At 42.3% G+C, this 279,504-nt stretch overlaps 33 protein-coding genes and 1 long non-coding RNA gene across 50 annotated transcripts in view; 17 read left to right on the plus strand and 17 right to left on the minus strand.

Annotated features, from left to right (window-relative positions):
- The window catches only part of Dfd (homeotic protein deformed), a 9,612-nt gene extending 1,567 nt beyond the window's left edge, over positions 1–8,045 (plus strand). Inside the window, exons 4-5 of the mRNA XM_017175255.3 lie at positions 6,640–7,019; positions 7,192–8,045. Coding sequence (XP_017030744.2) covers positions 6,640–7,019; positions 7,192–7,527 — 716 coding nt within the window. The 3' untranslated portion in view covers positions 7,528–8,045. The remainder of the gene's footprint in view (positions 1–6,639; positions 7,020–7,191) is intronic.
- A 22,395-nt stretch (positions 8,046–30,440) lies between these two features.
- On the minus strand, positions 30,441–32,482 carry Ama (Amalgam). Its single transcript, XM_017175172.2, has 2 exons — positions 32,200–32,482; positions 30,441–31,724 (listed from the first exon to the last, which is right to left on the minus strand). The coding sequence occupies exon 2, from the start codon at positions 31,714–31,716 to the stop codon at positions 30,715–30,717; it is 1,002 nt and encodes a 333-aa protein (XP_017030661.1). The 5' UTR covers positions 31,717–31,724; positions 32,200–32,482; the 3' UTR covers positions 30,441–30,714.
- A 4,154-nt stretch (positions 32,483–36,636) lies between these two features.
- bcd (bicoid) lies at positions 36,637–39,564 on the plus strand. The gene is made up of 4 exons (XM_017175260.3): positions 36,637–36,940; positions 37,199–37,274; positions 37,333–38,330; positions 38,419–39,564. The coding sequence occupies exons 1-4, from the start codon at positions 36,779–36,781 to the stop codon at positions 38,710–38,712; spliced, it is 1,530 nt and encodes a 509-aa protein (XP_017030749.1). The 5' UTR covers positions 36,637–36,778; the 3' UTR covers positions 38,713–39,564.
- Positions 39,565–41,422: 1,858 nt separating this feature from the next.
- Positions 41,423–42,559, plus strand: zen (zerknullt). Its single transcript, XM_017175179.2, has 2 exons — positions 41,423–41,509; positions 41,573–42,559. Exons 1-2 carry the CDS (start codon positions 41,423–41,425, stop codon positions 42,557–42,559), a joined length of 1,074 nt encoding a protein of 357 aa, XP_017030668.1.
- Positions 42,560–46,918: 4,359 nt separating this feature from the next.
- On the plus strand, positions 46,919–47,810 carry LOC108080467 (tetratricopeptide repeat protein 12). The gene is made up of 4 exons (XM_017175204.1): positions 46,919–47,022; positions 47,075–47,350; positions 47,405–47,527; positions 47,603–47,810. Exons 1-4 carry the CDS (start codon positions 46,919–46,921, stop codon positions 47,808–47,810), a joined length of 711 nt encoding a protein of 236 aa, XP_017030693.1.
- A 3,277-nt stretch (positions 47,811–51,087) lies between these two features.
- On the plus strand, positions 51,088–51,936 carry zen2 (zerknullt-related). Its single transcript, XM_017175253.3, has 2 exons — positions 51,088–51,147; positions 51,211–51,936. The coding sequence occupies exons 1-2, from the start codon at positions 51,088–51,090 to the stop codon at positions 51,934–51,936; spliced, it is 786 nt and encodes a 261-aa protein (XP_017030742.1).
- A 2,692-nt stretch (positions 51,937–54,628) lies between these two features.
- On the plus strand, positions 54,629–84,476 carry pb (homeobox proposcipedia). The gene is made up of 8 exons (XM_017175252.3): positions 54,629–55,172; positions 65,220–65,234; positions 81,155–81,312; positions 81,533–81,647; positions 82,130–82,261; positions 82,318–82,490; positions 82,567–83,336; positions 83,611–84,476. The coding sequence occupies exons 1-8, from the start codon at positions 54,629–54,631 to the stop codon at positions 84,110–84,112; spliced, it is 2,409 nt and encodes an 802-aa protein (XP_017030741.1). The 3' UTR covers positions 84,113–84,476.
- Positions 84,477–89,019: 4,543 nt separating this feature from the next.
- Positions 89,020–89,912, minus strand: LOC108080449 (larval cuticle protein A3A-like). The gene is made up of 2 exons (XM_017175185.3): positions 89,858–89,912; positions 89,020–89,774 (listed from the first exon to the last, which is right to left on the minus strand). The coding sequence occupies exons 1-2, from the start codon at positions 89,867–89,869 to the stop codon at positions 89,055–89,057; spliced, it is 732 nt and encodes a 243-aa protein (XP_017030674.1). The 5' UTR covers positions 89,870–89,912; the 3' UTR covers positions 89,020–89,054.
- Positions 89,913–91,425: 1,513 nt separating this feature from the next.
- On the plus strand, positions 91,426–95,890 carry Ccp84Ac. The gene is made up of 4 exons (XM_017175153.3): positions 91,426–91,539; positions 91,689–92,333; positions 94,972–95,085; positions 95,160–95,890. Exons 1-4 carry the CDS (start codon positions 91,528–91,530, stop codon positions 95,829–95,831), a joined length of 1,443 nt encoding a protein of 480 aa, XP_017030642.3. The 5' UTR covers positions 91,426–91,527; the 3' UTR covers positions 95,832–95,890.
- A 1,716-nt stretch (positions 95,891–97,606) lies between these two features.
- Ccp84Ad lies at positions 97,607–98,401 on the minus strand. Its single transcript, XM_017175188.2, has 2 exons — positions 98,350–98,401; positions 97,607–98,287 (listed from the first exon to the last, which is right to left on the minus strand). The coding sequence occupies exons 1-2, from the start codon at positions 98,359–98,361 to the stop codon at positions 97,649–97,651; spliced, it is 651 nt and encodes a 216-aa protein (XP_017030677.1). The 5' UTR covers positions 98,362–98,401; the 3' UTR covers positions 97,607–97,648.
- A 739-nt stretch (positions 98,402–99,140) lies between these two features.
- On the plus strand, positions 99,141–100,049 carry Ccp84Ae. The gene is made up of 2 exons (XM_017175152.2): positions 99,141–99,240; positions 99,367–100,049. The coding sequence occupies exons 1-2, from the start codon at positions 99,229–99,231 to the stop codon at positions 100,021–100,023; spliced, it is 669 nt and encodes a 222-aa protein (XP_017030641.1). The 5' UTR covers positions 99,141–99,228; the 3' UTR covers positions 100,024–100,049.
- Positions 100,050–100,692: 643 nt separating this feature from the next.
- On the plus strand, positions 100,693–101,305 carry Ccp84Af. Its single transcript, XM_017175193.2, has 2 exons — positions 100,693–100,765; positions 100,827–101,305. The coding sequence occupies exons 1-2, from the start codon at positions 100,754–100,756 to the stop codon at positions 101,280–101,282; spliced, it is 468 nt and encodes a 155-aa protein (XP_017030682.1). The 5' UTR covers positions 100,693–100,753; the 3' UTR covers positions 101,283–101,305.
- A 1,967-nt stretch (positions 101,306–103,272) lies between these two features.
- On the minus strand, positions 103,273–104,252 carry Ccp84Ag. Its single transcript, XM_017175192.2, has 2 exons — positions 104,190–104,252; positions 103,273–103,907 (listed from the first exon to the last, which is right to left on the minus strand). Exons 1-2 carry the CDS (start codon positions 104,199–104,201, stop codon positions 103,326–103,328), a joined length of 594 nt encoding a protein of 197 aa, XP_017030681.1. The 5' UTR covers positions 104,202–104,252; the 3' UTR covers positions 103,273–103,325.
- An 888-nt stretch (positions 104,253–105,140) lies between these two features.
- Positions 105,141–127,722, minus strand: Edg84A (Ecdysone-dependent gene 84A). 2 transcript variants are annotated; one of them, XM_070287121.1, is made up of 4 exons: positions 127,593–127,722; positions 115,489–115,915; positions 114,709–114,919; positions 105,141–105,737 (listed from the first exon to the last, which is right to left on the minus strand). In XM_070287121.1, exons 3-4 carry the CDS (start codon positions 114,826–114,828, stop codon positions 105,174–105,176), a joined length of 684 nt encoding a protein of 227 aa, XP_070143222.1. In that variant the 5' UTR covers positions 114,829–114,919; positions 115,489–115,915; positions 127,593–127,722; the 3' UTR covers positions 105,141–105,173. The 2 variants fall into 2 exon arrangements, with proteins under 2 accessions (XP_070143222.1, XP_017030678.1); XM_017175189.3 differs by lacking the exons at positions 114,709–114,919; positions 115,489–115,915; positions 127,593–127,722 and adding an exon at positions 105,800–106,146.
- On the plus strand, positions 112,517–130,754 carry lab (labial). 2 transcript variants are annotated; one of them, XM_017175254.2, is made up of 3 exons: positions 112,517–113,952; positions 127,616–128,043; positions 129,872–130,754. In XM_017175254.2, the coding sequence occupies exons 1-3, from the start codon at positions 112,713–112,715 to the stop codon at positions 130,133–130,135; spliced, it is 1,932 nt and encodes a 643-aa protein (XP_017030743.1). In that variant the 5' UTR covers positions 112,517–112,712; the 3' UTR covers positions 130,136–130,754. The 2 variants fall into 2 exon arrangements, with proteins under 2 accessions (XP_017030743.1, XP_070143221.1); XM_070287120.1 differs by lacking the exon at positions 112,517–113,952 and adding an exon at positions 120,107–120,143.
- Positions 128,300–129,293, minus strand: LOC121501862 (transcriptional repressor CTCFL-like). The gene is made up of 2 exons (XM_041774370.2): positions 129,116–129,293; positions 128,300–129,055 (listed from the first exon to the last, which is right to left on the minus strand). The coding sequence occupies exons 1-2, from the start codon at positions 129,230–129,232 to the stop codon at positions 128,300–128,302; spliced, it is 873 nt and encodes a 290-aa protein (XP_041630304.1). The 5' UTR covers positions 129,233–129,293.
- Positions 130,755–131,688: 934 nt separating the features above from the next.
- agt (O-6-alkylguanine-DNA alkyltransferase) lies at positions 131,689–132,384 on the plus strand. The gene has a single exon (XM_017175167.3). The coding sequence runs from the start codon at positions 131,787–131,789 to the stop codon at positions 132,351–132,353; it is 567 nt and encodes a 188-aa protein (XP_017030656.1). The 5' UTR covers positions 131,689–131,786; the 3' UTR covers positions 132,354–132,384.
- Positions 132,350–133,382, minus strand: twr (signal peptidase complex catalytic subunit SEC11 homolog C twr). 2 transcript variants are annotated; one of them, XM_017175170.3, is made up of 5 exons: positions 133,202–133,382; positions 132,877–133,136; positions 132,644–132,821; positions 132,509–132,578; positions 132,350–132,446 (listed from the first exon to the last, which is right to left on the minus strand). In XM_017175170.3, the coding sequence occupies exons 1-4, from the start codon at positions 133,268–133,270 to the stop codon at positions 132,528–132,530; spliced, it is 558 nt and encodes a 185-aa protein (XP_017030659.1). In that variant the 5' UTR covers positions 133,271–133,382; the 3' UTR covers positions 132,350–132,446; positions 132,509–132,527. The 2 variants fall into 2 exon arrangements, with proteins under 2 accessions (XP_017030659.1, XP_017030658.1); XM_017175169.3 differs by having other exon boundaries at positions 132,350–132,578; positions 133,202–133,381.
- Positions 133,383–134,062: 680 nt separating this feature from the next.
- On the plus strand, positions 134,063–135,346 carry LOC108080472 (probable peptidyl-tRNA hydrolase 2). Its single transcript, XM_017175217.3, has 2 exons — positions 134,063–134,338; positions 134,705–135,346. The coding sequence occupies exons 1-2, from the start codon at positions 134,153–134,155 to the stop codon at positions 135,074–135,076; spliced, it is 558 nt and encodes a 185-aa protein (XP_017030706.1). The 5' UTR covers positions 134,063–134,152; the 3' UTR covers positions 135,077–135,346.
- Positions 135,347–135,446: 100 nt separating this feature from the next.
- Positions 135,447–144,463, minus strand: Taf1 (TATA-box binding protein associated factor 1). 8 transcript variants are annotated; one of them, XM_017175208.3, is made up of 17 exons: positions 144,180–144,463; positions 143,807–144,123; positions 143,586–143,723; positions 143,321–143,532; positions 142,637–143,265; positions 142,194–142,574; positions 141,419–142,136; positions 141,084–141,356; positions 140,798–141,019; positions 138,846–140,733; positions 138,646–138,788; positions 138,259–138,586; positions 137,368–137,466; positions 137,051–137,071; positions 136,816–137,001; positions 136,390–136,485; positions 135,447–136,259 (listed from the first exon to the last, which is right to left on the minus strand). In XM_017175208.3, exons 1-17 carry the CDS (start codon positions 144,377–144,379, stop codon positions 135,625–135,627), a joined length of 6,486 nt encoding a protein of 2,161 aa, XP_017030697.1. In that variant the 5' UTR covers positions 144,380–144,463; the 3' UTR covers positions 135,447–135,624. The 8 variants fall into 8 exon arrangements, with proteins under 8 accessions (XP_017030697.1, XP_017030701.1, XP_017030698.1 ...); XM_017175212.3 differs by lacking the exon at positions 137,368–137,466; XM_017175209.3 differs by lacking the exon at positions 137,051–137,071.
- Positions 144,464–144,936: 473 nt separating this feature from the next.
- Positions 144,937–145,578, minus strand: LOC108080466 (uncharacterized). Its single transcript, XM_017175203.3, has 2 exons — positions 145,450–145,578; positions 144,937–145,382 (listed from the first exon to the last, which is right to left on the minus strand). The coding sequence occupies exons 1-2, from the start codon at positions 145,527–145,529 to the stop codon at positions 145,052–145,054; spliced, it is 411 nt and encodes a 136-aa protein (XP_017030692.2). The 5' UTR covers positions 145,530–145,578; the 3' UTR covers positions 144,937–145,051.
- A 538-nt stretch (positions 145,579–146,116) lies between these two features.
- On the minus strand, positions 146,117–147,620 carry LOC108080418 (terminal uridylyltransferase Tailor-like). 2 transcript variants are annotated; one of them, XM_017175151.3, is made up of 6 exons: positions 147,532–147,620; positions 147,223–147,423; positions 146,870–147,112; positions 146,643–146,804; positions 146,386–146,584; positions 146,117–146,321 (listed from the first exon to the last, which is right to left on the minus strand). In XM_017175151.3, the coding sequence occupies exons 1-6, from the start codon at positions 147,539–147,541 to the stop codon at positions 146,171–146,173; spliced, it is 966 nt and encodes a 321-aa protein (XP_017030640.1). In that variant the 5' UTR covers positions 147,542–147,620; the 3' UTR covers positions 146,117–146,170. The 2 variants fall into 2 exon arrangements, with proteins under 2 accessions (XP_017030640.1, XP_070143027.1); XM_070286926.1 differs by lacking the exon at positions 146,117–146,321 and having other exon boundaries at positions 146,430–146,586.
- A 378-nt stretch (positions 147,621–147,998) lies between these two features.
- On the minus strand, positions 147,999–150,345 carry LOC121501920 (terminal uridylyltransferase Tailor-like). Its single transcript, XM_041774527.2, has 6 exons — positions 150,203–150,345; positions 149,908–150,108; positions 149,559–149,801; positions 148,502–148,663; positions 148,244–148,442; positions 147,999–148,188 (listed from the first exon to the last, which is right to left on the minus strand). Exons 1-6 carry the CDS (start codon positions 150,210–150,212, stop codon positions 148,038–148,040), a joined length of 966 nt encoding a protein of 321 aa, XP_041630461.2. The 5' UTR covers positions 150,213–150,345; the 3' UTR covers positions 147,999–148,037.
- Positions 150,346–150,466: 121 nt separating this feature from the next.
- On the minus strand, positions 150,467–152,031 carry LOC108080417 (terminal uridylyltransferase Tailor-like). Its single transcript, XM_017175150.3, has 6 exons — positions 151,918–152,031; positions 151,619–151,819; positions 151,278–151,520; positions 151,051–151,212; positions 150,793–150,991; positions 150,467–150,737 (listed from the first exon to the last, which is right to left on the minus strand). Exons 1-6 carry the CDS (start codon positions 151,925–151,927, stop codon positions 150,581–150,583), a joined length of 972 nt encoding a protein of 323 aa, XP_017030639.1. The 5' UTR covers positions 151,928–152,031; the 3' UTR covers positions 150,467–150,580.
- A 398-nt stretch (positions 152,032–152,429) lies between these two features.
- On the plus strand, positions 152,430–154,034 carry Ass (argininosuccinate synthase). The gene is made up of 3 exons (XM_017175175.3): positions 152,430–152,670; positions 152,726–152,971; positions 153,150–154,034. Exons 1-3 carry the CDS (start codon positions 152,500–152,502, stop codon positions 153,990–153,992), a joined length of 1,260 nt encoding a protein of 419 aa, XP_017030664.1. The 5' UTR covers positions 152,430–152,499; the 3' UTR covers positions 153,993–154,034.
- A 105-nt stretch (positions 154,035–154,139) lies between these two features.
- LOC108080441 (Golgi-associated plant pathogenesis-related protein 1) lies at positions 154,140–155,221 on the minus strand. The gene is made up of 5 exons (XM_017175177.3): positions 155,068–155,221; positions 154,878–155,012; positions 154,607–154,827; positions 154,392–154,502; positions 154,140–154,337 (listed from the first exon to the last, which is right to left on the minus strand). The coding sequence occupies exons 1-5, from the start codon at positions 155,113–155,115 to the stop codon at positions 154,265–154,267; spliced, it is 588 nt and encodes a 195-aa protein (XP_017030666.1). The 5' UTR covers positions 155,116–155,221; the 3' UTR covers positions 154,140–154,264.
- Positions 155,222–164,614: 9,393 nt separating this feature from the next.
- Positions 164,615–165,518, minus strand: sunz (sungrazer). Its single transcript, XM_017175195.3, has 3 exons — positions 165,054–165,518; positions 164,893–165,000; positions 164,615–164,840 (listed from the first exon to the last, which is right to left on the minus strand). Exons 1-3 carry the CDS (start codon positions 165,405–165,407, stop codon positions 164,640–164,642), a joined length of 663 nt encoding a protein of 220 aa, XP_017030684.1. The 5' UTR covers positions 165,408–165,518; the 3' UTR covers positions 164,615–164,639.
- Positions 165,519–166,364: 846 nt separating this feature from the next.
- On the plus strand, positions 166,365–167,460 carry LOC108080453 (calaxin-like). 2 transcript variants are annotated; one of them, XM_017175190.3, is made up of 4 exons: positions 166,365–166,483; positions 166,537–166,931; positions 166,988–167,095; positions 167,153–167,460. In XM_017175190.3, the coding sequence occupies exons 2-4, from the start codon at positions 166,572–166,574 to the stop codon at positions 167,351–167,353; spliced, it is 669 nt and encodes a 222-aa protein (XP_017030679.1). In that variant the 5' UTR covers positions 166,365–166,483; positions 166,537–166,571; the 3' UTR covers positions 167,354–167,460. The 2 variants fall into 2 exon arrangements, with proteins under 2 accessions (XP_017030679.1, XP_041633470.1); XM_041777536.2 differs by having other exon boundaries at positions 166,422–166,931.
- Positions 167,461–184,529: 17,069 nt separating this feature from the next.
- Positions 184,530–185,135, plus strand: LOC108080463 (uncharacterized; the record flags this gene model as incomplete). The annotated part of the gene is made up of 3 exons (XM_017175201.1): positions 184,530–184,697; positions 184,758–184,925; positions 184,980–185,135. Coding segments are annotated over 3 exons (492 nt in total), but the record flags the coding sequence as incomplete, so codon positions are not given.
- Positions 185,136–195,660: 10,525 nt separating this feature from the next.
- On the minus strand, positions 195,661–196,581 carry LOC108080457 (Golgi-associated plant pathogenesis-related protein 1). Its single transcript, XM_017175194.3, has 4 exons — positions 196,422–196,581; positions 196,223–196,357; positions 195,864–196,171; positions 195,661–195,809 (listed from the first exon to the last, which is right to left on the minus strand). The coding sequence occupies exons 1-4, from the start codon at positions 196,461–196,463 to the stop codon at positions 195,725–195,727; spliced, it is 570 nt and encodes a 189-aa protein (XP_017030683.1). The 5' UTR covers positions 196,464–196,581; the 3' UTR covers positions 195,661–195,724.
- A 3,748-nt stretch (positions 196,582–200,329) lies between these two features.
- Positions 200,330–268,671, plus strand: dpr11 (defective proboscis extension response 11). Of its 4 annotated transcripts, none has more exons than XM_070287191.1 (8): positions 200,330–200,835; positions 230,839–231,575; positions 252,153–252,439; positions 255,838–255,908; positions 259,783–259,943; positions 264,800–265,008; positions 265,682–265,787; positions 265,955–268,671. In XM_070287191.1, the coding sequence occupies exons 2-8, from the start codon at positions 231,455–231,457 to the stop codon at positions 266,068–266,070; spliced, it is 1,071 nt and encodes a 356-aa protein (XP_070143292.1). In that variant the 5' UTR covers positions 200,330–200,835; positions 230,839–231,454; the 3' UTR covers positions 266,071–268,671. The 4 variants fall into 4 exon arrangements, with proteins under 4 accessions (XP_070143292.1, XP_070143293.1, XP_070143294.1 ...); XM_017175236.3 differs by lacking the exon at positions 200,330–200,835 and adding an exon at positions 208,537–208,659; XM_070287192.1 differs by lacking the exons at positions 265,682–265,787; positions 265,955–268,671 and having other exon boundaries at positions 259,783–260,050; positions 264,800–264,975.
- LOC108080484 (uncharacterized) lies at positions 211,289–212,727 on the minus strand. The gene is made up of 2 exons (XM_017175238.3): positions 212,640–212,727; positions 211,289–212,510 (listed from the first exon to the last, which is right to left on the minus strand). Exons 1-2 carry the CDS (start codon positions 212,645–212,647, stop codon positions 211,562–211,564), a joined length of 957 nt encoding a protein of 318 aa, XP_017030727.1. The 5' UTR covers positions 212,648–212,727; the 3' UTR covers positions 211,289–211,561.
- Positions 237,411–239,124, plus strand: LOC108080482 (dynein regulatory complex protein 10). Of its 2 annotated transcripts, none has more exons than XM_017175235.3 (4): positions 237,411–237,713; positions 237,810–238,434; positions 238,499–238,648; positions 238,710–239,124. In XM_017175235.3, the coding sequence occupies exons 2-4, from the start codon at positions 237,875–237,877 to the stop codon at positions 239,020–239,022; spliced, it is 1,023 nt and encodes a 340-aa protein (XP_017030724.1). In that variant the 5' UTR covers positions 237,411–237,713; positions 237,810–237,874; the 3' UTR covers positions 239,023–239,124. The 2 variants fall into 2 exon arrangements, with proteins under 2 accessions (XP_017030724.1, XP_017030723.1); XM_017175234.3 differs by having other exon boundaries at positions 237,412–237,713; positions 237,837–238,434.
- On the minus strand, positions 248,344–249,149 carry LOC108080485 (uncharacterized). Its single transcript, XR_001770913.3, has 2 exons — positions 249,018–249,149; positions 248,344–248,951 (listed from the first exon to the last, which is right to left on the minus strand). It is a non-coding gene; the product is annotated as an uncharacterized lncRNA (long non-coding RNA).
- Positions 268,672–279,504: the final 10,833 nt, after the last annotated feature.

The following is a 279,504-nucleotide window of genomic DNA, read 5'->3' on the forward strand; positions in this document are numbered from 1 at the left end:
AAATTTGCATTCATGGAAACCCATTGAGTGATATGACTCACTCACATTCAATCCACAGACGCCAAGAGCTCTGAATATGGTACCTCATTATGGTCAACACAAAAACCGAATGCAACACCAAGTATAATCGTAGATGGGGAACAGGTTTCCACTCGCCTCCATTCACCAGAACCCGAGACCGCCTGAATGGGCTCCGTTGGGCTGAGTTGACAGTTCGATGTGGCCCGGCACAGATAATTACCCTTAATTGTCGCGTCCAAAACGGGGAATTCATTCAGCCATGTGTCGAGTGTGTTACCAACAATATCCAGCGACCAACTGGCGATTGTCGTCGCTTATTGTTTTAATAATACCGAATTGGGGATGCCTTCGGGCGGCAAGTAGGTGACGAATGCATTTACCAGAGGATCGGGAGGAGGCCAGTCTAGGAGGACACTCCATTGATAGATTGCTTTTTAATTAGCACAGCGTCGTAGTACTCCAGTTCGAGCATAACCTTGACCCAAATGGGCAATTATAATGTTTCGCTTAACGCCACACCGACTGGCTCATTGTCAAATGCCTCATCGGATCATTGCGTTTCCCAGTGCCCACTCCAGATTTTAGTCCCGCTAGGAATTTGACTTTACACCGAGAAAAAAAGAACTGAGGATCAAAAATATAAATGATTTGAGAACATACCTTAAACACGAATTTGAAAATTAGATTTCGAAGTACAAAAGTATGTACTCCATCATAAAAGTATTATATATTGTACTCTAAATATTTTACCATAAAATTAATATTTTTTGGAGTGCTTTCATCAAAATTCAAACTCGAAAAAAATTTCGAAGTAGCTCGCCGGACGGTTGGACAGACTGGCAGCCGATCGCTCAGGGGCATATTTGACACAGTCGCAAGGTATGGGACTCCGACTCCGACTCCGACTCCGTCGCCGCCGGGCGAATACTCCGACTGAGTGACGGATGGTCCGTGTCATTTGATGTTAATGTTGTGACATTTATCATGACCGCACGACCACGAGAACAAGACGAAACCTGATTATCGCCAGTGCATCATCTCAGCCTCCGTCTTGGAATCAGTCTCAGGTCTCGTTGCCCCAAAACCCGTCCCCTCTACCTCATCGGTGTCATGTTGTTCCCTTTACAAATGACTTACACTTGCCCGAAACTAAGGCCCGAAACTATGCCTGCGATGTGGCGTGTGGTCTCTTGCTTAATTTATTTTGTTGTTGTTTATTTTTTTTTTTGCCCTACGGCAGACCTAAAACTTGTTCAAAACTTTGGCTCAGCCGGAATAAAAGAGTCCGAGTTAGGTGTGAAACGAATTTCGGAGAGCAATTTTGTGGATTATTTAATAGTTGCCATTAAAAGTGTTGAAAGGCAATGAAAAGTAAATGAAATAAGGGTTTTTATTGAGAGTTTAGCTGCAAGGGAGTGAAACTATTAATGAGGTGTGTTTATGATAAGGAAATAAATTTGATAAATACGTGTTTACAGAAATCTTCCTACTGAATAATAATACAATTGCCTAATAAGAAGACTTTATTCAGCACTATCATAAGGTTTTATTTGATACAAATGAATGATATTAAATTGATTATTAAACTATCAAATGATAGTTAGCTGGGCCTAAAATTGTTACATTTTTCTTTTACAGTATTTTACTTAAGAATTAAGATCTAAAATGTGACAACTATAATTTATTTGACTTTGAAACCATCTTGTTATTTTATAAACTATAAAAACCTTAGTTAATTGACGAAGGAATATTCCCTTAATTAAAACCTTACCAAAAAATTATTTCTAATATTATTTAAACACAATTCTTTTTTCCCTCTAAATGTTGAATTACAAACTATTAAACAATTAATGTTTTAAATATCAAAAATTAAATGTATTATCTCCAAGGAATTTTTCCAATATTCCAATTTTATTGATCAACATTTGTGCCACATGCTAATGCGAAAAACTTAACTCAAATAAATTCTGTGGGAAATCTCGACTGAGAAATATTGATTTCATGCACGACGGCGACTCAAGATGAGGCGGCTAAAACCCGTACAAGTTTCATGTTTATACAAGGAGATACACACAGCTATATAGTATAGCCGATGCCGCTTTCAATGAACAGTGAAACGTGAACAGCCTTGTAACTGAATTTCAATGGCAAGTCCACGATTAAGTTTCCACCATGAGGCTGAGTTTTGGCCCGAGAGTCACAGTTACCCGATGACTTGCGGAAAAGCCTCGGCTCAGCGGCGAAAAAAGTGCAAGCCTCAGATACAGATACAGATACAGATATACGAGGCTCCGACGGCTCAGATGCTGTAAAAACTCAGCTGGAATTGCGCCTTTTGCCAAAGTGCAAAGCGGTGGGCCTGGGGGTGGTAAGCGGTGCCGGAATCAGGGGAGTAATCACCGGCGGCCGAAGGCATGACAATGATGAAAATGACGCAGTAAAAATTAAGAAGTTCGCCTTTATGACAGATGGGGCACGAACAGCTGAGGCTGACTCTCAGCTGGACTCTTCGCAAACATAATTAGAGGTCTATCTCTCCCTGCCTCTCTTTCTCACTCTTATTGCCGTCTCTGTTTTGGTTTGGCAATTTACGCCAATAAAGTTCTCTGGAGCTGTGCAAATTATTGAAATTGGCTTTAATTAGCGGAGCTTTTATTGCCGCTGCCACACTCTGCCCATTGTCCAGCCCAGCCAGGCGGGTATATAGAAATATATAAAATATATACACAATTTGGTGGGGTTTGTTCAGCGCGTTCTTTTCTCGAAAGCAACGAATCTTCAAGGTCGCTCTACGCGTTCTCCATTGTTCGCCGCTGGTCTTTAAGTCGTGAGCTTCTTAGCAGCTCCGTCTTTCTTCTGGCACTCTGCACTTCGGGTTCGGTTTCGCTTGATTTTACGGCTCCATTCTATTTCCATTTCGTTGGCATAACAAAACGATTCCGTCTTGGGACAAGTGCTGACTTTGCGGCTTAGTTGAATAACACTGTTGATGGTCATTCGATTGGCTTCTTTTCTGCCAAGTGCCAGAATCGAAAGTGAAGCGAATGCTGTTTAAAATGTGTAAACAAAAGCTCACAAATTACGTCAAGATATTATTAAACAAAAGAACTTAAAAAGTGAAAAGAATACATTTTAGTTATTGCATTATTTAACGAAAAACTTTGACACTGATTTAAACATTTAATTTAAATAATTTACTTTGGATTCCACGTTTTATTTTATTTTTTGTTCGTCTCCAAAGCTCAGATATTTAAATTCAAATAAATACCCCAAAAGAATAGGATACTATAATTAGTTTTGCATACAGGTGTTCCTAGGAAACTGTTTTCTTACTTAACTCCTTAAACCGTACTCAAATTAACATATTTTTCCATTTAGTTGTGCACTTGGCTGAAAGCCATTGAAAAGCGCCCAAAGTATTTGCGTTTAAATTAACAAAATTCGAGTTGGAGAACAATTCTCATTCTCCCACAGCGCGGCAACCAGTTCAAGTGCTGCGGGTACTTTACTTTGGCTACATTGTACATACATATGTAAGCACGTTATATATGTATATATATAAATTCGGGTATATATAGGAGGGTTTGGGTGTTCTGCCCGTACATGTGTAAGTAGCATGAGCTCATGTTTATTTTTATTATTTGCCTGCCACAAATTGCAAGTCACTTGACAAGCTGCTGATGCAGCTCCCGCTGTTGTTGAAATGTTGACTTGCCTTTTTTCTTGCCATGAGCTCACACACTTTAATACAACAAAATAAAGTTGAAAACACACTCTGAGCTCCGCGTAAAGTCTTAAACTTAGAACCCAGCTGGATAACGCGGCGTATGCGCAATCTCCGCTCGGGCATTCATTAGTGCAGACCGAAAATTAATTTCTAGCCATTTGTTAGCTGCATTCGAAATGCGATTTCCTCTAATAGGTGAACAGGTTTTATTCGTCTCTGTGATTTAGCTCCATTGTGCCCACCATAAATGCCTTTGATGAATGTTTATATAAATGAATTATGACAGCCGTTAAATATTTTTCGTTGATTTCTTTCTATATTTCATTACAATTGCTGTTGTTGTGTCTTTTCGGGTTGGCACGAGTCAAATTTCTTTTTCGGATTAACCACAGATATTTACACACTCTCCGCTGATCCCCCGTGGCAATTAATCATTTAGATTCGGACTTCTTCTTGCCTCGAATGCAAAATGAACAGAGTTTGGGGAACCGAAGCCCGGAAGTTGTCTGGTGGCCACCGCACCTCAAAATCGGGTTAGCTTAAGCCCAAAGCCCGCAAATGAGGCCGCCAGACAACAACAGGGAGATTATGAAATAATGCCTGACATAGTTTTTATTCGCTCTCTCGCTCGACTCGCTGGCTGGCTGAATGAATTTGTAGAGTCACAAATGCATGATAAATCATATGAAATTTTTGGATGGGACAAACATGCCGACAGCCAACAACAGTTTCCACCATGAGTCAGGCTTCAGGGGAAAAAACGAGCTGGATATCTCGGGGACGAGGAAACGGGGCAGCTGCTGCCTACGCACAAGGTCCAACCGTGGGCGCCAGTTTTCGAGGCCAATGCAGCCAGTTTCCCCTTTGTCTCCAGGGTTCTCCGTTCACAGATCTTTAGCACATTTCCACCTAACACATCCCCTGGGAGGGAGAGAAGAGTCCGCCGGCTTGGCTGCTTGTGCAATCTTGATTTCCTTGGCCTTGTATGATTTGGCATTTTCATAAATTGGCTGCCATTCTCGCCGGTTTCAAAATGCAATTGGCACTCTTTTTCGTTTTTCTTCTTAAGCCATGACACCGCAGTTTCCTTTGGCTTGGAGTGAACTTCGCCTTCGCCTTTGCCTTTGCCGTTGCCATTGCCTCTGCCGGATTCTTCCTTCTTCTTCGCGGGGCTTGGCAGTTTCGTTGAAATGTTGAAATGAAATGATACGCACTTATTAAAAACGAATTAACGCAGCATGCCGCCAACGCCAACTTCGCTGCTGACGCAGCAGCTGACATTGGGATCGGTGTTATTTTCGTTATCTGCCTTGCTTCCTGCTCCTTTGGGGTTTTTGTAATTGATATTGCAGTTGTCTCGAATCATTTCGGTTCGGTTTTGTTTTAATTTTCGTTTCATGTTTTCGATTGTAGCTCCCAACACAAATCAGTAATTGATGGATTAGTGTTACGTGTAATTATTTAAGCGAAATTTTGTTGAATGATTATGAAGTGTTGAACATATGAGCCTGATATGGATGGTCCTAAAAAACTATTAAATTTAAACTGCAGCATGATTGCTCTATGAAAATATTACACAACCCTTTGCAGTAGGCGGTTCTGTCCATCAGCCTCACTTTTGTGCTCTTGTTATTTCTCAGCCAATGAAAACTTCTCACTCCCTTGCCCGATGACCATCAGAGTGTGCTTTTTCACCCCTGAATGTCCTTTTACTTTAAACTCCCCAAGGCACTGAGCTGTGAACACGGCTGGACCTGCCCCCCCAAACACCAGCAGATGAAGAATAAAAACTTGTCAGCAGCTCTTAAGCGCATCTGCTGTGATCCCTCCGGTTCCTCGACGATGAGCTGACCCATGTTAGTCCATTTCTATCCGATGGACCACCCAACCGAATTATATACATATATATATAACCCCCACTTCCCCCTTTTGGGGGCCTGTCAACGGTTGGCTGGACATGGATCATTAATCTAAGTTTCGGGCCGGGCCGAGCTGGGATTGAAATATTTCTATCAAATCGAAAGCTGTCTGTCACAGAGCAATGAAATTTTTATAAATGCACAACTCCCGGGCGGGAAGTGCGGAGGCAACTGTAACACTGATAGAAACATCAGCCGGGCTGGCGGCAAATTGAAATTGATGGAGCGTATATAAATTTTGATGTCCATCTCCGACTTTGGACAGACATCTCCTCCGGGTGGCAGGTGCGAGGCATTTATCTGGCGGCGATAAAAATTAAAGAAAACGGAGTAAGGAAGTGGAAGGGGATAGCGGAAGGATGCAACCCTCAGATGTGTTTTATTTTCCAGCGGGCCACACGAACTGCGGCCGCGTAATTTTTCGGGAGGCCCAAGGACAAGCCCTGACATCCTGGCCACGGCGCGCTATTTGATTTTGATTAATTATCCTGCGTCCAACTGACAGGGCTCTTTCATGTGCCCGCTGGCTAACACTCTGTTCCGCCCCCCCTCATTCTTGGGAATATCCCGAGCCCCCCCAACCCCGCGGCCTGACCAGTTCCAAGGTGAAAGCGAGAAAAACTTTTAAGGGTTGTCAACTTATCTGGGAGATTTATTGAGAACTTGGCCTGTTATGAAACGCAATTTGAAGTGTATTAATTGTGGTGCCCCACTGCCGCCATCCCTGCATATTGTTTTTACTCTCCGATCATTAATTATGCAAATCCTGGGGCTCTCTCGGCGACTTTTACACAGAAAGAAGTTTTAAGAACTCATTAAAGTTTAGAATACATTTCCAGGGATTTCAGTTTCAGTTTTCTGAATGTTTAATACTTGGAAAGATGGTGTCTTAATATCAATATTTCTAATTCTATAAGCTAATTTTATTGATTTACTAATAAATAAAATACTATCGTTTTTTTTTCTGTGCAGCAAACGGGTCGTATCAGCCAGGAATGGAGCCGAAACGCCAACGCACCGCCTACACGCGCCACCAGATCCTGGAGCTGGAGAAGGAGTTCCACTACAACCGCTACCTGACGCGGCGGCGGCGCATCGAGATTGCCCATACGCTGGTGCTGTCGGAGCGGCAGATCAAGATCTGGTTCCAGAATCGGCGGATGAAGTGGAAGAAGGACAACAAGCTGCCCAACACCAAGAACGTGCGCAAGAAGACGGTGGACGCCAACGGCAATCCAACACCGGTAGCCAAGAAGGCCACCAAGCGGGCCGCCTCCAAAAAGCAAACGCAGCAGTCGCAACAAGCGCAGCAGCAGCAAACGCAACAACAGCAGACTCCGGTGATGAATGAGGTGAGTGCTGTGCGATGAAAGTTTACAGGAACAGGCACTTAAGGTCCAGTTTCTTACCAAGACTCCTTGATAGCTTAAGCGATCGACACTTTTAAGTGTTCAAGGCGGTTCTTAATTAATATATATATACCTTAATTATATATTAAACTCTTATATAATTATCTCTCGATAGTGCATCCGTTCGGACAGCTTGGAGAGCATCGGTGACGTTAGTTCTTCGCTGGGAAATCCTCCATATATACCGGCAGCATCAGATTCGGCCAACAACTATGCGGGATCTCAGCAGCAGCTCCTCGGCAATAGCAACAACAATGGCAGCGGCAATAACAACAATAATAACAACAACAACAGCAACAACCTCAACAACAACAATAACAATCAAATGGGCCACACCAACCTGCATGGCCACCAACAACAACAGCAACAACAACAACAACAGCAGCAATCCGATCTCATGACCAATCTGCAGCTTCACATCAAACAGGATTATGATCTGACGGCCCTGTAGAATCAGCGGGGAAATCTGCAAGATGTCTTCAGCACTGTACATTAGCTATCCCTAACAATCTTTGTATAATTTTATTTCTCATTTCGGATCTACGACCTTGTACGCGGGACAAGGTTAAGGACAAATCGGAGTATACAGTGAACGTAGTTAGTTAGTCTAGTTAAGGATCGACCACTAGGTAAACGAACCCTCATCTTATAGTTATAGTTATAGATATAGATATAGTGTTGTATTCCCGATTCCCACAAATGTTGTATAGTATGAGTTGTACTTAAGCACCCTAAGATTCAGGTATAAGAGTTTGTATAAAGCCTAGAAAGATTCGTCATAGCTGGTAAGTGGCTTACACTTAGCTCTATATAAAATACATATAGAATGGCTTATTTGTATATTATAATTACCTTAAATATAATTACCGAGTGTAGTTGGCATTTGTTGTGCGTCTCTAGATGTATGTAAGTTCGTACGTATATTTTATGGATACAAATAAAACGGAAACATGAAGAGTATATCTGATATAAAGAGAATATATTGTTTATGGAAACCAAAATAAACAAAGGATTTAATTGAAGCAATACATATTTTTATTTGGGATTTTCCAATTAAGTTAAAAAGGGAGAAAACCTATTATGTAAATCTCAAATTTTATAGAAATCCTCAAACAATTCTGAGTTAGGAACTTCCCTTGATCGATTGCTCTCTTAACCCGCCTACTCATTCCAGTAGAAGACATGCACACTGGCGAGCTCGCCTATATAATAATCCGCTGATTCATCATCGCTCATTGTCAACTAATTAGGACAAATTTAAACATCATGGCCCAAACGCTGCTGGGTAGCCAAAGTCAGAATCGATTGGCGTCGAGTGTCCCGCCCCAGCTCCTTTTGTTGGGGGCTTTCGCACTAAAGAATTCAACGGGCCTTTGTTGGCAATCAGGTTGGACGGTGCAGGAGCGGTGATGTGGTCGCCAAATGCTAACAAGAGTTCTTAATTAAAAATCGATTCGCCAATGATTGATCGCAGCCCATTGGCACCTGTTGGCTTCTGGAAATATGTTCAACAAGAAATCATCTCCCGTGCTGGGATCCTCCGCAGCCAGAGTGTTTGCGATAAACTGGTCTTAGCTCACTTCCCTCGAATCGCGTCGGGCGAAGGAGGTCCTGTTGCGAATTTTAGCTGCTTGGTCAGGCGTGGCCTGCGTTGACAATGACCCGGGTTTACCGGCAGAGAGTGCCCAGCGACTCCGGGCCATAATCAATCTACCCCCGATCCGCGACACTGGATTGTCCGGCGGGTACATGGAAACACTCTTAGCGCTTAATTTATCATTGCGAAACGATCGGCTCCGCTCCTTGCGACGCGAGCCTGGGGTCCCGACTCGGAATCCAAAACTGGAAATTGCGCGCACTCGTCCCCAGCGATAAAGGGATTAAGACCTACTTATAGACCGGAACGACTCCAGAACTGGCCAAAAGAAAGGGAGAGATGGACACGAAGACGCTGACAAAGTCGCTGCAGTTGAAATTAGCAGCTCAAAGTGATTACGAGAGCATGAGCACGTGTTAGGGGAATAATTTAACACTTTGACAGGTCCTCGGAGAGTTTCAGACAGCGCAGGGAGCCGCGGATCCCTCGTAATTATGACCAACGGTAGCTTCACTTGTCAGATGCCCCTCCAAAAGGACCCACCACATACAGTCCAGCAGAGAAAGGGTTGCCTTGCTTGAATAATTTGATTCGACTTTGTTTAACATATATATAGGAATCTGTATTGTTGAAACAATAGGAGGATTTAGGAAAGAATTTGCTTCAAAAAAGAAGGAAAGACTTCTAAGTCTACTATATCAATAGGTTACGTTATTGATATTCTAGGAAATTTCGTTAATCCATTAAATCCCACAAAACGACCTCACACCTTCTCTGGTAACCACTAGAAGAGACCACAAATCCGGCAACCATTTGTTCTAAATGATTTTTAATAGACAAAACTCAGCGCAGCCATCCATCTGGCCATTTATATACCAGTCCCGGCCTCAAAGAGCCAATCCATCGCCTGGGCACTGGCGTGGCCAACATAATACATGGGTTAATGGTTACAAATTAGGCTGGATCGGTTGCAGGCAGCCAACACGCAAGTAGAGGAAAGTGGGAAGGGACTGGAGTAGGACCAACCGCAGGCTCCCAGAAGGAGGAGGAGGAGTGAACACACAGTTCTCTCCAAAAGAATAGCATTGATTTTTACCAATGGCATATACAAATATTTATTTAAATATTGAGTTATTTATGTTATAAAATTAGATAAAACAAATTAAATGTCTTAAATATATGATTAAATATATAGAAATATTAAATTACCTAAAAAAATATAATAAATAAATAATATATAATCTAAATACATGTTTTTCCCTGGCTCTACGTCACACTACTTTGACCACCACTGTGTGTGGAAGAAGGCTGAGCTGCCAATTTAATAAATGGCCACACATTAATTAAATCGAAAAGGAGAGGGCACATACACAGGAGAAGGGGCGGGGAGGACTGGACTGGAGTTGCGACTTGAGTGATGAGACTTGATTGATTCCTGCCGAGGGCCACACTTGAGGTGCATTGTTGCACATAATTGTGGCTCCGGCCTTGGCTGCACTTTGATTTATTTCTGCGGCCCGCTCTCCTTTGTCCCCTGGAATTTGTTTCCAATTCAAACTTAATGAGAATTGATGGCCCTTCAGCTTTTTCGTTGCCGCGTTGTTTGTTTTGGCTTCGGGCTGTTTTGCCATTAAATGGCCTACTAATTGGCAAGGTGAAAACAATTAGCTGACATTTCTGGGAACAGTCCCGGTTCGAGCCAGAACGGTAGCCGGCAAGGGCTCTACGAAAATGTCCTGCGGCATTCATCAAACGGCGTGTTGGAAGAAGTCAAACTGGAGGCCTCGAATATCCCGCATATTCCGTATATCCCAGCACGAAGGCAGCGGGTCCTTTTACCGTTCTAATCCCTTCACTTGTGCCGCCCGACGGCGCGTGGGCGTTTCCGTATGCAAAAAAGGTTTGCCGATGCAGCGAAATTAGCAACAGTAGACGCAGCTAATTGTTTCGCTTTGTTTCGTCCTTTTCTGCCTGCCAGGACCGCATGGGGACTACGGGTTTACTATATATATTAAAGGCCCTAGTCAAAGGGTTGAGACGGTGGGCCGGTCCGGCTCCCTTGACTTCTGTTGGGATAATCCGGGATGACAGAGGATGAGACTGGATTACCAGAGGGGAAAGGATTCCGCTTTGACCGGTAGACCGCTGCGAAAAGTCAAATGTTAAAGAAAACGAGCTGCTCGAAAACTATCTCAAAATATTGGGAAAACACAAAGGATTCCGGTAAACGGAAAATTGCATTGAAATTCATTGATAAGCGAGCAAAATTGCATGTGAGTTGAGTTAGCTTACTTTGTTATATATGAAACATTTCACAATATATCTTAATTTCAGAAATGAAATTATTACATATTTAAGAAAACTTATTTTAGGCAGAAATAAAATCAAATACTACTTGTATATACATATATGTATACATATATACATATCTTTAGGTACATATATAAAATTCGCCTGCATCCTAATGCTCATCCCATTTGTTTTTGCTATTCTTTTTGGATGCCGAGCGGCAAAAGTATCTGCGGTAATTGACATTCGATCATTAATCAAACTGCACAATGCAGCAGGCGTTTCTTTTCGTTTCATTTCATTTCGTTTCTTTGCGTTTGGTTTCCAATTTTATTCGCGTTCAGAGAGAGTGAAGCACTCGAATCGGTGGACAGTTTTTCTTTAGTATATATATATATTTTTTTTTTTTCTTTTTACAAATTTACAGTTTGAGGCAGCAGAACGGCCTTTAACACCTCTTTTGGAAAGGGCAGAGAGTAAGGATGAGAAGAGGGCACATTTTGTAGATTTTGTATCCCCATTTTGTACACTTAAAAATAAAAACCATTAATACTCAAATTATTTCTGAACATAGTTATAGTAAAATTGTTTTAATATCTTTAAGTATTTTGTAGCATGTCTTGTAAGCTTATCCATTACTATTTTTTTTAATATAATTAAATTTTCAGTTATATAGTTTAAAAGTTCATTTAAATTTTCACAATCCCAGTTACTTTACTTTATTAAAGCACAATCTTCAATATAATTCCATAATTCAGACAAAATCGTAAACTTTTTCTGCGCATGTATTATGGCTGCCATCTGAGGGCTTTGTTTTTGCCACTGACAGCTCCTTGACGTGGCCATGGCAGCTGGAGAAGGCCTGAAGGGTCCGCAAATCCTCATATATGATGTGTGCTCTCACCCTCATCCCTCACGTCCGCATCCCCATCCACTCGCACCTTCCACCCTCACCAACCGATTCGGCAGGACACCACCCCGGCGCCGGAGTGAAAGTTCCCCTGCACGCAGAAACCGAAAAGGATCCCAGATGAAAGTAGCAATTCCATCCATTTGCAATTCTTACCCTCGCCTTTGTGTTTGAGTGGGCCCCGCGACAGTGGCGTTTCTGATGAAATTTTATTCCGTTCACATAGCCGTCAATGTCATTTCTGCCGCTCGCTTAGACCTATGCCTTTTTTATGTCCTTTTTGTTGATTATTTCGTTGACATGCCGCTGTCTCGAACTCACGGAAAAAACAGATACTTGCGACATTATTTTTTCTGGCAAATATTGCGTTTGGATCTCGATTATAGTTGCGCCTCTGAAGCCAATTTAAAGAAATATTTATTATATATAATTTTTTTTAATTTATTTATTTCTAATAGGGTGTTTAATATTAATTTAAATAAATTTATTAATTTAAAGGCTTTAATACAGAACATTAATTTTAAATAGTTAAACCCATATTTCGGAGTATTTATTGCGGAGGCAATGCCAGCAGTCTCCCTCTGTTGGCTGTTTAAAATAGATTCCACAAGGTCCTGTTGATTTATCTTAGACACAAACCAGCGGACTTTACATGTAAAATATAAATTAAAAATAAAAAAATACAAAAAACTAATTTTTAAAAAAATTTTTATTTTATAAAAATATATACAAAAAAAAATGTTAAAATAAAATAAAATAAATTTGTTTATATAAGCCAGCAGGGCTAAATCTGTGTCGACCGTAAGGCATTAACTGCATAACTAGCAAACCAAGAACACGAAATGGTGTACAATTCCATAATGGATATTAATCAATAAATTATTCAAGAAATAAAAAACTATAAAATAAAACAAATTAAATATTTATCGCTTTGAAGTAGGTATACCCAACAAAGAGATTAATTAGAAACCCTTTGAATATGCAATAATAAAATAAATAAAAAAATTAAATTAAATAAAAATAAATTGGTTTATATAAGCCAGCAGCTAAATCAGATTTAAATTTTAGTAAATCTGTGTTGAAAAGGCTGTTATAAGGCATCAGTTGCAAACTAGCCAACCGGGAACACGAATACATCTACAACACAACAAATTAGTCAAGAAATAAAAAAACTATAAAATAAAACAGAATGATAAATAAACTATAATATAATATAATATAATATAAACTAATTGAAGTCAACATTCTTAACAAAGAGACTAATTAAGAAACACCTTGAGAATGGTATTGAAACAACACACAAGGAAATATGTCTAAATAAAAAAAAAAAAATAAAATAAAATAATAAAGCAACATATTAAATTAAAAATTAAATAAAAATCATTGCTTTCCCATTATTGGAAAATATGTTATTACTATACGCAACAATTGAATACAAAAAAGAAATATACAAAATAAAAATATACAAAACAAGACAAAAAAAAATTAATTCTGTTGTTTTCACTTCGGCGTCAGAACACAGAATGATGAAAAACTAGTTGAAGGTAATTTATATATATTTTAAACAGCTGCATAGTTGCTTTTTCCACAATCGATAACAAACGAAAGCTGTCAGCATTGTTGTCAAAATAATGTAAACAGTGGCAACAATGAAAACCTTTCAAAAAATAACAACTATTTCTTATTACTTTTCATTATAGATTTTATTTTCTTAAAACTTTCGTATTCTCTGGCGCTATATGAGTTTTTCTTTAAGAAGGTTTTGGAAAATAATCAGGCAAACCTGGAAGCTGTAAATCATCTGAAATGGCAGCTTAACATGGCTTTTCAGTAGTCTCTTACCTAGTTTCACATCTAATTTTCCACAAGTTGATACTTTTAAAATAATCTTTATAAATACCCTAATTCCCAGTTAAAACGGAATTACTTAGCCATGCTCAAATCTTCTTATTAATCATTTGAAAACCACTTCTTTTTTTCAGAATTAAAAGCACATATTTATTATGATAGTTTTTTTTTTAATTTTAAAATTTCACCAACAATTAAAATTCCAGAAAGGTGATAAAAACAATATAATGGCAAGTTCATAGGACCTGACCCAAATAATTAACCCACCAGCCGGTACTCTGGAAATGAAACTGAAACCGAGTCTGAACTTGGGCCATAAATCCCAGCATTCAGTTTATGTTAATCCAATAAATATTTTCGATCCCGTTCCTGCTGCTGCGGGTAATCAATTTTATTTGCGAAACAATTTGTATTTATTTGGCCGGCTATCGTCCTGGCTGGTGGACCTCCTCAGTGTTGGGATCTGCGCCTTTGTTGTTGCTGCTCCATCCTGCGACAAATTTAAAAGCTCAATTTGTCCATTTATGTCAACTTGTCACGCGAAGCAAAATAAAACGAATTAATAAAATAGACAGCAATGAAGCAGAGGAAGGAATGAAAGGAAGGAGTCAGAACAGAGCAGGCACTGAGAAAAAGGTAAGGGAAATCCTTTAACATCTCCTAAAATATAGTCTTAAAATGAATTTATTAATACATAACTAAAAATTCTTTTATTCTATTTAGCTTAACATAAGTAAGTTTGTTTTTATGATCAGTTGTTTGTACTTTTAAATTTCATTATATTTTTTTTATAAATTTAGCTTTTTATTTTCGTATTTAATCTTTTTTTGTTGCTGTGTATGGAAAGCGAGAAGGAAACTAAACGCGTAAAATATATTCAGCAATTGTTTGTCGCGCTGCTCGCCAGATACAAAGATACTTCAGCGCCAAGATACGGATACACCATCATTCATCGCTTATGTTCGCTGCTCCGCCCCCCTCAGCCAACCCTCTGGCTCCACTTTCCCATCTGAATTTTCCCCGACTGCTCCTGCCGTTGTCCTTCTCCTTCTTGGCATTGCAAACAAATGGCAAAAACTGTCGCTCATTCGCATAAATCCTGACGAATGATTTCAACGCGCTTGGTAAAATGGCTGTGGGTGGATCCAGGGGCGCCGAGAACTGGGAAGAGGAGCGGCAACGTGAGGAGGAGTGCCACAACAAAAGCAATTATATGTGCGAATCATTTTACGAGCTGCCTCGCCGGCTCATCCCGCCGCTCCAGCCACTCCAGCTCTCCCCCAAACGACAATGTGCGGAAAGCTGCAGCAGAAAATCCAACAAAGGCGAAAAAACAAAGGACATGGCAACGCGGGTAAAACAGCGAGCGACAACAAGCGAACAACAACAGTTCAAATGACAAAGAAATTGCCAACTCAATAAAAGCAACAAGAGCTGGCAAAAAAAAACAATCCGGCAAAACCATCCGCATTTTCCAAACCCACCCGCGCACAGCCCAGCCCAATCGTAAAAAGGAAAAACGCAGCGAAAATCAAACGATTGTCAATGCGAAAATAAATCGCATTCTTTCATTTTCGTTATTTTGCCAGCTCTCGAACCCTGGCATCCCTCCCCAAGGACAGCAGCTGCCATAAAACCAACTTTCGTCCCTGACATCCTTGATGAAACGTGAGGCATTTTTATATCGCTTTGTCTCTGGCTTTTGGCCAACTTGGTTCGATTTAGGTTTAAGCTTTAAAGGAACTTAGGACATCAGCAAATCAAAACTCAAATTATGAAAGCTACTTGGCTGATTTAAATGAGTTATATATATAATTATTAAGATGAAAGATTTTATATATATACTTGAATAAATTTAAATAAAATCATGAGGTACTTGGAACTCAATTGCCTGAGGAGCAAATGATATTAATGACTACATAATTTTAGGTTTCAATTCAATAACAAATAATTCTCAGTAAAATTTTGAATGCTTTAAATATTCATTTAATAGATTTTGCTTTTTTATATGCATAGAATTATAGCCTTGAAAATATAATCAAATTATTATTATTGGAAATATATATTGTCCTTGACTTTTGGCCAAACTTTCTTAAATCACTGGCATACTCAAAGTGTTAGTTTTAACAACATTTAACTCAAAAATATTATCTAGTTGGTTGGTTAATTAAGACACATAAAAATCCAGTCATTATCTGTGAAGCCAAACTGTCAATAAATTTAAATTTATAATTGGAAAACCTAACAACCACATTTATAAAACATATTACTATTAATTTTTTATACCATTGCTTTAATACCTGAAGCTTTCCTCTTTATTTAAGTTATTATCAAGGTAAAATTATGTGTGAAATTATTGGCTATATAATCAAGGACAATTTATGGGCTTATCCAAAAAAAGAATATATTATAAAGATCACATAATACCGCACTTTATTTAGATTTTCCAAAGCTTGTTATTTATTTAATATTTTGTACGTAAAAAACAACCATTTCCAGGCCACGTATATACATATGTTCGATCAAACTCGACCCCTCCCACGATCAAAACCCATTATGAAATGTGCAATTTCTCAGCCATTTTAAGTGCCTGACATTTACAGCTATGGTAAACCGAAAAAATCATCGGAAGGCATTGAAGTCAGTTGCCCAAACAAAGCGATGACAAATGGCATCAAAGCTCTCTGCCAAGAGTGCCAAAGGGAGGGGATGAGAATAAGGGCGAGAACAGAAACCAGATGAGTGCTAAGAAAGCCAAGTAAAGCAATAAGCTTTCAGCCAACTTGTCGCAGGTGACTTACCCAACTACTTAGCACATAAAACATCAACTCAACTATGACGGGGGGGTGGCGGGAGTGCTGAAGGGTGAGAGTACCTGCAAGTACCTGTGGACATCGAAGGCGAAACTGGTGGCGTTACTGGTGTCTGAGGAGGGCTGGCCCGGCAATTGGCGCTGCCTTTTAACGTTTATTAATAATTCAGGCCCACGTAAAAGTTGCGCTTCACTTAGCCAAACTCCCCCTGCGAAGTGCGAAGAAGTGCTGGAAAATCGTGGAAAATCAGAGGCAAAAATCACGACGCGACGCGCGGAGGGAGTGGAAAGTACACGCCATTGTCTGCAGATGTTTTGCAGGAAAGGCGAAGAAAATCGAAGAGAGCTGAGGTGGCAGCTTTCCCAGCTCGCCACGTTTTCCTACATAAATAATGATTTCGATGGGCCTGACGTTGTTCTTTTTTTCCCCACTCCTCCTCCCTCCATTTGCTTGTCCCCGTTGTTTGCTGGGTTATGATGACGTTTATAGGTGGGTCCTGGTCGTGGTCCTGCTGCTGATATTAAGTATACGCCGCATGGTGTTTGCCTTGTTTATGTCTGGTATTTGCTTTGGGTTTGATGTGTTTTCCTTGGCCTTTTCCTCCATTCTCCCCGGTTCTTTATGCCTGCGGTATAAATAGGAATCCAGAGATGCTGAAAGCTAATGTTGAATGTCTGCCAACCAGGAGGACATGTTTTCTCTACGGTGAAAAAAGAAAACATAAAGTGTTCATGGAGGATTTGAAAGGAGAGAAATACAATAATCTGTAGCTTATCGCGTAATATTTATAAATATTTACTTTGTTTTAAAAGTATCCATTGTTGATGAGCTGTTGTATCAAGTAAAGTTTATGTTTATTTGCAATAAAAAAGTAAAGGAGGAATAAAAAACATTGGTTGTTTCAAGAGGAAAGCATTTGGGTTAAAAATTAAGTGTAAATGGTCTTAGAATTGGTTTAAAATTAGTATATCATTACAAATTAAGTATGCTGTGTTCTTAAACTATTAAAAACAAACAAAGTACTGTTTTCCGAATTGAAATTAATGTATTTTTGGATTAGTTATGATAGATTTATAGTTTGATAGAATTGCAACCAGCAGGGGTATACAATCTTTGGCCGAAGTTAGCTACCTTCTTCTTTTAAATATTATTTTCACTTTATATAGTACTTCATTTATTTAATATTTTAAATAATAATCTTTGTTGGAACTTTCCTTTTTTGAATTAACTTCTAAGAACGAAGTCTTTTAATTAATTTACTTTTCGGATTAAACTTTTTGGATTTCCATTTCACTTTGAATATTTTCCCGCACTTGGTTTAACTTTTCTTCATTTTCACTTTCATAGTTGTTTCTTTCTACCCTGTGAGATACCTGTAGAGACGAGCTTCTGATAATCGAGGCAGCAGTCCGACATCGGACGCCATATAAACAAAAGCCCGGAACTACAGGGTAGGTCACGGGAGCGTTACTATTGAGGATCCCGGTCCGTGCGCGTGTCCGTGTGCCGATCCGGTGTAGCAGATAGCCGGAAGCAGCCATTCCCCGGTAAACAGGGAAAGAAGAACTGCCATAAATATGGCGGAGGAGAAAACTTTTGGCAGCATATCTGCCTTCGGGGCGTTGAGAAATTTACAGAGAAAAAAAGTCAAATAACAATTTGGAAAAACACGACAAACTTCGCCAGCAAAATGGTAGACAGCCAAGTGTACTTGAGCAAAAGTTGGTCGTTGCCGCTTTAGTTACAGTTCCGCACAGTTCGGGACGTGGACAGTCGAGCAGAAGTCCTGTTGGTCTGAAAGGACAAAACAAAACAAAACAAACCCAACCCCAGCCCACATCAACCCCTAATGCTCACCTTTGTCCACTGGCCGCAGCGCATTTAATATTTAAATTTGTTTGCATTCTTAACTGGGTCCAGGAAATCCGGGGCTCGCTGTCCCTCGCAGAAGGAGTTGAGGTCCGTTCGCATAAACTTTATAAGCAGAAATCATAATTCCAAATTCGTATCTGCTGGGCCCTAGCAATTTACGATTTCGTGTGCGCAAATGTGCAATTAAATGAAAATGAACTTGTTATTTATGTCTTCAGATCCAGGGCTGGCCAAAACTTCTGCCTGTCCCCGCCTCCTGGCCGCTTTTGGGGGGGATGCCACGCCCAGCTGCATTTTAGTTTCCATTTTAATCTGTAATTTACAGCAAAATTGCGTTTATTTATGAGGCCGGGCGTGGTGTGCATAATGCGCTTTGGCCGCACACACAATAACAATAACAGAACTATACATTTTCCGCTATCTGATGCATATTCCTCATAAAAACATATGTATTTGTGTTAATTATGTTCCTTTCTGCCGCTGCCTCTGGCCAGTTGGTGTATTAAAAGCAGGCAGCAAACTTGTTTGTTCGCTCGTGTCCGTCCCAACGCCATAAATAAATGGCTGGACAATGGCATGCCCTGGCAAAATTGTTTTCAGATTCGCAATTACATTATTATGTGGCCGTGAGCTCTACACGATAGTTAGTTTCATTAATTGCAACCTCAAAGCATAAATCACTGCGGGCTGAAACCAAAAACTTTATGAAGTCCCCAGTGAGATTTCAATTTCTGTCAAGTTTGGAGTCTTTATGAAACCAAGATGAAGGGTATTTAGGAGCAATGTTTAGAACTTATTCTTCTGCATTGATTTATAGTTTTCCTTTAATTAAAATTATTCTTCTTATCAAATATGTATCTAGAAGAAGGTATTTGAATCAAATGACACATTTTTATTAGGCCTGCAAAAACGTTTTTACGAGTCTTTATTTCATTAGCTCTTTTTTGTGCTTCCACCTGCTTGAAATGTATGTTTTCCTTAATTGAATCCCTTTATCGGGCCATGTATCTGCATCTGCAACTGCAGCCGCATCTGTATCTGTATCCCTATTCGCATCCGTCGCCGTATCTGTATCAGCTTGCCCTGCCAGTCTGCATTGCAGCCAAGAAGTCAGGGGACTTGGCCCAGTGTTGCCGTAAACTTTAATTAAATTAGTTCCACGATTTATCATGGCTTGGCAATCGCTTAAAATGCCCAACGAGCTTGGAATCCTTAACGGATCCTGGCAGGACCAAGGCCCAGTCCAGCTTACTCCTTGCCCTCATATTTCTTTCGTTTGTTTCTTTGGTTTTTTCGGTGCTGTTGCAGCCTTGTACAGGAATTAAAAGGTCCGCCGGATCGCATCCTTTATACACATTCCTTGTCGGTCCTCTTCTCTCTTTCTGTATCTCCCCTTCCTCTTCCGCCTTTCTGTCTTTTTTCCGACTGCAGCAGAAGGTCATTCGCTGTGAGTTATGGGCCAAGTGGTTCTGGCCACGTACCTCTCTAATGGGCGCATTTTGGCCACACCAAAAGAAAAGGGAAAATATGAACAGGGTCTACGGGGGACAAGCTGAAGAAGTTCTGAGCTTGGGGCCAATATTAATTAAATTAAAATGGTCAAGAAGCTTCACTCTAAAATAATTATGAAATTGTTTTACATGAATAGCTTGGAACTAGCCAAAAGTTGTACGGTTTTATAATCTACCTCAGTCAAGTTTAGGATTTGTTAAGACTTTACTATTTAATTATGTATTTATGATCTGAAAACGCTTAAAAATAATTGCACAGTCATATTTCATACAATCTTAAGATACATACAGCCTTAAGATTTCATATATAATTTTTAAACGCTTAAGAATTGATTTCTTCTAAGTAGTTTTCGTGACTTTTTTCCTATAAATCCTCTTAAATAAATATCCTAGTGTAGAAAATGCACACAAATGTTCTTCTCAAAACCCCCCATCTACATATATCCAAATGCCATGTCAGAACATAAAGTAGGGAGTGCAAACGTGCCGAAAAGAAGTACTTAATGAAAACCCCGACCGGGAAAACTCGTTTAAATTCGTATGAGGAACGCAGAGAGGCATAAGGAGCGCACGGAGCGAGCCAAAATAATTCTGTGCAGGGCCTGTGCCATTTGTTTTCAATTTGTGCGCTGCACTGAACACTCGCATTTGATGTTTGCCACTCCTCCAGGCTCCCCCCCTTCCTCCTGCCACTCTCTCTCTGATTTTCCGGCTGTGCTGCCCCGCTGTGCTTCCGTTAGCTCGCATTTTCACTTAGCCAAAAGCTTTTCCTTTTTTTGCTTTGGGCTTCCACAAGGAAAATGGCTTCATCGGAAGGCGACTGTAAAAATTCGCCATGAAACTCACGCTTTTGAGGTCTGCAAACGGACCTTGCGGGGCGATTCGCACCGAAAATGCACCGGATGCAAAAGTAATTTCAACAGCAGCGTGAGCTCAAGAGTTCTCAGGGAAAATCTCCCCAAGAAACCCCTCTAAAAGACCCCCTTGGAAACCACCATGTCAAGCTTTTATGTTGCTGAAATGTTTAAGGTCGCGCAGCAAAGTTCTCGTTGTAACGAGAATTCGCGCATAAATTTCGCTGAAGTCCAACAAGGCATAATTGCATGCCCAATTTGAGGCTGCACATTGCACGGGTAGGAGGACATTTTGCAGATAAAGATACAGCCCGCAGATAGGCAGATACAGATATGTGGCGCAGAGGCCGCATTTGCCAGATGCGACGTCTACATACTCAAATATGAATTAGCATAAATTCAGAAGGTAATTAAAATCTCCAACTCGGTGGGCCCCTTAACCCTCGGCCGCCGTTTTGGACACCAGCGACCCCATTAGCCATTATCTCGTGCGTGTGTGGGTGTGTGTGCTTGTGTGGAGTTTATGCAAGCGGCCATTTTGGAAAACGCACTGGAAAAATACAGAATCGACGGCAGAAATGGATGGAGTGGAGCACAAGCCGGAGTGCATTAAACAATTAATTAGTCGAGGGAATTGGGGAATTGTAATTGGTGCATATAAAAGCTACTTAAATGGATCGTTTCGCGGCATGATAAGATTACATTGTTGAAGCCACTGCACTTCAGGAAACGGGTTTTAAAAGTCTTTAAAACCTTTCTGTATGTAAGATACAAATTGTTTAAGATTTTACAAAGTTTTTTTTTTTTTTCCTATTATTTATTAAGGCATACGGGGAGTACTGTTTACCCCTTTGTGTTCTTAGTGTCTGTTAATTCAGCCCTAAAGCGGGCGCGCCGGCAACCTTATTGGTTAGCATTTTCATAATTACAAAATAGCATAAACATCACATTGTAGGTCGTCTGCTTCTGGCCCCAGGCGACCGAAAAATGAGGTCTCCAGGGTACCTCCTCCTCAGTCTTCTGGGGTTTATCCCTCTTGTTAGCCTATTGGCCAGCCAGTTTCGATGCTGCGCCAGTCTGTCATGGTAGCGACTTGAGTGCATGCTGATTTCTTTCTTCTTTACAAAGTGTTAGACTTAGTTAACTTAAGAATATGAGGAATATTTCTTAAATAACAAAACATATTCCCTTTAGAGTTATTCTTAAAATCATAAAGCATTGCCTTAAACCCAGGATATTGCTTTATTAAGTCTAAGGAAAATAGATTTCTGCCATTACCATTTATCAGCTCATATTTATATTTACAATTTTCCAAGGACACGCCCACAATCCGTTCCACTCTGATCTGCTAAACAAGCTGAGCACATAAAATACAAATGCGCCAACAGCAAATAAAACAAAGCAAGGAAAAGGATAAAAAAGCAACGCAAATTATATGCAAATTTTATGCGACTAGCCTCGGGTTAGACCAAAGTCAGACACAATCCGGCAGTGGGAAGAACCAAAAAAAATAAAAATAATATAAAGTGTGGGAGAAAGTGGAGCAGGAGGGCATCAAAAGTGGAAGGTCCAGACACACCTCCTTCCCACAGCTCTGAATCCTTGATACATAAATACGCAAATACAATAGCAGCGAAAATTTCAGGGGGGGAAAAGTAGAAAAAATGGTAAAGAATCGAATAAAATTCAGCGGTTGAATAGAGACAAAGAAGGAAAGGTAAATGTTTCACAGACGTGCTCCCATTTTCGCTTTCTTTTGTCCTTTGAGTTGTGAGGGAAATTTAGCTATGTTGAGATAAGTCTAGATTCTTGATAACCTAGAAGATTTTTTATTTAAATGTAAATATAACAATTTTAAAGAAAATTTAGGCTTTAAGAACCAACTTCTCTGCGAATTTATATATATATTTATGATGTATTATATTTTGATTGTTATTCATAATAATAAAGAGCTGAGTCAGATTAAAAAGTATTATCAAATGCCCAGTGACTCGATATCTTTTTATGTTTATGCAAAATCGATAATAGATTCTTGAGAAGCAAATACATATGTATAAACAAGCAAATAAATATTCACAATGAGAATAAAAACAAACAAAATCAAGCCAATAAATTATGTAGATAAACCAAACAAGTGTTGGCATATACACCAATTAATATATCATACAATTAACAACAATTAACATAGACTATAAAAACTAATAAGCCAAGGTAAACTTGTGAATTTTAAACAGAAACAAATAGGCCAGCACTTATGGGCATTGCACACTAATAAATTGTTTAGATAACCCAACTAAATGACAGAAAACAAGCCATAAATTTGAACCACTAAATAAATATAAAACTATTTGAATTGCAAATTCTAAAGAGAGTCCTGGAATTGTAAAGAAAATAAAATAGTATATACTAAACTGCCAATAGTTTCGAGTCTCGACTAATTTCCGGTGCACAGAGGTACAAGCAGAGTACAAGCCAGAACCAGATGCCAATTCGTTTGCAGGCTGGGGGCGGAATTAAGGACACTGGTCCTGGCCGGGGATCCTGCAGAGTAAAAGTTATAGGCGGCTGGCACTGCAGGGCTGAAAGGAGTGGCCGGGCAAGGCTCAGACACTGAATTCCACCCGCTCGCAAATACGCAATTGCAGATGCGACGATGATGCTGGCGATTGCGGCAGTTTATTTATACTCCACAGCCCACAGCGCACACGGCTCACGACCCACAGAAAGCGGCGCAGCCAGGGGATGGACGTTCCGGGGGCTTCGCCTGGATGGCAACATTTTAATGTAGCCCATGATGTTCGCCTCCGCCTCGGCCCGTGCCATGAATCTCATCTCCGGGTGGGCGTGGCAGCTGGTATAAGGAGGTGGCATTCTTGCCGCATTGTGTGTGTGTGTTTTTTGCTGATAGATATAGATACACGGGTTCCAGCAGCAGCAGCAGCCAGGCGATAGCGATAAAGCCGAGCGCGGCGTGCGATGCATGTTATAATGAAAACCCCTTAAACCAAATAATGTGCGCCACCCCTCCCCCACCCTGGCGCATCCCTAAGTGAAGCAGGTCCTGCGAAATCCAAAAGGACGACTCGCGGAGCGAAGCTAGCTGGGACATTCATTACACAGCAGATTCTCCCAGATTCCGCGCAGATAAATTGCTCATCATTTCACATCGGATTTTGGCTTTCTGACAACAAGCGAAAAGCCAGCGCAGATTCCAGATACTCAGCTACTCAGATACTTGGATACTCGTCCTAGCTGCAGAATCTCACTCGAGGCGCTGCACAAAAATGTCGGAGAAAAATGAATATGAATGGCATTCCATTGAAGACAAACATGAATAAATAATGAGCATTATTGGGCAATTATCTGGGTGAATGTTTTCATTAAAGAGAAAGCGAGGAATGTTTGATAAATTTATAAAGATAAACATGTAAAGACGATTATAAATGGCAATGCTTAAGCGATGATTTTAAATTGATTTGTTTTAGTAAAGGAAGTTAGGGGAGCATTGTTTAATATTTATATGATTTTCCCAGCTTTTAGGTAACTATTTTCTGAATCTGGCAAAGCCAATAGCCAATAAATAAGCTCGTACCCTCCCATAGCTTATTTTGTCATCGAGCACTTAAGTGAGACGCTGCGAAAACATAAATTAAATGTCAGAAGCATAAATATTTTCGCCGCATACACACGCTAACCAGCAGCAGGACAGACGGCTTCCCCTTCCTGGCTCCAGGACTGCCTGCAATGGCAGTGGTGGCCCAGAGAACTTCCGCCAGAAGCCAGAAGCTGCCAAAAGAAAAGGAACCGCCAAACCACCGAACACATCAGCGGGCTCCGAGGGAAGTGGCGGCGGCGAATAAAATGCCAGCAGTGCGAAAACTTTTAACATGCAAATGCGTCGCCGCTTTTTCTTTTTTCTCGGGCTGCTCCTGTCCCTTTTTTATTTTAATTTTATTTCGTTTTTAATTTTCAACAAAAGAGGGGCGGGGGAGGGGGCGGGGCGAACGTGATATCGAAGTTGGCTGAGATAAGTGCAGACAGTTATCTGCCACAGGACTATGCCACGACCACGACCACAGCCACAGCCACAGCCATGGCCACGCCCACTGCCATCGCGGTCGTCAAGGAAAAGTTTTAATTTCAGTTTTGGGCACAGAAAATTTTTAACGGCGTGCAGCTGGTAGTATCTGCATCTGCGAGTTGGAGTTCGCGAGTTGCGGGTTGCCAGCACTCCTATCTGTGTATCTGTGTATCTGCATTTTGCATTTTAATTGCAAATGGAAACAGTTATCTAAATTGGCCGACATATTAAAACGACGCATCGGTCTGGATGCCGGTGTCCTTTTTCTTTCTTTTTTTCTTTTTTTTTTTTGTGGAATCCGCCAGATGCGACCTCAAAAAAACATACCGGCATTTGCGATTCCGAATGTGAGCTGCGAAATGCGTTACACATTTTTGGCACAAGGCCAGCCTGCATATTCGTAAAAAAGAATCCCGTTTAAGCCCCCTCTGCAGTGGTCTGTCCGGGTCCTTAAATCCCCGCCTCACCAGCCCTCGAAATTGTGGAGAGCACAGATGAGTTCCGTCCGTAATTTGGCTTAAAACGGGCTTGGCCATTATTCTTTTTGGGGTATTTTAAACTATTACAGGACCATAAAAATGTTGTTTAATTTAATGACAAAATGTCTTAAATTAAATGAGAAAATGTTAAAAATTTAATTGGTAATTGTATCCTTTACCATCAAACAAATAAATTTAATTTAATTACCCTTATAAATCTCAACCTATTTATACATTTAAGACATCCCAGTTCTTTAGAAGTTAATTGACAAATCTTAAGCTCGGGCTAATTAAATAACAAGAAAAGTGAACTATATTAGGAAAATCCCCTAACTCCATTAAGTTCGAAATACGTAACCCAATGAATCATTGTCGTAATCCCCCCAGTTAAGCCAAAGGAAAACTCCACCAATCCATTTCCAACTTCCGCCTGACTCTGACACTGACCACGCCCCTTTCCGAAAGTGTTCGATCCAAGTTTTCCCAGCAAACGGAGATTAAAGGCTGCCAAAGCCCCACTGAGATGCAGATTCTTTGGCAATGCAAATCGTAATTTCTCCTTTTGGCTGCCTTTGTTTGCCTGACTCGGTTTGCTGTTTGCTGGCCAATCGCTGGGGCAATTAGTTAAATTTATTATTTGCACACGCACCACAACCGCAGCAGCAGCAGGAGCAGCAGTAGGATTGGGGAATTGGGGGCGGCAACAAAGCAGTTTGCATTTGTCTCCGCATGAAGGGATTAATGACAGGCAACAAACAAGCAACCGAAATCCCAGCAAAGCCCCCGCCGCCTTGCCACCGAGACCGACATTGAATGCCATGCAATCTTGTCACTCACATTCAAATGCACGGTGGAAAATAATGCCCAAGTTTGGTAGCTAACTACATTTATTACAGAAAAAATAAGATTATAATATGAAATATTAAAAATGATCAAAACGATATTTATTTTAGTAGGAGATATTTTAGAAGGTGGACATTAAAAAGAGGTGATAATGACCTCATAAATCAAAGTATGTATGTATATCTTTAAACTTTTCCATAACTAAATGCTTTCTAAAACATACAAACTACAACTGAAGCATTACAAAATAGTTTTAAGACTAAAAAATCTCAATAATAGATGCGTTTTATGTCGACTTATAATTATAACTTTAGTTAGAATTAAAAGCTTATTTAAGGACAAACTACTAAGTATCCTAGTGCTTAGAGCATTGCTATCAAAAGTCCTACTCACATAGCATCAATAAAATCAAGTTAAATTTAAAGCCAATCCAGAAAACGTTTAAAGACTACAATACTCAACGATATCCCGCATTTTTATTCTCTGTTTTAAGCACCGCCCCGCCGCCCTTTCGTTATCGTAAATATTTGGCTTAAAGGCAGCGATGGGCTAATTCGTTTTTATGCCCGCTCGCATGAAATATTTAAATTATTATTTATGGCAGAGTTTTTCCCATTTGCATTTGCCATTCGCCGATTTCCATTCGCCATTCTGCCCACTCGTCCTGCATCCCTGTCGCTCCGTAGCCGCATGTTAACGGATGTTGGGGGAAAATGGTTATGCATTCGTCCATAAATTGCCCAGGACTCATAAATCAAGCGCGGGAGACTTCAATTAATGCCCCACTATTGCCAGCGATAATTCATTTACTAATTTATCTCTGGCAAACAGAGAAGGAGCACGCGGCGTGCCAGCATTAATTACAATGCAATTACTTATGAGCGTAAAAGCGTACATGCTCATAATTATCTGATTGGAGGCGTGGCACTCGTTTGCATTTGCATATGCCCCAAGCTGCGGCAGGAGCGGAAGAAGAGTTCCAAAATTGGGACAAATTTGAATTGGCGGGCAATTGCATCAAGCAGGGCAAGCAGTCTGTGGTGAGTTTTGAACACTGCTTGGTAAGGGGATCATTCGATCGGTTAAAGGGATATTTAAGGGAATTTACGATATAAGCGGGAAGAGTGGGGAAATATAATTCAAATTATTACAACGGACAATTGCGTCTTTCGCTTTAAATTTAAAAGAATAATTACTAACTACTATTAAACTTCCTTTTTAAGTTTAAGATACACATACAGTGCAATTTGCAACTCCTGATCACACAATTCGTTCTTGGCAACTTATCAGATTAAATGTAAACAGTAACCCTGGCACAAAGCCAAAAATACAGCTGCCAAAAAGCCAGGAACCTGAGCTTGGCATAGAGTCAATATTTGCATTCACTTTGAGAAAAATTAATTAATGCTAAAGATATTAAAAGCCAAGAAGTTTAAGTGGTAGATTAATTTCAAAAAGGGTGAAATTAGTTAGAATAAATTCATAATTATATCAGAAAATTAATGAATTGAAAACACTTCAAGAGTCCAATGGCATAATTGATTTTTACTTTAAATTTTCACAATTAAATTCTCAATGAAACTTGTCAACGTTTTCCTTATACAATTCACTCATTTAAGAAACATACTTCATTTTTTGAAGACATAATTATAAAAATGTGTTTAATTAGTCTAGAAGCCCAAAAGTTAGCTTGACTTCGCAAAGACCACTCAATTTGTCACCATAGCGTAATTAGTTAGAGATGATGAAGTATTTTTTAAGCACTCGGCGTCACTTCACATCATCAGCAAACACACATTAAAGTCACCAAAATCTCATTTCACATCAGCACACAATTTGGGGAGTTTTATCAAATCTTCAAACGCGATACTCACCCAATCAAATTTCACGTGCCGCTGCCCGCGTTTTATTGTGATGACGATGGCTCCTGGGCTCCCTCCTCCTTACATCCTCCTATTTGGCACTGCATCTAGGCGACAGTCACAACATGGAGCATCATCATCAGCCGCTGCCATCGCCAAACTCGTAAAAGTAAGACCCAGCGTCGCAGCAGTCTTTTGTTTACAACCGCCGCGTTCGTCGTCGTCGAGGATGTGGCGGAAAATAGTGGGAAATTGGATGCGTGAGCCGCGGCATCTGGGCCACTGCATCCTGGCCAGAAGATCCCAGTCGAATGAGCGTCCTGTCTGTGGAGGCGGCTCGTTTTGGAAGCCAAACGCTTGACGGCGGATACGCTTTCCAGGTTCCAACAACAACAGCATTACACAAAAGTGCAGGTCGGAAGCAGTGATGGCTTTCACTTTGGGAGGCAAAAATAAAAGCTGGAAAAATAATAGATATCTAGAACTTGGGAAAATTTTAATTAAATGTAAAAATGCATAAAAACGAGCTAGGAACTAGGATTAGATATATAAATATATAAATCTATATTCTATAAAAACATTATTTATACTCTATTGTTTTAAACAAGAAAATATTTTGACTATTGATGGAGAAAGTTATCATATGACAGACTTCAATCGACTTCTTTGGTCTTATTTTTATTCTATATCATGTCTAGATACATAATCCCATTTTTTGGATTTCTAGAAAGGTTTAAGGCAGAAATTTATGAAATCTACGTATTATTTAATACTTATTTCTGCAAACTAACTTAAAAACTTAACCACTCAATGGCCAGATGAACAACACTGGTCCAGCAAGGTAAGTCCTAAGTAAAACTGCGCAGGCGTTGGCTCTTTCATTGCACCCATCCTCCTGGAAGTCGCCTGTGGAGGAGGAACAGAAAGCCAGCCATGTACTCCTTAGCCAGGCCGTACTGTTTGCCATTTTCCGCGGCAGGGTGGCACTAAACTCTGCCTGTGCAACACGATTTCCACCCCTAAACCTCACAGAGCCGCACATCTCACAGCTTGCGTTCCAATCGACTTTTGCTGGCTCTCTCACTCTCTCTTGGGGGGTGTTTCTGGCCCAAAAATCAATAAAAGTCACGTCGACGTCCATGTTGGGCCGCTCTATCCTCAGCCTCCGGTTCCCGGGCAGACAATGAAATGATGTTCTAGCCAAAGGAGCGGCAGGATGAGGTCGCAGGACGCAGGACACAGGGCGGGCTGGAGGCTGGGAACTGCAGACGAGGACGCACGTGTTGTCCCTGGACTTCTGGCTTGGATGTGCGTGCGAGCGGCAGCAACAATACCAATTACAATAAAGACAGACATTTAGCCAGGATTTCATTTGGTGCGGGGCGCAGGACATGTGCAAAAAAAAAAGGAGAAAAGATAAAGGCAAGAGCGAGGATGAAAAATTTGCCAAATGTATTCCAGCAACGAGTTTCTAATGGAAACAATTAAGTCATTAGCAAGTGTTGATTTTAGTGAGCGATGAGAGTCGGGCTGGGGCTTAGCCAAACTAATGTGCCCGGGCCATAATGGAGTCCTTCGGGGACACGGCCCACACACACTCGACTAGTTGTTGTGTCAGCGGCAGACCCAACTCGTTGGGCCGCCTTACAAATGCCTCGCATTTTTCTCAATTACAATGAACAACTTACTCCGGGTTTGCTTTTCGGGGAACCCCCCGCCGTCCCGCCGCCACATACGTGCCGCTGTGTGTGTGTGTGTGTGTGTGTGTGTGCGTAAGCTTATGTCAAGAGGTGAACTGACTGCCATTTTTTAACCATGATTGAAGAGTTAAATGTTGTGGCACTTTGAGCGGGCCCGGTTAACTTTCTGGCAAATGCCTTTCCCCCGGTATTAACTGTTTGGATACGAGCTTGGGGGTCTTCTACTGCTGTTTTTTTGGGGTCAAGGTGGGACATTTAGGGTCTTAGATGGCAGATTTAAGGCATTTAAAAGGTTTCTTATCTGGAGTGAATTTTACATTCGTTTATTTAGGTTTCTGGCGATTCAAATCGTTGGAGGGTTGAAGCTTACCCATACCTTTAATTCAGAAGGAACGTAAATACGCTTGGTATCTTGATATTTTTTTTACCTTGGCTTCCCTTTTTATGTTGGCCCATTAAAATTGTCATTTAAAAATGTCTTTGGAACATAAGGATTTCCGAACGATAACATAATTTTAAGATGTTATATTGGTTTTGCTTTAAACATTATTGTTGCTCTTTAACAGCAAGCCATGATGGCCACATCACAACCCCTGAAACTTCCTTTCGCAGGCCCCATTCCCATATACCCGACTGCCCGAAAGTAACCCCACCATATAGGAAAAGACCGATTAAACTTTATCAGAGAACGTTATTTACTTATGCTTATAGGATATGCGTTGTACATGTGTATTAAGCCGACGGATGCAGAGCAAATTCTTAAGGCACAGCGGTCGCTCGAGTCGATCTCGAGTGTGTCCGAAAATAAGAGAGTCTGAATGGGAGCTAATTGAATGAATCATTAATAATATAAACACAGGCCGCATCCGGGCTGGGGAATTGCCGAAAAAGCGAGAGACGAGATGCTGCAGTGGGAGGGGTCCAGTCTTGTGGCGTGGGAATGAAAGTGGATGTGGATGTCGATGTGAATGTGGTGGCATTACGACAACGACGGCACCGGGATGACGGTCTGGAAGAGATGGAGCCGAGCGTCGGCATGTCCCAGTTTGTTGGTGGCATTGCAGTAGTAATCCCCAAAGTCCTCCACCGACACGCTGTCGATGCGCAGGACAGAGGTGGTGATCTCGGAGGAGGAGGCCGTGTTGGCCACTTCGTGATGCCGGCTAGACTGCAGCTGGACGCCGTTTCGGTGCCACACCACAGTGGGAGCCGGATACCCCTGCACGGAGCACTCCAGCTCCGCGGTGTGTGACACCATTTGGGCCACCTTCGGTCGCTGCACGGCAATCTGTGGGCGGAACTCCACCTCCACTCTGATCAGCCTCTTGTCGGGCTGGCCCTCGCCGTTCTCGGCGATGCAGTAGTATCCTCCGCGATCCATTCGGTGCACTGTACGGATGCGGAGAGTGGGCTCCGCCAGGACATGCCCACCGGCCGGCATAACGGCATTGTGTTCACGAGCCCAGGAGATCGTGGGCTTGGGGAAGCCATTAGCATGGCAAGTCAGCTCTAGGTTCTGACCCTCGGTGACCAGAGTGCTCTTCGGGGTACTCTCCGAGATCACCGGCGGGGTCTTGATCTGCAGGTTGAGCTTCTTCATCACCTTCTCCGTGGCGGAGACGATCACCTGGCACTCGTACGGTCCCATGTCGCTCACCTCGATCTTTTGGATACGGAACGTGTAGGTGGCACTACCAGACTTGGGTCCTTCGGTGACCGTCACGTTGTAACGCTGATCCGTAAGGCTAAGCATATTTCGCATGGAGAGCACCACCGAGTTGGTGTCCGACTCGCTGGCCCTCTTGGCCCAGCTGACTGTGAAGGGGCCCACATCCTCCACGGTGCAAGTGAACTCAACGCTATCGCCGACACTGGCCACCACGTCCTTGCTGATCTGGCTGATCACTGGTGCTCCGAGAGTGGACTCCAGACTGATGGCAAGGCCCAGGAAAAGGCAGATAAAGAGCCGTGGATTCGCCATGGCTGTCACTGAAAAGGAATATTTTCGTTAATAAAATTAAAACTCAAAATATGTAAATATAATAATTAAATACTATATAAGATAACTAGAAACTTAAATTATTAAACAACTGAAAATGAGTTGTAAGTTCTCGATCTTCTTGATCTTGATTAAGGATGTGTAAGCCTTGAAATAACTTGAAATAAGAAGTAACAAATACTTTTATTTAATTTCATTTGAAAGCTCGATAATGCTCAAAATGTATTATTATAATTCACGACTTTATATTAAGACTCATTAACTCATTCTTTAAGCTGTAAAATTATTCAATGATTTAATTTGTTCAGAGCATTCGCGACACAGATTTGAATTTTAATAATCTTATTACATTTTTTACTTTGAAATATTGAATTTACAAGAAAAGTTTCAAATATCAAAATGCACTTCTAGGAATTTGGTTATCTTTAAAAATATGTATTTTTAAAATTTAACTAGTGTAATTACAGGATGTTATTGCTGTTGCTGGAACGCTCTATAGGTTCTTTTCGGTTATCTGTGACTTTGTAGGTTCAATGCGCTTCACTTCGCGTTCGGGGCTCGACTGAAGCGGCAGAGGCGACTGAGCTCGGCTCAGAAGTCCGTATCTGTATCTCAGCGGCGCTGCTGCTGCTGCTCTCTATCTCCATCTCAGCGTTTGTTTGTTGTTCTTTCCATGTTATTAACGCGTCGACGCCGACCGCTCGTTATCTCCCCGAGCGCAGGAAGAGCCCCGAAAATTGTACACCGCGAGAATGCGACAGATAGGGATCGTTATGATCGATTGCCTAAGTCTAGACTTGTGTTGTGTCTTAATTGGTACACTGAAAATAATGTTAGAAATAAAGTTGTATTCAAAATTTGCTCAACTATATAGTAATATTTAATAATAAAATGATGAAGTAGGTTCTGGATTTTTAGGAATTTTTATAAGTAATAATGAAATTTCAACTTAAGTGAGCTTTATTGCTTGACATTTGTAATTGTTTAGAGCTCTTTATGTTAACTAGATATTTTTCCATGTTAAAATAATAATATAATAATTGTAATTTACCAACTTTGTCAAAATATTCAAGAAATAATAGCAATACAATATTTACAAATTGAAATGGTGCACTCAAAATGAATTTGTTAATCTTCTCTCAATTACCTTTTGCTCCTTTTCTCTCTGTGCATTTGCCGAAGTCGAAGTCATCGACGTTTTGGATCTTATCACCCTCCGCTTGTTTACTTTGTCCCTGTACTTGTATCTTCATCTTGACTCCTATCTGTATCTGCCTCCGTGTTTGTACTTCGGCTTGTATTTAAATTGTTTGCTTGTGCGTGAGAGTGACTCCGGGCCCACTTATCAATGCACTTTACTTTTGTTCCCTTCGTCTTTAATTGATTTGTTTTGCTGGCCGTTGCTACTGCCCCTCCTCCTCCTACCCCAGCCACGCCCACAGGCTGGTTAAGCGGGTCCGTTGCAAAAACAAAGCAACAGCTAAAGCGACCGCTGGCAAACTGAGGAGCGGAAAAGCGTGAAAAACTTCAAGCTCGAAATCAAATTCAAATTGAGATTGAAATTTGTGCCGCCATTCGGCCATAAAACGTTTAGGGGTTCGTGGAAGGGCGCGGGTTGCGGGCTGGAAAGGTGGAATGCGGGCCATTTGTGATTTATGATTTACGACATGGCGCGGGAATAACCTTTCGCCGCTCTGGAAATGCCAGCGATCCCAGCGCTCAGGAGAGCCGAGAGCCGAGAGCAGAGTAGAGCAGGGCAAGGACGAGAGCGCCGTCCCGCTCTGCCGCAAGGATCAGGGGCGCATGCGTGAAAAGTGCATTGCCAAAAGGGGGTGGAATGTGCAGAGGGTGGGAATTACTTGAGGTCCCCACGTTCAGCCATGCTGGGATTTTCGGAGGGAAATTTAAAGAGCAGCATCCGGGGAATTTAAGGAACATTTGCACGCACGCAAAGGATAACATTTAAAAGGATGCATTTAAAAAAAGTGTTTTCTAAAAATTGTAGGAACAGAAGCATGTTTATATTTTACTGATGATATATCAACTGAGTAGCTTTTATTATTATTATTATTATTATGATAAGAGCTTGGTCCTTATCCCTTTATCGTCGGAATTCTTAGATATAGTAAAATATAATAAAGAATATTATTTCATAATTTGTTTTTTTATATTATTTAGATCACATTTTGGGAATATTTAAATAACAACAATATTAAGATTTGTATTTACCATTTCAAAAGTTTTTGTTTTTTGTCCTTAAACTATCTTTTTTTAAGTTCCTACTTAAATAAAAGGAAATCTAGTTTAATTTTTGGTACACTTAAATTCCCCACCTCCTTAAAATTCTAATAGATAAACATTGCAATGAAATTTAATACTATTTGAGTAGCACTTTATTCAACACAATCAATCCACTTGTTATATTAACGGCTTGTGGTTTTCAAACTTTCGCCCGTCATTGAAACTTCCCCCCCAATTGCATTTAATTTCCATATTTCGCAGCAAGACTTCTGATCAACCCAAAGACTCGTCCCGTCCCGTCCCCCCCAAGGAACCCGCTGAGGTTAACCCAGCTTAGCTGTGGGAAATGATTGATGATGACGCTGCTGTCTGTCTGTCTGCTGCTGCGAAGAAGTTCCCCTTAAAAGCGAGCAGAACTATGTTATGTATGTTTGTATGTGCTCGATTTTTAGAAAATTAAATCACATCTTAAATCGTCTCGGTGACTTCTGCCGAAATGAGACTTTGCCGGGGGCAGCTGCATCTGTGCCTGCGAGTGCACATTCGAATCAGATAATTGTAAATTGTGTAAAATAATAAATTTCCAGTTAACTATCTGTGGACCTCATAGGGCGCTTCTATTCTACGACCCCGTTGCCGTCCTCTCCGCTCTGCTCTCGGGGTTATCCTTTGCTTTACTTGCAGCAAAGCCAGCTTCATTATTACCAGCCGCATCGTCATCATCAGCATCATTATCGTCATTGCCGCTGCGTCGATTCCTCTTTGGTTCCAGGACCACGTCCATGTCCTGGCTGCTTTATGCACTCGAAAGCAACGGTCGACTTGGCCCGACCAAACTGGACACACACCGAACGAAAGAGACGGGGCTACAGGGCCGCTCTGCCTCGCATTCACGCGCAAGCGGATCCAAAACAGAAAATGTCAAATTTTGTAATTTATTACCCGAATCCTGTTTCTGTCAGTGACTCTTTGGGTGTTTCGCTTCGGCAGCGACACACACACTGCGAGGAGGGGAGAGAAGGACATTCAGCAACAGGGAAGCTGCGGGGGGCAGGGGGACGGGGACTCGGCAGAGGCAAGTCCTTTGTCACACACTGCGTGTGAATCTGCGGCCCAGTGTGTGTCTGCCGCACAGTGGTCGCCCGAAACGAAGTCCTTTTTGATGCACTAACTTGGAGTTTCGTAAGGGAATTCTCTGTATATATTTAGTTTAACGTTGTATTAATATAAAAACTATATTTAAGAGAACAAAATAAAGCAAACATAAAACTGGAAAGTCCTAATTTCCATATGATTATAAAGGACACTCCAATTCCAAAGGAATACCAATTCTTCGGCAAATACACAGAAGATTTGAAATTATAAAACTTATATATTGAATTTCCTTTATTTGAAAGTAAGAATTTCAAGGATATCCCACACACATCAAGCATCCACTGTACCTTTTTGTGTATCCTTTGGCTTTGACTTTGTGCGCGCTTATATGTTTGTTTGCCTTTTGGCTGGATGCCGGAATGCTTCCACTCCCACAGCTCCATTCCCCTCCAGCTCTGTCTCTCGTTGTTTGGGATTCCTGTCCTGGAGTGTCTGTGAATTGACTTTTGTTGCCAGTTGGCAGCAATTATTCCGTAAATGCCATTAAAATATTTCACTTTGCGTTAAACGGCGTCGCTTTAAAATATACGGAAATGTTACAATAAAAAAAGGTAATAACGTACCAAAAACATGGCTTATGTAACAACATTACTTACTTAAAAACATTGAAACTACGCAGTGAAGAAAATGGTTAACATTTTCTATTCCCTTTATTATATATTTAAAGGAAAAAAAAACATAATTATATTATTTAAAAATTCGCGCTCAGTTTTATAGCATTCAAATTTTGACAGGCTAAATTTCACAGCTTTTAGCCTTGATATTTCGTATCATTCAGCTATAAGGCAGCATCAGTTTATATGAATTCTAAAAAAGAGCCCTCTATCGGAAAGGAATGGAACCTAATTTCTATGAACTGTCTGGCAGCGCCGAATTCCCAATTTTAAATCTTGTTTATGAGCCTTTCTTAGGATATTCCGTTGGTTTTCAGCCGAACAGCACAATTTAACAAGTATTTCCAAGTCTGCTTCTAAATCTCTGTTGCGTAAAGCAGCTAAACATAATTCCTGGTGCCAAAATTTAATGAAAAATGTAAAATCTGGCAGCGCCATCCCTTTGAGGGATTTCTGTGTGACCAGTTAAATATAAGGAAAATATTCTCGATTTTTCAGAGGATTTTTTAATTATATAACCGGAAAAGATGACTGGCACACTGCAATTATCGCGCGATATTTAAATATTATTTAAGATTATGCTATGAAAGAGTATATGAATTAACAAAAAAAACTTATCTAATAAGCGGGTTAAGTAATTTAAAAATTAATAAATTCTATATTTGATGAAGAAGTTGGCAAAGCCCTGCATATATTTAGACCAAATTTTTCTTATTTTTCTTTATTGTTCCATCTATCTCATCCCTGGGCTACAAATTGTGTGTATTTATTTATACAATTTTTATGCAAAATTATGAAAACTATTGTTTTAAAATCCTATTGATAGGCTTCGATCATCATCTGATTCCCCCATCCCTATCGCCTATTCCCCCATCCCCAAATAACGGCACTATCCAGATGCGAAGCAAGTGGAAAAAAATGTTGGCGAAATAAGTTTGCGATCGCCTCGCATGTAACCGGTTACCTGAATTAACAAAACTTTTCCAAATTCCTTCGCAAATCGTGAAAAGAACGCGGCGGAGTGTTTGGGGAAAATGGCGCAACCGCCGCCAGACCAAAACTTTTACCATCACCCGCTGCCGCATACGCACACACATCCCCACGCGCACCCACATTCACATCCGCACCCGCATCCCCATCCGCATCAGCATCCGCAGCTGCAGTTGCCGCCACAATTCCGGAATCCCTTTGATCTGGTGAGTGGAATGGTGTAAATATCCTTGCGGAGGTAATGACAGTTTTGGCCGGGAAGCTGGAAGCTCAAGTCTCCGATCATGTAAACTGTAAACAGGGCACGCTCGATAAAGTGGACAAAACATGTGTCTGAATGTAAATTATTAAAAGAAATTAGTAATTCTTCGTAATCTGCAAGGACATTCTAAGCTTCGGTCCCCGAAGCTCACATTCCTTTCTTCTTTTTATATAAATACAGTGTAATCTTGTATTCTCCAAAGCTTTTCGATGATCGAACGGGTGCGATAAACTACAACTACATACGGCCGTATCTGCCGAATCAGATGCCCAAGCCAGGTGAGCTAGAGGTCAAGTTTTACCCAATACACATAATAAAATATTATCGTTTCGTTAGATATGTATCCCACAGAGGAGCTACCAGACTCCTTGGTGATGCGGCGTCCACGTCGCACCCGCACCACATTCACCAGCTCCCAAATCGCCGAGCTGGAGCAGCACTTTCTGCAAGGACGCTACCTAACCGCCCCCCGATTGGCGGACTTATCGGCAAAACTAGCCTTGGGCACGGCACAAGTGAAAATTTGGTTCAAGAATCGACGGCGTCGCCACAAAATCCAATCGGATCAGCACAAGGATCAGTCGTACGACGGAATGCCTCTGTCGCCGGGCTTAAAGCAGGGGGATGGGGATCCTCCAAGTTTGCAAACCCTTAGCTTGGGTGGAGGCGCCACGCCCAATGCGTTGACACCATCGCCGACGCCTTCAACGCCCACGGCCCACTTGGTGGAGCACTACAGCGAGACGTTCAACGCATATTATAGCTACAATGGAGGTCAGAATCATGCCCAGACCAATGGGCATCGTCAAGTGCATGGACAATATCCTGGGGCTGGAGGAGCCGGGTCAGGGAGCGCTCCCAACGGTGGCCAGTTCTTTCAGCAGCAGGCACCGCCGCCGCCACAACAGCAGCAGCAGCTCCACCACCATCAGCAGCAGCAGCAGCAGCTGCATCACCACACCAACCATGGGCCGCTCCATATGCAGCACCAGCAACAGGCACAGCAGCAACAGCAACAGTACCACCACTTTGACTTCCAGCCAAAGCCAGCCAGCGCCTGTCGCGTCCAGGTGAAGGACGAACCGGAGGCCGACTACAACTTCAACAGCTCGTATTATATGCGCTCGGCTATGTCTGGCGCCACTGCCGCACCCGCTACTGCTCGCGGCGCTGCCTCGCCCGGCTCCGAGGTCTACGAGCCATTAACACCCAAAAATGACGAGAGTCCCAGTCTGTGTGGCATCGGCATCGGCGGACCGTGCGCCACGGCCGTTGGCGAGACGGAGGCGACCGACGACATGGACGACGGAACGAGCAAGAAGACGACGCTACAGGTCAGCCAGAAAAAAAAAACAATACATTCATAATAATTTCAAAGGAGAAATACTCAATTAATTCGATACTTTTCCTTTATGTTGATAGATCTTGGAGCCTTTGAAGGGTCTGGACAAGAGCTGCGAGGATGGCAGCAGTGACGACATGAGCACCGGACTTAGAGCTTTGTCAGGAACCGGGATTCGGGGCACAGCATTCGCAAAGTTTGGCAAACTTTCGCCCCTTCAGGCCCCACCGCCGGGCCATTCCCTGGGCAATGGAATGGGCGTGACGATGTCCGAATCAAACCAATATCAATGCACGATGGATACGATAATGCAAGCGTATAATCCGCATCGTAACGCCGCAGGAAACTCACAATTCGCCTACTGTTTCAATTAGGCATTAGCGGCCCACACAGAGAGTTTTACTAAGTTTACTAAGTTTAAGCACTGTTGTTCCTGATTGTACAAATACCAACTGATTGTAGATATCTACGCGTAGTAAGTTAAGCCGAAGCTTAAGATTGTAAATTGTTTTCCTTTTAAGTTTTTTTTATGCATGTACTAGCCTAGTCAGCAGGCAACTCAGATTTCAGTGCCTCTTCAAGGGATAATATTATTATTTTTTTAGTTGCGAACTTTCCCTGCAATACGCTCTTTGCCTCGACTGCCTCTGTCGGTGTGTTTCACCAAAGCCCAGGAACACCCAGCCAGATCCAATCGAGGTCTCTATGGGCTTGAACGTATTCCAGGGAAAGTTTTTAACTTTTTACCTTAACTTAAATTCGAGCTGGCAAGAAAATCGTGTCTGGAGCAACTTGGCATAGCTAAAAACTGTAATTGTCGAAATGCAAAATGTTTCTCTTGGCAGTAATCATCAAAAGCGATTACCTCCTAAAGATGAACATTTAAACAATAATATTCGATATAATATTTTCAATTTCTACGTTATGCCAAAGTGTCGGTCATAGCTTAACATTTGCACATTCTTTGATCAAGAATCGTCAGCAGATTGTTATCCTATATAAAAGACAGACCATTTGTTCCAGGTTCACTGATTTACTTGTTGCCTAAGGAATTATTAATACGCTCCCACTATTAGTTTTAAATCCCTTCAAGAAGCATTGAAATATGTCAAGCCTGAAGTTTAGTTTTAAATTGGTGCACCGCCCTTCGATGTTGTTCTCTCTAAGTTTTTTTGTAAATCATTATGGGAATATATAAACTACTCCACGCGATGGTAGAAAACTAAGCTTATAGCTACTAATTTAGCATATATCTCAGAGCTAGTAGCTCTTGGCTCAGTCTCTTTCCTCTTCTCTATCCAGGATGAACGAAAACTGTATCTGGTTTTCCCGAAAATCTCATGAATTTAAAAATGCACTTTATGGCACACACTCACACATGCCTGCCATAAAATGCAATTCGCGATTTTTCCGCGAACACCCGCGGGTCATAAAACTTTTGCACCAGCTGCCTGTGTCTATATGTCTACCTGAAGCGCGCCGACCTTCCGCGGACCAACCTGGTAGGGTCGCACTACTTAGGTAGGCACTGTACAGCCGGCTCTCTCTGGCGCCGCCAGGCAACTTGTTGCCTCTATTTTCTTTGATATAAATTATGGAAAATCCAGAAAACCGATACGCGCTCTACATGAACGAATGTCGATTGGGTTTATCCCGCATTCCGTATTTTTATTGATCTTGCTCCTTCACGCGTCCAAATGGGCGCGTTTTAAGAGGTGGATTATTGATGGGCTGTGCTGGGAAAACCAGTTCCAGAAACCATTGATAATTAAATTATATTTTAAATATTAGTAACTATTTTTTAAATTATTATTTATGATGAAAGTAAATAATAATTGTATATATCCTACTAGTACATATGTGTGTGTATTTTTAAAAAATTTTTAAATCTTATTAATTTGCTTTTTCTTTTACATCCTTATAATACAAACGTATTTATTATATTTATTAATATTTAAGATTGATTAAGATGTTCGAATCATTATAATTAATTAATTGATTAATTATTAGTTTAGTTTTTAAATGTTTACTGACTAAACTAGTTTTATAATATTTTTGTATACATTAAATAATATTAATCATTCAGAATTGAAAATAATTTTGGTTTTAGTTGTGATTGATTTATGATTCGCTGGCAAACTGCAAGGATAAACAAGTTTCCCTTCTTGTTTTTGATTAGATTGTTGGATAACAGTTAAAATAATCATATTCATAATATCCCTTATTTGTAACGTAAAAATAAACTCTGTAAACTGTACCTCAGAATTTCCAATATCTCCAAACGGTTTTCCTGCCATGACTTTTCCATTGTTCCAGCGTATTTTTAGCGAATTCGCAGAAGGAGCAAATCCGATAGCGCCAGTAATAAAATTTGCGAACAATTCCCGAGTTCGAGGACTGAGGACAGGAAGCCTAAGGGTCCAAGGGACCGCGACGGATTCGCATTCGCCACGACGGAGACTCGGCCTATCCTGGCTGCTGGTGCTGCGCGGCAACAAACAAAGTCATAAACTGTCTAAATCGAGCATAAAACCCCTAGGAGTATCCCTTTTCTCAGCGTTGCTTTCATTGCATTATAAGGATAATTGCGGACAGCGAGCGACCAAAAGCCGCGACAACGGCATCGGTTTCACTTTCAGCGCCGCCACCGGAGCTCTTTCAACAGGTGCTACAAGTTGGACAACAATCGCCTCGAATCTCCGATCATCATCAGCCTGTCTACCTGGCGAGACTATCTCCTGGGCCCCGGACACGGACCCCGGGAACTGTCTCACGTAACGCCAAATCCTTGCAGGGATTTCGATCAAAACCAGCCTCTAGATTGCCCATTGCCCCGGCCGGAGAGTCGTCGGACTTGGCTAGTCTTCGTGGTGCCAGTCGGCCAGCGACGAAGGGATTTATGACTCGCGGGTGTAGGCAAATTTTTTCGCAACCAGACGTCCTCCGATGTGACCTGCCCGCACCCTCTACCTAAACAAATTCCTATAAAAGAGTGGTGTTTGCTTAGGACGACAGATCATTCCACTTTTGACAGGCCAGTCGGAAGCATCAGGAAAATAAGAGCAACACATATCATCCAGAGAGATGTCCTCCGTCATGCATTACTATCCAGTTCACCAGGCCAAGGTGGGCTCGTATCAGGCAGTTCCAACGGTCGTCAAATACAGTGATGTGAGTGCAAGGAACTTTAATCATGTTTTACTGAAGACTAATTTTTCTTCTTTCCAATTTTAGTTACTCTACGGCCATCACCATGCCACGAATCCCATCAGTCTGCCGCCAAACTATAACCAGTTGAACTCCAACCCCACCACCCTCAATGATCACTCCTCGCAGCAACACCAGCAGGTGTCCTCGGATGAGAATCTGCCATCGCAGCCCAGCCAGGACGCGCATAGGGTGAAGCTGAAGCGATCCCGTACTGCCTTCACCAGTGTCCAACTTGTGGAGCTTGAGAACGAGTTCAAGAGCAACATGTATCTGTACCGGACCCGGCGAATTGAGATCGCCCAGAGGTTGTCTCTGTGCGAGCGTCAAGTGAAGATTTGGTTCCAAAACCGACGCATGAAGTTCAAGAAGGACATCCAGGGTCACCGCGAACCAAAAGCCAATGCAAAGTTGGCCCAGCCTCAGGCAGAGCAGAGTGCACATCGAGGAATCGTTCAGCGATTGATGTCCTATTCCCAAGATCCCAGGGAGAACTCCGCGGCAGCTGCCGCCGAAAAGCATTCCCAGGTTGCTGTACCTCCTGTGGATCCACAGCCAGCCTATGGGCAACGCAAGATCAAAACAGAAATTGTTGCCGTCAACAACAACAGCATGTGCTCCAGCTCTGATCTCAGCGAGATCTTAGAGCACCTGGCTCAGACCACAACGGCACCAACAAACAACATTGCTAATGCAGGATCTACCGCCATTCCACCAAACTCAGGACCGACTTCCTCATCAGGACACTATTCCTACAACGTGGACCTGGTTCTGCAGAGCATTAAGCAAGATCTGGAGGCTGCAGCTCAAGCATGGTCAAAGTCCAAGTCAGCTCCAGTTTTGGCCACCCAATCCTGGCATTCCAATGGCCAAAACCAAATACCTTCGAGCGCTGTGCATCCGGCTCCCTCTTTGAATTTATCATGGGGCGAGCCGGCTGCCAAGTCCAGAAAGCTGAGCATCACCCACATTAATCCCAGCTTCAACTATACCAATGAATTCTTACAAGATTAATTTTTATTTATCCTAAAGATACATTTTTGTTAGAGCTAAGCAAACGTCTCTGGCACTTGGACGCAAAATTATTAACCAGCTCAGTGACAAATAACCATTAACCATTACATATAAGTTAAGGAAACCCATTTTTTTCATAAAATATTACTAAAAAATAAACTATAAAAATATATAAAAATTATATAAATAAATGTATTATTTCGAAATATTAACATTTTCTTTGATATTTCTAATAAATTAAATTTAAAGACCCTTCCGCTGCCAAGTGGACACTTGACTGGGAAAATACTGAGCCGCAAAGGGAGAGAAGGAGAGTTAATTTTTAGCATTTAGCCTGTGTCCCAGTTGTCTTTGGTTTCACTTTTGCATTTAATGTCCCATTGCGGACGACTTGAGGTCAAGTCGAGGAATTTCCATTGCATCGCCCATCTATTAGGGCTCGAGAAAAGTGTCAACCGCATTAACTCGGACAGGTCCAGCCCCCATTCCCATTCCCATTCCCCCTCCCTGTTCCATTCGGAATCTGGATACAGGCCCGGTTTCAGTTTCAGTTACACCCTGACTGCGCTGGACCTGGTTCCGTTGGTCATCTTGAGCGGTGGAGTGTTAGGATTTGATTTATGGACATTTAACCGCACACATTACTTGCTACTGGCTGCGGTGGCTGGCCAGCGTCTTGCAGCGCGGAAATGCGACACTCAGCTCCAAGGAATTTCCACCAGTCCTTCCATCCAATCCTTCGGCCCTTTGGTCCTTTGGCCCTTGGGTAAGGAGTGGTGTGAGTGTGTGTGTGTGTGGCAAATTGCTTCCCCTGGGAGGAAATTGTCGCTCGCACTTGCCACGGCCAACTTGCCGAAAGTGCACTCGGAAAAAGGATACTCTAAGATGTGAACTACCTCTTAATATATTTTGTAAAATTGAAATGTTAAAGTCATGTTTATTTCTTTAAGCTTTAAAGTAATGAAAGATTAGAAAGATTTTCTTTGCTTGTGGAAAGACTATTGATCCTTACAGACAGAAACTAAATACCATGCAAGTAATTAATTTCTTAAATTGTCTTTAGAGCAATAAATATTTTTTCTCAGTACATCCATGTGGAAGTCGCGGAACCAGGGGGAGGACCTTTCTCTGGGGGGTGGATCCTTGGAATTTTCATGCGCATTGTTGACATTTCCTGACATGTGGTCCGGTTCGCTTCGCTTCTGGTTCTGGTTATAGTTCCTCGTGCTCCTGCTCGGAGCATGTCCTGCACATGTTTGGGGCTGCCATAATGAATATAGATGCCGGATTCGGAGGCCGGTGTGTGGGAAGCGTGGGCGTGGCTAATCGCTCGGCAATCAGAGGCAGCTAATCAAAGTCGCATAAAAAGCAAACAGCAGGAACAAGTAAACAACTCTCCGCGGGCCAGCTTCAATTACGCGAAATGCCAATGTAATAAACATGTCCAACAGCGCACAGATTGTCCCCAGTTGCTCCAGTTGGCCAATTTCTGCGCTCAATCATTCGCGCAGTGGCAACATTGCGGTTTTATTAGCCGGAATCGGTAGTGGAGAGTTGGGCAATGGGTGCCCGGAGGCGGGAAGCTGGATTCCGAAACCTTGATGACAATGACAACGCCGCAGTCTTGGCCTGGTCATAACAATAAATTGCGTAGCCACAGCAGAGGCTGGGCGAAAAACACTTCAAATTGTTTCTTGTTAATTAAATTAAATATTCACTCGGGTTTCCCCCTCCTTCCCAATGCTCAACCGCAGCGTTTTCTAATTAGATTGAATCTATAATTTTTATGGCTAATCGCCTTTTGGGCGCTTTGGCTTTCAGCCGCCTCCTCCTGCAATGAATTTTGAATTCGCGGCCAGGACAGCGACAGCCAAGTGCCATGGCATCCTTGCGACAGCCGAGCGGAATGTATTTTGTGTGCAAATGAAATGGCTTCGCCGAGGAATCCGTTTAGTTTCGGATGGGTATATCTGAGAGTTAATTAACCGGGTTATTTAGCTGGAGCGGATAGAGAATATACATCACGAAATGCATTTAATCATACTAGATAAGGCGACTTACCTTTCTTAAATTCTCTCCATTTACCATAAATTATTGTATATAAAATTCCCTCTCCTCAAAGCCTTTCTATTTCACCCATACGTTTTTCAGCATTTTCCGCCCAACTGTTTTCAGCTCAATTTGGATATTTTTGGCACGTTTAAACGTTATGACATTTCACAGACGTGTTAGTCCCTCAACGCCAGCGATATGGCCAACACCTGTCGTATAAACAAATCGTGCATAGCCGAGAAAAACTTTCCGTTCATTCCACATATGCCGGCCGGGGCTGTCCTGTTTTTGGGCCACAAAAAAAATATGCATATATAGTGAACAGCAGGCACAGAAAACTCTTCTTATTTTGTATTCCACGGAAGATTGTGAATGCGTGAAAAAAATCACTTCAAAATTTGAATGCCAATTGCTAGGGGATGTGCAAGGGGGTAGTTGTGGCATCCTGGGCCCCAAACTGGAATTCTTGGGCATACAATGAAATTTTTGTTGTGCCATCCTGGCCAAGAGTCATGGGGGTCATGAGCCGTGATGTTGTTGGAGGCATCTGTTGTTGGATCTACTGAATTCATTTTACCCTTATAAAAAAACGACAAGAATATTGCTAGAAAATGTGCAATCCGGGAAAGACACCTTATATTTATGCTTAATAAAAACAACAGAGTTTAAAATGCTTAACAACTTTATTGATTAGCTGCTTTTCTTCTTTCTTATTTAAAATGTATCTTAAGAAGTCATTAAGCTAGGTTTAAGGTTGGTTATAATGTCCCAAAATCTATTCAAATAATGCCTTTACAAACCCTTTGGATTGTACCAATTTCATGGATAATTCATGCCTGCCCACTCTCAATCCTCAACCCTCTCCAACAGCTGATACGCAACATATGCAAGTGACCTCCCAACTATATAGGGTTGAGCCATATTTATGGCCCGCTGGCCGGTATATTTTTCATCGGTCTAAAACCCATAATTAAATTACGTAAAATTCATTTATAACAATTACGTCGAAATGGCAATCTATGCTGATGATGCCGCCAGGCGGCAAGGAGTCACCGGCCAACCGTCAGGAGCGTTGCCAACTTTGGCCAACCAACGAACGAAATTCGTGCGGAGCGGAATAAAAAATGCTGTGCGTCATGTGAGCAATTTGGTGTCGTTGTCGTTTGTCCATTTGCCGGAATGAAATGGTGCCACAACCAGTTCAGGCTCCTTTTGCCGCACTGCAATTATTTATTCCCGTGCATTTTGTTTCCGCCCCTTGTCCGCCGCTCCCCTTCCCTGCTAGCCTCCTGGCCAAAAGAGAACCTGGCGCTTAAGCATGTCCATGTCCGGTACTAGCGTGTGTGAGTGAGTGTGAGTCGGCTCCTAAATGCTTGGCACACACGACACAGGCACATATCCGCCACCCAGCTCTCCCCCGGCCAGGTATCCTTTACGCTAGCTCCCTCTCGCTGCAGGTAATGTGCCAGCGACATGCACTTCCAGGTGCGCCGATGGAGTGAGAAAGAGAGAGTCTCACTTGCAGAAAAGGTTTTTCAAAATGACAGAAACTATATGTTAACTGATCCTTTACTTGGATCCTTTAAATATTAATTTTGGATAGCAGAAAAGGTTTTTAAATGACAAAAATTCGATTATATATTTTATATCAGGCTTATTTATTTAATAATAATTTGCAGAACAATATGCAAATTTGGCAGAGTGTAACCGAGGGGGTGCTTGGGGGGGGACTAGGTTCAGTCGTGTCGAGATTGCAGCTCTACTATTATTAGATGCCATTATGTTTTATAGTCTATAATTGATCCTTTGAGCCAAGCTGAGCTGCGCTGAGCATGCATTTGTGCATTTCTTTATCTTACAAATTATATGAGATTAAATGAAAAGTAATGTGAGCGTGAGTATGAATATGACTATCATGAGTGTTAGTACTAGGGTGTGCAGGTGTGTGTTTGTGTACAACCGTAATCATGTAAACGATTCAACGCAAATGACTGGCAAAATAAAAATATTTAGTGGGATTTAATGTTGTATAAATATTTCATAAAGTCCATTATGACTAAAAAAGCAGATCTATCCATATGATATTAAAATATTCCAGTTTTTTTTAAGTTAAAACCAAAGATTTTATCTATAGTTTCTTAAACTTTTTGGCCATATTGCTAGGCAACCAGTTGGTTATGGGCACTAAACAAGCTAGCTCCAAGTTGCCACGCGAGTTGTTTGCCCAGCTGGTAAACAAAACGTATAAACAAGGGTCAAAGCTAAGGCAAATATTTATTTAAATCCTTTATTTAATATTTGGAAATTATGTACTCCCTGCAACACCCTCAAATGGATGAACGGTTCTTAGGATCCGAATCAACAGTTGAAGAAGTCATCAAGTTGCTGGAAAACCTTCGAAAGCCCAAAGAGTAAGTGGAAGGTAATGAAATGTTTTATATTGAATTATTTTTTGGTATCAAGGGAGGATGAGGAGGACACACCTGAGAAGGAGCCGAACTCAATGACGGTGACGGAGGACAACTTTATAATCACCGAAAAGAAAAAATCATCAGCTGCTCCCACAGTTTCCACTGAACCAAAGGAAACTTACTCAAAAGGAAAGTCCAAGCCAAGGACATTCACCCCAGTGGATAGGAAAAAAGATCGATTTCCTTTTATGCGACAGGTGGAAATGGATCTCGATCAGCGTTCCAAAGCTCGTTTGGAAAGAGAGCGGGTTGCGCAGAACTTTCGAAAGTAGGTTATAATTATTTCTGATTTAGATATGTAAATATATATGCCCTCCTTCAGATTAGGAAATGCGGAGTATCGAAGGGGTAACTACGAAACTGCCATGCATATGTATACCGAGGCCATCGAGAATATTCGGGACAGTCACATCCTCTACATAAATCGCGCTCTCTGCTTTATCAAGTATGAAATCCAAGCCATTCCATGTATATAAATATATGTATTCCCAACTTGATGGATGTTCTAATACTCCTGCAGATCGGGCAAATTCAAACGAGGCATTGTCGATTGCGATTTCGTTCTCAACAAGTTGGACGAGAAGAACCTGAGGGCGTGGATGTATCGTGCCATGGCCTATAAAGGCCTCAATGATGACTCCAATTTCGAGAATTGTGTGAAATATGCCCGCAAATTCAATTCGAAGCAGATGGAGTTTATTGATGATTTCCTGGAAAAGCTAAAATAAAAATTGGGCATTAATAAAAGGTTCCAGTTGAATCGTTCCTTTTTTTTTAATTCTTTTTTTTTACTGTGGAGTCTTAAAACCATTTTCGAAATAAAGCAAAACCTAAATTTTTGAGAGAATAATAAATTCCATAATCTGCATATTATTTACAAAATTATGACATCGCATTTAAGCTCATTATACTGTTTTAAGGAGAAGCACCCCTCCTTGTTTAAAAACCAACCCTTTTGCCTGCAAAAACTTCAAGTGTTGTTTACATATGACAGCAGGAGTATCGTGTTTGGTAGCTCAACTCTTTCGATTCCATTCCAATGCCATTCAATCGAAGTCGGGCACAAGGGCCACATGCACATCCTCGGCTCTGATGCCTTTCTACCCCGTCCCCAGCCCCATCCCCGTCCCCGTCCCCGGCAGCAACTACCCCGGATGAAGGCAAACAATTCGATGGCGGTAATCAATCTTCCTTCACTCTCTGCCAGCTGACAGCTCCGTGGTGTAGAGTCAAATTGCGATCTTTGTTTGTGCCGGGTCCGGGTTTCGGGCCAGGACAGCAGACCGTAGAACGGAGACCGTAGAGCTGACACTCAGCATTGGCATGTCGGCACACTTGAATTAAAAATATATTTTAAGTTGAATTTTTTTAATAATTAATTTAACCTTAAGGGAAATTACATATTAATTTAAACTTAAATTTAATATATAATGATTATCTTGAGGTAGGTTATTTGTGGTATGTACTATCATTATATTCTTTATTACTTTTAGATTATTAATGGACTAAGTACAACAGGAATAGTTTAAATATTTTGTATTGTATAGAAATGTATAGAAAATTGAATATATTATAATTTTTCTACTATTTTTAATTACCTAAGATTGTGTTTGGTAAAGTAATTACATTTTAGTTTTAGTCAAAATGTTAAAATTCAATTAGAAATTAATTTATCATCTATATATTTTTCCCAACAAATATTTAAATATTTCTTTATTTTTTACAGTGCACAGACTGTGAGATGGGGCATATCTGAGGGCGGTGGGGCTGAGGCCGGGGCCGGGGTTGACTGTTCCATTTATGCGTGTCAAAGGTTGCGTGGCACAGGCGGAGGGCGACAGATTGAAGCCGAGGCAGGCGACACAAATGTTGTACTTGTCACGGTTGTTGCGGTAGTTGCATCTTGTACTTGGATGGAAGCTTCTTCGGGGGCGGCAGGGGACAACTCCAAATGAGTAGTCGCCCCACTTAGTCGGCAGAAAGTTCTTATCCATTCATTAATTCTTCCCATTTAACGCAATTATCTGACAGTAATGTCTCCATTTTATTGCAACTGAACAATAGGAAAAGGCTAAATATATATATATAAACATATAGAGCATCAATCAATTGTTTTTCTGCAATTCATGGAATGTTTTTACTGCTCTATTTTGGGCTTTTATGTCAACCAATCGAGTGAAAATATATCAATTAGAAAGACATTAAGCGAAAATTGATCGGGATAAGATCGAAATAATTATCTTTATATTGTGGTCACGGTAATAAGAAGATAAAAATTCGTAAATATAACTACTATTTTTTCATAATAAACAAAAAAGTGCTTTTATTTATTTTTATTATTCATTTCACACTTACAACTTTATTCATTTGTTACACAATTTATGAATATCCCTGCACCTACTCCTTGCATTCGAAAACTTTATCGATAATGAAATTCTACAAGTTTCTATTATTGGCATAATCAAATAACTAATAAAAACACATGACTCTGTGACAGCTGACGATGAAATATTGTTCACAAAACACGCTCTGTGGACAAATCTAATATGGACCTCGTCTCTCTGATTTTCCATGTGACACACACGATGCCGGCCGAGATGGCAAAGCTGAGGAAAATTTCAATATGCTGGAAATTACTTTATGATGCGATGACACCAATTTATCTGAGCACTCTTAGGGAGAGAAGAGCAGGAGCAAGTCTTGCTCTTGCCGTGGTGACCACGAAATTGCCGAGACACATGGCTTTCTTTCTGGCATCATATCTTAGCCGGCTTTAAGCTGAATTAGTTTATCAGAGTTTGTGAATCGAAATAAGTAGTTTTTGAATTACTTTAAATGGGTTCTGATTATGCTAGTTTATAGAATAATTTTTAATTTTAATTTCAGAATAAGTTTTAATTTTTATAGACAAGTTTGTAGCTTTGCTTTCTGCCATTTACGTTCACATTTTACAGTGAGGGATCATGGGGTACTCTTGAGCCGAGATCACCTGATCACTAAGAAGATTCTGCTTAATTTGGGCTATATCTCGAAGGACTGGTGCTTTGGCCATATCCTTTCGGAACACACTGAAACCAAAACCCATGCTAGTTTACATAAGCCTGGGCCTTTATAAATCTATGCCATGTATCACGTAGTGCTGTTCCCGGGTATGCAGCGGATTTTATAGCGGTGCTTGGATTAGCTTGAAGTGGCAGCGACACTCTTTTTATGGCCTTGGATAAGGGATCGGATCGAATCGTGCGATCGGCAGGTAACTCCATCCTCAAATATTCATAACTAACTTGGAAAACCCCGGGGAAAACCAAAATCTTCCCGTTCATAGTCTACCTACTACCTGGGCAGGGGATTGGGGTAAAAGGTGGTCAGCTTCAAAGCTGTGCTGTACTTAATCCCAGGTAGGAAGGATAGATCTTTCAGTGGATCTCGTAGATTTTTTCTGGGTGAGGTACAAGGTGCTAATCAACCCCATAAAATATGGCTCACAAGTTGTTAACTGAAGTGTATTTAAAACAAATTTAATGTCAAATGTAATGTCACATAATTTATATGAATTATTTTTTAAATAATATTTTAATAATACAATTTATACATTTCTACAATATGTGTAAATAGAATAGTTTTCCTAACACACACTAATACATGAACTTCTCGAAAGACGTACTGGAAAAGTCTCAGAACTTTACGACAGCGACTGGCTATTAATTAAGTAAACAAGACGCAATCAGGACTCACGCCACTTCAGGTGACGTTATCCTGGAGCCTGGACTGCGGCCTGTCTCTAAGCCCTGCTAGCCAAGACGCGACAACTACCAGACCAGGCCAGACCAGCCGGCTGCCAATTCTGAAGTGTCGCAGGCGGGACAGGTAGGAACCAAGGCCAATCCGATCCGCTCCGGTACCTAAGGCGTTGGTATATAAGCAAATGAGACGACTTCGATGGCATCTAGTTAAAAAACACAACTGTTAGCGAACAGAAGCAAACGAAAATACTCTCCTGCTAAAATGATCTCCTTCAAAGAAGAAAACAATTTTGTGGACAGCTCTTCAGTCAGCAATTTTGAGGTAAGTTAAGCAAAATGCATAATTTATTTTAAATGAAACTATGATATACTTTGTCTTTCTTAGATGTATCCCTGTGCCGATCTAAACTGGGAGTCAGCTCCCTTGGCTCCATCAAAGTCTTTGGAAAAGTCTAAGAGATCGCGAACGGCCTTTACTAGCCATCAGTTGATCGAACTCGAGAGGGAGTTCCATCTCAACAAGTATTTGGCCCGCACCCGTCGAATTGAGATTGCCCAGCGTTTGGGTTTGACCGAGAGACAAGTTAAGATCTGGTTCCAGAATAGACGCATGAAGCTGAAGAAGTCGGCCAGTAAGCAGGCGATCCAGGGAGTGGCTAACTCAGTGACTAACTCGAGTGCCTCTCAATCGAGCGAGGACACCTTGGAGGACAACCTGATCGTGGAGCGCCTCCTGCAGTATGTAAATACGAATGTGGAGATGTCTGCTCCCCCTTCGCAGGATGCTTTGTCAGTTCTGGACCAGGGCCAAATCACACCTCCCTACCAGGACTACGACTACCTTCAAGAGTTCTGTCCTTCACCTATGGATCTGCCTCAAGTGCCATTCAACGAATTCGATCCCAATTGGGCGAGTCATTGGCTGGGTCTTGAGACCTCCTTCGTTCCTACGCCAAGTGTCACAGAGCCTCAGTTGGCTCCTTACTGCCAAGAACAGCCCATGATTCAGAATATTTGCTGGGACTCGAATAGTTCGGCATCTGGTTCCATTTCATCCGATGAATATTTGGATGTGGATTATGATTTTATACAAAACCTATTAGATTTTTAAGTTTTGATCTGAAGAAAATTTACCAAAACTGTAGATATGCCAAAAATAATTGTATTGTAAGTTTTAAGTTTTATAGTTTTTAAAAAGTATAAATGGAAAAATATAAAATGTACCCCAAGAGCTCATATTTTGTATTTAATCAACAAAATGAGGGACCCTTAGAAATAGTTCCTCAGTCAAAAGGTTCATGTTATTTACTTTCTATGATCATATCAATATCTACTCTTATAGCCCTCTTAACAGCCACTGTCCAGCCCTACGCTTGTTGCAATAAATGTAGCAATATTTTTACACCTGTGCTGACATTCGGTGTGCATTAAAATCCGCACTTAATTGCGAAACTTTTGCCGCCAACTGCATCGAGTGGATTGGAAAACGCAGCAAAAAGCAGGGCGTCGAAAGCACGGGCGTTTAAGGGGGGAGAACAAACTGGGCAAAAGGCAAAAAGCGGGCCAAAAGCAATGCCACCAAGATTGACAACGTGATGGTTAGACAAGAGAAGAGACGCTCAAAACAAAAAGAGCGATGAGCAAAGCGAAATGTCAAAAATACCCGAAAGCCAAAAAAGCGCCCAGAGAGAGAGAAGAAACTCGCTGCGATGCGGTGGCTTTTCCCCCACATTTTTCCGCCGCTGCGGAATGTGTAAATAACAAAAACCAAATAAATTCCGTCACAAGCAACACGTTCGCGTTGGAAGTGGAAAAAAAGCGAGTGAGGCAAGAGAAGCGAGCCGCTGCCTGCGGAAATGACATCCGAAAGATACAGCGGCAGCCGGGCGACACGACCGCAAAGATACAAAGTGGCACGGCGGTCGACCAATCGCAGAGCCGGAGACTTGTGCGCCGGTGTGCGTCAACTCCACCCCCCGGTAATGGCCATGGTAACCAGTTTCCAGTCGGCCAGCGCGCATGTGCCGCGCCGGAAAAAAGAGTGATGGACGGCGGTGGCTGTCGCTTAGGCCACTCCTTGCCACTGGGCCCGACCGAAATCCCAATTCAGTGCGTTCGGTGCTATTGGATGGAGTGGTTGTTGGTTGGTCTAGCTCTGTGTCCACGGCTCTCGGGTATCCGCACGAGAAGCTCCCCAGAAGCTCTCCGTCTCGCTCTGGCTCTCGCCCTGTTCGCGTTTTCGTGACTAAATAAAACTAAGATCTGCTTAGTTGAAGCAACAAGAATCCTTAAACAAATACTAAATAATAATAAATAAATAAAATAATCTACGATAACTGCAAGGTGCTGGTGCATTCGCATAAAAACAACCTTAGGAACCCCTGAAAAACCGGTTATGCGCACCTCCTGAACGCGAAAACGAGACAGCTAGTGTGTGTGTGTGAAGTGGAGAAAACTATCTCAGACAAATTGCATTGCTCGGTAGTACTTGTGTGTGTGTGTGGCCATTGCAGCGATCGCAGCAAGTCTCCAAACTCTACACATTACGCATACGCACCGTGTGCAGCTGACATTATCGCCGTTATCGCCACAGTTTCGTCGGTCGCCGCTCTGTTTTGGCCTTTTCGCGTCGCCATGGCTGCCAAAAGGCGTGTGTCGCACTGAAAACGCAAAAGAGTGAAAAACAAACCCAGAACTGTCGCCGCACTTGACGGTTGAGTAAACACAACGGTGGCCATATTTATATTATATCTGGTTCCCTCGTTCTCGTCGCGGTTGTCGCCTCTTTTGGCGGCCCCTAGATAAGCCCTGACACACTAAAGTTCTACGCAAAACCCGCATCGCGAAAGTTGTGACGGTTAAGCAAAAAATAGAAAAAAAGGGTTAAGCCACAACAGTGAACAAGTGGAGACAATAGTGAAAATTGCGATTCAAGTGATAGTGGTGAAAATTTCTCAAAAAACTCAAGTGAAAACGAAAGAACTTAAACAATAATGCGGAATAAAAAGATCTGTTGATGATCAATTTGCAATGGTACGATATCTATTGTTACTTTTTATGTACTCTTCATATTTAAATAACAAGTTTTACTTTACATGAAAAGAGTTCAAGTTAAATTAATGTACAAAAACCATTAAAATTTTCTTTAGATACATTTTGAAAGCTAAAATTAAACTTGCTATGAATTTCCTTGGAAATACTCAATAAATAGTTTTAATATATTTGGAAAAATGAATAGTAGGGACCATTATCTTACGCAGTTTAAGTAAAAGCATTTTATAAAGCTAATGCTGGGTATATCACTTAACAGAACCATTTTATATTTTCAAAAAACATCGTAAAAATAATACAATAATATTTTATGCGTTCTTTTTCTATTGGGCGTGTGTAGAAATGTATAATTTTCAAGTTTATTTAAGTCTAAAAACCCTTTGGAACTAATTTTTAGCAGGAATTGAAATTGATAAGATCATGTATGTAAACGTTTAGTTTGCTTTCTAACTAACTAATTTTCTTAGAATTAAAATAAGTCCTGTTGACCACAGGTTAAAACGATTTTTAAAGGTTGAAAATTTATAAAATATTCATTCTTTGAAGTTAATTATCTTATATAGAAGATCAACTTTAAATATTCTGGGTAAACAAATTTAGAAAATACAGAAATAATTCATCAATTATTGCACTGAATGGTATTTGATTTTAAAAGACTCATTGGAATAACTTCTCCTTGCAGATCCCCAAGTAAAGGGTTATTCAAGGCTCAAATAGAACAAAAATAAGTCAAGAAAATATAAACCGAAGCCATGCAAGAAGTCTGCAGCACGCTGGACACGACCCCAATGGGCACGCAGATCAAATCGGAATCGCCGCTCAATCCGCTGCAGGTGCAAACCGGCCAGACCTCGCTCCCAGTGGGTGGTGGATGTGGCGGAGTCGGTGGACCCGGCGGAGTGGGTGTCGGACAGCCTGGTGTTGGCCAGCAGGGAGCACCACCAGTGCCGGCGGTAATGCTGGTCAACAAGATGGCTCCGAACTGTGATAAACGGGCCGCGGATACGGCCTACTGGATGGCGGCCTCCGAGGGCGGATTCATCAACTCGCAGCCGTCGATGGCCGAGTTCCTCAATCATCTGAGTCCAGAGAGTCCCAAAATCGGCACACCTGTTGGTGCCGGCGCCATCGGAGGAGGAGTGGGCGTCAATGTTAATGTCAATGTTGGCGGGGTCGGCGTCGGATATCCGGTCGGCGTTGTCCCTCAAACGCCGGATGGCATGGACTCGGTGCCGGAGTATCCCTGGATGAAGGAGAAGAAGACATCCCGCAAGAGCAGCAACAACAACAATCAGGGTAAGTTCAGAGATACAATACACTGAGGGAAACTGGACGTGCTTTATGTGATTATTGATGTTGAAGGAATCATATGTTCTTTGCTTTTAATATTCCGTTTGTTTGTAAGTTTCCCATTTTTAAATTCAATGAAATTATTTATTTATTATCCCGTAACTGACCTCTTTCTCCCTGTGTAAACGAGAGAAATGCGAAACTGTCATTAATCAAGAAATCAATGCAATTTACCTTGCATCAAATGAGGCGCAGCATGGCGGCGCCTTCGCAGCTCCGACTTCGTCTTCGGCTTCGACTCCAAACCCGACTTCCCGTCCAGAAGACCAGCCCAGAACCCTATCTGCCGTCCCGCTCCCTTTCCCACTCGATCACGCACTGGCGAGGGTTCGGCTCCTTTGATGGACAGCTCGGTTTGTGCCGGCAAAGATCTGTTATTTGCGATCATTTGTAACAATTTTCGAGAGCAGAGTGCTCCGCCGCGCTGGAAATGTTTCATTTATTTCCCTTCGCTTCGACTCGAGTCGAATGTGTCGATTTCATTTGCGCAAGAAATACGAAAAAGCGACGACGGGAAGAGAGTGGAGTGGGGAAAAAGACTCGAGAAAACTACAGCTGGGCCAGGGATCGAGGCAGTCGCATTTAAAATAAATGAGGTATCAAGGTTGTCCGACCATACGTTTTCCTGTCCAGCACCCAGTACCCAAAACCCGAACCTGCGTCCGAACCCCTTTCCTCTGAGCGATTGCAACCTGTTATTTAGGTTCATTTGTCAAAATATTTTTTCCTGTCCCCCTTTTTTTTTGCCTTCGATCGAGGGGGCATGCCGTGTTGCACGTTGCAATTGCAGGCCTTCGAGCCTTCGGCGATTTTGTAGCACAAAAAATACATACGAGTATTTCGTGTCTGCTGCTGCTGCTGCACCATTTTAAAGCTGTGCCTCCCATTCGCCATTTCCCCATTGAGTAGCCCAGGGATAAATAAAAACCGAGGCGATGGGGCAGGAGGGGATTATACTGGGAAGGGGTTTCAATTAATCACTTTTATCGGACACAAGGCGAGCAACGGTTATTTGAATGGGATAGGCTTAGCAGTTTGAACGAAAATGTATTAAGTTCGTATGAAAAACATAATTTTAATCATTTTGATTGTTTTTAAATAATGTAATACATTATTTATATACATTTTAAATACTAATAAATGAATGTCTTAGTTCCGATAACCAGATATTTGGTAATAGTAATTCTCCATTTTAAGAGGTTAACAAGATTTTAAATGAATCTCTTGCAATGAACTCTTGACGTTGGTTAAGTTGAAGTTCCACCCCTCAGCGAATGACAAATGCAAATGATTATGTGGGGGAGAGAGGGTGCACTGACTTAAACTAATACAATGCCAATTAATATTGACCACACACTCCAACCACCAACCAACCACACACATCCTGTTGACAAATGAGCAGCACTAATCCCCTGGAAAGTGTGTGTGTAAGTGTGTGTTTAACCGCCAAATCCCAACACGTGGCCAGTTGAAACAGCTAGGAATTCCCCAGAGGGGAGAGAGCTGGGAAATCTTTCTCCGGGTCCGAGTACGGGTCTCTGGTTCCCTGGCTCCTGGGTGCCAGGGCTCCCGGAGTGAAAGTGAGCCAATAAATAGCGTGAAGCATACCAAAGCGCCGTTGAAGGGTCAATACATCTTTCACTCGCTCACACTCACTCTATGTGTATATAGATTACCCAGGGAATGTGTGGAGTCGGGGGAGGTGAGCCGAAGGGACGACATGCTGAGCGATATGGATTACAAATGATGTTGTATGTGTCCGTTTGTTTATCTCGGCCAGTGTAGAGGGCCGGTGCGTTTGTGTTGGCTTAACAGTTTAATTTGTTAATGTTGTCAAATTAATTCCTTGTCGAGAGGTAAACGATCTAAATGATTCTCAGGTCGGCAGATCTTTAAGGCAAAATTTGTTTTACTTAAAGTAAAGATTGTATTTAAGATAAAATCACATTTAACATACTGCTGATCATCTCTTTAATGTATTTAAAGCCTCAATTTGGAATTCCTTTACTCCTTTGTATCCTTGTTACTAGCTGAATCCCCTCCTCCCTCGTACACAATCATTGTTTACCGCAAATTGTTTGCAACGCATCCTGAATTTTAATGTGTGGCGCGTATTTCGGCTGAAAGCCCTTCGCAGGATGAGTTGTACGAGTCGTAGAATGAGGTCTTCTCCGCTGAAATTGTTTTGTTAGCCTGTTTACACACACACAAAGTGGAAGCAATAAAATTTACGCTCAGCATCAAGTGTTAATTAGGCGTAATGAACTGCAAGAAAAGTTTGTAATTGTCGTGCAGCATGTTCAACTCGGCGGCAAGTGTCTGCGAGATGTGCGAAAGGATCTCGCCAGGAGAGAGTGGGATACCTTCAACCAGACAGCAGACAGCAGGCAGGAGACAGGATTGGGGGTAAAACCAATAAAAAACCATTTGACTTTGTTGGCCCCGGCTATTGAGAGGCGGAAATCCATTGGCAGCGCCATCTGTATCATCCACTCCAGGCCGCGTATCCACCCCGCGACCATATGTTGCTCCATCGAGAACTGAAGCAGTTCATCCTACTCCTGCTCCTGCTCCTGATTCGGTGGGTGGAGGGATGGAAGGGCATAAAAAATGCGTGCGGCACGACTCGAAACTTACCCCCCGAGGATTACGATTATAACAAACCATTTATCATAATATTTATGTTGATGCGTTGTACTTTTTCTCAATGAAGGCCCCGCAGTCTGCCAGGGTCAGGAAAAAAAATAAACCGGAGGACAGGGCCAGGTTCGCGGTGCCTTTTATTAATTTTATTTATGATGAGTCATTTGCACATTTATAATTTTAACCTTTACAGTTGAATTCATTCAAAACGAATTCCGCGCGAGTGCGAAAATCATCAAGGGGAGAGAAAGAGATTCATCTAATGTCTTGGTCGAGATAGCAGATAGCTACGAAAACCGAATGGATATCGAATGACAGACTGTGTGTTTTTGAGGGGGCGGAAGGATTGCCTCGAGATTTATTTTATTATTGATATTCCATAATTGTGTGGTTGATATTAATAGACTTGCAAATAAGATAATGCATCTAAGGATACCTTAATAAATCACAGGAAAATGTTTGTACAATTATATTCTAGTGCATTTTGAATTTGTATAAAAAAACACCCCATAAAGAAATATTATATAGCCGCACTGACCTTAATTTTATATTCTTAAACTCACTTTGAATATAAGAAACTTTAAGTCGATTTTAAGAACAATATGCACTCAAAAAACTCCAATAATTTTGCTTAACTTTATCCCGCCCTAATCTTTATGAAAGGCCATTTAACCACAAATGCCCCAGTGGTTAAGTGCCACTGAAAAGGTAAACCGAGAACGCGTTGAACTTGAAATCATGTCGCCGGGCATTAAATTAATTGGCGCTCGTCAAATAATTTTTGAGCACTAATTACGCGTCAAACGATGAAAAATCTCCAGGGCCAGCTTCAAGGCTCTGCCCCAGGATTTGATTCAGGCCGGGAAGGTAGCCGTTTTCGGGTCGCTCAATTAATTGTTACGACTTTATTATGGAGATAAGTGCGCGGCGTCTTGGCCAAGGCAAACAAAGGGTTCTAATTGGCCAACCGCAGCCAGGATAATGCCAGGCAGACGTTTACGCCCCAAAGGGTTTTTCCATATTTTTCCTCAGTTTTTTCTTCGCCTTTCCCCCCCACCAACATGACTGTGAAAAAATCTGTTACAATTAGTTAAGCTTGAGCCGGCGGCTGGCCAAAGTAAATTTTAAGATTATTATTTTCCACCGCATTTTTTTCGGGCAGCTTTTTCGCTGGCCTTATCTGCAAACTGATTTGTCATTATTTTTAAAGCGAAAAGGTCCCGGAATTTATCAGGGATTTATAAACATTAATGTTCAAGGTTTTCTTTGGGTCTTAGGGAAGTTTCTGAGCAAATACTTTAATGTTTTCTTTATTAAAACTAGAAAAACTAGTAAAATATTGATTAAAATCCAAAGCAAAGCTTAATAAAATCTGTTTAATATGTATAACCTATACGTAACCTAATACAGAGTAAAGAAACCCTAAGAATCATTTGTGCAAATCAATTTCCTGCATTAAGACCCCCCCACAACTCCATTCAGATGTCCTTTAATCTTCCCCCAAATTGGTCATTTGAGGTTTCCCCTAAAAAACTTTGACGTTAACCAATATCGATTTAATTTTATTTCCACTCATTTAGCTAAAAGCGTTTCAGTAAAAATGAAAATATTTGCCCGCGATTAAATTAAAAAAAAAGAAAGAAAAACTGGGAAAGAAGAAAAGCGGGAAAATGGGGAAAAGTGGCAGAGAAAAAAAGCATTTTATGAAATGAATGCACTGACACTGGCCTCGCCTTGGAAAAATTTGAATACATTACAGGGGGGGACTCCAGGCTGAGGAATAGGACTCCCTGCAAATAAACCGCCGGAGCGACTCCGCGGTCCCCGCCCCTTTTTGGCCAGGACGACGGCATGACAATGACACAAAAGCCGCGCACTTAATCGCCGCGGATCACATTCCGTAAAAACCGCGACGATAAAAATTTTTTACGCTCCATTCTTGTGTACTTAGTGGAATGGAAGGGACACCACTCCACCACCGAACCACCCAACCACCCGTCGTGGTGGTTGACCCGCCTGTCCGCAATTCCACTGGAGACATCTCTGTCCAGTTGCCAGGAGAAAATCAGATCTGAAATTATTTTCAATTTGTACGCGATTTATTTTTATGTCTTTTTTTTGAGAGCCTTCTCCTCCCGCTCATCAGTCGAGATCCCAGTTTAAGCGATTTGTAAACATTTGAATTGGATTTTCGACCATAAAAATTGCTTGTTGGTGACTTTATCTCAGAGACTGGGCTAAGTTGTGAGCATTAGTGCTATCATAAGTAGGGGAAGTACACCTATTAATGCCATGCCCGGTATCTCCGGCTCCAGTCAATAACTCAACTCGGAGTTAATCGCATTGCATTCCACTTCAGCGGAATCGCGATTGGGGGTCGATTGGCCACCGGGGCGACCTAACAACTATAATAAATTAATAAATTACCAAGTTTTTGCATAAAATACAGTTTTACTTATCAATGAGCCGGGCCAACAGCAGTAATTACTGGCCAGGCTCAGACGAGGGAGTTGCCAAAGACAAATGACTGTAAAAACGTAAAAAAATAAGCCCAGACAGTGGAAAATGTCATAAATTATCATCACGCACGAAGTGATCGTCGGCTACTGATTCTGAGAGTTGCGCTCTGGTGAATTGCATAAGCCAACTTAGAACACTAAAAGCTTAGGAATTTATTTATTTTATATTCTATTTTATTCTTAATGCTTGAGCATTATTAGTATTATTTTATTACTATCAATTGAAACCCTAAGGTAATTTCCTGGCTCATAATATACATAGCTTTAAAATATAAAGGATTATAATATATAAATATAAAGAAACTCGTTAAACTTCCATGATTAATGTTACGCAAGAAAATAGCTTAAGCAGCAACAAGCAGAAGAGGTAAAATATTTAACAGCATTTAAAAGAGCGTGAAAAGTCAACAAGGACAACCGGAAGCCGGGGGGAAATCACATCCACACACACTCACACTCGCACTCGCACACGATAACCCAACCCCGGTTAACCCCGGTAACCCCTCGATATGTGTGCGATTTAAATAAAACTAATGTTTGTGTGAAAATGGATTTTCTGTTTGTCATCGGCTGCCGACTTCCCCTGTGTTTTATATTCAAACAGCGCACCGCAGCCGGGCCAAAGGCTTTCTTCCGTTCGTCGGCACAAGTTCCCTTATATTCAAATTCGGTGGCAGAGGCAAACAGATTTAAATTCGCATACGCTTAGCACGTGAGTCCTTGAGGAGCAGGAGCAGGAGCGGCGACAGCGACACCGCTTTCCGCCGAGTCATGCATCATATCTACAGCTGCGGAAACTCCTGGGTTAGGAGGGCCTCGTCCTCGGGATGGGATTGGGTTCCGGGATTCCGGGGCGAGATGAGCTGGGGGGATGGAACTGAGCCGAAACCGAAACTGAAACCGAGAACGCGCGTGGTTGACACGTGATTCCGGTGCTCGTAAATTTTCAAGAATTTCCCATCTTTTTTTTTTTAGTGCTTCTTGTAGTTTTTAATTTGTGGCTTGTTGAGCACTGTTAACAGTTATTATTTATGCGATGAGCGGAGAGATAGTAAAAGTTATGGGACATTTTTCCAGCGGATATTGGGTGAGCTACCTGAGATAAGGATTGCAAGTATTGAGGAAGTACGAAGCGTTTTGCAACCCCAAAAAGTAACCCAGAAATTTTAGAACAGGGCGGAACGAGCGCAAGATGTCGCTTGGGGATGCTTTTCCACATAAGTGTGTGCAGAAGGTAGAGTGTGAGCGAGTGTCACAGCATCATCCATCATTCTGGACTTGACCTTTTTTGGGCTAAGCTTCCGTTTAACAGCGGACTAAAGGCGAATCTTTAATTTTGTATTTGCTATCTATCACAGTGTGAGATACAGGCGAGGTGCACATGTTACAACAGTCAAATGTCAGCGACTCTCTGAGAAAACTGCCATGCAATGTCTCATTGTGAGCTTTCCGATGATTACATACACACATCTCCTCTCCTCATATAAACATATTTTCCCGGTTGGTTTTCACTTTGGTGTCGTGTTAAAAATGAATTTGTCATCTGTAAACGGTCTGACATGTTTGCCAAAAAATAAATCTCATTCACTCTCCACCTTTTTTGATCATCACATCTCTTAGCTGGCCAAGTCCGTTGGGCAATACATCAATTGTTGCTGTTCGGTGGTTGACTCTGGAGTTAAGCCCAGGTCCAGAAGTCCTTGATTGATTTGCATTGAAAATTGTGATTTTAATTGACATGCGATGAGCTGAGCAATAATTATGTCAATCTGCTCGGCTCGTTGATCGATTGGGTCTGATGCACAGCGCTGTGGATTGACCTTTGCGGCAAACATAGGAAACATTTGGAAATTGTTAGGGAACTCCATTGAAGCTTAATACAAAATATCTTTAATCTACTTTAATTATTCCAGAAACCAAATATTATCGAATTTCAACGTTTTTCTCAGCCATTTGTGGCCTATTCGCTATGAATAATAAACTGTAATTATTGTAAACACAGACCCATTGACAAAGACATGTTCGGATTTGGTAATTACAACTCTTTTCGAGTTATTAATTGAAATTCGTACACCGCTCACATAAATGGAACATAGCGGAGCCGAACGTGCTAGATGTAATATGCCATAAAAATAGCAATAAGTGGGACAATTATGAACCAATAGGGACAGACATAAATGGCGGAGGGAGGCCGAAATAATGGGGAGTGTGAGTTAGACAACATGGTTCCCTGGACTTTATAATAGCCCCAAATCGTTTGGCTTTGGCTTAAACCTGGGGATGACTGAAGGTGGGCAAAAAAAAGGTGGCGGTAGACAGGTGAGCAGTGGGTGGCGATTATTATAAACGCATCGTTCAGATCATTGGCCAAATGGCTTTTCGAACAATTTGTTGCTTCGCTGCTGATTGAATGGCGGCTTGTCCCTTTTTGGTATGTTATGGCGGCAAAAGAGCGTGAAATTGATATGCAATTAAAATAATATTTATACGGCTGAGCGAAAGCACTCATGATTATTACCGGGCGCACACATATAGAATAATTATTGATATCTCTATATATCACGTATAGATTTTTATAGCCGACAGCTGTTAGCGGAATGTGAGCGAAATAATAATTTTCATTTTGATAGCAAGCGAATTTTGAAAAGAATGTTTATGCCTCTCACCTCTCACATTAAAGCCGAGTTCAAGGATTTTTCCGTCATCTCTATTTTCTTTGGTTATTTTTTAAATTCTTTAGACCGGGGCAAAGGGGATAGCAGGCTGAGTGACTGCTGCGGTTAATGGCTTTCGAATGCAAATTCAATTTTATCGCACTCTGTTCACTTTTTAATAAGATTTCCACCCAGCTCCACCGGCACCACCTCTCCGCAGTCCCTTCTGTCGGCGAAAGGTGCACTCTGTTGGAAATGAAAATTAGTTGCAAGAGCCGAGAAAAACAAAAACCAAAAAACAAAGAGAGACTAAGAAAGAAATGGAATGAAAGCCCAGAGACACGCGACTTGCGACCTGCGAGAAATGCTTTTTGGCGCCACAAGCAAACCTGTCTCTTTCTTTTTTCTTATAAAGGTGGTGGTAGTTGTACACTGAACGAAAAACTGTCAAACCAATTGAAATATATCTTATATGTTTTGACTTTTTCACAATAACAATTCCTTTATCTATATCTATTTTTTATATCTTATTTTTCAAAATTTTAAATATTGTTTTGATTCTATTTTATAGGATTTTCCTTTAGAATCTGATTTTTCCAAGTGCACCCATTCTTTGGCTGCTCGAGGGGCACTGCCCACAATCCAACAAATTGCGTTCCGTGTGCGAGAGTGGGTGGGAAAACTGTCAGAATGAATGAGTAGCGCGGTCACACCTACTGCCTGTCAGTCAGGCCCGAGCTTGCCCCTGAGCAGCCCCCAATGGAAATGGCGAAGGCAACGGGCAATGCCAGGCGGTATCGCTTCGAAAACTGTCCAAGGCGTTGCCTTGAATCGGACCTGGTATCGGGAATCGAGCAAAAGAAACATTTAAACGTCGAAATATTCACGGGCAGCCATAATACTCACAGATGTTCAGATAGCTCACTACATTCTATTCAATTAGGTAAATGGTATTTGGCTACGATTAGAAAGTGTCTGCTAGGAGAATTTGGTACTTTAAGCTGTAACTCTGGGGAAAGTCCACTGTGTAAGTGAGATAATTTAAAATGGTTTTAACAATTTAAAGAACTATTCATCGGAGATTAAACAAAAACTATACAAATTAAAAACAGGCACTTTCTGGTCATAAATCAAACGCTTAAAGTCACAGAGAAAATCCCATTGAGCCCAAACCGGACGCAAATGCCACTCCATCGCTTAAAGCCAGTTCCATCTTTAAATGAAATATCCGAAATGGCCAGACAAAGTGCCCCGTCATATTCATGAGCTTCGCTACAGCTGCATATAGAAATGGGAATGTTCGCTGATTATCAAACGAAAATATTTGCTAATCACGCAGCTGCTGCTGCCGCTGCACGAAAAATATCAAATATTGCTTATGAAACTGCATAAACTTGGCAGCAGTTCGATGGGAGGGAAGGGAGGAAAACCGACTGGATCTCACAGCCCAGAAGGAATCGAGCTCGAGCTCGAGGCTAGACGCTATTATTTCCGACAGCATGATTTTATTTGCCTTTGGCCATCATCATCATCGTCGTGATACAACCCCTTGGCTGCCACCCCGTCCCCTCCTAGAATAATAGACTGTTGGGTGAAGTTCCTCGCTTTCTTGACAGTATCCTGCCGGGGATTTCCTCCTTGGTTCTTGCCATCGAAACTTCTCAATTACGAAGTTGGGTTAAAGCGCGGCGGTAGGAAGTACCTCCACTTGACCGCTCGTTACGTGCTCCATGTGTTGACCATGTCCAGCCGGCTGGGAAACTTCCGCTTACCAAACTTTGAGGTTAATTATTTTCCACTCTCGATTCGAGCAAACTGCAAGAAAGAAAGTTTCTTGAGAGATATTATGTTGCTTGAGAGACCCCAAACAACTTTGTCAATGCACCTTACTGCCCAAAAAAGATGTACAAATGTGATGTCTCCATATTCTGAGGCACTCAAGTGTGTTACTTTGTAGGTGAATGGTCTTAAAATATTTACACACCTCAACAACCCCTTGGAGATTTATAGACTGGTTAACGATGGCTTTAAAGCTAGATGAACATATGAAATGTACCAAAATTCGGCTACATTTAAACATTGTTTGGGGAATATATCCTGTGAAAAAGTATAAAATTTATTCTTAACTCTTTAAAGTTTAAACCCAACTAACACACCTTTTTCTCTTCTTATTTCAGGTGATAACTCCATAAGTAAGTACTACCTTCCTGTCAAATATATAAAATATTTCTCACCCATTTCGCAATATTTTCAACCACAAATGAAAACATTATCGCATTGGCCAAAATAATCAAAGCTCCAACATACATTTTGCATTCGCTGTGAGGGATTCTTCAAGGGAAACACATATATAATTTGAGGTTCCAAACCGCAGCAGTCTGATTAAATCTTATTATACCAATTTGGGGCCAGCCTACTCTGGTTTGTGCCGAAACCGCAAAGCGAAAAATGTGATTTTCGATAATTATTGTATAACAATTTCGCTTGAAAATTTGCTTAGCCAAATAATTGGATATATCGTTTCTGGCGAAGAGATCTGTCCGACTTTGTGACGACCATTTTGTGTATCGAGACCATCTAGAGCGGGTTCGTAATCAAGCATAAAAACTGAGAAAAAACTGAACCAATCAAGCGGCGACCATTTTGGAGACGACGGTTCAGCGGAAACGTCGCTTTTTCATGTTCGTGACCAAAGTTTAGGTAGTATATATACATATATTTTTTGTTTTTTTTTATCGGGGAAGGGAAGACAACGCAAACAGCGCTGAAAATAAAGAAAAAATACAAATTTTACCTGAATTAAATTGAGTAACAAAACACGAAAAGTTTTTATATCACCGGGGTGTGTGTGTCTGTATTTGTATATAATTTAAGAAATATATGTAGACCAATCTTGTTCGTGTTTTTTGTTGTTTGCTCAAAAAAGGAGAGAGAGAACCCAAAACACGCTACCAGTTTAAGTTTGGCCAGCACACACACTTAGGCACACTCTCTCTTTGTAAGTCTCTTAGGGCTTTGTGGCGGAGGAAATAATTACATGATTGAGGTACGTACTCCACACACACAGCAATACATAGAACACTTGCATTAATACCCACGATGACAAACACTGGGCACCTTTGCCCTGCCTGCTCCCTTCTCCTTCCGCCCCACATAGTCGGGCATTATTTTTTTGCCTTTCGGTGGTGGTCGTTGTCTGATCGAAAAGAACATGTCAGGTTTCCCGACCTGACCATTGCATGACTTGTTCTCCATTGGTGTGCGAGTGTGTGTTACCAAAGGTATGGCCGTGTGTGTGTGTGTGTGCTTGCCAAGCACCGGCATATGTACGAGTATGAATGAATGACCAAGCCATGGCGGCTTTTTATAGAGAGTGTGGTTCTTGCTTTTTCTTCGTTCACGTTTTTTTCGCTTTCTGCACTTGGAGAAATTTGTATACAAAAAATAAATACTTGATATATACCTCAGGCAGCTACATAGGTTTAATAAAGCATTAAAAACCAACTAAATTTAGGAAGATATATTGGAAACAAATAATCTAGAAATAGTAAAGACAAGAAAGAAAGCTAATTTTGGCCAGCCAAAGTTTGTATACAATTAAAATATATCATAGCTAAGCCAAAAATGCATTAATTTCGATTCGGAAAGCAGTTTTCTGTTAGTTTTTATTAATTTAAAAAAACTGCATACCAAATTTAAAATTTTAAGAAATCAAAATTTTTGGCCATTTTTGCTAATTTTAATGATGTAACCCCTTATCAAATTTCGCAAAAATGGCGAAAAAATCGATTTCTTCCTGGCATATCAAGAAAGATTCCCCTTTTGATGCTGATCAAGAATATATATGGTTTATGGGGTCGGAAATGATTCCTTGACTTAGGAAAATATTATTTTGTATTATAAAATCGAATTTTTTATATTAAAAAACTTCTTAATTTTTTTAAAATTAAAAATATCATAACTCGGCCAAAAGAGCATTAATTTTAAATCGGAAAACTGTTCTGTGCAAGATTTTCTACAGTTAATAAATCTGCATACTTCATTTAAAAATTTTGAAAATTCAATTTTTTATTAAAATCAAAAATTTTAATGATGTAACCCCTTATAAAATTTTGCAAAAATGGCCAAAAAATCGATTTCTTCCTGACATGTCTAGAAAGATTCCCCTGTTGATGCTGATCAAGAATATATATACTTTATAGGGTCGGAAAGGTCTCCATCACTGCAAACTTCTGACTGAAATTATAATACTTTGCAAGGGTATAAAAATGTCTCCCTTATCTACAACTCCTAATCCAGGTTTCATTCATGCCAAGCTTTATCTAATTTGGTTTTATAGGTCCTAAAAAGAAAAGCAAATGATATACAAATATAATAATTTATTCATATATCCTTAATGTTAGTGATTTGTTTCAAGGAATTTTGCTTTAAATCAGTTTTTCCTAAATTCTCAAGATATTAGCTAAATGGTACATAATTCTTTTAAAAATATATCAAATTCAAGGATTTTTTTTATAAATTCCTTAAAATTTTAAATCATTTTGTGGTATTTTTCTTGTAGTGTATGTAATTCACGCCAAGCCGCAACAATGTCGACTGACGACGACTGGCGACGGTCGTCGGCCGTGGCTCAGGGCAATTATTGTATCGCTTGCCCAACCTACCCTGCCCCCCACCCATTACTTACCCCCTTACAACGGTAACCACTTGTATGTGTGCGCGCACGCGTGTGTGTGTGTGTGTGCAAGGAGCAAAGTGGAGGTCAGGGCATTGTCGTGTTGTAATTGGCTGGCTGTGGGTTGGTTTGTCCACAGGACACGGTCAGCACCCACATCGAAACTACACCATGTGTTACTCAGGGGGCTTATGCTTATCAGTGAAATCGGTAACTAAGAACAGCTACTCAAAAATATATGTACAGACTTAATTTTTTATTTTGTTTTTACATTTTTATTATTATATTTTTAATGAGATTTAGTAAGGACACATGAATTTTAATAGGATTTAATTCTCACAAAAATATACTGTATTGTATACTTCTATAATCATCGAGTACTTTTATTGCCCTATATGTCTCCTTTCTATATTCTCCCTTATCTAATGATTTTATCCTTCTTTCAATATAATTTGGGACTTCCTCGATTGTTGTTCTTATCCCAATGCCTGTTCCTATAGACCATTTATGATATGTGTATGGGCTATTACTCTAGCTTGTCAGTCCTAAGGATTTCCCATTAATTTTGCTTGACCTCTAAAGTTCCGCCCCCCAAAAAGAAGTAAAATAAAAAAAAGGCACTCCCCATGCTCGAACTGGGATCTTCCCACTGCCCACTCCCTCGTGGAAGTATCTCCATCTGTGGTGCAGTGGCAGGATTAATTTCTAATTTCGCCTAATGCCCAAGTGTTGCCCAGTTCGATGTTTACATTTCGGGTGTCTCGTCTTCTAATTTACCTTGATAAAACGTTACCATTCCCATTCCCATGCCCGCGCCCTATCCCCGGGCTGTTATTGTCTCTGCCCTCGGAACGCAGACAGAGCCGGACTCGTAGCCGGATTGGGAATCGTGGAGGAGAAGGAGACTGAGACAGAGACAGAGACGGAGTCGGAGACGGGCCCACATGTTTGCATCATTAATCATGACGTTTCAGCTCTGACACATTTGGCCGATCGGCGGCAGCGGCTGCAGCAGAAGCAACGGCCAGCGGATTGTAATGAACACGTTTTCTAAGGCAGACAGCAAAGAAAAACGCAGAGACACAAGCACAGATACAGATACAGATACAATGGCAGAGTCACAGATACAGATACGATTCAGACGGAGACTTAAAGACATGGCCAAGCAGTTGAAAGACGATGAGCGAGAGACAGACGCACGTCAGTGATGGACGTCGACCGCTGCGGATGCGTATGCACTCAGAAAAATATATCCCTAAAATGAAATTCGTCCAATAATCCCAAAGTAAACCAAATAACAGAAAATTTTGACTTTGTATCATCTTTTTGAAGTATATATTCTTTCTTTTTAAAAGAATTATAAATGAAATGGTTTTTCTATAATTTTAAATTTAGAAGCACATTTTTGTTAAGTGTACAGACATAGTAAAGAGAGGACGACAGGCAAGCGGTCAGAGACAATGGGCCATTCGAAGACAAATATTTTCACAATGGCACCAATAGACAAAAGGAACAAAACCAACACGCATCCGAGGCAGAAGGCAACTCATGTAAATATTGGCCAAAACTATTTACGAAACTATTAGCTGCAGTTATGGCCAAGACTAATTGTGACGGTCCGGGGAGGGCGGGACTTTATGAGTTTACGAGGCGGGATAATCCGCAGATAAAGGGACATTAAAAAGGGGAAGAGTTTCGTAAGGATTGCATAATGCCAACATATTCTAATGACACTGAAATTAAGAGACTAGAGATTTTATTAACCGTGAAGAAAGAAGTCTGAGTTCTAGGGGAGAAGTAAATAGCCATCAATACACAAGTCAAGACCAAGCCATTGCATTTTAAGAATATTTCCAATTACAAATTATTTAGATCAAGGAACTCAAATAGTACCTTTAAAAATAAGAATGCAGATAGCAGATTTATCGAATTTTATGGTAGCTTACCTTCATGGTATTTCTCTTCTTAAAAACCTACACACTTTTCACCTTTACCTTTTCAGCCCACAAATTTACTCTAAATTTAAATAAAGCTGTGTCCTTAAAGTGCTTCTATCCCGGCTTTCGGCAAGTTTCTGACTGAAAGGCCATTTGTCCTTGGTATCAGCAGAGCTGCTACTAAACCAAATCTAGGTTGACTTATATACTTCCGTTTCCGGCAGCGAACATACGCTCCAACTCCAGCCCGGAACCCCAACAGCCGGCCCACTTCGAGGGGATTTTTTTATGGCTGACTCTCGGGTACGAGGCAGTGGGAAGCGGAGTGTGTACTTGGCGCAGAAACAGAATTTTATGCAAATATCCTAATCAAATTCACATTTTGAAGTTCAACTGTTTTATCCAAAAGTTTCACCTACCCAAAGAGCCGGGAGCCAAGAGCTGAGAGTCAAAGCCGGCAGCGTCGTCCTCGTTGTCGACGCGTGTGGCAGACGCAGACGCAGGCGAGACTCGGAGCCAGAACGATGCCACCCATTTTTAATTTATTTCCACTTTTCCACTTATAAAAAAAAAGGGAGCATCCACACCTCCCTAAGACCGGGACCGCCCACACCTTCATCCGCAGCCCGTATCCGGTGCGTGCGTCCGGCGGAGTTTGTCGGGGTTTGGGGTTGGTGTTATCGGGTGTCAGTTCGTTTTTTATTTGCACTAAAAAAAAATTATCAAGCTTTAAATATTTTTTAGATTTAAAAATTAACAAATTTAAATTGTACAAAAATTATGATAATATTAGAAAAGTTAAAATAGTTATAAAAAAAACTCACCAATAGCATATAAAAAGTACATTTACATAATTTTTCTGAGTGTGGCCATATCCTCATCCGGCTGATCCAACATTCTAGTGGCGGTGGTTGTCGCCCATATTTTCACTTATCAAAACGCCACCCCATTTGCCGCCCACCGCACACTTAAATCTGCATGTCGAAAGCGATTAAACAGTTGCCGCAGCTTCTACTTCGCTGCAATTTAAAACAAAGAAGAGGCTTCTGGCAGAAAAAAAAGGATAAAAATTAGTCACTGCGGTGACAGTAATTCTGTAATTCAGGCAAGGGCCTCCACACACTCCACCTCCCTCTGCCATACCCCGGCCCCAGCCCCCTGCGGGGAATTAGCTGCGCCACTCGGCAACAACTGTGCAACATTCGTGGCATCCTCGCCGCCGCCGCTGCCGGGTGATTAATTGCAATTTAAACGGTTTCAATTAAGGCAATGCGCATCCTTCGCATCCACTGCACTGAGCCTGGCTAACATTTTCGGATCTGCTCTTTTTTCCACCTTTGTTTCATCTCTCCCTTATTGATGGAATCGATGCCAGTAACTGACACATGTTTCAGCTGGCCGGATTTGCTCGACATTTGAATGATTTTGAGAGCTCGAATGGGAAATGCTTATACACTTCCTTAAATTATATTTTCACGGATTTAATTTACACCTGCAAATGAATTGATGGAGGATATTTATGTGAGTTTAATTTTGAAATGTTAAATATACCTACATTTTGTTAACAGGATATGAATTTAATTGAGAATAATAAATTGGTACATTAATTCTTACAGATTTGTTTAAAACAAGTATTACTAACAGAGTTTTTGAATAGAAATCGCTTTCGCTCCCTGTGGGAAATCAGATAATCGTTTCCAATCATTTCATAATCGTTTCATCAATTTCAAGCCACTGCCCTGAAATATGTCCCAGCTCAATTGACTTACACCCCCAGAGTGATATATGTCCGTATGTCCAGGCTATGCATAAATAAGCCAGAAACGAATGTTTCTATATATCGTGCAAACGTAAATACACACGTTTTACGTATGCCCGGAGGAACTATGTGACATTTAGCATATGTCGCCACCTGGGTGTAAGTGTAATGCCCCAGCTACACATGCATCTGACACGACCCACGTAAGGACCAGAGTCGGGGGGAGAGACCTCCTCCTCCTCCTCCCCATAAAACGGCTGGGATCGGTGGAAAACTTTGACGGGTGGCAAGACAAAATGCAAAACTTTGGCCAAAACGGAGTTGCTTAGGCAAATTCGTATGTGAAACATTTGGCAGCAGGCGATTTATTTAATGTCTTTGCCATAGAACAAGGACCTTAGGCGGCAAGGGGCGTCGAGTGGCAGGCAGATGCATGTTCTAGTGATTTAAATGATTTATGTCTCAAGACTTTGACTCGAGGGTTAATATCGGCCGAGAGAACATAGCAAAGAGCAAGCCAAACGGCAGCAGCCACATCCATAAGAGCAGCCTGAACAACAGCAACTTTTACAAGAACAACATACTTAAGGGGACATATTAAGCTACACTTGTAAAAAGAGTATCTAAATAAAATATAAATAAAAATATTGCTAATACTCCAAGCTTTTGGATTAAAAAAGTTTTTTCCAAAAAACAAGTTTCATTAAAAAATGTTTAATAAGATTGAAAGGTCTGAAATGGCATTTATTTAACAAAAAATAAACACAATTTTAAAGATGTTGTAAATATTTTTGTATTTTCCGAACCTGTGCAAAAATGTTTATTCTAAGTGTGTGAACGTGGAAAACTAGCGTATTTTTCCAGCCGCAGCGATCCAACTTGCTTACTGCCCCATAACTCATTTCGAAAAGGCGGCGCTTGTGGCAAATTGAAGGCTACACCAGCAGCAGCTCCACCTGAAACTCCAGCTCCACCAGAGACTCCAATCCCACAGCTGCAGTTCAAGTTGAACGCAAGCGAACACCGTTGAAATTCAATTATCGGGCAGAGGCATCACGCATACGCCATGTTGTCGGGGACCGACATGGTGCGGACCCGCAATTAAAGCCACTGCCGTCGGAGTCGTTAATTAATTTGCATTTGCGACAGGCCAGAAAGCATACGCACATACATGGGCAGAAGCACAGTGGCAGCAACTAAACTAAACAGAAACTAAAACTTGTTGATTGGTTAATTCGCTAAGTTGAAACTTAAATTGAAGGTAAAAAATCTTTAAAATGTTTGACACTAGTTTATAAATTAAAATGAAATTCAAAGAAGAAAACTATATCGTTTATAAGCATGCAGGATTAAGATCCAATGAGATATGCTCCAAATCTTAAAGAGTATAAATCGCTCGGCCAATGCCAATTAACCAATTTGCTAGTTCGCTAGTCAGCAACAAAGTTGCTCGGCCATTTTATCGACCAAAGATTTATAGCATTTTTAAATAGTTTTCTGTTGTTGCGGTTCGTGTAAATTAAGTGGTTTGTGTTGAAAGCTTTGGAAGTTGCAAAATGTAAATAAGTTGAGTTAATTGGCGAGAAGCTATTAAAATGGGAATGGGTGTAGGGAATTACAAATAAGGAAGTATTTAGTTAATCGACACGGCTATTAAGTTAAAAACATATGGAGTAATGTATTATATAAAGACAAGCAGATCGTCTAGACGATATATAGCAATTTCATTATTTAAAGTTTATGTTTAACTTCAATCATAAGTAAACTTTAACATTTTATTTCCTGACAACCAAACTGGTTTTCTACATTTTATATTTTCTCTTTAATTGGATGAATCAAATTCCTCAAGTGGTGACCACTGGCTATTAACCCCACCTTCTCCAAGAGGTTCTCCATCTTATTCTCGGTCTCTCATCCTATTTTCTAGCATGCTCGCAGACTTTTCGCGTTTTCCTTTTGGCATGCCGGAAGTGACTTTTGCTTTTTCTCTTTTTCCAATTTTTTTTTTCACAATGAATATAATTTTTTGCCGCCGGTTGTTGTTGTTCTTAGATTTGTTGTTGCTGCCGCTGTTCGTGTTTAAAATAAGCAAAACTTGCCAAGCGATAAAAATGCCGCTTCAAGAAGTGGAAAAAGAAAACGACAATGATGAAGGAGAGAACCCAGAACAGGAAAAATGGCAAAAGCTGAACAAAAAAAGTGAAGTTGAGCTTGGCGTGTAAACGGTTTTTATTTTATTCTTTTTTTCTGTAATTTTTTCCTTTTTTTTTCGCCGCCCCGCGGTACAATGTACCTTGTGATGTGGCCAGCAGACTGGGTGGCCGACAGCCCACAGATCTCAGATCTCGGAACCAACAGCTCCTCCCAGAAAGTAATCCCCTTCTCTAGAAGTGACGCGGCCACTCTGAAGTTGGCTAAGGGCGATTCACTTGCGAGACAAATGGAAATGAAGCGTTTATTCAGCTTTATTGCGGCGATAAGAAAAAATGAGGCATTATTTCGTTGTTTCAAGCGGAGTTTCATCTCGGGCTTCTGCGCTTTTTCCAGTCACTTGCCCGGCTCCCTCCCCCGGATTTGTATTATTTATATGTATTTGCGCGTTTTCCATTTGAGCCTCGAGGCGGTGACCACAGGTCGGGTTTTCCTGCCCAGGGAATGCGGCAATTTCCTTGGGCGTCTCCGGTTCGGCTTTTCTGGTGGTTGACCAGCCGTGAGTTGGCGGTTTCCTTACCCGTTTCTTCGGGGAATCTGATTCCTGGCGGGGGTGGCATCCAGGAGCCGGAATTACTTGCATCTAAATGTGTCTCAAATCGAGTGGAATGAATACCGTATAATATTTTTGGCTTCCTATTAGGGATGGAAATTATACAAGAAGTTTTTAAAATACATTCATAGCTTAGATATTCATGGAAAATTGAATGTATTATCTATTTTAAATTAACATTACCGATGCAAGGGCTGTGTAAAAGATCAAACTTACTCCCCAAAGCCACATAGTCTCACAGTGATTTTCATTCATCATAAATCTTCGTTTTAACCCCCCTTTCTAGCCCTTCAGCCCTCGGACAAACCCAATTATAATCCGACTACTGTGAATTTTGTTTTGGTTTCGATTTTCAATAACTCATCAGCAATAAACCGTGAAAACGAACAGTAGCCAGATCAATCAAAGGCCAGAACTCCGCTCGGTTGTGCCAAGATTGCGATTGAACACACGTTCAGATAAATTCCAGGGAATATATGGCGATCCGGTGGGCAGAGTGGCGTGAAACCAATGCGATCAAACAATGAGACTCCATTGCCAGCGCCAAATTCAAAAGCACCCAAAGCCGCGCATCATTAATTATGCTCAGGCATTGCCTAACAACAAGTACGGTAACAAAAGTGGCAACAAAAGTGGCAGCCAAGGCAGCAACAACAGCAACAACGGAGGCAGAAGATCATCGTACAACAAAAGCTGTCAGCACACGTTGATCTGTCAAATGCGGCAACCGAAAAGAAATGCCGGAGACATCGTCAGTCAGTCAGTCAGGCAGTCAGTCCAGTCCAGTCAGGTATTCAGCCCCCGATTTGGCCGTCGGCACTGCCACTTGGCTCATGGCAAGGCGACGCTTTTGTTGCAACTCGAACAGAAATATTGATTAATCATAAGGAAACCAGTGAAATATTTTGTTAAGAAGTCGGCCATTGCTGAAGGTGCTGCTGCTGCTGCTGCTGCTTTTGCTTCTATTGCTCTAGAATTCTTGCTAGGGATGATATCGTGTTAGGGATTTTGTATAACCTCCGGAAAATAAATTTTAAATCTATTAAAAACAAATATTATATTATTCATATTATATAAGAAAAGCTCATAGCTTAACGTAGCACCTTAAATCTGTTGAGTGTGAACAATATTCACTAAATATCAAGTCATGAAAGTATATGTTTTTTTTCTGAATATTTCACACACCATTCATGATCCGTGAACGCTCCTAAAAACCCATGGAAAATGTATAATCACTCACCCATCTCTAACAGGCATCATTCATTTTCATTCATGGTGAAGTGAATCTGGTTTGGTTGTTGGCTTCAGGAGGTGTCGACTTCAAACGATCGTAAGCTGATTTTTGGCCTTCAGCTTCAGCTTCGTCTTTGGTATTTGTCTTTGTCGGGTTCGAATGGGCAATGTGTGTAGAGTGTACGGAGGGGTCTTACAATTTACTCGTTAAATAATTTTTCATGCAACTGAGACCCAGGGGACTAATCATTCTCGTTTCTACGTTTCTCGGCTGGCGGCACGCTTTCTTGTCCATTGTTTGCGAAAACCAAGAGAGCTTTCCAGAGGCCATGGACATAGCCATTGTGTGAAGTGCAGCTTCTGTCGGTGGATCCCCGTGGAGATCGACTGGAACTAAGTATTGTCTTGCCAAATCAAAGTCCAGAGCCTGAATAGGCCTTTTTCAGGGTAATCGCATTCGAGCCGAGCTCTGGTTTAGTTTTGGTATATTACGAAAATCAATTTCCAGGGGGGGAAACTCTTAAATCGACATTAATTTTCCATTGACTGAGATGAGGCTTTAAGCAGTTTTTTTCTCTCTCCCATTTTTAATTCGCTTTCAATCTGGCAGACATGCAAAAACATAATCCACCCCACCCCCCACACTCGCCACCCCACGGAAATGTAAATTTTCCACACGAGAGCGAGCGAGATGGGGCGCTGGAAAAAAGTTTCCCTCGCTGATTTTGATTGACAGCTCTTAGCATCCCTGATGGATTTCATATTTCGAGCCCGGCCGAAGAAGAGGAAGCTGTGACAGGAGCGTTGAGCAGGAGCAGAGCGGCGCACCAGGCCAAAATGACAGCCACCAGGGATGTGGGATGGGGATCTGGAGCACTGGAGAGTGAGAGAGAGAGTGCTGGGGGTGTGGCAACCTGGCTTAAGCGTTGGGAAAAGGAAAAAGTTTCAGGCAAACAGCTTTCATTTTTCCATGCCAACCGAGAAATATCTTTTCATTTTTTCCACTCTGACGCTCTCTCTGTCTAACTTTTATATTCAAAGACCACACACAATGCCTGTCTGTATATATAAAACAAATATCGTAAATATTTACAAACCGCTGGGCCATGTTGAAAGTTTTTCAATTTGAACCGCTTTAAAGTATTTAACTTAACTCCCCCTTGCTTTTCCCAGGGTGCCATCTTTCATCTATGCCATTCAATTTGGTAAAAATATAAATTGCGAGAGAAATTCTGTATAAATCATTGGAGGAAAATAACAAAACAGACATGAAACACTTTTAAAAAGCCTGGAAATTTTCTTCATTGTTTTCAATTTCGATTTTCTTTGGCTTGCCTCTTTAGCCTAATGACATTTTGATAAGAGTTACAAAAATAAGGGAAAACGTGTCAGCAAAAACAATATAAATATTAAAATTTGAGTTGAATGCTTGCTTTGCTCAGTTCTGTTATTTCTTGAATTTATTTTTGACAAATTAGCATAGCTCTACGATTTTAAAAATATTTTTTTTACTGAATAAAATACCGATATAAAGTTTTCCTAGTAAGGGTAAAATAATTCGTAGTTTAAATATACTCATTTATTATTAAACACCTTTGTTGTGTTATCTCAAGTTAAATTTATAAACAAAACTATACAAATTATATGTACAAAAGGCTACCCACATTTCTATTAGCCAGCGAACTCAACCTAAAGAGCTAGAAATTGTCTGATCTCAGCGCTATCTTCTCTCATCTTGGACAAAAATATATTCCCTAAAATATTGAAACATTAATCAAAAATTTTCACACCTCCAGCAGGGCCAAACACGGCGCTCTCTCTCTCTCTCCGTTCGCCTCCTATCCTGATAAACAATCCTGAGGGTTTAGTTTTGTTGAATTTGTTTTCCCTGTTTGTGTAAATGTTTCGTATTGTTGACATTTGCTGGTCATGAAAAGTCATTAAATATATTTCTCTAATTTATCTTTCGACTGTGGCTGCCTCGGTCGGTGGTTGGTAATGGCATTAAAGTAAAGTTGGGCAAAGTGAAAAGAAAGCGGAAATGTTTGTCTGGCCACCGATGTGGTGGCTTGGGATCCCTGCGGTCTGATCTCCCCCCGCTGGCCACCGCCCACATCCCAACAAGCTCACCCTCCCTTCAACCCTTTTCCGGCCGGCTAATTAAAACTAATCCTGGGGAAAGGACTCAGCCATTCAGGATGTTGTTATACTTTTCGCATAACTGTCAATCAGGACACAATTAAATGATTGAAGACACTCGGCGTGGTCTTTGTCTTGGCTTTGATATCTGTGGAGTTTGTGTACTTGGGCCATACAATATAGTATATATTATATATCCAGAGATATATGTGGCGTTGGAGCTGGCTTAGTTTGAATGCATATCAAGTGGATGCAGATACAAAATGTTTTCATGAGAAATTGACTTTTTCCATGGCTCCAAAGACGACGTCGTCGTCAGATGTCTGTTGGCTGTTGTCTTCCTTTGGCCGGAATGATTAATGGTTCTGCTCTTTGCGCATTCGTCGGCCCACACCAGCGGCTATAGATACATTTGTATTTGTATCTGTATCTGCATCCGTAGCTGTTGCTGCCGCTCCTCCAGTATCTGTATCTGTATCCGAATGAGAATTTCTACTGCATCGCGCATCAGCATTTGGCGTTTCCAGCTACCGAGCAATCTGCTCCATTGTCTCCCAGTTTTTTATTGTAACTCCCCTTTGATTGAATCCGCCTTGGGACTTGCAGATACTCGAGCTCATCGGCCTTAAAGGTTTTCGGCCAGCTCGTTGTCGCTCAACCGCAGAGAGCTCACATAATTTAAGGCCAAGTCAAGGCAGCAAAAGTTCCATGTTCTCCGTTTCCCTGACTAGAGACAACCAGAAAAAAAACAAAAACCTACAAGATAAATTGAGGTCATTTTTTGCCAGTGGCCAGTGACCACCTTTGGTCAGTCCCGTGTCCGGGTTCGAGTTCGGGTTCGAGTTAGGTTTCGGGCTCTGGCCCGGGCTCTATCCACCTTGTTGACCGGCCGCAAATGTCCTTAATGTGCATCCTTATGGACTGCGGTCATGTGCAAGTGGTCGAGATGGTCGAGCCCAAAAAATGGTTCCCCTTTCCCTCTACTTGTGTAAGTATGTACGAGTAGTTAGCGCTAGGCAAACAGCCACGAGGAGTGTACAATTCATTCTGCAAATTCCTCGGCTTGTGAGTGGGGAGCGGATGATTTAGATGGGGAGGTTTGTAGGGTTCCATACTTGGAAAAACACTGGAAAACATTAAAATTTTTAAATCAAATTAATTACATTTAAATATTAACATATATTTAAATATATGCAAGTTTTAAAGAGCTTTAAATACCAAAAATAAAATATTTATTTATTTACAAATTTATTATTTAACATTAGTTGCACCTTTCTCTCGGTGTCCTTATTATAATATTCGTTTTTTACGCTTCCTGGCTACCTCTGGCCTTTTGTGCAATTGTTGCAAAATTTACGCTCATTTTAATTTCAGCCCAAAAGTGCGGCAAATGCGTTAAATGTTCCGCCTCTCTCCCTTGTGTGTGTGTGAGTCCTGGCCGAAATAGAAACATAAATTCTGACCTGCAGCCGGAGAAGGGGCGAAAGAAAGGTCCTGTTAGTGGACAACGAGTGCGCTTAAGTGTTAACATGTAAATGATGCTGTTGAAGCAGTTAATAAGTGTATGCCAAGGGCTGTAAATCATCGGGAGCGTTTCCTTTTCTTTGAAATTAATTTTATTTGCACACCTCACACCGAAAATAACTGCAAGATTTACGAGCAAGTAATAACCAAGTGATGATCTCGAATATTTAAGTTGAGGCCTCAGAAATGCCCACACCCATTCCCGGCCAGAAACAATTTCTCTCCCATTCACGTTGCCTAATCCAAGGACTGCTGCTGCAAAGTATCCTTTGCTCGTAGTTTGCTGATAAGTTTCCATTTCGACTTTTCCGGCATTTCATCCATGCTGATGACATTTCCAATTCCATTCCCCCCCGAGGCCGTGACAAAACAAAATTCATTTTGTAATTTCCAAGCCACCTAGAAAGGACCCAGGACAGCCAGGCAGCTGTCATTTGGCAAGCTGGGCGGAGGGACTGCGGCTGGAACGGGTTGGATTCCATTTTGACCAGGCTGCAGAAACTGCACTCAACTTGGCTGCTTTGAAATCTTCCCACTCCCGCTGTCGCCCTTGCCATCCGCCGCCATCCGCCACGCCCTCCACGTTCGGGTTTAGAAAATTATCTTTTTGCTCGTCGTCGCCAAAAAGGAAATCATATTTTCTGCTTTTGTGCACTTTACTTTTCAGTTTTCGTTGGCTGCCGCTGGCTTCGCTCGTAAACAGTTTGCGGGTGCAACTTTTGTGCGAAATTTATGCTTTCGCTCCGTATCTGTATCTGGGCACTTTTCGCACAAGTACATGCGACTTGGGGCTGGGAAATGGCCTCAACCTCTGCCTCCGCCGCTGCTTTTGGAACTCCCCGGGAGTGTGTGTGTGTGTGCCCCACCAGGTGGTGTTTATGGCATCCGCTCTGCGAGTATTGATGAAGGAACTCGAGCTCGCATCTGTAATTCAATCAGTGTCTATGTCTGGCTCCTGCCGCCCCATGCCGCATCCTTCTGCCCCACCAGGATCCTTTTCCTTTCGCCATTGAGACCCTGTTTACGCAGGTCGTTCAGCTGGAAATTTCGTGTTTGTTGCCAAAAACGGCAAGCGGGCGAAGAAAAAATATACAAAAATATTTTGCAATCGCATCAATGCAAATAAGGTGGCAGAAAGGTAGCGAAATGTTCAGTTTCCTAAAATGATATGCGCATTTCTTTACTACTCAATGCGATTTTTATTTGGGGAAATTTATTTTGGGAAAGTTTATGGCCCTGGTCGTTGGAGCATAAACAACTTTTGCTGATCTCAATCATTAGAACTTGTTTGAGTCTCAAAAGAGAAGTTTGGGATACTTAACGTCATGTTTTGTATTATTTAAATAAGCTTCGTAGCTTCTTAAAATTGAAAAATAAATGGGAAAGTCTGTGTCTAAACGAACAGAAAAAATATAGAAGAATAGTTCAAGTAAAAAACAAACACATTTTCCCTTTTAATTTGTATTTTCGCTTCATATTAATGGAAATAATTTTCTGTTTGTTATTCAAATTAAGTTTTTCCACAACTGCCTCTAGAAGCAATTTCCCAATGAAGCTGCTGGCTGGGGCTTCTGTTCGGTAGCCGAACTATGTTACATGCTTGAGAGCCGCGCTGTGGGCACGTCTCTCTCCACTGATTGATTGATTAGATTTTTGTTAATTACTTAACGCTCGAGCTGCGAGTGTCGCGTCTCAGCGGCGTAGGAAAAACGCTGCGGCAGAACTTCAGGAGGTTGGAAGTTATATCCGAATAAACACGGAACTTGCTGCCCGGCATCAGCTGCACTTTTGGTAGATACTGAACGAGCAGTATCTAAAAGTTTGCCTCTGTAGTTGGGCGAATCTCGCTGAATTAGTTATGCCCGCTGACGAGCTGATAGATTGATTGCTGGCGCAGATTGAGAGGTGGAATCCTTAAAGAGTACTCCAGTGCCACAGCGAATGCAATATGTCGAGTTGTGTCCCAGGGCCCCGCCCACACAAGGACACGTTCGAGGGCGAAACCCCTCGAAGAACAATAAAGAAAATTCACATTCACTCCGCAAGTCTCAAACAAACAAAATGCAATTTCTCAATTGCAGCTGAATTCGTTCCAGAAAACGGCCTGCCCCGACGACTGCGCACCGCATACACCAACACCCAGCTGCTGGAGCTGGAGAAGGAATTCCATTTCAATAAATATTTATGCCGCCCAAGGAGAATCGAAATAGCAGCCAGCCTGGACCTGACCGAGCGACAGGTGAGTGTTGTTCTGCAATGCAATTTATTCCGCTGCATTCGCACACGGCTGACGGTTTGATGGTGAAAAATTCCATTATTCCGCTGACAAATTGCCGGTTGCCCGGGCTGACAGCGGTGTGCGGCAAGTGCCCCTGGTCGCTCGCTCCCCCCACTCCATTTTCCCACTTTTAATTGCACACACCTTGACGGAAGTCGAACTAATACCATCTTGGTTGCAGGTAAAGGTTTGGTTCCAAAACCGCCGCATGAAGCACAAGAGGCAAACGCTCTCGAAGACCGACGACGAGGACAACAAGGATAGCCTCAAAGGTGACGATGATCAGTCCGATAGTAGTAAGTAAAGCAAATATTTAAACCATAATTTCATTAATTATAATTAAGTAAGAAAATATACAGTATAACTAAACACAAAATAATATCCTTGCTCAGATACTTCCTGTATTTCATACGACCTAAAAGGACTGAAAACCAAAGAAAACTGTACCAAAAATTAATCTCACTCTTGGAGTTTACTAACAAGTTGTTCCACTTTTACTTTTTCGGCTTTGCATGGCTTCGTTTCGAGGCTTTTACGCTGAAGTAAGAGATGGTGTAGCTTATCAATCATTGTCAGTGGATGGGATGGAACCACTTTTGGCAGGGCGGCTCTCGACGTGCTAACCCCTTTCGCGTGAGAGTTTCGCCTTGGGTTCTCGACTGGGACTCTCCGTGGACCCCGTCTCAATCCTCCACTTACGAAAACAAATCATCAATATTCGTGGCTATATATACCTACTGATTCGCTTTTATCTTTTCTACCTTCCCGCGAATTGCAGACTCCAATTCGAAGAAATCGTGTCAAGGCTGCGAACTGCCCTCCGATGATATCCCCGATTCCACGTCCAATTCCCGCGGACACAACAATAATACGCCGAGCGCCACCAACAATAATCCCAGCGCTGGAAGTCGTAAGTCTGGAATACTATATAAATATATATTCGATTCTTATGGATTGTACTTGTAGTAACGCCCAACTCATCCCTGGAAACGGGCATCTCCTCGAACCTGCTGGGCAGCACCACCGTATCCGCCTCGAATGTGATCAGCGCCGATTCCAGCGTGGCATCTAGTGTCAGTTTGGACGAGGACATCGAGGAAAGCAGCCCCATCAAGGTGAAGAAGAAAGACGACGGACAGGTGAGATGACAACCAAAAAAAATGAAATAAAATATTCCAGTTGATTCTAAATATCCTATTCCTAACGCCTTGGTAGGTCATCAAGAAGGAGGCGGTGTCCACCTCGTCGAAGGCCTCTCCCTTTGGCTATGAGAACTCCACGCCCAGCAGTCTGGTCAGCTTTCGGCGAGACTCGGATGCTGCCGTCATCGTTGGTGGCGGAGGAAGTGCACCTATTAGCAAAGCGGGCAGCAAGAAGCGTTTTCAGAGCGGTGCCAATGCCATTGCCACGCCCACTCCGCTGACCGATAGCAACGGGGGAAACGGTGGCGGTGGTGGCCCAGCCAGTGGGTACTTCCCCGGCTACTATCCTAGTCCCAAGCATCAGCAGCAGATGCAGCAGCAGCAGCAACAGCAACAACAGCAGCAACTGCATCCCCAGCAGCAGCAACAGCCGCAGGACTACTACGGCAAATACGATATTGAATTCGCCGCATCGCCGCATCACAACCCCCATAAGCAGCAGGCCCTGCACGGCGAGTATCTGAGTCCCAAACCAAACGCAGCCAGTTTCCACCAAAATAGTCAACAACAACAACAGCACGAGCAGCAGTTCTACTACAACTACAATGACACCAACGGCGGCAGCGCGTACTTGAACCACCAGCAGCAGCAACACCATCAGCAGCACCATGTGGCTGACTTTGAAGCGCCACCTGTCAACGGGCCGAGCAACTTCAACAACGGCTCGTACTACGACAATATGAGCTTTCAACAACAGGCGCAGGCTCACCAACACCAAGCGGTGGTGTTCCAACAACAACAGCAGCACCAGCAACACCAACAAGCCGCAATTAATCACCAACAGTAAGTAAAGAGGCATGGTTGGTGTTACAGCTAAAATAGCAAACACATAAACCACATAGATTAAGCTTGGTTTGAGAATACAGAGCTTTGAGTTAGTTATTAGCTAAAAATCGAAGTTAAAGAAAATTTTTAAATAATAAAAAACATAAATAAAATTAAGCATAGCCTCCGGATCCATGCGGTAGAATATAAGGCTTGTATTATAAACTCAATTAAACAAAATTGTTAGTAGTAGTAGCTCTCACCCCAACACTCTCCCATCTCTCTTCCACAGGCACATGCATCACCTGGGCGCTGGGGAGACGTATAGTGCTCTGGGCCTGCAAATGGAGAACTGCGAGGGCTACAACAGTTTCGGAGGCGGCGGAAGCGGGTCTGGCTACTATGAGGCGGGTCAACAACCCCCTGGCCCTGCCACCCACTCGCATGGCCACCACCCCCACCACCATGTGCAGGTGCAGGCGCAGGCGCACGCCCACATCCATGCCCACCACAACCCGGCGGCAGCAGCCCAGGCAGCTGTGGGGGTTCCGGGGGCAGTGGGAGTTGGAGTTGGAGTTGGGGTGGGACCACCTCCGCCGCCGCCATCGCACATCCACGGATTCGCCCTAAACGGAGTAGGACCTGGTGGCCAGGGTCAGGGCTTTAGCAATAATGGAGCCAACGCTGCAGGAGCTGCGATCGGTGGACTGGAGAACTCGAACAGCTCGTCGGACTTTAATTTCCTGAGCAACCTGGCCAACGACTTTGCCCCGGAGTACTACCAACTCAGTTAGTTCATGTAGGAAGCCGGAGGCGAAGCCAGTCAGCCAGAGGGCCGTGTACATATTTCCTTAGTCTAATTCTCCCCCGTGTGCGTGAGTTTTGTAATTCTCTTCGGTGTTGTAGCCTCGTAAGCACTTTGTCCGTAGCACATATCTGTAAATACTAAGCTGGAGCTAACCCCAAGCAAGAGTTCTATTCCGCGGCTAGCACCTTAACTAGGCTAAATAAATCTTGAATGTCCACGTTTTGTTTTGGCTCCAAGTCGAAGTGAAATTCTCTCGAAAATTCCATTCAGAAATAAAAGACAAACTAACACAAATTGTATATAGTTAGAGAAATTCAACAACTTTCACACAAGTCCTAATCAGTAAATATATAATTATATATAAATATGTTTTGTAAATATCTGATGTAGCTTAAATCAAAACGTAAGGATACACTGTCATTAAAACTAAAATAAAGCTTGAAATCAAAATTTGGATCCCTCCCCTGATTCAAGTGCAATTTCTCTACAAAGAACTTTGATTTAGAATCTTAAGACCTTTCAATTATTTCAATGTTTGTCCTGTTTGTATGTTGCTCTACATTTTCGCATAAAAATTAAACAAATATATATTATAAATATGATAATAAATATCGGCTTAGATATCTTTGTAAGGCGAAAGAATAAAAACTAATTAAGATATGAGTATGAAATAACAATTGAGTCCGCATCTTGAACCTTCCAACTTCCTTAATCTCCCATTTAGGCGGCAACAAAATGTGCAATGCGCAGACATCGGTTTATTGACAATCGATGATGGATGGGATTCGGGTTGGGATGGCAATCGCTTGAAAAGGGACCTTAAAGCGGTTCCCGTTGCTTTTTAAAATTTGCCGAATAAAAGATTACATAGCCCTAAAACAAACAATTGAGGAAAAAAAGAGAAAAATATATTTAAAAGTTAAAGTTATCGTAAAAAGCATGAAATCAAATAGCCTATATTTTTACCATTTATATTCTAGGGAAAGAAAGAAGAATAGATCCAGCTATTTGAATTTTCAATGACATAAAGATAGATGTACACCTCCTCTTGGCTAGCAATCAAAATACTCATTTAAATTTCTCAAAACTTTATCCATTTCTATTATGTTTGTTTTATTAATTTTCCTTTTTTGATTAGGAAAAGTGCCGACATTCATGCTTCATTTCGTCGAGTTTTTTGGATGCAGGCAGACCGAATTTTCGCAGCTTTCCCCAGAGGAAACGGTACGGGCTCCGGGCCTCATTCGTCAACCAGCATTTTGGGTTTTGCCTGTCAACGTTTTAAGGTATTCGGGTGCGAGGTGCTGGCCAGGACAACTGAGCCACATGATGCCGATGTCGTCCCATGTCGTCAAGTACGCACATTTCTGACAGAAGCGGTGAAAATTTAAGATTGATCACCGGGCCGAGTGTTTGCTGGAAGGAAATTGGTTGAGCTGTTCGGGTGTCCGGGCTGTTAGTGTTGGTGTCGATGTCGAGTGCCGGCTAAAACCTAAATAATGTCGCAAAATGTCTGCAGCAGCAGCCTCGTCTCTCTGCTGAATTCCCCAAAGGATAGGCTAGACCGGATGAAAGGGGAGTTGCCGTCAAGTTGGATTAATTTAATTAGCAGCGGACACCCCTGACCAGGGCCTCCGCGGTGCCCGGTGTGAGGTCAATGCTGAGCGGAATTAAAACATTCCGACGAAACGAAACGAAAACGAATTTGTATTGAAAATAATAAAAATAATCACTTCAGCTGCTGGCCGTCAGCGAAGACATTGTCTCTATTGGACAACTGTTGAAAAACGTCTGTTAATTACAATTTAGTTTGCTTAATTTCTGAAGGAAACACTCGACCGGGCACTCGAGCACCGACACTTGCCTGGCTTAATCATCGGCGAGCGCAATTTACAAACGGTTAAGCCGAAAATAGTTTGTGGGAATTACAATACGAAGTAAACGCTGTCCAGCCGGCGAGCTCGAGCTCGAATAATGCCAATTAAACTTGCCGACCAAACCAGTTCACTTACCATTTTCTTTATGGCTTATTTTGGCAGTAGCCAGCGCGCCATCAGCAGCAGCACCTGTGCGAGAGCCCAAGTCGTAAGCCCTAAAAATCTGCTGACGGTGCTTGGTGGCACTCAAATCACATACGGTGCCCCAGTCATAGTCCCAGTCCCAGTCACAGTCGCAGTCACAGCCAGAGCCATAGTTATAGGCTTTGCTGGCGGGCCTGACCTTGATACACATAAATTATTGTTCGCACTGCGGTCTTTCTTGTAAGCAATCATAACGAAATATTTTTGTTCATTTGTTCAACTATTTATAAGATGCCCGCAGCTAAGTAAAAGTCAAGGGGGGTGACGAATAAATTCCCATTCGGGATGTGTCTAAAAATAAGTTATTCTTTTTAATTTCTAATTGTTGTTATTAAACTTTAACTAATCCTAATCCTGCAAGAGATATTCTTTTGTATGTAAAGCAGAGTAGTATTCTTTAAATTCAATATTTTCCTAAGCTCCTTTCTAAGCTAGAAATCAATATGCTAAACAGAAATTTAAATTCTTAAGTTTGATTTGATTATTGTTGAAGTAAACAAGAAATGTTCTATTCTCCAGAAGCTCTTATCCTTGAGTTCAATGAACTTGTAATCACAGCCTTAGCTTTTCAGATCTCCTTTTATATTTTTTGTCCCCAAAATCCAAATAATTATAGATAACTCGATGCCAACTGCCTGATAAGAACCCAAAAGAAAAATAAATAAACAAACACTTGGTTGGATTTTTCGTTTTTTTTTTTGGTAGCCTATTGTTGTTTTTTGTTTATTGTTTACACCTAAACTTAAACTCAAATGTAAATTTTGTCCAAAGGGCCGAGACGACGTTTGGTGGGTGATGGATGGATGGTTGGTGGAGGGCTGATGTGCGGTGTTGTGCGGCCTTCCAGCGATTCAATGTTTCGTGATGAGTGCCAATAGCAGTTCTGGCCAGGTGCGAGCCCTGATTAGGCCCTATCCAAGGGTTCTTTAACGGTTCCGGTGGGTCATAATCAACAGCTAGATGCTGGTTTTATTTCAAGTACTTTAGATCATATTGGAGTGTGCGGGTGGATGCGATGTGTGTGCTTGGACCAAAATCATTGATGTTTTCGTTTTCATTATTTTGAGTAAGCAGCTGCAAGGCTGCCACAGTAGAGATGAATCTGTGAAATAGTATAAAATATTATTAATAATGAATGGATTATTGAGGATAAGTTATAAACAATACTTGAAGGAAAGTAAATAATAATAATGGGATCTTCGTTGCTTAAACATATTCAACTTTTTTAAAGGTTTATGGATTTAGAATGAGGCTGAACAGTCAAAAAATCTGTTCAGCTCGTTGTTCAGAATTCCTTTAATTTTGTATTAAAATATAGACACTATTGAAATTCGTTTATAAAATTCCATGGAAAATTCACCTACGATAATCAAGTTTATTGCCAAATTTTGCTATGAAAAGTCGTCGTCAAAATTGCAAACCAATAAAAATTATCCAAGATAAAAGTGGTCCTCCTATTGTATGATAATTTCCCTTTCTGATGAAATTACCTCTACATGTCTGCCACTTGGTGGACTGGTCGCCGGCAGAATCCTGAAGAACGGTATCCAAATGGTGAGTTTTTGATGCTTTTATCGGCCTGACTGACCCCAAGGAGCGATCGCAAGCTGCTCCTGATCCTGAACCTCTCGGACTCAACACAAAACACTGAATGAGGCAACCAGGAGGTATTGGGTCCTATTTATACGAGAGCAGGGACTTGGAACGAGCAGGGATCGAAAGCCTGTTTGCCCCTGCTGAGGTTCGACGATCCTTTAGCTCACTTGATCGGGTTTGTTTCTGGCTTTCTTCCCTGCTCCCTTTGTTTTTTTCCTGGGCTTGTGCTTTTTCTGTTCTTGTCTTGTTTTGTCCGGTTGCATTGTCAGTTCGCATTGTTGTTGGCTGTTCGCTGGATGATAATGACGATGATGAAGTTGAGAAGGGTTTTCGGCCGCGTATCGACGAGGAGCAGCACCCAAAATCAGAAATCTTCCACTTGATTAGTCGGACTTCGGCTCCGAAACAAGGGAGAAGTCGAAGTCGAAGGAAGCAGTTGGCTAGCTGGGATTTAGCCTGACCTTGGGGCGCCCCTGCAGAATTAAGAACTGTTCTAGGGAGAAAAACAACAGGTGTGCCGTCCTCTAGTCGTACATAAATCCCTACTCAAGCTGTGGGAAAATAGAGCCTGCAACTAGAATTAAACTGCCGTTTATTTCGCAGCTCCCCTGACAAGATTCTGGAACATTTATCACTCGGCAAGTAGAGTCATGACCCCATAATTTCCGTTTTATATTACAAACACCAACAACAAAGGCGATTCTCTTTGCATTCAAATGGAAATGACCGACGCGTCGGTACAAAGCTCAGAAATTTTTCAGCCCCTTCAGACAGACAGAGGGATCGGAATCAGGATCAGGATCTGCATGGGCAGCGGAATCATCAAGCAGGCCAACGCAGTTCGTTGCCCTCGCCGCATCCTTAAAGGATCGTTGAACAAAAGTCCAGACTGCACCACCAAAAGCACCACAGGAACTGCATCGCCCTACGACTGCAGCAATCCTTTTTCGTGGCCAGCTCCTAAGATGTCTGTGAACTTTTTCACACAAAAAACAAATGAAAACAAAAAACACGTTATGAAAACAAGCAAATAAATAATACTCAAGCCCAAAAGGATAATGTGAACGACCTCTGAGAGTCCTTTGAAGGAATACCTCTGAGTAAGCAGCGCAAAACACTCTTGTTTTTCGTGATATGTCTACATACTCGTATGCATTTTTTTATTGGTGCTGTCAATAAATAAATGTACAGTAATAATAAAGCCAACAATTCTATATACAACGTCGATTTCGATCTCGTCCACTATTTTCCTTAGTGGTGGTAGGCAACAGCGGGAGCGGAGTACGAGGTGTAGGTGGCGGCTGGGGCGGCATAGTGAGCAGGAGCGGCGTAGTGGGCAACAGGAGCGACGGCCGGGGCGGCGTACGAGGTGTAGGCAGCGGGAGCGGCGTAGTGGGCAACGGGAGCAACAGTCTTCACGACAGCTGGAGCGGCATAGTGGGCAACTGGAGCCACGGTCTTGACCACAGCAGGGGCGGCGTAGTGGGCAACGGGAGCAACGGTCTTCACGACAGCTGGGGCAGCGTACGAGGTGTAGGCAGCGGGGGCGGCATAGTGGGCCACAGGGGCGGCGGCAACGGTCTTAACAACGGGAGCAACGGCGACGGCCTTGACGAGGGGCTCACGGTTCACCACAGCGTTGAATCCGTTGATGGGATCGGCGGTGTACTGGACGGTCCTCTTGTAGCCATCGGCATCGATCAGGGAGTACTCGCCACGGACCACATCTCCGTCGCGCTCCTCAACCTGTCCCTTGTTGTCGCCGGTCAGCTTGTCGTCGACTCCGTACGAGAAACGGTACTGGGGATGGGGATCGTACTCCTCGGCGGCCTTGACCACGACCTTCTGGGCCACGGCGACGGGGGCGTGGGCGTAGGTGGCCACAGCAGGGGCGGCATGGTACACCTGGGGTGCGGCAATTGGGGCGTAGCCGGCGCTGGCCACGGCGACGAAGGCAAGAGCGAACACGAACTGGGGAAAGGGAATGGTTAGGTCAGTTCCTCGGCCTCAGATTCCATGGGGACCCAAGTTGATCCCTGCTCCCGAAAACTCACCTTGAATGCCATTTTGCTGGGAGTGCTGATTGTTTGGTTCTTTACAGAAGTGAACTTGATCGGCGAATGATACTTTTCTGCGCCCAATCCTCAACTTATATAGTAAACCAAGTCCCAGCTCTGCTCTGCCCAAATCCGCTCTGCCCAGATCAGATCTGCTCTGCTCTGGTTCAGCGCTATTTTCGCGGTGACAGCGAAGTGTGTTTAATGTTTCTCGACTGCGATTGTTGTCGGGCAATAACTTGTACTTCCTGTTCGCGGCGCTAAGCTCTGTGGGTGTGCAAAATGTGCGCAGAATGAGTGGCTTTGGCCGCGAATTCTGGAGCCGGTAATGCTTAGTCAAGTGAAAGAACACCGGGGGAAAGGTTCGCCACAAAAAAGGAAAGGGCTTGGCGAGGCTTTATCTAAGGCTAATTATTTCTGTGAATTACTTTGCATAATATGGTCAAATAAAAATTACCAAACCCGCTAAGAAGTTTCCTTTTTGACTTTTATTCTGGTTGGTTATGTTATTCTGAGCCTAAGCTCTGATAATCTTGTTAAGAACCCGATATGCCTTATATGTTTTGATTATTATTCAAACGGTTTTTGTAATCTTCTTAGAGTTATGTATCTTTGAAAAGCTGCTGAGTGTTTCGAAAGAAAGTTGAACGAACTTTTGTTATATGGTCGAATAATTTACCATATAGTCACTTGTAGAATATTTTTAAAGAGAATGTGCTTACATTTTAATAGATAAAAATACTAAGTTCCTTTGAAATTCTATTGGTACTTTATTTTGTTAATAAAGACCAACACCCTTTGCTGCCACATATGGATAAAATCACCTTTAATAAAGGTTCCCATAACATCGATCCTAATTAGACATATACGCCGCCGCGCCACGCCGCCGCCGCCGCCGATTTTTGCCTTATTTGACGCGCCGCCGCCAAATTATGAAAATAACGGCGCGCCGCGGCGCGCCGCTGGTGCGGCATCGGCGCAGCTTCAGCGCGGCCTTCAGTGTCATTGTTCTTTATAAAACTTAAAAAAAAATAAATAACTCATTAAAATGGCCTTTTTGCCTTATTTGACGCGCCGCCGCCGCCGGTTCTTTCTGACTACTACGCCGCCGCCGCCGAGTCATTTTGACCTCTACGCCGCCGCCGATGCCTTTAACCATCGGCGTAAACCTCTAATCCTAATTATACAATAATTTCCACAAAGTCCCGGGCTAAGCTAAGGACCCATTGCCATTATGTCAGACACTTATCGTCGCTTGCGCAATCTGCGGAAGTCAAGGCCACCCAATCGTCAGAAGACATCCCCCATCTCTTCGTTCTCGATCCATCCTCTCTTGGCCATGCAATCATTTCACAACATCCAATTTGTACGTGGGCATCTGGAAGCTGGGAAATCCCGCGCGAATCCGCCGAATCCTTTCTAAATAATTGGTCAGCACTTGGCCAGCTCGCATTGGACAATGTCGCTGCCGACGTCGACGCAGAGCGGTGACTTCGCGCTAATTCGGAGCATGATATGCAGAAGGCCAAGAGCCAGCACCTGCCTGGCCTGAGCAGAAAGTGCAAGCGAGGGCTATAAAAGCGACGGCCAGGCCAGAAGCCACATCATTCAGCCCTCAGCACCGTTTCTGCAAAGAACCAAAAACCACAAAACCAAATCTCAACAAAATGGCATTCAAGGTAAGTCCTCTTAGCAGAGAATTTTGGGAATTGAAAGTTCAATCAATATCTTAGATAAGACTAAGAAAGATTAAAACGAATATCCTTCTAGATTTTATAAGAATATAGTAAAAAAGAAAGAACTTATCTATATTTTCCCTAACCCACAGATCGTGTTCGCTCTTGCCTTCGTCGCCGTGGCCAGCGCCGGCTACGCCCCAATTGCCGCACCCCAGGTGTACCATGCCGCCCCTGCTGTGGCCACCTACGCCCACGCACCCGTCGCCGTGGCCCAGAAGGTCGTGGTCAAGGCCGCCGAGGAGTACGATCCCCATCCCCAGTACCGTTTCTCGTACGGAGTCGACGACAAGCTGACCGGCGACAACAAGGGACAGGTTGAGGAGCGCGACGGAGATGTGGTCCGCGGCGAGTACTCCTTGATCGATGCCGATGGCTACAAGAGGACCGTCCAGTACACCGCCGATCCCATCAACGGATTCAACGCCGTGGTGAACCGTGAGCCCCTCGTCAAGGCCGTCGCCGTTGCTCCCGTTGTGAAGACCGTTGCCGCCGCCCCTGTCGCCCACTATGCTGCCCCCGCTGCCTACACCTCGTACGCTGCCCCAGCTGTCGTGAAGACCGTTGCCCCCGTTGCCCACTACGCTGCCCCTGCTGTGGTCAAGACTGTGGCTCCAGTTGCCCACTACGCCGCTCCAGCTGTCGCTCACTACGCTGCCCCAGCTGTGGTCAAGACTGTGGCTCCCGTGGCCCACTATGCCGCCCCTGCCACGTACACCTCGTACGCCGCCCCCGCCGTTGCCTACCACCACTAAGAAGCGCCATTTCCATTCCCCAAACTCGCCCATTGTTATAGTTTTACGAACGACCCTAAAAATAAACAAATATTTTTCACATAAAAAGTATATATATTATTCGCTCACGATATCCGCCTGTAAGGATCTGTTTGGCCAGCGGCAGATTCGAAATTCGATTTAATTATTTTCAGTTCATTAGGGCCCGATTCGAGCTGCTGTGTGGCCAATTAATTGAATTTGGCTGCGACATTGAAATTCCGAGGTTCGAGTTCCAAAGTCAAATTGAATTTTTTCTTTCAATTATTCCATTCCATTTAGTGCTCCATTTGCTACACCCGCTACGATTCGGTTCGGCTCTGGAAATTGACCAATCCTATCAGCGGATAATAAATCATAATCGGATAGCTGTGAACTATGTATGTATGTTTATATAAGTATGTCACGGATGTAGCTCCGGTATTCTTAGACTCGGGCCTTTAGCACGTGGTCAGGTGGCTTCCGGTTGGTGTTGGCAATTGTGTCTGAGTTGCCGGCTTTTCCCCATCCAATTTTAGCTTCAATTCCCATTCATATTCCTACGATGACGTGGTGGAATCTATATATGACCCCGAGCTGGTTTTACAGCCGCCCAGACGCACGTCAGACAAGATCTGCAATGGTTCTTATAATAACAATTAATCAACTGAAGTTTAAAATATTAGCTATATATTTATTAGTAAATTTGTCATTATAACATGATGTCCTAATTAAGCATCCAAAGTACTTTACAAAATTACAATGGTTTATATAATTCCTTCTTCTAATTCTATATATCATTTGCATATTTCTATAAAATCTTTCAGTAAACCTATTTTACTTCCCATTTTATCATCAGACATTATTGAGCAATTGCTTATCTATCCACAACATTTTAAGACATTTTGGTGAAACAAGTTGCTCGCTTAAGTCTTTTGTTTATTGCAAAGTCTTGTGCTACAAATTAATTGATTTTACTTTATTATTTAATCACCAAATTTTACAAATATTGTCCGATTTTAATAGAAAAGTTTCACAGTTATAGGACTTTAAGATTTATCACTTGGTCAGATGGATTACGGCTGCCGTCGCGTAAATCTCAGATTTTTATCTAACGGATATGCTTTTCCGGCTTTTCCCCTTCCCAATTTAGCTCCTATTCCCATTCATGTTCCTACGATGATGTGGTTGAATGGCGGTGACCAGGAACTGGTTTGACTCGCGGCCAGACGCACGTCAGACAAGATCTGAACTGTTCTTATAATTTCTGCGCTCATTGTTAGATTGCCGGGTAATAAGATCGGGGCCTTTCGCACAATACTGCCCAGCAACAGATTTGCTAATTAAAACGTTTGATTGAAAGTGAAATATACAATAAACTAAACTTAATTGAAGTGAACTGAAATCGAAAATGAATTATCTATTGAATTGGCCTTAAACGGTCATTGATTCCCGGATCGATTCTCAAGATAGCAGAGACTTGGCTTGGTTCAATGGAATAATTAAAAATCGATTGGTTAGTTTAGATGAGAAAAGTGTACATTTGAGGCGCACCCTGATATAAAAAAGTAAGCTTCGGGTGATTTCTTAAATATGTTTTGTATTTTCCAGAGGATAATTTATAATATTGTGATTTATATTGATTTCTTATCGCATAGCTAAATTCAATGAATACTTATTATCATTAAACGTGAAAATTTTAATTATAATTATTTGTTATCAAAATGTGAAATGGTATTGAAATGAGTTTATTTAGTTAATTCTAAATATTTCAATAAAAACCTAATAAAGCAAAGATCGGATAGTAAGATAAAACAATTTCTAGCATCTATAGTTTAAAATATCTGTTCTATTTTCTATTTATTTCGTTTACAACTTCCTCTATCTCAACGACGACCTTCAAATGAAATTCTTTCAATACCAGCCCCCGCCGAATATTTTATTACATCACTTGGCCGAGAGTTGAGTCACTTTCCTGCCCATTTCGACTTCGACCATGATTGAGCACTTACCTAGGCCACAATAATAGCTGTAAAGCAGCGGGGAAAAAGCTTCAACCTGAAAGCTCGAGCATTACTTGTCCATTTATGCATGTGAGGTGATCGGGCACCTTTTTTGGGTCATTTGCCAAGCGGAGGATAGCGGAGGTGTGTCCCTTGCCGTCTTTCTCTGGTCTCTAGTTTTTTTCCCCCCTTTTAATGTGTGCGTTTGTGTCAAGTGCAGCGCTGTTCATCGATCAAGCTGCGATTTATTGGGTTACTTACATGACTCGAGTGTGCCCCAAAACCACAAAGTCCCGTAGCCCCCGAAACCTCGTCGGAGCGCGGACCCCCGATACAAATCGAGTTGCTCGCCCAAGTCTTTTGTTTGTAACGACTTTGACGGCTTTGTCCGCTTGTTCGTCCGTCTCCCATTCACACAACAATAGCGAAATGGGTGCGACTCGTGGGTGCAAATCTTTTTTTTTTTGTGTAAATCTAGCGATCCACGGGGCGGGGGCATGCAAATGAATTACGATCGAAGTGATTTGGTGTAAGCCAAAGCCAAGTGAAAAAAAAAGTGAAAGAAAGGCCAGCGGAGAAACAATGGCCCAGAGATTTTTCGTCTATAAATACGAATGCAGCCGCAGTTCAATTATTATTCAAACCACGTACTCCACAGAAGGAGGACAAAGTCGCGCTTCTTTCGCTCCGCAGTTTGCCCACTAACCTCAAGCGCTCGCCAAATGGCTTTCAAGGTAATCCCCGGCTGATGTAATACCCGGCCCCTGGCAACAGGCTGTATTTATACGAAATATTCGATATTTTCCAGCTGATTGCTCTCGTCTCCTGCTGCCTGGCAGCCGCCTCCGCTGGCATCATCCCGCTGGAGCAGCACGAGCACCAGCCACAGCTCTACCAGGCCCACCAGCCGCAGCATGTGATCTACCAGAAGCAGCATGAGATCCATCCCCACGGCCACGAGGTGTACCCCGACGATCCTCACCCCAAGTACAACTTTGCCTACGACGTCCAGGACGCTCTCTCCGGGGACTCCAAGAGCCAGGTTGAGTCCCGCGATGGGGATGTGGTCCAGGGCGAGTACTCGCTGGACGATGCCGATGGCTTCCGTCGCACCGTCAAGTACACGGCTGACTCTGTGAACGGATTCAATGCCGTTGTGCACCGCGAGCCCCTAGCCCATGTGCACCACAAGGTGGTGGCCGCTGCTCCCGCTCAGTACCATCATGCCCCCGCCACCCCCGCTGCCGTGATCAAGACCTATGCCGCTCCAGCTCCAGCTTATGTGGCCCCCGCTTACACTGCTCCCGCCTACACCGCCCACCACGAGGTGCAGCAGCCCCAGCAGCACCAGATCGAGCATGTGCATGTCCAACAGCCGGCTCAGGAACAGGATCACCAGCAGCACCACTATGCCAGCTACGAGTCACCCGCCCACTCGCAGGCCGCCCACGAGGGCCACGAGTACTACCACCACCAGTAAGGGGTTACCTCCAGCCACAGATCACCTGACGAGCGAAAGTATTAACTCTGCATCCACTATATCGCGATAACTCATTTAGACATTATCCTAGTTCTGTTGATTAGTCTTACTCATCCTGTAAATATTTCTAATAAACTACCTACCTATAAAACCATGTAAGAAATTATGTTTTAATCCTGAAGAAGCATTTATTTTGTATTATAAAATGTATAGGTGGAGCAACATTAAATATTGTTTGTTTGCAGAAATTTCTTCAGCTCTTCTATGATGTAAAAGTTTATCAAATTTATAAAATTAAATTTCACCAATAACCTTCAAAGATCGCCAACTATAAAGTCAAGGCAACATTAATGCCAAAATATTGAATGACTCGCATAATTCCACATCCAAGACCACAGAGCCAGCCTGATTGGGATTATCTTGGCATCGCCTCGTGTTCTGCTGGATTACACACTCCAATGTCCAACTTAAGTAAGCTTAACAATTGATGTTTTTGGAAAAAAAAAATACCAAGTGCGTAATGAGAGAACAATTGGCATTAATTTTATGAAGTGTGAGATTTACATTTTAAGCATTTGGCCAGTGTTTCCCGATTGGTCATGATTAGCGGTAGCAATCCAATGCGAATTTGTGCTCGTGCTCGATTTTCGCATTTCAGCGAGACCGGTTTTCGGGCATGCCAAAATATCCGGTAGCAACAATCGCACTTTTTGCAATTTTAATGTCGCACACAAATTGAATGTCAAATTACTTGGGACATATCTGCTGCTGGCACACGGACACTCTGGCGCTGACTCGGGCCCGAAATATGTATGTATGTCCAATTGGCCGGCAAGAAATAATTTGCTCCACATTTCCCGCACAAAGGTCCAACGCAACCACATCGCCACTGCCAGAGCTCTTGGCCTTTCGCGGCTCTTTGTTTGGCACTGCCGGGGATAATAATCGACAGCCTCGACACTGGTCAGTACCCAGCATGGATCTCTATTGAAATAACTGGGCGAAGTTAACTAACAAATTTGATTGCATATAGGAGGAGGCGACTTTGGAAAGAATTAAAAAGTAATAGTAGATTAAAATGTTAGAAAAAAACGAATAAAATAATCAATAAATCACGTAAATAAAAATATAGTTATATTAGTAATACAAAAATGAATTTAACAACTATATTCCAACAGACTAAATTATATTTAAATCAGTTTAGACCAAGAAAAACAAAAGACTTAAGCGAAGAACTCAATATCAAGTAATCAGAGTATGTTAATCCTTTCTTAACTATATCACATTATACAAGATAAATAATTTATAGAATATCAACAGCAATTTAAGCCGAACAAGTGAAACCTGTTAACAAACATTAACGTTAATGAGGCCAATATACATATGTACATATAACCGTTATAAACCAATGAACTATACAAAAAAAAAATCAATAGAAGCTTGTGAGCTATTGTAACACAAAGCTATATCCGTGACACACATATAAACGATTATGACTTACTTTTCTTTGATACGATTGGGTAAATTCCAAACTTGAAATTAATTGAATTTTTGGGGGAGTAAATAAGGGAACACCGCTGAGCGGAAAAATAATGATTAAAAGAAAAAATTCGATTTGACTTTGAAACTGGAGTTGTGGAATTTCAATGTTGCCGACTATTGTTGATTGAATTTAAATGGGTAATCGAGCTGTTAGGTTACTAGCTTCAAAATCCATTGAATCCTTGAGTAAAACATTCTTTTTATATGAATAATAAGTGTATATTTTTTGGAGGCATTCGTATAACTATAACAAAAAGGGTTTCGGGGATCAGTTCTTAGTGGTGGTAGGCAACAGCGGGGGCGGCGTACGAGGTGTAGGTGGCAGGGGCGGCATAGTGAGCCACTGGAGCCACAGTCTTGACCACAGCGGGGGCAGCGTAGTGGGCAACTGGAGCCACGGTCTTGACCACGGCTGGGGCAGCGTAGTGGGCAACGGGAGCAACGGTCTTCACGACAGCTGGGGCAGCGTACGAGGTGTAGGCAGCGGGGGCGGCATAGTGGGCCACAGGGGCAGCGGCAACGGTCTTCACAACGGGAGCAACGGCAACGGCCTTGACAAGGGGCTCACGGTTCACCACGGCGTTGAATCCGTTGATGGGATCGGCGGTGTACTGGACGGTCCTCTTGTAGCCATCGGCATCGATCAGGGAGTACTCGCCGCGGACCACATCTCCGTCGCGCTCCTCCACCTGGCTCTTGGAGTCTCCAGACAGAGAGTCCTGGACATCGTAGGCGTACTTGTACTGGGGATGGGGATCGTACTCCTCGGCAGCCTTGGCCAGGACGGGCTGGGCATGGGCCACGGCCACAGGTGCGTGGGCGTAGGTGGCCACAGCGGGAGCGGCGTGGTACACCTGGGCGGCGGGCAGAACACCGGCGTTGGCGGCGGCGATCAGGGCGAAGAGAGCGATGAACTGAAAGGGGAACCCGGATTAGGAGCTGGTTCTTGGCCCGTATCTGTATCCTTGGAGCATACCTTGAATGCCATTTTGAGTTGTTTGGTTTGGTTAGTGGAGCTGCTGCTGCTGTTGGTTGCTGAGAGGCGAAGTGAACTGTGAGGGCTACTGGGCCAGCACTCCGCTTATATACGGAGATGGAGCGATCTCTGCGCTGCTTGGCCACGCTCTTGGCGTAATTAGTGCAATTCACTTATGCTAAGTAAACGTGTGTGCAGAGGGAAATGCGTAGCATTGAGGCCGTGCTCAATCTTTGTATCTTTGCGGTTTGTCATCCAAATAAATGCAATTTATCCAAGAGATACGAAAAGCGTGCGCACTGTCATTTCTACCGTTTGGCTCAAACCAGTTTTGGTTCACGAAACAGTTAATTAATTTATAGGTAAGTAGTTTAAGTGGGATTTAATCAAAAAAAGGCAGGGGAATACTTTGGCTTGTTATGAAGGCAAATATTTATGATATTATATTTATTATAATATAATAACTAGGAAAATTATTATCACTAACAGCATACCTCTGGCCAAGTTTTTTTTTTTAAATATATAGGTAAGCTAAGAACCTAATGTTAAATATAAATTAGGTCTTAGCATTTTTTTGTCTAATCATAACACCCACACTTCTCAGAATTAGGTAATTAAAATTGGCCTGGTGTAATCGATCGTGTGCACCTGGGGATTCCAATCGAAGTCTTCCAAGTGGACAGAACCGAAGAGGGTGCGTGACTATTTTTACAAGCCCCCCAGCGCCGTTCGAGGTGAAGCGCCAAAAATGAATTCCAATTAGGTGTCATCAATGTCGCCAAGTCGCATATAAAATCCAATGGCCCACACCGGGTCAGACATTCAGTGTTTGGCTTTAGCCCAAGACAGCAACAGTTAATCAAAATCAACTAACCAACAATGGCCCTTAAGGTTAGTCGCAGGATTAAGGCTCCTAAGGATTACCAGTGCAACCAATAAAAAGTGTTATTAAATCAGAAACTCCTGCAAATGCCAGTTCTTATACTAATTACTTTATTTACTTGAATATTCCTACAGCTCGTGATCGCTTTGGCTCTCTTCGCCGTGGCCCATGGAGCCGTACAGAGAACCGCTGCCCCGGTGGCAGTGGCTGCCACTCCCGTTCCCGTCCTGGCCAAGACAGTTGAGCTAGAGGAGGTGGATCCGCATCCGCAGTACTCCTACAGCTACGACGTGCAGGACTCCCTCTCTGGTGACAACAAGGGACATGTGGAGGAGCGTGACGGAGACGTGGTCCGCGGCGAGTACTCCCTGATCGATGCCGATGGCTTCAAGCGCACCGTTACCTACACCGCCGATCCCGTCAACGGATTCAACGCCGTCGTCCGCCGTGAACCGCTTGCGGCCGTGGTGGCCGCCGAGCCTGTGGTGAAGGTTGCCGCTCCACTGATCAAGGCTGCCGCCCCCGTGGCCCTCGCTGCCCCAGCGCCAGCAGTTGCGATCCCAGCTCCCATCGTTCGCTCTGCTCCTCTGGCTGTTTCCACGCCCTTCGTCCGCTCTGCTCCCCTGGCAGTGGCTGCTCCCGTGATCAAGTCCGCTCCTCTGGCTCTGACCACTCCTTTTGTCCGCTCTGCTCCTTTGGCGGTGGCTGCGCCCGCTCCAGTTCTGCGCACTGCTGCCTACACCGCGCCCTTGCGGTACACCGCCCCTGCCTACACCGTCGCCAACTTGTAAACTGCTGCGACCGGAATGAGGACCACTCTCTGTTGTTTTGTTTCTATGATAATAAAATGTGATTTGTTATGTTTAAACGATCTGAGTTTGCTTGGGACTAAGACAAAAGTTAGTTTTTATTCCTTTTAAGAAAACAATTAAGAAATTCATTCATTCATTCAAAGTTCTTCCTAACAAACATTTCCAAATACCACAAGTCATGGGCGTAGGTCAGTTCCAGTCCAGTGTAGTCTCTAATCCCTGTGAGTTCCCACCCAAAAGACCGATCCGGTAACATGATATCGCTCTCAAGGCAGAATAGTGAAAGCGGCCGATCCGCGAATAGCCCGCGGAGGAACACACAGATCCGAAATCTGAGGGCCTCTCCTACGACACTAAGCCGCACCACATTTGCATGTGTCCGCGGATTCCATAAATGGATCTCGTGCCCATGGCGTGGGCAGTTGTAATTGCCTCGTTTCCAGTCGATAAATTAATAAGGTAAATACCGAAGCAACAATACCAGCAAAATTAAATAGTAAAAAAGTGTAAAAAAGCTATATGAAAAGTGACAAAAATGATTTTGCCAGCAGCGAATTAATCAATTTCCATTCGTTGTTCGCATTTTGCTTTTGGCCCCTTTGAGTGGGTATAAAAAGCAGTGCTCGTGCCGGAGTAAATCATTCCACAGCCTCTCTGTCTTCGCAGCAGTTAACGGATAACCAGCAAACCCCCTTCCAAACCCAGAGCCATGGCCTTCAAGGTGAGGGATCCGCAGGAGATTGCCACCTCCTTTGCCATAACTGATCCACTTTCTTCCCCAGTTCTTCGCTGTTCTCGCCCTCGTTGCGGCCGTCAGTGCTGGAGTCCTTCCTGTCCAGCAGGTGTACCACGCCGCCCCAGCCCCTGCTGCGGTGGCCTATGCCCACGCCCCCGTGGCTGTGGCCCATGCCCAGCCCGTCCTGACCAAGGCGACCGAGGAGTACGATCCCCATCCCCAGTACAAGTACGCCTACGATGTCCAGGACTCTCTGTCCGGTGACTCCAAGAGCCAGGTTGAGGAGCGTGATGGCGACGTGGTCCATGGCGAGTACTCCCTGATCGATGCCGATGGCTACAAGAGGGTGGTTCAGTACACCTCTGATCCCGTCAACGGATTCAACGCCGTCGTCAACCGCATTCCCCTCGAGCATGTGAAGACTGTGGTGAAGACCGTGGCTCCCGTGGCTGTGCCCGTTGCTGCTGCCCCACTGCCAGTGGCCTACCATCAGCACCACTAAATGTGGATCTTGTTCCGATTTGTGGCCACTGTTGTAGATCAATAAATTGTTGAATATTTGTAAGCTCATAGAAACTAAAGTACATTATTATTGGGTGGTAATTAAAAGGTTCGTTGAGAATCCTGTGCTTATAAAGACATTCAGGTAATAAACTGTTCAGCCTTCGCATAAAAATTTAAGAGTAAAACAAGCTATAGTAAGTGGGCAGCCGAAAGGGAGTTGCCCTAATCCCACCCAATAAAACGTCAATGGAAGTGATTATTTGGCATTGCCTTGGCTCTTCTTTACGGCCTCTTAGCCATATGCATTTTGTAATCAATTTTCTGGCAGTAATAACTCATTAAAACCCCAAATTGATCAGGCGTTCGCGTCCGACCCATTTTACACCAATCAACGAAAATTGAGGCAGACATCCGATCGGAACGAAAACGCATCGATCGGAACATTTCAATGAAAACATCTGCGTCGAAGGCTTATTGAATTTAATGCATGTAATGCGCCCGGCACTGGCTCTTGGAAACCAGTTAAGGTCACTTAAGTTGCAGCTTTGGCTTGGCCAGAAACCTTTCGCCAAGTCTGCGTCTTTTTTTTTTTGTATTTTTCGGGCCTGCCTGAGAATGATTTACGCGACATTATTGGGTCCCGAATCGTTTTCCTTATCTGGCCGCCTTTCCAACGCGGACAAGTGCAAATATGCCAAGGTACTTTAAAGTAAACACCGGACAACAGACAACGGACAACGGACAGCGAGGGTTAAGGTCAAAGTCAGTTGGCATTGTTAATTACCGTTGCAGCGAACGGACTCCGCTACCCATTCCCATTCCCATGTTTAGCATGTAAGTACACAGCCCCAAAGATCCACGGCAACAATTCAGATTTTTAATGCCAGTGCGCATGCGCAACTCGCGGCGAGGCCCATAAACTTAACCAGGCGAATTACATTAAAGCTCGTGTCGCATTGAAAATCAGACCGGCTGAACGACAGCCGCACTTAAGCCCCGTTTGGACCAGCTCCGTGAATGAGTAAACAGCTTTCGGGGGGTTTTCCTTACACTCAAATAAATAAATTTGAATGTTTGATTCTTGGAATTGGAATTGGGATTGGGAGTACTGTTCAATTATAATTAAACTTATATTTTACACTAAACTAACTTGTTGATCATTTTTCAAAATGTTTTCAATATTATTATTATTGGTCTTACATGTTTTTCCAGTGTGTTGTAAATGCTTCTGGCATTGCCTTTTCGGTTTTGTCGCACATTTCGTGCGTTCTTGGACGTGTTGGACTGCGGTTTTGCTGTCCCATTACGCGGACATAACTTCATTGTGTCTTTCTGTGACAGTAAGTGTTATTTTGTCAGTAGTTGTCGCTTTCCGTAAATTCTTTCTTTTCGTCTGACCTTGAAAACGGTCGTGGGAGAGTGAAAGTGAATTACATTTTCGGTTTTTATAAACAAAGAAATAATTATATGTTCAAGATACTTGTTTTTCCTGGCTGATGTTGATGAATATCAATTGTGTGAAATTTAAATGAAAGAGAAAAATAGAAGGGTACAATTGAGGAGCTATAAATTAACTCAAAAGGTAAAAGATAAGAATGGTTTTGCTGGTTAAGCATAATAATTGTAGGGTGCCTTAATTCTGTGTTTATAAAACATGAATTATTTGTCAATTTTATTAAATCAAACATTTTTAATTATTTTATTTATTAAGTTCAGGTAAATACTTTTCTCAGACAAAAGTTATCTTAAAGCAGACCCTTTGTTAAGAGAAAGTATATGAAAATACAAAAATTAATATTATAAATCTTCCAAAGTTCATGTTTTTTATACAAACTTTTATGTAAAATTCTAAAGTATATATACAGTACTTTTCGATGTAATAATTAATAATCCAATTTTGAAGCAAATAGTATTTCCTGCACCTTATAAGATACGCCCAAATAAAAGCAATATTGTTATTTCCATTCAATTAGATCACATCCTTTTATTCAATAACAACTAACGGCAATGTTCGGGTCGTGGTCACCTATTAGTGAGGTCATTAATAGGCGTACGAGATAAGGGGCGAGGCGAACTGGGTCTTGACGATGGCAGGTCCAGCAGCGACCAGAGGGGCAGCGGCCTTGACAATTGGCGCCGGGGCAGCAGCGTAGGCCAGAGGAGCTGGGGCAGCGGCGTAGGCCAGAGGAGCGGGAGCAGCGGCGTAGGCGGCGGTCAGAGGGGCAGCACGGACAACTGGGGCGGCAACGGGAGCGGCGACAGCGGCACGGACAACTGGAGCGGGGGCGGCAACCACGGCAGCGGGGGCAGCAGCAACGGCAGCCACCAGAGGTTCACGGCGGACGACAGCGTTGAATCCATTGATGGGATCGGCGGTGTAGTCCACGATGCGGCGATAACCATCAGCGTCGTTCAGCGAGTACTGGCCCTGGACAATGTCACCGTCGCGGCTCTCCACCTGGGTCTTCGAATCGCCAGAGATGGCATCCTTTACATCATAGCCGTAGGTGTACTGAGGATGGGGGTCGTACTCCTCCACCTGGGCAACGGCGGCCAAGGGAGCGGCGGCGGGAATGATGCCAGCGCTGGCCACAGCAATGCAGGCGGCGAAAAGGATGGTGAACTGCAATTAGCAAACAAATTAGTAATCATTAATATGCTTTACAATACATCAATAAAACAGATAGCTTGAAGAGGGGTAGTAGGATCCATATGTGAGTAGTTTGAATAATTATATCAATATCATATTGATCACAAGAGTGTCTAGTTGACAGGATATTTTTCCAAAATATTGTTTCAATATTGTCCTTGATCTACTTCAGTTGATCTTGTTTCGATTTATTTCGTTTTTCCTCTGTGTATTTGCACTTGTCACTTGGTTTGCACTTGAGAACTTAGTCCTTACTTTGAATGCCATTGTTGGGGTGTTTGGGTTTGGATTGACTGCTCTAGATACCGTAATTGGTGTTGAACTGATTTGAACAGCGTCCAACTGGGGCTTTTATACCACCTCGATGGCACTTCGCCCGCGTTCGATGTCAGCGGCGTGCACTTGCGTCACAAAACCGCGCCGACCATATCAAAATGCGAGACGCTCAAGACTAGAAGCGGGGGAAGACTTGGGGACAAGGCTGAGCGGTGACAAAGCCGCGGCGAGCATAATGCCTTCTTGATTGAATCGCACCTGAGCGGGCAGCCGAATTAATATTGGCCTCAGAAGTCGCATACCCGAACGTGCAGTCGTGGTAGCCCCTATGTTCCCCATCCCGAAAATCGATCCACTATATTGATGATCGCTAAGGCGCTTTCGAAAAATGCCCGCGCACTAATGGCAGCCATATCGTATGCAGCGCATGCGCAAATGCATAACAACGGTTTTTCAAATCGACTCTGCACTTTGCAAGCTCACCCATTTCGATTCCGATTAACCATAACTCGTCGCGACCTTAAGCGTTTTTTTCTGTGTCGCTGTCGCTCCAGTTGAACGCTAATTGGATTTCAAGCTCTGGTTTATGGTGGCCACCGCACTTCCGAATGACCACCCAACAAAGAGAAGTCATTGCTGATCACCTTTTGAGGCATTCTAGCTGATCTGTCATGCCAAATGGAATTAAGCAACGAGTACCGTGTATCTCAGACAAGGGTGACAAGGGTTTATTACCTTCTTACATGTTTCTTTCGGGAATTATTATTGCTAGTTTTAATTGAGTTTCTGTAATGCTGTTATTAAGACTGAAATAAATACATTTTATGCTATATCTGCTAGAAAAAAAACTATATTTAAATGTTCTTTTGCGGAAGTTAAAATACTTATAATACAAAAAACCAACTATAATTATTTAGAATTTTACTTTATTGAATTTCAGTCATAGTTAACGGAAAGCTGCCCCTAAAAAACATAGGAAATGGCATGGGGATGGTGTCCGTGATGCAGAGAGCTCTTCAGCAGAGGCACGTGGTGCGAGACAATGGCATGTGTGGGAGCGGCATGATGCAACACATGATGGGTCACGGGAGCATGGTGTATCACTGGAGCATAGGATCGATGCACCACAGCGGAAGCCTGGGATAGAGGCTTGAGGGCAGGTAGCTTCTTCAGTGGCTTCTGCTGGAACTGAACCTTTGGAGTAACCGATGCTGCCAACGGCTTTATTACCAATCCGGCACTTGAGAGTGGCTCTCGCCGCACCACCGCATTGAAGCCATGCACATCGTCAGCGGTGTACTCCACGGTTCGTCTGTAGCCATCGGCATCATTCACGGAATACTGGCCCTGGACCACATCTCCATCCCGGGACTCCGATTGGGACTTGACATCTCCAGTCTGCGAGTCCTGGACATCGTAGCCGAAGGAGTAGCGCGGATGGGGGTCAAAGGTGGCATCGCTTTCCGCAGATTTCACGGGCAGTAAACCCGCTTGAGCCACGGCTAAAAAGGTCACAAAAAGTGTAATCTGTAAAGAATAACACGTTATCAGTAATATATTTCCTGCCAAAGGATCACTTTAATGCTCACTTTGCTCAACATGATAGTACGATTCTCGAGTAAAAGAAGGCTAAGGTTTGCTCCTGTCGATATCTGACTTTACACAAATTCACTTTGCCTGGGACCTCTGTTTATATAGAGAACTGGCTGCCGATTGACCCAATGCCACAGTGGCCTGCATTTGCCTCGGGATCTGGATCTGGGTCCCTGCAAGGTCATCGGAGCGACTGGACCTCCCGTCCAGTCTCGCTCTAGACCGCCTAATTGGAGTTGAGTTTGCCGATGCCCCAACAAGTTTATCAGGCAATCGACAGGTTTTCAGGCAGCTTTTGGGCTGCTGCTTGGGCCTACAGCTCCTTAAATTTTTTAGCGCTGTCATTCCGAACTAAGATTCGTTAACGCTTGACAGGAATTCTGATTAATAGAGTTGCGCACTTAACTTTTTGACAGCTAATGGAATTATTTTAAAATTATTAAGGTGAAGTATAAATGAAATAAGCTTTCAAAACTTGTATCACAGCCAATAGGTTAATAATTTGATTAAGTTTTAATGAATACTTTCAACTATTAATTACTGAAACTTATTATAATAAATTCAAATTAAACAATAATAATTTAGTCGAAAATAAGTTTGATTATATTGTTTGTCAGAATTAAATAATGGTAACGAATATACTTGTATCGCCTTGTAGATGTTTTATTGAATAAGATTGCAACAATACCTTATCATATGCAAAAAATATTAATTATTAAATATTAATTTTTAATTTTTTATTACTTAAAATTATTTTTTACATTACGATCGGTTACGCCCTCTAGCGACACGATCGTTAATTTCTATATCTTCACAGCACGAACGCCGTGCGCTGGCGTCGCCACTTTTATAAATGATCTAAACTTTAAAATCATTTATTTGTTTAAAAAAAAATTAATTATAATATATACAATATATATTAGTGGATCTAGATTGGCAGAGTATATGAATCAAGTTTTCTATAGACCTTTTTGGACATGTGGTGTTCGAGTATTTGACGCTAACCGCCGAAAAGTATGCTGCCAAGTTAGTTAACTTGTATCTCTTCAGTGAAAAACTGCTATAGCTAATTTTGAATAAAAACATCTAATATATAAAATTAAAATAATTGCTTTAATTACATAGGATTCAAAGGGAATGTCTTTCAGGCAAAGCTGTAATTAACTTCAAACGAATTTAACAATTTAATTATTAATTAACTACTGTAAAGAACCATATACCAGTCACTTAAAATAATGCAAAATAAATTATTATTGTAACAGCGAATATGATTACGTTACTCTTCAAATTATTGTTAACTCACACTTTAATAACTAATATATTTCAGTGAACTACTAATTTACCATGCCAGTTTTACTCTTACCAAAAATTGTTCAACAACTTTGGGCCACCTTTTCCCCGTGGCCTGCCAATCAACAATAAAAACCGGTGCCATGGCAATTATTTCCATCCTCCTGTGCAGCTGCCTCCTGCAGGAGTCCCAGTTCGGCAAGGGAAACAAGGAAAGACTGTTATTTTAGACGGGATATTTGGGAATCCGGGGGCTGTTCTATGGAAGTCCGCTGCGATTGGCTCGCTTCTGCTGCTCAGCGGATAATGGGAGTGTGCAGAGAGTCGTCCCGCTCTAACTTTATCCGATTCTAAAATGAACGAATCTCGAACTGTGGGATTTGTCTTTATGCAGGGGAGTTTATGGTTTGTCAAGGACTTTTTGCATAATTTTGCTTCTTAGGAAGTCAAGGCCGTTGACGAGTCCGTCGACATTGTTTCTAGTGATTTGAATTACAAGAAATATTAAAGCAAAATGTATGTAAATGACAAGTTAGGATTTTAAATGTCTTTCTGGTTGTATTTTTTTATTGTTTTCTGTAAAATAATATAAGAAAACTTGAAAAATTTACTCGATTTTATAATTTAATTGATGAATTTCAGAGTCCTTTATACACATATCGATTAAAGTTTATTTTATAAAAATGTAGCAATATAATTTGCTAAAGAATATAATAATAATTAAAATTAAAGAAAAATAATAAGTTGTTAAACTTGGTATTATCTTACATATTAGAAGAAAAATCAGAATAAAAATTACTTGGAAAAAACCTGGATATTATATGTCCTAATGAAGATATCTTAGATTTAGCCACCAGGTTAATTTTTATACCCTTGCAGGGTATTATAATTTCAGTCAGAAATTTGCAACGCAGTGAAGGAGACATTTCCGACCCTATAAAGTATATATATTCTTGATCAGCATCAACAGGGGAATCTTTCTAGATATGTCAGGAAGAAATTGATTTTTTGGCCATTTTTGCAAAATTTTATAAGGGGTTACATCATTAAAATTTTTGATTTTGACAAAAAATTGAATTTTCCAAATTTTTAAATGAAGTATGCAGATTTATTAACTGTAGAAAATCTTGCACAGAACAGTTTTCCGATTTAAAATTAATGCTCTTTTGGCCTAGTTATGATAATTTTAAATTTAAAAATGTATACAAAAAATCAAGAAGTTTTTTTAATAAAAATCTGATTTTATAATACAAAATAATATTTTTCTAAGTCAAGGAATCATTTCCGACCCTATAAACCATATATATTCTTGATCAGCATCAACAGGGGAATCTTTCTAGACATGTCCGGAAGAAATCGATTTTTTGGCCATTTTTGCGAAATTTGATAAGGGGTAACATCATTAAAATTAGCAAGAATGCCCAAAAATTTTGATTTCTTAAAATTTTAAATTTGGTATGCAGTTTTTTTAAATTAATAAAAGCTAATACAAAACTGCTTTCCGAATCGAAATTAATGCATTTTTGGCTTAGTTATGATTTATTTTAATTGTTACCTGCAAGGGTATAAAAATTTTGGCTGGCCAAAGTTAGCTTTCTTTCTTGTTATTTTATTTTTTACCCAGTAAATATTTTCTATCAGCATCAACAGTTGAGTCGATCTAGCCCATTTCTAATAGAAACTATCTATAGAAAACAAAACTTAACTTCGGCTTCCCGAAGTTTGATTCCCTTTTTATAATTAAAATATTTGTTTTTTTGCTAACAGAAATAAAATATATACAATAATGTTAGCACCTTCCAGCCGTTAAGTACAAAAATAATTTAAAATTAGTTAATTATTTTTTTAAATTCTCAGTATATATCTGAAAATATTAATATGCAATAATGTTATTAAATAAAGACAGTTTTTTGTATGAGGAAAATGAATATGCACATTCAAAATTATTCAAAGAACCGCCTCAAGGAGTTTTGGTTGAGGAATTTCTTTAAGTCTAAATAAAATTTGGGCCGTCGCCAATCACAGGTATCAATCAAGAAAATACCCAAAGGAATCCCCCCGAAAGGGGTTTAGGAATTAGCCCAAAAACGGACATGTGATGAATTCGGCAACTAATTGGAGGCGGAGTCTTAAAATCGTATTCATAAACGTAATGAGCTTGGCCAATTACATATTCAATTAAAGTGGCGACGGGCCAGTTAGCGTAGCTCTTCGCCACCATTCAACAGGCATCCGTCGCCGTCTCAGCCGAACTCGATAAGTGGGTTCGATTAATTAATCATTACAGAAGCGAACAAAACGCCAGAGTCAAAAGCTGCACAAGACCATAAATTCAAAAAAAAAAAAAATGGCACAAATATCGATTTACCAAAAAAAAACAAAAATTACAAAGGAAACCCGAAAAGTACCGCCAAGTTTTGTTCTTGGAGCGGTGACAGTCGGCGCCGGGCAATCCATCAATTTGGTGCAGTGCCAATTACGCCAGTTACTCGTCACGTCACGTCTCGGACACCGGCGGACAATAGACACCGGACAGCGGATAACAAAACACCGGACAGATAGGAGCTGCCGTGTGGAGACCCCAAAGCTTTGTATAAAAAAATCGAATCGAATCAGCGTAAATCGAAAGACGGCAGCTCGAGTTTCTGGAGCTGTAACTGCGGCGGCGCCCATCAACTTGGCGTCAGCTTGCGTCCAGTTTTCGGCCATTTCGGTCGATGGTAACTCACTCGACGCCCCTCGGAACAGCCCGAGACGTCATCTAGCCCATATATCTTACTTCCGACATTTCCACGGCGCTAAGCAGACATTAATGGCGCGACTTACAAATCCCCCGAAAGTCATTATTGGAGGTGCATCGAGGACTCGACTAGACATATGCACTTATGGGTGGGAAATGTTTCTATTTGATTTCCAACTCGTATGAGTTAAGTTGATCTTATCAGACATTAGGAAAACGTATTAATTGGGTTATTTTATTAGCCTAATAAAGGATGGAATACATTTTATAATATTTGTCAGTCAACTTAATTTTAATGAATGTTAATATAATATATTCCTGGATACCTGGACCTCAGCTTTGATTATAGATGATTCTTATATATCTACATCTACTTATAATAATTTATAAAATTTGATAATGCTTCCTGTAAATCATAAAATTCTCCCTAAATTACGAAAGCAAAAGACATATCCATTTGCTAACCAACCATTATGATGGCAAAAGGGAAATACCACTTATGTGCTACCTATGTATGCCCAACTCTCCAGCAACTGTCAGGTTGTGTCCCAACCCCAGTCCCAATGTAGCAACGAGGATACTCGGTGTTTGCTTGAGCCATGTGGGACAGTTTCAGTTTTGGAATTGGGAGTGGTATTGGGATTGGGATTGGACCAAGGTAAGTTGCCTGTGTACATATCTATATATGTACGTCGAAAGACACTCGCACACATCCTGTTACTATTAATTGCTGCTGTCCGAAAAATATAACAAATCACCTTGGAGCGTTGGGCAGGAACACCCGAAAGGACGAAACGAATGGCCACTTCAGTTCACTCCTGTGGCACCGCTCCGCCTCGTCCCCTGAAATCCCCGTGCGAGTATAAAGACAAAAACTTGTGAAAATGTCAATCAAGTTGTACAAAAAAACGAGAAATACCCAATGGATGGAAAGGGAACAACGCACTTCTCCAGACAGCCAAAGATGATGCATTGTGCGTGAAAGGTGCATGAAGATATCTGACGGTTGTATCTCTATCTCCGCCAAGTGACAGACACACATGCCGGATAACTCGTAGGGGGCGCCTACGAATTGCATCCCACTGAGTCAGAGTCTGGGTCGGAGTCCAAAGCCAGGTCCAGAGACGGGGACATATACTGAGACGGAGTCGCAACCCGGAGATAATGTCAGGAGTCGGGGTCGGGGAAGTCGGTCGACGACGATTTAAATTCCACAGTGCTGCCATAGATGAGCTGTCATATGTGCAAATGACGATTGACAGCTGCCACAGTCAGCATCCGTTTGCAGCTCCTCCTGGTCGGAGTTCCAGTCCCAATCCCAATCACTAAACCCATTCCTAGTGCCCGCTGGCCATCCCCGGGCTCACTCCTCGCCCCTTACCTGCCCGTCAATTCATTTGGGAATTTCGTGCGAGGTGCTAAAACGTGCCAAAACCACAAAACAAACACACAACATTGGGTTTCCAGTTAAAACAAGACGTCGACATGAGCATGGGCAGGGGCGTAACTTTTAATACTATCAGCGGGCGGCAGGGCCGGATTAACTGGGAAACGTTTCGGGCCCAAAACAGAATCTTTGTGAATTTAATTAAGATTAAAAAATGTTTAAGGCTGGAGGCAATGTTTTATATTTTTATATATGCGCATTAGCTAATATTCAATGTAGCCTGCAAATATCAACAGGAAAATTTTTATAAAATTAATTTAGGGAATTAAATTTGTTGTTTTCCAAGGGAATGTTATCTTTTTTAGAATAATACTATCTAGATAGTCGTTTGATGGCACCTGCAGGCCCGCTGTTTTAATTATAATTGAATACATGCTTTGAAATTTGCAAGCTATTTTTTTATTTTTAATAAATTAATTTTAACTCACATTTCAAGCTTGGCAAAACAAAAAACATAATTATGGTTTGTCCCTTATTAATTTTCTCTCTATTAAATCAATACTTTTATACCTTCTAACATACTTCTTCTAAGTCATCCGCTCGAACTGGGATCCCAGATAGCCTAACAAATTCAACAGGATCTAATTATTCAGCTATTAATTAAAAGATATGTTTGCAAAATAATAGTATAGTCACATTTAACATTGTCATCTTAAAGAGATTGGTAGATAGATCATTCATTATTTTTTTTTTTGAAATGTATATTTAATATCTTTACTCTTAGAAACTGTGGCCTTTCCAAATAATTATAGTTATTTCTCTTACATCTACTATAAAAGGCTAACACAATTAAGGTTCATTGTTTGGCATGCTAATTTTCAAAATATTTCCTAAAATATCATCAGATTATTATCTTAGATACCTTATGTATTATATTAAAGATACAACCCCATAAATATTACACATCTCCCATCTTGAACTCTAAAAGTCCGCTCCTGCCATGGCGAATAGCAAAAAAAAAAAACATAACTCTGTGAAAATCTAAATGGAAACGGCAACTGCCAAAAACCGGTAGTGAGTCCACATATATGACTAACCCCGAACCGAACCACTGATAAGGCGGGAGCAAGAGAGATGCCATTACTTTCCACCATGACTGAGCGCCCCGAGTGGAAGCGAGACCACAGCACACACAACGGAGGGGGCGTGGCCTGAGTGGAACTGGTGTATGGTCTGAACGAAATCGGGTTCGGGCCAGTAATCAGTCACGACTTGGTAAGCGCGCTGGCAGCACGTCGTCGTCGTCGTCATCGTCACCGGGTGTCGTGTTTGCAGTTCTATAGAGAGATAAGGATATAGCATATAGAGCCCCGTCGCGTAATACTTTCCGATATATTCGAGATTGCAAAAACTGTGCGGCAAAGTGAAGTGAAATACCCGAGAACCAGTAAGTGATCCGAGATCCCGAAAAGTGCGGTTCCGGCGGGACAATATGATGGACGTAAGCAGCATGTACGGCAACCACCCGCACCACCACCACCCACATGCCAATGCCTACGATGGCTATGGCTCCACCGCAGCGGCGGCCGCTACGACCTCCAGCGGCTACTTTGTTCCGCAGCAACATCAACAGCAGTTGCAGCAACACCAGCAGCAACTGCAGCACCAGCAACAGCAGCAGCACCACCAGAATCAGCAACATCTCTCCTACAATGGCTACGAGAGCAGCTCACCCGGGAGCTACTATCCGCAGCAGCAGGCGCAGCTCACACCGCCGCCAACTGGTAACCACCAGGTGGTGCAGCAGCAGCAGCAACAGCTCTATCCCCACTCGCATCTGTTCAGCCCCAGTGCGGCGGAGTATGGAATCACCACGAGTGCGTCGGCGGCCGGCAATCCGGGTACTCCACTCCATCCCACGAGCCACTCGCCGGCGGATTCGTACTACGAAAGTGACTCTGTACACTCGTACTATGCCACCGCTGCCGTGGCCACCGTACCACCGCCCACAAACAACTCACCTGTGACTGCTGCAAACGCCACCAATCCCCAGCAGCAGGCGCAACAGCAGGCAGCAATCATCAGCTCCGAGAACGGAATGATGTACACCAATCTGGACTGCATGTATCCCACGGCCCAAACACAGGCCCAGGCCCCGGTGCACGGCTATGCCGGCCAGATTGAGGAGAAGTACGCCGCGGTGCTGCACGCTAGCTACGGTCCCGGACTGCTTCTAGAGGAGCAGGATCCCATGATGCAGCAGGCGACGCAGTCTCAGATGTGGCACCACCAGCAGCACCTGGCGGGAGGCTACGCTCTGGACGCCATGGACTCGCTAGGGATGCACGCGCACATGCATCACGGCCTGGCGCATGGTCACCTGGCGAACCTGGCCACCAACTCTCACCAGCAACACCCACAGCTCCAGCAACAGCACCAACAGCAGCCGGCGCATCAGCAGCAGCAGGTGCCACATCCGCAGAACCAATCGCCAGCGGGACAGCAGCAGCAACAGCATCAGCAGCAACAGAACTCCGTGTCGCCTAATGGCGGCTTGTCCCGCCAGCAACGCGGCGGTGTCATCTCACCTGGTAGCTCCACGTCCTCCTCCACCGCCTCCGTTTCGAATGGCGCACATCCCGCGAGTACACAATCAAAATCGCCAAATCACTCCAGCAGCATTCCCACCTACAAGTGGATGCAGCTCAAGAGGAATGTTCCCAAGCCACAAGGTGAGTGTGTCAAGTCAAAAATAAGTGAAAATACCAGTAAAAGAAGATTTGAGCTTACAATTATTTGCTTAAGCTAACCAAAGTTCCGATAATTTGGATAATAGAATATATATTGCATCAATATAAAAGCTAGACAAAATTTTACTAATTGTTTTTTGGCTTTATAAAAAATAAGGCAGTATTAGCCAAAACATTTACACCTTCGCACCACTTTTAATTATAGCCAGATATTATCAAATAAATTACCATTTATTAGGGAACCACATATTTGGCTAATGGCCATATTTTAGCTTCTTAACATGCAGACAACCAGTATTGTCAACTCTAATGTTTCCCTCAATAGATCACAGATTAGCTAGGAGAATAAATTAAACTAATCAGGCAGGAATATGCAAACAAACATACACACTCTTAAAAACATACAGACATAAAAAAAGAGAAGAAAATAAATTTCAAAAATTGTAAAACGATGACTTTCAAAACTGATTGACAGGCCAAGATACACGAATCAGCAAACCAGTGAAACCAGAAGAAGACGAATATGAATAATGTGAGGTTGAGGGAAGAAATACAATAATATGGGAAAAAATAGAACTTTAACAATAGTAACCACAGCTTTATGAACAATTAGCACTGCAAAAATAACAACTGACATACTTGATGCCTCCTCAGACAGAAACTCAAAGGAGACGTCCCACCGAGGGCATGTCACCTAAAAATAAGAATGTCTCTTCAAATGCCAAAGATTTCGCTTACCTCCCTTCTCCGGTCTGCAGTCTTCCAGATTCTCCCCGATCCTCCCGATCCCCAGGACCCACTCCATCTCTCATAATTTTCGCCGTTCTCTTGGACTCTCCTTTGGCATATTTCTTGCATATTTCAGATAATTTTGTCAATGCCTGTGCAGTCAGTCAGGTTGTCACTTGTCACATTGCCGAGTGGAGTTTTGTATCTCGGAATTAGCCAGCTAAGAAAATACATTTGCGTTGATAAAAAAAAAACTTCATAAAACGTATAATAAATTCATATGATAAATGAAATGTTGATTAACCAAAAGAAGCAGCGGGACAGGCAAAAACGAGTATTTTTATGGAAAGTTCATGAATTGCATAAAATACAAGTGTAAGCTTTTAATTGGTGGATTCTTATAGTAGTGTTTGTCGTAGAGTTTGAGGTCACATCAATGAATAAATAATAATTTATTGAAGTTTAATCTTTATGGCTCACCCTGAGATTTAATATAGTTTTTAATAGTTCGATAATATAATTGTATGAAAAGTTTAATAGATGATGTATATAAGGTTTATGAGGTCACCTAGGCAGGTTGTTTAGTGTTATATTTAAAGAAAACAGTTATAAATATTGACTATATTTTAATAATTTGCTTAAATAAGTTCTTAAATGATAGTTAAACTTTTTTTTCAGCTAGAAAAGCTATCTATATAGAACATAATTAATTTAATTTTAGCTCATATTCCCTTCTAAGTTCTTATTTTATGAATTAACTTTGTATTCCAAATTAATAATGCTACCCACCTTTCAATACCAAGTCCATCCATCCATCCATCCACCCAAACCTGTTGACCAATTTGTGTTCGTTGTGGGCCCGTTCGTAATGCACTTAACCTGTTCATGACTCGAGTTGCCCAACTGACGCTGATCGGCGATATCGGAGCATCGAGCGTCCGACCACTTACAGTTCAAACGTTAATCCCTTGGCTACACCAATAATCATACAAATATTTGCTTATTAATGCTGAAAAGTGTCATTTACATGCATCGTTTTCAATTAAACGACGCCACAGAGGCCCGGGCACCGAAATGCAGCCGAACCGATCAGAGATTCGAGATCCCCGATCCAAGATCCAAGATCCCCACGCGCCGCACCCAAAACCCAACCGCCTTGAGACCCAAATACGATCCCGATAGCCCCTCGAATGACGCGTGCAAAGGGAACCAGGCGCTAAGATGGGAGAGAAGGGTGGAGTTGAGAGGTGGCAGGAGTGCACTGTCATAAAGATATTTCCAAATATTTTTTGATATCCTAAACAATTTCTAAAATGATTACAATCGACGATAACGTGGTTTATTTTGGTTTTTCCAAACTTAAATTCTTGTATCTAGAAAATCTATTTTTAAATTAAAAATGGGATCTCAAAATAATAAATTTATTATGATAAATTTATAAATATTTAATTTTCTCCGTGTGGTGCAGGGGCGACCGCAAGTCAAACAAACAATTAAAGCGTGCAGCCAGCGGTCGTGAGATGCAGCTCGAATCCAGAATGAAACTTGCAACAGGGAACCGGGGGAGCCATGAGACGGAGGGCAGGGGCTGCTCCTCGGCATTTCGAACTGGAAGTCAAGTTGGCTGTCAGAAAAAATGATTATTTAAATAAGAGTCTCTCGTTTGAGCCTCACTGCAACCGAACTGTCACTGAGCAATGATCCGCTGCCTCGTGGCTCCGGCTCCCCTGGAATCCCTGGGCGTTGGATGCTGGATACTCGGTGCTCGACGCTGGATACTGGATGCTTGCCGCGAGCTCTGCGCACATGCTTGGGTCCATCTGTCATGTCATCCATTCTCGGGCAGGGAAACAGCATAATCAGCAATCATGGTTATAAATGGTAGCATTCGACATATTGGCATTCACGCACAAACGCAACCACATATACGGCCGGGATGCACGCTGACCAGTCTGCGATTCAAAGAGTTCTCTAATGTGTTAATCAGCATTTTTCAATAACCAGACCGCGATCTGGAGTTGGAGCAGGAAGAAAGGAGCAACTCGCTCCCATTTGCCATTAAGATTAATGGACATTTTTACAGGGATTTGTCACTGGCTAGGAATCGGTTTAAGATACACAAATACACGTAGAGAACTTTCTATTTTTTCAGCCACCAATATCAATCAATGTGCGAAATCTCGAAAATACATTTGACACGATTATGATGACACCTAGATAAAACTAAAATTAGCCACAGTTCGAAAGCAAAAAAATAGTAAAATAAACCAAGCAAAGAAACGAAAAACTTATCCATCATTCAAATGTCAGGGTTAAAGTATTTAGAACTCGCAGGAAACTCAAAGTTTGTATGCGAAATATGCGAGGTTCGAGTGGAACTAGGTTTATTTTTTTTGGTCTGGTATTTAGAGATGGATTTTTATGATTTTCTTGGATTTCCTGCTATAAACATTTTAAATATCTTAAGGAATTAGACCAAGCTCTTACTTTTCCTTAAAATATTCATGTAGCCGATATCTTAATAGTGTTTTCCAGATATATCATTAGTTTTTAATTAATAATGTTGAATAATTTAAAACTTCTACCGTTTTCATTGATTTTCATTCCTATCTATCCAAAGATCTATCCCCTATTATCACCCAACTAAGGCTTTTACGACCTCAGCTCGGTGATAATTTTGTTTGCTTTTATTGCCCTTTTGATGGGGCCCCCGGAATATAATTGAAAAGTTCCCATCGAGGCGGACCCGAGCTTGTTGTGGTAGAACAGTTTAATTAGTGCTTGGCAACTGGACGTTCTCCTCCGTTTCTGTTCTGCTGCTGTTCGTGTTTTATTGTTTTTTAAACGATCTACCACTTTGTTCGGGAATTTCACCCACTCCCCCGCGAAGGGGTGGGAATTTCCACACGCAAAGCTGGCGCTTACAGAAAATATGAAATATGAAAATAGCTGACAAAAGTGAAGGAAACTCGAATTAACATAAATGTTGGTGGAAAAGCAAAAGAGAACAGAAAACTTTTTGGCCAAAAGGTTGCAAAAGGTGTTAGTTTTATGGCCCACAGCAGGGGCGGGCCAGCGGTGTGGTCGAGGGGGGCATTCGCTTGGGGTATTCAACATTTATTTGATGTGATGTTTTGATATTTCTTGACACCAACACGCGACGTGGCCTGAAGAGCGGCGAATGTGCCACAATGAAAACGAAATGAATTAATTACGTTCATTTCAAAACAAAAATTGGTAAAAGCGACGAACGAGAACCCCGAGCCGAAAAACCCTCGGAGAAAAAATGAGGCAGACTATTTAAATGAAATGATATTGTGGATAGAAAAGTGACCACCAGGAATGCCAGATAACATCAAACGCTTGCCCAAACCAAGGCCCGAACCCAAACCTAACCGAACAGAACTCGGAGAGCTGAGCTGGGAGCTGGGTTCGGACTCGCCCCGCTCGCCTGTCTGTCACCGTCATCGTCACAGACTTAGGTCCGTCACAGGGGCTAGTTAGTTCATTTGCACAGAGATCGCAGCGTGAGGGGACTGGAATCAACTGAAATATTAACCAAAATTGTTTTTTCTTTTCCTAAATATAACATTTTGAAATTATAGTACATTAATTAATGAAAAAATACTTATTTTCTTTAGAAAGTTTTTTAATTCCGCTGATTTGTAAATATTTTGTTACGTATCCTTCATATGACGTTGTCAACTAGTCGTATGTGCAATTTATAAAGTATACTACAAAAGTACCTAGAAAAGTTCTTATAAAATGTATAGTTTCCTCACGACCTTCTCACGCACCCATCTCTAGTTCAGGTATTTCTATACCTCCTCCAACTTCACCGAAAAAAACAAAAGCAAACCAAGCCAAACCGGGGCCAAAAAATGTATGGCATGTGTCGTGACAAATTTTGTCCGCTGGCGCGCGCTGAGTTAACATTTTTGAAAGCGTATTATTAAATTTCTTTCCCCAAATCAGGGATAGAAGGGGGGCTCAGGTTCAGGGGAAATCGGGTAGCCCGAAGGAGCCTAGCCTTGGCCTTTGACTTGAGTTCGGCCGATCAACGAATCGATTTGTTAGGTGATAAGCCCTGGGCAGTACTTACAATAATTACCACTTAAGTGGGATAGGGTAGGGAAGGGTCAGGCCTGGATCCCGAACTCTATCTCTTTCCAAATTACCTCGGCTGCTAACCGCACTCCGTCTGCACTGCTGCGGTGACATTTACACACCTAAAATGTCAGTTTTCATAAAGTCTGACTCGATTCCAGGCGAGTTTCTGGAGACAACATGAGAAGCACATTAGTCCAGTCCGCACGACAGGCGCAGAGGGATGGAGAGAATCGGAGGGGGTTGGAACGGAGGAACTGCTCCCAAAAAAAAATTAAAGGAGCAAGCCCGATTTGGCCGATATACAGACCATATAATACCCTGTAGTAGGGTTTTTAGATGTCCAATTGGAATCGTAAACCTTTGAAATAGTTGAACACTATACCACAATATCCGATCTCAATAGATCTATATAGATATATTATATATGAATTCATAAACCCATGGGTTTATTATACCTCACTCAGTTTTCGCAAACTGGATATGCTAGAGGAAAAGCGAAATTGGGCAACGCAACCACCGCTGCATTAAAGGATATCCCTTCGAGAGGGTGGGCTTTCTCGATGTCCTTCCTTTCCTTTCGCTGTGTTATGTAATATTAAGCACAAATATGTATAGTGCACACACCGATGTGGGTATCTGTGTGGTGGTGGCGTGGTGTTGTTTGCCTTGAACGGACATTTGGTGCAAACAGTGCGCCAAAAGCGGAGGATACGGATATCTTATCTGCTGTTTGCATTCGCTCGACGATGTCCCAAGGCTCTCTCCATATCCCAGCCATGGCGCCCAATATTCCGTATTCCGTTTCCTTCGCCGTCGGGGCCGCCTTAATACTTTTCAAGTGTATAATTTAGTAAATTATATAAGTATCGCGTTACGTGCCCTGACACAAGCACAAACACACTCAGGCCGATATCACAACGATAAATGCGGCTCAATATCGTTTAGTTTTGCCTTTTGTTTTCCCTCACGTTCTGAGCGAAATTGCACAGAGTCATCGTAGCTTTTCGATTTTCCAGAAAACTTTAGTTTCCCCCTGGTCACTGCACTGATAGGGTTATCAATACGCAGCTAATTGATTGTGATTTATTTTTAGGCCCGGGACGGCTATGGTTCCGTGCTATCCTTTTAAAATTAAACGTTATTTTTAAGTTTGCTTTACTAAAAATACATTTCACTTGAAGTGGATCGTCTGGAGCTGAATGAGGCAAGCGTAGTGGATTAGCTTTGTCAACAGTTAATGGAAATCTACGCACATAATGGATCAAGGTTCTAATTGATCAGAACATACGTATTGCACAGTGATATATAACTTATGAAGAACAAATTAAAATCCAGTAAGTTGATATAAACATACATAGTTTTAAAATATGTAGAGGAAAGAACTTCAGTTTAAAGACAAAGGAACATGCATTATGGGCATATAATATCAACATCACACTTAGTATTGAATTAAATATATTTTAAAAGTGCTTGAATATCTCATATTTATCAGATTTATAAAACCATATTTTCTAAAAATAGAAAACTAACTTAAGGCAGACAAAAGTTCCTTTCAATTAGCTCGTTTTTTGTAGAGATAACTCCCTTTTCAACCAAATGGAGTTTCGTTGTAAGCGGCAGCAATAAACAAAATACTTTGCGACCTAATGAATCATTTGACGAGACAAACAGTAGTCGGCCAACAATTTAAGCTGTTCCCAAACTGATTTGGCCAAAAAGAAAACAAAAAAACGGCCAAAACAATGAGACAAATGGTTCGGGCAATGAAAACTTTTGCTCTGCGGTGCGCTTTGAATTGTTGGTAAAAAGCTCGAGCATTTAGCAATTGATCTGCGAATCAAAGGGACCGCTCTGAGCCCTAGAGCTCCACAATTGTCTCGATTTCTGGCTTCTCAGTGCGCCGGCTTGCGGGCCAAGGTGATTTCATTCCAAAAATTCTCTCCGTAACCCCGAACACAGTAGATAAAATGGTAAACGAAAGCTGTCAATTTGAAGTCCCATTGTTGGCTTCGATTATTGTTTCCAATTTTACTGCTCTCGCTGTGCGTTTCTTTCGACGATATCGGGGGGCCCATGTCCGTTGCCGCTCCCACTCTCAGTGGACTCCCCCGACGGCTCCGCCGGAGATAACGACAATGGACAGCGGGCGGCTTTAAAGTGGACATTCTAGTGGCCAGAAAGTATTAGCCATGAACGCTTGAACTTCAACTTGGCTGGCGACACGCGCTACTTGAATTGTGATTTATTTAATTTTCATTTCATCGGCTGCCGAACTGATGGATGTATCCTATCTATCTTTAGGCCCAGCCATTAGGGGCAGGAGGGTGGAATTAAGGCATTAACTATACCGCCCAATACGGGCTTAGTTTAGATTGAAAAGATTTCATTCCAAATTGATTGAGAGCTGATGGGGAATTTGGCGAAGTCTTGGAATTAAACCAAGTGCGGGTCTGTTTTAATTACTAAATATATATTAGAAATATTCCTAAAAACAAGCTAACTAACTAGATTATTGTTAATGTTGATACCTTAGTTTTGTCACTAACTAAAAGAAAGTACTTCCTAGATTACAAAAAACATTATTTTATATTCTGATTTCTTTTGTTAAAAACCATTTTCACCTTTTACTTCAATTAAAGTTATGTCCGATTAGACACAGAACTTTGAACCCCATGATTCACGATTATACGCCCAAATAATGCCTAAGCCTCGTAACACTTTTGTATGACAATCCAAATCCAAGGACAAGCAAAAATACACCTAAAATAAACAACAAAATTAAAATCTCAATTTTGTAAGAACAGCAAAGCAAAAAAAAATACACAGAGAAAGAAAAAAATGATTTATTATATTGAAATTATCTCATGTAAACAAGTCAAGTCAGTTGCCAGTTTGGCTAATGCCACTTGTCTCAGACGAAGCCCCAAAAAACAGCCCCACACCCCGGCGCACCAGTCAGTAAAATTTGTTAATTTGTCTAATGAAAATTGTATACACATATAGGCGTATTTTTCGGGGGGACTCTTGGAAAATCCAAAGTAAACCTGAGGCCTACGAGATATACGGGTAATATCGAAGGCGACAGTCTGAGGCTCGGGCGTCTTGTCTGCACGAATTTCCACGGCGGGCACGAAGATTGATGATGACATTAGCATCATTGTCGAAAAATATTTCTTTTAAAGCCAGCTAAAGGACGAAGCGCAGGAACCTTTTTTTCTTTTTGCAAACCACTTGAGAGGCAAAATGTTTTGAAATTTGTTTTGTTGACATTTTAATTTGCAAATACTCCTTGGTATATGGAGTGTGTGATGTACGTATACATATTATGTGCGAACGAATGGAGCATTAATTGAATTAAATCATCAAAAACTGGCAGGAGGATGAGGGAAGGAGGCGGTGGCTGGAATGGGGAAAGGGCCATGTCAAGTGGAGCCACTCAAAGTGTTGACTGTCAGCCACACGCACACCCGACTGGAGTGTATATAAACATCGTATATATCTCCCTCTGTGTATATAGTAGATGTGTGCCAGCTCACATTTCTTGTATTTCCTTTTGGCATTTGGCAGCCATTTTTATTCGAATATTTTTTCCCTGCCTTTTTTTCATTTCTTTTCCTAAGACCCCATCGAACACCCTTATTTCAACAGCTCTTCGGCAAATGTCCGTACATATATACTTATATTGTGCTATGTTTATGTACGAATACAAAAAGGGAAACTATGAACATCTACACATGCGTGCATTTTCGTTCGGTGATCCGTCATCTTGTCAGAATGTATTATTCGAATTAAGATTTTACTTTTTTCTGCTGCTGCCATTGAATTGAATTAACACACAGGCAAAGCGACCAAAAGAGCAGCTGTAGCACCAGGGAAAAACTAACCCCCTGCCCATTTCGCCAGTCCGCCCCTGGAAACAGAAAAAATTTCGGTTACTTAGTTCTATTCTTAATATGGCCAAATCAAAGCCCTCTAGCCAAAGTTTAAAAATAAATACCCACCAACAAATAATTAGCCATAAAAAAATTATTGTTACTCGGAAATACTGAGTTGTCACTGCTATCGTTTGGGCACTTGAGCTAATTATCGACCAGCACCTGGAGATAATCTACCAAATAATTGTCAAACTTAACTAAATTTATTTACTTTTAAAGCATAAAATATATAGCATGGAAAATAATTAAACAGAACATTATAAATTATGTTCATTACTAGCTAGACTTGATAGCATTTTTCAATCCTTTTCCTACAACTAGATTGTTTAATTTTGTGAATAAAGATGTTTTAGTTTTACATTTAAGTTCATTTCCCTTCTTATTTGCATCATAAATAAATTTTACTGAATTATCCAAATTAATATCATATGTGAATTTGATCCATACTGAAATCAATCGACATACAACATGCCTAATTTAATTTTTCCCCAAACCCCTTTTCATGTCGCAATCTTCGGCCATTTCTTATCGCCATACAAAATATGTAGTACAAATAATGTCGACAATTTTGATTTTCTGGTCTATCGGATGGCTACCGGTATTCAGCGTAATCTATAGAATAGAAAATAAAAATAAAATAAACAAAAAGAAAAAAACAGTAGCCAAAACGTTGCTATTAAGATAACACAAATATGTGCATACGAGTATCTGGGTAAATATTTAAATCGCGCTCGGCACTCTGTTGTGTGGTTGTGGTGTTGTCTGTGACGGCGACATAATTTTCCAAAAGGTAAACAAACAAAAAAGAGACACACGAACGGCTCAAACAGATCAAAGATGTTCGATAAGGACTTGAAAACTTCTTCCGGGGAGACAGTTAACAAGATTAAGAAATCGTTGCCCAGGCGCCAGCTGAGACATTTTCTAATGCCCCATACGAGGTTCACATATCTGACTCAGACAGCCTGCCAGATTTATTTTCAAAATTTTGAAACCCTTTGTCGAACAATTTTCATGTGTGTTAGACATCGTGACTAATAAGCCGCGGGACGTCTGCTATGCCCATACAAAACTTTCAATTAAGCTGGAAAACTTGACTTTTGCTTCGTGGTCTTTGTGGCTTCGTCTTTGGTTTTGGATTCTTTTTTTGGGGAACGATGATATGTAGATACAATTATGAGAATTTGGCTTTTGTGCATTTCACGATTCGTGTTTGAAATGTAGATACCAAGATACGACTGCATCATCGCATGACATGTGGAAAAAGTCACGGGTTGACAGGCGGCCAATAAAACTGACAGAATGAATGGACATGGCTCGTGGATTTTCGACGGGATTATGCCAGTTTAGTCAAGTCAGTGAGAAGGAGAGAGTCCCAGAATGCGGACCCCGAAATGCCAAAGAGTGTTGACTGTGCCTAATTAGCTGCGGGGTCAACGTGAACCCTCCCCCGAAAAAAGGGTTCTCCGACGCCGAGATTGCCAACTCAATTAGTGCCGACTGACCTCTGGTCAGAGAAGCCGAACATCTGTCCCGATCGATGTACAGCCTCGTCGTCGTCTCTATCGATTGCAAAATATTATGGGCCATATTGGCACTTTCCTATTGGGGGCCATAAATTACAGCCAGGTGATCAATCAAATCGTCACCAGAGCCACCGATCGTCAGCATATTTTGGGGCTGCTTTTGTGCACTTTTATGGCCCCAGATTATGGGCCAGCAGAATCGGTTCTCGAAAGTTTCGCCACATGACGTTGATGTTGATGTTGTTGTGTTTAATCAACAATTAAAACAATTTACTTTTAATTGAAATATAATTTTCTATTTGCACTCGAATTAAATATTATTATCAATTGAGCCGTCGGCCAGACAGCGTTCCACGCACTACGCTCCGCTCGGGTACGGTCTCCGGTCTCTGGGCTACGGGCTCAGGCCCACTTAATCGCCCCGAAACGGACCCCATGTAATGCTACCCGGGCCCCCAGATTGCCAGTGTGTGTACGAGTGGGGATCTCCGTAAAGTGGCAGTGGCGCCTACATAATAGAAATGATAATATCATTATATCATATCAAAATGGCCGTTCTCGGGCGTATGACTCACGACGGCAAAGAACTGTACGTGGAGCAAAGAATTCAAGGACAACTAGTTGGTTAATGCAACTGATTTCTGGTGAAGAATAAAAAATTGAGAAAGAGTTTCAGAATAATATTAAAACAAAGAATCTGTTCATTAGAACTTCTAGAAATACCCAACGGGCAGATAAGTGCTAACACCTTTAACACCTTTAAACATCCCTTGACTTCTTCTGCTAGAAATAATTTATAAATTCAATTAACTTACTTCAATAATTTATCTTATTCTTTAAATCAATAATCACCTTGTTCGACCTGGTTAAGACAATCACAGCTGACTGTGTGCCTTGCCCAGATTCACGTCCTCAGCTTTTCACACGGGAATTGGTGGTGATGCAAGGGAAGATATGCAAAAGTCAACAAGCGTTTGACTGAGCTAAACCTGCAATTGTAATTACCGCTAGTTGAGATGTTATCAAATTACATTGTGGCGCCTCTGGCTGTTGCACTCCTTCCCCTCTTTGGAGGAGGGTTCCGCTGCAACGCGACTCTGGCTGTTTACATTGATTGTCAACAGTGTCACTTGAGCGCCATGGTGCCAGCCCTCTGGCACACCCACCCCCTCTGGGAGATGGCCTTCAAGGGGGAGAATGGAGTTCCCTACTTTCCACTCTTCGTTCGGAGCAGCACTGAAGTGGAAGCAAGCCCCGATAATGCTCTCTAAAACTAATATTACAAAGTAGATACCGTTTGGCGCCGGACAAAAGCGACAGTGCCGCCAACTGGCCGCGACATGTTTGACAACCCGAGCGACACCACCAGTGGCTGAGGCAGCCGTGCCACTAACAGAGGCCGCACCGTGCCACAGTGGAGACAGAAATGAAAACAGATATATCTATATTTTATGTAAAGAATTATGAGGGTTTTTTGCCCATAAGGGATTCTATCTGTAGCCTTACATTTAACTGCAAACTTAAAGAAGACTTATGTATATTTTGATTTGTGAATCATAAAAAATATTTAAAATAATAACTGAAAAACCTCAACAATAATTTAAAGGAAAAAACGAATGGCATCTTGGCCTTATTTCCTTCCGTGTAATGGATATAATTTACACCACTGTGCATTGATTGGCGGCAACATATTGATAACCTAACCGGAATGCAGTAACTCTCAACTGTCGCAGTAGCTGCTGCTGCTGCTATTAATGCTACCGTGAATGTGAACGGAAACGTGAAGGTGGTTGGGAATTCGACTTTGACTGTGACTTGCGACTGGCGGCTGCAACTGCTGCCGCCGCAACGAGTGTGTTTGGTTTTGTTTGCCGGAAAATTCAAATGTAGCCCAAGCCACTCTACGCGGTAATCCTGCGGCTTGTTTTCTTAGACATTCCTGTGTGCATTACGATAGGAGGCTAGGCAGCCAGCCCGACATCCACTTATCGATCGCTCCGCGCAAACATTTCCCAAATCCTCGAAAGGTGCGCGCCAGCTACTGTGCGGATATGGCGGGCTGGATGCCAATTTGGGTATCAGTGGCACTTGGAGGAGCCGTCATAAATTCATCACTCATTCGGCTCTGTGAAACTTATTTATTGGTCGGTTGGCTCGGGGTTCTTGATTTATTGCACTCGCAGCGGCCAATTGCCTAAAAACTATTAAAACAACTCGATAACTAAACGGGCTCGACCAGTAGTAGTATTAATATTGCCACCGATCGGCGTCTTTTTAACTTCGGAAATGGTTAATCATCGTCAGGGAGCTCTTGAGGTTCAGTTACGATGGCCGCATAATGCTTATTAATTGATTTATGCTGAAGAAGTTTTCATTTAGATTTATGACTGTGTGAAAAGGTTTTTTATGGGCTTTTAAAGTTGGATCCATAAATTAAATATCACTTTAATGGTATTTTATAAAGATATTACTTTCACACATTTTAAAACTTATTTATATTTTTCTTTACCTAATAAATTGGTTCACTTTTCAATAATTTTGTATACTATTCTTTACCTTTAGAAAATAATGTTCCAAGTAATTTTTAAATGGAAATCCTCACAACACATGTAAAGAACTGCAATTATCCGCTTTTTGTGTTGAAGGTAGAATTTCTTCCAGACTAAATACAAAATCCAAATCCTAGACAAACCCACAAATATCATAATTCCCGTACCTCCCTCCAAGCAAAGTGTGAGTTTAAGTCAGAGCCAGAGGATATCAGTTAGCGAGCCGAATGCCCGCTGTCAGGATAATCCCTATATTTTCAAACAAACCTATTGGCCGCATTAAATCCTTCTATGGAAAGGCAAACGGCCAAAAGGAATTATTTTCATCATCGTCGGCTTTAGCCACGGGGCGCATGTCAAATTATGAATAAAATGCAAAATCACGCAAAACAAACCAAAAGTCAAAAGTTAAAGATACAGAGAGATGAGGGAGAGTAAAGGGAAGGAAAGGAAGAGGATCGAAACTCTCACAATGATTAGCTGCGACAGCTAAAGATCAACCCAAGGGATCGGTCGGATCTTCTTGAAACCACAACAAATACAGAAAAACAAGGATTACACTACAAATAAAAATATGATATGATATATAAAATATTATATATTCGTAATCAAATCTCTGAAATAAGGATTACACTGATATATTATATTATATATAAGTACTATATGTTTAAGTTGAAAGATTTAACTTGAAACTTACGTTCAACAAATCTAGCATTGCAATTTATATTAAGAATTATAAAGACATAAATTTCCCCAAGTGTACTTATACTCACGCCCCTCTGCCTTTCCTTTGCAGCTCCTAAACTACCTGCCAGCGGAATTGCCAGCATCCACGACTACCAAATGAACGGGCAGCTGGACATGTGCCGCGGTGGTGGTAACGGCGGCGGCAACGGTGTCGTCACCAGCTCTGTTGGTGTGGGCGGCAACGGATCCTCTGGGATCGGCAATGTCCTGGCCGTGCAAAACTCCCTGATGCTGGCAAACAATGGATCGCCCGGGAGCGCTCATCCCAACGGATTGGGCGTCGGCGTGGCAATGGGCAATGGGTCCGGAGGGGGCCTGAGCAGCTGCAGCCTCTCCAGTAGCACCAACAATTCCGGCCGGACAAACTTCACCAACAAGCAGCTGACGGAGTTGGAAAAGGAGTTCCACTTTAACCGCTACTTGACGCGGGCGCGACGCATTGAAATCGCCAATACACTGCTGCTAAACGAAACTCAGGTAATGATTACAATAGTATAACCTTTTTAAATCTTAGATAGGAAAAGTAAATGTTTAGTATTTAATGTAAATGGAAAGCAAATGCAATTCAAGGAAAAGAAATACAATTAAGTGACAAAATTTAACATAACTTTTAGCTTCAGAATGATTTAGTAAAACTTTTAATCCTTATTCTCTATAAGAAAGATTGAAAATAACATGTAGACTCGATGAAAGATAAATATGTATGCAAAAACTAAGGATTAATCCAAGCACCTTAGATTCGCGGCATCGTGTCTTGCTCTCCGTGTTGTCCTAGTTCGGTCTTACGGTCCAAGTCCTTGCTGGGTTGAAGACCGTTGGAGCTCCCACGAGTAGCTGAGGCCACTCTAAGAGACCATCGCCTGGGTGCCATAGGAGATGGTGCTGCTTTTCGTCTTGGAGTTGCCACAGCCACAGTAGGTGCTTTTGGAATTGAATTAACTGCAGCAGTAGCCTCTGCAGCGGCTTGTTGCAGCAGTAAATTCATCTTTTTGGCCTTTTTCGGCTTGCAATCTTTCAAATGCTTATTGAAGTGACGGTGGAGCAAGTGCTTCATCATTTTTTTGCCACAGGAGCTGCACTTAACAAACGCGTGGACCTCTAGTTTGTGGGCTTTGAGATTCTCCTTGGCCCTGCATGAGAATCTGCACATAGGACACTTGAAGCGCCGCCGCATCTGGTGCCACTTCATGTGGAACTTAAAGCGCGCCTCCTGGTTACTAGGGAATTGCTTGGCGCAGATCTGGCACTTCCAGGCCTTCGGCTCGTGATACAAATGAACGTCGTAAATGTCCAGATTATCCATACTGCCCTGCATAGTGCGATCGCGATGCATAGGCTTATTCAGCGGCGCGACATATAGCTCCAGCGATCTCATATAATCGAACTTTGCCAGAGTGTCCAGGCAGCTGCTTTTAAGCTTTAGCACCGTTTGAAACTCAGCAAGGCACGCGGTGCACATGTACTGCGGAAGTCCGTCCTCCCGGGCCACCTTTCGTAATTGCTTGGATTAACATTCAAGGCCATTGGAAAAGACCGATCCCACACTAACCTGCATTTTCCAAGCGGTTAACTGCTCTGCGATCTCGTCCATAGCGATTATGGGCTTCACCTGATCCGTGTCCGGGACAAGGGAAAACTTATTCCCGCAAGTGCGACAGGACTCCATTATATTGCTTTTATTCTTGGAAAATATTTGACAGACATTACAGCTTGCCACGAGTTTGCAGTGTTGAAAATGTTCTTAAAATTAACACTCAAAAACCAGGGCTGAATCTTTTCTGTACTGTACTTATATTAGGGCAGTTCTCCCTTTGTAATGGTAGAAAATCAAAATTAACGGAAAGTTAACCAGAGGTTAAGGCTTCAACACTATTTTATATACTCTTATGATGCTAAAAATATATAATGTTAAATATAAATCTTAAAAATACTTCTCAAGTAAGACCCTTATATGTGTGAACTTGTTGACAAATTTTCATCAAAAATGATATCAGTTTTGAAAGAGTTAAGAAACGTACCAATAGGAATGAAGAGGGATCTGCGGGTTTGGGAAACTTAACATAAAATAAATGGAGTCTTGTAAATTGCCAGACAACTTCATAGGGGTCATACATCCGTTGAACTATTCCTATGTTGTAATAGACAATAGTCAAAAGTTATGAAAGCATTTTGAATTAATAAGGATAAATTTTAAGAAAATTAAGAACCAAATAAAAATTAATTTAGTAAAGAATAATTTTCTGAAGCTTCTTTTATAACTTTATTAACTATTAAAACTTATAAACATTTAAATGTTTGCTTGCAGGTTAAAATCTGGTTTCAAAACCGACGCATGAAACAGAAAAAGCGAGTGAAGGAGGGCCTCATTCCGGCGGACATTTTGACGCAGCACTCGGCTCCCGTGATCAGCGAGAAGCCGCCTCAAACGCAACAACAACAGCAGCAGCAGCAAACTGAGTTGCAGATGAAGCCGCAGGCCAGCGATCTGGGCAGTAACGAGTTGTCCACAGCAGCAACATCGGCGGCAGCAGCACCATCATTGACGGCAGCAACCGCCAAGCAAAGTTGAATGCTTTTCGCTGCTGAACTTGTTATTGTTATTGCTATAGCTGTTGTTTTTGTTTTTATTGTTGTTGCCGCCAAAATATTGACGCATTTCGTTGTGATAAATTAATAGAAAATGCCCAGAAGATCAGAAAGAAATAAACTAAATAACTAAATAAATATAATGTCATATTTGTAGCAAATTAAAAATTAATATAAAACCATACAAAATCGGTAATCAAACGCTAGAAACTTGTGGAATCGAGGTGCCATATTCAATCTAGGGGCTGTAAATACTTAAACTTAATTTTCGCATTGCCGCAGCTGAAGTTCGTTAGACTAGCATAAACTAAACTCAGGGTTATATGAAAAATCAAAATAACTTAAAAGCACGCAGAGCAATTGACTAAACAAGATACTAAAACTCACAGAATCAAAAGTAAAATCCAAAATTTAAATGTTAAATAAAGAACTACATACTTACATACCACGTAGAACCCCAAGTGTACACCACCACTCGTCTGTAGTATTATTAGCTAAGTTATTCGTTTTGTGCTAGCGTGTAATAATCGGTAAAACAATCTTGATGTACGTCTGTATATTTAATCTAGTCCTAATTGTAACATAATTATAACTGTACAACACCTACATACATATATGAATAAACAATAAACAAAACCGATTGCAAATTGTTAATGAACAGTGTGTGGACAACTTATTACGAGAGTGGGTATTACAATAATGTTGGCGATCTCGAAAATTCGTGGCATATCACTGACAAATTATGCACACATTTTTATTATTTATTTTCGGTCCCAAATACACCCGATAAGCGAGGTAACATTTGGGGAATTCAAGGAATAACCTTCAAACCATATATATAATATAGGATATCTTGATTAATTGGAATGGAATGGTCAGAATACGAAATATGCAAATCTATCATGGCGTTGACAGACCTGGCTTGGGGATTACAGATCCATGCATCACATGTTTATGGAAAACTCGCATTTTTTCCGGGGATTTATTGATTTTATATTTTTGAGTAATTTCGCCGCCAAGAAAATTACCTAGCAAATTCATCAATCGACTTTGACCAAAACAGTTTTGCATACCTCTGATAGATAGGATTTTAAGACCACATTATAGATTGCAGGAACGTTGGAATCTCAGAAATTAACCAAGAATTTGTATCATGACTCATAGAATGAGAAAGACAACTGGTACAACAAACTGGTACTGAATGGTTAAAAAAATACTATACATATTCTATCAGGACACGACATATGTTTTTATTTTCCGTGCCTTGGTCGTAGTTTGGCTTTTGTTTTACTCTTTTTACGCATAAAGTCAACAATCCCATAAAACCTTTTAATTATGAAAGAATACTTTAATCGATTTAAATGTTGCATTTTAATAAAAATTAAAAATGTAATATCAAATTAAATAAGAAAAACATTTAAGGATTTAAGGATCTTTTGACATGCACTGCTTGCTTAACGGTTTTTACTTTAGGCCAACAAAAAACAATGTGACCATCTGCTGTTGAGTCGAAAATTAACTTAGTTTCTGAAGAATTGGTAGCATTATCGAAGCAGAAACAGACGGGTACACTTTCGCCTTCTTTGCATTTAATTTAAAAATAACACGAAATCCTAAAATATAAGAAAGCAACAATGTGGTTTGATGAGAGCCCCCGCATCCGCTTGGTTCCATTGGAGAATCCGCCTGAACTCATCCGCTACTCGATCCTGGCGACCAAGTTCGGCCGCATAATGATGGGCATTGTGGATATAAACAAAAATGAAGACGCAATTTGTTTGCTTTACTTCGTGGAGAAAAGCGACAAGGATACTTTGAAGGAACTGGGTCAGCGTTGGCCAAAGTCAGAGCTCCAGCAGGACGACAATCTTGTCCAGAGTGTGGCCAACAAACTCTTTGAAGCCGACAAGGAGAACAACGAAGCAACTCCAATTGCTATCCTGGGCACCGAATTCCAGCAGTCTGTGTGGTCGGCCTTGGTGGGTCTAAAAAGTGGGGAGACCTGCACCTATTCCCAACTGGCGGAACGCATGGGTCGTCCGAAAGCAGTGAGAGCCGTGGCCAACGCGGTGGCCAAGAACGAGGTAGCCATCCTAATCCCCTGCCACAGGATCGTGTCGCAAAACGGAGCCACCAAATACCACTGGGGCTCGTCCCTCAAGCAGCAGCTGCTCGCTTTCGAAAACTCTTTGGTCAATTAAAAATTGTTACTTGTGTCTTTATTGAAACTCAGCTCCGGACAACGATCTTTTTGTTGGGTGGTGGTGGTGGTAAGGAAATCGCTGTATCGGATCCTTCAAAAGAAAATGCGAACAGGCTCGAGATTGTGCACTTCCTACTTATAAATTGTACCTACAAAATAAGAGCGAAACCGTCTATTCCCGATGCAGCAGCACGAAAATGGCCAGAATGGAGAGGATGGCCCACTGCAAGGGGAGAGGATTGAAGGATTAGAAAAGAGGATAGGCGCTTGAGAGGGATGCCGACTCACCTTAACCTTTGGATATTCGTTCATGAAGATCGTAATGATGCCCACGTAGGGCAGGAAGCCCCTGGCCCGGCCCACAATATCCTTCTTGGTCAACCAAAGCTGATTGGGCGCATAGAGACCCCGATCGTCCACATTGTTGTTGTCGCCCTTGGTAAGGAACTTGACGGTGCCGTCCTCCCTGTTAAAAGAAGTAGGGATTAGTTTGTACGAACTCCAGCTTGGGTGCAACTCACTTTTCGTGCAGCTTGATCACGCGATGCACTATGGGTATGTCCCTGCCCTCCACCTTGAAAACGACGATCTCGCCGACACGCACCGGCTCCTCCTTGTAGTTGGTGAGGAAGAGAAGGTCGCCGCGGTGAAAAGCCGGCTCCATGCTGCCACTGAGAACCACCACAATGGGCGATTCGCTGCCGGTGACCACCATGAGACCCTTCCAAATCATCAGGGCCGAGGAGACGATCATGGCGAAGCTCAGCACCTGATACAGGGACTGCGGAATGGGGGAAAAGTGGGTCAGGATGCTACTCGAGACCCGGAAGGCGGTGCCGCGCTCACCTGACGCTTGTTCATTCTGTTGAAGTCGCCCAGCATCTCGTCGATCTGCAACATGCTGGCTACGCCCATGGCTGCGGCTGTGTGTTTGGGATTCTTCCTGCGGAGATTAACCTAGCTAAATGCAATTAAAAGGGCTTTAACAAAAGTCGTCGGCTTCGTCCACGAAGACAGAAAATTACAGACACGTATGTGGCAGTGTGGCCAGACGTGGCGCTAGGGGAATGCTAAAAAGTGGGTTTTTAGGATTGCCTTCACTCGGTCTCACTGTTTTAGTGCCTACTTTTATAGGCTTTGGGTAACTGGCTACTAAGGCTGACCTCTTTTTATTATGTGTTTATATTTATAATAAGAAGTAAGTAATATTTACTAAATATAGAGGGACTTAAAGTTCTCACTTTTATCAACTCTAGTTCAAGTTTTCAAATATAAAATTATCTCAGTATAAGTTTCCCTATATTTTTTTAAAAAATACCTTACATACTTATGATTCAAATATAATTTATTAAATTTATACATTTATAGTGTTATTTCATTTTGTTGAAATGATTCCTGTTATATAAATATATAAACATTTCAATAGAATATGTGTTAATTGTTCTTATCATATATATAGGCTTACCTTTGGCAAAAATAAGCCCCGATATTTCTAGCTCTTTTTTTTTTTAAATGTAATTTTTGATGTCATGAATACAATTCTTCTAGATTCTTATTAAAGTATATTAAAATAAATAAATTAATATAAATATATACAAATAGTAAATATAATTTAAATGTCGTGAAATATGCCCGAAATAAGCTAAAACGCCATCACTGCTCATCACCAATAGTGTGACCCAAGCGGCGCGGCTCAAATCGCATTTGGTGTGACCGCATCCGAAAACGTGAAGTGAGCGCCATCGGTTGCGTTTTTTCGCGAAATAAAATAAGAGCAAATTAACTGACAGGATCAAAATGGGGGACAAGCTGCTGGACTCCACACAAATCATCAATGGGCTCGCTGTGATGCTGTCGTTTTTCGTCGGCTACCGATACGCCCTGAAGCGTGGAGACGCCAAGGACCTGTCTGCGGGCGAAGGAGCAAGTGCGGCGGTTGGAGCCGAAATGTCCAGTTCTATGGAAGCTCCAGTGGCCGATAAGGTGAGAAGGGATATAGTCTGAATGTCGGTACAAACACTACCTAGTGACCTTACCCATGTCCACACCTGGGTCACTGCACTTGGTAATAGTCTTAGGTCCCACAAATGCTCAATACATTTCAGCGCACCTACACTCACGGGCAGAATTGTAGAACTGCTAAATGTTTGTTGCCGGTTTAATATAATATTTAAATATTTATACAACTTTCGGAAAGACTTAACTCTGTTTTCAATCTTAAAATTAAAAACTAAATATATTTGTTGAACAATAATTTCTACAGAAATAACTTAAATTGGAAAAAATTTAGACAAATTGTGTATATCATCAATCCTTCGAGTGTAACTGACCACTTTCACCCATTCACAGGGCTACGGCGGCTTCAACGAGAACTTTAAGATGGTCCTTGTCGTCCGCAACGACCTAAAGATGGGCAAGGGAAAGATTGCCGCCCAGTGTGGCCACGGAGCTGTCGGCGCCTATCAGCGGGCAGTGGGACGGACGCCACGGTTGCTCCGTGCTTGGGAGAACTGCGGCTGCGCCAAGATCGCCGTGCGCGTGGAGAGCGAGGCGGAGCTAATGGCCATCAAGAAAGCAGCCGAGCGGCAACAGTTGAACACCTGCCTCATCCGCGATGCCGGACGCACTCAGATCGAGCCCAACTCCAAGACTGTGCTGGCCATTGGGCCGGCAGCCGCCGATGATATCGATCAGGTGACCGGCCACCTGAAACTGCTGTAAGATCTGCGCATTAAAGGAACTCTCGCAAGCCATGTAGTATCACTAATTCACTAAGTGCAACCCGACAATTCTCGAAGCAATAGGGCGCATGGGGTGGCGGTGGAAAGGTAGAGATGGCGTCATGCCACTGATGATGAGGCGGAGAGGATGACGACGACGACGACTGTGACATGCAAGTTAAGCTAAGATTTACGTTATCACGTTAACTGTGAACCGAGCTGTTACATATTAAATGATTGGCAGTCCCAGCCTGGAACTGCAAAGCTCTAATGCAAATGTGTTTTTATGGGCAAGTATTAATGGGGATTAGTGCGTTTTTTTAATTTTTAATTTTTATTTAATAAATTTCAGTAAATTAAACATCTTTGCGTACAAAACACTAACCACTTTAAACGTTTAATCATGATAGTTACAAATCAAAAGTAAACTGTCCCAGGTAGAGGGTTTTAATGAAATATTAAGCTTAAATATTAAAAAGGCATTACAAAATTACATTATTTTTATGGAGCTCACACTCTTGCGTAGTCAAAATAAAATGAACTTGGGTTCTAGAAAGTCCAAGCATAATCGTTGTCTCCCTGTGGCGTTTGCGGCGGCTGCTGCTGCATCTGATCCGGTTGCAGCGGTGTCATCACCTGCTGCTGCATCTGCATTTGCTCCATTCCCTGCGCCTGCTGGAAGTCCAGCTGCGGCTGCTGCTGGTAGTCCAGAGTTTGGGTCTCGTTGGGCGAATCCACCAGATACACCTGCGACTGCGATGGCTGGCCACCCAACCCCATTTGCTGCTGGTGATGCACGGCGTAGTCGCCGTCATCGAAGACTTCCTTCTTAATGCGCACCCGGGTGCCATCGTCTTCCTCGTCGCTCTCGGAGATGTCAAGGTCGTCGTCTATGCCCAAGCCGTTGTTCATGCCAGCTGTGGACATTTCCGCCGGCATCTGCATGGCCGCTGAATCGTCATCGAGCGAAGTTAGACTCATTCCAGCCGCAGAGGCGGCAGCTGCAGCAGCGGCACTTGTACTGGCCTCGGTGGAACCGTAGGCACCATTGTCATCCTGAACGTTGGACATGAAATCGGAAAAAGCGCCCTGCAGGCTGGTGGGTTCCCCGAGATTCTGCCGCGGCTTGTGCATGGCCAGGAAGTCGGAGGGATCGTAGTTCGGGTCCACATCCATGGATTCATCTGCAAGTTATCAAGAAATGTCATAAGCACAAGAGCTTAACCAGGTGAGAACCAATGGCGGATTGGGCTGGGGGGTGGGGACATGACATCGAGGGCACAACACAGAAGTTTAGAAATGGAAAATAGAGACCTTGCTGCTGTTGAGCGTAGTAGCCGGCGCCCACGCCACTCAACTGCACCATTGCTTCGGCCACCTGCTGGCTGTCATCCACGCCGATCGGCTCCTCTGCTCGGGTGATAGATCAGATAATATCACAAAAAGAATCCAGACAACGTCAGCGACCAAAAGTAGTTGGTTGATGATTAGTAAACAATTTCGAAACAAAGACCAGGGACCAAAATCAGTAAAAGTTATAATATAAAGGCATTAAAATTATTAAAATTAGGCTCATTTGTAGGAAATTCATAATACTAATTATCATAAAAATAGTTTTAATATTTTGTTTCTTGTAATATTTTGTAGATTCTTTTTAAAAACCCTACAAATTATTACTATATTCATTCCTTGACAGGCGCATTTTCTATACAAAAAAGACTCTAGGCCGAATGTACCCACCTGCCAACTGCTGCTCCTCGATGTCGATCTCTGTTTTGATATTCTTCGGATCAATATAGTCGTCGCCGTGGGCATGAATGCGTTCGCCCTGATCCAAAATGCTGGCCGCATTGTTCTCGTCTTCGGATACCTCCTGGAAGTCCTCTTCCTCGTCATCGTCTTCGTCGTCCGTCGAGCATTGCAGGTCTAATGGAAAACAAATTAATTTTAGAAAACCATCTAGAAGAACACTCACTGATTTGTGCATTACCAGGAACTGAAATAAGATGCAAGTTAAATTAAAATTAGAAAATTAGACTAGCTAAAACGTAACTTTAAGCACATGCAACAATTTTGCCACTAAAAATGTTATTTAAAGTTAGTAACTATGCGTTAGTAGGTAATCAAATCTACAAGCTTTTGGAAGACCAAATAAAAATGGCAGTTAAGAAAAGCATATCATGGGTATCAATAAATTTTTGGTGTGATGTGTGTTTTAATCATTTGGATGCAGGTGAGTTCGTGTGCTGGCTCGTTGGCTTAGTTGGGCTCAGTCGGTGATTAGAGGCTTACCTTCATCCAGGAAGTAAGCTTGCGTGTGACTCATGTTTGAGGCAAGGCTGTCCTTCCTCGGACGACCCCGACCACGCTTAACCGGATTCTGGGCTTTGACTACGAAAAAAAGGTAAAAGTTTTTGCAGTTCGCATGGCGCAAAAGATTTCAGTGGTTCGAGTATTGAGGGGAATCTTCGGAATATTTGATTACCTAATATATATTTTTCAATGAATATTTATTTATTTTAATGTTGCAATATCAGATGTGTTTTTAGATTTTTTTTTTTTAAATCGATTAACTGAAATTCGATTTATTTTTAGCTCTTAAATTTATCACAAAATATGTTCTTGTTGAAAACTTTTCAAAACTCCCTATATATAATTTCCCATTTACATATTTGATTGTTTTAACTTTGCAATATACGATTTGTTTTTAGAATTTTTAAGATAATAAATCGATTTACTGAAATTATATCTATTATCGATATATTTACATCTCTACTTTATTCATGCATTGCGTTGATGTTGGATGTTTTATTTTTTTGAACAGTTCCGATGTCTACATGAATATCTATATGACTAGTCAGATATTAATATCATCCGATGAGAATTCAAGTTCACACTACGCTGAAAAGTACTAGTTGGGGGATTAGTAAAAGCAGATAGATTCCTTCGGATTCGTGTCGACCATTACCACAGGGCTCTAATTTCAGATATTTTTTATATTTTGTTGTTTTCGAAATGGAGAAGGAGGAAGCGTGATCAATACCAATAGTTTCATAGGTTCCAGAAGAGAGATTAAATGTAAAAATGTATATGTATGCGACGTTAAGATATAGTTCCATAGATCCTCGCCCATTCTGGCGGTGGCGGTGTTAGTAGAAGAAAGAAGACTTTGGAACCACTTACCCTCCTCAACGGGATCCCGCTGCTTGCGGGGTCTACCTCTGCCGCGCTTCACCTCACCCGGACCTGGGGCCTGCTGAGTCTTTCGCGATAACGGCGCCGGATGTGACATACCAATTTCCGCCCCCATTCCGCGGTGAATGGAGTTAGGTGGCATGGCGGTGTGACCCTCAACGTCGATATAATCGTCGCCTGGGGAGCTACCTCGACTGCCACGTCCAAAGTCGTAGTCATCGTTGCCCCAAGCCTCATCGAATTCGGGTGCGTTCTCCCTGGCCCGCTCCTGGGTCTTGGCTATGTTTTCCTCCAGCTGGGCGCAGTGCTCCGCAAACTACGTTTAAATGTTGACTTGGTATCCAAAGATTTCAATACAGATCTCGTTTTACATACCTCTTCCAACTGCGATTGTCCGTACTCCAGCATCTTCTTGGCGAACTTCGTGTATCGGGAATCGCTGCCGTTGTACTGCTCGCAGTTGCTGGCAATCAACTCTATGTCGGCCAGGTACTCGGCTCGACTGTGGTAGTGATGGGCTGTGCGAAAAGTTAAGCTTAATATTTTTCAGAAGCTTTCCACTTGGATTAGATTACCTTCGATGTTCTTTCCGATCGTCTCCAGGTCCATCGGACGCTTGATGACAATGTAATAGTCCTTGACCTGCTTCTTGTTGACCGGCTTGAGGAAGGGCCAGCTTTCGGTTAGCTGCTTGATCTGCGTGTGCAGCTTGTCGAAAATGAAGGAGAGCGCCACCTGGTCGTCGTCATCCAGCAGTGGATTAATGGCCTTCTCCAGACGCATCAACTTGTCCTCTCGCTCGGCGAGCAGCTCGAAGCAACTGGAGAACATGCGCTGGGCGGCCACTGTGTAGGCGCTCTGCGATCCATTGTAGATCAGCGAGTTGTCCACAATCTGTTTCAGGTCTTCCAGGAACATCTCTCGACTCGTGTATCGCCGCTGCCGAATATACTCCCGCATGGTTTGCAGATCCATGGGCTTGGTCACGACGCGATAATAGTCGGGCACTCGTTTGGCACTGACCGGAAAGAGGAACGGCGATACATCTGGCATGGAGCGGAGTTCGTTGAGGATGAGCTCCAGGATGGACGAGAGCACCACCACTGGATCGGTGCGCCTCCGATTGGCGGTCTTGTTGTGCCTCTGCAGATAATCACAGTGGGGGTCGCCACCCACTCGGCGTTTCTTCTTACCCATCGCATCCCGGGGAACCTTCAGGGTTAGACCCGAGCTGGAGCCCATGCGACGCCTGCTGTCATCGCCTCCATGCCTCTTGAGCACTTTGCTACTTAGAGTCACCTTGGTTCCATCCACATTCACCAGATCGTCGTCGTCCATTCCCATCTCTTTCTCGCTCTGATCGTCCAGGTCGTCGACCAGCGAGGGATTCGACTGGGACAGGCTGCTCTGCATGCCCGTGTACAGCGGACAGGCCTTGTTGGTGCGCATGTGACCCACCTGGCCGCAGGCACCGCACTTGAGCTTCAGGTCCGGCTTCAGCTTGAACTTCTTGCGCGAGGGACTGACCTCCTTGTAACCACTGTCCCGTTCCTTGTGCGAGTGTCCACCAGAGCTCTTGGGGTCGCCCAACGAAGTGGGCATGCCACCCGGCTGCAGCTTCTGATTCTGGGCCAGCTGTGCTAGTCGCTCGCGCTCTTGGTTTCGCTTAATGCGGCGCAGCTGCTCCTGGATGCGCCGCTTCTCGCGTTTCATCTCCTCCTTCTGCTGCTCGTCCAGCGTGGCAAACTGCTTAATGAACTGCTCGTCCTTGGTGGTGCGGATCTTGATGTAGGCATCGATCACCTGCTGACGGCGCACCGTCTCCACGCGGGTGTATTCCTTGCCATCGTTACCCTTAAAGGTGCGCGTGATGCGCAGGATTCGACCCTGATTGTTGGTGGCCAGTGGTTGCTGAGATGGGTCATCCTTGGCTTTTGCGCCCTTGGAGCCCCCCTGACCTGCCCCGTCACCGTGCTCTTCGTCCAGCTGCCGTAGCAGCTCCTGGCGCTCCTGCTCTTCGCGCTCCAGTGACAGTTGGGTCGATGTCTTCTTGTTCGAGAGCATGTTTTCCAGGTTCTTGCCGAGCTCCTCGAGGTCTGATTCCTCAGAGGCCGAGGACTCCGCCTCGTCGGTGGACAGCACCTCCGAGCTGGCTAACACTCGGTTTTGCAGATCGAAGATGCGCTGGCACTCCTCCTTGTAGCGCTCCTGGTGCTCCGCAATGGAGAAGCGGTTGCCGCGAGAGAACTTGTCCATCCCCTCCTCGCCAGCCTTTGCCTTCTCCGTGGACAGGGTGCGCACCACATCGATGACCTCCCAACGCGACAGCTTCTTGATCTCCTCCTCCGGCACCTTGAACTTTCGCAACAGCTCTTTGGCCCGCTGCAGCGGCAATCGTCGCAGATCGGCATCTGTTCCAGTCACCGAACGTTTCGGTTGCGACTCCTGCTCCTCCTTGGTTTGCTGTGAGATCGCAGAACATAATTTATGTTAGTTTAGGAAATACTGTGTGGAATTAGGATCTCACCGTGGGCTTGTTGGGCACTCGAACGTAGGAGAATCCTTCACCGCAGCCCGTGGGATCTGCGGGCCCACTCAACTGCAGCAAGCACTTGCCCCGCATGGCTTGGATATAGGCACGGGTGGTGTTCCAAGGAGCAACCTTTACTTCGTCGTCAAGCTTTAGCTGTGCCTCCTCGTCGTCATCCTCTTGGGGGGCAAACAGAAACTTCTCGCCGTAGCCGGCATCCTGAAGGAAAAGATGTAAAATGTAATCCAATTTCCCCTGCGAAGCCCCTTCTCATCTCACTGACCTTTAATCGCTGTTCGGCCGCAATCATGCTAAAGTAGGCGCAACATTGCTCCGGTGAGACCATCGCCCGAATCTCCTCCTCCGAAGGAAGCCGGAATTCGGGCTTTATCACCCACCAATTGGAGTCCATGCCGGTGCGCTTAAAGTCGGCGCACTGCTTCAGCCGCTTGCGAATGCTGCTTTCCGAGTGAGCGGGGAAGGCCTTCTTGATGTCGTCCATTCGTATGCGTCGCGGATTGTCGCGACTCTTCCAGAACAGGCGGTAGATAAATACCTGAAGACGAATCATAGTTATGTAGAAATATCTAAAATAATAATAATAAATCAAAAGCAAACCTGTAGAAAATCGCGTGTAAAGTTGTTGGCCCGTTTGGAATTTGGACCCGGCACCTCGTACAGTGGACATTCCTGGCCGACCGTGAAGATGGCATTGACCGCCCGGATCCAGTAGTTGTTCCTGGTACGAATCACGAGGAAGTCGTTGTGCGACATCTTGTGCGGATAGATGGGCGCTCGATACATATTGTTCTCAATCGCCTGGATGCACTGGCCCGGATGAAGAATGCCCAGGAAGGGGCTGGTGTGGGCAAAGGCCACCTCGCCATAAACATAGTCCTGCGGCCCACTGTCCTTCTCGGCCTTGCGCTTGTAGTAGTTCTTGATCTTGGAGCACATGCCCACCTGGTTCATCAGCGGCGGATGCTCCTCGCAGAACTCGGTGAGCACGATGTCCCCGTCTTTGCCACTGAGATCCTCGGGATTTCGCATAAAGAAAACGTCACCGCCGCCGGAAGCGATACGCTCCACCTCGCGCTGCTTGGCCTTCTTCACGATGTGCTTCAGCAGCGGAAAGACGGCATGGTGCGAGACCTGAGCAAGTGGCCCATGTGAGTATTTCTTAAGGGGAGGACGGTGGAAAGATCGCAGCTTCATTTCACCCATGTGGGTGGGGACGAACGGAGCCCGTAGCTCCACCACTGGCGTTGAGTGCTGGATGAGATTGCCGCCGCCCACCTTGAGGCGCAGCGTGGGCTCCGTCTTGGGTGTATAATACCTGCGGGAATAGCAATAAATGAGTTTCTACTTATAATGAGATCCACGCCTCGCTTACGTATCGTTAGAGATATTAAACGGATCCCGGTCCGGACTCTTTGGCGGCGGTGGTGGAGCGTCCTCTGCCAGAACATTGATTACTCCCGCCTTGCCCAGCAGGATCTTGGACTTCTTGACGTGTGGATGCGGAATCTTGATCTTCGGTGGCGGACCCGTGTTCTTGTTGATCTTCGAGGGATCGATGTCGTCCGGTATGCCCAGAATAATGTTCTCATCGTTGGGATCCAGCGTTAGTACCTTCGGCTTGGGCACCTTGGTCATCTGCTGGGCATCCCAGATAACCTCCTCCTCCCACTTGTGATAGATGAGCTCCTCGTTCTCCACCGGGAATAAACTATACCAGGTGTCGTCGGGGGCCTCTGCTGGCTTTGCCTGGGCACTGAAATCGAGACGGACGGCATTGAGACCTTGGAAAAGGGAACGAATTTTCACTGAACTTACTTTTGCTGTGCTTTTTTGCTTGAGGCTGCGGATCCCTGTTTGGTGCTACCACCGCTGTTCCCCACCGGCAGAGCCGTCTTTCCCGGCTGGCTGAAGGCACCGGCTGTTCGTGAACCGCTGGAGGGGAGCCATCCAGCCGCGTTTGTCTTGGAGTTAAGCTTCTGCATCACCTTGGCTTTGATGTCATTGCCATCCCAGACCACGTCGTCCTCCCAGTGCAGTTGGGATACCATCAGAAATGCGTCATCCGCAATAGACGGTTCCATCTCTTCCTCCGGAATGCTGACTCGCCGCTCATCCTTCGGCTGCGTCTGTGCCGAAGAGGTTGCCGGTTTCGTCTTGAAGCCATAGTTGAATCCTTCACCAGAATCGGGCACATCCAGCATGTCGTACCAGATCTGAGCCGGGCCATAACGCCAGTCGGCCACCTTGGGCTTCTGGTCGCTGTTCTCCCCATTATCCGGTCCCTCCGGTCGCACATCCTCGCTATTAAGATCGCCCAACAGCTTGTCCTCGTCGTCGGACATGCACTCAGCCGGCGTTGGCTCCGAGGCATAGTGTAAGCTGAAACCGCGCTTTCGTGGTTCCTCAGTGTCGCTGGGCGAATCGGAACCACCGGTATTGGTCAGCTGCAACACAAAATCGTTGATTTAACCGTATACTCCTTTACTTTTGTATTCTCACCTTTTGATCCCTCGACTGGTTGCGTTTCCGGCGGCGTTTGCGTACATGCCGCCATATCTGGGGCAGACTCGTTGGCTTTCCAGGTCCAAAAAGCCGGGAGAAGCGTAAAACTTTCTGGGGACGAAAGTCCGGAAAAAGCTCTCGTACATCCACATTCTGGTATTTGGAAGGCAGAATATCAGCCAGCGGAGTGTCCAGCTTGCGATCCGCATCTAGTTGAGAAACCCAATTGTTTATTTTACTTCCTTTTTTTTTTGTTATTTACCTTTGGCATCATTGGTCTTGGCGTCGCCACTGGGACTGGTGGTGGCTTCAACTGGTTTGGCGGGCTCATCAGTGCCACTGCCAGCGCCGGAGCGCATGGGTGCACTTGGAGGTGGCATCAGCTCCTTGTCGTCTTTGGCTGCAAAAAGTACAAATCGAAAATTCAATTCCGGCCATCAGGATCTCGCTTTACTGCCTTGTTCTATGCACAGAAACACTTACTTAGCTTGGCCTCCACTTTGGAGGCGGGAATAGCGTCCTCCAAATCGTCAAAGGTGGACAATGCCTGCAGCGTCTCAGGCGGCGTGCGCGGGCAATCTTCGGACAATTCCGTGATGTCCGAATAGTCGATGGCATCGTCCTGAGCTCTGATCGCTCCATCCTCGTTATCTTCGCTTTTCACGCCCGCTTTCAGAGCATCGAAGGCACTCAGACCACTGCTCTCCCCAGTGTCTGATTTCTCAGTATCCTCGTCGTCGGACAAGAGTTCGGCCTCCTTGCGGTCAATTACCTCGAGCAGCATTGAGTCCAGACCCAGTCTAAAGACGATCCGAATGTATAACATGGCCTGTTTAAGAATAGCACATGTACTCACTTGCCCAGGGAGCTAATATTCTCCCGCAACTCTGCATCGAATCCGGTGCCCGCGCGGCCGCTATCGCCGTCATCATCGTCTAGCAGCCTGCCCTCGGAGTCGATGTTGCCGAAGAGTATGCCGGTTAAATCCATGCCCATGTCGGCGCCCCCATTGCCAATAGAGCCCTCGTCGTCGCTATTGTCCGATCCCGTGTCCATTTCCAATGTTTTTCAATGTTTACGCCGCTCAAATCAGAATTTCGTCAATTTTTCCATAAACTTTGATGCAGTGTGGCTGTTTGTCGGAAGGTACATAATCCTCAGATAAACAGTGGGACTTACCACTTCCTGCGGCTGGTCACACTTTGAAGACATTGGTGCTGCCAGACTAAAAAAAATTTCAAAACGTTGACAAAAGCTGAATGCTATGCTCAACGCCAAGATGAATCTGGCAACGCTGGTGGCTCAGAACCGGAAATTGATCGTGAAGAGTTCAAATATTACGTATACGTATCACAATAAAGCATCCAAATTCTCAACTTTCCATATGAGTACAATGAATGAATGAAAATGTGAACTTTGATAACAATTTAAATATAGGCTAATTCCTGGTATTTATATTGTCTACGCCTGGTCGCACGGCGTAAACGGGGAACCCCCAAAACAAAGATATTTCATAAATTTGATGTACACATGTATATTACATGTATACATATGTACATCCACTGTTTTAGTTTCTTGTTTTTGTAATGCTCAGTTCCTTTATTTGCGGTTAATACATACATATGTAATGTTGCTTAGTTATAAATATTTTAATAAACGTTGATGTAATCGGGCGAAGAACCGGTCCAGGGGCGGTGCAGGGGCTCAAGGGTAATATTTTTGGACTTCTTATAAATAGGCTGGTGGATATTTATATCTGGCGAGCACTTGCAGCCACCGAGGCAAGTACCAGGGAAGTAGCGGATCGCGCTTCTTCATCCCGTAGGGACACAGCTCCATGTAGCACCTATCATGCTTATCGCAATTCATGCACCTGCCACAGGAGCAGGAGAGACCCCTTTCGCACTGGCTTTCGATTTGAAATGTCATGCAGGTCTGGTTCAGTCGCCTGTAGCAATATAGCCGCGTCATACAGCCCTCAACTTCCACTGCAAAATAATTCTCTTTTCCAGGGCAATCCGATTCGACATCATCACCCGGGTCCTCGCTGCAATAGTCACTAGAAAAATAAAAAATCGATTAAAATCACTTTTCTGTTTCGTATTTCTTTCAAAGGAACAACTTACTAATCATTGCATATCGCCAAATGTAGAGCACAAACCACCATTAGCAGTTGGCCTAAACGGAACTGCACTTGGGACCGCATCTCAGCCTTCTCGTGTCAATTTAAGGTCCTGCGGCGACTTTTTATACCCGCAGACCCAAATTAGATTGTAATCTATGTGAATGCCTTAGCATAGATTAATTAATCAGTCCTGTGCACTGGAGCGTGAGAGCAGACTCGGTCTTGACCGACTCGGTTCTGGCCGTGAATTGCGTAGGTCAATGGTGAGGTTCTACCTTTCTTACGCTAGCTTGAAATAAGATTACAAAATAATTATATTACCTACCTTATAGAAAAGGAAGCTATTAATTACACAAAAGTGTGAATTATTTAATAAATAGTTTTAATTGTTCATTAATTGAAAAATATGTACATATTTATACATATACTTGGGCTTCACTGTATCTCGCTGTAAAAGTTTCGCATTTGAGACTGACATTTCCTATAATTTAAGAGAACGTTGAGGTCAATTAAACTAAGCTGAAGAATGTTAAGGGTGGGACTCATCGTTTAAGAATTGATTTTCCTCTGATTATACTTAAAAGTTTAAGGTTTAAGAAATTCTATTATCTAGGACAAAAACTCCATTCGACTTAATTTACCAATTTAACTCAAATGATATGGTTTATTAGAAATGGCTTCATAACACCTTAATATACATTTTTCATTGTGTTCTTCTTTGTTTATGACATTTTCATTTGTGAACATTTCACCTTAAAGTTGCTCAGCTCACTTTGAGTTATACCATACGCTTTATTTTGATTCAGGTGTACTATTTCCTGAATGACCAGTGCACGGTTATAGATCACCACAAGGTCGTGAAAGCGCTGGCTTCTGCAAGAATATAAAGGTAATTTCTGTTATTATTATGCATTATTTAAGCAGCCTTCATACGTACCCCGAAGGCATGTGTGCCTTAATCATAGTGCGATTGATTTCCCTTCCCAGCCAGGGACAAACGATCAATTGGGCGTAGTTGAATTCTGAGTAGTAGCTGAAGAAATCCTTCAAAATATTACGAACTTCTGATTCATTCAAGGCAACCGGCTTCATATTAAAGGAAGACAAGTCAAGCTTCACAAATTCGGTTTTCCAAGCTGCAAAATATGTATTGTATTAATATTCAAGGTCTCAATAAAATCATATTCAACTCACGGCCAAAGTTCGGCGAAAGGTCAGCTTGGAGATCCTTGATACTGGGCAGTTTGCCACGAATTTGAAGGAAAAATATGACCATCAGATTGAAGATGTACCCACGAAACTTGGTTAAACCATTTATCTGGGCCCAGCCTCGAAGATAAATTACCATGTAGCGAGCTGTAGGGAACAAAACTTGATAACTATCGTTCTTTTTTATATAAAAATGTGTTCATTATTCCCACCAATAGGCTGCAAATCAACGATGTAGTTAATCAGATTATTCTGATCAACGGTTATTTTTTTCGAGAAGCTAATGTCGCATTGAATATCCGAGTCAATGTGCCGAACTATGACTATGGGGCACACTCCTCCATGTGAATCAAGAAATTTCCAATTCCCAGAATCCATCTTAATGGAATTGATGATTTTCACCTGATTTTGAGACACCTTAGAGGTTGGATTTTCAGTGTAGGTTTCATTGCCATCTAGGTAATATGTAATAGAATAATAATATACTTAATGATATTCTATTTTTTTCCTGTTCATACATATGAAATTTTCACATACGAAAAAACCTTACACTAACAATACTTACCAAGGTGCACGTATATGTCCAGGTCGGAGTCAGCATCTGCTATTCCCATAATGCGAGACCCGAAGGCGTATATCGGGGTGTCAGGAAAGTTAGAGCGCAGTGTCTTCTTTAGATCACCTAATATCTGGTCATAACCGCGTTTTTTAATGGTAACAGCCTCGTCCACTTTTTTCTTTAGAGTTTCCCAGAAGTTAATCGAATCTTGCAACGGGTAAGAATTATAATATTTTTGTCATTTTTATAATTTTATAGTCATAATTAAATTTTATTTTAATTTGTTTGATTTTTAAAAAATGTAATTCAACTCACTGAGATCCATTTTATTTGGAAAGTTTTTGATTGTAGTCTCTCTGCGTAAAACTTTTGAAATGAACGTGGTTCCCCTGAATACGGCTTCTAAACAGTGTGGCCAGAACGTAAAATGGGTCCAAATTGGATTATTAAGAATCCATTTTTATCGATAGTTCTGAATGATATTTTGGGAAAATAAAAATATTCAAACCATGTTAATATGTAAGTAAAAAGTTTGAATTCTCAAATTACAAAAAGGGGAAAAAATGTTGAAAACACATATTTTTCTGAAAAAAATGGAGAATAAGGGAATTGTTATTTTGCAAGAAATCCAATGCCTGAAAAAACAAGTTTTTATTTGCTCATAAGAGACTCGGAGAATATTTTTAGGAATCTGGTTAAATTTTGAGCCCATTATAGATTTAGAAATGAAAGAAAGTCGTATCAAGAAAATAAGAAAAACAATGCACGATAAGGTTTGTGCACAATCGCTAGCCTTTTATTTTTATATTAAATCGACATCTCTATTTAGTATTCATTTTCATATCCTTGCATTTTGCCTTAAAGGAGAGTAGATCATATTGTGCGATTGGAAATGCCTTATTCTGATTTAAATGAATTATGTCCTGTACGATAATTGCATGGCAATCGGCCACGTAAAGGCGGTCATAGCATCTGCAAAAATAGAAGGGTTACTTCTTCATGTCTTTCAGGCAGTCCCAATACGTACCTCTTAGGCATGCATTCCTGCATTACATAGCGAAGGCGTACCTTTCCCAGCCAGGGACAAACGACAAACCGGGCATAGTTGAATTCTGAGTAGTAGTCAAAGAAATCTTTCAAACGATGACGAACTTCTGATCCATTCAAAGCAACAGTCTTCATATTAAAAGACGACAAGTCAAGCTTTACGAAATTGGTTTTCCAAGCTGTAAATATATTGGATAAATGTGTACGTAATGTTTCGATAAAAACATGTACAACTTACGCCCAAAGTTCGGCGGAAGGTTAGCTTGGAGATTCTCGATACTGGGCAGTTCGCCACAAATTTGAAGGAAATATATCACCATCAGGATAAATATGTGTCCGCGAAACTTAGTTAAACCATATTTCTGGGCCCAGCCTCGAAGGTAAATTACCATGTAGCGAGCTGTAGGGAACACAACTTGGTAACAATCGTTCTTTTTATACCCTTGCAGGGTATTATAATTTCAGTCAGAAGTTTGCAACGCAGTGAAGGAGACGTTTCCGACCCTATAAAGTATATATATTCTTGATCAGCATCAACAGCCGAGTCGATCTAGCCATGTCCGTCTGTCCGTCTGTCCGTCTGTCCGTCTGTCCGTCTGTCTGTCTGTCCGTCTGTCCGTCTGTCTGTTTCTACGCAAACTAGTCCCTCAGTTTTAAAGCTATCTGAATAAAACTTTGCATATAGTCTTCTATATGCTCTCACTGCTATATATGTCGGAACGGGCCGGATCGGACGACTATATCATATAGCTGCCATACAAATGTTCGATACATTTGTAAAAAAAAATTATAACTTTGCTGTTTTTCAACATTTTTGCACCATTTTATAGATATGGCTATTTTATATTATTTTAGAATTTTGGTAAAAATTTTATGAAAATCGGACGACTATATGATATAGCTGCCATAGGAACGATCGAGAAATAAATAGGAAAAAAAATTATAGCTTCGTTGTTTTTTATCGTATGTTTATCTACTCTGAGACATAAGCTTTTTTTATTATTCTAGAATTATGGTATAAATTTCATAAAAATCGGACAACTATATCATATAGCTGCCATAGGAGCGATCGGTAGATGTAGAGAAAATGTAAGGCTGGGAATGTAAAACGGTAACTGTCAAACTGTAAACATAATAAGTATAGGTAAAATGTAATGAAACTCTGCTTTGTGAGTGTTTTCAGCATTTAAATCTATAATATAAACATCGAAACCAATCTGCAAGGGTATACAAACTTCGGCTTGCCGAAGTTAGCTTCCTTTCTTGTTTAAATAATACAATGGTAATATTCTCACCAATAGGCTGCAAATCAAAGATGTAGTTAACCAGCATATTTTGATCAACGGATATCTTGTGTGAAAAGCTAATGTCACACAATATATTCGTAGCCTTGTGGCGGGCAACCACTAGGGGACACTTTCCGTCGACAGTTTTTACAAAAATCCATTTCGCTGAACTCATTTTGATGGCCTTGGCGATTTTCATCTGATTTGTCAACATTGTTGGGGTTGGTTTGTCGGTGTAAACGTCATTACCATCTTGAAACGATTAAAAAGGGAAAAAATTAAAATATTCTTGAATTTTTTTTCCTTTTTGTTGATGGCTCTACAAAATGCCTGCACTATTCCTATGTAAAATACATACAAGCATGCACATAAATATCCAGATCCGAGCCATCACTTGCCAGTCCCATAATCCGAGACCCGAAGGTGTATATCGGGGTGTCCGGAAAGTCAGAGGAAAGTGCCTTCTTCAGATCAGATATTATTTGGTCATGTCCCATCGTTGTAATAGCGATTGCCTTGTCGACTTCCTTCTTCAGACTGTCAAACAAATCAATCGAGTCTTTATGAAGAAAAATATTTATAATTAAATGGCTGTACATTCATCTTTTGATTTTAGAATAGGAACTTTCATATTAAAAGTCAAACAATCTTACCTAGATCCATTTTATTTGCAACTTGCTTGAAACAAACTTTACTTCGTACAACTTTTCATGGAAATGGGTATTCCAAAATATTTTTGTCCACTGTGACCAAAAGAAACAATTTGCTAAATTCTTCTGTCACTTTATGAGCTTTGCCTGATTATCGATATATTTTTTTTTGTCAAAAATTAATTGTATTTATGTATTTATATAATTTAGTATTAATTTTGACTCTTTTATTATTGTTTAAAATATATTTTCCTGTAATTTTGTTCTTAAATATGGTAATAACATAATTATTTTAATTTATTTATCTGAGGCACTAGAAAAAATATGCAGAAGGTTTGTGCACAATCGCTAGCTTTTTATTTTTATATTAAATCGACATCTCTATTTAGTATTCATTTTCATATCCTTGCATTTTGCCTTAAAGGAGCGTAGATCATGTTGTGCGATTGGAAATGCCTTATTCTGATTTAAATGCATCATGTCCTGTACGATAATTGCATGGCGATCGGACACGTAAAGGCAATAATAGCGCTGGCTTCTGCAAGAATAGAACGGTTACTTCTTCATGTCTTTTATGCAGTCCTCAAACATACCCTGAAGGCATGTGTGCCTGAATCATAGTGCGACGGAGTTCCTTTCCCAGCCAGGGACAAACGATTAATTGGGCATAGTTGAATTCTGAGTAGTAGCCAAAGAAATCTTTCAAAATATTACGAACTTCTGACTCATTCAAAGCAACAGTCTTCATATTAAAGGAAGACAAGCCAAGCTTTACGAAATTGGTTTTCCAAGCTGTAAATATATTGTATAAATGTGTATGTAATGTTCCAATAAAAACATGTACGACTTACGGCCAAAGTTCGGCGGAAGGTTAGCTTGGAGATCCTTGATACTGGGCAGTTTGCCACGAATCTGAAGGAAAAATATCACCATCAGGATAAATATGTGTCCGCGAAACTTGGTTAAACCATGTTTCTGGGCCCAGCCTCGAAGGTAAGTTACCATGTAGCGAGCTGTAGGGAACAAAACTTGGTTACAATCGTTATATTTTAAATAAAAAAAAGGGTAATATTCTTACCAATAGGCTGCAATTCAAAGATGTAGTTAACTAGATTGTTTTGATCAGCGGATATCTTTCTTGAAAAGCTAATGTCACACATTATATTCGTTGGCTTGTGCCGGACAACCACTAGGGGACACATTCCGTCGACAGTTCTTATAAAAATCCAATTCTCAGAACTCATTCTTATGGCATTGGCGATTTTCATCTGATTTGTCAACATTGTATGGGTTGGTTTGTCGGTGTAAACGTCATTACCATCTTGAAACGATTAAAAAGGATAAATATAATATAATAATATTCCTGAATTTGTTTCCTCTCCTAAAAATGCCTGCCCTATTCCTATGTAAAATACATACAAGCATGCACATAAATATCCAGATCCGAGCCATCACTTGCCAGTCCCATAATCCGAGACCCGAAGGTGTATATCGGGGTGTCCGGAAAGTCAGAGCAAAGTGCCTTCTTCAGATCAGATATTATTTGGTCATGTCCCATCGTTTTAATAGCGATTGCCTTGTCGACATCCTTCTTCAGACTGTCCCAGAAATAAATCGAGCCTTTATAAATAAAAACATTTTTAATTTAATTGGCTATACTTTTCATTTCTTTTGATTTTAAAATAGGAACTTTTATATTAAAAATTGAACAACCTTACCTAGATCCATTTTATTTGAAACTTCTTGATACAAATTTTACTGCATACAACTTTTTATGGAAATGGGTATTCCAAAATAGTTTTGTCCAGTGTGACCAAAAGAAACAATTTCCTAAATTCTTTGTTCAATTTATGAGCTTTGCCTGATTATCGATAATTTTTTTTCAAAAATTAGTTTGGAATAAAAATAACCGAAAATAACATAATTTTTTTGTGTTTACTGTTACAATATAATTATACAGATTTTACCATCTAAAGTACTAGAAAAAAAGGTTTATATACACACAACTGAAATTTATAAAGAGGACTTAAAATAAGTTTAAAATCACAACACAAGTCCTTGCACACTTTCTTTTAAGTATAACATGCTTTTAAACTGTCTATTTACTTTAGCGAGATTGCCGTTATCGTCGGCGTCAACCTCCCCTTATCATCCTAGCGGTTTGAGGAGGTCTCGCCCGTGCGACTGATAAGGTGTTCCCCGATTAGGCACAGATTATGGAGCGCAATGGGTATGGAGAATTGCCGAACCTTAGTATTTTTGCACCACCATCTCGAGCGGACAAACAACAGCAGCGAAACATGACCGGAGAAACAGTGATTTTAGCCTACTCTGGTGGCTTGGACACCAGCTGCATCCTCAAGTGGCTGCTGGACCAGCAGTACGAAGTAATCTGCGTTCTAGCTGATGTTGGCCAGAAGGAGGACTTTGTCGCCGCCGAAAAAAAAGCCCTCAAGATCGGAGCCAAGAAGGTAAGCTAGATGAGTTCCTTAACTCTCTAGATTTTGTGCTAACTGTGTACCTCAGGTGATCGTGGCCGATGTTAAGCAGTCGTTCGTTGAGGACTACATTTGGCCGGCCATCCAGATGGGTCTTGTCTACGAGGAGCGTTACCTGTTGGGTACCTCGCTGGCACGTCCATGCATCAGCGTGGCCTTAATGGAAGCGGCCCGCCAATGCGGAGCAAAATACCTGGCCCATGGAGCCACCGGCAAGGGCAACGACCAGGTGCGATTCGAGCTGTGTGCCTACGCCCTCAAGCCGGATCTTCAGGTGGGTTAGAACAGAAGATAAGCCAAGCCATGGCCAGATAATGTTGCCTTATCGCGGCGCAAGTCCAGCTATGCCGGCGTACTTCCCACATTTGTTTGTTTACTATTACCAATACTTTAATTTTTATTGATAAACTTTTATTATAACAATATAAAGTGCTGAACTTCGTCCTTTTCAGATCATCGCTCCCTGGCGGGATGTGGAGTTCTGCCGGCGGTTTCAGGGCCGCCAAGATCTCATCGCCTATGCCCAGGAGCACGGAATCGAGGTGAGCGCCAAGCCGGCTACACCCTGGAGCACTGATGCCAACATTATGCACATCAGCTACGAGTCTGGCGTTCTCGAGGATCCCAATACTGTGGCTCCGGGTAATCTCTACGAGATGACCGTTGATCCCCTAACAAAGGCGCCCCGAGACCCAGTTTGTGTGGTCATTGGATTTGACCACGGACTTCCCACCTCTGTGGAGGATTTGGCCGGCAGTCGGGTCTACACGAAGCCTCTGGAGATGCTGCAATTTCTGAACGAGCTGGGTGGATCGTACGGCATTGGACGGATTGACATTGTAGAGAATCGGTATGTGGGAATGAAGTCCCGTGGGGTGTATGAGACGCCCGGAGGCACTATTCTGTACGCAGCCCACCAGGACCTCGAGGTGTTTGCCCTGGACCGCGAGGTACTTCGCACCAAGCAGGTCCTGCGGGATCGAATGGCCGACTACGTGTACAACGGCTTCTGGTTCAGTCCGGAGGCCATCTATGCCCGCCGTTGCATTGAGATGGCCCAACAAAGGGTCTCTGGCCAGGTGACCATGGAACTGGCTCCAGGCTACTGTCGAGCTATCGCCCGCAAGGCTTCAAAGGATGGCGGAGCCCTCTACAATGAGCAGCTCGTTTCCATGGACGTCCACGGCGGTTATGTGCCCCAAGATGCTGGCGGTTTCATAGCCATCAATGCGGTCCGGATAAGGGAGCATGTCCGGGCATTCGGACCCTACGAAGTGCCCAAGCGGGCCAAATAAAAGATAAATAAATGCAATTTGAAAAATGGTTCTTCTTATGAATTTTGAATATTTATTAATTTTCGAATTATCACGCACATTTTGTTGGGACACTACATAATTTTACCATTTTATCATTAATAAATGATTGATATTTCTACAATATACTTAATATTATATAGTTATTTACTAAATATTTAAAATTACTAAATATTTTAGTGGTTTTACAATAAATTACAATTTCATTCAAGTATTTTTGAAAACAAATACAGATATTGAAACCGCATATTTATTTAAAATGTGACTGTCCAGTAGATGATTGTCATAATGGTAAACATACTCAGAGAAGCCCGATAAGCTTGATTACTGCAAGTAGAAAATATTACGCTTTGCTGATCAGGGTAGTAATGCGTAACAAACCTTCTTAAACTCTTATCACGTTTTTTCTGAATGGGAGGCACATTGTACGTGTATTGACCAAGTACATTTCCACCCGGGGCAAATCTCACCACCATGACAGCTGTTCCAGATCTGCAAATAAGTAAATAATGCTGGTAAAACTACTTTAAAATGTGTTATTAAATATTTGGATCAAAGGTCCAGGCCATTGGAATACCTCACCTGTAATTACTTACCCTAGCATGGCTTCTCCGTAACCCATGTACTCCGAAGACCGCCAAATCATTGCAGTAAATTCTTGAGCTTCTGCATCCATTATGTCATACCGGGCTCCATCGTACCATTTCTCAACACACAACCGTAAAGCATCCTCCTTAATGCCAAATGTGCAGATGTTTTCGGTGTATGAGCTATCTATTGGCTTTGAATGTGTAACTTTGCCCGATTTAGCTATATCCTGTGCAGTCAGAATTAGTTATTATGCTTGACTTTAAGTTCAATTCATACCTCTGCGTGTTGTTTGCAATTTTCGCTTAGTTTATCGTTCCAGATCAAAGGTCGGCATCCATGGAGTTTCCTCTTTGAATTGGTGTAATTCAATACCGCATTGGCGTTTGACGTCTCTGCAAGGATGCAATCCAACTGCAAAGAAAGCCAGTTTCGTAAACCCTAGGATATGCTATTTTTCTCGGAATACCTGGCCAGCAGCAAGCAACACAAATATCCAAATTCCTAATGAATTCATATAGAATTATTTGACTAACATTACTGATGTATAAAGAAGCGCCTACTTTGAATTATAGTGTATCAAGATATTCGCAATTTGAATCTATAGCCCAGACTTTCCAGAACAGCTTTTTCTTCTTAATTCCTAAGACCGTACTGTCAGTGGCAAATGTTTAATTTAACCTTCTGAATGGAAGTGATATATGTAATTTTCACTGCAATCAATTGGAGTAGTGTTTACCCAATAAATCTGACGACCAAACGAGTCGGCAGGGACACTTGTAAGGGGAGGCGAATACACAATTAATGAAATACTAGTATTCAAATATATATATGTACATACATATAACGTTTCCAATATTTGGCAGAGCCAAGAACAAACAAAAGACCAAAACACAAATGTCCCATGTTGGATTTCCCAATTGCATTAATCTTATTTCCGGAGTTGCTCGGGTCCGGCGAAAGATGAGCAAAACAAAAGATGCTTCCTCGCACATACATAAATGCAAAAGCAAATATTATTACAACAAATAAATAGAGACTCAGTTGTGATTGTATTTCAGACTGCCTGGATATTTATACGTCCGTCTGCATCTGTGTCCTGTGTGTAGGTAGGTAAGGAAGCAAGCATTGTTTATCTATCGACAGGAATTGATGATGGAAGTGAGTGCCGAGTGGCCATGACCTGGGAATGGTTCTGAGGACATAAGTCCAAGTGATGGAGATCTTTCAGCACAAAGCCGCATTCCCAAAGGACACCTTGCCTTACTATTGGTCTTGGCATGGCGAAAACTTATTTTTCTTATTTTCTTGGTTTTCGAAAAAAGAGCTCCACCCTATTTGCTTATTATTTTCTACACAAAAGATCTGGAATTTTAAAGTTCAAGTTTTATAATCAATGGCTGATGTCAGTGGCACATTGAACATGTGGTGAGGCTGCTCGAAAATGACCTGACAGAGGGGTGACTCAAACGCTAAACTAGGCAACCGCGGCACTGGACCAACTTAACTCAACTCGACTGAGCCCTCGTGCTGCCCATCTATCCGTCTAGCATTATCTGGGCATCCAAGCATCCATCAGAAGCGGGGACAATGTTGCTTTGTTGGTTGCGTTTGTTACCCGTGGCATACGATCAGAATCAGACAGCGTTGACGTTTCAACTTTGTCCTAAACTACGAAAATAGCAAAAAAGGGCTTTGGCTCTGGAACGAATATGGGCGAATGCACCGACCACCGCCATCGTCCCATAAATGCTGAAAAAGTTAAGCTCTCGGTTTTTGCGGGATTATTTGCGAGCGTTCAAAGGATGTCGTTAGTCCTTTGCGACTCGCAGGCGCAACTTTTGCGAGACCTTCGCTCTCTCCGGTTTTTGTGGGCCTTCTGTGTGTATGTCGCAGTTTTTTGCTGTTCTCTTTATTGAAGTTGATAAATTGAATCAAAGGTTAACTTTGCGAAAAGTGTGAAGTATGATTAACAAAGCAGCGGCGGAACTGGCGGAAGCGGCTTAAAGCGCTCATTTAAATGGCTGCTAATTTCGATATCCCTGCGGGCCAAATTGATTTAGTCAAACTGTAAACAAAACTCGCAAGAGCAGCGCTGAAATTCCCCAAGCTACTGGGACAGGATGCTAAAATAGAATTCCTTGTAATTGCAAAGAAAAACACGTTCTGTCTCTCTCCCAGGAGTTGGCTGAAAGCTGTCGGAGCTGGGCAACAACAGTCAGAAATTTATGGCCAACTGGAACTTGGAACCAGGAGAAAGGAGTCGGGAGCTTGGAGCCAGAGCCAGAGCCAGGATCCTGGCACGCCCAATACACTTCAGCAAACATAAATTTATTTATGAGCATGTGTCCGTTGCCTCCCTTTTTGCAAGGCGCACAGAGCGAGATAGTCCTTCCGCCAAAGCTCACAAATTGTTGGAGGGTGAATTTTAATTATTCTTCATTGTTTTGATAGCCACGCGTGCAGCTCCCCACTCTTCCATCGAAATCGTCCAGGATAGGGACAGCCATGGCTAACAGAATTGTCCTGACACTAAAAGTTGGCTTTCGGTTATTATAATCGGCTTCTGAAAAATATGTATAATAATATAATAGTAATAGTAATAATTATTTTATAAAACATAATATAGATCTGAGACAGAAGAGAAGTTCTGAAGCTGATTATACATCATTCATTATAATCAGATATCATTTTGTATGTCTTAAAACTTTTTCCGGTTGCACTTTGTTTTATTTAAAATGTGACGCCATTCCTCCTCTACATTCTCCGCGACAGTCTTGACCTCCTTTGAACGCTTTGATTTTAATTATCACGCAGTTGCATTCGCACAGCTGCGCTGTCTCCATGACTCCTGACTCCTGACATCCGAATGCCGACACCACCCTGGTCCGGAGTCCAGAGTCCGGAGGGCTCGAGTTGCTCCTTCGCGGCGCCAAAACTATCCGGCAAAAGGAATTTTATTATTGAAATTTGTTTGCGCGGGCTTTGTTGGAGTTGGTGGCTCTGCCATGGCCGCTGCCTGTGCTGGATGCATTCTCATTTTGTAATTAAGTGCAGACAGAAGTTGGAATCAGGTCACTCATACGCCCCATTGGCCGACGGTGCGACGCTGCGCTGTCCGTGAGAAAACTTAATTTTTCAAATGAATTTTTCCAACCCAGCAGCGGCGCGCAATGGCTTTTCAAATTATTACACTTGGCAGCCAAAAGGGAAGCCAATTTTTTTCACCAGTGGCAGCAGCTGCAGTTAATGTTGAGTAGCCAAGTTCTGGGGACAGGCGAAACTAATTAATTCGGGAATATCGCAGGTGGATCTAGGGGCTTTATCCACTTTTACACTTTTTTTTTTTGGTGCCTGTGCAGCAACATGATAATGTTTTTGAGCTACCTTCTGCGTAAATATGCAAATCGCAGTGCGAAACTTTTTGTGTGCAATTGAAATTGAGTTTTAAAGTTTCGAAATCCATTTTAATGCATTCCGCCCCCCCCCCCCCACCGCTTTTCCGCGCATGTAGTTCTCAAAGGGGGCCAAAGCCGGCGAGCACAAGGTAACTACAAAGCACCAGATACAATTTTCCAACAGAATGTTGCCCTGCCAACGACGGCACGTGGAACGTGGCCAGATTATGCTGTATTATCACCTGTAAATCCTTATTGGCAATCAAAACTTTGCCAGCGGCGCTGCGCCCTGACCCCTCCATCCAGCTTCCTCTCTATTTTTCGTTAGTATTTGTATTTGCTACTTTCGATGGATCCTGTAAAATCTGTGAAATCTGCGCATGCAGCCAAACTTTTAATTTTATTGGAAAACTTGTTCAGTTTTTTTCTTCGTTTCGGCATATTTTTATATCCCATTAAGGCACAAAGGATGGGCATCTGCAAGCTTGACCGAAATGGCAAGCTGTTTTTTATATAAAGTCACAAAAATAGTGGATGGTTTTTTGGGAAGTTGTATATTATATTTTTGTCTTTTAAACACTGTCATTCTTTTAGAAAATCAAAAACTATATTGATAATATTTTTTGTATAATATTTTTCTTATAATTAAATAACTCTAAAGGTGAATGTATAAAAATGACAGTTTTTCCTATAAAAACTAAAATTTATAGAAATTATAAAATGAAAAAGCTCTATATAAATATTTTTAGTTATGCTTGAATTCCCTGCAGCTTCAGGTCTTTATTGTGCAAAATAAAAAGGTATGAAGTTCGATTGTTTTTGGCTGCGCTTCAGTTGATGGCCCAAAGCAATTACCCGCGCATTATGCCGCTGACAGTGTGGCTTTGAGTGGCGGTTAAATGCCGCTTCGAATTATTTCGGCAACACCTCAACTGAGCATCACAAAGTTCCTTTGAAGGCGCCAAGAGCCCTCCCACATTTCGCTGTGTGTGAAAAATGCCACCTTGGTTCGCTCTCACCTTCCAGCTAATCACGGAGGGGACGAAGGGCGGACTGAGTTGACAGGATGGCAACCGCATCACACGGCACCGCAGCATATTTCCGTCACCGATTGCCTGCCGATTGGAACGAGCTTGCTGCCGGGCTGCAGGGCTGCTGGGCTGCCAGGTTGCCATTAAACTGCAAATCCGCAGTCGAGCAATTCTCGCATGTAATGCTGATGTCGACATTTTACTGCCGTTGCTGTTGTTGTTGCTGCTGTAGCTGTTGCTCCTGTGCCGTGCTGCAACTGGCATTGCTGCAGCTGCTGCTGATGCGGGCTCGTGTTTTGCCACAACAGCGCGCCAGTGCCAGTGGCAGTGGCAGTGCCAGTGCAGCGACACCTTCTGTGGCAACAAGGAAGCCGGAGCAGACATTTCACCCTTTTCCAGTAGAGCCCCATTCCCATTCCCATCCCCATCCCCATCTCCTGGCAACTGCAGCACTTAAGCATTGCATCGTTGCTGCTCCTTCTGCTGCGATCGGCAGCTGCTGCTGTTGTGGATTTTTGCATCGCCCTGCCAAAGAGGCCAGCGAGCGGAAGGGCACAGGACGAAGGCACAAGGACGAGCAGTGTTGGGGAACTGCAGCAGCAGCAGCCATAAAATCCTTTGCAATCAGTTGCATGCAACAAACACTTTGGTTCATGTTCCCACAGCGCCGGCTTTTGTGCAGTGAAAGAAAATGAATGGTTTTTATAAAATTGATAAGTGTCTCGGAATATTATTAAATAAAAGAGTAGTCGTTACTGGCTTTGAATTTTGATATAAGCCAATTTTGCTAACAATAGAATGATTACTATTCTCACCAAAGTTAAAGTACATTTATACACTTTTCTTAATAATTTTGTATTCTTTAAATATGCATTCCCTATTTTTCTTAGTGCTTATAAGGCTTTGGAGCTGCTTCAATGCAAGGGAATTGAACCAGGAATAAACACACAAGCTTGGACCCCGTAGAGGAGGCCACATTTACGTTTGTCTATTTGGGATTTCTTATCGTTGTTGCTGCGCGCAGCACACACACAGAGGCGGAAGGCTAACACACACTCACAGCATTACAAAACAATTTCCTAATGCCGAGAATTGGCTTTTGTGCAATTTACAGTCCTCGGGTACTTAAAAATAATTTGAAATCTGAAGTGTTGCTGCATTTCCGATAACTCCGAAATGCGAAATAAATGGCCACACACAAGGAGGCGGTCTACTAAAAGATATTACCATGTTCAAATGGCACAACAAAATAGTATTTGCAGCTCAAAACAACGTCATTTTATATATAGTGTGCAATACAGTCACTTGAAGGATATTCCATGCAGAGTTATTACAGAATTAACTTGGAATTATAAATCTTATTGTGGATTTTCAATACCTGGAGCAAGCTTATTAAACTCTAAGGAATCTTGAATTGATAATAATAAATTACAGATAAAGGAAGGCCTGAATCAAAGCAGAAGCTAAATTTCAATGAATTTAATAGCCGGATTACCACCCATTAAAGTCGGGCTTGTCGCCTGGCCCGCAGCCACTATTGAAAGTTGAGCCGGGCTGCCATGTCACAGATTAAATTCGCATTCCATTACATACTCTGTGTGGATTTCACTGCGTAACGCAGTGGAAAACTAAACTCGGGGCTAACAACTGTCGAGGTGTCCCAGCAACGTGTGCTGCTGTCGGACAAAACTATCGAACGGAAAACAGAAAAGCCATCAGCCTGATTTGTACCCCCAAACAGTACCGTGTGCAGGATATGGTATAAAAATCCGTCCGACATTCAGACAACAAAAAAAGAGTGAGACACTAAAGCGGGCAAACTTTTTGAATATTTAGCAAAAATGTCAGCGCACAAAAGCGAAGTAGGATAACTGACCGAATCCATTTCGGATCAAAAAAAAAAAAAAAAAAAGAAGAAAATAGTGGTGCTATGTGGAGCACGAAGAGAGCCGCAGGACTTTATCCCTGCCGGGCCCTGGCGGGAAAATGTGAAAATATTTTTGGCCCTGTCACAACATCCGGCATGCCATCTCCTGCCAGCTGAAGTCGGTTAGGAGTTCCAGCTCTTGGGAGTTCTCCAAAGAGGTCTGAGTTGCCGCCTTCAGCGGATACTTGAAAATACCAGAATCACAAGCACGCTGCTGAAATGAATTGTTTGCGAGCAATTATTATTTGACAAGCGTTTTAATGATTCCAGCCAGTTAGGAGCGTAATTAGAGAGTCTTTGCCGGCAGACCATAGCCACGGAAGAAGGAGCGCCTCGGATCGGTTGCAGTGGCAATTATAATTTCAATTTTACGATTTTTCAAGTACGAGAGTTTCCTACAGCCAAAGGCGCTCTGCAGCTTTCGCTGCTTTTGGTGCTCCCCAGCATTTTCCTTGTTCCGCCTCCAGTTTCCCCCTCCACTCCTCCCGTTGCACTTGCAATTGTCTGACTTTTGTTTATGCCAGTTGTGTGCTCCGAAGTGCTTAGTTTTAATTCCAGGACGAAGACAAAGAAAACGAAACTGTGTACAAACAGTCGAGGTGGAAATAATTGCAATGGAGTTTTGTCCGCAAAATGAAAACAAATGGCATCTAAGAAGTTGAGTATATTTATTTTTTAAAGTCACTCCTCGGTGTTTTTGATTCTTGAAATTTCTGGAAACGATTTCCCAATTTTTCGAACTTATTTAAGGTGTTTATTATAGTAAATTATTTTTTGCTAATACGTTAACCATAGCTGTATAGGTAAGGTCCCATTTCGAGCTCATTTGTGGAAGCTGGTCATACTTAATTGGGGCTTGTGTTGCTCCAAATGAGTTTTTCCTCCCCAGTGCCACGTGAGAGATTATGAAGTATGTTTATACTACAATTCAGCACAACAATAGAGTTGTGTTGTTTTCTTAAAGATGTACCACTTTATCATTAGCACAAAAACCAGGATAATCAAACGACTTCACGTGCCTGAAATGGATTCCGTTTCCGATTTCCTTTCTCGCCCGAAAGCCGATTCGATTTGATTTGATTTCTCTTCTGGCTGCTGTGTCAAACGTGTTGGAATCCCGACCCCAATCCCGCCCTGCCCGTTCTTTTCCCCAAAAACACATTGGAAAACATTTACATTTGCTCCGATTCGTGCTCGTTAACAAAAGATACATATGTATCTCGTAGATGCTGCTGGCTTTTGTGCGCCGTGCGCGAAATGTGCTCGGAGTTTTTCTGATTCCCTCCGCTTGGTTAGTTCTAAATGCCAAATTTTCAATGCAGCACACATCATCCCGCCGCCGAGGACATGTGCTCACCTGTATCCGTACCTGGGTATCTCCTCAGAGAGCGAGGGTGTAATCACTTGTACTTAATATGCAGATGATGACAATGTGACAATCAAACCGATTCCAGGTCGAAAGATACTTCTGCCACGGCATTCCTGCCTCTCGTCCCCGCCTGATGTTATGCGAATCGGATTATTATTATCATTGTTATCGTTATCGTAAAAAGCAAAGGCAAAATGCGCATTGGGCACCCCGCCTCTCCCCAGCCTTTTCATCTGCGTTCCTTTGAGTGCGCAGATTTGCCCGAGGCATAAACGCATTAGACCTCTCCTCTGTCGGCACTTTGAATCCTAAAAAGGCAATTTGTTTGCATTATGATTTTTATCTTTCTGTTCGAATTGTTTGTTTTCATTTCGAATTGCTAATGCAAAATAGAATACAAAGGCAGTTCCGTATGTGAAGGAAGTTATGGAAGTTGGGGATTAAACTCGTCTCTAGGATAAACATTTTTGTTTAAAAATAAGTTTAAATTTGTATGGTTATTTGCGCGTTATGAAATCAGTTTTAAGCATTTACTTTAACTCTTTAAAGTTGCATTCCCTCCGAAAGGCAGCGTAAGTGGTGGCCTTAATCAAGCGGTGGTTAATCTCATTTATTACGTATCCGACCGAGTGTCAGAAGCCATTCCGATGCTAAAAAGAGTATACTTTTTCCGCGCATTCTCGCCAATTCCAGCCAGTATGTGTGCATTCGTGGCGGTCATTTCGTTTGGAAAATGCACATTTTCATCTGGCATGTGTTAATGCACTGAGTGGGCGGGCGCAGGGCGGCATGCAGCCGAGTTTGTGGCATAACTTCATAAAAATGCCAACCGGTTGCACCACAAGATTTACTGCAGCCGGCTGCAAAAAGGCTCAAAACGAAAAAGGAAAGAGAAATGGCGGAGGAAACCAAACCGTTGTTGCCAGTCAAAAGTTTGGCTGCGATAAATGGACTGACGAACGCGAAAGGATAACAGCAGGATACATCGTTCAGGAATACAAATGTGGGCAGCATGTTTGTTTTTCTCCAATTTGTAGCTGCCCTTTTGCGTTTTTGTTCTATGACATTGTTTTTCGGCGAGAACACACTCGAGGCATAAAAGCTGGGGAAAAAACGGAAAGCGTAGCAGGGGTGCGTCGGCTCGTGCTGGGGTCCTCAGCATTTTAACCGAAATGCAACAGGAGGCCGCGTGTTAATGCTGAAAAAAGGACAACAAACCAAGGACCCTTTTACAGAAAAGTGGCAGAGTCGTGACGAACTCTGAACTCAGTGGGGGAGAAAGAGCGAGAGGGAAGCAGGGGGGGAGCTGCCAGCTGGATGCCGCGGTCACTTTTCATGCATTCTGCTGAGCCTTTTCAGATCCCTTTTTCCATTTTCCCCAATCCGGATTCGAGGGACGGGGCTGGCCACCAATGTCTGGGTCTGAAAGTCACGCGCTGAATTAAATGCCCAGCCAATGCCCCCGAAAACGAGGCGTGTCAATGACTCTGGGTCACCAAATCCGAATCCTCGCATCTCGCTGATTGCCCCACAAAATTGGAGCGCAAAGTTTTGGCATTTCACTTTCGATTTTGTTACCCATACGCCCCCTTGCACGCAGAGTATAGATTGATAGATTGATAGAAATTTGTGGCTGCCCAATCCAGAATCAGGAAACCGCAAGGCACTGCTTGCCGAAAAATATAAACATTAATTGAATTATTATTATTATTAATAAGGGTTTACAATTGTTGTTTATATTATATTAAGTGTCATAAAATATATGTATAATTTTCTAAACCATTTCAAGTGAAATTTAGAGCTTAATCTTGTATGTATGAAATCCATTTGTGTTTCATCTCCGTCCTCCAAGCACATAATTTTTGCGGGAACTTAATTAGAATTTCGCTGGGTTTGTATGTTGGTCTTGTTTGCCGCCGGTGCCCGCATGTGTTGCGCAAATTTAATTGCTGAACAAAGCCGCAAAATAGACAAAACAAAAGCTGTTGGCCGCACCGCCTCCTCAGCCTGGCAGCATCGAGAACAATTCGTAAGGAGTTGTAGTGGAACACGAAGACAAGACACAGATTTCTGCCGAAAAACAGAGCGCAGAATACAGAACACAAGAGCCCGCAGAGGCATTCACAGACTGCGAAGGCAATTTCAACTTTTCCCAGTGTGTACTTAATGGAAAATGACTTTATTGTAAGCTGGCTTGGAGTCCCCTAAGCGCCAATTTTCAACACTTGTGCTATTTTGTGCAACACCCTCTAAGCTGGCTGAAAATGTAAAGAATTACAAAATTCAGAGAGTTTTCCACAAAAAAAAGTATTTTATTTAAAGATCCCTTTCTGGCGGGAAGCACGACTCCAAGTTATGGATATAGGCGACCAATGTTTTGTTATTGTTGTCGGGGAAGACCTTTCCTAAAAACTCCAAAAGTTCTGGCTGATTTTGAACCGTTTCGGAGTATTCCTCATAGCTTATAACGCCATCTTTATCATTGTCAAATTTTCGGAATAAAAATTCGCACATATCCTGCTCGGGCACAGATTAGTTGATACGATGGCATTTGTTATGCTCTACTTACCGCCCGGAGTTCGTTGACCTCGTCGTCGTCGTCGCCGCTGAAGAACTTTTCAATAGCCAAGCCGACCACCTCACGATTTAAGACCAACGTACCACCGCTTGTATACACCTAATAATTATAAATAATAACAATACAAAGTTACCATGTGGTGTGGCACTCACATTATATGCAAATTTAATTCGTTCCTGCAAATTTCCGGTGAAAAACACGGAGAACAGCCTCATCCAGGACTCGGGGGAAATGGAGCGGCCGTCCTGCGTGATGTTCATCGAAATGCGGTCGATGATGCTCACGTCGACTATCCCAAAGATGACGAGGAACAAGTTGTAGAGCTGATGGGAGGACATCACCCGGGCATTGTTGTTGAGGGCGTACTTGTAGAACACGATCAGCAGGCAGAGCACCTCGTTGTAGGAGAAGCCCGAGGAGGTGCTCATGGTCTTGATCAGGCCACTGTACATCGTGAGGAACTTGGTGTTGGCCATATCGTCCATGGTAAGGTCAATGCGATTCATTGTGGGATTATGAATAATACAAGTTTTTTTTTTTATTTTTTATTTTTTATATATTTTTATTGTAAAGGAATGTGTTGTTGTTGCGAGTGTGTCGGGAAAGTGATTAACGTGTGGGTCACAGGCCTACTTTAACCCGAGCTACAGGAGACAAATTGCAAATAGATTGGGGACTCAAGACGCCTCGGGAATGTAACGAGCGCAATTTAAAAGCAATAAAAACAACGCCGCGACATAAAAAATACATCAGCAGGGCTACACGGACTACATCTGTCCCACCATTTCGAATAAATATTTGAAACAAACCCGGCTGCACACAAAGGCTGGAACAGAGCAGAACAGGCAGAATGAATGGCTCAAACTGAAAGCTGTGCACATGAGAAACGCGAATATAATAATCCAAACAAAAGCGCCGAGATGGGTGTAAAGCCTTCCATGTGGAAATTCGGCGGAAATGGCTGTGTAGCCATTTTGTTTGGGGTAACAAATGTTCGGAATCTCCTCCTGCCCCTCCCTCTGTTGTGTAATTGTATGCCGCACAAACATGCCACGCCCCCCCAAATACCAAAGAAATGCGGAGGCGGCCCAACCGCTCGACACGGCATAATAACAATAAAATGAAAGGTAAAGAACGAGGGAAAAAAATAAGGAAAGGAGCGGCAAGGATTCACGCTCCTTAATGTCTCTGAAGTTGACATCGCCAAGTGTTGGCGGATTTACAAGCGAGTTGGGCTGGATTTTGGTATAGAGTTTTGATTGATACACTTTGCATTTGGTATTTGGAAGAGAATTACGACAGAAATTTGTTAAGCAAGACGAATTGTGGGGAAAGAATTTGGGACATTTTAATTTTGCTTAAAAGAGAAATTATACCCACAATTTAAAGAAAATGTAGAATAATCCAGTAAACATTATTTATGATTTTAAAGTTTTGATAGTTATGTAGAAACTATATGAAATTTATAAAAGTAGGCCAAGAGAATCATTATAACATATATAACATACATATACCAAATTGTTGAAGTCACATTAAAATATTGAACATCAGAAACTAGCAAACTAACCTTTTCCGATCGCATGTAATAAAATTTACTTTGGTTTTTTTTTTTAGTTAATAAATATAAGCCTGCAGGACACTGCAAAAGTAAATAAAAGAGAATTAAGACAATGGAAAATCTAGATACGACCTTAAGCAGAATGGAGAATAGTCGTTTTATCGCCCGTTATAGCAGCGCAATCAGAGAGATGGCAGCCAATTTGAAAATGTCCCTCCTGGAAATCACCTGTCTGGTACTCGTTTATTACAAGTTCGTTAAGTGCCAAGGACCCTCGGCCAAAATGATGAGGAAAAATCAGTTCTATGCGCTATACCTGGTCCTCTTTGACGTGACCGATATCCAGACCATCGAGCGCAGTTTGTTTGCCGTCACAAAGGATATGAAGTTCGTGAGTCCCGAGGCCTGGGTTCAGATCTTTAATCTCTATACAACGGATGACATCAATGTGCGTATGCGCTTTGCCTTCGAAGTAAGTGGAAATAGTTCGATAAACATCAATTCGGATGTCTTACGACCTGTTCACAGGTATATAACACTAAGGGCACTGGAGTCATCGATCGCGAACAGGTTGGCTTTGCCTGCGATAAGTTCTTTGAGGGCGAAGACGAAGATGAACTGAATGAGCTCAAAGCGGTTAGCAAAACCCTACGATTCTAACCTTTAACTTAACTAAATCACATATTGTTTTAGGACATGATTGAGTTTCTCATGAAGAAGTTCGACGTGGACAAGGATGGAGTTATTTCCTTCGAGGACTATTCATCGGTTGTGATCAAGCAGCCAATTTTGGTCGACTTCTTGGGCTGGTTATTTCCGTCTAAGTATGATTTGCAGCTAATGGCTCACGTCGTCAACTTTGATTCCATACTGAATGTTCAAGACTCGAAGTGAATATTTGTACCTTAAAATCATCTTTATCAGATATTTTCAAAGCTTTGAATGAAATGAAAACATAAAATTTAATAAAACCCCTAAAAGAGGGGCGTTATATTTTAAAAGTGTTTGTTTAAATTAGTTAAAAGTGATGCTGGTTAATCAAATCCTAAGCTCACCTCCGCTGCGGGCATTTGTGGCCGGTGTAGGGCCCTCGACCCAATTCCATGAATCCCGTAATTATACGCTCTCTGACAGCCGCACATACCACATATCGACAATGTGTGGATGGGATTCAGTGCCGGGTCGGAAGTGGAAGTCGGTTAAGTAGCTCATTAACTTCAATACGTTTGATTACATTACATACGGTTTGGTGCGGCATTCAAGCCAAACAATTTGAGAATTGTGTGCGGCTCTTTCTCATTCCTCCCTCCGCCACTGCGCTCAGCCATATCTGTTAATTTGCACAATTCAATCGGAATTTGCCAGTATTTGGGACATGGCTAAGCTCACGTATTTCCCATGATTTGGCATTTATGCAGTGGCACTATGTGATGCGAATTGATTTACATTAATAGCACCCAGCGGGAGCTTTAGTTCCATTAGTTTTATGCACTTCTCCCCGCTCCGAGGCTCGCCAGCCAGCTCTCGACATCAAAGCCAAGTTAGAGCAAGTTTTAATGTTTCGTTTAAAGTTGGAGATGGGTTAACAGAATCAACTTGCTGCAGTTGACAACTGCCAGGCTCCTAGCCCCATATCAACGCACTTGGCCAGCATGTGGCCCAGGGACTCGAGTCCTGAGCTGGCCCTTTGTTGAGCAGTCTGCCGTTGGCCAACATGTTTGAGTCTCGCTGGCATCAACATTAATTATCCCTGATAGTAATCATGCAATTTGTACGTGAGCCTGAGCCAGAGACGGAGCCAGACTTAGCGCTCCCCGGGCTATCGGCATCCATGCTGCGGTCTTTATTGTGGCATTAACGGCGCCATTCCAATACGGTCCGCATGGCCTGCAGCCTGGCAGCATCATTATGCTCATTATTGTCGTCAAAGCCGACCTGCCGGAGGTCCTGGGAACGGAATCGGGGGCCAGCGTATTCGGGACAAAGCGCGTCTGATGAATTGCATTAGGACATGTATGTAATTATAATCAATTAAGGCGGCTGGTCATGTGGTGCCCAGCTATTAACTCTCAATTTTAAGGCAACCTCAAGCTCAGGGTGGCGCAATTAATTTCGAATGTTAAGAGGAATCGCTTCAACATACCACAAACAGGAACCTAATAGGGTAGTAATAGTACCCACTTAAACTATACTTAAAACTGGGATCCCCTCCTAAGGACACATTAAAGAGACACCACAGTCTCCTTTTTAACAGTTCGTTGACAATCTTCGGCAATGGCGACAAGTGACTTTTGGGCTATCAATGGCCAAGGCAAGACAAACCGAGTTGGCTAAGCAAACAGACCATTTAGCTCAGTGGACAATGCAAACTTTGGTAGCAAACGGGGCGGAACAGTCGTGCTCGGTGCAATTTTCGATTAAAATTCCAGTTTGCAATTCAATTAAACACTAATTAAAAGACATTTTTCCGCCAAGCGTTCCCTTTGACAACTTGGCTCACTCAGTCCTACTCCCGCTCTATCTCCCCTTCTCATTCTCGATCCTGTTCCCGGGGAATGCTCCGTCTCAGGCCGGCCTCTCCCCGGGGATCTCGGGGCTGTCAAAGTGGCAGCGGATGCCGGGTCACCCACTCGGGATAAGGCAGCTCGACAAATGCGCACAAACTGTGATAAATGAAGGCGAATCGAGGGGCCAAAGGGCGGGGCATAATGAATGCCCTGAAAGGAGACGGAGATAAAACAGGAGAAACAAAAACAAATCGAAGGGAGGGGACGCCGGAGGAGCGGCAGGATCCAGGAAGAGGAGATTCCAGGAGGCTAAGGAATCAAAGCCAGGCATTTTTTTGCTGCATCTCTGCACCGGCTTTTGGCTTTGACTTTCTGTGGACAGTGTAAGCGAGTGAGTTAATTTCTGCCCAACTCAAAAGCTTCACGGAATTTGAGTTCGTTAAAGTAAATTTGACCGCCCACTTGCCACCCTGCCCACCGTATCCTCTTCCGGGTGGCGGCAACTACTTTGTGGCAAATTGAGAAGGGAACACAAACAAAACTGGTTAAAGGGCAAAGCGTTTGTCAATTATCTCCAGGGCAGAAGGGGGAAATGTGTGTTTTGTGCTCAAGTTTTTTTCGGGGAATCTCGAAGCGAGGAAAGCACTTTGAAATGTAAAGGTTGTAAAAGTTTTTGGTGTCTAGAACTTTAAAACGTGTTAATGAAAAAGGTAAAATTTGTTAAAGAACTAATTATATGCTTATTAATCATATATTAATTAATTTTAGCTTCCATTAAACTAACTAAATAACTTTATGACAAAGACTCAATCTCGTTGACTTACAACCTTTCACCCTGTTTTCCCTCACCCCAAGTCTCGCTATTTAACCCCATAATTATCAATTTTGCTTGCCAACCGACAAGGACTTCTGGAATCAATCAAAGGCATTCAGAACTTTTGCTAATTACCAGCAATTTTGTGGCAAATTCAGCAATGCGATACAAAAATGTCGGGGCAACTTGGCTCTAAGAGCCGAGCGCAGCTCAAAGTCAGGAGCCATCAAAGGCGGAGAAGGACTTGAAGCGCTTTCCATTATCCGCTTGGCTGTGCTCGTCAAAGCTCGCAGCGGATGCACTGGCGGATGCAAGTCCTGGCAGGACTCTCTACAGTGAGAAGCGGGGGTCGAAGAGAGGTCCTGGTCCTGGCTAGAAATATTGGATGGCAGCCTGTCGGAAACTGCTTAATTGCATCGCAACTCAATTATGCAACCCCCTGCCCGCTCCCTCGACTTTTACGGACACGAACTTGACACCGAACTGGGTTAAAATGGCTTTGTGTATCTTTTCGTTGCCGGCTTAACTGCATATCATTATGATAAAAGTTCGAGTCATAGTCGGTGCTTTGCCGCCACAATTCTGTGTTCCATCGACCTTCAGTTTTATTTGTTTTTTGGTTGCTCTTGCAATTGCGGGTTTTTCTCTGAGCGCACTGAGTCCGGCTAATGCCATAATCCGATTTGGGATTGAAAATTCATAGAATTTTCATAAAAAGAAGGGAAAGGCAAAAGGAGCGAACCAGAACGAAAACAAAAAGAAACCCATACACACAAATAATAATTGCCAGGACGTGGTTGCCAGCGCGAACATAAAAAAATAAAACTCGGCACGGACGTGATACTCGATGGGAAAATGCGGAAGCGGGTCCGCATAAATTTTAAACTAATTACAATTTCACTGTCCGGCATATACCCACACCCACACACACATTTCAACAATCAATGCCAAGAGCATAACAATAACAAAAAATACAACAATACCCACATGTGGGGAGTAAAGTCAGGTGAGGTTTCAAAAATAGGATATTTTCTATTCTCTGTAAGGCAAAGTCATTTTAAGAAAGGTTGCACTTAGCGAAATCAATAATCAATCGATTATATTTATTAAACCACAATTATTTATTATTTATTTATTTTCTTAAATTGTTCATTGGAAGCTAAAGACATGGAATCCCATTAGAGTCGAATATATCTTTCAGAAAGGGTACAAATTACTGATTTTAGTGAGTGCTCTTAAAAGCTGTGACATTTCGGGAGGGGAGAAGACCTCCCAGGACCTCGTTCTCTCTGTGTGTGTTTGGGCTTTTGGCTTTCTGCTGTTAAACCCATTTGGTGGGCCCCGAACGCCGTCTGCTCGACCACAGTGAAAACTCATTAATTTATTCTTCGTTTCGTTTGTTGAACTTAAAATAACAGCGTTAATCCGCTTAGCGCTGCCATTCAACTAAAAACAACGACGGGAACAACAGCTGTAGAAGGCTTCTCAACGAGCTCTCCACTTTGTGGTGCACTGAAAAAAAAAGAATTTTACTTTAAAGTTAATAGATTTTTATTATTATTATTATTATAAATAAATTATCCGCAATTACAAAGTGTGGATAATTTTGTTTTTTTTGTTAAGCAATAGCTACAATGGCCTTCTGCTTAAGTTATACATTTGCTATATAATAGATTTAATTGAGGTTCTGATTCATGTTTCAAACTAGTAATAAAAAAAAAAACAAAGTATCAACCAAATAAGCATTTCCTGTTATTATAAATTAAAAATATTAATGCTTGGACCTACTTCAACTTTTTCAAGTGTGTCCCCCTCTAGCTGTGTTTCTGTCTCTCTCTCTGGCTTTGTTTTTGTCTCTTTCTCTTGCCGTTTTCCCGCCTGTTTCACTGGCTGTGTCTGTGCAATCAGCGGACTGCGGTTTCCACTGACAATGACGGTGGCGACGAGGATGACGATGACAGTGACAATGTCGCGCCGCCTACAAACAAAATGAATTAAGGAAACCGCAATGACATAGTTACAGTGGCAAACACTCCTTCCATACACACCCATACACACACCGACCACATATCCATAAATGTGTGTGGGGCTGCTCTCAAGTTTTAAGCTGACTTCAAGTTGTTGGCAAACTGTGGGACAAGAAGTCAAGTAATGACCCCAAAGCCAATGGAGGAAGCACTTCGCAGCGGATTCGACTTGCATGCAAGTAAAACTTTAATCCTCCTGAAATAAATTTCCGGAAATTCGTTAGGCTTTCCCATGGCTGATATTGATATGGTACCAATACGTACCACGTTCCGAAGGCCACAAGCAACGGAGGCTGGGGACTCAGGTTGGGGCATTGTTTTTATGCAAAGCTATAAACAAATCTGCAAACACCCACACGAGCGGCAAATATCTATATTTATATCTACGGCTATACGTACAGACATATATGGGTATATATGTGAGCATCATCTTTGCTTTGGGTCTGGCCAACAACTCAATGCGCATAATTTCGTTTTTCCTCGTCTACTTCCTTGACTTCCTTAGACCCCAACTCTCGAGTCTCCTAAGACAATCGAAATTCGATAATATTCGGCACACACAGAACCAAAAAAAATAAGAAAGGAAGCGATGGGGCTGTAACCGAAGACAGAGCCGCAGGACACACAAATGGGTCAGCCAAAGGAGCAAGCCGGGTGCCAGAGTGAAAACCCATCAAAATAAACTACAGACCGGCTTTGAAATTTGATGATGGCGGGGGAAAGGCCGAAAAAAGAGTATAAAAAACAATGAAAATGCCCCGAATGCATGCTAAATAGAGAATTTACGTAAATGGATTTCTAGGCATTTTCGCATTTTAGCCTGGGAATTGAATATAAACTTTGTCTGTCTGCCTGTGTCCCTTTTCTGTCCCACGCAGGATAATCCCACATGTGTGCGAGTGCGGGTGAGCGTGTGTGTGTGGTGTGGTGTGGTGTGGTTGGTATACCAACATTAATAGGCCAAGTTTAGGCAAAGATTTCGTTTTATTATGTGCAAATTTATGAAAGCCTTTGGGCCAGGACCCCGGCATTTTAATCGTTACTGCCCGTTGAAGGCAGGGGCATTTATGTACTTATGTCCTCGGCACTCGGTACTCCCCGGGTACTTGGGCCTCCGTACTGCTGATCCTGCTCCCAGCAGTAGCTGCTCCGGGCAGTAGCCACTTTGCCAGCCAGTGGGCTGTGGTAAAGAAATAATTGGATATCCTTGTTACTTATTTACAGTCCTTTTGCCGTGCACTGCCTTGCCACTGTTGCTCTGCCCTGACAGCTCCAACTTGGACTTGGAGTCTTTGACTTCAGCCGGTCTCCGACTCACTGCAGCCCCTGACTGCTGCGAGTGACGTTGACGTTTGTTAGCTTTTGAAAATGCTTTAAGTAAGTTTAATGGCTTCCCTAAGCTGTCCCGAAAGTGCTGCAAAGTATCCATGGCAATGGAGCAAGCGGGGCCTTGGGAGAGGAAAGTCGTAAATGTTTCACTAAATGCAAGTTTTATTCCTGGGTTTATGCAGTTCTCAGATGCACTCTCTTTTTGTATTTGTCAAAGCTTTTGCAATGCCTAGGATGTTATTCTTTGTTTTATATTTCTTACATTTATAAAGCAAATTAATTTAATGACAATATGTATTTGTATTCGCTAAAATTAAAGGTTGTAATGTAAATATTTAAAATAACTTTCCTTACCCTTTCAATAAATGCCAAGATATCTTTCCAAGTTGACTTTGTATTTTATCCGATGTGCCTTGTGTTGGTTCGATGATACGTGCCTCGGGTAGCGTGTCTTCAAATGCCCTGTAAAATTCAGTTGATTGCTTCCCATGTTTGCATCCGAAACCCCTTTTGTACCCTGTTGCAGAAATCCGGCAGGACGACAAACAGAGACGGCAATTCCCGCTATTTTTTCACCCGCTCATTCTGCTTCCTTGTTTGGCTGTTCTCAGCTTCCGTTTTTGCTTCTCCTACTCCTCGTGGGAATATTCTGTCCCCCGTCCTACACTTTTCCACTGCGCTTTTCCAGCCAGCGGGACGAGGACGAAGAAAGACTCCGAACGAGCAGGGGTCACTATCTCAAATGGGAATTAGCGCGGTCTGTAATAAGGATCGCGGACAAAATCGCCTGGCGCACAATCATTGGCCTGTGTAAACCTGCACTTAGCGTGGTCATCGGTCCACTCCGCCTGCACTGGGAGTCCTGTGTCCAGTGTCCACCATTCGGTGTCCTGCATCCTGCGGATACTCGGCTGTGCATCCCAGCTGGGCGCAAATGGTGGCACGCTTTGTGCGGCTTCCGCTTCGCCGGCTAATACCCAAATGGATGTTTAGTGTAAGTCGTCCTGACCCGTCGTCTCCTCTGTACCAGGTACTCAATGAATTAGCGGGTGTGTTGGAGTCCTAGAGGACATTTCTGCAGGTGTTGGTAATACTCTTCGAAAAGAGTATCAATAATTAACTCTCTTGATGATTGCAAATATGTTGGAAATATCCTTTATTATACAAAACATTTACAAATTAATTGTTTTACTAAAATGGTACACAAAATACTTAGGATTTAAAGACATCACCTATTGGAAACTTAAGAAGTTATAAAGTAAATATAGTTTGGTAATAGTTCTTTCACTATTGAAGATAGGAAAGCTTATGTGTTTTAATAATACAATTTAATAGAATTATAGGATATTTCGAGGTCGTGGCATCTGCCGACAGAGTTGCTACTGATTCCTCTTCAACCTTCCTTGTCGCCATTTGCCATTGTTCGAGGCTTTGGCCACATCCTCTTTATGTTTTGCTTTCTCTTTCGCTTTCTATCCCAGAGTCGCCTGCTTTTGTTTTCGCGCCGGCTTTGGGTCCAGTCTTGGATCCGGCGTAATTACGTTGCTTGTTATTGTTGACAAAGTCGCCAACGCCATTGCCATCGTCATCGCCATAGCCATCGAGGCCATCGAGTCCTTCCCTCGCCAAGAGTCCCAACTCGAGTCCCAACTCGAGTCGCACATTGTTGCTTATTTCTGCTTAAAACTTAATGACACTTTTAGTTAATTATCGCGGTGGATTTGCAAAATTAAGCGATTTCGGCATAATTACAAGGGATTATGTGGCCAACTTTTTTCCAGGCCAGTCCAGTCCTCCTTTTACGACCCAAACCGCACTGGGACGGCAGATTCCCTTTTTGATGGCGCATAAATTAATCCAGCATTTTCGGTTAAACACAATTCCCAATTCATTTAAAAGGTTGGATTTTTAAGGGAACCGGCCTCTAAATATTTTAGCACACCTTGGGCCTTTAACCTTTTCCTTTCTTCCCAAAAGTGCAGCAGGGCCAACTTGAGCAAATAATTTGTGCGTTAAGCTTAACGCAAAACCAGACGCAAAGGGAAAAAAGAAAAGAAAAAACATAAAACCGCAGGAGAAACTTTTTAGACAACAATTTCGCAAACTTTTCACAAGTGCTGCAAGTTGTAGCAAAAGGCAATGGCGGAGGATGTTCTCCAGAGGGGAAAATACCAAATGTCGATGTGGATGTGGCTGCAGATGCGGATGCGAATGAGAATGCGAACGTGTATTTGCCCACTTAGACAACGAACGAGTTAAAATTTATAGGTATTTCGGGTAAAATCTCGCCGAGTATAAACCACTTAGGCTGGGGCCACGAAAAAAAAAGGGGAGTGGCCGGCCACTTTTGCGAGCATCCTTTGCAAGTACCTTGAAGCTGGCAGCACTTTTGCTTCCCGCTGCACTTGCAGCGCATAAATCAGCCATGAGGAGCGGCCAAGTGCCAGGACAAACACACACACATACTGAAGTAAGTAAGTATGTATGTGTTGCCAAAAGGCAGGTGGTAAGGCTAGAATCTTTCTTAAAACTACCATGGTATCTTCAAATCTATATATGGAAAGTCTCGATACTTTTATACCCTAGAAAAAAATCTTTAAGCTGAAAACTCTTCCATTCTAGCTTTTATAATGTTTTTGAAAATGTCTTAATATATTATATTTAATTTTTTTATTGATGTAGCTACCAAACAAGAACTCGCCATACCCTTTCAAGAAAATTATTACCATTTAAGCCATTGCCCATTCGCATACTTTTTACGCCGCTGTAAACTTTTTGTTTTGAGCCAAACTTTGCTTATATTTCATTGTATTTTTCGCACCACATTGCCTTTTAAGCGGGAATATTGAAGGAAAACTATAAATAAAACAAATAACAATAAATTCTGGAAATCAGCAAGCAAACAATAGCAACACATACACGCAAGGGCTTTGGGGGGCCACGAAGGGGCACTTATCCGTAGGCTTCGGGCGAAGCATAAAGAAGATTTCATTTAATTCCTGTGGTCATCCAGCTGGAGTGGTCTGGCTTGCCTCCTCGAGCACTCGAGTGGCGGGAAAAAATCAGCATAGAACTGCATCGGAAAAGCAGGGGGCAGGTGGTGGTGGGGCATTTGCAAGTGGATCCAGATCCAACATGAGTTGCATTTGCATACAAAGAGCTTTTACTGTTCTTCTGCCGTTGTCATTTCTTTATTGCACTTCTGCCCCAACGAAAGGACTTCCCTTCATGCATGTCCTGCCGCTTATGCACACAACTATGTCATGTGTGTGTGCGGGATGACAGGCTATTTAATAGTTACCTGTTCACCTGGCCAGGCTTGTTCTTATGGCCAGTCCATGTCCTTCGCAACAAAGTTTACATAACTCCGGGGGTGATATGTCTCTTGCGGCTATGTTCCGTAAACAAAGGACATGCCGTTTGATACCATTGACGAGAGTTGCATTTCCATAGCATACTTTTTTGCGCAACTTTAGCCTGAGAGGGAAAATTAAACAATAAATAAGCTAAACGTTTAGGGGACTTTCGTAAATTCTATTCTAGAGACATAGCAATGTACTCATCGTTAATAGCGACGCCACACTGTACCAGTGGCAGTTGCAGCAGCCATAATCCAGGCAAAATGGTTGCCACCGGGCTAAGTGTGTGGGTTGTCCCATCTGTGTTTTCTCAGGCACCGCCGAGTTGCAGGATAAGGAATATATACATACACAGATATATCAGCAACGGCATATTTGCTCGGCATATCTGACCTCGTACCTGGAAGGAAGCTGGGGCTGCAATGAACGTCGGAACAATCTGTTGCCGCCGAAAAGTCGTTGCGGCTGCAGCATTTCCTCCTCTGCAAACTGTTTACCCATTCTGCGTATTTATTATTGCCGGCTATCAATGCTGCTCTGCCATATGAATTATTTAAATACTTTATCCGGTGCAAGTTATGCAAATTAACACCAAAACTCGAACTGCATTTTGACCCGGGAAGAATCTCGAATGGGCTTTAAATAATTTGATTTTTTAAGGAAATTTTGATAAGTGCAAGCAACAATATAGTATTGTTTTGGTCTTAATAATCATACTATAATATATATTATCATAAATATAAATCCAATTTAATTTAATCCAATTTAATTCGCAGAAAGATCAGTTGAGTAATTTCCTATTGTGTAGTTGCTATTCAAAACGACAAACACTCTGCCGGATCTCTAGTCGATTGTTCGATCCTTATCCCAAAACCGGAAATTATGCTTGACTAGCAATTTTCACTTGTACCGCCTTTCCACGGCTTTTGCACTTGGCCACTTGGGAAGCCAACTTGGCAAGTCGGTGCCATTCCGCTGGACAACTTCGTTAGCAGCTGCGACAGATTCCTTTGAGCCTTCTGCTTCTTTACTCAATGGACATCCGGTGATGTTTTAATAATTTAATTTTTCTTCCCTATTTTTTCTTCGTTTTTTTTGGAGAAGACTTCATCGGTGTCCCTGGAGGAGAATGATGGCGATGCGGAGGTGGATGGTTGTATATGTAGTATATAGGCAGGCTGCTGCTGTGATGCTGCTGCTGCTTTTGGAGCCGATTCTGCTCCGTTTCTGGCTCTGACCAAGAGCATTGAAATTCAGCGAAGCAGAAACTTGGCAAACAAAACCGGATGCGTGGACGGGGGATCTGGGGGACGTCTTCAAGTTTAAGTTGCCCGGAAATTGTCTGTTGTAGCGATATCCTGCAGCGTTTTTATATTCGCGTTATGAACTTGTGTCTGTCTGTGTGTGGAAGGATGGATTAATGGCAGCAACGTCTGCCGCACGCGCTGACCCCAATGGAAAGCCCCTGGATCCCAGTCCCAATCCGGAGCAAGCACCCTCCATTTCCTCACCTTTGGCTTCATCATGGTCATCATAATTTTCTTCGTTTTTTCCTCGACTCCGCTTGTGTCTTTTGGCTTTGCCTGTTTGTTTGTTTGTTTCGTTTTTCCCTCTCGCTTTTCCAACGTGTGCGTGTCTTGCCAAAGTTTTAATTAATTTTCATTTTCGCACAGAGAGGAAGTGTCCGAGCGAAGAGCTGGGGCCCAGCGCTCCGGGGCGCTTTCCGAAAGGGAAATTTCCCTTTTGGCCAGCGAGACTCTGACAGGTTCATCTGGGCGTTGAGCTATTTTAGTTTTGTCAGTTTTGCAAAAGGAATTTCATAAGTAAATGGTGGCAAAAGCAGAAGGGCAGAGCATTTACAACTTATTTTATGGAGATTCTGAAGTCAGCTAGCTTCGAGACCGACCAGTACAAACTGGATAGTTATAAAGTTTATAATTGGTAGTAAACTATTTTGAATATTATATGTATGTTTTATTGTGTAATATCTCTATAAATTAAATAGAATAATAAGTGTGCTTAATATTCCAAGAATTATTTTTACTAACGAACCACAACCTGCTTCTGCTTACCTTTTTTAGTCAACGAACAAAACTCAGGTTGCAAATTTGTCATTGCTTTTTGAGTTGCATGTGGTAACTCATTCTTATGCAACTATGACTCTGTTTGGAATTTGGTTAGCAGCTTTTCTGGGACGTGCTCATCCCCTCAAGAGCTGCTGGAATTGTTGCCAACAATAGCGAAAATCTAGCAGAGCAAAACGGATGTTCATTTGGCATTTGGATCCCACACTCACACTCGTAGGACAGTCACACCCACAGGCCAAGGAATGCTACCGGAATTATTTATCGTAGCGAACACTGCCGAGGTATACATTAAATGCCGAAATTTATAAGGGCAACGCACTGTCTCCCGATTCACAATTGCGTTCTGTTGCTGGCTTTTCGGATGTCGTCGAGGTGCACTTTATGATGTCGTCTCAACCACATTTCGTGGGAGCTGGAAAAGCGGTCTTAGTGGGATCCGGCTTCCCGCCCGGCTAGCCATTCGGTTGGGCGGACAGCTTTATCTGTGGGCAAGTGGCTGATATTTTATGGTGGAAATAGCTAAGCAGCCGACTGCACACACAGTTGCAGCTTCCGGTCGGATGTGGCACAGTGGCTGAAAATGTAACTTACTTATTTAACTAACAAAGAACTGCATCTACAAAATTATCTCTGCATTAGGTTTGTTTTTATACCCTTGCAGGGTATTATAATTTCAGTCAGAAGTTTGCAACGCAGTGAAGGAGACGTTTCCGACCCTATAAAGTATATATATTCTTGATCAGCATCAATAGCCGAGTCGATCTAGCCATGTCCGTCTGTCCGTCTGTCCGTCTGTCCGTCTGTCCGTCCGTCTGTCCGTCTGTCCGTCTGTCCGTCTGTCCGTTTCTACGCAAACTAGTCCCTCAGTTTTAAAGCTATCTGAATGAAACTTTGCTTCTATATACTCTCACTGCTATATATGTCGGAACGGGCCGGATCGGACGACTATATCATATAGCTGCCATACAAATGTTTGATAAATTTTTAGAAAAAAACTTATAACTTTGCTGTTTTTTAACATTTTTGCACCATTTTTTAGATATGACCATTTTATTTTATTTCTGAATTTTGGTAAAAATTTTATGAAAATCGGACGACTATATCATATAGCTGCCATAGGAACGATCGGGAAATTAATAGAAAAAAAATTATAGATTCGTTGTTTTTCAACGTATTTTCATCTACTCCGTGATATAAGCTTATTTTATTATTCTAGAATTTTGGTATAAATTTCAAAAAAATCGGACAACTATATCATATAGCTGCCCTAGAACCGATCGGTAGATGTAGAGAAAATGTAAAGGTGTGAATGTAAAACTGTAACTGTCAAACTGTAAACATAATAAGTATAGGTAAAATGTAATGAAACTCTGTTTTGTGTGTGTCTTCAGCATTAGAATTTATAATATATATATAAAAACCAATCTGCAAGGGTATACAAACTTCGGCGTGCCGAAGTTAGCTTCCTTTCTTGTTATTATTAATTTTAGTATATATTTTAAAACAAATTTGTATTTTTTGAAATTATTTTGAATGTTTTTTACTTCTGATTTACAAAATAGAATTTACCAAATGTATTGAGTGCGCTCTCATGTTTGGTTTGTCAATTTGTCCTATTCATGTTTTTCTATTTCAATAAATCCAGATCCCTTCTATTTTATTTGCTGTTCTTGTCTGAGCTTGGGTATGTAGTTGTGGCCAGGGCTCGTTTTCCTCCAGAGCCTCATCTCCAACAGCATTCCCGCTTTCTCTGCCCTCCACCATTTGTATCCCCTCTCTCGTGGACAAGCTGGTCTTGCTGCGTTGATCGCAGCGCTTTTGTCGTCATCAGACGGCCATCGTCATCCCCAAGCTCATCCTCATCCCCAATGCCATTCGCAACCGCATCCCTAAAGTCCTGGCCATTGTCGTTCGTCCTGCGTTCTTATCGCTGAGACGCTTGCAAGCCGCTGCTGACTCTAAATAATCCTTTCCCTGCGACATAAAAAAAAAAACAAGGAAAAAAGAAAGGCAAAGGAACACACAGAGAGAAAAGTGGCAGCCGCCGCAGATGAAACGAGTGCAGAGGCGGGCGGCGGACTGCGAGAGGGGGGCTGTAAAATCCAAGTTAGTGCGCATAAATCAAGCCTTTAAAACGTGCCTCGCAACCGAAATGTCCGCCAAGGATGCACACAGCCCACTCCGCCATTCGCTGCCGCATCCCATCCCAACAGCCCACCAGCGGCACCAGCTACTCCTCCCTTGCGTAGCCACAACATCGTCGCAGCCATCGACGTTGGCCCAGAAGTTGTGGTGGCTCAGTTTTCCGTATGCAATTTTATGCAACTGTGGCACATCCGCCCCCATTTCCACACTACTCCCCCAATCCCCGCCAGAGATTCCCGGCCCGGGCCTGTGGTCGCATGTCTGAAATTGTTTACAACTGCATAAAATTTATAATCTTGAAGAATTTATATATTTATTTATTCCGTGCTGTTCATTACAGTTCAGCTAAGGCGAAGCCGCAAGGAAATCAGTGCCGGAATAGTCGATGGATGTTGCAGATGAGTCTGGGGAGTCAGGACTTCACAGCCATCAACACATTGTTAATCAGACATGTGATTTCCACTGGAGCCCTAAAAGGCTTCCCAATTAAGAAAGATTTACGCACTCAGACACGTTTTGAGTCCCTGATTTGCTGGTAATTATTATTTAAGCATTCGCAATTTTCGGACAAAGGCCTGTGTCCGCTCAGGGCTTACGTTTTAATTAAATTTCAATTGAGCAATGTCCGAGAAGCACGAACAATACTGAACAATGCCAGTTTGCCCTGATGAATTACAAAAATAATTACAAGCTCATGCCAAATGTAAACAAATGCCGAAGCAAGTCCAAGGGCCTCAGCACATCTTAGGTGTAAATCCAATAATAATTGCCCAGTGGAAATTCAATAGAAATTGACAATTTCTATAAGCACTCGAAAGTCAATTCCTGGAATTCAATTAACAAAAAATAGACTCGATTGTTGTGCCACAAAATAAAATCAAATCAAATATGAAATGACAAAGCACCATTAGACTCTGAAGGCCACTTCAATTTTCCAAACTAACAAACAAACAAAACGAGTCGCTCCTCACAGCTATTCAGCTGTGGAAGTGCAAGGAAATGCACTAAAGTCCAAGAAAATCGACAAAAATCCCTTAAAATCCTGGCCCAGTGCTCCCTTCACTCCTTGGCCTGCAACAAGGGGAGCGCATGATATTTTCTGCCAGCTTTCCCATGATGGAAACGAAAGTGAAAACAAATGAAAGTCGTGCGAGGGAATACATTAAAATGAGAGTTCCTTTGACCGGGTCTCAAGTGAAAGCTCACAGTAGTATAAATATTCATGGACCAAACGTATACGTATGTATATCTGTATAGAGGTTCCCCCAACTGCAAAAGTTCCCCTTCATGGGAGTGATTATGGAATCTAGGTGAAATTATAAGAAGCGTTGCATTCGGTTGAAAGATATTGAATTTCCAGTCCACCTGCTTTGTATTTTTAATTGAAAATACTGAACTCGAATTCGGGTTTTTGCCTAAGAGGATTTTCTCGACCCCAACCTTTTACTTTTAGGATCCATTTATTCAAAAATACATTTTCACAGTAGGGTTACGTTAAATAAATCTGTAGAACTTAATAAATTTAGTCAAGAAGTAGAGAGCTTCATTTGAATGCATAAATTCAACATATTTGTTCTTGTTCCTTAAAAAATTTTAAAATGTTAAAAAATATATATATATGCTTTGCCAATTGTTTTCCATTTCAGAGCCCATTCATACTCGGACCTTGTGCACCTGGCTGACTTTTGACTTTGGCCAATTTATCGATCCGCAATCCCTGCCGGAAAGCGGCCAAATATTTGCATCTGTCATTACGCAGGCTGGGTCAAGTGGGCGGAGTCGGTGGGTTGGTTGCTGGCTGGTCCGATTCGGTTATATGGAATCATAAAAGTAATTAATTGATATATGCGTGCTGGCGTAATTGCCCGGGTAGTAGGACGGGTAAGAGCGGAGATAAAGAGCACCGGGGATCCGCGCAAATATGCAATGGGATGCGTAATGAAAGCATTGCAATTTTTCAGCTTTTTGCCGCCACTCTGCCCGGCCACCCGCAATCCCCCAAAGAGTCAAGGATATGTCCGAGTCCGTGTCCGGCTACGAGTCTGGGCCCGGGCACGGATATTACGTAATGAAAGTTAACAATTACGCCCCCGTGCGTGGGCTTCAATTATATTTTTGAGTTGTGGCCGTTTTTATTGTAACTGATAATTGCATTGTAATGACAGTGGCACACCATGGCCAATGCATTGGCCAGGTCTCCATCTCCAGGTCGTCACATGGGGTTAAGCATGCATTCCGCGGACCCCTTCGTACCGCAGACCAGCATTTTAATTATCCCATTGTGTGGCATGCCTGACCCGGCCAGGCCATATTGAATCGCATGTGGCGTGAAATTGCCGAGAAATCGGGCAAACAAAAATCTCAGAATCATTAATGGCTTTGTGATCAATTTGGGCGGGAATATTCGCACCCAACAATATGTTGGATGCCTTTAAAATGGCTGAAGAGCTAAAGACATGGCAGCCACCAGTTGAGGTCGGTCAAGGGTTGTGGCGGTTACTCGGTGACGCATTTCCGCTGGGCATGAAACTGTTATCAACAATTAATTAAATAAAAGCCCGATCATTAGGCCACGATTTGTGGGGCGTTTCCGTTTCCGCTTGAGGCTGACCTCAACACATGGCCAACCCCAGCACAACGCACTGCCACACATTAAGCGATACGTTCCATATAGCACAGGACTCACTGCGAGAGTCAGCCGGAGTCCGGAGCAGATATCTCCAATGTATCCTATATTCTACACTTGAAAATAAACTATTGCTCTGTTACACTAATCAACTCGATAAGGAAATGACTATAAAAACTGGTATATCATAATGTGATATTTTCTTGTAAAAGAAGAAATGTTTCCTTTACAATCACTCATATATTATTTATTTTCTCAGTGTAATGGGGGTGGCAATCAGCACCCATACGTGCGGAGGATGCACAGCCCCAGCGGTCTGGCATTGTTGCTGCTTGATGGCCAGCGGCCACTGGGTGGTGGATCCTGTTGTTGCTGTTGCTGCTGCGCTCCTTGATGCCATATCATCATCATTGTTGTTGCTGCCGACTGTGATTTGTTGGCATCGTTACTGTTGTCGCTCTCAGCAAACTGTGCATAAATCGTGCACACCTACATTATGTTGCGATAAATCTGTAATGACCAGAACAGTTCAACTGGGCAACCGACTGGCCAACACACTGGGCAACCGAGCATCCAACCAACCGACAACAACTGAACACGCACGCACACTGCCAGTCATAGCCTTATGGCCCGGGGAGCGGAGAGGCGGCCAAGTTAATTTGCGTGTGTTTAAATGTGCGTAATTATTGTTTATCTACCATGCAATACAATTTAACCGCATACGGGGTTTTTATACCAATTGCAATCTATTGAAATATTTCAAATGAACATGAGTACAAGCAAATTAAGAGGATTAATGGGAGTGTGCAGTGCGGCTGGAAATGGGAAATAATGTTCTGAAATTGTGCCGAGATTTGATCTTGCTGTTCGGTATTTTAAATATATATTATAGTCATCCTGACCTCGCCATATCATGGCCTTGAACTCTTGGGAAAAGGCGTAACAAAGAAATTACAACAGAATAATTGCTTCGAATTATTAAAATCAAATAAAGTCATGGCGATGATTGCATTAAAATGTCTTTTTAACACACTCAATTCATTTCATTTGATTTGCTTCGTCAGTATTCAAAATGCACTTGCCGGGTGCTCTACTTTTCCAACTGTGTGTAATCTTATACACCTTGAAATGGGTAAGTTAAATTAGTTTATATAACTATTAATATTTTATACAATTATAATATACCAGGTCTCTCCAAAAGTTGAGTTTACGAACATTAAGTGTACATCTTTGGATTTGAGTTTTAGCAGCTTTGATTATTGCCACATAAAGGCAGTCAATCGCAGCTTCAAATATCTTTCCCTAAAAGTTAAACTACACAAGGTTCCCATTACCAAAATCAAGGTATCTATGCAAATGTTTCCAATTTAATTGAAACTTCTAAGATTTTATATATTTTAACAGGTTAACATTGCTGTTCTGAAGCGATTTAATGGCTACAGACCATTCATGTACAATGTTACCGTGGATGCCTGCAGGTTTATTAGAAATCCAAAATCGAATCCCGTTTTTTCATATCTGTATAGCCTATTCAAGACCTACTCCAATATGAATCATACATGTCCGTATAATGTAAGTTATTTGGGACTCAAAATTCCCCTTAAACTAAAACCAGTTTCCTTTCAGCATGATTTAATTGTGGAAAAACTAAATACGCAATTTGTAAATAATCAAGTAACCGCTGTCTTGCCAGTTCCCGAAGGCGACTATATTTTTGAAACAAATTGGTTTGCAGAAAATATTCAACGTGCTGTGGTCCGTGTATATGGCACTCTTTCCTAAAACATATCCATGTCAGAAATTGGTTGTATTATACTTACCAAAGAATACTTAAGCTTACATGTATAGTTTAAACCTTCAATATATTACTAAAGAAGGGATACTAATAATATGAAAATATATTACTCATTCGTTATTCGCTTTAAAACCAAATAATATTTCCAGATTATTTGCACACATGTTGTGCCATTAAACTAATTGAAAAGTAGTGAATGCAAATAATTCCCTCAATGAGATCAGCTCAAAGTTCATATCACAAATGCTAAGCGCCAGCTAAAGCTGAACTTCCTTTTGAGGATTGCAAACTTCGCTGCAAAATACGATTGCAATGAAATTAGCACGAGCATCCAACAATTTTATAGAAATATTCTGCTTAAATCATTTGTATAATTTCATTCCCATTTCCCCAAGGCAGCCCCTCCATCTCCCAGAGTGCCATATGAAACTTTCACCTTTGCGTGGGTGCTTGGTGACTTGAGAGTTGGGGCCTTTTTGGGGGGGAGAAAAGGGAACATTTGCCAGCCTCGCAGTCAGCTTGGAGTAATTAAGTTAATTTGTCTTGACTGCCGGGCCAGAGATTTCAACTTTTGCCTCATGTTCTCGTTAGCAGGCGAACGTTGATTACGCTGCACATTAATTTAACCATTTCATTTTGTCATTTTATTACGCGAGTGGCTGGCAGGGGCTCCAAGTATGTCTCCCCCTATCAATTGCGACTTTAATAAACTCTTTTGCTCAAATTATATTTACGAGAGGTCACAGAGTGCAGAAAAATTGACAAGGAAAATGGGTTTTGGGGAAAATGGGGTAGGCAGCATATTTCGCAAATGTGCAAAAGTAGATACGCCAAGTCTGTCACTGTGTGATTGCACTGAGGGGAATAATTATAAATTTAACAATCCACAAGACAATTTTCATAGAACGAAATCATCGTATTAATATATATAAATATAAATTATACCATTTACATTTAAAAAATAAATTCATTTGAATCATTTCGATAAAAAATATACTTTAGTTTGAAGATTTCTCAATAATTTATTATAATTTTTGTATTTTATAAAATCGTTGCTGAAATTAAATGTATAAATATATTTTATAATAATAATAAAATTATAATAATAATAATAATTCCCAATTTTCTTCGGTACATTTGTGGAGGCATCATTAAGCGCTCCATTTTGATACTTAAAACTTTGCGGCGCTGCTGCTGCTTGTGGCAGACACACCAGCAACACCAACTGCAACAGCAAAATCAGGAACTGCAGAAGCAACACCAACAACACTGACAGCAACTGCAACTCGCGCCCAGCGAAAGGCGACGTAATTTTTAATAGTTTCGCAATTAAATCGTAAAATTTAACAACTTTGCGCACTTCTTAACGAAATTGCGCAGCCAGCGAACGAAACTGACACTGATGCATTTCCGGTTAGCCAGCAGGGCCGAGTAGATGAAGGGGCTGAGCGGGAGCTTCCGGGTTTCCGGGGTGGTGACTTTCGGGGGAGTGGCCAACTGCATTGCTCTTAATGAGAAAATCTCACCCGAAAAACTTTTTCACCCCTCACGCTTTTCATGCTGTTTGCGTTGATGCGTTGTTTGCTTGTTTGTTGCTGCTGCTGCTGCTGCTCAACTTTTAACTTTCTCTTTCATATCTTTATTTTCGGATTACTTTTCTGCTTCGCTTACATATATTAAACAAGCCCCACATTAATTATTGCCCTGGCTTAAGGAAAGAACTGAACAGAAAGTGCAGGCAAACGCAGGGATGCTGCCGGTTCGGATATGACCTGATTTTGGGCTGAATTCCAAAAGAAACTGTATTGTTTCATTATTGAAAAGTGTTTTTTACCTTTACCCAAATGTTTTGGGAAGAAATGATACTAATGTTTTGTATAAATCTTACTAAAAAATGGTACGGTTTATTTTGAAACTTTTCAATTAGATTTTAAACCTTTTAGTTAGATAGTCTTCCTACCTAGAACTAAGGGCACTTTTTGTGCCCACTGCCTTTGGCCATGCATCAGCAGGAAACCGAAGCGAATTGGCAACTAATCTAAGGCCTCCGCACTCGCATGCATATAAATCCAGCAACCACAGACAGATTCCGCCACAGTTGCAGGCGGTGACCGGGCAGGCACCTCAAATTAAATTAAGCCATAATTTATTTCCCATGGAGACGGGCAAACGAAAGAGACGACGCCGCCGCAGGCCCACAGAAGCTCAAAATTCAAATGCCCAACTAAAATATGGCACTAAGAGCGACTGCTCCTTCGCCTGCTTCTGATGCTCCTCCGGCTGCAGCGGTTAACACTCGCACACACTCGGGCAAAACGGGAGCCAGCTGAGAGGAGGATTTATTGGAATTCCATCAATGGAGCGGCCCAGAGCTCTGCTGCTCCCAATTCGCATGGCAGGCATCCCACTGTGACCCGCACGAACTCTAACTGCAGGACATGCTTTGAGCCGCAGTGTTGCCAGCTGTCTGTTACCAAAAGGAGCTAACCGGAAGCGCATAGAATGGCTATTTATATTTCTAAAAATGCTGTAGAAAGTTAAGGAAGAAATTATTTTTAATGCACGCTTAAAAGATTATGATTAATTTCTTTGAAGCATTGGAAGTTTTATTGCTATTTAAGAGCTTCTTGTTAATAGATATTTCTGCTTTTCAAACTAATATGTGCAAGCTAGGGTCGTATAATATATAATTTGTTAGGATACCTATTGTAGCTTAAATAAAAATATCTGAATTTAGCTAGATGGCATCACCGTTGAGCCTGGGAAGCCTGCTCTCGGTTCAGGACTTGGACAGGAGGACACTGTGTGACCCGCAGAAGGCACAACGAGGGACTTTGGCACGCATGGCTCATCATAAATACAAAGCAGGCCGGCGCTTTGTCAGGCAGCCTTCGACACTTTTATTGGCCCGGACCCGAGTCCTCCGCCTTGCTGCATGAGCAACCTCTATTTCTGGGAAAGAGGTGGCCGTCATCGATATGCCAGCAGCATCCTGCACTTGCCTGCCACTGCTCCTTGCTATTTCTCCGCGAATCCCCATCCCCATACCCATACCCATCTCCATCACAATCCCCTTTCCCCAACTTCGTGCTACTCCTGCTCTTTGTGCCAGGCAAATGAAATTGAAAATTTTTATGATGCCGACACCAGTGCTAGCAAATAGAATGCTGAAAATTTAAGCAGCTGTATAAAGTTGGTTAATCTGCCGTCTGATTAAGACGAGATTGAGCGGCGTCTGGGGCCGGACACCTCTCGACATTAATGGCAAAGTCTGTATAATTTTTATGACCACCGATGGGCTACACGTGCTGCTCGGAAATGTTTATGACTCGGCTTCTGCAAGACTGCAGCTTAAATATTGTGTAGGGCCGAACTCTTGAGCTAAACGAGTTACCATTTTGGGGGCGATGGCGGGGAGGGACCAAGCAAAAGTAGCTGGAAAGTAACAAGCTTAACCGCAAAAGTTTTAAATAAACTTTTGTTGCTGTTGTTCCTGGCAAAAATATATTTGCAGAATGCGTTCGCGCAAGCGGCATAACTATAACTTCCGATTCCGTTGGCTGGCTTTAGTTACACCGGAAAAATAGTAGTTCTCAAGGAAAATTGTAAAGTTGTCAATAGAATTTTAAGTCAATATTCATTTTGTTTTTGAGTATTTATTTAATGTTTTATTTATTTTATTAATGAAACTACAACAAGTATTTTAAATTAGAATAAAAAGTACACTAGTAAATGTGTTACATTTTTTTGTGTGTGAAAATGTGAATGGAAATGTTGTGTGGATGGGCGTCTATGGGAGTCCGCTGCCTTGTAATACAGTTAAATATAAATTCAAAAAATATACGAGTGTACGGGGGAGTTTGGCGAGAGCAACTTTGTTTGCCACTATTTTCCTTGTTGGTTTTTACTTTCTGCTTTTTTGCCTTGCCATCTTTTTCTCCTCCGCCCGTTTGCCTGGCTTTTTTCTTTGCATTCGTTACTTATGCAATTTGCATGAGCGGCAAACACCCACGAACAACTAACAAGTCTGCCTGGCAACAACAACAGCAACGGCGGCAACATCGCCGCAGCAACAATGCCAGCAGCCAGCAAACTTCCGCCTGATGAATAAGTGTCTGCCCTGCCTCCATATTTGCCCCTGTATCCCAATGTTTAGTTTGCCCAACAGTATGCAGAGAACAAAACATAATAAAAACAGCTTCCTAATTGAGAAAATAAAAATCAACAGCTATGATAACCACTCAAATGGGGACAATGGGCCAGACTTTGTCAGATGAATGGGATTCCTTAAGTATATATAATATTAGGTACATAAAGTAGTAATATCAATCAACTAAATTCAATTAACTAAAAATTATTTCATTTAAAAATATAATGCATGTTTAACTACAACTCTTATAAATGGAAAGTCTCTTTAAGGTTTTCTTGCTGGTTTAATTCACTGCAAGAAGTGAGTCAAATATTTGTTGATAAATACAAAGAAATGCTTAAATTAAACGTACTTCTTGAAAGTCTTTTGCATATTAAAAGTTTCCTTAAAAAGCGAAAGTTGCAATGGCCTTCTGATCCGTCTCCTTGGTCCTTGTCCAGCTCATTTAACCCATTGTGCCGCCGCAGGGGAAACGGCAGCTTCAGCCTGAAAGGAATCCGCAACAGCTACTGAAACTGCAGATGCAGCTGCTATGGCAACTGCAACTGCGGCGCAGCGAAGCCTCAGTCCGGCATAAATTTTACGCCGCACAAGTCGGACTTCCGGTCGGAGAGACCGCCATGTTGTTATGCATTCAGGCTGCGTCTGTGTGCGTGTGTAAAAATGCAGTTAAAGCGAAGGAATGAATCGGGAGCTGGGAGAGCAGACCAACCAACCGAAGGACCAACGGACCGACAAACCGGACCGGGTCCAAATGAAGTTATACCAATGCTGATAGCCGAACAAGCGCCGCGGACTCTCATATTAATTTCTGCTATCTCGGGGACGCTTGCCACGCGTACTATTGTAGATACATGCAAAGAAATGCTTAGTAATTTTAAGAGTTTTGCAAATATTTTATTGAATAATAATTATTTAGATTCGATTTCTATTTTAAATTTTACAACAAAAAGATGCTATCTTTCATTAACATAATATAAAAATTAAAATTAAAAGGTAGCAACATGCTTTGTGTTCAATAGCATTTATTTTTGTTGTTTATAAATTATATCATTTTTATTTACATATTTAGTGATTTACTAATTTATTTATTTACTGTGTAAAAGTAACTGAGACTTTTCTGTTTGTGTAGTCAAAACGCTGTTGTGTGCGCAGCTTTGGCTATAAATTTGATTTGTTTAGCAATTTGTTGCATATCGCATTGCGCATACGCCCCGTACATCCATCTCGCCGTCCTTCGCTGTCGTCATCGCTCCAGCCTGCAGTTGCTTTAACGATGAATAACGTGTTTGGTTGCGTTTTTCGTTCTGTGTTTGCCTTTGCCGGCGGCTCCTTCATTTGTTGTTTGGTGTTTTTATGTTCCAGCTACATGCGACATTTTATGCACTCCCATTGACAATAATTTATATTGAAATGTGTCACTGCAACCGCCGGAGTTTCTCCTATCTGCGTGAGGTTGGAATTGCATTAGTTGCGACTCGTTGCCGCATTTAATTTCTGAACACAGCTATTAGTCATTGTGGCCATTCAATTTAATCGCCAACGAAATAAAATCTAAATAATATTTATGTTTATAGATTAATTTAAGACACTCTCCCCTTTAAGAAGCAGGAAATATTTAGCATGAAGCATAGAGTGGAAATTCAATTCTTATTTGTCTGTTTTTGACTATAACTTTCAGCATGCAGCTCGCCACTTGGCGACACTTGCAACAAACTATCGTTTGCCCTCGATTCCCCCTTTTAGTATCACTCTGCACGCGATCGATGGAAGTTGGTGGCATCTTCGCGTGCACTTTATAATTAATAACAATTTAGCATGCACTTAATTTTAATTATTACCCAATTAGGTCAGCGCCATTATAATTTAAGCACCCGGCACACTGCAGATAATTAAGCGCGGGCAAAATTAAACAATTTCGAGTCCGGCGAAATGAAGTCCTGCCCTCCAGTCAGGCTCTTCTTCGTCCTTTTCGGGAGCAGCGCCTTCGCGTTTCCGTTCTGTTTGCGGGCTAGGTCATTAGGGATGGTTTGTGTGTAAATTTGATTTCACAACATTTTGTCTCTGCGTTGCCCGAACTTTCGGCGTTTACGAGTCACATAAATTTAACGACCAAGTTCAAGTTGTAAATAGTTGACAAACTCGTCTCCTTCGTGAACTGAAGCTCCAATGAAGTGACGATGGATAAATGGTGGAAGTGCTTCAAATAAATTACTTTGTTGGAGCTTCGAAATAAAGTTATTAACAATAACTCGGTACTTATTTCAGCATATTTTTAAAGGGAACCGAAAGAAGTACTGATTAATTAGGAAAGAACCCAATATATCGGACCAATAATTATATCTCCTACATTAATAATGAAATATTTATAATTAATTGTTTACCATTCATAGATTTAATATAAAAATTTAATTGAGTTTTAGTGTCGCGTTGATTGTTTATTTCCTTAAGCTGAACTCTCCATTTTATTTAAATTCTGGCAAGTATCTGGGGATCCAAAGTCCCCCTGGACGTTGTGATCTATAATTCCATTAATTTTTGTTGAAGGTGTTTTCAATTGAAAGCGACCGGAGATGGAAGCAATTTGAATGTCATTAGGTGCCCACGCAAGACACAGCCAGCCAGGAAGCGGAGCCAAGCAAAAAAGGCATTCGACTCCATATCTGATTGAATAATAATGTGTGCTTAAGGATTTAATGCGCTCCCGGCAGCTGCTCGACATCCACATGGGAGCAGATATGTTGGGAAAACAACGGCAAAATGTTAAATTACAATCCCACGAACGCGGCAGCAGAATCACTGAATCCGAATCTGAGTCAGACTCTTCGCCGCCTTTTTGTTGACACCGGCACGGCCAATGGGGAATTCCCTTGGCTGATGCTGATTGCCAAAAATAAGAGATAATATAAGTAGTAAAGAAAAGAAAATGCCGGCAAAAAAACGACAGGGCAACTCGACCGAGCTCACACTCGATTGCAATGCGGAAAAAAATTGAATATCCTTATCGTACGATTTCAAATTAATCCAACAGAGTCCCACAAGGCCGCCAGTGCCACTAGCTCTTTAAAACTGGAGGTATACAAAGAAATATTTTAAAAAATCCAAATTCCAATTCATTTACTTTGATTCAAAAAATTTTGTAAATAAGAAATTGTTTATGAAATTTTAGGATAAAATTATACGTTCAAATTAAGTATAACTGTGCGATTTTAGGTCTAGTATCTATAATTGAAAATATAATAATAAGATCTACTTTACCAAGCTTATGTAGTTTTTTCTATATTTCAAATTAAAAGTATTTAATCTTTCCTTACAGTCTCAAAGCTGAAGCTGCACTTCTTCTAATACTCTTATTGAGGTTACAAATTACCTTATAGGCAATTAAGTTAGAGGCTAAAGTTGATTCTGAATGTTTAAGCCTTCCTAAACTTTATAGTGCTTACCATTTTTTAAAAGCAGAAGTAGCTCCTTATGAGCGAATCCATCGAGCTGACCCTTAATCGCGGCAATTTGTGTATGGCGTTGACAGTTGGTTGGAGGTTTGATGCCTTGCACATTAGAGAACCGCGTGAAAAGCAGTTTCCAAATGACACAGAGAAAAAATATGTTTACTACATTTTAGCCACAAGTTTACCAGACTTTAACGATTGTCATTAAGGTAAATTGTTTTTTTTTCGGAGAAATGTAGTCCCCAATGTGACTTTATTTGACTGAAAAATGTTTAAGCTACAACAACTAGTTGTTAGTCAGATAAAAAACTAGGGGTATCTTTGGAAAATCGAGCCTTAGTCGCTTAAATATATTAATTTGAACAATCGCACAAGTACTAATGCAAGGAATATCTGTGGTTTTTCGTTCCCTGAAATCAACAAAATATTATAAATGGCTTTAAGACCTTGGTAAGGCAACTAACTATGGAGTTCAAGTTCAAAGAAAACCAATATGTTTCTGCTTGGGGTGTACCACGACGTTGTAGAAGCCGTTGCGAGCCTGGGCTTATGTCAGGGATAACAGGAGTCATAGACGGATCATTAAGATTTGTGGGATCAACAAATTATCTTCGATCCAAAAATACTACTCCTACTTTTTTCTCCCAGTGCTTTTTTCGGAGACGCCCATGTGATATTATTTTGAGCGAGTAACCGCCACATGGACAAAGGGTAATGCGATGAGTTCTGATCGTCAGCGGCAGCGGTTTAACTCTATTAGGGCCACGCCCCCAATCCACATGTCCTGCATAGGATATTAAATTTTGCTGCTGCTGCTGCTGCTGTTGCCGCTGCCACTACCCTGCTGTGGCTCTATGGAGCCGTGGCAATAAAAGTTTGGCTTTTGGCAGCCATGTGTGTTCTGGTGCTTTATGGAAGGATGAGCTGTTGCCGCAACGCATGTGGCTGATGCTTTGGGCCATCATTGTTGACAACAATATCAGTGGCGACACAAAGCAGGCGGAGCACGGACGGTGGAACTTACTTTGTCCTTCGCACGGCTTTGGTTTCTGGTTTTTGGCTGTAAAATGTCAATTTGGGCCGTGACGAAGATTTATTGTGTTCGGGCTTGATAGGCGCGCTTTAATATCCCCACTAGACCCACATATTTTCACTATACAGTTCGCTGGATCCATCATCATCATTATGAGCCATATATGGTTCGACTATTAGTTATGGGAGGCGAACGGAAGTGCCACGAGATATGGGGGAAAATACCTCTGGACTTTAATAGTTTGCACTTCAATTTAGAGAAATGTTGAGCTGCTAGGCTTTTTATTGCTATAAACTATGCAGCATAAATTGTGGTAAAAAGTATCACTTGATTCCTAATGTTTTTTACTTATTTATTATATATTTTTTATTGGCCAAAATCCAATCACAATTTGAGCACATTTCCCAGGAGTTCTGTACTGTACTGGGAATAAATGGAAAATAGTCGCCAAAGAGTCGACGAGTTGAATTGTTGCCAAGACTGGCATTAAAATGGAAATGGCATATTCCAGCCACATAATGGTTAACCAATATCAGCAGAGCAACACGCAAATTTTCGCAATTTGGTGAAAAATTCACACACACACACTCACGCATTTGGTCACACACAAACTGGGACAAAAAAATTGCATAATAAATGCAATTTATCCTTCCGGGCTTTGAGTTGCGAGTTGGCTCATGGCCATAGCTGTCCCATTCGCACAAAGCTGATAACTCAATAGCCAGACCTGGGGGACGTTGGCATAACTAAACTAATTTCTTATAATTCCAACAGAGCAAACACAGCTTCCCACTGGGCCTGCGAACAATGCCGTCCAAATGCCAGGGTGCGAAACTTTAATGGCGCCCCACTACTTGACCCCCGGGCAGGTGATCTAACCCTGCTCCATGTTATAGCTCCACCCCGACCCAAGCTCTAGTCTAGTCCCTCCCACTCCCTCCCTGGTGGCAGCCCTGACCGACATTCGATGAATTGACCAACGCAGCTTGTTATTTTTCGTGTGCAACAGCGCGTTTCATTCGCTCCCGGAGGTTATCTTCCCCCAGTCCTATCGAACAGTGATGCCGGGCAACTGTTTAAGATTAAACGAGATATTGTTTAGTTGTAAACTAATTGCCCTGAAATTAAAACCGTAAAAGCACGATTAGGGCATCTGTATTGTAATCCAGTTAAAGCGTAATTTTCACCTGATTTTAATGAGCTATCGATTGGGTAGTATACTATTCCATTGACTACCTTAGAAGTTTACGATTTTTTTATAATAATAATTATTTCTTTGGATTAAGTTGGTATCACTGTACCATCTGCCGCTCCAATAGCTTCCTAACCGGAGGACGAGAAACATTTGGCGGTGGCAATTCACCTTGCCTTTTTTTTTGTCTGACCAAACTTTTGCTCTGTTTTTGTCGGATTCCGCATTCTATTCGTGAATCGGACAGCCGACGTCTGTTTTTCACCTGCCAGGACTCCGCTCCGTTCCCTTCCATTCGGATTCGGAATCCTCAGTTTGTTTGCGTATGGGAAATCGCTGGTGTTTGTCCATCTGAGTGTGTCGAGTGTGTGTGCAGGTGTGCGTGAATTTTACGCTGACAATTGTGATTTCACATCGTTCAGCATCGGGCAAAGGTTTTTAATTAGATTTTACTTCATTTTCCGTTGTCATTCAACGCGATGGCAAGCGTATCCAGTTTAAGCGAGTTCAATCGTCAAATCGTGAGTGGATTTTCACTATTTTGAAGTTCCAGAGAGCTTTCCTGTATCGACAATAAAATAGTGGCCCTTAATCACTGTAATCTAAATTTGTTCAAAGTAATTCAACTAACATATTATATATTCTAGTGAACCGATTGTTGCCTGGAACTTAATATAAACAGCATTCATTCTCTTGTGAAAAATTATAATATGCCGTATCTATTATTTACAAAAAGTTTACAGCTATGAAAGTCAGTTTGCTAGATTTAGCAGTCCGAAACAGATTGAAACAATCATTGCACTAATTGAAACCGTAATCTTGCCTAATGCCGAATTCCTAAAATCAATAGAATATTAAAAATTGTCTTAAAATCTTGGTGAAAAAACGTACTTAGCCCTGGGAACATTTTCTTCAAACTGCCCATTTACGTTGCCGGACGGGGTGTACATCGCCACGACGTAAGTGGTCCCATCGGAATCCTGGGCTTCCCCCCAACCCAAGTCGGTTGATGCTTTCCATACCAGTTGCGTAAAGTGTCCGGTTGCGTATGAAAATTTTGGGTTCGAAAAGTCATACAAATGGATTTCATCGTACCAATTTTGAACACATTTCTCGGGATTGTGCGAGCGGAAACACAGGTTTTCACCGTACTCGCCCTTGGCCTCTGAATGCTGCAAATTCTTTTTTTGCGCCAATTCCTGTGTATCAAAGGGGTTACCCAAAGTACCTTAAATAATTTTGGAACGCACCTCAGCATATTCGGCGGATCTCTTGCATAGGCCCTCATTTAAGGTGAGGTCAGGAACCCCGTGTAATTTTCTCAGTCGATTGTGCTCATCGAGGCCAATCTGTGCACCCTGGCCACAACCCTGCACTGCCGAGAACTGCAATCAACATGGTGTGTACAGGATTACTCTGCCCTCGAATTAAAGTATTTGCATTTATTACCCAATACAGGAACAGTACTATTAAAATTTTGACATCTTCCATAGCTTTGTGATTTTTTGACTTGTGTATGAGCCGAGAAATAATTATAGTTGTACTGACTTATGCATAATGATAAGATTGCTTGGTTTTTTTGAAATTTTCTTCGCTGGATTACGTTTGTATAGTTTGCTAGAATTAGTTGTACGACCAGAAAGATATTTTTGAAAGAATAACATAACCCAAATTTATTAATTCCACATCCATTTAAAGAGCCAATAACCTCGTTGCAGCTGTACATCCGGCTCAAGGACCACCAGGAGCAGGATATTGGGTGGTAAACTTCTCTAGATGAATGAACTTCTAAACACGGGTACCGGATCATGTGTCTCTTGTACATTTCGGCGAATAAAGGCTTCTCTATGGCCAAGAATAAACTCACAAATCCCACTTTAAATGGTTAAATTTGTCAGCGAGCTCAAGCCCGCCCCTGATGGTGCAGGCCATTGGTCGAATCGGCTCCTCGTGGCGGCAGCTGCCACAAATGATGGTTCTCTTGTCTTGTTTGATGCCAAAAGGCCGTGTCTCCTACATCACAAGCCTTGGTTAAATACCTTAAATCCAACGTAAATATTATTTGATTAAAAATAAGATTTAAGGTAAGGCTCTTATTGGTTTTATATTGTAAGTGTAAGGTTTTCCATTTCTATCATTCCTTAAATAGCCTTCAAATAGGGTATTACCTCGCCGGGGGTTGTTTCCAAGAGGCTGTCGGATTTTTTCTGTCGCTTTCGGTTTTGGTGTTTGTGTTTTTGGGGCCGACAACGAAATGTATTTAGCATAAAAATTTACGATAATGAGAGCACAGAACAACAGCGGACAAAAAAAACGAAAGCAAGCAGCCGACAGCGCATCAAATTTCGCCTAGGCAAATAGACAACAAACTGTGGTCTACCTCGATGAAGGAGGAGCGGGGAGTATTCTACAGCCAGCAGGTGCGGATCTCACCATCCCCCCAAAACCAACGCTTTTTGTGGTCAGCTACTGCCACAAAGTGCCTGCCACAGGTCTCCACCGCAGACGAGTCTCATTGCTCGGCTAATGCGCAAAGTTAAATTAATATTTTTCACGAGACATTTGTTGTTTTGTCGCGATCTCCTTGGTAGCATTTAAAAAAATTGACGAATTTCATGGCGGCGCGGTCTAACCGACGTCAAAGTCAACTGTTCTGGTTTCTGTCAAAATGCTCCGCAATTCTGACTCTCACTTGTTTTCAGTCAGATTAGTAAAGTTTGGTGCAGTCATTTATTTAAACTTTTTGTTTGGAAATGGAAGATGGCAAACCGGCTGGGACACGGGATATGAGTAACTTGATGGGGCGATAATCGTATTTAGAATGAAGACTGAGCGACAACTGGCACAAAAACCGTTTGCTGCAAGTGCATCCACTGACACTTGGCCGTTTTGTGAGCCCAAAATGAATTCCTTTTACAGGAATTATGCTGAATACTTTGCTGCGAATGTGAGAGTTGTGGTGCGAAAAATGAAAATAAATGCAAAGGCATCCCGAGTACTTCAGGTTGCCATTTACATTCTGCACTGGCATTGGCATTTTATTTTGTCAGTCGCATTGAAATCCATGAATGGAATGTGTGTGTCCTCTAATGCGTATATTCCTGAGGGGTGTGCTAGTAGCCAGTGACGTGGGAATCACGGGGATCATAAAAGATATTAAACTATACTTTAAATAGCGCTTTTGTGAGGTGCTTAATAGGCGTAGTAGTAGTTGCAATAAGCTATTATCTATTAACTTTTATAATATATTCAGAAAAAGGGGGCATTCAAGCCCCAGAAAAGCCTCCTTGCCTCAGCCGCTGTGGGTGCTGCAGCTGGCTTACGCGACAGTCTTCTCCTTTCCATTGCGTCTATAAATTATTCATTCCGTTTGAGATGTTTGATGTGCCTCCAAGTGGCATGATGTCCTCGCACACACACACACACACACACCCTCGTCCTCGAAGTCGTACTCGCACATTGCCAATCGGTTTGTTGCAATTTTTTTGCACTCCCTTCGGCGCTGTGTCTGTGTTGCATCCCAGCTTTTACCCGCATTTCATTGAATTCATTCATTTTTTAGCTGCCTTGCCGCACATCCTGGCTTGTTATTGTTGGTGTTTGCCACAGCTTTGCATAAATAAGATAAACACAAGGATGTGCTCGGTGGGGATCGGTCCCCCTTAGCCGGTACCTCGATTACAGTATCCAGAATCCAGGGATCTCGGGGAGAGCATCCAGCATCGTCTCGAGTCGGTGTGCCGTGATTTATTTTGCACTCAATGTTTGCCAAAGTAAAATTGATTGAAGCGTTTGTTGGCGCTTCAATTGATTTTTACAACAGTACGTATTCGTATACGTGGTGTGTCGCACACAACCTCTCTTGTTCATCCCGATCCTGGTCCCTTTTGGGCACCTTATTTCCTCCTCGTGGCCAGCGAGGCATTTCAAGGGCCCGGATGCTTGAGTCCCGGCTTGTTTACAGTGGTTAAATTAACTTTGGTCAATTTGGTTCTTGTCGAGTGCTCGGCCATTCCATTGAGATAAGTTGATGCCAGACTTGGAGCCCTCGCCCTTTTTGGTAACAAAAGGATAACCCCGACCAGTGGTGGTATATCATAATTCTGTGAGTACCTTGGCACTTGTAGTATCATGATTTAATGTTATACATTTAGTTATAAATCATTTCCACAAATTGGACTCAAGAAATTCGTATTAAACTGTTTTACTTTTGTGATTTTTTGCAAAAGAAATGGACGTTCGATACCCCCTACTTAATTGTCTACCACTATTTACCTAATAGCCGGATAAACGATTTGCCCTCAAAAACGTCAGTGGCAAAAATCACAACAATTCATCAAATGTCGTGCTGTGATTTTATTAACTGACGCTGATGGTGATTGAGGCACATCTGGGCCATATCAACACCTGCAGCCGGCAGTCGATCATCGACCACCCACCTCGCACCCCTCACCCCTCACCATTCACCTCTTACCACTTACCCTTCTCCATTTACCACTCACCCTCTACCCTCAATCACCCCTCAGCACTTCCTCCAGCAATCACCACCAACTGCAGTCGCATAAATCTTGGCCTGTCAAGTGCAAACAGAAAGGGAGGGAAACCATCAAAGATGGAGCTAACAAATTACTGACAGCAAAAAAAAGAAAAAAAAAATAAACCAAACAAAAGACAAAAAAAAATATAACCAAAGACAGTGAAGAAATAAAAAAAAAGGAGAAATCATAATGGCAATAATAATTATGCAGAATATATACCAAATATACAAAATATAAAAATTAACACGCAACGCAAATGTATGCCACTCATTTTTATGAATGGGCATTTATCATAATTAAAAATTCCACCAACACCGGCAAAGGTTCTGCGTGTAGCCAGAGCACCCGGCACCCATTACTCTGGAGTCCTATCCCCAACGCGTGCTTCCTGCCCCCGAATCACTTTCAGATGCCGACGTTTCTGACCTAAGACACGCCACTCACACACACACATTCCACACTCTCTGACATCTGGGAGTATCTGGTGAGAGTGCGTCAGAGGACAGCTTTTTTGGATTGGATTTTTGGGCTCACTTGGCGGAACAGCTGTTGCTGTTTGTTTTTGGGACGTAGCACATCCACGGCGTAAAGTAAGGCACTGGAAGAGCCACGTTGGTGAGTCCTGCGCGGTGCGCATGCCCGCCGGCAGTCGCACCCAAACGGCTCTCTTTCGCCGGATTGTAGAGTCGCTCCAGGTCTCTTAGATGGCGATGTGCCGAGACAACTGTTCGGCTTCTGGCGCGATTCTCCCGAGCTTTTTTGGGGTCGTCGTGGCTGCTGGCTTCATCCGTTGCCACTTCGAATGCCGTTGTCGTGGGCTTCAGTTGTGTCCAACGCTCTCTGTGTGTGTGCTCCTTCCGCAGCTGTGACTGTGACTGTGACTGCCGCTAGTGACTGTGCTGCCGCCGCCAGTGTGACTCTCGGGCGTCGGTTGTTTTGGCCCGGTGGCGTATGCTTGATTCCTGTGGCGCCCTGGCGTATGCTTGATTTAAACCGCGTTTGTGAGGCCCGATCGAGCCCGGCCTTCGCGCAGTGCATTCTCATGGATATCCCCGATCCAGAATAACAGCATAACGAATTCATTGAATTGTGCGGCTTCTTTTGAAGTTAATCCACACAGATATTCTCACGCACACGCTCAGGCTGCTGTGTAGTAGTGGTGCGGTCGCTTTGTGTGCCAGTGCGGTGTGTGCCTGCGTGCTGCGTGTGTGTGTGTGTAATGCGTATGTAATCCAAGCAAATCTGTCACGTGTTTTGGATATCTTTTTCTGAGGCCGCCGCCGCCATCGTCGCAGCTCGGGAATTTATTGAAAAATCACACAAAGGTGAGCCAATCCATGCAGCATATGGCCGATAAGCCGAAGATGAAACGAATGCAAAGTATAATATTATCTTAAAATGTTAAATTAATCTTCTCACTCTTGTTGAATAGTCAAGCTTTAAGGCGATTATAAGCTTTAATTTAGTTTAATTAAAAGGTAATTGCTTATCATACTTGAAATATAAAATGATAATAAAATAGAGTAAATTATTATTATAATTATATTATAAAAAAAACCTAATCAAAGTATATATTAATATTAAACTATGCTCATAATATATTAAAATGTCAAACTGAAGTGTCCAATTAGGAAAGGAAACTTCGGGTAATAATTGCATGCCTCGCTTCAAGCGATATATATTTATATGAAATTCACAAAGGATGTATGGGAATTTACGTATTTAAAGGGACTCTAACCCGCCATAAATTAAATGCCTAATGGTCACCCCCGAAAGGTTTCTGGAGCCCCTCTTCGCATTAGCAACATTTAACCTTTATGCCCTGCAAGTTGGCCAAATTAAATGACAGAATTTGATTAGTCCCATACACGCAAGCAACTTTTGGAGCTCGTCTCAGCCCGCTGAGTGTATAATAAATGAGGGGCTCTTCCGGGGCGAGAGTATCATTTCCCAGCTGGGAAACTTTGCCAACTCGGCCCCGCTCAATTGTTTATTTAACAGCAATGAAAAAATCATTACGCATTTCATATCCAAACTTCAAAAGGTGAAATTCCCATGAAAAATTATATAAATAAGTTGAAAAGTTTTTAATGCATATCAAAGTAAAAAAAACATGAGATGTACGGCGGAATGCGACTAAAAAACAAATGTTGATTTAAAATGCAAAGTGAAACGACAGCGAAGGGGATGGAAAGTGGGGACGGGCAAGGAAGGAAGGACCGCTGTCCTGTACTCAATTTGTTCACGTATTATAATTTCTTTCCGCATTTTGTTTGGTTACTTTACGCCATTGTTTGCCCTTGTCCTTGCCCTACTCTCGGCAAAGTTAATGTCATTTGCATTCGCATTTTGCATACATATATACCCACTTTCATATGCCATAATACATATATTTTCAACTTTTTGCCCTGGCCATATTTTCTGGTTTGCCGCTCGCTTCAAGTTCATTGTGCATTAATAATTTAGTTGTCCTTTCGCCTCGCAATGCGAATTTGAGACGACACCCAGGGAAACTTGTTGGTCGCCCGCCTGCCCTTCCTCTTTTTTATAGCTTTTCCCCATCCTGGCTTCACTCTCTGCCCGCTTGTAATTTGATTTTGCTCCCCTGTTTTCGGTTGTTCAGTGTTGGTCAGCAGCCTCGATGGGAATTGCGGCTGCCTTTATCAGTTCTCAGTATCGTTTGCATGACTGCCCTTTAAATTTGTTTCATTTCGGTCTTTGTCCTCGGGCCATTGCCAATGGGTTCTCTGATTAAATAATATTTGGCAAGACTCTGTGGGGGCGCCCAAAATGTACAAAATTAAATATTATATTTGAGTTCTATTTTAGTTTTATTGAGTTCTCGGAAATGCAACATCTTAGCAAGAATTCATTAGGGCCCTGGGCAAAAGCTTCTTTGGAGGAAATACATAAGTTGGTCTCTTGGGCGAAGTGTTCCTTTTACTGAAATGGTGAAGTAATTACACCCAATGAAATATTCAGTTTGAACTTAATTTATGGTCAGACTAATTCTTTTTAAAAACTCTGGAAAAATGGTAAAGTAAAACAGTATTTAAAGAGATAATTCCGACATTGAAGTTTATTTTTTAACCCAAATTGTAAATGTTTCCAGAACAGAAGTCCTCTTTATTAGTCACTTTAAATGATTTTCCTACTTCATAGCCCGAAATGTCAGCTACCTTTCATCGAGATTTCAACATCCTTGACTTCTTCTTTAAGCCCGGAAAAATGACAAAACTGAAATCCATTAGCGTTCCATGGGGTCCTTTTTTTTGCGGAACAACACTCCATTTGCACCGCACTCGACGGAGTCTGGCGAAATTTGTTGTTATGAAAAATGATATTAAATCGCATTTTTCATTATTATTTTTCCTGCGAAATCGCGTTCTCCATCTTGTCAGACAGTTGTCTCAGCCAGCGCGCCGGAGAACCGGTTGAGACCCAGACCCGGGGAGCCCACAACCCCAAGGCTCGTCTGCCGACGTTCCACTTTCGTCCTTTTGCACGGATTTGGACTGCAACTGCAAAAGGCAGGGCACAAAGAGAAGTCCTTGCAGGAGCGAGGGAAGGGCACTCGGGGAGGGAGATAGCGCAAGTTGAAAATTCAGAATAATGAGGAAACTAACGAGCCAAGACTTTCTCATTGTTTACTGGCGCAAAAATTGCGCGATTATTAATTTTCTATGCTATTTTGTTGCCCCTTTTGCGACGCCTCCTTTGCCACTCCATCATCTTCTGTTTTCCCTGCCACTGGCACGGCACAATTTCCTATACTTTCCCCATTTTCTTTTTTAATATTTCGTAATATTCGCCACGTTCCTCGCTGGTTCCTTTTGTTCTTTTTTTTTTGGCGCGTGCTAGTAATGGAAAGGGGTAAAATTCGTAGAGTGTTGGCCCAAAGAGTTGAGCCAAGAGCCGAGCCAAGTTTTTCCGCGGAGTTCATTGCTTTCCCCCACATGTTGTGTATACGCCACTTTAACTGACACATTTTCGCGTTGTTTTTCCCAGCCCGCGCCTTTCGCAGGTTTATTTTTCTTTGCCGTTCGCCATGTTTGTTATTTTATTCAACGCTTCTGCTGGGAAAGCGTTGCCGCCTTGAATGCTAATGAAAAGCCTGAATTAAAGTTCGTCCCTCAGTAAGTTTATCAGAACAGCGGCGCGCGGCGAGTGCGGAGATAGTTTGATTAGGACACGGGTCCTTGGGCGCGGCTCCAAGAAATATGAAAAGTTGCAGAGAAGTTTCGTCAACATCTTGAAAGTATTCACCATTCAAAAAGGACTCAATTATCCTAGCTTACACAGAAAGTTGATCGCTTTAGGAAATTTACAAATGTTTAATTAGTATTTGTAAGAGAACATGTAAATTTTTTTTAGGAATACAATACAAAATTGTACTCCTTAAATACCCATTTGAATAGCTCTTTAATAAATGTAATAAATTTATAAACTATCATATTTATAAAGCATTTCGCACTCTTCTTATATGGCCTTTTTTATTTTTGCTCTTTTTAGGTAAGCAATGCCGTGGGAGAAAACCGCAGGGAAACACACTCGATTTTCAATAGCCACGTCCTTCAGCGACACGTGTGTAAATAAATTTTTAATTTAAAGTAAACATTGTGTATTAAATTACGACTGTCCCGAAGCGGAAGGGCGGCCTGATGAGATCGTCGGGCAATATCCGCTGCGAAGGACACACGCAAATATGCAAACTGGCATCAAATCCAATTAGTTAATATGAATATTTGATGAAATCACATCCGTTTCAAATGCTGCAAAAAAAAAAAGGACGACCACCCGGCGTGTGACTGGTGTTGTCCCTGGTGTTAGTCATCATCATTGCCATGACGATAATGATTCGTAAGTTTTTCCGTATACTCATGTTGGGTAACAGCTTTTTCAGAATTTAAAACTTTAACACATTCCCCAAAGCCAGTCATCGTTTCGTTTGAAATATTCGCCTCTTTCGAGCTTTTGTGTTGTCGTCCACAATAACCACAATTTGCAACTTTTTGCGGCACTTTGTCAGTGCGAAAAATGTCTAAATGTTTGCGGGTCTGAAATTTGTTTTAATATTTCATTTGTCACACATTTAGTGCTGGCTGGACGCTTTGGGTTTGAGCCCCGGTATAAGCGGGATTGATTAATATTCATATTCAAATGGATTTTAAAAGGATATCAGCTATAATTAGCGACCAAATGAATGATATGTATAGCTCAGCTCACATTTTGCATGTTCATCTAATGAATTCCAAAACGAAGACCAACGCAAGGCCTTTGCTGAATTGAATTTTTAATTCTCTTCAGGCTTTAACGCTGGTTTTGTTTTATTTTTGTTCTGTTCCATTTTTTTCTGTATATTTTGTTACCTTGTTTGCTTGTTTAACTTTTATGAAACGGCTTCTTGTTGGCTGTGTGTTTTGGCCACATATATGCAGCCATTTCGGTATACAATTTTAACGAGGTGCGGTTGCTGGTCCCATATATCCTGCGACTCCGCATCCTGGTCCTGGTTCCGTTTGCCTTGGCTTTGTTGCAAAAAATGTCACGCATTGTTTAATATTAATTTCATTTTCCGTACGCTCCGACACCGCGAGACCGAAAATTCATTTTCAAGCTGTTGCATTTGCTTTAATTGCGGCGCAAAAATCCAAACAAATTTAATTTCAATATGCGTGGGCTTTTGAATTATTTACTTTTATTTATTTTTTTTGTTTACCTTGTTAATAAGCAAAAAATCAGAACAAACTTTTTTATAATTATAATTGGCTAGCCTTTCTTTTTTGTTTATTTTGAATGGGATGCTAACAGTTTTAAGTGGATGTAAACTTAATTTAAAATATTCACAAAAAAAAAGAGAACACTTTAAAATTATTTGATAAATTTTTTGGTTTATTTGGCTAAGCCATAAAATCTATTAACTAAAATTTTTCGACTGATTATGACAAGTTTTGCATAATTTAAATTTTCACATTAATTAATGAAACTCATTACACAATTCCCTGTTGCTTTCATGGAGCAAGTTGCAACATATTTGGCTGTCGAACAAAACTGGAAATTAGTTAAGCTCATTACATGGAGGCTAGAACTCTTTTAATTAAATATGTGCAACCTGGAAAAAAACGATGCTGAAAATGGAAACTTTTACGAAAAACCTGAACAATAAAATGCTGGAAAAAATTAGCCAAAGTTGCGGCAAACGAGGCAAAAGCGAGCCAATTGAAATGTGACCGACCACATAAAAAGTCGAGGCGAGTGAAAGGAATATCCACAGAGTGAATGTGGAGCACAAAGAATAATGCACATTTATCCCGTCAGTAAAAAAAAAGGAACGGCAAGAAAAAGAATTTGCAATTTTTTGCCATTTGTTAGAGCGAGGCGCCAGCAGCCAGACAATAAATCACCATTAAACAAATTATGTACTCAGCTCGACGAAAATTTTAAATGTCTCTCGCTGTCCATTGTATCTGCACAGTACATAATACGAGTAGCAGAAAGTTGTAGGGAACCCCAGAGCCACAGAACCGGCAGGGAAAAACAATGATTCAAATGTGTGTTGAAATAATATAGAACAGTGGGTCATTCCGATAAGATAGGCCATTGATTTTCTATCTCTTGGGAGTTCTTAGTTTATCTGTCCTTATAGAAAATTACTAAAACATTATATAGGTTTTTTTGTAAGTTTTGCTTGTTGATGATTGAGAGCACTAACTAAATATTATTTTATGAAATCATACTTATCATACATACTTCAATATTAGACTTACATTTTAATCAGTTCTGATTTTCAGTCTGTTTAAGTCCTTATTTATTACCAAAACCTGTACCTGCACCAGGAAGTCGAGTTCACTGTGGTCGTAAAACACCCCCTTTAGAGATGCTTAGTTCATTAGCTACTATGGGCCCGCACATTTCCGTTCCACTGTGCAACAGGATGCATCGTCAGCCATTATCATTATTAGAACGACGTTTATCAGCGCCTTCCACCACCTCTTCCACCTGCGTCATTGACACGTTTTGTGCGTGTGGAAAATACCCCGTCCCGCTCCCAAACGTCCCGTCCACCCGTTGCCACCCACCTGAGCCTGAATTTCCACCCAGACAAGGTGTAAACATTTATGAGGCTTTGCTTGTTCTCTGCCGTTGTTACACATTTTTATTTCCATTTCTTTTTTGCCAACGCTGCAAGCGACACAAATTTATTTCGCAGCATTTACACACGCAGGTTGGATACCGAATACTGAGAGCCGGAGATGCTGATGCCGATGCTGAGTTCGCCACATGCCACGTTTAGTGCCCGCAAATTTGAGCTCCTCCCCGTTGGGTTCCGCTTGCCACATTCTTCAGCGACCACAAATTTTCATGTAGTTATTTTTCTTCGCCTTCGGGGACGGTCCCCACCCAGCTTTTCCATTTTCCCCTGCATTGTGTTTTTGTTTTACGAGTGGCAGGGAGTGTCCTGTGTGTTTTGTAACAAACTTGAAAAAGCGAAATCGATATAGTTTAGTTTTTAAAACTTTTGCAGTTGGACAAGGATTTACATAAATTGCAAACAGCATTCCTAAGAAGTGATTTTAAACAAAGAAGCGCTGATTGAAACTATATTATTGTTTATTAATTTTAAAACAGTCTTTTCTGTACATATAATCCAAAAATATTCAAGGTATATATCTTATTATTTCATTTTACTGCTGGTCCTCAAGTTATTATCATTATTATTCGATTTATTAAATGATTGGATATTTAAATCTGGTTGAGATTAAAAACAACAGCTTTCCTTGGTAAATATTATTAGATTTCCTAGACCTAGCGGGTATCTCTACGTCGCAACCCTCTTACTTCTAGAATTTTCTCGGTTCTGTTTTTTTCGGGACTTGTAAACGTGCTATGTTTTATTTTTACAACTTCCTTTTGGGCTCCGGACCAGAAAAAAAAGCTAAGATGAAGAGGACGATGGTGAGAAAGTGCCAAAAAACAACAAGGACACAGCAACAGGGGATTGGGGCTCAGTCCTCAGGCTTCCCCAGCTCCGTCGATAGGAACTGTGTGAATCTGCTTTGACTGCTAAAGTGTTCCAATTTTTCATGTCCACATCTGCATACACACACACACGAGCGTCTTAGCATATGTAAATGTGTCTGTTTGCCCGCCTATATCTGCTTTGGCACTGGAACTGGAATATCCTGCGTGTTATTTCTGCGTTTGTTTTCCTTCTCGCTTGTTTTTTTTTTCCTTTTGAAGCTCCTCTCCATTCCCTCGCTTTTTGTTTGAGTGCGTCGTCTTCCGTTTCCTTCTGATGGCGCAAATTACAACGCATAATTTTCACATTACGTCAGCGTATTTAGATGTGTGTGTGTGTCTGGGTGTGCGAGTGTTGGTGTCCCGTCTGTACTCACTTTTTTGCAGCTCGGGAATGCGACTTTTTGTTGCCTCCTGACGTTGGTTAATGTTGCGATATGGAAATCAATATTCCTAATGGCTGTCATGCGATACACACAAGCGCAGGATCCCCAGGATCCCCTCGACAAGGACCGGCACTCTCTTTAACATTCCGACATTCGACATGCATAAATATGTACGTCAGCTGGGTTAATATTTAATCAGCCCCAACGTTTCTCAAATTAATTAAATCGATATTGAGCGTTGCTCGAAGTGGCGGGCGCTTTTTAAAAAGAAGGAATCCTGCAAAAGCAGCTTCGAGCTGAGGTCATAAAAAATCCTGATTAAACATTATTTTATTGGTATTTTGAAAACCATCTTAAACATATTAAAATTGCTAAATCCAAGACTTGTGTTAATACAGAACTAATTTGAATATAGTTTTGGATAACATATATTTCATTATTTATAAGAACGGACTATAAACTATCCTTTGGAGATGTACTGACTTCAATACGGTTACTATGAGCCCCTATTTTCCATTCTATTTGCCAAAACTTGCAATCCCTACTTCACCATCAGGTTGGCTGAGAGTCCTGCAGTTCGTGATTTGGTCAAAACTTAGACCAGCATGGCATAAAAGTCAAAGCCGAAAAGTAAAGTGCACACAACACTAAACAACACACAAAAAAGCAGACGAAGAAATGAAAAAAATACATCACAACAGAAGGACGAAAATGTCGGAGACGGAAAACGGCCAAAAACTCGCGGTAATTTGAACCTTTTTCCGTTTGGCTGATTCCTGCCGTTGCAGGCCAGCACAGAAATCAAATATCAAAGCGAAAACTTTTTCCTATATCGGGGAAACCGGGGATGGGCGGGACTCTCCGAGATGGGGGCCATTCAACGCACGAGTAATCCTCCGTGGCAACAGGTTGCCAGGTTTTTATTTTGACAACTGAATGGGGCAAGCAACAACGGCAACTAAGTGGGGACCAGGACAGGATTATGGTGGAGGCAACCTGCAGTTGATTTGAAAATCAAACTTGCATGAAACAATGCCAAACAATCGGGCGAAAAAGGAGCAAAAGGGAGCCAACTGGCCAAAGGAGAGACAATAGAAAAGTTTAAGGTCGTTAAAATGAAAGGATTTGAACAATTTAAAACGAGCTGTGCCAAAACGTTCGATTGAAATAAGCTACTTTCCCAGTCATTTTGCTGTGCTGATTTGGGAATTGACTTTTAGTTAAGGCTTCCTTCCATCCCCACGTCCTTTCCCAACATCCAGCAGGATGTAATCTTTCAACTTAACTGAGATTCCGCTCTCCGTGGGTTTTTCAGCTTTTCCCTTGTTTGGTTCTGTTTGTTTTGCTTTGTTTTTTGCTGTTAGCTCAGATATTTTTTCTCTCCTTTTTGGGCCCTCACCTTTGCAATTACCAGCGAACGGAGCGAAAATCGAATGGAACGGAGCTGGAGTGGAGATAACGGTTTCCCAGCCAACCTCGAGAGTTTTCCGCACGCCAAATTTTATCGCTTGCGGATTTATTTTTCAAGAGATATCCGCTTTTCGGCCAGTCCGTTATTGCTTTCGCGGCAAGCAAGGACGAAATGGGAAAATCAAAGCATACGTGGCCAGTTTATTTTGATATTTGAGCGGAAGACCAGAGCGAACCTCTTAGGAACTCATTAAATCCCTGATTACGGCATTTAAGGCAGAGCACCACTGCCAGCAGGGATAATCGCGTAAAAATATCATTTCGAACTTGCCCATAACAATCCATTTAAATTGTATACATCACAAGCTTCAGAAGTTAACCTTCCACTCAACGAAATTCATTTGCATTCATATGCCAGAAATTACCGCGGGCGAAAACCTGCAATGAAATTAAATATGTTACCAAAATAAAATGCCAAATAAAAGCGTGAAAAATGAAACCCACTTTCGGCTCTTTCCACTCGAAACCGCCCCCACCACACATCCAAATAAAAGCCGTAAATGGGGCTTCAACGCCGTGAGTTGGAAGTGGCAATGGATGTGGGATGTGGATGTGGATCCAGGGGTGGAGTCATTTATTTGCATTTCAAACCCAACCGGAGCGAACGAGCCAACATGAAGAAAATGAAATCGGCACTCTGGCGAAAAATTCATAAAATAAAGGATTTCCTAATTGCCAATTTGCATGCAGCCGCGTCTAATTTTTGCCCATTCGCTGGATAAATAAACTTCATTTCGCGCTGGGGTTTTTCCGGCCTTGCCTTTACTTTTTTTCAGCAGCGGCACAATATGCCCTAGCAGGGGGTACCTTGACTTATAAGCTCGGATTTTATGATTAACTTATGAGTAGGCCCGATCAAATCGATAATATTCTTACGAATGAATATAGAAAAATATATAATACAAATACAAATTTCATAATATTAACTTACTATTAACCTTTGGCTGTGATAAGCCCAAAATTTTATAATTAAATGTTAGTTACCTCTTCTTTTTCTTTATAATTCCCACTGTAGATTGATCAATTTATCTGAATCACTCCATCAGGGTATCAAGCTGGGCCCCTTGCCAAAGTCCCATATTTCTCGCACTTGTTTGTTTATGAATTTGTTTATTTAGTGAGCTGGCCGTGCTTTGCCGGCATGCGATATACCATAGTACTGCACCACAACGGGCGCCAGACCTTCGCTCCCGCCAGAATTCGGCCGAATTCCGCGCAAATCTTATTTGCCCTTAGCCACCGGACCAGCCCGTAGTCAGGAGGGTGAAGCCCGGCGTACGGACTCCGGCCGGGGGGCAGAAATTCCACGGTTTTGTTTTCACTGCCTGCGTTGCATATTTGCCTCGGCTTTACCGCCGCGGCATGTGCTGGTTTTTTAAATTTGCCCAATTCCAGGCATGATATGTGTGCGGTTCCGGGGGCCCCGAGTACGGGCCTTATTTGCCTTTCAACTTGCTGCCCGAGATCGTGTTATTTATGCAAATGTCAAATATTTTGATATTTCGCTGCCATGTGAATGAAAGCAAACGGAAGTACATTATAAAGTTGCCCACTCCGCAGCCGTATTATTTGGCCAACCAACAAGCCGAAATGTGCCACTAATATGACCGCCCCGGAGTCCATCCTCCCCGACTAACCACCACCCTCCTGGACGTCCATCTCCGGAGCTGGCAGCAAGTGGAGTAATTATGGCATTTTCGGAATTCCACCTGCCACCCACCCAACCCCCCGATCCGTTCGTCTGAAAGCCACCTGGCAGCCTCAACATTTTGTTGCCATCACGAACCGCCTTTGTTGCCTTTGTTGTGCTCCCGGCTCTGTCGGGGAGGAGTTAGGGGCCAGGCCTGGGGGATGTGGCAATGGGGCAAAGTACATTTTTGAAATTATTGGCACGTTGGGCGAGTTACTTCGCAGAAGGAATTTTTAATTTCACAATACAGAGTCACTCACAATTTTACTTCCATTGATTATTACATTGCCTGGCAAGCCTGTTGAGTTGAAGATAGATGGGCCAGAGGCACCAGGGATGGGCAGACTTATTTTCGCAATTAAATTGCTAATTGAGTTGCCCAGCCGGAAAGTCAATTAGCCAACGGGCTCAGATCAATGACGAATAATTTAAATTTCCAGCTAGGTAAAAGTTTTGGGTTCAAGTGAGTTCGCTAGCTGGCACAGATCAGAAACTGAGGGCTCGCTCGTGGACCAAGTTGGCCCAAATGGTGCCAACGGGATGGACAATCACCTTACGGTCGCTTCGAAAGGTCAGCGTCTCGTAGTGGTAGCCGTCCACAATCTTGACTGAGTTCTGGTTCATCGAGAAGGCCATGCTTATTGGGCCGAGGTCCACGTAGAAGCAGTTCAGCAGGAAGATCAACATTTTGAATCGCGCCACCAGTTCGTAGGCGGCTGCCAGTTTCTCGTTCCAAATGGTGACCGAAGTGAAGGGCAGCGACTCCTTGGACTGCAACTTGATGGCCTCTTGCATGGTCCGGAAAGTGTGGACCGTAATCACGCCAGTAGGTCCCTTTCCCAAATACCGCTGGCTAAGGTCGTAGACCAGCACAGGACTTTCGTTCAGCGGCACTTTCTTTGGATTCCCCCTTGTAGTTTTAGCCTGCAGAAGCTCCAACCGCTGCAGCGTTTGCAGGAAGACTGGGTGGCCCGAGATCTGCGAGCTAAGCGGCTCTAAGCGGTCCTTCACACGATCAATGAACTCCTCCAGCAGCGATTCCTGCAGCAGAAGAGTGGCCACCGAGTTGCTGGCAAAGGGATCGTGCAGGGACTCACACAGATAGTGCATGGCGCAGTTAATGTCGCCATCTTCGCAGAGGATCATCAGGCGAGGCGAGTTCCAGCGGTACTGAATGTCTTCTTCGGGTACCGACTCCTCATCCACATCCATGGAACCTAATTCGGCCCAGGTGAGCCTGGGCGGTTGTTTCGAATATTCTGCAAGACTCTTCGTGGAATTGTCCGACTTCTCCGTATCAACTTCCAAAGGCTGGCTTACCGCCAGTGATCTGCTGCAGTTCAGACAATATATAAAGTCATGGTCAATCAGGGGACCCGGAGAGGAGGGCGGCTTGTTGGCGAGTTTGTCTCCTCCCTCGGTAGTGTTTTTGGCTCTGCAAATACCCAAAACTATATAACAAACATTGTTTTTCCGATATACCTTTTAAAAATAAAGTCGATATATTAAAAATTGATAGTAAAGATTTTTTGTAATATCATATTTAAATATTCGACAGAATTACCTGATCATTGTTAATTATTAATTGCTAAATTATTATTATCTTACACTTGACTGATTAATATAGCCCGGATTACTGGGTTTCGCCTTAGCTTACCCTAAAATCTGGCCAAAATTGAACCTCGATTCTAGCAAACTCCAAATCAACTGGAAAAGCCGACCCATCCATGGTATCTTAGTTTCCGATAAACCTCGCCCTCCTGACTTCCTATCGCAGTGATTTATCAAATCACACTCATCCGCACACACAGTTCACACTTGATTTGTGCAGTTGACCGCCCAACGAAGGCCGTCCTCCGTCCTCCGCCCATCACCCCGACCTTATTGTGGGCAGAGAGAGAGATTTACAGTTGATTTAACCATTTAAGCATGGCTAATGCATAATAAACGTTTCGCCGCAAACTTTTCAAGCACTTCTTCGAGTGTGTTGTTGTGACCGTGTGTGTGTGTGTGGAGGCGGCCTTTCCGCTTTTCCTTCCCGTTTTTGCCCCTTTTCCAGCCTCGTGTCGAACCTATTTGAGATAGAAATCATGTGCAGTCATTAGATTGTTTTTCGATTGACGTGACATGATAATGAATGATTTTCCTTTTGCTGTCTCCTTTGTTTCCCTTCGCTTTCTTCGCTCGGCTCTTCCGCTTCCGGTTCCTCCATTTCACAACTTTTTTCGTGGCGCCCAACGTGCAATTTGTGCGAAAAGTGGGCGTGTCCAGTGGTGACGTGGCCGTCGGAAGGTGGCAGGTGGCGGCCAGTTTGTTTGCTGATTTGTTTATGGCAGACCGTAATGACCGATGAAGTGGCAGCTGGCCGCCTCAAGTGGTTGTTAACCCAAGTTTCGTCGGCGAAATTAACACGAATTGCAATTAAAGTGGGCACGAAATTGAATTGGAACCCCTCTGACAGACCTCATTCGCACGTTATTTTATGCACTCAACGAATTATTGAAAACCAGGTGTTAAAATTATAAATAAAAGAGGCTAAAAATTTAAAATATTAAGAGCTTAAGTTGATTAATAGTATTCAGACATTTTTAATGACTATTTTTCTTGAGTTAGCATTAACTTTTATTTAAAAAATTGCATTATCTTATTATCCAAATAATTTTGTTCAGTGTGCGCCAGAATTTTATCTTAATTGGTTTGAAGCTGATGCAAATCTATTCGGAGTTGGCTTCACTCAGCACCAGTTTAAAGCCGGGATTGACATTTGTGGCAGCTCGGACCCACTGCTGCTGACAGGTGTGACAATGCCGGAAAAGTCGACAGCTCGACGGCTTCGAGGGCTGTTCACCTGGCGGCGGCGGGGATTGCCTGTTCATTAGGGGCTGTTTAAATAAAACGCCCATTAAATAAGGAGAGATATGCGAGAAGTATGTGAGATGGTTGTATAATTAAAATGTATAAATGGAATCAAAAGAATCAGTCAAAGGAAGTCGCACGCACAAAAAAGAAATTAAATGTACCACGTCTGGCGTATTATGAGGACATTTCCATTTCCTGTGGACAAGGGGAGAGAAAATGGCAGTGAACAAGCTCTCGACTTGTCACGCCTCCTTGCCACCACCACCCACCCCCCATCGTCCACCTTCCGCCGCCCACTTGCCACTCCTTTTGCATGTCCTTGTCGCCGTCGTCGTCGTCGTCGTCGTCGTCGTCTTCGCATTTCGTCTGGTTCTTGAGCGGCGGCGCTTTGTTTTGGCTTAATTAATACGCGTTTACATGTTGCCGACTTACGCACGCTTCGCATGTCTCAGATACACACTCACACATAGACATCGGGCAGGTAACACCACCACCACCACCCCCCTGACAGCGCTCCTCTTTGCGGTTGACACGCAAATGCAATTTGTGTGCCAAAGGTATTTTCTGTCTCCAGGACTTTGAGGTCTGCTCAACAATACAAATGACTGAAATAAATATTTAAATAGTCGCCCTTGTTTCGTTCGCATTTTTTTGCGCCTCTTATGAAACTTTAATTAATGTGTTAGCTACACACAAATTTTAATCAGGCACGTCCTTGCGGAATAGCAGATCATTAATTAGGTGGGGTAATTGCACAGCCAGCTAGTTCACTTCTGCCTATGCTGGAAATCCATTTAAATTTCCATTTAAAGCACACGTCCCTCGAGGCATGGAGCATATGCTGCGGGGCAGAGTGCTGATAAAATCAAAATTTTAATTTAATTAAGCACGAATTGAATTTGCTGTAATCAATTAGCTTGGTGTTCAGTGAGCAACGAATGAGTTTCACAGGCAGGTGCATAGATCCTGGCCAAAGATACCACAAATACACAGATACCTATGTAGGTTTGCTACTTCTAAATGGTACGCTGGCGAATATAAGAGGAATTTCCAAGTGAATGACAGGAACTGATAAAATCTTGCACATAATGCTGGAATTAGCCAGGGGGCAGTTTTAATTAGTGTGAGTGATTTTAGTGAAAATCCCATTGAATTTGCACGTTTTTATGGCAACATTAATGACTTTAATTGTGACGCCTTGTTTACACTCATAATGCCCCGCGGTGTTATTTCTTGTAATTATGTGACAACAAATTGAGTTCTGCATAAGCATTATCGAGAACACTTGTGTGTGGAGTGGCATAAATTTAATTACAATGTAAAATAATGACTCCGCGCCATTATTTTCCCTTTGTTTGCTTTCACATTAACGAAGCAAATTAATGACAGCCAAGTCCAGATGTCAATTTCCTCGGTCAGGCGGGAATTCGGTATACCATATAATCAAAAATGATGCGTAATAAATTTTTCATAAATATTTAAATTTGAATTTAAGGCCAACGCATCGATGGAAATACAGGAGGACAAGCCACGCCCTCGAAGGGTACCGAGTTTTTAATCAGCTTATGGCATAAACAATGCAAACAGAAGGCAGCCGAGAGCCCTAAGAACATTTTCGGTGGCCCGAAAATATGTTCAGTTCGAAACGAAAATCAGCATCGAGCCATATTTCATGAATGCAAATTAATGGCCGCAGACGCCTGGGATGTGGAATGGTTTAAATGCTGCACAAAAATGGGAAACGGGAAGCTGAGCAATGCAAATATTTTTTCAGGATTTATGCAAATTTTTCGCCTGTGTACTTACATGGAAATCCGTTGGCTGAACTTCAGAAAGTTGTATCATGCACGCCAGACTAATTCCCTCTCTGTATGCGTGTGTGTGTGTGTGTTTGTGGGTGGCCCACGGGGCGTATGAGTAATACAATAATAATTATATGCAAAGCAAATTGAAATACCAAAGACAAATTTTTATTCAAACCCCCACCGCCCGCTTACGTTATCTCCTTAAAGGTAAATAAGGATAAAGGAATCACGGAGCGGGAAAACTTCAACTCATGGCGTGAGTAAGAAGATTTTTCATCCTCCGTTTGCCTTTGACTTTCCGCAGGGCTTCCATATTGCGTGTCTGCCGGGATTCCAGATACAAGATTAACTCGGAAAGTATGTGCGTGTTTTGTGCTTCTGTGCTTTTGCCCTGGGTAACCCGAGCCAAACGAACTGAAACGAAATAATCGAGACATGCAATCTGGGGAAATGCATCATTAACGACTAATTAGTGGCCGTCCCACATGTTGACCGAACGAAACGAGCTGCGAAGCGAAATCAATGCTGAAGGAATTGTGGCCGAAAGGCGCCTTTCCTGCTGCCAGCTCAGACTTTATAATCTGCCGTCTGCCAGTCGAAATTAGCAACAGTTTTCCCCCGATAACCGTCGGCCCCAAATCTTTTTACCATTAAGTGAATGCCGGAGGGGCTTTTAATGCATTGCATGTGACTCTGAAGTGCAGCTTGGGGGGCCATGGAAGTGCTTGCGTCTCCGCAGCCAACTGCTTTGGCGTACGCGGCGTATGCGCAATAAAACGCATCTCAATAGATTATTACGCGGCCATAACTCCAAGCCGCACATCGATAACAGGGCACATTGTCTTTGGCCCAGAGCTGCCTGCACTTCAGCCGGATGTTGACGGTAAACACAACATTTTGCTGCCAGAGCAAAGGAACAGTGGGTTAAGGAAGTGCAGTGGTTTAGAAATTTAAGTAAAAGTTATACTTGTAAAATATTTCTAAAGAAGATTTTAATTTTATTCTTATACTTAATCATATACAATACGGATTTCTTTAAATGAGAATATTTATCTAATTTCAATTTATTTAAAAGTCTTTTTATTTGTATTTTGTAACTTGCAATTGTTTTTATAATAAATATTTATATGTTTTTATTTCGTATTTTAATCTTTTGCTCTTAATTTGCTGCCCACGGTGCACAGTGGTGGCGCCCATAGGCCAAAAATCAAAAAAATTATTTCAACAAATATGTACGAAAAGTAGAAAAATCGTCTCTTAAATGTCCAAACTTCCTTGTGTCATACCAGATTTTTTTGAAAATCGAACAGGACTTTCTAAAAATAGAATTAAAGATGTGAAGACGTGTTCATTTGCAAAGCGCAGCTACGCGCATCGCGAATGTTTCACAACGAAACCGAACTTTGAAGTGGTCCGGTCGTTTATTACGTGTCTAAATTAATATTTTTTGTAATGGGTTTTGAAGTTCAAGGTATTTTCTATAAAATGAGACATAATTTTATATATTAATAATTATTGTTTTCATTATATTAATGTGAAATAATCATGTTTTTTGCCAATATTTTGAACGTATTTTTTATGTTTAGGTAAATTTATAGTTGTGACCCCACAAAAATCTACAGTTCATATGTATGCCAATGTGTTTGTCGAGCTTTTAAGGTGACAAATGTGAAAAAAAATTTTGCCGAAATTTGCCTATGTGTCTATAATCCTAAAAATACTAACACAGGTGAGGGTAAGGTTTTTAATATTTTTTTCTCGTATTTTTTTTTTTTTTTTTTAAATAAAGGTTTAATATCTTATAAATATTGTGTGAAAGTTTTACATCGATTATTAAAAAATTGACAAAGTTATGGGTAGTTGAACGGAGGTCGTTTGGTGTTCGTTGTATGAGTATCCCAAAGTTTAACTCGCTCTCCTGAAAAATGCCATTTTGAAAATGGATGTACACGATAACTTAACCCTCTAAGCCCCAAGCGAAGAAATATTAAAAAAAACGAAGTGTAATTATATTTTTTGGGGTAAATGGTAGCTTTTAATTTCAAAAATGACCTCAAAAAGTGTGTACTAACTGTAGTTTACCTGTAAATCGAACAGGGGTAAATAAGATAAATCACTGCTACAACGCACTATTTCTATAAAATTGCAAATATGCAACTTGATTTGGATTATTTAATATGTTACCTTCTAGAACAATAATTTTTATTTGGCTGATTTTGAAGATATTTCACTTTTATTGATAGACAAAAAAACACTATATGAAGCACACAAAAATTTTTGCGCGCGAATGCATGTTGCATGTAAACAACACGAAAAAAGTCCTGTTATAAAGCTTCAGAGAGCTTTGAAACCTTCTACTCATAAGTTCACATGTTTATTGTGAATTGACTAGTGTAATTAAAAAATTTAAAAGGCTCCCAGTTTTTTAGATAATACAAATTATCTAATAAGTGCCTTGAGGCACTCTTGGGTCTTAGAGGGTTAAAAACAACTTAACCAATCGGTTTGAAATTTTGAATATAACTTTTTAAATTAACTACACAGATACTCACGTTAAGCTTTTTAAAATTTTTAATTTTAATATATATTTTTTTTAACAAGTTAACTTAATTTTTTAGGCAAAAATTCGGGTGTTGATTTATAATTTTGATCAAAAATAGGGAAAGAATTTTAAAAATAAAAACGTCATCTGGGTACCTTGGGGCACTTATTCTTTAACGAATGCAATAAATTATTTTGATATCGGATGTTTTTGTCGACAGTTCGGATGTACACCGAAAACAAACTTTTTTTTTTTGTGGGACTTAAGTGATTCGCTATTAGTCGTAGGCCTGTAAATATTTTTTAATACACAAATTTAAAAAAAAAATGGTTTATATGTTGTGTTATTATATTATATATTATATGTTATATTATGGTATTTAATTCATTAAGCTAAATTCAGCCGTTTCGTCACAACATTTTTTTGAAAAGTGGGCAGTTTTGCACCGAATTAACCTTACACCCCTTTAGCTGTGTACTTTTGTTGCTAGACAAATAAAATACACAATATATAAATTTATAATTTTTTTTTTAATTCTGGGCACTTATATTTCACCAACTTTGTCATTAAGAGATAAAAAAATTTAGTTTTTGACTTGGAAAAAAAGTTTTAATTAAAATTTTGTATGGGAGCTATAAGATATAGATATCCGATTTTAACCAAATTTAGTAAGAATGCATAAACTTGTACCAAACATATAATCTGTGAAATTGGTTAAGATATTTTGAAAAACAAAAAAGTTTTTCATACAAAATGTTGATTTTTAACATATTGTTTCTATGGCAGCTATATGATGTAGACGTGCTATATAGGCAATTTTTTGTAGATATACTTAAAACATTTTTCTTGATTTTTGGTGTAAATTTCGTAACGATTAATCAACTAGAAGTATTTTTGGCCGCGTCTCCATACAAGCCCAACCACTGTGCGGTGTCTGTTGGCATCCATCGTACTCGCAGATACTCGGGAATGCGCCCTGCGCGCGACTTGCTGCGGTTACTCTGTTCGTTTATTATGCCATTCACAGTTTAATAATGATAATAACGTCAGGATATTAAAGTTTTCCTGCCCGCCAGCCGGAATGTCGAACGTCTCCAAGGGAGCGGGCGGCATTTCCCAGCTTCCTGTCCCGCGGCCCACCGCGACCCGAGCTTTCCCAGTCTCGCACTGTGCGGCATTAAAACTATAATCAGTTTATGCAATAAAGTAAATTGTGTACGTAATGCGTGCTGATGGTATGTCTTTTATTTATTTATTTTCTTGTGCGCTACTTTTTATTATTACGGCTTAAACTTGCTTAGCGCATTTAACGCCCCCTTTACCCCCACCGGGCGACGCCAGCTGGGCCCACCCACAATAAACGCGTTCAATATTAATAAAAGTTTGGCCAAAGTTAATTAAATCTGCTTTTTAATGTGCAGCCATGCATGAGCAGCTAAAGCGCGAACGCAATAAATTGACCGTACGCACCATAATGTCCATACATCCGTATCCATAGCTTTGCCCAGGATGCTGGGTCCCGGGAAACTTTCTCTGGGGTTGAGGTGGGGTCTGGCTGGGGTTAGAGTGAGTCATAAACTTGGCTTTTCTTGACGCTTTTTTCGGGGTCCATTTCGTGGTGGCGTTCGCTCGGTTTTATAGTCTATTTTCATTCAGCTTTAGATAACAAAATATAGAAGATTTGTGAGAATATAAGGGAAAGCTTTACCCTTTTAAAGTTTATTTTATTAAATTAAGAGCTATGTAAAATTCAGAGGGAATATTTAATTTAAATTTTCATTGAAAACTTATTAGTGTTCTTTGAATAAATTTTGAACCTAAGATCTGATTAAGTTATAGTAATTTGATATTTTCCCCCTCTTAGGTAATCACTTTCCCCAGCTTCCCTCATAATATATATTTTCTGGCCTCTTGAGCTTGATTAGGTCGATTCTCCGCATAATCGGAGTAACTAGTTTGCCTAATCCTAATTGAGATTTCTTAAGCCCTGTCTAGTGGTGTATTTTGGCCATGGCTAATTCTCTCTTTGTGGCCAAACGAGTGTGTATTGTGCGGTAATTGGTAATTTTAATGCTTCACCTGACGCAAATTTGCGTTTGATGTTATACAACCCGGGAAATCGCCTTAAATGAATGTCTCCCCAGCTCTGTCCTTCGGCATGCCCTACCCCCCCCCGTTACCTTCTCTAGACTGCGCCTTAATAAAGCATATAAAATAGCATTAGAGTGGCACAAAGTCGCCATTATGAGTTCTTTTGTGGCATTTAGCCGCCTTTGTGCGGCGCGTCAATATTTAATAGCGCCTCGAGCCTCGTTTCAGTTTCGCCATTCTGTGAACTGGCATTGTTCCCCAGGCAGGAGGAGCAAGTTTTTTATTAAATAATGTGACGCTTTCATGTTGCGGAAAAATGAGACATTTTTTTGGGCTTGCGGCCCCCGCCAATTAAAGTTCAACCGTGCCAGAGCCCAGAATTTCCATGTTATTTTACCATTGCCACACGAAAAAAAAGAAAACTCAAGCGGAGAATATGTATCAAACTCAAAAAAATTTTACGAAGCTTAACAATACATTAAAACCTACTCTATTTTAAGTCATAACTCATAAAATATCCCAGATTAGGCTTCTTAAATTGAGGACTATTTTTCCCGGTGAATGTTATTTTTCAATTCCAGCCATGTCGCGTTTCAAGTTTTTAGAAGCACTTAGCCTCGAAAGAGCCGCGGCAAATTGCAAACAATCGAAGCAATCAAGCGAAATCATCGCCACCGGAACGCGTGCTCGGGATTTTGGGGTGGATTAAGGTATTAACGTCTCAGCGGGGGCGTGGCAGCCAACAAGCTACTCTCCACTCCCCACTCAGCTGCCAGTGAACTTCCCAATTCGATTAGGACGAGGGCTTACTGGAAACTTGGCTTTAATTAAAATGGGACAGAACTATGCCAGGACGAACCGAGGCCTTCACAGATTTGTGTGTCAAGTGCCGGCAGAAACTTTATCAAACTTGCGTTTAGACGGGCGGGTCTCTCTCGGAATTCCTTGGTAAACAAATTTAATAACATAATTTAAAGCCTCTGTTTTTGGCTCCGGGCTAGATGGAGCTGCTAGATGGAGATGGAAGATGGGAGATGGAGGCCGAAACAAATGCTACATTTTGTCATTGTGTGCGGTTTTAAGTGAATTACAAGCTGAAATGGCCACAACGAATTCACAGAATGCCGCCAACAACAATGCCAATAACACATAGGATAACACAAACAGGATGACAGTGGCGAAAAGTAGGTTCGGGGGCTCCAAGAGGTGGTGGGGATGAAGACAGCCAGTAGCCAGCAGAAGGAGGACAAAGCCAGCCAAGCGGCAAAATTATGTAAAAAGTCAGGCAACAAAACAGCAGAGCGGCCCGGCCAAAAGGGAAACGGAAGGTGGCTGGGGAAGGCGGGTGGAAGGTGGGGGGAAAAGTGGGTGGCCTGGAGCCAAAACACAGAAATTGTCTAAGCCAAGACAATGTGAAAGCGAAAGGAGGAGCAGGAACCAGGGGGGAGGGCAGAGCACATGACCTCTGGAGGCCGCAAGGAGGCAAAGTTGAAGGTGGCCCAGACAAGAGAAACCGAAAACTGCAAATGAACATGCGACAGCAAAACAAGACGAAGCCCAAGACAGTTACACCGCAAGAAATGGGAGATGAAAACCATCCCACGCTTGTCACTTCCTCAAGATTCCTGCGGTTCGCATCGCAAGCTTAATGTTAAACGGATTTTCGCTTTAAAAATACTCAGTAGTATTTATTTAACTGGAAGAACAGTACTTAAAGTCTGGCATAAAACTGTATTTTTAAAGAACTTTTCTACTAATTAATTAGCTTCTAAAAGTAGAGAGTATACTCTATATATAGTATACTCTATATATAAGACTATAGTCTTACAGTCAGCCAAAAGTTCTAGTACTAAGTTCTTAGATACCTTTAACCCTCCCATATTTGAGCAGGAAATTTAACAAGTTCAAAGCCAAGTCCAAAATCGCTGCACGCCAGGGTAAAGGAGAAAAGGGAAAAACGCCTGTTGGCCCCAAATTTCGCACAGGTACTCAGGCCCTGATAAATCGAGAGAAATTCATTAAAAGGCTGTTTGTGCAAGCGCTTCGAAAATTGAGCTAAACGATGCGAAATGACGCCAAGTATCGTGTAAGTTGGCATTAAATTATGAATACCTAAGCTGCGACGGCAGGGCGAATCCGGATCTGCCAGTCATCCCCACTCAGCCTGAACACACAGCCATCGCTAAGCCCGGCGGAAAGGTGCAGCTGAGTGAAATGCCTAAGTCTCCTCGGCTGTCGCCTGTCTGCTTCACAGAAATTGTTAACAAGCGAAACGAATGACTAAACAGCAGACAAGGACCCAGCCCAAAAGGCCACCCGCCACAAGCCCATAGATAACCGGGCTGGGCCCTGGTGGATCCTTGTACACTCGCTGCTCCTGTTTCGTGGGTAGCTAACTTAAATTTTCAGGCCCCGTGCCGTAATTCATTATGTATGCCTAATGTTAACAATTTAGCAGCTATTGGTTTATCTTAATGAAGCCGTCTGCCCCCAGGAGCGACCTAAATACACACGAACTTTCGCACACACTGCCCCGATTTCGGGGGTCTTTAACTTTTATTACAACCTTGCCCACCCCCCCCAAAGTCGGTTAATCCGGGCCGGCGTCGCGGGGTTATGTGCATCGCATCCCATCGACGGAAAAGATTTAGCCACCCCTGGAGCACCCTTAACACTCGTCATAAAATATTGTCACACTTAACCGCGAAACGGCTGAACTTTCCGCCCTTTGTCTTCTGCATTTTTCAGCTCGCCTTAAATATTAAAGCGCTCTCATTGCGGTGGCAGTCCCACTGCCGCCAAGTCGGTGAATCTATCTGGCGACTCCCAGGCGGCCGGAATGACGACCGGCGAAAGTGTTGACACTCGTGGGAAAATGTTTTAATAATTTGTGTAAAGAGTTGACAGCTGGGACGCTGGCAGGAAAAAGAGGAGGCGACGAGGAAAAAAAAGGAGGTGGCTGGCGCACGTGTGAAAAGCTAAACTTTTATTTCCTACAACAAAGTGTCCCCCTAAACTTATTGGGCAAGGGTTGAGCCGACCGAAGAGTTGGGGGCCGGGTGACGAAGGCTAAACAGCAGTGACAGCGCGCTCGGTTGCGTCATAAAATATTCAAAACAAGAAAGGAAGTTAACTTCGGCACGCCGAAGTTTGTATACCCTTGCAGATTGGTTTTGATATTTATATTATGGATTTAAATGCTGAAAACACTCACAAAACAGAGTTTCATTACATTTTACCTATACTTATTATGTTCACAGTTTGACAGTTACAGTTTTACATTCACAGCTTTACATAGTCTATATATTTACCGATCGCTTCTATGGCAGCTATATGATATAGTTGTCCGATTTTTCTGAAATTTATACCAAAATTCTAGAATAATAAAAAAGGCGTATATCTCAGAGTAGATAAAAATACGTTGAAAAACAACGAAGCTATATTTTTTTCCTATTAATTTCCCGATCGTTCCTATGGCAGCTATAAGATATAGTCGTCCGATTTTCATAAAATTTTTACCAAAATTCAGAAATAATAAAAATAAAATGGCCACATATAAAAAATCGTGCAAAAATGTTGAAAAACAGCAAAGTTATAATTTTTTTTCTAAAAATTTATCGAACATTTGTATGGCAGCTATATGATATAGTCGTCCGATCCGGCCCGTTCCGACATATATAGCAGTGAGAGTATATACAAGACTATATGCAAAGTTTCATTCAGATAGCTTTAAAACTGAGGGACTAGTTTGCGTAGAAACAGACAGACAGACAGACGGACAGACAGACAGACGGACAGACAGACAGACGGACAGACAGACAGACGGACAGACAGACAGACGGACAGACGGACATGGCTAGATCGACTCGGCTGTTGATGCTGATCAAGAATATATATACTTTATAGGGTCGGAAACGTCTCCTTCACTGCGTTGCAAACTTCTGACTGAAATTATAATACCCTGCAAGGGTATAAATATATGTGACTAAGCACACACAATGAGGAAGCCCACATTTGGCCCACAGGCATGTACATATACATATATAGAGATGTGTGTAAATATGCATCTACAAATAGTATAAACATATAGAACCATATACGCACGCATGAATTTCGATTGGGATTTGCTTCAGCCCCTGGCCGGCCAATTGATTTGATTGTGTTTCACGCAGCAAATGGAGATCGAAAATATAGTACACATTGGTGATGCCCATCAAAGAGCAGATTTTGATTGAAAATAAAGCGAAATAAATACATCAGCTTATTATTTTATCTGAGACTATTGCATTATTGAAGATGTTGGCAAAGCTATAATAATTATTAATTAATTTCGTTCATTTGCTGTTTATTATTTCCATTTTATTCTTCAAGTTAAAATGTATTAATATTAAATAACCTTGTGTTTAATAGGCTTAAATAACACTGTATTATAAATGTTAATTGAATAACGGTACCATAATCAAACCATACGTTTTCCTCGCTGGAGCACATACATATACAAAATACATCAACGTGCGTGATGTATGTCATTAGGAAAGGTCAAAGCTTAATAAATATTTCATATGGCCCCAAAAATTCATTCAGTACAAAGCAGACATTCATTCTCTGCTCTTTTGGCTCTTACTGGGCAATTTTTGCTCACCTGAAATTGCACGTGTCCCGTGCGTCAGTGGACACATGTCCTCTAGCGGAGGTCAAGGACAATCGTATGTAGTTATTTAGATGGACCACAGTTCCCTCCCCGAAGGGGCCGAGAGCTCTTGCGTGTGCCGTGATTTACCCCTACCTGCGAAACTCGGTTGGTTGACAGGCCATTTACATGATTGAACTTTTCCCCCATCTCGGCATTGCCTTGAAGTGCGTTCTAGGTTGATTTCTATGTAAATATCCTGTTGCTCCCTCATGTGGCCCGCAGTCAATTAGAGACACCTAGGGAATGCTTCACTGGCTAGCTGCAGTCCTCGGACGCAAATATTCAAATTTTCCCAAACACAAGAGAGAGTATTTTCCAAAGTAACTCGATTCAGGTAATTGGAATATCCGGGGAATTGACTGATTGGATGTGCGGTAAAGCCTTGAACTTAGGTTCAAGTTAAAGTAGGTTAGGAGGTACAGATTACACTCATGAGAGTGGACACTAATATATTACTGTAGGTATTTTTAAATTGCTCGTTTCAATTGTTATAGTGCACTTTACCACCACGTATGAATATGGATAGTTAACATTGTTAAACTTTACCCAGTGTGCACTGTTTATGGAAAATATTTGCTTTAGATTGGGAGGCTTCAGCAGAACTCTCACGGATCCCAAGCAAACATATAAATAAACAAGCTGCGAGCCGAGCCCGGGGAAAGAGAGACGTTTGCTTGTTAGAAATTTATTAGCAAACAAAAGATTTATTAATGCGAAAATTTGCTGCATCAGCACACACACAAATGCAGCTGGAGTGGTAGTCGCTGCCAACGGCTTAACGGGCCATTGGAGTTACCGGTGCCATTGTTGCTGTTGCAGTTGACTTGAGCTCTATTTGCTCCGGTAAATAGACAAATAAAGCTTAAGTTTCATCTGTTAAAACATGACCAAGTAATGCACAGGCGGCTGCGAATTCAGCAACTGAAAACAGGCATTAAATTTAATGCAGCCAGGTGTCCAAGAACCAATGCACTCGCATTGATTAGTTTACCTAATTTGGCCCAGAATGCCAGTGATGTACCCTCAAGTCGGTGTAGAGGATAGCGGATGTGGCTGGCACCCCATCTGGCCATTTGGACATCCGACCTGGATCGCAAATAGGGCGGGAACACTGGAGGCTCCGGTTTCGGTCGCTGGGGCGATTAACTCCATCCCACACCTCGCTAAGTGGCTTCTGGCCGTATGGGTTAATTGCGTTTGGGCCTTGGCGACCCCCAGTTGGGCCGCAACGAGCAGGAACCACTCTAAACAGACGCGCGCCCATCGGGCAAACTGCCCACGCGGCGTATGAGTAATAAATTAAATTTTTCAGCCGCATGGCGGCAGTAATAAGTCTTGGCTGCAACTGTTTGCTTAAGTTTTGCCCAGATTGGCATATGAATAAATGAGGCAGATATTTTTCCAACTTATACACGAGTATATATGATACGGAAACTTTCCTCCTACCTGCGATGATTAAGTGCAGGCAATTTATTAACAGATCAAAGTTTATGGCAGTCGAGTGTGTGTGTAAACTGATTTATGGATGGCCATCTAAGATGCCACGAGCCGGGGACTTTAGTTCTGTGGAGGCAAAAGCAAAAGGCACAGGACTCGGCTTTCCGGATATTCCTCAAACTTTTCCTTAGCCCGTATTTATAATTTTGTTTATTCCGCTGATCGCAGGGCTTGCTTGGGAAATGTCCAAAGTTTCAATTGGAGATTAAACTAGCAACTGTCTTTGCCACTCCTTCTGATTAACTTTCCATTGTGCCAGTGACAAGATGCCAAATCTCTGGGCTGACGTAATCGTTTGGATCCGCCTCGCCTCCCCCCCGAAAATTGGGAAGTTTTCCAAATTTCAAAGGAGAAGCCAAAGCCAGTCAATTGCTGTTTAAAGCGGGGAAAAGTGCTTCCAAAAACAACTTTGAACTCTGATGTCGAACAAACACTGCAGCAACAAAAATAACGATGCCCGCAACTGGCCGCCCTCAAAAAATGTATATAAACCTGTGATTTTTATAGCCGACTTTATTTTCTGCCTTCCGTGCTTCGGTCTAGCTTTCTTCCGATTTTCGTTATTTTTTTTTCTTTTTGTGTGCTGGGCAGTTTGGGGATCTCAAGGCGTTAGAGGCGGCTGCCTTTGCTTTTATAGACTTTTCGCTGCCCGTCGTAATAGTTTCCGTTTCGCCCCGTGTCGGCTGTATGTTGTATGTGCTCGAGTGACCCTTCAGATATTATTTTGGCTGCAAAACAAAGCAGAAATGACTTTCAGTGGTCGGAAACGCCGCTTGTGGGTGTGTGTAAAAAAGCCATAAAGTCTTCATATAAGTTTGTTTCTTGGTTTTTCGGAGTAGTGGTCAGTGTTTAATCAATACTTAAGTTGGGCCCCCATAACTAACGTACAAAACTTGAATAAAAATTGAAAAACAAGGCCGAGTGAGTGAGTTTACTTAGTCAAGAACAACATTTTCGTTTAATCTGTCTTAGAGAAGTAACTTTGAGAGGGAAACAATACAAACTACTTCCATTAAGCTTCATTTTATGGCTGAATGCGTTACTTAAAAACATATTTTCAAATTATTTTTTTTTTTGTACAAATAACAAGTGCTTAGAGTTGTCGGTGCTTCAGCAACTAGTTTTAATTCCGAAATGCTTTGTTTTTCCTGTGAAGTGGAAATAGTCTGCACCGGTTACCACTTGAACAAAAAATATAGCATACATTTAAGGGCAACATCTTGGGCCTCAGTTATGCTCCTCCAGCCATGCCTTTCCCCGACAATGGCCAACGAATTTCGAGTTCTCTGAGTGGAGCGACAAGCAACCAGGCAAGTACTCATTAAGAATGTGGGAAAGTGTTTGCCCAGCTTAAGCTTTTAAAAGCAACAGAAGCAGTAGAAGTGGGGCTCAACTCAGACCCGTTGACAGGCCGAGAGACAGCCGGGAAAACATAGACATATCGTACATGCGTGGACCGAGGCAGGGAAACTATTTTGACTAGACTACATCAGTGAGCCGAACGTGCCGGGGGCCTGGACAGTGGCGTACATGTGTGTGGGGCTGTGTGCAGAATGTGTTTTTATAGATGTAAAGATAAACATCTCGGGCAAATGAAAGGGGATGCCGCCGTCCTCGCCTGCTGGGGGCCACAGACATTAATTCAGCAGGGGGATTCGGGGAGCCTGGAGCTGAGACCCACCCCAGGCTCTCACGCACACACACGCCGGGCAATAACATAAAAATTTGCTGCTGTAAATCTGCTCAGAACTAGAAGAAGGCACACTTTAATGCGAACTCTGCCCCGCCGCCCAATCACCTCTTGTTTCAGCGCCCGCCCGGCGTATACGTAATCTGTTGTGTAATGTCTTTAGTTGTGACAAGTTCGTAGAGCGAACGGCCCGAACGAGAGTTGCTCTGGCAAAAACTGATTCTGAGAGAGTGCGAAAAAAGTGGGCAGAACGAAAGGGACGACCAGAGGCCGGGAGGGAGAAGCCTGAGCCGCGCAAGCCGAAGTTTTGAAACAACATTTAGATAAATTTCCCCCGGGACTCCAAATGGATGGCAGGGCGGAAAGAATGATGTAGTAGTGGCAAATTTAGTTTTCATACGTAGTTAGTCGCTGAAAGTGGTGTAAAGCACTTTGAGTGCCGCCCGATTGGGTATTCAACTCACTTGGATTGCAGCACCTCCTAGGGCAATTACAATAATTGCCAACTCGAGTCGATCAATGGGCTAATGAGATGACAAACTGCTCTACCAGCTAAATAAACTTTCAAATGCCATTTAATTTCAATTACCGCACCACACCCTCGTCACTTTCGAATGCCGTTGACTTGAGTTGCAGGGCGGACGAAGTGGAGTATCGGAGTATCGGACGCCATTCGCTCGGAATAAGTAAGTGCCGCTCAATTTGGCCGCTCAACTATGTACTTCGTGGTTTCGTCATTAAGCCATTAAAGGGTTGATTTCCGCCCAGAGAGGGGGGTCTTTTAATTGCGTTTCGTTTTGCCCACACAAGGGGAAGTCCTCGACCGAAATTGAGCAACATTTGCGGGCAAGTTTTCCCACTCGCAAAGTTCAACCGAAATGTCAAGTCATTAATATTCACACGCCGGCAGGAGCGAAACTGTTTCGGCAACAATTCTCGATGCAGACGAATAATATTTAATTAGAGAATTGTTTAGAAAAACTTTTTAATTACAGGCCCCGCAGCTTGGGGTTCTCGCCCAGACCCGCATAAATCTACCAGGGGAAAGGCTTACCCCGAAAAATATTATGAAGGCAGCCGGCGACCCATGAAAAGGCTTTAAAGCCGTTTAAAGCGATGAAAAGCCTTCTTCTCTATACAGTTTATTGTTTATAAGAGAAACTTAAATATTCTGTAAAAGTGCACACAGTGGCATCTTTAAAGAATTACTTAATATTTTATTTCACGAAATACACAAATATTTAATGAGATTCCTTGCAAAACTAATATGACTTGTTTTGAGATTCCGGCAAACGCCCGCATAAATCTTTTAGTCCGGAGCTTACCCGAAAAAAAAAAATATTATCAACGCAGCTCCCGGCCCCTCGGAAGCCTTTAAAGCCGTTCGGGGAGATGAAAAGCCCCGCTTTTCCGTTGCTCTGAGTAGCCGTCAGTTGCATAAATTTCACTTGCGATGGCAACGTTAAAGTCAACATTCTGCTGCCAGTGGCCTACATTTGGCCGAGGGAACGGGGGAAAATGGGGCTTGGAGTGTACTTTTAGCATTACTGCCTCCGCCTTTCACTTTCGGTGACATTTTGCAGCGTTGCATGCACCACATGCTTGTGTTTCTGTGTGTGTGTGCCAGCGAGAGTGCGAGTGAGTGTGCGTGCTTATGCAGATGAGTTGCCAGTAACGTGTGGAAAATTATGAAGATAAATTTGTGTTTGTCTTTTTTTCCCCACTTTTTTTTTCGTGAGCGTCCCAAAGAGCGTCAGTCGTGTGCCACTTTGGCGGTGCCAGCTGCTGCCGACACGAAAAATTCTATGAAAAATTACCCAAGTAAATCCATGTGAAGTATAGCCGATAGTTTCCGAAAGTACGGAGTTCTTAAATTGATGCGAGTGAAAGGAAAATTGAAGTCGATTGACCTTCACTTGGCTTAAACAAAGTTACAAAATAAAAGTTCATTGTTTAAATTGAGTAAAAAGAGCAGAGTAGGCTTAAAAATAAAAGGAAAGTGATCGAAATCCTAGTAGTAATTTTGTAAAATTGTATTCATTATTCATATTAAACCAATTAAAATAGATCTGCAGCCTGTGCAAAAATTTCTGTGTTTCCTTTAAGTTCAAATAATATTTCCAGTAATAGAAACTGAGCTAATTTCAAATGGATTCCCCTCTGGTTAGACGGGTAGCTTTGGTATTGGCTGAGAACTAAATTAATTGACAACTGTTCGAGATGTTCGAGAGGAGTAATTTGGCGCATTGAATACAAATTGCGTGGCCATGTGGCCCGAGGCCAATTCCCGGCGAACTAAGCCGGCAAATGGCGAAACTTGAGATAATTAATTGAGCGCTAAACTAAACACGAATTCCGAGCCGAGCGGCCAAAAGCAATTATCTGCAATAACAATACACTCTGCACACACACACACAACACATGTCCGTGTGTGGGCCAGAGGGCAGACCATATGAGCACACCCAAGCACCCACACACGCCCACAAAGGACCTACAGTAAATCACTCGACATTTAGCAGTCTAAAATAAATCGATTCTCTATTAACGGAACATTAAAAACCCCGATTGCCTTTTGTTTCATTTCAGATAAATGCGCTAAACAAACAAAAACGCCAGCGGAAACGGTCCGAAATCCAATCTGAATCAAAGGGGAAGTGGGACTTAGCCTCAGAGACAGATGTTGCTTTTCCACCACGGACGGGAAAATAGTAGAAAACATGGCCCAGAGCCAGCGGTTATTGATGATCCGTGGAGGCGAAATCACCGTTAAGCAACTGGCGAACTAAAACCAAAAGAAATATTAAACAAATTATGAACAGCAGTGCGATTGTGGGGCAATAAAATTGGCCATAAAGAACACACAGTTGATACCGTGCCCAGTGATAAAAGAAGGAAAAACTATTATTTGACAAACTGTCAGCGGAGTCAGTGAAAAGTGAAATAGTGAACGTTTGCAGAAAAAAATCCGAGGAGTGGAACATTTCCCAGACTCCACACATTGCGTATACGCCGCGTTGCCAGAACCGTAGCTCTCGAGAAGGTGTTAAATGCGTTCGCATATCGCTGCCGGAGCCCTGGCTCCCCCCACCACAGCCCCCCTTGGATCCGCCGGTGTAAGCCAGTGAAAGCCAGCGAAAGTGCCGAGCAGTGCATTATTTCCGCGCAACCGAACATTTTCGCGCTCGCACCCCGGCGCGAGGGGATGCGCTCCTGGAAAACTCGCAGTCGATCCGAAATGCAAGCACTCGAAACGAGAACGCGGTCCCAGCCGGGAGCCCAACTAACGCAGCTCCTGCTTGGTGGCATCCTCTGCCTGACAATCGGTAAGTGTCCTACAAACTCAAGCCCAAACATGGAGCCCCAGACCCATGCGACATATCTCAACATCTCACCCAATCAGGCCATAATCAATTAGTGTTTCAATGGCTCAATATCCTCGACAATTTCCTTGGCTGCGTGCGCAATGTCAAAGGCGTGGCCCCAAAACGGATGAACAGGCTCAATGCCAGGGAGCACGTAAAAGAAAATTACATTTACAGGCTGCTTCAAATACAAGTGCTACTTGGTCGTATTATTTTTAAATCAATATCTTTTTAATTATCACAATTAAATTGTGTTTATAGCACCTGAATCTACTTTTTATTTGAATTTCCTTTATAATTATGATCACGAAAGAAGAGAAGCCTTATTTCATAATGCATTTTAAAACCAACTTGGACCAGTTTCAGTGTACTTTTTTATTTGCTTTAGTTTTTCCCAGTGCTCAAGAGTGGTTGGAGGAGTGCTGTGTGCGCGGTGGGAAACTGCTCGACATTTGCTCTTCAGGCGGCGGCGGCTCAATTGCAGTTGCATGCATTAAAAATGAACGAGTGCCTGGCTGAAACAGATGTTCCCCCGGCTGGCGCTCGTCACCTTCCCTGCAACCGCATCCCATCCCGACGTGCAATTTTCGAATTTACAATCGTTAGCCCTGGTGCCATCGCCGCTGCTGTTGTTGTCTCTCCCTGCTGTTGCCAGCGACAACAATTATGATCCCTTTTGTGTGTGTCTGTGTGCGTGTTAATTGCTCTGGAGGAGCGGAAAAAAAAACCGAAATAAAAAATAACAGAGTGCCTGCAACGCGGAAGGGGGTAATTTCAATGAACTGCATAAAGTGGTTTTGTTAACACGCCGACAACAGTTGATTCAGACCACTCGGACCCCATCAACCTTTAATTTGTTTCAATTGTCGCGCTCTCTTTTCACACTCAATGTCATAACAATTCAACTCACTTAGCTACGTTTTTTATCCTTGAAAAAAAATAAGCTTCTATTAAGTTGAAAACTGTCAGTCCATCAAAGCTTACAACTCTCCGTGCCTCATGCGATGTGACAAGAGCAGCAGTCAGTCTTTGACATCCTCCGAGTGACCGTTGAGCATATATTTTAATAAAAGACAATCGAGAGTTTGTCATCAACATACATATATGTGCGATTTATGGTTTACTAAAATGTTCGTTAAAATTGAATTTTTTGGTGATTGGATTTTATGTCAAAGGCAAAGTCAATTTATTGCAAGTGCGTTTTAAGTGCTCGAAATCAATTTATACGAGCAACAGTTTCACCTTCATAGCCAAGTTTAATTGAAACTACAAATTTATTGGCCATATTTTCTTTTAACGAAGGTAAACACCAAGTTTGCTTTGAGCAAGGAAACATTAAAACGTGATGTATTTTCCAAAGAGTAAACTCAATTCAATAGCAGACTAACACTATTAAAACTATAAAAATGCTGCTAATTCTGCTAAAAAGGGGTCTTAAAAACGTTTTATTCCTTCTGCAGTAAGGGGAAAATACGTGAAATTGAATTTTCGCATGATTTTTCCTCATTGCTGTCATAAGAAGCTATTAACGTACTTACGGCCGTCGCCAAAAGCCTCAAAACACTTAAATGGGCCATAGACCGCGAATGCCCGGAAAAAGCATGAAAAGTGAGGGAAAAAACCAGAGGAAAAGCTGGGCAAAAGGCAAACATGAAAAGCATAATTCACTGCTGCTGCAAAATGGTGAATTGTAAATGATCAGGCAACGTTGCAGGTAAGTGAAAATAGAACAAAAAATAATAAGAGGAGGTGGTGGGGAAAATCGGTGGAAATAAGCGAGTGAAGCCATTAAGAGTTCTGTGAAATTTCATGTACAACTTGGCTAACTACACAAATATTGCAGTTTTTTTCGCATACACGCACACAGCTGCTGCTGTAGCTGGCCCTCAGGTACACTATAGTATTTTCAGCATTCTTAAACTTTATTGAATTTTCCGCTCTCTCTTTCTCTATATTTTTTCTGGCTTTCCCTCTCTGAGTTGTGGTCTTCCACCCAACTCTGAGTGTAAGATTGATTTATTCTTCATTTGCTGGGCTTTGCTTTCTGCTTCCCAACATTTTTCATAACTTTTCCGGGCTTCTCGCTCGCCTGCAGTAAATTTATTTAAGTTGTAAATTGTGCTGGAAATTTGTAAGCATTTAAAAATGATTTGCAGCTGCCCGCTCAGTCGATTTGCCTTAAAGTGGAATAAATCCATGGACCGCCACTTAGGCACTATCAAGGCTCTCGCATAATCTGCAGCTGCTAAGAACTGCGTTGCGTATACGCCCTGCTGGGCGTCGGATCTGTGCATATATAAATTATGGCAATAAAAGTAAAATCAACAGAGCTGCGCCTTTGGTTTCGTTTCTGGCTCAGTTCGGTTCGGTTTGGGTTTTAGTTTCTCGCTCCTTTCGGCCAACTTTTCACTTTCCTTTTTGCCGTACTTGGATCCGAAACTGGAACTGAATCCGGGGACATTATTTCTTCGCTTTCATTTCCGTCTGTTTTGTCTGTTTGGCTTTATTGCAGTTCTCCCAACTGGGTTTCTTTTTCCACGTCTTTTTTTCCCGGGCACAGCAAATAAATATCACAAAAATTCGCTTCCAGTTCCGTCAGGCATTTTCATGAATTTCTCTGGCATAGAAAAGAATTTTCTCTCGTTTTTCTTTGCTCCCCTTTTTGCCTGCTGCTGCTCGCTACTTTGCCAGCTTTTTGTTTCGGGCTTATCCGCCGCGTATTTTCCCACGAAACAAAACAATGAAATGAAAAATTATGGCCAACGCCCTCCCCGATTTTTCTCCACTTTTCCCCGCCTCCCACCATCCGGTGTGTGTAAATGTGTTTTTGCCATCAATTTTTATTGCGAGCTGAGTGTATCAATAAATTAAACATAAAATTTTCAACCGTCGAAAGGCGAGAAGTGCAGCAGCCACGCCCACCGCCTACCGCCAACGACTGGCAACTGGCAGTCAGCCGACTGCCGATATAAACTGAGCATCTTGTTGAGCCATTGAATTGATTTTGTGGCCATAAAATGCATTCGGATTTGGCCAATTGGCATTGAAGTTGTTTCTCAATTCGCCTGCAGACTTGCGTCTTTCTCCCTCACTCTGCGCTGACATATATAGGGCTTTTCCTTTGAGCATTTTGATGGATGGCCAGGCAATTTATATTTAATAAGCTTACCAGCCAGGCAAATCATTGGCAAGTGCTCGACTTGGCCAGAAATAGCCGAAAGCTAATTGTCGGCTTCAAGGATTCGGTCCTCCGAGACTTCCCAGAAAGCTTAGTCAAATGCTTGTTTGGCATCCTCGCAGCAGCATTAATCTTTCGCCTTATATGCTGCTCCTTGGCAGGAGAAAACAAAAAGTAAAATCAATATATTCTATATCAATATTAATGGACTCTCTGTTCGCTCTGCTCCACCCACCCATACACACACACACCTTCCGAAGACAGGGATAAAAAAGTGTTGACAGCTGCTTTTATTCACCTGTCAGGCACACAAGCCGCGCTAAACCGTTGATAAGCAGCCGGCCAACAGCGTGTCATACATATGGACCAAGGCCCGAAGCCCAGCCCCCAGCCACCGGGTTCTTTCCCAGGTCCAGCTATCTTCCCTTGTCCAACCGAAGAGCTTGGGGCAATAAAAATCCATCAGCATCATTTATCAATAGGGGGTGTTTTTTGGGGCCAGACCAGTGTGTCTACGGAAATATGGAAATATCAAATAGTCATGTAGGAGAGCTGAAGGAAAATATGTCATCTGTCGAAGGGAAACTTTGTCGAGCCCACTGCTAGCCAGGCTCCAGTGATTGTCCTTCTGGACCTGCTTGTCACAGAGCATAAATGTCACAAAGTTCGCCGGTGATAAATGACATCGAGCGCTGCTCGTCGATGTATTTATTTCGACCTTCTTAGGGAATTCTTCAGAGATAGTAAAAAAAATGAAATATTTCAAAATACAAAACCATTTATTGTTGTCTTAAAATGATTTTCCAGAAAATATAACTTAGTTCACAATAAAATGCTAATATTTATTGCCATTAACTTAAATTAACCATTAACTTTACAAATTTACAAGCACAGCCTAAAGTGAAACTCAGGAAGTATTTTTGCCATTTCCAATCTAAATTAATTTTCTTTTTTAAAGAGCCTTCGGCTCTCTTTCTTTTGCCCCCAAAGAAAAGTGCCCCGCGCAACATTTTAATTAATTTTTATCTCCCTCGTTCGCTGCTTCTGTCATCTGATGGATCTTTAGTATAAAGTGCAAATATAATTCAATTTCGATTCCGGCAACCTGCAGCTGCAGCTGACAGTTCAATTCCCGACGATACTTTTTCCCCGGCATTTCGGGTGCAAGTGTCTCTGAGAGTTATTTGGCGTCAGTCGGTCGCTGTTTGCCGGTTGCTTACTGGAGGCGCGCCTTTTGCAAGGCAAATGAGCGCTGTGCCAAATGCCACGCCCCGAAAACAAACGCCCACTGCCACACCCACAAACCATGTACCCCCGTCATACCGACACTCCCCTCCAACGAGTGCAGGCTCTCAAACAATATCTGATAAGCTGCATCATACATTTGCATACTTCCGGCAATTTGTTTTTGTGCGAACCAAACGAATCGAGACAAATGCAATAAGCGCACAGGAACAGGAGCCACAACAGCTATGGGGGCCAAAAAGTGTGACCGAAAAAACAGGGGCCTAGCAGCGAAATTGGGGTACACTCCACTACAAAAAAAAAGTCAGAAATAATCGAAGGCATATCAATAAGTTATTATCAGAAATGCAAATGAAGTTTTTATTGAAACAGATTTTTATTTAAAATAAAAGCAAGCAGGGGGATTTTATATTTTCTTGGTCGAAACTAAAGATATATAAAATGTGAATTTAAATAATTTATTTATATTATTATTATTTAAAATATTTAAAATACTTCCTAAAGTTATAAATTTCATTTCAAAGCCAACGTTTTTCGGTCTTGAAAAATAAAAAAAATATATAATAGTGAATTTAAAATAATCTGTACAATCAGCTTTAGTAGCCAGAATTACCCCATTCAGAAAGGGCATCCAAAACACAAAGAACACGGGGAATAAAGATAAAAGCGAAAGAGTTCACTCGCGCATGCTGCTCGATTCGGATTCACAGGCGGAGACGGAGGCTGTTCGCATTGTGCATACAAATTACGCTCATGCAGTGCTCCTGCCCCACCAGAAAATCCCTCGGAAAACGCCCCTACCCTCCGAAAACTCCCCTGAGAATCTCTCCTGCAAAAAACCCTCCCCACGCATTTGTTTATTTAGGTGACTCGCTGCAAGTTGTTTGCCATTTGCTGTGAGCTGTGTGCGTCTTTTGCCCAGTAAAAATATTGTTAGCCATAAATTTTTGGCAACACAGCGGAACAGAGGAGCGCAAACAGAGCAAATAAAAAACAAAAAAAAAAAACGTGTGGAAAAAAGTGAAAAAGCGCATCTAACATCGAGCAGGAAGCGCGGCATTTGTAGTCACAAATTCCGGGGCATTTGTTTAGAAACTTTGTCCGCAGTCTGCAGTCTGCAGTCCGCGACTGAATCGCTGAAATACAGGGACACGCCATGTAATGTCAACTTGATTCGGGTCCAAACAAGAGCTTCCACTTGAGCAAGTTTGCAGCCCAGCGGAGCGCAATCCGGCGGCAGATACATACACATATATAGCAGATTTGCCGGGGGCTCGCTTTGCAAATATGGGAATTTGTGTACATAAATTGTCGTCATCATTCTGGGGATCAGGGCAGGCGCGCCAACTTCCATCAAACTGCAGCTCTGAGTTCTGTCTCACTACACAGGACACAAAATCCACACCGATACAAGCACTGCTGCTGTTGCCGAAAACAAAAATAAACAAAAAACAAAAACTGTTGAAAATCAAATAAAAACTAAACACCAAACATACAAATGCTACTCCCACAGCACTAAAAACAAATATAAAAATAAAGAATAATTTAATAAATAAATAAATACTTCACATGAAACTAGTTGAGCAACAAAGCCGCCAAGATGAGTATGACAGAGATGATGCGCGGCAAAACAATGTCGCCGGAGCAGAAGAATGACATCAAGTTGGCCCAGCATGGTGAGATAATTCAAAGATTAGGGAAACTTATATAAAGTTCTTAAGCATAAGTCCAAAATAAAACTGTTTTTAAGCTTAAAATACATAACCTGCCAGGTAATAATTAGCCCTGTTCTTGATCAGAATTCGCCAACGTCCGCTTGGTGCAGGTTGGCTGTGTAATGGGTGTCCTGGCAGAGGCTATCGAGCGGATCAAGATCTCGCTTATCTTACCCAAGATGCTGGAGCATCCAAGTCACATGGCCAAGGTTCTACAAGGTACCAAATACGAACCAGCCGTCCGCCTGGTGTACTCCTTCCTTCGGCGCAAGCAGTTCATACTGCGTGAAAAACGGCCGCCGCTGGCAGACCACGGGATGATCCAGATCATCGACTTCTTCCAGCGCAACCACCAAATGCACGTACTTTTTCCGCGCTATTACAACCACCTGAGCAACGAGGAGAACAGGCTGCTAAAGGCCTTCAATATGCTTTCTGAACTAGCTAAAGACCGCCTCTACAGGACCTCCACCGAGGCGATAGCCCAAGAGCGCAAACTTTACGCAATGTACAAGGAGAATGAGAGGGTCAAGGTGCAGGTTGACTTGCTGAGAGAAAAAATCCACAGTCAAAGGATGGCACACAAGTGGCGAATGGCCACCAAGGAAGCCAACCTGCAGGCCTACGAGGAAATGCTCGAGAAGAAGAAGCGCGAGAAGAACCAGCGCCTTCAGAAGGAAATGTGAGTCCTTTAGGTGGCGCAACTCTAAGTTAATTGTGGACTGATTGTGTCCCTTTCCTCACAGCGATCGTGTAAATCGCATGGTTCGTGCCAAGAGGAAGATAAGCATTGAACGGCAAGCTGAGCTGGAGGAGAAGCTGGAGACGACTAAAAAGAATTACGATGCCTCGACTAAGGCCTACATGAAGCTGGAGATGGCAAACCGCGAGGAAAAGTGAGTTTAATGGCACAATACATCACCAATACATTAGAGGTAAGACCGCTCTGTCACCCAGAAACAAGCTGATCTTACAGCTGCAGGCGCTGATCAAAAAGTATGATCACGTCATCGGCGAGAGGATGATCGAGAATATTGAGCTAGAAGAACAGTACAAGGCGGCCAAGAAGGTGCTGGACGACTTTATGGTCGGCTACCGAAAGGTGGAGCGGGTCTACAAGGAAGTCGTGGTGAAGCGCGAAGAGGAGGAGGCCAGGCATCGGCAGCAGCGCATCATCATCTTCGCCATGAATCGCGCGGCTTCCAAGATCCAGAAGTACTGGAGGAAGTGGAAGAAGCATATGCGCAAGAAGAATAGGCGGATAAGGTGAAATAGATCTAAAAATTATATGTAAATCGACTGATTTCACACTTGCTAATGTTGTCTGAAAGTAAGAATTTAAATTCCAAATTAAACAGTGAATGTAAGCTTACGCTAACAACTCTTCCCTTTAAGCTGGAATGCTTTTGACTTTCAGCCCGTCGTAATTGAAATTCATTCTGTCACTAACTGATTTCAACCCAGCTGGATTGGCTTATTAGAGGAAAAACTAATTTCGGTTTTAATCGGCAGACTCCCAAGCCACAAGGACACAAGGACGCCGCATCTCTCCATCTCTTTAGCTATCTGCCCTCCATTGGGTGTCATTTGCATTTAAAATGTGTGTGAGAGTTTGCCATTTTAGCAGACTTTTTTTTTCCCAGGCAGTTTTCGGTGTGGAAAATGCATAGAAACGGGAATTTCTAGCACAATGTGCCACCAGAATAAAGGGACTAAGTGCAGTCAAGTCAAAGTCAAAAACTGCCTGCCCAATTCGGCAGGGAATTTTGTGGTTCATGGTGAAAAAAAGCAGAGAGCTAGGTGCCCAACTATATAGTACCTTGGTCCTTGTTCGTTTATAAAGTTTTTCTCCTGCCCAATATACCCTTGTAACCTACAATTACCGGGCAATGTGCAATAGTAAAATGTATAGAGAGTGCTGGAAAGCCGGCAAGCATCCAACCATTGGGCCATCGAAACGAACCGACCGTGTATGCAAATTGCGCGCACTGCTCATGCCCCGTCATGAATTGTCACCCATTTTCCGACTGAGATGCTTCGACACGCGCAGTGTGGGCGGTGGACGTGGGCGTGGGCGTGGGAGTCGGGGTCCTAACCAGGAGGTGGATAGACCGCAAACAGCCAAAGTACCGCCTGTATGCAGCACCAGCAGCACCGGCAGCAGCAGCAGCAACACTCATCCGCCCTGGTGGCTGCGCGGTGACTTTACGCCCGACAGCAGTCGACATGAATATATCTGCTGGTAATATCGGGTTTCCTTCCGCGCCCCCGAAAACCACACCAGCTCCACAAACGGTTTCGAATTGCCAATTTTATCAGGACGTGCACACACATGTGTTACAGCATTTTCGGCGCAAGGAGCACATCCTTTCTGCGGCCGAGGACATTCGTTATCGGCGATCTACGTTTGCCATTTTATTGTTGACCATTTCAGTTCGGCCCATAAAGATTGATAATTATGTCGGGCTAATATTGTCAGCCGTAAAAATTGATATCGTCCTGACGGAGGCAGTGGCGGGGAAATATTTTATGGTCACCCCTCAGGACGATTGTGCAATGCACATAAAACGCTCATAATATTGGTGGAGGTGGGGGTTAAAGGGGTGGCGGGGTGGCGGCGGGATGGCGGTTGGAGAATCCAATGAATATAAACAACAACAATTGAAATAATGGCAGGCAACTGAAATCCCATCATAGGACTCATCCTTGCAGCTTGCCAAGGACCGCCGCAGAATTGCTTTCCACCTCTATATCCTCCTATTCGCTATCTATGTCCCGTCTGTCGCTGTGTGGGTGTGTGTGCTTTGTCCTGACGATTTAATCGCAGTAATGGAAATGTCCTTTTTTATTAGAGATTTTCATTTCATGCATACATATATAGAGGATTCCTATTCGGAGTATTTGCCGTTTCAATTGTTATATTTATTGTGCCACTGTTCCTGCCGATGATTGCAATCGAAACAAAAACCATCGCCAGATTTACATTTATTCCTTGAATGCTCTTACTAAGGATACCTATGGATCTAGGAGTGTTTGTCTGAATATTTATAAAATATTTTATTAGAAAAGTAATTCGATTTTACTATATAGAAATATGTATATCCACTTGTTACTATGGTTTCAACCCATAATTTCGATATTTTCTCCCGAAAATTTAACAAAAAATACTTAAACAATACAAAACTCAATATGTACAATTTGAATAAAGTAAGTATTAAAATAATAAATAACAAATATTTCAAGGAAAGAACATTTAAAACGTTCAAAAATCCACTTGGTAACTCTCCCACCTTTAGGGTATCACAATCTCCGATTATGCCCGATTTTGTATATCGTTTTGCTCCGATTCTGGCTGCTGTCAGCCAGTTGACATTGTATTCGGGATATATGTAGATTGCGGGCTGGGATGCATCGAATCCGTGTTCGATTCCATTTAGGTCTCCGCTTTGCTATTCAAGTAAATCTCGTTGATAGAATAACTGGTTCAGTATTCATTAAATTAAGTGTTTGCCATTCGCTCGATTGTGCTGTCGGGCTTTAAGCGTTGAATGATAGATGGCTGATATTCATACTGGCAGCCCTGTCGTTGTCGTTGCTTTGAATACTTGGCATTCAAATGTTTTTGGCGGAATGCACACACCCAAGTATGCCAGCCATCCCTTGACTCGGATGCCTTAACCCATGCTGGGCCATGTGCCCTGTCATGGTCGTTGCATTCCATGGAATCCATGGAACCACTCCGCTTCCCCACGAATCCACAACAAACAAACCCACTTTGGACTGCTGCTCCGGCTGTCGCTTTGGATGTGGATGTGGCTAAGGATATGGGTACTGCTACGGCTCGGCCTTCTTTTATTCGCTGCCAAACAATTGCGAGGGAAATGTTATGGGTACTCGCCGCTGGGAAAGTGAGACAAAACCGGGCAGCCGGCAAGTATGCAGCGAATGAGCTCCCCCAGCTGGAGACGAAGCTTTCATCTACACTGAAAGCAAACATTGCTACGATTTAAAATATATATTTATTGATTGATGTAAGAGTCCTAATCCTTATAGATTTTTAGAGGTATGGGTTCACCTTAAGCAGGCAAATCCTATATACTTTTAAACACTTCAAACTCTCATCAGTTTTCGTGGATTTCAATTCCTTTTCCCTGCGTGTATTCCCGAAGGTGGATATAATGGCAGACCGAGGATGCAGGAAACAGGAAGCCGCCAGACGGCGTTCCATTTTCTAAGGCTTTCGGCTTTCTTTTGGGGCGAAAAGAAAGGCAAACAACTTTAGCTCCAAACATCAAAATATTGGGGATACTCCGGGAGTCCTAGGAGCTGCGGGGGGACAAAGGCCTCGAGGGCCCCAACCGATTCATGAGTGCCGGAAATGCTTTATGAGTTCGGGCAATGTTTCCTCCCCGCCATAAAACGCGAGCCAGCCAAATTGAAATCTCACTTTGCGCCGCTAACTTTTCGTCCTGTTTCTCTTTTTTTTTTATTTTTTGGCTAGCCCCAAAATATATATGTATTTATGCACACCCCAATGCATAAAGAGTGGCACTAGTTCCTCCAGCCATTCAGAAGGATGCTGCCAAAACAGCGACGGAGGATGAGGGCCAAACGAACGGGAAACGGGCTGCAGAAGGCAAGGAAAGGAAAGGAAAGGAAGTTTCGCAGCCAAAAAGGCGTCGCTCACTGAATGCAGGCAACGTCTCTAACTGCTCATAATTTATGCTAACGGCAATTTAAACTTCAGCTGTTATTTATTAAAGCCACGTGAAGTCCTTTCACGCCGCCCTCCTCTGGCGGTTGGTCATTGTAAGCCGCGTTTTCAATGCCCCTCGAGGCTGGCACAGTGGTACAAACGTGTTAGATACGAAAAGGTGAAAGAGTTTAGAAAAATACGAATGCTAATTTAGTTTTAAAGGCAATGTAAAGGTGTGCCATTAATGAAATATTATATATTTCATGGTTTATTATCCAAAGACTTCTCAGCTTTCTATCCTTGGAAAACTCTTAAAGACTTTAAAACATTTAAAGTAGATTCTCTTGTATTCCACGCTCTTTTGCAACCCCTTGGCTTTGCCTAGAATGAAGAAACTCATTAGGGTAATTTTTTCATTATAGTGCTGCCATAATCGTAATCGTAGTCAAGTTCGTAAAACTTAACGCCAGCTAGCTGCTGCGCACACATAAATGTTATTTTTAGGCCAAATTTTCTGCACTTCCGGTTCACTGTTGTTGGCTGCCAAAAAGTGACCCAAATTTGCAGCCAGGCGATGGTTGTGTCTGTGTCTGTGTCTGGGCTTGTTTGCCCAGCCCTGCACAGGCCAGGCCCACAGGGGCAGTGGGTGTTTTGGGCACAGGACCATCAAATTGCCGGGTGCAGCTAAATGTGTCGCATGGAGAAGGATCTGGCCGCGGGGATGGGTATTGTCGCCCCTGCAGTCGAGTTAAGTGTTTTATATTTTCGTTTAGCAGCTGAAAGTGGCATCCTTTGCATCCTTGGATCTGGCCGCATCCTGCGTCCTGCATCCATCCATCCACTAACTGCTGCCGGCTGCGTTCGTTGTTTTTATGCAAAAGTTAAAAGGCACGAGCCGCACAAACAAGCACACGCAAATACTCAGTCGCTTCCACCTGGGCCATTGCCATTGCAGTTTAAAGCACTCTGGGCCCGGCCGAGATTCAAGAGCTTTATTGGTAAATTGGACAGATTGAGGTAAAGTGATATTAATGTCAACGCCAGTTGCCAGTTGGCTTCCACTTCAAATGGCAGCGTGGGGTCTCGTCCGGCAGGAAATTTAAATGTTTAAAATTGCCCAAAACTTGATACGATCCGGTTAGTTTTGTGGGTATGAGCCTAATGAATTTTTCTGTGTACTGATGTCGAAATAAAATTCTTGGCCTAAAAATATAGCCCTAGTCTTTTGGGAAATACTTCAAATTCAGAGTGACTTTAAAAGGTTTCAAATGAAATGGCTTTTGATAATGTATTTGAGTCGAAACACTTGTGATATATACATAAAGTGAAAGTGTTTTATTATTTTGTAAGAAAATCACTTTAAAATAAAAAGGAACTATTTGCCTTTTGATCCAACTAATCTTTCTTCCACCTCACATCTCACAATGCCAGGAAATTGTATACTGTATTTATCGCTCCCTCGACAGCAATTCAATTTAAAATTTAATTTTCGCTCCCACCTCATTCAAACAAACTGTGACACCGAAAAAACAATTACGTTTATTATTCATGCAAAACGTGTTTAGGATGCGCCACATTTTCCACATGCATCTTATTTCTCCCCTCGTCCTCGGTCGCCGCATCCTGCTGGCAACATCATTAGAAGGCATCGCAAAAAAAAAAAAAAAAAAGAAAGCCGTGGAACAGAGTATATATAAAAAGTGTGCGCGCAAATGAAATTTCACCTGCTATCAACAAATTGCGCTACTTTGCAGGTTAACTGCAGCGGAACAGACGGGGCAACCGCGTCCGCTAGACAACAACAAGAAAGGTTCCTATAATCGGAATGACCGACTATAAGATACCCGGTAAATCTCTTTCCTTGGAGCATTTGCACACTAAAGATTTAATCTTTATTTTAATATTAATTTTTGGTTATTTTTTATTCCCATGAGAACTATTTTTCAATGCGTAAGTGTGTCTTTGAGCTGCCTAAAAATATTCCTTCACCTATGGGTTTTTCATTCCACTGTTCTTGGTATCATCCTGTTCAGTTGTTGGCTATACCTAAATCTTTTCGAATCTAATACACCCTTGTACGCTCTGAGAGAACCAGGTAAACCAAGAACAACCAGAGGCAGCAACTTCACTTGATGTGCATGACTTGCAACAAAGCGAGAGTCCCTGGTGGAAGTGCAGTTGATTGCTGACTCTGGGTTCGAGGATATAGTGGGGGGCTCTGCATCTGGTCCTGGCTCTGGTTCGAGATGAGCAGGGAGATGCTGTTAAAAGCACTGAGGTTACGACGTGTCGGAATTTTTATGCGTTTTAAAGTATTTCCATGGGCGAGGCCAGCTGGCGGGGAAAGGCAGCGCCCGTAAAACTGTATTAAGCGTGGAAAACTAAGTTATGCGACCGAGCAGAGAGTTACGTAGAGCAGCGCCATAACAACTTAGCACGTACGGCCACTGGCCCAGAACGTGTGTGTGTGTGAGGGGGATCAGCGGGAGGGGTTTAGCCTCCTCCAGGGGGCGGTATCCAGAGTGTGAGAGGTCGTAATGATGTGGGTGGCTCGAATGACACGTTGCGGAAGTTGTGGCTTAGTTTGTGGGCGGGCCGACAGTTTATGTCTGCGAGCTTAGCTCAAAAATACGCCAACTTGTTTGCTCAAAAGGCATAAAACATAAAAAATACCCCCACACACCCACACACACACACTCTACACTCGCTCTGGTGGAGTCCTTTATGCCGCCATTACCACATCATAAAATCCTTCTTTTTTGTGTCCAACTAATGATGGATGAACCATAGCCACAGGTAGAGAGCGTAGTAAAGATATCAAGCTGTTTCACGACCCATATGCTACCACTCCTCCCCCCGGGAAACTCGTACAGCCATATCCACAGATGCGTGCTTGTGTGTGTGCAGCACCTGTAATGACTCCATCCGAACTCGGTCCGCACACCGCCATTACATTAATTATGTTCCACTGAATGCAGGAACACTCTGATGCCATATTTTATGCGGAATTTCGCTTAACAAATTGAAAATTCTGTTTTGCCCGCGAATTAGCTCTTACCATCTAACATACATGTGTAATTTTTTAATGTAACTAATTGCAAGTTAAAACGGAAATTATAATACATTTATGGCAAATATTTTGGCTCTTCTTTCGTTGGCATTATGTATTTTTGATTCGTTTTATTTTCGACAATAAATGATACAACATTTGATACGGTAATTATGTGTTTATTGTTCCGTGAAACAAAGCTTCTCGTGTTTAGTTCAATAAATGTAACCAGTTTAGCGCTAGAAATATGGTGTTGTATGAAAAATAAATGAATTTAGATGTGATGAGATTTTATTCATTTATATTTTTGTGCTTGGAAAGTATTTTCAAATAAACTGCTTGAGTTAGCCTATCTATAAACATTTCAAAAATGATTAGAACTCGATGAAAAAGTATAAAATAGTATTTGTAAGTGGCAGCCATCAATTTAGACTTAATTTCAAAGCAATTTTCTCTACCAGAGCTGCCATTCATATCAGAGTTTTTACCCTCATTATTTTCAATGACCAGTGGTATTCGCAAATTGTTGTTAAATAACATTTCATTGTTTGCAAAGGCCGCACAGCTCATTAGTCGCGTCAAAATGATCTGTTAAGAGCGCAAATCAATTAGCTAACGGGTGAAATGTCAAAAGCTTTTAGCCGCCACTGAACTGGATTTCTTTAGAGGAAAAATATTAGTTTTTATTTATTTCGAAGCTGTCAGTAAATTTCAATTATTTCAATAAAAAAATGGTGCTTTATGAAAATTCGGTTTGCTGATGGTTTATACACAGTGGAAATGTCAAACCGATAAATGCAACTGAAACGGCCACAAAAAACATTTTCCGCTAGCACATGGCCGCTTACATTTGCGGTCATTCCTGTCAGTTTTCGCTTTACTACAAATAATATAATATAAAAGCGAACAAACCTCGGTGCATAATTGATAGATGGGTCGAATGGGCAAATAGAACAACGGAAGGCGGGCGGTCCGAAAAGTGTGTTTTTGATAGACACTCCGACACGATACCACACACTATTAGGGTTTATTAAGCGACATCTAATGCCTGTCGGCTTTTTGCTAACACGTCAGTGTTAGTGTGTGTATGTGAAATGATGTTGGGCCTGTGGTTTTTCCATTTTAACGTAAATATTTATTTGTGCCAAATATATGTATGTATATGAAACAAGTGCAAAGTGCAGAGCCGTCAGAATCAGGGCAACTGGCTAAATATTATGGCAGCGGCAGACCGAATATCAGTAGTCATGTTTATTTGAAGCATAATTAAAAACGGCACGAGCTGCGGAAATGCTCGCATGTCAAATATTTACTGACAGCTCGACAGCTCTTTCACAAAACGCAATCTAAAAAGGCCATTGATTTGGATTTTTCAATGTGATTTTTGTTCTCTCAACCCGAATTCGATTAAGTCATTGCGTAGGGATGCATCCCAGAAGCCGTATTAATTTCGCATAAGCTCAGGTCAAAGATGGCACCACCTTTAAATCCGAAGTCATCTGTGGGAAAATATTTACGTGCATACGGGATGAATCTCCGCCGGCACCTGGGCCCATCCATCCTAGAGTCCTCCTCAAAGGCGGCTCGGTACTGGCTAAAAACAAATTTGCCAAAGGCCAATTTTTCTTTTGCTTTTTTGGGGCCGAGCAGTGAGCAGGCCGCCCCCTTTCCACCTCGTGGGCGTGGCCAAATTGGATTTGTCCTGACGTCAACACTCACAAAGTACACCCAGGCAGGCGGAGACTGGGGGTAGGATACTGGAGATGTATAAAGATCGGAGAGGACACACAGGATATGCAAATTTCAAGGTTGAGCCTGCAATTTGGTTTCAATTTTGGAGCATCGTAAAATTGCAATTTATGAAATATCGTAAAGTCGTCGCCTCGTCGATTCCCAGACCAATTAACAGTCCACACAAAGCGAGTCCCTTAATTGCTGCCTTCCGGCCTTTGGAAACTCATTTCCTGCAAAGGGACTAGGCTCCTTTACGGTCACCTCATCCCCTCCCCAGCCCTCAGGCTCAAGGATATATCCTGGGCATACCAATTTGCCTGCTGACAATATGTGCAAGTGTGTTTTTCTAGTATTAATTAACCCTAATTAAGTTCACAACGACCAGAAAGTTCACAACTACAGCAAAGAGAGGGAAAGCAATGGCCGGCGGGCGTGGAAGCATTTCAAGTGAAATGATTAAACATCTGCCGCAGCAGCAGCAGCAGCCGCATGTCACAAGTTATTTTTACTCCTGGCCCAGGACTGCAGGCTACGTCCTGAGACATTTAACGAGAATCCTCTTTGCCCGCACGAATGTGTTGTAAAATGTTTAATTAAAGTATGCAAAGTTGTGTCAGCTGCCGCCATCTGTTTGTAAATAACTTCCGGTGGGGGAATCGCTTTTAAAAATGTGCAAGTCACATCGAATAAATTATGCTCTTTAAGCTTAAAAGTGTATCAGGAGGATATTATGTTGGCTTAAATATATTTAATATGAAGAAATTGAAAAGGGAGAAAGTGTATTTAAACGATTTCATTCTATTTTTGTCATAATTTCAATTACTCCACGTAAGAGTATGAGATTATTTAATTGCCCTGTAGTTGACTTAACTTGGCTTGTTATTTAATTTCTTGTGTGTTCTTGTGCCCGTGTCATGTGACTTGAAACTGATATTTTAATTAATTTTTGGGTAGAGGCCAAAAAGTTTACCCGGCACCCTAACTGCCATAACTTCGGAATGACCAAGTTTTAGCTGGGCTGCTGCCTAATCTGTGTCTTCATTAACATGGCCCCGGGGCCAGGTGGTTCCAATCCCAGTTCCCAAGATCCCCCGAATATGAAAACCCGGGACTGCTGTTGGCTTGTCTTGTATTTGATTGCCTCAGTTGATGTCTACATTTGGGCCAAGTTGCCTCTCTAACGGGTGCTGTGAACTTGTGGTGACGTCTGTGTCTGCCTCCTAACTCGGGTCGCTATTTCAGAATCCATTTTGATTGCGGGAGATCACTTGCACTTGGACCCACCACAGGGGTTGCAGCAGGGGTTGCAGCACGGGCTGCAGCACGGGCTGCAGCAGGGGTTGCAACAAGGGCTACAACATGGGCCGCAGCAGGGATTACAACAGGGGTTACAGCAGGGGTTGCAGCATGGGCTGCAACAGGAATTGCAGGAGTTGCAGGAGTTGCAGTTGTTACAGTTGTTGCAGGGATTGCAGGAGTTGCAGGAGTTGCAGGGGTTGCAGCACTTATTGCACGGACCGCAGCAGCATGGACTGCAGCAAGGGCCGCAGCAGGGGCCGCAGCAAGGACCGCAGCAGGGACCACAGCAAGGACCGCAGCAGGGACTGCAGCAGGGACTGCAACAGGGACTGCAGCAGGGACTACAGCAGGGACCGCAGCAGGGACTGCAGCAGTCATTGCAGCATGGCGAGCAGCAGGGGCTACACATCTTGGATTCTTGCTGCCACGAAAGAAGGTTTGGGTTTTCAGTTGACCTGGGTTAAGATCGTTAAGGATGGCTGCTCACCTTGTACCCGTCAGAGATCACAGGCCTGGGGTAGGGAATTTGGATAACTAGGTGTGACTGCTTCTAACAAAAACGTTTCTACTGCTACCCCGACCTTAGTTAAAAGGCCAGCTTGATCAGCAAGGAATCAAGTCTACTCTGCAAGTCTACCCCTCGATATTCACTTGAATTTCTCACGTTTAAGCAAGATTTAATTGTTAATCTGCTGAAATTTTCGTATAAATGGCCAAAAGCGCCGCATTTGTAATATTACCCATACCACACGTTGCCGAAAGAGAAATTGGAGTGGGGTCACAGGATGGCTTTTAAATGGACATTTAAAACAGCTTGATGACTTGTGGCGTGTGTAGATCTAAAGTAAAAGGAACTCTACTCTCGTTGATTTCGTTTTCACTCTCATTTTCCCTGATTGGAATACACTCTCGTCTCCCCTCGTTCCTCTTACCACACACGTTAATCAACAGTTTCGTGTGGAAATGCAAACTAAGCAAATTTCTGGCATCTGTTTTATTTTGGTGAAAGTTGAGCTAAACACTTGGGTGGGATGCGGCTGCCTCGAGGGCGTTGCTTTGACAAATCACACCACCCCCGCCCGAACCCGAAAAGAGGGCCTCCGGAGGAGCCTCTCCGGCTGTCGTCACTGACAATTGAACGGCTTTGATCTTTTCAGCGCGTCTGTCTCTCTCTCTCCAATTTTTGCGTGTCGATTGCGTTGATTGTGCGAGTGTGCAAGTGTGTGTGTGTGGGTTGCCAGCGGCTATGTCCTTCTGGTCCTTCGGCCAGGAGTGTCGAGCCGTCAGTCGGGCGGTGTATTTGTCAGAGGACGACAACGAGCCTGGCACTGGCATTGAATGCATGAAACCTTTTGTCAATTACGTCGCCCCCAAACCCCGAACCCCGAACGCCACTTCGCACTTCCCATTTTTCGCCGGCTTTCCCCCCCCCCCTGCTCCCTGACTATTTTCCTTCTTTTTTTTCGAAACCGTTGGCGTGGCTTTACCTCCCTTGTCAAAGCCAGATTGGCGGGTCAAGGGGGGCAGGAATCCATCCTGAAAGGCAAAAAATAGGCATAGATGAAATGATTGCTGATTTCAGCTATGCATACGCCAGGACCTCACTGCCACTGCCACTCCCAGTGCCACTGCCACTGGCAGTGCCACCTTTTGGGCCATCAAGAGCTCGCACCAATTAAATTGACGTACAAGTGGTCAAACCCGAAATGATTTTACGCTACATTCGCCGTTTTAATTGGAGCACAAATTCCGGCATTCGGTTATTCCTGCCTCGGATCCGGTACCTTTTTTCTGCGATTTAACGTATGCATATCCTGTCATTCAATTTTTCATGCCTGCCATATTGGTTATCATTCCATTGTGAAAACGAATAAGTTTTTTATTTAAAAACTCCCCCGTAACATCTTTATTTGTATTAACATTAAAGGCATTAAAGGCATACCTTTAGAGGCTATTTATGAATTGTCCAAATTTACACACAGCAACTTGACCTCGAGACATATCGATTTCATTGCTTGATTGCATTTGTTTCTGTCTTTACAAGACAAATCCATCTTCCTTTGCAGCGAGTTAAGTGTTTCACCTTAAGTTTAAATGGCATTTCCAATAGACTGCTCTTCGGGGTCAAAGACAAATTGGAATTCACCCAACTGTCACATCTATCATATCTAAACCATTGATTTGCGCGATACTCCAAAACCCAATTCGTGGAGAATTTCAAACTGTCTGCGACAGACACAATTATGTCAAAGTCAAAACTCGAGAGCGGATTTCTGGCTCGCAGTCTCCCGCCAAAAATTAATTTTATACCAAAAATGTTGTGCAGTCATCGGGCAGAAATAAAGGCCCAGACGGAAAAAATCAATTGCTTCGGCTCGGTTTGGAGAGGAAGGAAAAATGTGGAGGCTCGGTTCGTTTTAGCCGAAATTGCCAGTTAATTGGCAATTCAGCAAATAGCATGCGTTTTAGCCGACCTTCCGCATACTGCCAACTCATCGACTTTGGTCCATCCCTTGGCCGTCGGGCGATGTTCGGGGTTGAAAATGAGGCCGCGTATTGGCCCCGCCGCACAACAATCAATTTTAATGAACGGCATTCATTAAAAAACTTTGCAGCAGTGCGAAAATCATGATGGTGATGATGTCGCCCGGCAGCCACTTAAGCGCCGCTGATTAATTTGAAATCGAAGAGCTAAAAACGGACATTTGAAAAACATACAAGGACGTGTGTGTATCTGATGTGCTGATGCGGATGTAAGAGGAAGCCGCAGGACACCCATCAGCTGCAGAGGTGGCCAGCTCCCTCTTAGCCACACAAGTTCTGTGCGGTTAGACCTCCTTCTTCGCCTGCTCCTGACATGGCGGTTTTGTGTGGATCTGGCTGGGACGCCATACACTTATTTGCCACGTTCTCGTTCAATGTTGTTAACTTGTCGCTGCTGTTGCTTCTAAAGGGACAAGTAAACGCGGTGGCTGGGATATATAAAGTGGGACAAATTGGGGGAAAATTAAGGAGCCCCGTGAATGGCTTATTCAACGTGTTTAATGTGTTTCCTTCTATTTAAACCCAAAAAACAACTTCTTCTAGTTGGCTTCATTGCAAAATGGAATAAGTATCTTAGATTTTAATACTTCCAAAGAACTCAGGTTATGAAAATACAATACGTATATAATATAAAAATATATAGTTACTTTACACACAGTTGAGTTATACAAACACCTTGGCAGCAACTCAATATTCATTCCGAATTTCTTCTTGGAAATTTAACCGGCTGAATAAACTTACACTTTGTAAGGTCTTCAACGTTTCATTAATAAAAGAAAACAAACTTTTGAAAAACAATTCAATTCATGATTTCTAACAAAGTTATTATTTTTCTCAGTAAATGTATGCAAATTAAAGCCTAGTGTTTGCCAACAGCTTTAATGCCCAATCAACCGACACACACAATGCCCCATTCCGAACTCTGACCCAAACCTAAACAGCCGCATCGGTAGCGCCTTGTACGTGACATGTGCTTTGGCGAAATCGAAGCCCAAAATTGTCATTTCGATTAACAAGAAATCCACTTTTCTCTTACTTTTTCTCTCGTTTCTCTGGGCCTGCCCCAAATCAATTTCAGCATCGCTCACACAGACGTCGGCAGAGGCGGCCAGAGGAGGAGGAGGAGGAGGAGGAGAGGCATCTGGAACGGCAGCGTCATCGGCAGCATCCACGGCCATCAGTTCCGATGAGAACGGCGACCCATCATCGGCGACCGCATTCGCCAGTCTGGCTCAAGTGTCCTCGCTCCTGCCGGAGGCATCCGCCTTTTCGGCGACGGCGGGCCTCGTGGAGCCGTATCTGGATGGCTATGCCACCTCGAATGTGACCACTCAGATCGGGACACACGCGTATCTGCCCTGTCGGGTGAGTGCTTCTCCATCTGCCCATCTCTCCCCATCCCTAAACCATCTATCTCTCTTTGCCAAGCCAAACAAGCTAAACTAGCAGAAAAATAAATTCATAATTTCTGGTTTATTTTCCCTTTTTACTGCGCTACAGTCTAACTTCCATTACTCAAACTTTGCCAAGTGAAACACATTAAACTTGAACTAAACTAATCTTACAAATAACATAAATTTGCATATCTGGAGGGATAAAAACTTTTACTTTATCAAGAGGTTTTTAGCTGTTTAATTTTTACTTGCAGTATCTACAGTTTTTCTTTAAAATTTTGACTTTATTCTCTGGGTTGCTATATCATAGAAAATCTAACATATTCCAGTTAAGCTGACTAGAGCAAAAAATAAAATTATAACTAAATTAAATGCAAGATTTTATCTGGATAATTCCCGATAGTTTCCATAAAGGAAGTTCTCCTGTAAGTCCGCATACAAAGTTGCGTGCTGGCTTGTGGGGGTCTGCGTGCGTGTTTTTATTTGTAATTATTATTATTATTGTTGTTGTGGCTGGCCTCATCAGCGTGGCCAGGTCCTGGACCTGGCCGGAGCCCTAATAGAAAACACATTAAATTTTATTGCGTAAATATTTGTTGGATCCCCCTGAACCACAAGCGCGACACAGGGGGAGTCGCCGGGGGCCAAAGGACGCACGAGGACGAGGTGTGACCGCAGCCTGTGTATTTAACGCAAGGCTCAAAAACAAATGCCAAACAAACGTGGCCAAGACTCTCTCTCTCGGGCGATTTCTCACACGCTTTCCCATTGTTTGCGCAGGTGTTTAAAGGCCATCAGGAAAATCCGGGGGAAAAGCCGAGGCGAGGTGTACGGGGGAAATGGAAAATACCCGTGGCACGCAGCCAGGCAAATTGTTTGCTTACAAGTTGTAAATATTTTATTTAGCATAAACGAAAACTGAAAATTAAATTTCAACAAATTAGTTTTACGGCATCGGTGCCAAGTTTCTCGTTTTGGTGTCGAGGTCAGCCGCGCTACGTGACTCAATTGCCAAATGGGAATGGTCGGCTAATTATTTAGTATTTACTTAATTTGGGCATTGAACCAGGGATTACATTATTTCACACTCCCTCAGCCATTTGTTTAGGCTTTGTGCGAAAAGTAAATATAAAATTCACAAGTAAATGTCCGCCGGCAGTCAAGCTTTACTGTTTTTTAAATCTGCTGAATAATAAGCCTTCGTCTATGGCTTACGGCAAAAGTTTAAATGAAAAAAAAATATTATCAAATATAAGTGTTTAAAAAATAAACAGAATCTTTTGAATACAAAAAGGTAGAATGTAACAGAATACCATAAGTAAATTTTGAATTACATCGAATTTATCACAGATTTTATTCTTAGATACTATTACGTATAATTTTAAATTGTAGAAATAATCTAAAAATAAGATTTAAGTTAATCTTGTTACCAAATATATGAATAAGATTGTTAAATGATAAAAAACACTTTACCATCTTATTACGGATTTCTTCCATAAGCCATCTTAGCTACTTTGGCCCCTAATTGTATAAGATTTTTTTGTAGGCCCTATGGAGAATTATTTTCAAAAGAAAATGTATTCCCAGAACACATTAATCCACGAGCTCCAATTTCCGTCAAAGAACAAAAACATTAATCGCGGCGGCTGAAATATTTAATGCATGCTGGTGGGGCCGGGCGACCTGGGTCCTGTAATTTTCCAGCCGAGCAATGTTAATTTCTTGTTGTCATGGTCAATTAAGTGCTCCTCCGCAGAGTTCAGCCCACGACAGCCTAGACAGCTTTGCCGGCCTGCTCCGTCCTGCCGAGCCATCAGTTGCCGATCCCGGAATGAAAAGTATAAGACTCGCATCTCAATTTTCGTCAATTACTCGTCGTTGGCTTTACACTTTATGCCCGTCGAGGATGACACGCCCAGTTTGTTCGATGCTCCTTTGGTCTTCCTCCATGCTTCGTGCTCCATTCTCCTGGTGCCTTTCATTCCATTCTCTGTTCAAATGCTGCATTAAGTGCCACAGTTGAGTGAGTCCTCTTAGCCGAGAGGGACAAGGCGGGAGCAAAGTAGAAGCCAGGAGCAAGGGCAACGACAGGACTCAGACAAGAATTGGTCCTCGGTCCGCTTCTTTTCAAATTGGCCTCACTGGCCGGGCACTTCGATGACATCAGGTGGAGCAGCACATCCTTTCGCAAATGGCTTATTTGAAATATTCCAAGCAGCAGCTTATATGTAATTGTGGAAACTTACCTTAACTTTTGTTCCGGCCAGAGAATGTGAGCTTCAATTAAATGGAGGAGTACTGATTTCCGATATCGTTGCCATCGAATGCAATCTCGGAATGGTATTTTCCACAAAACCAAATTAGTAATCCGACTGCGACCGGTCCGAGGCCCAATTAAATGCGACACATGCAACGGGCTCCTAATGAGACCATTACATCGGAATTACAGGGCGGTGACAGCAGCTAAACATTTAATGGATCCCCTACTCGTACCTCGTGGCGAATCCTAAGCCCCGAAACGGAATCAGGGACTAGAGTGTCGAACGGACGAAAGCATTTCGATGCAAACAGAGGAGCTGCTGTGTGTGCGGCGCCTATAAATGCATTTTAGATTTACTAACTACGACACATTTCGATATTATCTGAAACATGCGGATGCCTCTGCATCTGGGCCGGCCTCTGTGTGCCTATTGGGACATGGGTTTGTCTATCTGTCTGCCGGCTTAATGTTCATTTCGGTATTTAATTACATTTCAATGTAGTTTCTGTGGGAAGCCACTCCCTGCTTTCCTCCAACCCGATGCTTCCACCAGTTCGTCTGCAGTAATTTACTCTCGTGGGTGTGGGTGACATTTCTCTTCCACTTGTTGAGCAACTCCCACGTAGACCTGCCAAAATCACCAGAGGTTGGCCGTCCGTATGGTTAATGGAGCGCATACTTAGTCCTGGAGTTGGGAGGCTTAATCTCATTAAAGGAAATTCAGGTGGAGCCGTGAGGCAGTTGTTGTGGCCAATATTTACTAGCTATATAATGGCCAAGTTTGCACAATAATATTACTAGGATAGTATTGAATCATTTCTCTATTACAAATTTTAATTATCTAAGGCATTTGTCATATAATGTATTCAGTAAAATTGGTAACAAATATAACAAGCTGCTAATAACAATAACAACCAGATTACGCCGATGCTTTTAAAATGTAACATATTTCTTTAAATAAATAAAATCACAGGAATATATACCTACTGTTAATGTTCTTTTTTTACCCACCCATTTATTACCGAGTCCATTTAATTTTTAATATTAATGTAAAATCTATAAAGTCCCAGCCGCAATAATCCATTCATATTTCTCTCTTATTCCCACAGGTCAAGCAGCTGGGCAACAAATCGGTGTCCTGGATCCGACTGCGGGATGGACACATCTTGACCGTTGACAGGTAATTAACAAACTCATTTCCTGGCATTTGAGAGCGGCCCTGGACGTGTTTCTGCTGACAATTACAAATCAATTCTCACCCGTCCCATCCAGAGTCGTTAATATCGATGTCCGTTTCTGGTTGCCTTGGGGACCCGCTGCTGTTATTTTGCTTAATTGACAGCACAAGTGCTACAAACACAATAATTTACAGACGAGCATAAATATTTGCGTAATTACTGAGATACAGGCGCAGTTTCCAATGCCGCGTACTTAAGTGTACATATTTGCAAGTGATTTACTGATGGCCATCGCTCTGTCAGAGACATTCCTGGCATATGCATGAAAATAATAATTGGCAGTCAGCAGTAGTGACATTTGCCAATTATAATATTATGAGTTGTGAAAATGCGGCCACAAAGTCTGAATTTAATGACAGCCAAACGAAGCAGATCAATGACCCGTAGACATTGACCTAAACCGAAAACATTTAATCTTAAATGCCTGAGGTATGGGATATAACATTGCATTTCAATTAAATGCTATATTCCATAATTTTGGTATAAGTTGATTCCTCACCTGCAGGTCACCTTAAAGTCTTGTCTAAATCTAGATAAACACTGGACATTTTGTGTCTCCTTGTACATATTTCTGTAAATTCAATTGAGGCGAAAACCATTTAGAACAAAATTGATTAAGAGCACTAACTCGGCAGCATCCGAAGAGCCTTTTCAATTCCAATCTGCGTGTCCTAGAGCAGCAGTTGCAGGTGTGTCATCAATGATTCCAGCTTGTGGATGCCTGAATGCTGGATGTTGATTGTGGAGATGTCCTTTCTGCCGTGTTCCCTGTATGACAGGCGAAGCGGAAACGCAAGTGTGCAATTTCATTGCATTTTTTCTCCCTTCCTCGAAATCCAGTAAAACTTTGCTACAAACTGTCTCCGACTCGGCATGTTGTTGTTTCTCAGTCTGTCTCTTTCTTGGCACTGAGAAAAATATTATTATAAGGATGGACTAACTTTTCAAAACATTAATAACTTATGGAAACACCAGTATTACTTATCAATTTCGATGATATCAACTAATTAATGGTTAGAAATTATATTTTTATTAGCCATCTTAGCAGCATTTCTCTATGTGCATGCCCCACATCCTGTGTTTTAGCCACGTTTGCCTTTTGGGGGCGTATTGAGCTGCAGGGTGGCAAGGCAAACATTTCCAGCTTATTACTTTGATAGAAAAGTAAAACCAATGAACCTTTCACATTAGATAAGACAGCCAGCCTGTTTGTCGTCCTGGCGGAGTAGCTGCTCGCATATGTGTGTGTGTGTGTTTGAGGGCCCTGGACCGCGCCAGGGAGTGTGTGGCAGGACTCTGTGAAAGCCAGGATGAATGGCTGGGCTGGAATGAATGACTGGCTGGCTGCAGGCAAACATTGCTGGGCGGCGAGCATTGAAATTTAGCCGAGATAGTGTCCTTACTGATTGCTTCCTGCAGTGCCCACCAGAGCGGGCTCCACGGGTCCTCCTGCCCCAGTTAGCCGCCCATCCTGGGGCCAAGTCTTCCTGCATTTGCTGCTTCCGCCGCCAGATGATTGTGTGCGTCGAGTCGAGGCGAGTCGCAGCGAGCGATTTCTTTCCTGCTACTGGAGCAGTGTCTTCTGTCACATTTATCTAGAAAGTTTTCTTTTTGCCCCGCTCGAAAGGAGCCCAACTGTTTGTCCTTCGCCAGCAGTTTCCCGGCATATCAAGCATAATGGGAATAGATTTCAAAAACTTTCAGGATGGAGTGTGCTGTATAATAGCGCAAATGATGTGTTTACACTATCATATAAATGTCACGTGCAATGGCGCCCTTTGTTTGCCACTGGACACATGCTCTCCCCAATTTATAGCCCGCTCTCCCTCGCCCCCAGTCGCCACAATGGATTACTTGCCCCAAAAGGCGGAGCAAGGAGCAAGTCCTTGGGCGGCGGTTCTGGTAATTACCCATCCAGGTGTTGCTCGGCTACTTTGTTATCTCTTATCTGGGGAGACACCACAGACAGACCACGTGAGCCACCCACGCACCCATCCACCCAGGAGCTGCATGTGCAGCAGGAGATGAGCTGCCTCTTAATGGGATTCTCCGAGTGGCAACCACAACAAGCTGCAACGGCATCGCCTGATGAGATAACCGAAGCGGAGGAAATGAAATTCTCCGGCGAGGGGAGAGAATCATTGCACATACTTGTGCGTCTGAGGTTAAAGTGAAAAACTCCTTTGATGGCTGCTGCGAAAGGACACCCTAGCCAGCAGTTTTCCGGAAATTATTTACCTTTAGGGAAGGACAGTCTTTCGAATTTAAAGCTGAGAAGGTCTTAAAATAACACAAATAGAGCTAATCAATTGAAAAGTTTCGAGTTTTCAGTAGCCAAGATTGCATGGTTATACATAAAATATATATATTTAAATGCTTTTTCTTAGGCAAGACTCTTGACATATTATATAAATCGAAAAGGCTGAAAGATCTTCGTAGCCTTAAAGTTTGAATAAAACATTTGCCCAAAAGCTAGTCTCAGCACATTCCATTCTTTTGAGCCCTTGGTGTAAACCCCTAAACTCCACACAGAATTCCCAGAAATCTCAATGGGATCACCCATTTGATTAGGCCACTTGAAGGAATGTTTGTTGCATGCAACCAACTAACTAACCGGAGTATCCGAGTGGCCCTTTCAAAGGGAAAGCAAGGCGGACCGGCGCACACAGAGTTTCCTTTTTCAACAATAAATTGCAGATGGAAACTTATGCGGCATCGGGTCACTTCCCAGCACTTGAGCAACGAGAAAGCCACAAAATAAGGGACAGGCCGAAAGGAGTTGTATAAAAATATATGTGGCGACTATGGTACAACGGAGGACTCCGAGCCGAAAAAAACGAGACCGGGAAAAGTCAAGCGCTGCGGGGAAAACTTTAAAATGAAATGAAAATTATAAAGTAACTACAAAATCTTGATAAGGAATTCGGCGAGGGGTGTATAGTTTAGGGGGAGGGAGGAAGCACGGACATCGAGGAAATGGCAAAAGTCATAAAATGTCGAGTTTTACGAGTGCAAAACGCAAGGGTCTAATCTGGGTTTAGCATCAAAACTTGTTAGTGAGGGGCTGTATGACCGGGTCCACGGGGTGGGTCCAAGTCAAGAGTCGGTTTTAGGGCGCATAATAAGCAATGTCAACGCATGTGTGCAGTGGGCGTGGCCGAGGCGACTGCCTCGCTGCATTTTAGCCAAATGACGGAAGCATTTTTGCACTTTAGGCAAAGTGCAGAGGGCAATTCCACAGAGCGTAGGGAGCCAGCCTTGGGGCTAGCAACAAGGAAGAAGGAACAAAAATATTGCAACAATGACATTAAACACAACTTATTTTAGTACTGTGTTCCCCTTCCCCCCCTGAAAAGCAACAACATTTGCATGCTGCCCCAAACACGCAACATTGTATTCAACCCTCTCTTCTCTCACTGAGTTGCCGCTTAAATGCCGCAACTAAATAACTTTGAGTGTCTTTTGAGTGGCCATTAGTAGCGGACTTAGCGAGGACTCGACTAAGTGGGTCTGCTGCCATTGTTCGTTTGTTTAGTATTTATGCTATATGGGCGCTTAAAGTCCGTTGGAATGGTCTGTGGCTGCCAGTTACCTTGTAGCTTCCCTGTTACCTGTTTATTGTTACCTTTAGTTGCAGCTGTATTATCTAAAAAGAAGCATAGAAGTGTTTATCCAACTCTACAATGCAGGGCAACATTTTTTAGACTTTTGAAAATCATAAAAATATATAAAATAGCTTTTTGCTTAAAAGTTGGAATTGATTTTAATAACTTTTCTAAGTAGCCTTTACTTACGATGTATTTTCCTCTTTTCCAGAGCCGTCTTCATTGCCGACCAGCGATTCCTGGCTATTAAGCAGCCGGAAAAGTACTGGACACTGCAGATCAAGTACGTCCAGGCTCGCGACGCTGGATCCTACGAGTGCCAGGTGTCCACGGAGCCAAAAGTCAGTGCGCGTGTCCAGCTGCAAGTTGTGGGTAAGTCAGGGCCATGGGCACGAGGCCATGAACATGATCATGAAAACGAAATACTTGGACTTTCGGTTATGAATATGAGCTTGTGGCCAGACATGGGTGCTCTTCGGGTGAGTTGGAGTGTGTAATTTGGGCGGAGGGCGAAGGTCAAGCGGCCGCAAATGCGAAAACTTTGCAGCCCCCTCACAAAGGGCAGGGCCACACATGAGTAGAGAGGCCGAGATGCTTGCATGTTCCGTGCGGCTGCTGCTGCATTTCAAATTACTCACTAAATTGCATTCAAATTGCGGCTGCTGACCATTGCCCATTGAAATGCTCAAAAGAAGCAAACAGGACAAAAAAAAGAAATGAGTGAGGAAACACACACTCGCCCCGAAAACAGACGGAGCATTTCTTTGGTCGGTCAAGTTTTTTAACGAGAAAACTTTTACGTGCTGGATTCTGGTTTTCGGTTCAGGCTCTGGCCAGGCTCTCACTCTGGTAAAAAGTTAATTAAATGTCATGTTTGCATACCGGAAGGAAAGGCAGCAGCAGCGGCAGGCCAAATGAACAATGTAAATGTCAGTCGGGGGCAGCGGTGCATGTGCCGGGTGGTCCTGTAATTGATATGAAATGACGCACATATATTTATCTGCACTCCACAATAACAACCGCATAGCTCCGGGCCAGGACACACAGAAATCAGTGTGAATATTTTTTGGCCACTCGTATTGGATTCCGAATTGTATCTATGACACGGATGCATTCATTCGAATGGATTGCTGTTGCAACTTTCCCAGGCTATCTGTCCGTTTTGCGGTTGAGCTTTGTTTCACGCCGACATTCCTTGGGGCAAAATGGCACAACTCTGGCCGGGAATTATAGCCTCGTTTCGAATTCCTTGACAATTTAAGGTCAATTTACTCGCTCTCAGATAGCAACGACAGGGGGGCGCAGAGCTGGGCGCAAAGCAGTGAAAGTAAAAAGTCAATTTGCATTTGAAGCCAACAAATTGAATTTTCTTTTATCCAACTAACACTTTGGTTTTATGGAGATCCAGCCCAAGGAGCTGCCTGACTGCCTGCCTGTCGACAAAAAAAAAGGACACACGCTGAGCTGCGGCAAAAGCTGGGGTAAAAAGAACAGGGCAAGGGCAATAGACTGGATAATGGTGTTGCCAAAAAGTGATTTTCGCATTTCCGGCTCAGCTAATTTGTATGCTAAACACTTGCGCATGTATGCCACAAACCCATGTGTGCGTGTACACAGTACACCTTAAATAAAAGTCACCAAAAATATAAAGATTTCGTAAAAATTCTAACGAGTTTTTTGAAAACTAAATTTAATTTAAAATTTTATGAAAATGTATTTCATTTATAAAAAAAAAAATTTTGCTTCACAAACTGTATTACTTTGTAAAATAATGAGAGTCCACTTTTTTTTTAAGGTGTTCTCTTGGAAAATTCGTAAGGAAAGCTTGGGCGTGGCACCCAACAGGTATCCATCTGGAGCCAAGAATATTCGCCCAGCTGAATTTTGTATGCGCGGCCACATTTGCGTTAATCTAACGACAAGTTTAAGCATAAAGGATTTCTATTCATGCCCGGCAGGGATTCGGCTATCTGTCTCTCGCTCTCTCGCCCCGATCTGTCGTCTCTGTCTGCTCGGCCATTATTTGCAGTCGTTTGGCCTTCATCCATTTCCATTGCCATTTCCACAGCCCCGGCCCGGTCCGGTCCAATCGGCCTTTGTTTGTTTGAAGTCGAATTCGGCTGTGCGTGGCCCTTCCGGTTCCTGTTCCTCTTCTGCTCTGGCCCACTCTGTTTTGCCTGCTCCTTTTCGACCAATTCGACCGGCCATAACCATTATCGGCAGCACCTATTCACCGCCACCCCTTTGCAGTTTTTCGCACTCGCTTTTCCCAGCAGCAGCAGGAGCAGGAGGAGGAGGAGGAGAAGGAGGAGCAGCTTCACCCACACCCTCCTTGGTGTCGCGCTGCTTGGCTGATTTTGTGCCTTTGCCATGTAATTTGTATTTATTGCATCGTTTTGTCTGTGCAAACGGCCAAAACTCCCTTTGCATGTTGTCGATTTTTGCGCCACCCACCGAGGCAGAGTCCACCCAGGATCAGCCCCAAGAACCCCCTTTGATTTCGATTCCGAGTCTTTGGCAATGGGTTTTATGTTGAGGCTGTGGCCTTTGCCAGCCTGCTGCTTGATTTCTGGGCCAGATTCGGTTCTGGAGCCAAAGTTGGGGTAATAGGCTCGTAGTTTTCGGTCAATTTGTTATGTTAGCGGGGGCGGGGGCTGGGGATGGATGCTTGTTTGCTTTGTTGCTGGTTAAAATGTCAGTTTCTCTGGTTTTGGTTCATTTACTCAAGTTTCTAGGTCACCGAAATGGGCAGCACAATGGAGCCAAATCGTTGTTAAAGCCCTAAAAAAGAAAAAAAAAGTAAAAGCATCAAGTCTGCTTAACCGAAAATGTTTGTAATAATCTTTTAAACTTTCGCCGGTTAACTTGGCAGATTTATCTTTATTACAGAGAGCATTTTCCAGCGGAAAAACACTTTCACATCCACCGTGGCCCCCACACACACACACATACACATGAATGTGGAATGAATGAATATATTTTTTTCTGCATCATTGAACGACAAACTAGATTTGGTTTTATGAGATTCGCTTTCTGCCCAGCTCATCTCATCCTCCGGGCTTCAGTTTTCTTATTCATTCCAAGCTGGCTCGGTCTGCTTATTTAATTTGCTGCTAATCTCGTATGGCCAAAGCCAATTTCGGGGTTTTCTTTTGGTTTTACTTTGCTTATACATATATCTGGGGAGGATGCCTTATCCCACCATCAGAAGTGACAATATCCCTGTGATGTCTGCGCACCTCCCCCGACTAATTTCCCTAAAAGCATTTCGCCATAAACTCAATTAATTTAAGTTGCTGCAATTCGCTTGACACTCTTAACCAAGTCCATTCCCTCGACTGGCGGCCTTCCCTTTGTGCTCGGGAATTAGCTGAAAGTGCGGTCAAAACTTTGCAAAGTTCTCGGGCTTCTGCGGTTTTCATTCGGGGTTCGCTTTCGACGGCGTGTCAATAATATTTCTAAAGGTGCAGCATAATAGTTTGGCTATCGACGATGTTAATTAAATTAATTGGAAAATGTGTCTTTAGAAACACTTGACTTTACTGCCATTCAGATTGGTAAGGGACATTGGTTTTCTTTATTCCTGTGAAGGGAGGTAAATAAAAAGAACATAAAAAAGTTTTGCTAACTTTCTAAGCTTTAATATACTTGGCTAAATGAATTTTAAACTTTAAATTCTAATTACCCAAACCCCCATCTAGCTAAACTTAATTAGGGCCATATGCGTGTCGCAATTTGCAAAATTTTCATTTCATGTTTTGCTGCCTCGAAAATTACTCATCCATAGGACAAGGGGAATCCCCAGGGCCAAGCTGCGTGGGTGATAAAGTAGAGCGTTTGCTAATAACATTGCACTTGCTGCTGCTTCAGCTGACATATTTTTTTTTCCATTTTCCTAGTTTTTTTTTTGCGCTGCTGTGTCGCGAATCTCCAGTCAAGCAGCTGGAAAACTAACATACAACAACATGATGATTTTGACAAGCTGACACAGTTTGGTGTCAAACCAGAGCATGGCGCGTGTTCCACGACTGCATATGTACATCTATATATTCGCATGTACAAACGTCGATATATGCGGCTCTCAAAGGTACAACTCTGAGCAAAATAATAGTGATATTTTCCAAATAAAAAGTCAAAGTACTTGCCACTCAATTTTAAAAATTAAGAAGCTTGAAAATGTAGGAAATATTTTGATAAAAAGTAATCCGTATCAGCCAACCTTTAGCATAAAATATTTGTCTTTAACATGTTGTTTCTCTGAACAAAAATTAATATCAAAATCCTTTTTCATATGATTTTCCTTGACCAACATATTCTTTATTACTTTTTAAATATTTTTAAAAATGTTTTAAAAAGGCTGTTTGCTGTAAATGTATTTTTCACATATTAAAAAAATATATATATAAAATCTGACGATAGGAAAGTAATCAAAATAAGCAAACCGTTTGCTTAAAATATTTTTCATCAAAATGTTGTTTACTCTAAACAAAAATTAATATCAAAATCCTTTTTCATATGATTTTCCTTGGCCCACATATTCTTTATTACTTTTTAAATATTTTTTAAAATGTTTTAAAAAGGCTGTTTGCTGCATCTGGAACTACATAACTTGCTAGATACTCTCTTGGGCATTTTGTGTAAATTCTCGGCGCACTCATTTTGCACATTTTTGTGTAACAGCAGTGAAAACTCGGCGTATACGTGATTTTGTCAAATTTCAAAGCTCACGTCGCTGCACGTTGCCCAAGCAAATGAAGACGCCCAGCTCGAGGATGCGGAGGAGTGGGTTGTGGTGCGGGGAAGGTCGTGTGAAAATGTATGCGCCAACATTTCCAACTTGTTTTCGTTTTGTGTGCTTTTTATTCACCGCCTTTTTTGCTGCTGCTTTTCTTCTATTTTTGTTTGAAACAACTCTTAGTTTGTTATGCATGTGCGTGTCTGTTGGCCAAAAATCACCCCCGAAGGCGGGCCGGGCCAGAGGGACATCCGGGGGTAGTTCATGCCAGAGTCAGTAAGTGAAAAATTGAAAAGTGGATTTTCTTTGGGCACAGCCAGGAAGCAGCGGAGGTGAAGTGCCGCCCTGCCACAGCCAGATTTACGTGTGCGACGTGACTCGCAGCTGTTAATTCAATAGATTAGCGAAATGACACAATTTGGGAGCCCAGAATTTGCCACTTCCACGCTCATTCGCTCTCTCTGTTTTTTTTTTTTTTTTTCTGTTTCTACAGTTCCCCGCACAGAGATCCTGGGCGAGCCGGACCGCTATGTGAAGGCAGGCAGCAACGTGGTGCTCCGCTGCATCGTCCGCGGCGCCCTGGAGCCGCCCACTTTCATCATGTGGTACCACGGCGCCGAGCAACTGGCGGCCGACTCCCGCCGCCATCGCACGCAGCTGGATCCTAACCTGCCGGAGGCCTCCGGCGAAGGCCAGAGCACGGTGAGTACACTCAGCGGAACAGCAGATAAGATGAATACCAAACACGGTTTAGAGTTTTCTGAAATTAGCTCAGTTAACCTGGCAAAATGTATATAAAATAATTTAGAGCTCTGTCAAATGAACCTGTTTCTTTTCACTTTAATTATTAATAATGTCTTGTTTTTTCTTTAGATTATCTTTCTTTATAAGACGTATTATTTATAACTTTAAAAACTTCTCAAGAAGATTTGTATTTATTTGGGTTTCTTTTAATTTTTTCGCCATCTGTAACTTCAAAGCCTCGCTTTCTCCCGGCTCCATTTAGCCAGAACACAAAGACTCCCTTGTTGATTTTAATTTAATTACTCTCAGTTTCCAATGGCTTCTTGGCTCCTGCTACATTCTGCCACTGCCAAGCATAAAAAAAAAATAACGAAAATTATAATATTGTTTCGCAAAAGTTTCAGTTTTGTCGCATTTCGCCTAATTGCCTTGGCCATAACTTTTTGCCCCCCGTGCCAAGGCTCGAAAAGTCTGTTCCGGCGCGCATGCCAAATATTTGGAATACGTGTGCCCATGTCCGAATGAAAACTGCCTGTGTTTATCTTTACTTTCCGAACTTTTCCTTGGGCACTTGAATCCGCCACTCTGTAACTGTATGTGTGTGTTTTTGTGTCCTTTTCCCCTGCTGCAGATTGGCTCATTAATCATCGAGTCGGCCAAGAAGCGCGATACTGGCAATTACACATGTAGCCCGTCGAATAGCCCCAGTGCGACCGTAACGCTGAACATAATAAATGGTGAGTTCCAAAGCCAAAATTTGTGCATAGAGAAAAATATTTGAGCACACGGAATGCTGTCTTATAGCCCAGATTAACTGGAATATTCAGCATTTTTCTGTATAATCAAGGCTTATTTTTGTTCAGTGTAGAAAAGATATTTGATTTCTTCTTCTGAATTCTCTTAGGCGAATCATCGGCCTCGGCGGTCACCTCGTCGGCAGCCACCACCCGGGCCTATGCCCTCAGCATCCTGGCCCTCCTATTCGGCGTCATCATCATCGGAGTGGGCCATCGCACATGACATGTCACGGCTCCCAAGCCGAACTGAAGGCCAGGACAGCAGCAGCTACTACTCGGTAGTGAGGAGAAGATGGGGAACCCACAACTCTGCCAACGGATAAAGTATAAAACCAAATAAATTTGATAGACACCCACACACACATAGCGGAAGAGGAGGCGAAATGGAGTAAACGTAATAATCGAGTGCATGTTGTAAGCTAGTTGATTTTATCCACTAACTAATAACCAATACGTATAGAGGATAAGTCCATAATCCCCGGATTACCGCTGGCAGTTTCGAGACCCAAGACCAGAGACCCTAACCCCCGAACCTTGAACCCTGCACCCCTAAACCCTGGCCCCTAACCCCAGCTAATTGTAAGTTCTACCGGCTCTAAGCAAACTAGCTTGTAAGCCCCTAGTCTTAGGCAGACTCCTACTAACTGATTTCTGTTGTGCCGTTCTTGTTTTGGTTTTTCGGTTGAGGTTCGTTTTCGGTTTCGGGGAGCTTTGTTTTGTGGCAAATACCGAGAAAGTTTGCATAAATGCATAACCGTAAATATTTATGCAGTCCGATGTGAAATTGCATCGATATCCTGAACCCATTCGGGCCGCATGAGTGAGTCGGGGAGTGTGGCGGGGCGCAGGAGGAGCAATTGCCATCAAACGAACGCATTTTTGAAAAACAGAAAAAAAAAAACCAAATCAACTCGAATGCATTTGCATGGCAATTGGAGTCTGGAACAACATTTGCCGTCTCCTTCCTATGTGAACTTTTCAATTAGGCAAATCTCTGGCACTCCTCGCACTCCTCTTGCTCTACGGATGCCCAGGCAGTTGTTGAATATTTATTATTTGTAGCAAATACTACTAGAGTTCGTTTCGAGATAGAACTTTCCTCTCTTCAAATTGTATACCCAGGAATAGGCCGTCCCAAGGATCAGAGGAGTCTATATGCTTTTCGAGGAGTTTATTTAACATTATCCATCTATTACACACGGCACCACGCCCACAACCACAACTATGAACTGTCCGATATGTGTGGGACAACGTAAACATTTGCATAGCCAATTTATGGAACTCTATTTTATGTGCTCTTATCTCACGAACAAGCTCGAAACATGCGGGAAAAAGCAAAGTGCATAAAATAAATAATTGCATGGGGTGGAAAAAATTATAGCAAATACATAGGCATTGATCGAAATGGACAGCCGACACAGAATGTAACAGAAAACAATGCGAAACAAAAAGCAAAAACAATTTAATTGATAACGAAAGTAAATTTATTGTGTGAAGCGGCGGACTGACTCGCGAACTGTATATAACTCTATTGCGAAACTGTTCGACAAAATTGTAAATTAATTGAATATACAAATAATATAAATGGCAGATCCCAAGCAGAGAAGTATTCCAAACACTAATGAATTGCATTTAAACGATACAAATAAATAAATATATATAAATGAATAAATAAATAAATAAATACACAACAGACAAGGAAAACAAAGGCAGTCAAAGAAACAAGTGAAATGAAATCAAACGGACAAAATGTAAACATCGTGTGCGGCCCGAACCCGCAGGCCCGGCTCGTATTTATTTATCCACTTAACGTCCTTTTTAATTACACACACTCACACATGTACACACACATCCTGCAGCTCCGGCAAATCCCATAAAAATCGTCTGAAATTAATTAAAGTTGTCTCTGCTCTCGGTCTCTGGCTTTGCGTGGAAATGGAGGCTGCTGCAGCGTCAACTTAATTGCAATTAGGTGCATGCCACGCACAGGCACTCGCTCCCCCACTCCGACTGAAACAATGCCATCAAAGCGGCATTAATTATGTGCGATTGTCCCAAGGTGGCCGCCATCTGTCACACCCCGCGTATACTTGATGTGTTCGCGCCTTTCGGCGTTTAACGAATTGATCCCTGAGCCCCTGAAGCCCGAGCTAACCGCAAGCAGCTGTGAGGTGAGCAAACACACACTTTGCCACTGGGCGAGACGGAGAGCCGCGGAAATAAATATCTGCGGTCAATATTCGAGGCGGTGGGTTTATTTAACCGGGGATTCCTTCCACGGCTGTGGACAATTAACACATTCCCGCTTGCATGCATCAAATGCTTGCGGTCTGCGGCTAACCGCCTTTGAATCACCCAACCTCACCCCTCTCCCCCACTTCATGCGCATTAAAACTTAACTTTTAGCCTTTAATTTTCCCGCCAAAAAGCCACCCAACGACCAGTTGGACACCACACACACACGAAACATACCATAAAACTGAATGTTGAACAATGAAAGTTTGTTAGATTTAAGCGGTATATATATGACCACAGAAAGTACTATAAAAATCAAAATCAAAATACATTTCTAAGCTCTTAAGTGTTTTTCATCAGCTCGATTAACGTATAGCTCGGCATACATACGTGTAATTTTCCACACCCCCCAACTAATTGTAAATAAAAAATCGCAGAAGCCCCCTCCAAGTCGGGGAATACATTTTAAAGACAGTGTACTCATGATATAGCAAAGTTTACTGTTAAGTACCGACTAATAACGAACGAGAATACTTACACATACATATGTAAACGAAACTAAGAACTATGTGAACTTTAACTGACAAATTTATTGAATTACATACAATAAAATAATAAAATTGAATAACTTAACAAGGTCTTTTCATTGCCTGTGTCTTGGTTTTAGGGTAAGTATACAAATCGTAAAAAATTATATGTCGTTGCTGTATGATATATACATAACTTTTGTTTGGTTTCTAAAGGTATTGACAAAATTAGGGTGAAGATAAAATGAAAGTTTATTAACAAAAAGAGCAGAAGCTTTGATTAAACAGACTTGAAATCCAGTTTAAAAGTTAACATACATTCTCTGAAATTTTAAAATTAAATAGCATAGGAACTTCTTCTTTATTAGCATAAATTTACTTATTCTTAAACTTTTCTTCTTACAAAATATTATTTAATCTTAAGTTAATTTTCTTAGGAAGTACATCCTTACCTCCAGGCAGTCTTTCTTTAAAATATTGTAAACTATTCGCCCGATGGCATTGGGTGGTTTACCTCCCATATGGTAGTACCGACGCCCTCTGTGATGATGTGTCTTGCGTTGTCATCGATGGCGAACCCCCGGATAACCTGATGGATTAGCGAGCCCTGCTCGCACCCAGAACTATCGACGATTGGACGTGGCACCAGTCGGGCCACCGCGAAACCCAATATGATGCCCGTCTGGCTGTCCAGGAGTATGTCAGCCACCATTGGACCAATGCCTCTGTCCACGATCAGCGCATTATCCTCTGCGTACCCGCACGCAATGGACAACTGGAGACCGTTGGCAATAGCCGTTAAAGTTGACTCGCGCACAATCAATCTCGGCTCCATTTGAGCTGCCGCCGCTTCCAGCAACTGGGCGGCTATACCGATCCAATTGAAGGAGAAGTCCTCTTGGTTGGTCCGCTCCGGCGTGTTGTTGATCTCCAGAATAGAGTCAGCTTGGTGCATTATTTGTTCATTGTGAAAGAGATGCAGTCCGACATGTGACAGTGGTTCTGTTAACGGTTGCTGTGGTTCATTATGGATCTCGTTACTCGTTTGGCAAGCGTTGCTGTCGTCTTTGGACTCCAAATCCTCCTCTTGGGCTGCTCCGGAAACCATTTCCACAACTGGTATTTTACTTGGGGACATGGCAGTCCCTTCCTGGATATCACCTACCAAGTCACCGGCCTGCGATATGTCTGATAGTGACAACGTGGATTCATTTTCGATAACAAAGCCGGCCCTGGGAAGCTCAAAGATGTCCGATTCTTCAGGTTGGTGGGTTGACGCACACGCTGGATGCATCAATTCCTCCTCTGGTTCATCACCTCTTGGATTAAAATAGTCAATGGCTGACATCAGAAGAGAAAAATTCTGCTTCTTGGCTGTGGATGCATTGCTTTCTGGCTTAATAACATCACACTGATTTTCGATTGTTGAATCCGGGATCTCCTCCAGGGCAAGCATTTCTTCCTCCTCGTAGGCCATAAGATCCTTTTCGCCGTCCTTAAAACAGAAGAAAGTATCCTGCGAACACTCCGAATCCATCATGAATTTTAAAGAAAAGTTTGCAAAGTTTGTATCTATTTGAAGTTATGTTCGATTGAACAACGAGGGATGGAGCACACTATAAGCTGTCATGATCGATATACCCATGCATTTTTTATCGATAATCGTTGCAGGAATTATTAAATAATAAAATTATTAATTTATCTTCTAAAAATATAACTCCAGTAAATAGGACATTTTCGTATTTAGATACATACATATATGATCTCTTGAACCCACAGTTTCCCTAAGAAAATGTAATATTTCCACTGGCACTCTATATCCTTTAGAGTGACCAGACTGCAGAACTAAAGAGATCATAGTTTTAAAAAAGAAACGGAATTAATGCTTCACAAATTTAAAACTTGTGCTAGTTAAAAATTAAATCAATCTGTGCATTTTTACACTGAAATCGAAACTGCTGGGACTGGTATGGGTGAAGAGTATCAAATTCAGCCAGCACAGAAAAGTAAACTGACAATGGACACCGGGTCAAGGTCAACAGTATTGTCTAATTCTGGGCACAAAATGAAGGACAAACGTGACTGAAAGGATTGAGGGATTTGATTTGCGCATTTCCATTAGGACCCCACCGATGTCCCAGCATTTGTTGGCGGCCGCTCATTGTGTCTGGCCAGCAAATCAAAGTGGGGGAAACAATGAGGGGAATCGAAATAAAAGAAATCCCTGCCATGGTCCCAGACTAGAAGCTGAGGGCATTAATTAAATGGAAATGAGTCGCAAAAGAGATGGCTGGGAAAATGTGGTAAAATAATGACAAGGTAACCTTAAACGCTAAAAACATCTTTGGTTTACTAGAAAGTGCTACAATTAAGAGTTTGTAAGTATAACGTATAATTCTATGTATATTTAAGCTGTTTTCAACTCTGATAATATGAATAAGCAGTTTGACCCACTGCCCATTACTAACAACACACAAAGGTAGTCCCAGTTTAGCGAGAATTCCCGCCAAGGATTTGTCTCAACTTTCGAATCCTGCATTCAAATGCAAATTTTATGCTGCAGCCAAGCCGCATAATTCTCCAAAAGGAAACTAATGAGAGCTTATTCAAGAGATGGCGTAAAGAGTGGGCGTGGCAGCTAAAGGAAGTGCCTCCAGGCTGACCAGGTTTGGATTCAGCTTCAGCCAAGACAGAAGCTGCACACTGAAAATGAAAGCTAAAAGCTAGACTTTCAATCTGTAAAAAAAGCAATCAATTTTTAAGAAATCCATTTAACTTCTTAAAATATATTTATAGAAAAATATTTTTATTGCCATTCTTAAATATCCTAACCTTTTTTTAGGCACTCTATATAAAATATATTGAAAAGCTTTTAATTTCTTACAGTGCAGCTCATAACAGGGTCAAACTGCTAGTAGGAAATGCAAAGGGCATTCACATTTTGATTTCATTATTGCCATTTTCTGGGCTGCCAGTGCTGACTGACTTCCGAGTGCAACGTCACCGCCCAAGGATGAGTTTCACCTGCTTTTCCTCTAATAAGTGTGCACCTGAATGCGACTGGGCGTACGTGTATGTGTGTGTGCGGGGCCTATTATGGGCGCTCTCTTCGCAAGGTGAAGCATTGAAAGGTGGCTCAAGGAGCAAAGGTGGGTGGCTAATGCCAAAGAACCTTTCAACTCACCACACACACACACACACAGCGGCTGACAACAAAAACGCCTTTCAATCTGAGGGCTCAGAAGTTTTTGGGGCTTTCGGAATCAAAGCCAAGCCGAGCGGTTTGAATGGGATTTGCGCTGGCAAAGGATTATGCTTAAAAGCGATTTTATTACCGACAAGGATGTATACTCATCCAGTGTTTCCTTCGTCCCCGCAGCGATGTTGGTCATTTGCCAAAAATTTGTTAATATGCTTTCAGCATTTTTGGTGCTCTGAGATTTAGGATCGATTACAACCTATGGTTTTTAGCTAGAGAGCTTTTACATAATTTGTCAGAATTTCGTTTAGAATTAGTTTTGATCTCACTATTGTTATTATGTTTCATTATTCATTAGACAAGAATTTTAATTAATATACAAAGAACTGGTGAAGATGACCATTAGTGTATTGTCTTACTTATTTGGTCAAGTTTAAAATAACGATAGTATTTTCACGGAAAATTGTAAATAATAATAAGTAATAATTACAAATATTACGTGGAATCGATGGAATTTAAATGGTAAATTTACCTATTATAAAATAAATAATTCATAAAGGATTAAACATCATAAATCAAGAGCCCTACGTTTTTCCTGAATATTTTCAGCTTCTTTTAGTATATTTTTCAGAATTATGCAGAAAGGAAAAAGGCATTTTCTCTGGACCAAAAGACAGAAAAGTAGCCTCGGGAAAACCGGAAGCAGGCAGGACACGAGTAAACAAGTACCCACCAAGGTCGCTGGCCCAAAAATTATAAATTTCCGCCGAAAATGAAGTTTCAAAAGTTCTGCATCAGTGGATATATTTTAAAGGAAAAGGGTGCCTGCCGATTCCCGAAACTGGGACCCGAACCGGAAGACCAAAATGGTGACACCGGACATGAAATAATTTCAATTTTGGTCATTTCCCCTGCCAAAAGAAAAAGGAGCAGTCCCCAAAGCGAAATGAGTGAATTTAAATGTTTAATAAACTTTCGCCAACTACGCACACAACTGGGCGGAATCTTTGCCACAGCTTTCCGAGCTGCCCCACTTCGACCCCGACTTTCATCCGTTTTTCCTTCACATTTTCCGCCAAGCCGCAAACTGCGAAAATGGCGAGAAAGGGGGGGCGCCAGGCGTCGCCGTCATTGCTTTACACTTTTCTTCTAGCACTTTTCATTCATTTAATTTTAGCCGGTCACCTTTTTTCAGCAGATGGCACTTGGGTATTTAACGTTCGCTAATGCCTCCAGCAGCCGCCTCCGTTGCGGTGCAAATGGGGCGTGGCTGCGTCCGAGCCAGGCCAAAACCAAGGCGACAGTTGGCGGCCGTTTCCTAATTACAAATCACTGGCGGTTCTCACAGCGGCGCCGCGGGAAAAGGCTGGGGGAAATGCCCGGGGAAAATAAGAAAACGAAAAAGAAATTACATTCCTTGCAGAGCGCAGTTCCCCTGTTTCGTTGCTGTTGCTTTCTTTTCGGACTTTCTGGGTCAACAATTATGCAAAATACTGTTATTTTAGGAGCAGACCGTCGCATTTATCTGTCCCTTTTTCGGTTGGGACTTGCGGCCTTAAACAAAGCGCTCCCTTAAACGGGAGACGGGGACCCTTCGGGGGGTGGGCAAAATGAGGCGCATCCGTTTTATAATTAGTTGGCAACCCCCAGCAGAAAACGGGGGAAAATGACTGCGGGTGATTTTTGGGGTAAAGCAGCTTTTAAGCGCGAATTAAAGATTTAATTGCTCGCATTTTGTCTAAGTGCGCCATGCGATTATTGGTGTTTCTCGGCAGCCTCCTTGCCCATCCCTCACTTCAAGTTTGAGTGATGTAATTGTTTTCGTATTTAAACGCTTACAATTAGCCAAATGTTCGAGCCAGATTATAATTTCATCCAAAGGGTTGAGCAGTTGCCACAAACAAGTGGGAAAATATGAAAAAAGGAAGGCATAGACATCAATTAGGGCTTGTCTTTTTTAGGCAAGGGAGGAAAATGGTTTTTTAAATTAAGTCTTTATATTTCGTAGATCTTCCATGTATGAATTACTTTTTTGAAAATCTGAAATCCTGCAATCATGTTGGTCTTATTCCCTATTCCTGTGGCTTAAACGATTTCTGTGCCACTGGCTCCTGTGCCCGGCTGTAGTTTAATACTTTTGTATTTTTCACACGTTCTATCTCGGTGTGCCACAACTCGCATCGGTGGCTGGATGTCTTCGGGGCTCTGTCTTCGGTCTTGGGTCTCCGGACCAAGTGGAAGTGACATCATTAACTTTTTCCTGCCGACTCTGACCATAAAACCGGCACCTCTCCGCGCTCCTGATTTCCCGTCTGCGGAAATAAAGAGTCTAAAAAGTTTGCAACTGACCCAAACATCAGTGGGCCTCGTCTATGCATCTCACAGATTGTTGCTCCATCGGCTGCAGCAGTTGAGGTTGTTTGGTTTTTGTTCGTGTTTTCCGAGCGCCCCAGCTCCTGGGGCTTGAGGAGCTCGTCCTGGCCCGCCTATTTGGTCCTTATTGATTTGTATATTGAAACTTCATTACAAGTTGAGTGCAGTTCGCTCGTAGTTTATTCCCCCAACTTTTTTCGTTGCCCAGGAAAAGTTGTTCGGTTTATTTACTCAAGTTTTGTTCTGATTTTTTAATGGGGTCATGGGTTTAGTTTATTTATAGCCATTTGTTGCATTTGCTGAGCGTCCAGAGTTTCCGGCAGAAATTAGCTTAAATACGATTTCGAATTCTTTTTATTAAAGCTGCCCCAACTGTGCCAGTCTTCGGCCCAAAAAGGCGGCCAAGAAGAGTTGATTTTGAACTTGTGCGACATGAAACAAGCGCCGACTGTCATTTGGACCTGACACACTTGTCGAGGGCGCTGTAATGGATGGTGATGAGTGGGCGACGAGGGGGAGTGACGCACGACTCGTGCATGAGCCCACAATAATGCTGAATGTGCACAAAAAAGGGCTAGCGACCCACGAGCTCCCCACCTATCAGCAGCCTCAACCTGGTTTGCTGACAACCAACGACAATGGGGAGATAACTAGGAAATAGCGAATATAATCTGTATACTTAGTATCTTTTGAAAGCTAAATTACAATAAAAAATATTTAAATAGAGTTGCTAAATCATATATTCTTAGATAGAGTTTTATATATATATATTTTTTTTTAATTTTAAATATAAAACCCTATACTATACATACATTTTTTAACTCTAATCCTACTTAAGCCCACTTTAGCCGCCGACGCATTCGCCGTCTGGGTAGCAGCCCCGGCAATTTCAATTGTTGTAATGCACTCAAGGGGTCGTCGTTGACGACCACGTCGGCGCTGCATGATTACACGAGCCGCCTCCTACCCCAACGGCCACCGCCCACATCCCAGGACACCGCGATGCCTCACATGACCATGCTTACATGCTCCACTCCCGTGCGTTGGCATGACAGTGAGCTGCTGCTGCTCCTACTGCTGCTCAGTTCGCCTGGCATTTTGCTACTTATTTTTGTTTTGCCCCCAAGGCGCTGCATTCCATGGAGCATGTTGGCGCAGGGGGAAGAGGAGCTTAGGCGACGCCTAATCTTACATCGCTGCATATCGAGGTTAAAACTTGACAATAGTTCAACTCGAGTCGGCTGCCGCTCGCCCATGTCGTTGTTGTCCTTAGACGTTTTTAGCCTGGCCCTGTTCAGGGGTTACGTATACGCAGCGTTAACTTGTTAGCTGTTGTACAATGTCCAGCAGGGTGGTTCTTTTTAAGCCAAATGTTGAAGAAATGAAAGCCAAAATTCATTTATATAAAACAATTATATTTTAACTTTAATGAATTTATCTTAAAATTCTTAAAATTTGTTTAAAGTTCGAGTATGACCTAATAAGTTTTCTTAGTTTGAAATAACGACTCACCCTAATGTACACCCCTCGGTTATCCTAATCCCTATCCCTGTTGCTTGCTCAGCTCGTGACCCAAATTATTTGCACAAGCATAACGCAACGAAAGATGGAGACTCCCGCGTTTTTCGGGGCGCCTCTGCCTGCAATCGCAAGTGTCTTCAAGTTGCACACAGATTTTCGAGGTTAATGCGTGCAAAACTTTGAAATTAGTAAATTTCCTTTCTGGCATTCGTTTGCCAACTTTTTAGCAGGCAAACGCAACCCATACCAGCCCATGAGCAATCTCAGAGTCTTTGCCAATCCCATCCGCCTTGAGTGCAACTAATTTATTTGTACTTTGTGTTACACTGCGTATACGTGATGTTGTTGGCTCCTCTGGCCGCAACAACAAAGATGGCATAAGTATCAACGCAGCAGCCCAAAGACGACAACGACAACGACAACAACAAAAACAACGACAACGACAACACTTGTTTAAATTAAACTTTCTGACCCAAATTTATGTTTGAAGTTGATATGCATTTTCTTGTCCTCTGGCTTCTGGTCTCTGGTAATATTCTAAAAAGCAAAACATACATACGTGACAGTATTTCGTAATTTTGCAACAAAACCAAATGAGTTCTTTTCAAGTTTCGAAGAAGGGAGAACTAAAAAAGAGCTTTGGAAAGTTGGCTTTAATTAAATAAGATTTACTCTAGCTTGAAATATGCACAGGGTATTATGTACATTCAATAAAATTATTGTATTTGCTCAGTTTCAAACTCAAATAATACTAGCTTTCGCTTTAAGGGACTCTGCTGGTCTTAATATATGGCCAAACTAAAGCCCTATTAAGCTATGCTGGATACAATTTTAGTTCTGCTCATAAATCTCGACCAATTAATTGATGAAAGCCAATGGATATCAGAGACAAAATTGCCTCATTTGTGCCGTCTTCATTGGATTGGCTTTTCCGCCCTGATCTCATTATGATTTCCATTTAACAGACTAAAGCATATTTCAGAGTATTTCTATCTGTTCGCTTAATTAAAGAGCTGGGGCGGCCGGAGAGTGCGGAAAATTGTTCAAAATAAGTTAGTCAAAGGGGCCCAAGGCCGTGGAAAACAAGAACAAAGAACATGAACAAACGAAAGCATAAAAAAATTGATAAAAAAAAGGGAATGGGCAAAAAATCCAAATGAAAATGAGGCGAAAAAAGGACACGATGCGAGCAGGGAATATATATGTACGAATACGTATGTACATACATATATATATATATGTATGTATAAGTAGTGGACAACTATGCACTCCACCTCGCCGCCCCTTTTTGCGCTCTGGCGCGTGCCTGCGCCGCGTGCTAATTATGATGAAAGATTTCTGCATCTTTTAGCGTTAATCCATTTGGAAAATTAGAAATGAAAATTTAATGAAATTTCCACCAACTTCCACAGCGTTTTCCATACGATTTTTTTCCTGCCTTTTATAATTGAGAAGAGGTCGAACAAAAAGTGAAAACTATAGTATGTAGAGTCAGGGCAGGCAATACCCTGGGGAAAGCACTAGACTCGTACTTAACTTGGAGCATTCTCCAGAAATATAATTGAATATAATTTAAAGAAAAAAAATTATACTTTAAAGAAAATATATTCTGCTATAACTTTTTCCCTCTGAAAACCTAAAACATTGTTTACAAATAGGAAATACCTTTTTACAGGGTACACAAAATCGATAATTTGTTAGCTTGTAATATTGACAGTGGCCCCATTCTTACTTTATAGTTCCTTTTTGTGTGTTTATTGCCGCCGGAAATAATTTATAACCTCATCAGTCATTCGGTTTATGCAGTAAATTCTCCAAAAGTGAACATTTATTTCGACCAACAGTGGCAATTAACGCGTTCCGTGTTTACCCAACCAGCCAGCCAAGTTTTTTCCAACTTCTTTCGCTACTCCTTCCTGCTTCATAACACGTTTTTAATTACCCATTCTCGGGCAAGGACACTCTGCGGATGGCAATGGGAGGGATGACAGTCATTCCCGCATTGCTATACAGCGCAACTTGAAAACAATTAAAAATGTCGTAATTGTCGCATTAATGTTTTTCTGATCACATTTTCGCTCTGGCTCTGGCCCTGGGCACTTGGAAGCCGGCCAAGGACGGGACAGCAAAGGACTCGACACGCACAGTCATTTCGAGCGCAATTGAATTACACAAAATTCGAATTAAAGTCGCTCCTCTCAATGCAATGTATTTAACTGTCAAAAATCATGCACGGGCCCAGGACTGTCTCCCGCCCTTAGTTTTTAAAATGAGAAAAAAGTTTTCGGTTCAAAAAGGCGGCTGGTATTCAATTTGAACGTGTTCCCGTGGCCATAAAACATGGACGGGGCCTGTAGTTAATGGCCTATCCGACGGTCTAGCTGGACTAGCTTTGAATCATTAAACGCACTTGCGGCATCGACGAGGGAACGATGAGGCTCGGCTCCCCGATATTCGTTGCCCAATGGCCAGCAGCCGTTGGCCGGGCCTAATGGTTTTCAAGATTCTGCCACGAAACACGAATAAAAAGTTGCTTTTGTTTATAGTTTTAGGAATTTATTGCAACATTTTGCATAGCTAAATCTGTTTTATAAAAAAGAATTATCTAAAATAATACATTTATTACAGCAGTTTGTTATTTTCAGTGTCTTTATAAGGTCAAATATGTATAGTTGATTCCTCAATTAAAAGGCTGTCATGAATATATCCTCTCCGCTTGATTAATTTAAATTATTCGCATGTAACAACAATCACAACAAACCACCTACAATGTGGGTGGCCCATTCCCCTCCATGAACATATCTCAATCTTAATGAGAATTGTTTCACTTTTCCCCATTCCTTTCTTGCGTGCTGCATTAAATGTAATTACCGCAACATTTTTCATACCTCATACAAGGAAATAAGGACACAAGCAGGGCAGTGAGAGATAGTTGTCCAAAGGTTGTGGAACGAGTAGGAGCTGTCTTTAAGGGTCTCGGAGTCCCTTAATTGGCAAGATGGACTTATGGAGCACAACTCCTTTTCCCTTTGACCTTTCGCCACACATATGTGAGGGGCCCAAGGACCCAGGACGGGTCATTCCTACGTATTTCTCATTAAAATCGAGCAGCCATTATTGCTCGAACGTGCCCATCCGACTGCCCTGGCCTGGTATACAAAATTTATATCGTTCGGTTTCTTATTTTATTGCATCTCCTCTCTGCCGACAGTGCCTTATTTATTTAGTATTTTAACAACTTCATTAACTGCAATTACATTGCTTGGCCAGGCTCTTAATAATAATTTCATTTCATCCTTTCCTCTTTACTCTTATTATCTTATCCCTTCAGCTGGCTGTGGCCGTAAAAATATTTAAACTTGCTAAATGAAATTACCGTCTGATAATGGCAATGAAAATTATGGCGCATCATCGGGAAAGCAATCGGGAAAGTGGAAATGTTCTGATTCGCGATAATCCCTGGGGATTACTCATGAGATTGAGCCGAACAAGATCGTAAGGCATTTGTCAGATTCATGGGCCAGCGATTTAAATTCCGCAAATATTTCCACAGCCACGCGGGGAGCGGGAAACACAAACATTTTCGCTATTGTTTGATTTGGAAAAGCCAAGGGCAGGGCCGCAATTGAGGGCCTACATCAAAAGTGACGTGTCTGCACTGAATGCGCCATTCCGTTCGAATTTTTATAAATCATTTGGCGTTGCCATGGCCGCTTTTTATGGGCAGAGCAGAGCTTGTCGGCCCAGGACCAGGACCAGGCCCAAGCCGCAGAACACATTCATCAAATCCGCAGAGTCATTC

The sequence above is a fragment of the Drosophila kikkawai genome, chromosome 3R (assembly GCF_030179895.1).
Source record: "Drosophila kikkawai strain 14028-0561.14 chromosome 3R, DkikHiC1v2, whole genome shotgun sequence".
Classification (NCBI taxonomy): domain Eukaryota; kingdom Metazoa; phylum Arthropoda; class Insecta; order Diptera; family Drosophilidae; genus Drosophila; species Drosophila kikkawai.

Excerpts from the sequence above, each read along its gene's own strand:
- Ama (XM_017175172.2), bottom strand. The coding sequence starts at position 31,716 with ATGGCGAATCCACGGCTCTTTATCTGCCTTTTCCTGGGCCTTGCCATC.
- bcd (XM_017175260.3), top strand. The coding sequence starts at position 36,779 with ATGGCGCAACCGCCGCCAGACCAAAACTTTTACCATCACCCGCTGCCG. Across the intron at positions 37,275-37,332 it reads GAATCAGATGCCCAAGCCAG|ATATGTATCCCACAGAGGAG; the intron begins GTGAGCTAGAGG and ends TCGTTTCGTTAG. Across the intron at positions 38,331-38,418 it reads GCAAGAAGACGACGCTACAG|ATCTTGGAGCCTTTGAAGGG; the intron begins GTCAGCCAGAAA and ends TTATGTTGATAG.
- zen (XM_017175179.2), top strand. The coding sequence starts at position 41,423 with ATGTCCTCCGTCATGCATTACTATCCAGTTCACCAGGCCAAGGTGGGC. Across the intron at positions 41,510-41,572 it reads CGGTCGTCAAATACAGTGAT|TTACTCTACGGCCATCACCA; the intron begins GTGAGTGCAAGG and ends TTCCAATTTTAG.
- LOC108080467 (XM_017175204.1), top strand. The coding sequence starts at position 46,919 with ATGTACTCCCTGCAACACCCTCAAATGGATGAACGGTTCTTAGGATCC. Across the intron at positions 47,023-47,074 it reads AACCTTCGAAAGCCCAAAGA|GGAGGATGAGGAGGACACAC; the intron begins GTAAGTGGAAGG and ends TTTGGTATCAAG. Across the intron at positions 47,351-47,404 it reads GTTGCGCAGAACTTTCGAAA|ATTAGGAAATGCGGAGTATC; the intron begins GTAGGTTATAAT and ends GCCCTCCTTCAG.
- zen2 (XM_017175253.3), top strand. The coding sequence starts at position 51,088 with ATGATCTCCTTCAAAGAAGAAAACAATTTTGTGGACAGCTCTTCAGTC. Across the intron at positions 51,148-51,210 it reads CTTCAGTCAGCAATTTTGAG|ATGTATCCCTGTGCCGATCT; the intron begins GTAAGTTAAGCA and ends TGTCTTTCTTAG.
- pb (XM_017175252.3), top strand. The coding sequence starts at position 54,629 with ATGCAAGAAGTCTGCAGCACGCTGGACACGACCCCAATGGGCACGCAG. Across the intron at positions 82,262-82,317 it reads TAATCCCAGCGCTGGAAGTC|TAACGCCCAACTCATCCCTG; the intron begins GTAAGTCTGGAA and ends TTGTACTTGTAG. Across the intron at positions 83,337-83,610 it reads GCCGCAATTAATCACCAACA|GCACATGCATCACCTGGGCG; the intron begins GTAAGTAAAGAG and ends TCTCTTCCACAG.
- Ccp84Ac (XM_017175153.3), top strand. Across the intron at positions 92,334-94,971 it reads CCTCGTACGCCGCCCCCGCC|CCGCAGTTCAATTATTATTC; the intron begins GTTGCCTACCAC and ends ATACGAATGCAG. Across the intron at positions 95,086-95,159 it reads CTCGCCAAATGGCTTTCAAG|CTGATTGCTCTCGTCTCCTG; the intron begins GTAATCCCCGGC and ends GATATTTTCCAG.
- lab (XM_017175254.2), top strand. The coding sequence starts at position 112,713 with ATGATGGACGTAAGCAGCATGTACGGCAACCACCCGCACCACCACCAC. Across the intron at positions 113,953-127,615 it reads GAATGTTCCCAAGCCACAAG|CTCCTAAACTACCTGCCAGC; the intron begins GTGAGTGTGTCA and ends TTTCCTTTGCAG. Across the intron at positions 128,044-129,871 it reads TGCTGCTAAACGAAACTCAG|GTTAAAATCTGGTTTCAAAA; the intron begins GTAATGATTACA and ends GTTTGCTTGCAG.
- Edg84A (XM_070287121.1), bottom strand. The coding sequence starts at position 114,828 with ATGCAAGAAATATGCCAAAGGAGAGTCCAAGAGAACGGCGAAAATTAT. Across the intron at positions 105,738-114,708 it reads CTGCAGACCGGAGAAGGGAG|ATTACACTTTTTGTGACCTT; the intron begins GTAAGCGAAATC and ends TATTCTTTACAG.
- LOC121501862 (XM_041774370.2), bottom strand. The coding sequence starts at position 129,232 with ATGGAGTCCTGTCGCACTTGCGGGAATAAGTTTTCCCTTGTCCCGGAC. Across the intron at positions 129,056-129,115 it reads TAACCGCTTGGAAAATGCAG|GTGGCCCGGGAGGACGGACT; the intron begins GTTAGTGTGGGA and ends CAATTACGAAAG.
- agt (XM_017175167.3), top strand. The coding sequence starts at position 131,787 with ATGTGGTTTGATGAGAGCCCCCGCATCCGCTTGGTTCCATTGGAGAAT.
- twr (XM_017175170.3), bottom strand. The coding sequence starts at position 133,270 with ATGGGCGTAGCCAGCATGTTGCAGATCGACGAGATGCTGGGCGACTTC. Across the intron at positions 133,137-133,201 it reads ACAGAATGAACAAGCGTCAG|TCCCTGTATCAGGTGCTGAG; the intron begins GTGAGCGCGGCA and ends CCCATTCCGCAG. Across the intron at positions 132,822-132,876 it reads GTGATCAAGCTGCACGAAAA|GGAGGACGGCACCGTCAAGT; the intron begins GTGAGTTGCACC and ends TTCTTTTAACAG.
- LOC108080472 (XM_017175217.3), top strand. The coding sequence starts at position 134,153 with ATGGGGGACAAGCTGCTGGACTCCACACAAATCATCAATGGGCTCGCT. Across the intron at positions 134,339-134,704 it reads AAGCTCCAGTGGCCGATAAG|GGCTACGGCGGCTTCAACGA; the intron begins GTGAGAAGGGAT and ends ACCCATTCACAG.
- Taf1 (XM_017175208.3), bottom strand. The coding sequence starts at position 144,379 with ATGGACACGGGATCGGACAATAGCGACGACGAGGGCTCTATTGGCAAT. Across the intron at positions 141,020-141,083 it reads CGGCCGAACAGCGATTAAAG|GATGCCGGCTACGGCGAGAA; the intron begins GTCAGTGAGATG and ends CTTTTCCTTCAG. Across the intron at positions 137,002-137,050 it reads TCCTGGTAATGCACAAATCA|ACCTGCAATGCTCGACGGAC; the intron begins GTGAGTGTTCTT and ends GTTTTCCATTAG.
- LOC108080466 (XM_017175203.3), bottom strand. The coding sequence starts at position 145,529 with ATGCGGTCCCAAGTGCAGTTCCGTTTAGGCCAACTGCTAATGGTGGTT. Across the intron at positions 145,383-145,449 it reads TTGGCGATATGCAATGATTA|TGACTATTGCAGCGAGGACC; the intron begins GTAAGTTGTTCC and ends TTATTTTTCTAG.
- LOC108080418 (XM_017175151.3), bottom strand. Across the intron at positions 146,585-146,642 it reads CCTTTCGCCGAACTTTGGCC|CTTGGAAAACCGAATTTGTG; the intron begins GTGAGTTGAATA and ends CATATTTTGCAG. Across the intron at positions 146,322-146,385 it reads AAGGCACACATGCCTTCGGG|AAGCCAGCGCTTTCACGACC; the intron begins GTACGTATGAAG and ends ATATTCTTGCAG.
- LOC121501920 (XM_041774527.2), bottom strand. Across the intron at positions 148,443-148,501 it reads CCTTCCGCCGAACTTTGGGC|CTTGGAAAACCAATTTCGTA; the intron begins GTAAGTTGTACA and ends ATATATTTACAG. Across the intron at positions 148,189-148,243 it reads CAGGAATGCATGCCTAAGAG|ATGCTATGACCGCCTTTACG; the intron begins GTACGTATTGGG and ends CTATTTTTGCAG.
- LOC108080417 (XM_017175150.3), bottom strand. Across the intron at positions 151,213-151,277 it reads CTTTGAATTGCAGCCTATTG|CTCGCTACATGGTAACTTAC; the intron begins GTAAGAATATTA and ends TGTTCCCTACAG. Across the intron at positions 150,738-150,792 it reads CAGGCACACATGCCTTCAGG|AAGCCAGCGCTATTATTGCC; the intron begins GTATGTTTGAGG and ends CTATTCTTGCAG.
- Ass (XM_017175175.3), top strand. The coding sequence starts at position 152,500 with ATGACCGGAGAAACAGTGATTTTAGCCTACTCTGGTGGCTTGGACACC. Across the intron at positions 152,671-152,725 it reads TCAAGATCGGAGCCAAGAAG|GTGATCGTGGCCGATGTTAA; the intron begins GTAAGCTAGATG and ends TGTGTACCTCAG. Across the intron at positions 152,972-153,149 it reads CCCTCAAGCCGGATCTTCAG|ATCATCGCTCCCTGGCGGGA; the intron begins GTGGGTTAGAAC and ends CGTCCTTTTCAG.
- LOC108080441 (XM_017175177.3), bottom strand. The coding sequence starts at position 155,115 with ATGAATTCATTAGGAATTTGGATATTTGTGTTGCTTGCTGCTGGCCAG. Across the intron at positions 155,013-155,067 it reads TGTTGCTTGCTGCTGGCCAG|TTGGATTGCATCCTTGCAGA; the intron begins GTATTCCGAGAA and ends CTTTCTTTGCAG. Across the intron at positions 154,503-154,606 it reads TACGGAGAAGCCATGCTAGG|ATCTGGAACAGCTGTCATGG; the intron begins GTAAGTAATTAC and ends ACTTATTTGCAG.
- sunz (XM_017175195.3), bottom strand. The coding sequence starts at position 165,407 with ATGAATCGCATTGACCTTACCATGGACGATATGGCCAACACCAAGTTC. Across the intron at positions 165,001-165,053 it reads GAATTAAATTTGCATATAAT|GTGTATACAAGCGGTGGTAC; the intron begins GTGAGTGCCACA and ends TATAATTATTAG. Across the intron at positions 164,841-164,892 it reads AGGTCAACGAACTCCGGGCG|GATATGTGCGAATTTTTATT; the intron begins GTAAGTAGAGCA and ends GTGCCCGAGCAG.
- LOC108080453 (XM_017175190.3), top strand. The coding sequence starts at position 166,572 with ATGGAAAATCTAGATACGACCTTAAGCAGAATGGAGAATAGTCGTTTT. Across the intron at positions 166,932-166,987 it reads GTATGCGCTTTGCCTTCGAA|GTATATAACACTAAGGGCAC; the intron begins GTAAGTGGAAAT and ends ACCTGTTCACAG. Across the intron at positions 167,096-167,152 it reads AACTGAATGAGCTCAAAGCG|GACATGATTGAGTTTCTCAT; the intron begins GTTAGCAAAACC and ends ATATTGTTTTAG.
- LOC108080457 (XM_017175194.3), bottom strand. The coding sequence starts at position 196,463 with ATGGAAGATGTCAAAATTTTAATAGTACTGTTCCTGTATTGG. Across the intron at positions 196,358-196,421 it reads TAGTACTGTTCCTGTATTGG|TTCTCGGCAGTGCAGGGTTG; the intron begins GTAATAAATGCA and ends TGTTGATTGCAG. Across the intron at positions 195,810-195,863 it reads GAAAATGTTCCCAGGGCTAA|GAATTCGGCATTAGGCAAGA; the intron begins GTACGTTTTTTC and ends TATTGATTTTAG.
- dpr11 (XM_070287191.1), top strand. The coding sequence starts at position 231,455 with ATGCGCTCCTGGAAAACTCGCAGTCGATCCGAAATGCAAGCACTCGAA. Across the intron at positions 231,576-252,152 it reads CATCCTCTGCCTGACAATCG|CATCGCTCACACAGACGTCG; the intron begins GTAAGTGTCCTA and ends AATCAATTTCAG. Across the intron at positions 265,009-265,681 it reads CCGGCGAAGGCCAGAGCACG|ATTGGCTCATTAATCATCGA; the intron begins GTGAGTACACTC and ends CCCCTGCTGCAG.
- LOC108080482 (XM_017175234.3), top strand. The coding sequence starts at position 237,638 with ATGAGTATGACAGAGATGATGCGCGGCAAAACAATGTCGCCGGAGCAG. Across the intron at positions 238,435-238,498 it reads CAGCGCCTTCAGAAGGAAAT|CGATCGTGTAAATCGCATGG; the intron begins GTGAGTCCTTTA and ends CTTTCCTCACAG. Across the intron at positions 238,649-238,709 it reads ATGGCAAACCGCGAGGAAAA|AAACAAGCTGATCTTACAGC; the intron begins GTGAGTTTAATG and ends TCTGTCACCCAG.